The sequence below is a fragment of the Macaca fascicularis genome, chromosome 12, assembly GCF_037993035.2.
Source record: "Macaca fascicularis isolate 582-1 chromosome 12, T2T-MFA8v1.1".
Classification (NCBI taxonomy): Eukaryota; Metazoa; Chordata; class Mammalia; order Primates; family Cercopithecidae; genus Macaca; species Macaca fascicularis.
The window spans coordinates 30,521-318,878 of record NC_088386.1 but is presented as its reverse complement, the minus strand read 5'-3'; the positions used below and the strand labels follow the sequence as shown (position 1 = coordinate 318,878).

The window sequence follows — 288,358 nt, the reverse complement described above, 5'->3', positions numbered from 1 at the left end:
TTAAACACCATGTCTTATTTGTACTTGAAATGGGTAACTGGTTCTCTTGGAAAAAATATAGCCATAAAGCTGGTTCTTTAAAAAAAAAAAAAAAAAAGGGAGTGGGTGTGAGACAGTGGCTTAGAAATTACTCCAGTAATGGTTGGGCGTGGTGGCTTACGCCTGTAATTCCAGCACTTTGAGAGGAGGAGGCAGGTGGATCCCCTGAGGTTAGGAGTTCCAGACCAGCCTGGTCAACATGGTGAAACCCCGTCTGTACTGAAAAGATGAAAATTAGCCAGGCCTGGTGACAGGCACCTGTAATCCCAGCTACTTTGGGAGGCTGAGGCAGGAGAATCACTTGTACCCGGGAGGCAGAGGTTGCAGTGAGCCGAGATTGCGCCACTGCACTCCACCCTGGACGACAGAGCAGAAACTCCATCTCAAAATAGAAAAAACAAAAACAAAAAACACCCCGGTAATGGAAACCTGGTTGTGTCATCTGTGATGGAGATGGCGGATTATTTCATTTTTAGTGACAGGATGAATTAGATATGTTTGCAGTATTGATCTTGACAAGGGAAATGGTGAGAACCAAACGTGCCGCCCAGCTTGGGCCTTGCCGTTGGCAGAAGACCGTGGCGGGCAACAGACTGGAGACTCGGAGACCGAGGGGAGAATTCTCACGCTGTGAGGCTGGTGCAGTGTGTGCTTCTGGACTCCTGCTGGAGGGAGCTGCCCCTTTGCCTTGCAGGCTTTGGTGCAGTGGAGACCTTAGGACCTGCCCCTCCTGGCACACCTGTGGGTGTGGCGAGCAGTGCCAGGGCTGAGGCACAGGTGCTGAGCCCGGAACGTGGGACGGGAGAGGCTGCACACGCCGGCAGGCGTCTGCTCCAGCCGCCGGGGGTTTCCGCAAGGGGGTGGGGGGTTGGTTTTCCTCCTTGAATTTGGGTGGGGAGGGTGTCCTGGGGTGCTGTGTCTGCACTTGTTTTGGTCGGAGGTCAAGTTGTGGCCCCGAGTCCCTGTCCCTCTGCCAAAGTGAGGGTTTGCCCATTTTTAGGTCAGATTTCCCTTGGGTCCGGGTCTCTAGGAGTGGGGCGCATTCCAAGGGGGCGTGAGCACGGTGGACGCGCGTGGGCCTCTTCCTCTCCCCTCAGCTCCTGGGTTGTGTGTGAAGAGCTGCCCAGCAGAATCACCCTCCTGCCTGGTGTTTCATTCACCAGAAATCGTTCTCACTGTGGACTCTTGAGTCAAATGTAATCCAAGAATGGAACGTGCTGTTGCTAGATGCCACACACAGCATCAGGAGCTTAGTAGGGGATTATATGATCTGACCCTACACCTTAAAAGTAAGACTATAGTTGTTAGGCCTCTGAGCCCAAGCCAAGCCATCGCGTCCCCTGTGACTTGCACGTATATACGCCCAGATGGCCTGAAGTAACTGAAGAATCACAAAAGTGCAAATGCCTTGCCTGGACTTAACTGATAACATTCTACCAGAAATTAGTGAAAATGGCCGGTCCTTGCCTTAAGCAATGATTTTTTTTTTTTTTTTTTTTTTTTTTTTTGGTGAAGTTCCTTTTCCTGACTCATCCTGGCTCAAAAAGCTCCCCCACTGAGCACCTTGTGACCCCCACTCCTGCCCGCCAGAGAACAAGCCCCTTTGACTGTAATTTTCCTTTACCTATCCAAATCCTATAAAACGGCCCCACACTTACCTCCCTTCGCTGACTCTTTCCAGACTCAGCCCGCCTGCTCCCAGGTGAAATAAACAGCCATGTTGCGCTCACAAAGCCTGTTTGGTGGTCTCTTCACATGGATGTGCATGACAGTAGTTAAGGGGATACTGAAGTCTTTGGCAACTCCAAGAGCTTTTTCAGTTTGTGTCAGGACCTTTTAGGCAGAAGGAAAAGCTTGCTAAGAGAATCTTACAGAAATGTTCGGTGCAGTGCCATTAACTCGTGGAATAAATGTGTAACTTTCCGTGGCAGCCCTCTGGAAAGAGATGCACTTTGCACCCTGGTCTGCTCACTACAAGAATCAGCCATGTCACCCCGCTTTCTGTGGGTCTGCAGGTGTGCGTGGTCCATTGCCCTGCACTGTGGCCATGGAAGGGGAAGATGATCTGGAATGCTGGCGACAGTTATCGGTGTGTGTTGATGTGTGCTGCTTTCTACAGGGGAGAACATTTCTGTTTAATAAACATCTCATCACGATGATGACTGGAAGATATTTGAGTCTCATTCAATAGTGTTTCTGGGTTCCTTCTGTTTTTAATCTGCTTTCTAGCACTAGGCAAGTGAAGACATGGAAAGTAAAAACCCATCGAACTTGTAGAGACGTGGTGTTGTGTAGGAGCAGACTGTAGCCTCTGGCTCCGTTTAAAGATTGTAGTAAACCTCTTACCTGGCATGGTCAGGGTGTAAATTATCTTGTTTAATCGAAATGTGTATGAGTCAAAGCTGGCCCCTGCATTGTCGATGAAATACCAGATTTTAAGGGAACATGTCAATGTGCTGTAAGATACCAACAAACTTCCTCACTGAGGTTCGGCGCGGGTTTGGAGGAACTGGGCCTTAGGTCACCAGGGTCGTCTCTGGGAGCAGATGCTCAGTGTGGGCATTAGTCACTTAGCCTTTCCAGAGCTGAGGAGCAGCTCTCTGTGGTGGTTTTTGGAACCTGTATTTTGAGTCAGTTTGTCCCACTTGACTCAAAGTTGCCGCGGGATTTCAGACCTTTGCCTCCACCGTGCGCTCGTTTTCTTGTCCCCTGATAACTGCCTCAGTTGCCCCGGCCTGACATTTGAGCCTTGTCGTTCAGGGACACAGGCTCCGTGGTGGGGCAAAGGCTGCGACTCCGGCTTGCACAGTTCCGTGCCTCTCACCATGGCTTATCACATCACTCCCGGGATTCCCGTTTAGAGCAAGAGTGTCCCTTTCCTGCAGGCCCTGTGTGGTGTGGAAACCACCCCTACCTACCTTTCTCCTGTTTGAACTGTACCGTGAAGCTATTTCTGTTCTAGTCAACCGTCAGAATTTAAGGAACAGTGATTTATGTAACTTATCACATGCTTCTCAGCAGTTCTTTATGAATTTCATTCTGTTGTGAAATGATTGCAGTTTTCATGGCTATGCTGGTCTCACGTTGTGGCCCTTGAAATGAATTCCCTTCCCCATTGTGTGTTAAGGTTGTGCCTGGGAGCTGTTGAGGCCTCACCTCTGCTTAGGGCAGTGGCTTTGCTCTCCTGACAACAGGAAGAATCTTATTTAGAGCATTTCTAATGTGGTTTTTGCTTCCAGACAGAATTACCTTTTTCACAGAGACAGCCACTAAAGTCATAAATTATGCTCAGGATGGACACATGGGTCAGCTGATAGAGTGGAGTCCAGAACAGATCCAAAGATGCAAAAGCAGTGGAATTTGAGTCTTTTCAACAAATGGTGCTGGAATTATGGGACAGCCGTATGCAAAAGAGTGAAAACAGGGAGAAATTCCTGTATGAAAATTAAGGTGGACCATAGCCCTGAATGTAAAATATCAAACTACAAAACCTGTAGAAGAAAGGGAAATTGTGGAGACCTAGGGTGAGAGCTCTTAGCCATACCATGATCCATAATCAAGGAAGAAAACAAGTAGGTAAGACTCATCAAAATTAAACTTCTAATATAAAAGACACCCCTAGGGAATTGAAGAGACACATTTTCGATAGATGGGGAGAAGATGTCTATGAACCATGCAGCCGGCAAAGGACTCGTATCCAGAATGCACAGGACTCCCACGGCTCATGACAGAGAACAAACCACCTGACTTAAAAGCGGAAGAGACCTGAACAGATGCTTCACTGAGAAGGACGGGAGGATGGCCCGAAAGCATCTGAAATGACCTTCAGCATGACTGGTTGCACCGAGATGTGCACCGAAGCCGCACTGAATTTCTTCACACCCCTGCTGGAGCGCCTGACTAAGGTCTTCCGACAGCCCCAGGTGCTGGTGAGGACCGGCAGTCGGGACTCCTGTGCGATGCTGGGGTTCAGCAAGGTGCAGACAGCTTTGCGGTTTCTTACAAAACTGAACTCACACAAACGTCGGGCCCGGTGACCCCAATCCTGGGTATTTACCCTAGAGAAACAGAAGCTGCCGTTTAAGAAAAACTGTGCCCAGATGTTAATAGCGCTGTCTATAGTTGTCCAAAACAGGTTACAATGTGCCACAGCCATATGTGGAATAATAAATACCCAGCAGCCCCGAGGCCTGGCTGTTAATCACAGGACACCCCGGGTGCACCTCCAAGCACGATGCCCAGGAAATCGTGATTTTGTGAGTGTTTTGCCGCAACACTCGCAAAAGACAGACCCGGGGGATGGGAGAACACAGAGAGGGTGGTTGCTGGGAATGGGAGGGTATGCTTATGAGGCCCTGTGAGTGGGTTTGGGGCTGTTGGACTGTTCTGCTTGTGTGATGATTATTATGGGAATATTTGTGCCGAAATTCACAGAACTGAACACTGTCCACTTTACAGTAATTTTTAAAAAGTGGTAATATGCTCATTTTCGGTACTGTTTTTAATGGAAGATGGAGTTTGCAGATGATTTGTCAGGGCAAGCCTGTCTCAAGAGTTTGTAGACGATTCATTAGGGGCCTGTCTCAGGGCCCTTGGGTTGGGTTGGGTTGGGTTGGGTTGGGTTGGGTTGGAAAAGCCTTCCCTGTTGCGGGCAGTAGTACGGGGCATGGAAAGGATATTGTCAAGGAAACACATAGAATCCTTTGAGGAAACGTGTATTTCTAACTTGCTATAAGATAGAATTGGAAATTGTAATGGTTTTGTTTTCTAGAGTCTTGGTGTAGAATAGGGAAGACAGTGTAATAAAAGCTAATTTTGAAATGAAGAATTTGAAAGATGTTCAATAGCAATAGCTCTAGGAAGTCACCCTGGAAATGTTTTTAAAGATGTTCAATAGCAATAGCTCTAGGAAGTCACCCTGGAAATGTTTTTAAAGATGTTCAATAGCAATAGCTCCAGGAAGAGTCACCCTGGAGTTGCTTCTTGAGCATTGGTTTCCTGGCTGTATCTTCCGACTTTCATTTTTAAGTTTTGCTGTGAGTTGGGGATGTGTGGGAATAGCCATCCCCAGGTGTTGGGTAGGAGTGGCCCTGCAGGGGGGTGCATGTGCCCCGAGGCCTGAGGCACTGTTTCAACCTAGCTTGGAACATGGGGACTCTTGTCAGTGGCTGGAGTAAGAGTACCAGCCTGGCAGGCTGGGGGAGCCCCGGGGTGGTCTGGGCACTGTCTTCCCTGCCTGCAGGATGGCAGCTGGAGGAGCTGGAAGGCTGCCTGCCTCGTGGCTGTCAGCGTAGCAGCCCCTCCTGGCCCTGGAGCAATCTTTGGGTCCATGAGTCTCTGCGCCGGGACTTGCCTCCTGGGACCTCCGCCACTGTCCTGAGGGCCCTGGTGCCACTTTCCCGGTGGTACCCAAGCCTCAGGCAGCTGCGACCCCAGATTCGGTTGCTTTCCCTGCCGTCTCATTCCAGCACGAGTGCTCATCTCACTCAATGCAGAGCCTCAGGTTCCTTCAAGATCCCCAGAGATAGAATCTCCCAATTTAACAAGATAGTTGGTGACAAGATTTGAGCGGCACTGATTTAACTCAGCTTCCAGAGTTTAAGTTCCCAAGACACAGTCCTGCTCCTTCCCTGGCCTCATCCTGTGTGGCTGGTGTGGATGCGGGGTTTCCGGAGGATGGGGCTGAGGCAGGTCAGCAGCAGGGGGATGGCTCATTATTGATCGCTCAATGCCTTGAGGATAACTAGGATTAATGACCTTTATAGGGCTGTAGTTTTGGAGTATATATATGTGCGTGTGTGTGTGTGTATATATATATATGTGTGTATATACGTGTGTGTGTATATATATTTAAACGAGGTGGACACGGTTATCACTGCATTTTTGTGACATGAAACTTGGAGAGCAGAGGATTTAGGAAACTCCTGAAGCCACACTGTCAGCGGGACCCGGGCGGTCTGGCCTTAGACCCTGCACTGTTTGCCCCTCACCACGCTGTCAGCAGACCTGGGTGGTCTGGCCTTAGAACTCACTCTGGTCGCCCCTCCCTGCCACGTTGTGGGGTTTTTCCTGCTTCTGGGCAGCATTTGATAGCTTGTGAAACAAGACCAAGACTTACTATGAGTGGATATGCCATTATCTGAGATCCAGAACGTTTCCTGGACCTGGGGTGGCCTATGTCATGTAAGGGAAGGTAAAAACATTTTCATTGTGGTCGCTGGGGCTCCTGAAATGGCATTTTTCCCAGTGAAAGTTTACTCATAAAAATCTTCTAACTCAATACTATGTGAACAGGAAGAAATGTGTTGGGCTCTAGTTAAATGTCTCAGAGCCACAGAAGTAAATGAGGGCACATTCCGAGCACAGCCTCCCGGAGGAGGGCAAAGACGTTTGCCTGGAGGGTTTGCCATGAAGCAGGACTTGGGCAGGGCTGGTCAGCCTAGGGAGGCCTCTGCCATGATGTAGGTTAGTTGAAGTAGTTGACGGGTGGTGGCGTGAGGTCCCCGAGGAAGCCCCTAGCAAGGCCGGTTTCCGTGGGATGGAAAACTGCCGTTCAGTGGCTGTAATCCTGGCTTCACGGGTCTGACATACAATCCTGCACTTGGATACTTGGATCCCAGTGAGGTCAGATGGCCCTGAAAGGACATTCGGAATGTGACGGCTGCACCCATTCTCAGCATCTGTAGGGTCTCCTATGTATGTGTGTGTTTCCATTTTCTTTTAGCACAATTTCTCCCAGTGAAATCGTGAGAAATAGAAGGAAAGGTGGAATGAAGATGTGATTGAGGAAAGTGTGGTGTGGTCTTCGACCTTATTTTGCCTTGGTTGGTGCTCAAGAACTCCACCTGACCTCAGAGCTGAGCGTTTCTGCCAGGAAGTCCTGCCTTTTATCCTACCTCGAGGCCTGTTGAGACACTCCAAGAAGCTTCGTTAACAAATTGCTTTTTCCTTTTACAGCAGTTGGATATATTTGCAGCAAAACAAAGGAATAACCCACCAATATGGTTACTAAATGCATTTAAGTATAGATAACATTCAGTCTTGAAGGGCCTGAGATTTTAATCATCTTTGGGTCATGTAACAAGTGGTGTTGGTGATTAAAATCTCCTGACAGCTTTGTTCTGCCACGTTCCTCAGTTTTGAATGATGATCTTCCTGGTGTTGTACCTTGGGAGGGGAGTTTGTGTCAGTAGACAGCAGAGTGGTGGTTCCCAGAGGCTGGGAAAGGACAGAGGTGAGGCCCCTGAAGGACACTGGTCTTCCTGGTTTAGGGGTTTGGGGCTCAGCCACCTTCCTGTGTCCATGTAAATTATACCCAGGATCATTTTCACTCGCTCCACTTTAGTTGAACATTGGAGCTTCAGGATATGTGTGCCCACGTCACCTGGGCCGTGATCCTGGAGTTGGGTGAGACTGATTCCCGGGTTTATAGAATTACTCTGGGATTATTGAAAACAGAAGCACTTAAGGCATTCATAATGCTATTTCCTGAACGTAATTTATGTTCAGTTCTTCAGAAACATTTATCTGAGGAAGCATCTATAATTTTTGTTTTCTGCCACTCAGTGCTAGAAAGAATTGTGCAACACTCAAGTGAGTGGCATTATTCCTCTCCCTCCACCATGCAAGCAAGATTAATGGTACCTCTGGCTCCCCTCAATCTTCTCATCTGCAGGGTGCCTGGCGTGGCAGTGTGCTGCCTTCCGTCTTCTTTTTGGGGACAATTAGTCGTGTTTGTGTGTACTGCTCAGCTCAGCCTGGTGCGGTTGTGTGAGTGAGGAGCTTGGATGCTAGGTGACCCTCCCAGGCCTGCCTCCCACCTCCCTAGGCCTTGTTCTAAACTGACAGATAAACAGTGTGTTTTGGAAGAGGACAGCAGCAGGGCAGGAGAGAGTTTGTTCAGACTTTCTCCTTGCACTGACGTTTGAGCCTTCATCCAGCCTGGGCCCTTCTACAGAGCTGCGTTTGTGTGTCGCAAACCATTCCCTCCCAGTAACCGTGCTTTCAGAGGTTTGGAAATGTGACTTAACTCATCTTCAATTTAAAGCGTACTATCAAATTTTAGTGTTGAAACTGATGTATTTTTTTTTTTTTTTTGAGACGGAGTCTCGCGCTGTCGCCCAGGCTGGAGTGCGGTGGCGCGATCTCGGCTCACTGCAAGCTCCGTCTCTCGGGTTCATGCCATTCTCCTGCCTCAGCCTCCTGAGTAGCTGGGACTACAGGCGCCCGCCACTGCGCCCAGCTAATTTTTTGTATTTTTAGTAGAGACGGGGTTTCACCGTAGTCTTGATCTCCTGACCTTGTGATCCGCCCGCCTTGGCCTCCCAAAGTGCTGGGATTACAGGCGTGAGCCACCGCGCCCGGCGAAACTGATGTATTTTATGGCCTTTATGTGATTTCTCTTGATTTTTTTTTCCCCATATGAGACATGGCATCTTAAGGGAGACAGCCTGGTGTTGGCCGCCTTTCCTAAGGATGGAAGTGAATTCTGAAAGCCCTTTATGTAGGCAGCGAAATAATCAGGGAACCGTTATTATAGCTATGTCTGTCCATGTAAAGCGAGCACGACTCATAAGCAGAAAAAATTGCAGCCCGGGGGCAAAGTGAGCCCTAATGTTGCCTGTGCCTCACCTCCCTGCCATGAGGAACGGAAGTGCAAGCGCAGGTGGTTGAATTAGCCTCCAAGCCCAGCCTGCGCCCCCCTCACATCCCTCTGCATTTGCAGGGGCACAGGCTGTGCTGCCACCCCTCGCTCAGTGCCAGGGCTGATGCGTCAGGAACAGGGGGTACACTCCGCCCCTTGCTCGGTGCCAGGGATGATCTGTCAGGATCCCTCGTGCTCATCTGGTCCTCAGGTCTTCATCACCAGCCTCCTGCTGGTAACGGGCTTGTTATTACCTTGGTATGGGTAATAACATACCCATACCAACGTATGTAATAACATACGCATACCAAGGTGTTGTGGGGCGATGCTCAGTCCTCCGAGGGAAACGGCCCTTAGACGATTCATATTCAACAGAACCGGGAAATGGGTTCTTGTTCCATGTCCTGGATCCCAGGAAGCCCTTGCTCTGGACCCTGTAATGCCCGGAGTCCTCCTGAGAAACGCTGGTGCCACTGGAGCACAGCCCAGCCCCCTCCAGTTTCTCCGCTTTGTAACTGCACTTGTGTTTAGCAGGTCTTCCAGGACTTAGACGCTGCTTGGTGTGAGCCAGGTTTTGTGTGGAAAGGACAGATCCGAGCCGGCAACCAACCAGCCCAGAACCATCTTTTATGCTTCCAGATTCTGTGGCCAAAAACTCACCCGTGGACATTGAGGGTGATGCATTTCTGCTCCAAGACATCTGTGGAGTCAGCTGGAGGCATGGAAAGGATGTGGAGCCTCTTCACTCCTGGCCTGGGCTTGGACCTGCTGTGCAGCCTCTCAGTGGCACCAGGGCCCCCTTGTGTCACAGCAGCCTCGGGTTGCTGGCACTGCCCCAGGATGTCCCGGGCTTCATGATGGTAGGGCCTGCTTGTGCCATGGCGGCCTCGGGATGGTGGCACTGCCCTAGGGTGTCCCAGGCTCAAGGCCAGTGTTCTGTCCAGCGAAGGGAAGTTGTACCGTAAGGTCTAGTCTCGGAAGGTGTCTGGGGTCCTATCCTTCAGAGCGGTCCTGCACTCACCACAAATCAAGCCAGGGGAGGCCCTGCCAGAATTTGCAGCTGTGTTTCAGGTTGTTCCACAAGGCCTCTTTTATTTTGGGCTAGTCAGGTATATAATTCTTATTCTCTTCGATTTTTTTGAGACAGGCAAAGAAAAAAAAACCTTTTTGTTGCCCAGGCAGTGGTGTGAGCACGGTTTACTACAGCCTCAACCTCCCAGGCTCAAGCGATCCTCCTGCCTCAATCTCCTGAGTAGCCAGGACCCACAGGCACATGTTCCACGTGTCCCCATGCCTGACTTAGTTTTGTATTTTTTGTAGAGATGGAGTTTTGCAATGCTGCCCAGGCTGGACTCAAACTCCTGGACTTAAGCAGTCCAGCTGCCTCAGCCTCCCAAGATTCTGAGATCACAGGCATGAGCCACTGTGCCTGGCCAAGTGTGTTTCTAATTTCAAAATTAAGAGGACCCAGAGTCAGTTAATGACGTCTCTACTGGAACATGCTGCTTATAGTACATTAGGAAAAATCATCCAGAACTTGGAAAAGGGGCTGGACAGACACAGCCCTTCGAGGTTGTCCGATGAACCCCTGGGGTCTTTAACCATCTGGAGGGATGTACCATGTCAGACTCACTGTTGTCAATGGGCTGAAGCCCAGGTTTCATGAGTTTGTGTCAGCTTGTAGTACTTTCTCTGGCAGAGATGCGAGTGACTTCTGCTCAGTGAGAGGCTCATCTCAGGGACTTCATGGCCTGAGGGACAGCAGCCTGTTTGAGCTGATCGAGCAATCTCACGCTACCCTTATTTTTTGAAACGCCTATGAGTGACTTCTCACACGGTCTTTGACGCGGCTTCATGCCCGCCCTCCTTGGTAATGATCGAATGCTTTATTTGACCCCTTGTCCCCTTTCTTTGGGGTGTTCCAGTCTCAGTTCTCATGTGTTCTGCTTCTGCAGGAATTTCTGAAGCTGCTGAATGTAGAAATCACTGAGGAGGCTGTGCTCCCACCCCTGTGAGTCTTCCAGGCATCAGCCTCTCCCCTTGGTGAGGCGGCGTCCATGGCACACCGAGTAGGCTGTGCTCCTGTCCCCCGTGAGCTTTCCAGGCGTCCTCGTCTCCCCTCCAGGGGGACAGGAGGAAGCTTTCAAACCTTTCTTAAACTTGTTTTCATGTCTTTGTTTTAACAGATTTCTTTGCATCGTCTCCCTTATCCAAAAGTGAGGGTGAACGCTGAGTTATTCACGGGAGTCAAGAAACCACACGCATCCCAAAGTGACGTTTGTTTCCCTGAAATGATTTGTGTGTGTTCACCTTAAAATGCAACTCAGTAAAACAGGTGTGTTTTGAGGAATGACTTTAAATTACCCAGTAAAGATGTGACAGTTAAATTTCATCATCTGTGCGGGTGTCCACAACCCCCTTCTGTGATTGCGTGTGAGTTTGTGACTTGTGGTTATTGTTGAAGAAAGAAAATCTGTTGCTGAGAACTTCAGAGGGTGTGCTGGGATTGTGTAGGGTGGACATCGGGGGCTTTAGTGTGTGGCTTCCTTGAAGAGGTTCAAATTAGGGCTGAGAGTCCCTACTCCAAAATGCTCTGAAACCTGAAACATTCCGAGCTTCCTCATGACACTCGAAGGAAATGCTCTTCGGAGCATTTTGGATTTCGGGCTGGGGATGCTCAGCTGGAAAGTGAAATATTGCAAGACCCTTCTGGCCCCAGGAGCTTGGATAAGGTCATGGAGGGGGCCTGTGCCGGGTGTCCCTGGAGTATGAGGCAGCCTGGGCTCGCTGAACTGGTTTTTGTAGGAGCCACAGAAGGGAAAGAGGGTCAAAGTGGCCACGCCTGGCTCCTGAGAAGGCTGGAGCAGAAGGAGGTGGGCGCAGAGGGCAGCAGTTGAGGCCCCAGCGTCCGGGGCTCCTGTCCCTGGTGGAGTTGAGAAACTCCTCTAGTTGTGGCGTCTCCCCTGTCAGCAGCCACTGAGGCCTGAAGGGAGAGGGGGCTGAGGAGAGGAGGAAGGATAGGCCTACTTCTGGAGAGGGCCAGCATCGGCCTGTGCTAGCCTCGTGTGTTACTCCTGCATCCAGGGTGCACGGCCGTGCCTCGTGGTGTAGCGGTTCCCGGGATGCACAGCGCTTTTGTCTGCAGTAACGGCTTTGTCTCCGACCCTTGGAGGCAAGTTACTTTTTCCCCAGTGAAAAGAGGTAGAAAATCTTACAGAAATGCATTTGCTCTAATGTCTATTTTCCGATAAGACAAGGTCGCTTAGGCTAAATCTTTGGGAGGTCAAGGCAGGAGGATCACTTGAGACCAAGGGATTCAAGACCAGCCTGGACAACAGAGCAAGACCCCATCTGTATAACAGAAAAATTAGCTGAGTGTGGTGGTGCGTGCCTGTGGTCCCTGCTACTCTGGAGGCTGAGGTGGGAAGACCACTTAAGGCTACAGTGAGCTGCGATTGCTCCACTGTACTCCAATCTTGGCGACAGAGCCAAGACCCAGTCTCAGAAAGGAAAGTTTAAAAAAAAAAAAAAAAAATCCAGAAATGTCATTTTCTTTTTAAATCATCTCAAAAGAAAAATCGGTTTTTTCTAGGAATGTAAAGGGAAACTGATACAATTCTTTCCTTGCATTGTTCCTCCTTTTCAAATATTTACAGTAGTCCATCCACATCGTGTCTCATCTCATTACAAAGCAGCAGGTGTCGGTCAGGCACAGAACTGAGGGAGAGTGGTTGTGCTCTTCCCACTGATTTTTGTCACTAGCTTTATTCATTTCCTTAAAACCCTTTTTGTATGAGTTCTATTATAGTTTGAAAAAAAATTCACTTAGGTAGAACTGGAAGCGTTTCCGCAGTATTAATACTCATGACCCGTCCTGGGTCTTGGTATACGTGTATTGTATAAATGTACACGTGTGTGTGTGGTGTACGCATACTACGTGTATTTCCACTGTGCATGTATTTATAATGTATAGGTATGTACACTACATTTGTGTCCTACACACGTGCATGCTGTAGGCATGCATGTACATGTGTATACGTGTGTATCTATGGTCACCATGGTTATATGCACACTACTTGGACACCTATCTGTCCTGCATGTGTACGTACATGCATGTATTTAATGCCATATACATACCTGTGTACGTACACCTTGTGGGTATGTGCACATTTCTGCAGATGTATATATACATATGTGCACACAAGCATGCATGTACACTATGCACACTGAATAAACTTCTGGATATGTACACTCTAATACATGCTGCATATGTATGTACACTATTGCATATGTGTATATGCTTTATACGTTAGTGTACCGATGTACATTGTATACATGTGCATATGTGTACACTGCGCATGTGTATGCGTGCTGTAGTGCACCTACGTACATTGGATAAGAATATATGCTATACGCATGTGTATACATATAGCATATAGCATACCTATGTACATACGGATGTGCATGTGTATGCCATATGCATGTACATACAGGTTATAGTATAGACGTGTACACTGTATGCATATAGATGGGTGTACATGCTGTGCATGCGCATACATGTTAGCTTATGTACATTTGCTATATGGATGTGTGTATGCTCTATGCTTTTACACACGTAGTGAACTTGTACACTATATTTGGATGTGTGTACACTCTATGCATGTACACCACACGTGTTACAGTGTACCATATACGTACACTATGTGGATGTAAATGTGTGTGTGCTCTATGGCACCAGGAATAAGGCTCCCGCAGGGATCCAGGAACACACCATCTCGCTGGCACCGGAGAGTGTAGGATGAAAACAGTTGTTTGTTGCAACCTCGTTGAAATTTGGCAGGTTACTATATCCTCTGCAACGATTTAGGAATAGTCACTTCATTGATGTGTGTGTTCCTGAAATCATAAACAGCTCTGTGAGGTGTGTCTCATCCGAAGACGAGAAAGGGAACCGAAACAACAATGACTTGGTCACTTAAGTGAGGTAGAACTAACAGAGCAGCTGTCTAGCTTTCTGTATTGTAACTTTGTCAGCAGCTCAATGAGAAATCGGCACTCATCAGGAAATGTGTCCACTTTCTACTGTTCTTTATTCGTGGTGTATTTACTGCCTCGTGTTATTCCTCACGATGTAGCAAAATCCCTCCTAGAGTTGTGAATATCAACAGTTCATGACAAATGTAGTATCTTCTTGGTTAACGTTGAAAACGATATGTAAGTTCATCTTCAGATACTGTTTGGAAGGATGAGAAAGAAGATATTTAGGACAAAAGAATAGAGAGCTTTCAAGTAAACAGGGAAAATAAGGACTTTGTGCAAAATATTTCCAAATTTGGAATTTGAGAATACTAAATCTCACATCTAAGATCATAGGTAGTTTTTTGGGGGGGTTTTAAAATTAGTACTTGGTTTTCCATGCCTTTGGGAATTTCAGTCCTGATGGAGGATTGCAAGAATAATCTGATTTTTCAGAACAGAAGGACAGTCTGTCTCAAAGGTAAATTCCAGGTTGTACCATAGAGAAATAGAAATTGCTGTCAACTTTCTGTAAGGTTCTTCAGTTCTTTCCTCTTCTGTGGTTAAAAAACCATCTCTGGGTTTAGTCTCAGCCAAGTTCCTCTTATTAGGTTGCCTTACATTTCACACAGCTGTTGAGAGTCTTCTTCATTCGTAGTTAACTTGTCAAAAGCAAAACTTTGTACTAGTTAGATCTGAGCACCTTGAAGGCAGGGCTTTGTTTTATATTTTTAATAAGCAGCAGGGTGATGGCAGGACTGGGGCCCTTCATCCCATCATGCGTTCCTCAGAGCTTTCAGAGTTCTCACTGTGTGCCGAGTGTGGTGTTGGCTGTGTAGCGTTTAAATAGGAATATGAGGCTCTGTGACTTGGGACGTTCTTACCACCTTCATAGAGAGCTTGGTGACAGCTTAGCATGACAGCTTGCACACCTGTTGTGTATACTTTATTACGGCCCCACAGAAAGGGTATTGATTTAAACGTGACTAATTTCTCATGTTTCTTTTTGCCTTTATTCCTAGTTACAGTCCCGATACTTTTTCTTGCTTTAAAATCTTGCTAATCGCTGGTGAATTAGTGATAAACTATATTTATGTGTTCTCTAAATCTAGCGATTTAATTGGAGGTCATTATTGTACCATGTGTCAGTGCTGGGTCAGAATGGCTCAGTTTTACATTGTCAAAAGGTTAACTAGAGCAAGGTGCAGTTCTACTGGAACTTGCTCATTTATGAAATATAGGCACTTTATTTTTTGTTATACTGGAGGTGTGCTCAAATGTAAACATTTTGAGCCGTGTTAGAAGGATATACAAGATTGTAATGAAGAAATCAACAACTTGATCAAGTACCAGCTAATGAACTTTATGTTTGAAGTATATGGAACATGGACCTTGGCAATCAGTTTTCATCTTGACCTTTTATTTTTTTACTAGAATCTTGGTCTGTCACCCAGGCTGGAAGGGTGGAGCACAGTAGTACGATGTCCGTTCACTGAAACCTCTACTTCCCAGGTTCAAGTGATTCTTATGCCTCAGCCTCCCTAGTAGCTGGGGTTACAGGGTGTGTGCCACCATGTCTGGATAATTTATTTTTAGTAGAGATGGGGTTTTGTCATGTTGGCCAAGCCGGTCTGCAACTCCTGACCTCAAGTGATCCACCCACCTCAGCTTCCCAAAGTGCTGGGATTACAGGTCTGAACCACCATCCCTGGCCTGATCTTCTGTTCTAATATTGGTTATTCAGTCTCAATGATAGTGCCTGGTTGTATTAACTCTTTGTGGAAAGCACAATTGTAATGAATCTGGTTGTGTATGTACGTGCTGACTTAGCGTTCATGGCAGCACGGTGAGGTGGGCATTGTTCCTGAAGGAAGGATGGATGGGCAAGTCGGGGCTTAGATACGGGACTTGTGGGCAGTCACTGTTGTCCCATGGCTGAGATCAGGCCTGTCTGTCGCCTGTACCCTGAACTCTTAACACACAAACGAGCAACTGTCAAGAGTCGGTGCTCGAGTGTGATGTGGCCTGTGGTGTGTGCCTCTCAGCCTTGCTTTGGCTCGGGATAACAGGGCAACAGCTCCGTCCCTCGTGTGGCTGCCTGGGAGTCCCAGGAGAACCCACTGAAACCGTTTATAAATGCCGGACATTGAACGTTCTCCTTGGTACCAGCACATCTGGTATCGGACAGTGCAGTTAGATTCTCGGCCAACAAACCTGTACAGGAGTGTGTGAACTCTGCATTTGCTTCTCCCGGACAAAGGTGAATTCCTGGTCACTAGTGGATGACCACAGGTGTGGCCTCAGGAGCAGCACGGAGACAGGCACCCGGGTGCAGGAAGAGCAACTGAAAGAGGGGGTGGGGAACGTGACAGATGCACGTGTGAGATTAGCTGTTACCGTGGCGGGTGGGGGCTGGGTAAGACCAGATTTTCTCATTGTTGCCCCTTTCTGAAAAGGACCCTGAATTGATTTCTCTGTGGCTCCTCGCGCCTCCTTGTCAGGTTGGAGGAGACTGCTCCCCTGGCTCAGGCCTCGCTTGCGGCAACACGGAAGCTGCTGTTGCTTGCCCTGCCCTCCCTGTGACGTCCTCTGTGCTGTTGTCTGGGAACAGTTCTGCCGAGCAATTTGGACTCTGCTCCCTTCTGCTCTTGGATTTCATGTCTGGAAGGCTTGTGTTCTTTTCCGATTTTTGATGATGCTGAGCTATATTTTTGCAAGGATCACACGTGCCCATACAGGGAGAAGTTCCTTTGCAACTTTAACATCTCGACGCTCTCAAGCAGAGCTTGCTATCGAAGTTGACAGACTCCTGTGTTTTTGTTTTGGCAGAAACTGAATTTCAGTCCTAGGACAGCTTCAGCACACTTGATCATCCTAGCTCTTCTCTCTCACAGCTCCCCTCGTGTGTGGCAGAAATCATATGCCCTGAAGTTTACCAGTCCCTTCATTTGAAAATTAATTAATGTATGCGGTCCTCATGAGAATTTTACTTTTTATAAAAGCAATCGCAAAGACTGGGTTTTGTGAAACCAGTGTTTTATGTGTATATTACTTGCACTCACAATAAGCTTTGTCTTCTAAATATTTCATGTTTCAGATTAGCCCTGGAATCATGCCCTGGAGTAGTTTTGCTTTTCCGCTTTTATTTTTGGCTAAGATAAAGTTGAGGACCTTGTGGTATTAGGTGTAGTGAGCCCTTTTAGCTTCTTCTATGTCTGTTTTCCTTTAAGCCAGAACCAGCAGACAGATACCAGTTTGTGAGCACCTGGCATCTCCTAGGCCTTTCCTGGGTCTTCCCTCCGCTGTCTCGTGGACAGAGCAGTCACTTGTGGAAGGTGAACCTGAGAATCTGTGCGTGGAATTAAGTAAATGTCATAGCTCTCTTCTGTGACGAACTGAATCACATTAAGCCCAGTAAATTGTAACAGCAGGTTTTGCACATACAAAGCATTGAACACCAGGACAGGTAACCAGGCTGCGACGCTTCTGGTCCTGCACAAGACCTCCGGTATCACAGCACATTTAACAAATTGGCTGCATTGAGTGTTTGAAAACGTTGTGTATGTACCATATCTGTGATTTTCGAGGGCCTGGAAAAACACCTCTGTGGTTATAGCAATCTTGATCAATGGGAGCTGAAGGTTAGTACTGGGGCAGACTGTGTTTTAAAGAATCAAGGTCTCTCGAGTATGTTTCGGTTTTCCCATGAAGAAGAAAGATGTTAGCTGTTCTTTCCTGGACTGTGGCTATCAGAGTGCCCCACCATGGTCACTCACACGTTTACTTCATTTCCATTTAACCGGGCTGGGCTTGGGCCAGAGTACTTCGATTGTCATATGTCATATGAGGCTGAGGAAGTGTCTTCTGCCTCATCGTTGGCATATGGAAATACTGTTTTTCAAAGCATACTCTACTTTCTCATTTGTGTTTATATGAAATAATGGAATGGTTATTTTAACTGTGCAGTTTCCTATGCTTGCTTATTTAATTGCGGAAAGATAATGGTTTTATTTTGCTAAAATCTGTGCTAGGAATTGTGTAAAATCTTTGTGAAATGCCCAGTTTACTAGCTTAAGTTATAGATCTTTGTATAGAAAAGAAAAGCCTATTGCTACAAGGAGCATTGTCTTTATCGATGCAAAAAGCTTTAGGCTTATTGGCCGTGTAGTCTGTAAAATTCATCAGAATGTGGCGAACATTGAGAAAAGCATTGAAGTTTTAAAATCTGCTATGCAGTTTTCTTCAACTCCCTTGCAAGATACTTAATTTGAATAAAAGACAGAATAAAATGTTCCCATTGAGGAAAGGGGCAAGACTACTGTTGAGTATGTGTTCTGAATCTGAGCAGTCCTGCCACACTCGTCTGTGATGTGGTGGTGTCCATGGTATCACTTTTACAGAACTTTAAGAATGCTGCTTCTGTGAATAAAATACATTTATTCTTAGCATTTCAGTTTTGAGTTTTGAGAAGTGTAAAACGTGTTAATGCTTTCTTTCCCTAACAGAATTTGCTTGTTGTTGTTGTTGTTTTTTTTTTTTAAATGCCTGCAAGACTCTGAAGCACATTAATCACTTAAAATGAAAAGAAAAAAAAAGGGCTGGGCGTGATGGCTCACGCCTGTAATCCCAGCGCTTTGGGAGGCCGAGGCGGGTGGATTGCTTGAGCCTGGGAGCTTGAGACCCAGGGAACCAGCCTGGGCAACCTGGTGAAATTCCGCCTCTACTGAAAACACACAAATTAGCTGGGCGTGATGACTGCACACCAGTAGTCCCGGCTACTCCAGAGGCTGAAGAGAATGGCTTGAGCCTGGGAGGCAGACCTTGCAGTGAGTGGAGATCACGCCCTTGCTGTCAAGCCTTGTTGACAGAGTTTGGACCCTGCCTGATAAACAGCAACCATAATAACATATGGGTGAACTGTCTGGCTGCTCTGACTAGAGTAGAATAAATCCAATTACGTTTTTGTCTTTTATTAGCATTGAAATTTTCTTGATCATCCCTTTGTTTTCATTACATTGTAGCAATATATTGCTGCTTAGAGTCTGGAACAAGTAGGCTTCTCTGGATCAGGTTCTTACTGGATTGCTAAAACTTAGAATGAATTTTCCCCTCCTTGGATGTGACTTATAGGACTTTGCCTTTTGAGGTGATGTGTTGCATTTGATAGCGGACACAGGAACGCCCAAAGAATTCACTTACGGGGCTAAAATGTACGTACTTTGTAGTGTTTCCCTCGTAGAGTGAAAACGGTACCTCTCATTTGGGGGTCGATGATGCTATTTGCTGAAAACATTTTAAATTTTATTTATTTTAATTTTTTGAGACAGAGTCTTGCTCTGTTGCCCAGGCTGGAGTGCAGTGGCACGATCTCGGCTCACTGCAAACTCCACCTCCCAGCTTCACGCCATTCTCCTGTCTCAGCCTCCCGAGTAGCTGGGACTACAGGTGCCCGCTACCACACCTGGCTAATTTTTTTATTTTTGGTAGAGACGGAGGTTTCACCATGTTAGCCAGAATGGTCTCGATCGCCTGACCTTGTGATCCACCTGCCTCGTCCTCCCAAAGTGCTGGGATTGCAAGCGTGAGCCGCCGCACCCGGCCGAAAACATGTTTCTTTACTGCCTCAGTCCTCAGTTGGGTAGTCTGTTCTTTGTAGGACATTCAGGGAGCGGGGACATCTTGAGTCTTGAAAGGTGCGCTCTGTGAGATGGGAATCTTCCGGCTGCTTATTTAGGGAATCCTGCCGGTTGTCATTTACTAGAGAGCGCAGTTTCCTGGCTGCCCTGGTCTTTGAGGGGAGGGAGAGAGAGGGGTCATTTTCCCACCTGGACCAAAGTGTTTATTAAACCTGGCTTGTGTATCATTTGGATCTTTTTATGAAGGAAAAGCCACATCTGTGACTTTCAGATGAGTGGAAGTCATGTTAAAAAAAAATACATCTATCTATCTATCTATCTATATCTATATCTATATCTATATCTATCTATCTATATATATATATATATCTGCTACTATGGAGAAGTTTTGTCCTTGTGACCTGTGAATACAGTCACAGGAGGGCAGAATGTTCACGGTGTGGGTGCTTACAGTGTACATGCAGAGTCACATTCTTCACTAATATTACGTTAAAAAGTGACAAATAAGAGAAAAATATTTTGCTCATTTACAACCTCGGTAAGAAGCTGGCAGCACTCTTGTTTTTGGAGGGTTGTGAAGGGAATATTGAGAAAGTGTCGTCAACATTAGACTCGCCCACTCTGCAAATCCTGTGCCAGCTGGAGTGAGGACCCCGTGATGGAAAGATGCACCCCTCTTCCCGGAAGGAGTTGAATCTTTGTAGCGCTCAGGACGCATGGTTCATCTCTATATAAAGGCAGAGTGTGAAACGCCGTGGAGGCTGAGAGAAGCGATGTGGTTAGCAAGTATGAGTGAGACGTTTGGGGCTTGTTAGCACCTGGCGTGTGTGCAGCAAGCTTTGCTATCTGCACATGTGTGATCCTTAGAACACTGGCGTCTGGAGCCGTGGGGGCTGTTGAGGGCCTCAGCTCCCGGCGGGCTGAGGAGTTCCCTGTTACCACCAGGATAACCGTGATTTTGAAGGCTGTCACTCAATCCCAAGTCCTGGAAGGGGCTCCTTTCAGAGAGGAAAACACCCCTAGAGCCTCGGGCAGAATTCAGTGATTTTTCTTATAATGTTGCTTAGATTTCGCAAACATGAAACCAAGAACATATTTCAGAATGCTTATGGTTCTTCTGTAACCATGGAAACAAAGTAATTTGCAGTCGATGGACAGTTTGCGGAAGCTGAACTGCCTACATCGTGAGCACGGCGCTCTCCCTACCGCCCTGGGCCTTGCTCCGGTTTGCTGGGGAGGCTTTGTAGGGCCTCTTGGCTGGGATACCTCTCTCATGTCCCATGTTGCTACCCCTGGTCACAGCCATACTGCTGGGCACCTGCGCTGTGAGGACACTGAGTGGACACGGAGCCGCGGGGCAGCAGTTGGTCAGGAGGTGGCATCCACATGGTCCGAAACAGGTTTCTGTTCATTAAGAACGATCATTGCAATAAAAACAGAGTGAAAGAAAACTCTACTGACCTGAGAATGCGTCCGCTGAGTTGCATAGGGAAGTGCAGTGAGGAAGGTGAGGGCTGAAAGGAAATGAGGGAGAGGAAAGGAGAGAAGGGAAGCGAAAGGGGGAGGGCGGATGGGAGTGAAGAGGGAGATGGAGGAGGAAGAAGAGAGGGTGGTGGGCAGGAGCCTGGGAAATGTGTCCCAGAGCCGGTTCCTGACCGTCGTGGGTGTGTCAGAGCTGATCTTCCAGGAGAGGTGGCCTGGGAGGGCTGACCCTTAGGAAGTGAGGGCCGGGGGGAGCTGATTCTTTGGCCCTCAGCGAGGCTGTTGTTGACCTGAGATACAGTTGATGGTTTTCCTGAAGAGGTCGTCTGCACAGCCACCATTTGCTGCCAGGTTGGAGAGAGAAGTGCTCCTCCCCATGGGTTCTTTCTATTTTGTGGATTTTTCCCAGTTTAGCTGAGCAGCCTGTCAGTGGAAATGTCGGGGATTACTAACATGTCTCCATTCTACAGAGCAGTCGACCAGCTTCCGATCCTGTAGTTGTTGGGGGCACCATTCCCGTCCTGTCAGTGCCGGCCCAGCGTGGAAGCCGCAGCCGGAGGCGCTGGGAAACCTGCGGGGCTGTCGCTGCCGGGGTTCTGATGAGAGTCGTGGGCTGGAAGAAAGATGTCCTTAGGGCAGAGCCTGGCGAGGAGGGGGTGCTGCTGTTCTAGCAGTACATGGAATTTCAAATGACAAATGAAACAAGCTTTTAATTATGACCAGAGCCCTATGCTCTGCGTTTCTTCAAATGGAAATGTGCTGAAATGAATTTGCTGTTAATCGGTTGCCTCATGCAAGATGCAAGACGGAGGGCTGGGAGCAAAGTAGAATGTGGACTTCTCTACAGAGCTTCCTCCTCTCAGACTATAATCAGTTGGATGGTGCTACACAGGAATACGTGAGAATTCATGTGAGAAAGGTGATGGGTACAGACCTGTGTGACCGGCAGGTGTTGGGGGGAGGTTTGAGAGAAGCTTTTGGCTGAAGTGGTGTCAGGTGCAGGTGCTGAAGTGTCTGTCTGGATGGAAGAGCATATGACTCTGGGCTGCGGGAAACAGATAAAGGAGGAGGTGGGCAGACGTGAGTCGTGTCTTAGGGATGGTAGCAATTCAGACAGACCCAGGATCAGGCTCCCACGGGGGGAGGAGTGGATATCAGGACCCAGGGAGCATGGGGCGGGGGTCATGCCCAGGCCTCTGCGGGTCTTGCTCTTGTGTCAGCAGGGCCCTGTGCTTGCCCTCCTTAAAACTTTCCTGATCCATAAAACGGGCACGACAAAATCCACCTTGTGACACTGAAGCTTAAATGAGATGAGGTACATGGTGTCTTCCTTCCCTTCCTGACACATCCTAGACTCACAGCTATGGTAGCACCGACAGACTGGATGGAATGCTGGAGCCGCTTTGCACCTGGTGAAACCACATGGATTTTTGTGCAGTGTTGGCGACTGTTTCTGAAAGCCTTTGGTCATGGCAGTGGCAGCCTGGAGTGGCTCTTGGCATACTTGAGTCTGTGGAGTGCAAGGTTGACTGGAGCTCCGAGGCCATTGATACTATCCAGGGGTGAGCTGATGAGGCCCTAAAACATGGGGGAAGGCCGAGAGGACTTGGCTGCCAGAAGCATTGTAGATTTCTGGCTTTGAGAACTTGCTGACTTATGGACATAGGAAGGTAAACCCAGATGGCTCCAAAATTGTAAGTCCAGAAGAAAGGTGGGAGGGTACAATTGCTGACTAGGTCATGGTTGCCCTGTCCCTTTGTTTCTGGCCATCGTTTCTCCTCCCTCTCCCTGCCTTTGTGGGCTGGAGGGCCTGAGCCTGCACAGCGGTCTATTTCATGATGACAATGGCCGATTATTACCCTGCAGTAAGAAATCTCTCCATTTTATTTGGCAGCAGTAGTTAAATAAATTTAAGGAGTGATAGTGTAGTAGTATTTGTTTTTTTTGTGCTTTTTTTTTTTTTTTAGTGTCATTTAACTGAATATTATTTCCAATTTCACTGATCACTTTGAGAGGCCAAAACATGCTTTGATTTGTTATTTTGTGTTTGAGCTAGTTTATTGCCTCACAGGAATGCCAATTATTCTGTTGTCACACATCATTAAGTATCTCAAATTGTGTTACTATAATACTTAGCTGAATTACCTCCCTTATTTTGGCTTTTAAAAATCTAAAATCTGTGTGAAACACAGGATGGTGCATCTCCATTGAGGGTTGTTGAGAAGTGTGACTTTTGCTGGCATGCTTGAGAATCAGTGACATTATTTTATAGAAACACTTTGTAACTGACAGCAAAGCTAGAAGCTCCTGTAAAGGGCAGGGTAGGCAACGTGTTATGCTTTGAGGGCCACAGAAGTCTCTGCATATATTTCTTTTGTGAAAACTTCAAAGTGTAAATATCACTTCTGGTTCCCTGGCCAAGGCTCGGTCGGGGATCATGGTTTGCAGACCCTTGAGAGCAGCTTAGCTGAAAGCTGGTCTCCCATGCAGTGAGCAGGAGCCCACCTCATTGCTTCAGCCAGAAAGATGCTGCCCTCATGCTGGAATTTACTTCAAACAAACTTGAAAGCTCTGGCACCGCTGCTCATTTCCATACTGGTGCAGGCTATGTAAAATACGGAGGATGCCGTGGCGTTTTGATTTTGTTACTCCTCTTGAAGGGCTCTGAGATGGCTCATCGCGAGTTAGACATTTGCAGAAATGATCAAGCAGAGCTGCAGCCATCTTGCAGATCAAGTGAAGTTTTTTCTGAAAGCTTGTTACAGGCTTAAATTTCTGATCCCGTTCCATCCACTGATCTTGTATGATTGGTTTCTTTTTGCACCTATTTGGGTCTGTGAAGCATCTCCCCACCATGGTAGAACTTTAGCTGTGATTTCATGCATGAGTCGGTATCCTCACTCCTCTTCTGCGAGAAGAAAGCGCTGTAGCTCCTGCCTGGTTTCCGGCCCCTCCCTGCACGCGGATGGATTGGGAGGTATTTGTGGTGTGTGAACTTGCTACCCCCAGAGGCTCCTTGTTCACTGCCCTGGACCATACTCTTCCCTACTCCCATAGACTGCACTCCTCCCTCCTGGGGGCGTGGTAGTTTCTGCTGTGCTTGTGCCAGCACGATAAGGCTGAGTGGCAGCTCCAGGGCTATGGCTGCTGACACAGCTGTGGGGTTAGTGCCGAGAACTGTGGGGATGCACCTGTCCTTGCTGTGATGCTTCGAGTGTCACAGTCGGTATGGGAAACTGGGTGGGATGTGGACGTCCCAGGAAGGGACGGGAGCCTCCCCTCAGCCTCTGTCAAACACTTCTCAGCCAGGCATGGTGGCTCATGCCTGTAATCCCAGCGCTTTGGGAGGCCGGTGTGGGTGGATCACCTGAGGTCAGGAGTTGGAGACCAGCTTGACCAATGTAGTAATTTTTGACGCATTAAGGATTAAGGAAAATGACTCTCACTCGTTCGCCTTGCTTTTCAATTGACTATTGGTGTAGCCCAGTAGTCTGAACTTGTTAAGCAACCATTCTTACTGAAAGACTAATGTTTAAAAGTCTCTTCCTCTGGACACGTCTTTGGCTGCTGTAATCAAATGCAATGTAATCAGCACTGGTTAATGGCTTTCCTTGCTTGGCTAACAAATGCTCCTCAGAAACTTTGGTTTCTTGTTATTTTCATTTATAAGTATGTTTTAAGCCTTCTAATTTTTCTAGCTTTCCTGCGAGTTGGGAATAACTGTGATGGGTGCTTAGTTTGGGATGTTGGTGTACACTCTATGCCCAGCTACTATGCCATTGTGTGAACACTGATTTGTCACTTTCTCATGAAGACTGATTTCACCTAGTTTGGTAAATTCTATTAATTTTAAGGAAGGGGGTGGAATGCAACTGCTGTTAGGAGGCTTTCTTAAGGATTGGGGAAATGTTGCCATGATTATTACCGTTACAGAAGGAACATAAAAATACGTGCTGTTTTCAGTCATGATGAATATGTAAGTCCGCATCTGTGACTGCAGAAAACGGCAGCCCCAAATCTTAAAATCGTGTGGATGCACCAAGCCCATCTGCAGGGCACTGTGGAGCAGCCTGCATTAGCCGAAGTTGGCCCACAAGCCCTGAGGGATGGTGTCAGAGTTATGATAAGGCTCTGACTTGGGATTAAACAGACCTCCAAATACTGTGATATTCTAAACAAAGACACGATACTGCCCAGGGAGCCCAGTGGGCACCTGTAGGCAGTGTAGGTGAGAAAAGGTTCCAAGGAAGATTCCTGCAGCTCAGCTAGGAGGATTCTGTAAGGTAGTAGACACATCAGTGTTCACATGGGACTGTTGAGCTATATTCATTCCTTTTAAGCAGCCAGGCTTGTGTGTGTTTTTAGGGGCACTCACATAGCGCCCCTTCCACCCTCACTGCTGGTTGTGCCTGTTTGATGTTGCGGATTTCTGTGTTAAGTGTGTCCACTCTCCAAATGTATCTCTGTCTCCAGAATATTTTAGAGTAGACCATTTATTGTTTAAACGCTTGCTTTTAGTGAGGAAGAAATCTTTAAAACGGGCCAATACAGACCCTGCTATAAATGTTGAACAATGGAATATGTAATGTTTAACACGTAGTGTTAAAAGTAGAAGACAGTTTAATTTAGAAATCCTGTTGGAATGCCAACTTAAATTACCACCATCCATACGCATATGGAAAAGAATGAGAGTGAATGTGCAGAAATGGAATTTTCTCTATTTTGTAGAAATTCTATAATGTATCAGGTACAAGCCTCACTTCATGATTTAAATGCATGAAGCTGAAATTACAAAACTTGACAAAAACATGCCTTTGAATAGTGAGCCTTTATCCTCCTTGAAATAGTGATTCATTCACTAAAAGGTCCACCTGCAACTTGGTCAAACACATTTGTTGCATTAGTTCTCAAGCGAGCTCAGTTTTCCAGACAGGGAGATTATTATTGCTTAAAGTTTGTCCTGATGATGTTGGTGAACAGGGAAAATCCTATGATGTGGATCCTCTGTGTGTGTTAAACATCAGACGCGGCCTGCCCAACCCTCTGCCTGTAACTGGGAACCTTGACTGTCGGGATCATTGTAGAGAAGCTTGAGGAAAGCAAAACAAAAAGCCTCTGCAGTAGCAAAAGATGTAGCTGATTTCATGCAGTAAAACTTACACATTTTTCTTTAAAATGCATCCTTCGGAAACTCAGTTTGCTGATTATTTTAGAATCCCTGTAGTCTGCTGACAGCAGTCGTGGGAACAGATGCATGGCCCGGCTGGTGCAGGAAGGTCTCAGAGTGGAGCCACACTGCTGACACCGAAGGAGGGGCTGGAGCCATCACGCTCGTAACTCGTGCAGATGGCCTTGGCTGACCTCCAGAAAAGGAAACGTCAGTATCCAAGGAGGAAAAAGTCTACTAATTTCATGAGTGTTTGCCTTCGCAATGGCTAATACCCTGAGTTTGTGGCACCTGCTGTCTCTGGAATGAGGAGTCTTCCCTTCCTGGCAGACAAGCTCTAGATGGGAACAGGAGCTGTGGTTGCTGGATTGAAGAGGTTTCCTTCTTGGGGAGGTGGCCTTCGAGCCTGACATGAAGGAAGCTGTGACTGGCGGGAAAGGGCCTTGGAGACAGTGTATTTACCAGGAGGGTCAGTGACTGAGAACCATCCTGTTCCGAGTGTTGCCATTCTGGTTCTAGAGTAAACTTGGGGAGAAACAACAGCCAAAAGCCTCGAGGAATATTCTGTGATGTTGATCACGTTTGGTAGATTTGTTGCTGAGACTCTGAAATGAGAAGCCCGGGAGGTGCAGGTCTATCAGGCCGTGGGACGTGGGAGAGCTGCTGCTTCAGGGGTTGGAGTCCCCGTGCCAGAGGCTCTGTCCTGCAGAGACTTTTGCACAGTGGGCAACTGCTGCCTCCGGTTGATTGTGAGTCCCCCAGATGAATACCCATGAAAGGCACCATGTCAGTAAAGAGTCAAACACTGGAAAGCATTTGGAGATTTATTCTGAGCCAAATGAGTTACCATGGCCCTTGATACTACCCTCAGGAGATCCTAAGTACATATTCCCGAGGTGGTCAGAGCCCAGCCTGGTTTTATAGCTTTTAGGGAGACATGAGACAATCGATCAAATAAATGTAAGATGTACATGGGTTTGGTCTGGAAAGGTGGGACAACTAGAAGCTGGGGTGTCCAGGTCATAGGTAGATTCGAAAATTTCCTGATTGACAGTTGGTTAAGAGAGTTGTCAGATAAGGGATGGTGGAGACCAAGGCTTTGTCATGTGGAGGAAATCCTCCAGGTAGCTTTGGAGAGAATAGATTGTAAATGTTTCCCATCAGACTAAGCGTCTAAGTTCTGTCTAATTCCAGAAGGGAGGTGGGGTGATGAGGCAAGTCCAACCCCCAGCGATCATGGCCTGGACTAGTTTTTCAGATTAGCTTTGGTATGCCCTTGTCAAAAGCCAGGGCTGTTCAGATGGCAAAAGTGGCTTTGAATTCTCATGTTTCTACAACCAGAAAGTGATTGTGTTTTTTTCTGTGGATGACAGCCAGTGTAGTAATTAATATTTTATTAGCAGATTAATTTGGAAGTCAATGTATTTTCAAGTATGTTAATTATTAAATAATCAACAAACACAGAAGGGCTTACTTTGAAACCAGCCTGAGAGTCAAGAGGCTCAACAAAGAAAACGATGGACTTGGGAGAACTGATTCACGTGTTTACTGTACCAAGTTTCAGGCATTATGAGAAGTCTGTGCTGGTACATTGTGACTTAAGAACTTAAAATTGATGGACTCTTAAGAGTGAGGTTTTTTTTTCTTTTTTTTTTTTTTAAACGGTCAGCGTTTCTGTCTCCTGTGTTTTGTCTTCCAGCTGCGGAGCACTTTAGGTTTGTGTTCACGTGGCGTTGTTCCCTGAACCACCCGCTTTGCGGCTCCTCTGTCCTGCCCGCCTTCATCGCGTCTTCCCCGCCCCGTGGGTTTTATCCTGAGGACTGTTATCTGCTGCGTGGAGTGGAGGATCAGTGCACACTGGCTTTACCGACTCATTTTCTATGTAGCTCCCAGTTTCTCAAAATCATAATTGTCTTGGATTCCCTGTGAAACTGGGAGTCAGGCCTTGGGCACATTGCTGGGTGGCCTTGGGTGCAGTACTGGGGCAGGAGGGAGAGATGAGAATAGGAAGCACGGGTTTGTCAGGGGAAGGAACCCTTTGCCGCATTCCTGTGTCTGTTTTAGGTTAAAGATGAATGGCCGGGTGGTGGATGTCGTACCTGCTGTGGCTGGACCTCGCTGTGCTGAACCCTGAGCAGGGGCCCCAGCAGCTGCCTCCTGCCAGGCCGGGGCCACAGGGCTGGGCTGCTGCCTCTAGGGTGGGTTGCGAGGGCTCGTGCCAAGTTGCAAGGGTCTGCACCGCTCCTGTGTGACCTGAGGGGCATGGGGGAAGCTGGTCTGTACTCCTTACCTGGGAGAAGTTGAGCTCACCTGGGCCAGAGCCTCTGGGGAGGTATTAAGGCAGAGGCCTGGAATTCCTGCTTTCCCCAGACAGCAAGAAAGCTCAGTGTTGCACCTGCTCTGAGATGCCCTCAGCAGCCATATATAGTTGACTTGAACATGAGGGAAGGTGCCAATTAAGCCGGCTCTGTGGAGAGCTTTGAGGAGTCCAGGCCCTGGGCCCCGGGCTTTTTAATATGTTCCTTCCTGAACAAAAAACAACAAAAGATCCCTGTGGCTGATGCCGACTGCGTGGGGTAGGACATGCCGAGCTTGCGTGGGGCTTGCCTCTGAGTTTCCTTGGTGCTCCTCCCAGCTCCCACGGACACCAGCCTTTCCAGGCCGAGGCTTGTCCTGTTTAGACCCTCGTTGGTGGGGTCTGTGGTCCTGGATCGAGGGCCCAAGCACTTCTTTCATGATTATAAATGATTCACCAGAGACGCACAGCTGCCCCCAAACATCTCACGAGCATGAGATACAGCCAGTGTCGCTGCCGTAGGCTCATAATTCCAGTGGAAAGAAGAAATTTTACTTTTAATGTGCTCATGTGACTCAGATGCAAATATTTAATTCCCGTTCAACTTTCAAGACCTTGAGATCCTCTGAGATTCCTTGAAAGCTGTTCCTTTGCCGCACGACTAACTCTCCTGTGGAAGGAGGCTGGGGTGGTCCTCGGGGTCTGGGGTCCTGCTGCGTTCTCCAGGATACCTTAGGTTTCATCATTAGTCCCAGCTCTTCAGCAGGTGGAGCTGATTGACTCTGACATTTCCCTTATATTGTTCTTCTGTTGCGTCAATTAACTTAGAATAATCAGTATTTACCAGAAATAATTGGCGAGATGGGAATTATTGGTGATTCCCTGACAGAGGCAGCCTGTATAGATAAGCGTGTTACACGGTGTCTGATTTCTGAGATGTTGGTCCAAACCTTCTCAGCAACATACTTTCAAGGGTAGATTCCTGTGCAGGAGCAGCTGCTTTTCCCCGAGACGCGGTGGCGGCCCCTGCACTGGCATGGCAGGGTGGGTGTGTGACTGGGCAGGGCTGGACATGCTCCTGTCCGCCCCTGTGCTGGGCGCCTACCTCCGCACCACATGTGTGTCGAGGGTGCCTGCCTTTGTTCCCCCAGCTCGAACTCATAGAATTGTATACCTTCCTTGACACATTCCTGCACAGAGATGATTAGATCTGGGGGCTGAATCTCAATGTGACATGCATGTAGGTAAATTATTCACATGAATGACTTGGGTGTTCCACGTTCAGGGTCAGGAGGCGCGGGGTGGGTTTGGAGACAGCTGCCTGGCCTCAGGAAGTTTCTCTCAGAGCCTGTTTCTTTCTCTAGCAAAGTAAATGATGCCTTCCTCACGGGGCCTGACACACGCTCAGTACTCAGATGCTGTCTGGTCTTTATTATAGTTAGTATTTGGGGAACAGCGTGGCTGGTAAGAAAATGCGTTATCTTTACAATTTATAGAATGTCACACAAGGCAAGCGTGAAACCGGGACTCTACCCTAATCTGAAGGTGCTGGTGCTTAGTCTTCTGAAGCATTTTGTTGTCATTCTGGCGTGTGTCAGCCAAGTCATATGACAGCACCGCATGCGTGATGCCAGCTCAGTTACCTTGGAACGGGGAGCCTGAGGCTGCCAGGGAGCAACCCTCCTACCTCCAGCCTTCGGCGCTTTCTCTCTCTCCTTCCCTCTGTCCCTCCCTATCCCCCACTCCTCCTTTCCACTCCTGCTCCCCTCCCTACACCCCTCACTTACTCTACAACAGACACCCAGACTTTGACAAATCCCAGCTGGGCCTATTTATCACTCAGTTGGGAAACAAGAGGGAAAGGGGCCCAGTTACTACAAAAATAGAGAATTGAAATAGAATGTGAACTACTTTTGCTTATTTTTTATTTTAATGTGAATATAAAAGGCAAGTATCGACACAAAATGGGTGCTAACTGCGCCGCACTGCTCCAAGTCTGCCTTGTTGGGGCTCCGTGGGTTCCCACGCCCTGGCCTCCTCTATGAGCGTCTGGACACGCCGTGGCTGTGAAAAGAGCATTCAGTTATGGTCCTTTGAATGTTGCAGAGTCATGTTTAATAAAAATCTTCACGTTTACCCACAGTCAAGTCTTGATTTAATAACAGGTACTGCAGGTCTCTGGGTGGGCCTGAGCCTCTGTTTTAGAAGCAGCCACACCATCCAAGGGTCAGGTCCATGTGGGCTGGCAGGCGGCCTGGTCCTTGGGGCACAGGGTGGACCTGACCCAGTCCTGGCAGTGGGGGGCCTTGCAGTTCTAGGATGTAGTGATGCAACCTGTGGCATAAATAAAAAGCCTCATGTGCCCCCATGAGAAGCTGGGGCTTCCCCTCAGTACTGTGGTGTGCTGTGTTTGTGATCGTGCAGATGTAAAAGGGTGAGGGAGATGTCTAAAAACTAGGCTCCCAAAGACAGCCCTTCATGTCGGGTGCTTTCACGTGTGTATGTACACCTGTTTGACGAGTGTACACCTTCACGCGTGCACCTGTTTCACGCATGTACACCTGTTTGTGCATGTGCCTGTTTCACACTTGTGCCTGTTTCGCGTGTGTGTGTGCCTGGGCATTCCCCTTGTATTGCGTCATACGTTGTATTTTACAGATTGTTTTCTTTCTGTTTGTATCGTGAGCTTGTAACGACTTTGTGAAGAAAAGAGGGGATCCTGGCAGCCTTTGGCTCTGAGAAACGTGATGTCACGGGAACAGATGAGACAGCCCGGGTGAGGCCGGCAGAGGCCATCGTGGCCTGGGAGTCCGTGCACATCCACTGTCTGTCGCTGTGTGACAAGTGACCCCAAAACCTAGGGGCTTAAGGCAAAGTACACGTACGACTGTACAGCTTCTTCAGGTTGCAAATTCAGGGCAGCCTTGCTGAGCGGCTCTGGCCCAGTCCCCCAGGTCACCGTGAAGATGCTGTCCAGGGCTGCAGCCATCTGTAGGCTCAGCTGGGCTGGAAGTTCTGCTCCAGGATGCTGTGCTGACGTGTCTGCGGGCAGAGGCCTGGTCCTCCACACCTGACTGCTCCCTGGGGCTGCCAAGTGCATTCCTGCCCAGGGCCGCTCCTTTCCCCAGAGACGTAGCAGTGCTGGTCTTTATGCCCAGCGTCAAGGTGGCCGGGTCAGGAGCAAAGACTTGTTTCCCCTACTCGGCGGCTACTCCTGCAGGGCTGGGCGACAGTGGAGGTCGCGCAGGAAGGTGTTCGCTGAAGACCGTGCTCTGTGACTTGACGGGTGTTCCTCCCAGGAGGGTGAAATGGAGACTGGACGCTGGGAGCGGCATCCTGCGTGACCCCACGTGTAGTGGGCTCACAGCAGAGCTAAGTCCTTCCTTTACAGATACTTTTCAGAGTTTGCCCGCCTTTAGATTCTCTGATTAACGTATCTGAGGAGGGTCCCAGGAGTCTGCCACCTGCCAGGCCAAGGAGGTTCCCTACATGTGGCTGGTCCCCTGACACCCTGAGAAACGTGACTCGAGAGGATCACCCGAGTTTCCTAAATGAGTCACCTGCCTTCTCTTCCCTTTGCTTTCATGCCTCCCCCAGGGTGGGTCAGTCCTGTCAGCCGCAGCGATACCTGCATGCTGGGGTTCCAAGGAGATTGGGGGTATGTGTGGTCCCCCAGGGAGATTCGGTGACTGAGGATGCTGTCATAGCAGCCAACATGTCCTTATTGTTTTCACTTTGAATGAAGTTCAGTTACTAGGTTTTCTGAGGCACAATGATGTCCTTGTGAAAAATTGGTGATCAGGGAAGCAAGCAAGTGTGGGAAAATGATCCTGCCCTTAAATCTAAAAAATGATGAAACCGCAAAGAGCCCTGAAGAGCCCATGAACCTCCTCATGGGGCAGTGAGGAGACCCCTCAGTAATGGCTTGAAAAAAAATGAGATCATACTGAAGAAAAGGTAAACTAAATTTTGGGTCTCCTATGGGTAAAGAGATTGTGGTTTACTTTTTGGAGGCATGCATTTATATACTTATTTATTTTTCTTTGTTGGATTTAGAATTAGTTGAAATAATTGTGTTTTTTTAATTTAAAAAATTGGGGTATACGAAGTCTAATCCCTTTGTGACATTTCTGTACTGTGAGACTCCACATACAAAAGTGAAGCCCAGACTGTCTGTCTCTAACGAACCAGAGAGAGGTGGTCATCTCCTGCAGGCCGGTCTGGTCTCCAGGCATCTGGCCATCCTCCCAGTCTTGGGCACACCTGCATCACTGGTGCTTCCTGCCAGACTGTGACTCTGCCCAGGTTTCAGGAGCACCCGGAACAGTTTTCCTAGGGCCTCCTGCTTTGTCCTGGCTCCTGGAAGCACAGGCTTTTGATGAAGGACTCTCCCCACTGCCAGGTAAATTGGTGATTGTCCCACAGTCTGTATTTCTTGCATGGGGCGCAGAGCGTCTGGGCATGGTGTCCTGGCCCTGGAGCCAGCTCTAGGACTGCCCGGCGGCCTTGCCTCCGCCCCTCATCTGGGAACAGGGCGGTGGGGAGGAGAAGGGAAGCAGGGTCTTGCCCCTTCTGCGTCTCGAGAACACGGGAACACATCGTCCCATTGCCTCGCACCATTCACAGCCCAAGCTTGAGTGAAGTATTATTTTATAACCTCCCCTGACAATGATGTATTTTATATAAGCAGCACATAAAGTCATAATTTAATACCCTAATGAGTAAGATTAAACAATAAGGAGCAGATATCGCTGTAGACAAGTTACTTTATCCGGGAAACATTTATCTACTGCAGGTGGATGTGAATCATGGCTTCCTCCTCGGTGGCTCCTGACGAGCCTGTGAGATTCTGTCCTGTTCGCCACTGTTATAAGCTACACCTTTCCGTCTATGATGTTAGTTACAAGCTCTACCTTTCCTTCTATGATGTTAGTTACCAGCTCTACCTTTCCTTCTATGATGTTTATTTCTTGCCTGTTCACCACTGTTACAGTTACAGGCTATTCCTTTCCTTCTGCGATGTGTATTTCTTGCCTATTCACCATTGTTAGTTACAAGCTATACCTTTTCTTCTGTGCTGTATATTTCTTGAAGGCATGGACTAAATCCTAATTCCACAGTATTTGATGCACACACTCAAGAGATACTTGTTTGAATGAATGGATTAATGGAAAATAGAAGTGGTGACTTCACTTTTAATTCATTATGTCAAATTTTTTTTGCACGGAAAATTTTATGGTCCTTTGGATAAACAGGGCCTCTGTGCAGGGTTGTTAGAGATTGTGAGAGTGCCTCAAATGGCTCTATGGCTCTAGGCTCACAAAGGTCTTCAGGGACTTGATGGCGGCACCTGTGTTGAAAACTGAGTTCTGCAAATCCATTCGAGTGACCTGCCAGCACACACAATCCTACTTCCCAGTTGATTTCTGCACAGAGGCTTCTCCTGAATGCCCCAGGTGAACGTGGGTTTAGCCAGCACTGCTGGGCTTCCACAGCAGGGTGCTGCAGGGATGAGAGAGAAGAGGAGTAGGACCAGGATCTTCCTGGGCCCCAGTGCCCGTGTGGGGACGCTGCCTGGCCTGGCTCTTCTGGGGGGAGGTCAGGGAAATGATGGCATGCAGGGACTGTTGGCACGAGCTGCTTGCTCAAACATAGATCCCAGTTCTGTGTGAGAGGCAAAATAGAAATTTATGTGGATATCATCAGTAACATAGCAAATATGGGCTTCTTCCCTAGGGTGGCTGACCCTCTTGCTCATCTGCTGAGCAAAGGCCAGGCCCAGCCTTCTGGGCCCCCATAGTGAGCTTTTCCCAAGCTCTGTCCACTCTGTGGAGATGGCCGGAGCCAGGGCAGACATGGGGTGTGTGCCACTTTTTTTTTTTCTTTTTCGACACGGAGTCTTGCTCTGTTGCCCAGGCTGGAGTACAGTGGTGTGATCTGGGCTCAGTGCAAGCTCCGCCTCCCAGGTCACGCCATTGTCCTGCCTCACCCTCTCGAGTAGCTGGGACCACAGGTGTCTGCCACCACACCAGGCTAGGTTTTTGCGTTTTTAGTAGAGACGAGGCTTCACCGTGTTAGCCAGGATGGTCTCAATCTCCTGACTTCGTGATCCACCCGTCTCGGCCTGCCAAAGTGCTGGGATTACAGGCATGAGCCACCGCACCCAAATATTTGTCAGTTTTTGAAAGCTACATTTAAAGAATGAAATAGACCGAACAGAATTACTTCCTTTTGAATGTTTAATACTTAATCTACCAGAATACTTAAATACAGTTAATGTATTCAAATAATAAGAAAGAACTTTCCCTCCGTTTCCAAAGCAAAAGTATAAACAACCTTTTACTTGGCAGGGATTTCACTGTTTCTTAAAAGCCAGCAAGCGCTTTTCCTGAAATAGACCCGTCTCTTCCTCTGCATAGATCCTATGAACATTTTAGCTACATTTCTGCTATATCTTGATGTGATAGATTATAGAAAATTCCTTGCTACTGGAACTTCACGATGCTTTCCTTTTAAACATCAAATAGAAAGTATGGATAGTAAATCTCAGATTAGTTGCCATTCTCGGTCTTGGTAGAGCTGCCACCAACAGCCTCTGCCAATTACAACAGAGTGTGTCTCCCTAGCAACTAGGTTTAGATTGCAGACCAAGCCATGATCACCCAGGATTCAGTGCAACGTCTTCCAAAGCTGTAGCCACTGCTCTTGGAGGAGACTTGAGAAGCCCTCCCTTTGATGCCTGTGCATGGCTGTTCTCAGATCACAGCAGCTGCAGCAGCATCTCGGAAGATGCTGGGAGGGGTGTCCTGGGTACTGACACCACGGCAGGCGCCTGCAGTGTCTGAATGAAATGGCCGTGACACTGAGCAGCCTAGAGGAGTCCACAGCCACGTTTCAAAGGTGTAGTGGCCCGAGGTGAACCCCAGAGCACTGAGGAGCCTGGAGTTGACCTGTCACAACTCCATTGAGAGAACTGACTGAATTCCGTACCTGTGCGGGCAAAAGATGGCTATTTGCGCTTGGCTACTTCCCAGGACAGGGCAAGGGAGGTTGTCTGTACAGCTAGTGGGAGCTTGACTCTGTTCACACTCGGGGCTGAGTCACGCTCCTTTCTGTGAGCCCAGGGAAGATAGACATGCCGAGCTCTCCTGGAAGAGGGCCCTGACGAGTGGAAGCTGAGCTTCAAGATGGTCGGCCTTGTGGTGTGCGTGGCGTGTTCGGAGTCGGTGTGTGCTGAGTGGGGGCCCGGCTGCTGCTGTCGCTATTGGGCTCAGCAGACGCTGCGGGGGACGTGGCTCCTGTGGTACTTGGTTTTCTCCTCATAGAGGTGGGTTTCCCTGCGGTGAAGGTGTTGGTGCTGTGGCAGGCAGCCTGGCAGGAGGAAAGGTGCTCGTGGGGTTGTGCCCCGAGGCCCCCTTCCTCTGGAGGAGCAGGAAGGGGGTTTAGGACCCTGCTTCCAGCTGCGCTCCCTTGCTAGGTTCTTGGCCTCGGGGGCCGGGAGAAGCTGAGTGCAGGCCTGAAACCTGGACTCCTTCCACAGCCTCCGCGGCACTTGTGGTGGTATGCGGGACATGGCCCTTGGAACTCCAAGCCCTACCCTGGCATGCCCGCCCGTTGGGGCGTCTCAGGCCCCTGCTGTGTGCTAGGCTCCGTGGTGGGGTGGGCGGTAGCAAGGGCTGTGGGGTAGAGTGGACACGGTACGCGGATGATGATGAGAAGCATCAGGGAGGCAGTGAGAGCACAGCTGAGACCTGCAAGGAGGGGACTGGCTGTGGGTGTTGGGGCTCAGGGAGCTGCCTCTACCCAGAGCCACAGTGGCCAGTCAGGGCAGAGCAGGGGACCGAGGCCCAGGGAAGCCGTGTGTATGGTTCGCATCAGGTGTGCAGGTCTGCCGGGCTGTGCTGCCCTTCTCAGTCCTGGCTGGGCCTGGGGTCCCAGAGGGAACGGAGGGTCTTCGCATCTCCCTCCTCTTGCTTCCCTGCTGCTTCCTGGTCAAGGGATGCTTCTTTATTGCAACTCTGGCAGTTATTCTGCATATTAAGAGGAGTTTCACAAAATCGTAGGGGGGGAGGCAGACTAGGGATTCATTTTTTTTTCTCCCCCTCATTTTACACGGAGGCGTCTACTATCCCTTAGTGTGGAGGCAGAGTGCAGATGCTCTACAGTTCTCTGTCCAGGAAGAGAAGAGCTGCTGGGAAGTCACAGATCTGATCATTGCAATAGCACTGACATTTTTAAGTGGGAGAATGCTGATGTCTCTAATAATCAGAGTAAATCTTCAGTAGCTTCAACATAAAGATGTCGAGATGATCTTAGAGTCATTTCGTCCCTAGATCCTTCTACAGTGTGGAGTGTGACATCTGTACCAGCCTCTGGTCAGTGGCCACCTGTGGGTAACTGAATGCTTGAAGTGTAAATGAGAACTTCTAATTTTATTTAATTTTAGTCAAATTTAAATAGTTATATGGGCCGGGCACCGTGGCTCATGCGTGTGTTCCCAGCAGTTTGGGAGGTCGAGGCGGGTGAATCATGTGAAGTCAGGTGTTCAAGACCAGCCTGGCCAACAAGGTGAAATCCCATCTGTACTTAAAAATATAAAAAATGAGTCGGGCATGGGGACAGGCGCCTGTAATCCCAGCTACTCGGGAGGCCGAGGCAGAAAAATCACTTGAACTCGAGAGGCAGAGGTTGCAGCAAGCCGAGATCGAGCCACTGCACTCCAGCCTGGGTGACAGAGGGAGACTGGGTGCAACTTCAGGGCGAGATTTGGGAGTAGGGAGTGAAAAGTGACGACGGAACCCTGGGATTGTCCTGCCGTCCCCAGGACCCGGTCGGGGCGCCTTCTCGTCCGAAGTCCCAGCACGTGGTCAAGGTACCCCTCCCCTCTGAACCCCCCAGGAAGTGATCGGGACACCAATCCCCTCTGAATCCCCCAGCACCTGGTCGGGGAGCCCCTCCCTTCTGAATCCCCCAGCACCTGGTCGGGGAGCCCCTCCCTTCTGAATCCCCCAGTACCTGGTCGGGGCGCCCCTCCCTTCTAAAGCCCCCAGACCCTCCTGGCCTGCGGTGCTGCTTCTCCAAATTCTGCCCTTGGCTGTTTTCTAGGAATCACCTGTACCCGAGTAGACTGCGTGTGTCCCTTCTTGTCGGATCTGGGGTGTCGGTGAAGCTCATTTATCTTGTCTTCCTCCTCACGTGCCGTATCTCACCTGTTGACTGTCTGAGTTTGTGTGAGTGCGTGTTGTGCGTTCTCAGGCTGTACTCGGTGCTTAGGTGACAAGAACGTCTTAGAGCAATGGACTGTCTGCTCCAAAGGACGCTGTGCATGAATCGAGACACAGTTTACTTGTGGGGTTTCAATTTCCTGGGTGTTGGAGGCAATTAGGGGGAAACAAGGTCTACAAAAGCCCCTGGGGATGAGGAAGGCAATAATGAAAAAAATTACTCTATACACACTTAGCAGTTGATTTAATTTGTAGGTGAATTTTGCATTTTGGGAACTACTAAAGCTATTGTTGGTAGGGATTCCTTGATGAGCTTCTTGTTTTCTGTCAAGTAGAAAGTAAAGTGGATCGGTTTTGTCTTTAATTCTGACTGACTAGAATGTACTTCCTTTTTCCCCCCATTCACGTTAGGGTGGGGATTGGACTAGAAGAGCTGTAGGATATCTTTATTTCTGATCTTAAATGAATTTTTTCTTTACTCAGTTTTTTTTTTTTTTTTTTTTTTTTTTTTTTTTTTTTTTTTTGGTGAGCTGTTAATTTTTCCTTCAATGCACCGTTCTGTGGTTTGGGAAACGGGCTCTATTTGTACCACGCTTTAAATGTACACAGTGGTTCTAAATTGCTACTTTTCGTTAAAGTTCGATATAACATCTTAATTAAAATGTCATCCATAATTGAGGCACAGTCTGAGGCCTGGAGACCCCTCTTGTCACTTCCAGCCGTGTCTCCTTCCCTGGCCACGTTGCCCCTGGCCACATCTCCTCCCCCCACCACGCCGTGTCATCCCCCCACCATGTCACCTCTGGTCACATCAACTCCCTCCCGGCCACATCACCTCAGGCCTCACTGCCTGCCTCCCTGCCTCCCTGGTAGCCTCTGTGATTCCTGCTGTCTACCCTCCCGTGGATCTGTTCAAGGCTCCTTCCCCGTTTTCTGCTCCTGAGTGGGTCTCGGGGCCTGGATGTTTCAGAGGATGCAAGTTTCTTCCCTTCCAGCAGCGGGTCTCTGAGTGACAAGTCCAGAGAGGGCACTAAGCTCTCCTTACCCACCTGGGGGCCCCAAGCCCTGACCGCCGACCACCAGGGCTTTTCTGCAGGGTGTGGGGCAGACTCATGCGTGAATTGGACTAAAAAGGTCCTTCCAGGAATCCTTGTTTTAAGTGCACTGGGGCAGAGATGGGGAGAGGGGACCACCGGGTTTGCTCAGAATTTGGCCCTGCTCACAGCCAATGAGGCAACATAAGCACCTCCTAAATGAAGCATTCCATACACTGATTTTACACATGACGGTTGTGATGGCTGGAAAAGGCTTCACACAGTGAGTGAGTTTGAGCTGCATTTGAAGGAAGAACAGGTCCCTGTAGGTGGAAATGAAAGGTAAGCGTGACCCAAGCCATCAGCAGCAGCGGGGGTGGGGTGGTGCAGACTCCCCATGGATGGTGGGCATGGCTGAAATGCAGGAGAGGGCAGGGGTGCGAAGGAACAGCAGGGCGGCAGTAAAATTCCCCTGCAGAGAGGGGACGTGACTGAGATATTATCCCATGTATACAACTGAGAGATGATCTGAGGATGATTTCTGGGAGCCTATGGGAAGAGCACGTGGTCATCACCAGTTCTCGGGATCTTTTTTTATGAAGTGAAAACAGTCATGCCTCTGCCTATCTTGTGAGCTGTTAAGATCAAATCGGATAATCTTCAGCGAGCCTTATAAATGCTAAAGGTTATGACAGACTGTTCCAGCCCGCTTGTCTCCACCCTTCTTTCCTCCTGGGTAATGTGAACCCTGCTGGGTACCTCACTATCTGCCTGGCTTCCTGCTCCATAACGTGAGCCTTGAGTACTTGCTGGGTACCTCGCTGTCCACCTTCCTTCCTCAGTAACGTGAGCCCTGAGTATTTGCTGGATACCTCGCTGCCTGCCATACAGCTGGCTGTAGAATTGTCAAACGCACTTGACTGGCACATAAACAAAAGTGCTCGCCAGGCCTTGGGAGGGCTTTCTGACATGTGGGTGCCCTCTGTTCCCTGTTAGGCTGGAGCTGCAGGAGCCCTCCTAGACCAGACAGAGGACCAAGGCTGTGGCCTCGGGGTGGGGACTGGGGGAGCTCCCTGGGTTTATTGTGTGGGTGAGAGCAAACTTCAGTCCCGCTGTGGCACTGGGATTCAGGGTTCCTTCTGGAATGTTCTGAGTGAGAAACAGGAAGTGTGCACAGGTGCGTCTTCTGCGGATTTTATGGTTATCTTGGGAGAACACTGGTGCCTCTGAGCTATGAACCTGCAGAACCACTTGTTCCACTAACGGCCGCCTTTATAGAAAGAATGACTTACAAAAGATGCCACTTCAGATGGAGGTATTTGCAGGTGTGGCCTGAAAAATGAACAGAATGACTTTCATCTCAAGGAAAGTACCTTACATTATTCCCAATGATAGACATTTGAGCTTTCCAGCGAATATTAAAATATAAAAATCTTGTGTCTACCACTTTCTCATGGGATTAATGATATTGATGCGGTTTTTTTTTTTTCATATAACGAAATGTGTAAAAAGACAACCCACAGAACAGGATACGGACTGTTCCATTATTACGATAAGGACCTGATATCAAGAATATATTTAAAAACTCTTAATAAAAATCCAGTTTAAAAATGGACAAAGGATTTGAATAGACATTCTCCAAAGAAAGACATATAAATGCCTTAAAAAGCACATGAGATGTTTAGCAGAATTCGTCATCTTAGAAATGGAAATCAAAAGCGCCAAGAGATACCACTTAACCACTGGGATGGGTAAAATCCCAGTATTGGACAGTGACATGGTGGTGAATTTGGGAAAACTGAAATCTTGATATATTGCTAGTGGCAAGGGAAGTAAAATGGTACAGTTGATTTGGAAAAGTCTGGCAGTTCCTCAGAAAAGTTAAGCATGAAATCACCGTACGACCCAGCAATTTCACTCCTAGGCATATGCCCAAGAAAATGGAAAACATTTTTTTTTTTTTTTTTTTTTTTTTGAGACGGAGTCTCGCTCTGTCGCCCAGGCTGGAGTGCAGTGGCGCGATCTCGGCTCAGTGCAAGCTCCGCCTCCCGGGTTCACGCCATTCTCCTGCCTCAGCCTCCCGAGTAGCTGGGACTACAGGCGCCCACAACCGCGCCCGGCTAATTTTCTGTATTTTTTAGTAGAGACGGGGTTTCACCGTGGTCTCGATCTCCTGACCTTGTGATCCGCCCGCCTCGGCCTCCCAAAGTGCTGGGATTACAGGCGTGAGCCACCGCGCCCGGCCGGAAAACATTTTTACAAAAAAAAATCTTATGCAAGAATCTTCATAGCAGCATTATTCGTAGTAGTAGAAACAGTCCAGGTGTCTGTCAACAGGTCACTCACTGTGAGATTCCACTCACCTTGGACGTGAAAGATGCCAGCACCGAAGGTCACGCCAAAGGTCACGCACTGTACGACTCTCCTCACAACAGGTGTCCAGAATGGGCAAATCAAGAGAAACGGAAGTCGGCTGGCGATTGCCAGGTGCTGGCGGAAGGAAGGAGCAGGTGCTGACTCTTAATGGGTTCAAGGTTCTTTGGCCCGTGGTGAAAAAGTCCCAGAATTACATACTAGTGGTTGATGTGCAGTTTTAAGAATATACTGAAAAGACTGAATTGTATCCTTTAATATTGGGGCTTTTATGGTTTGTAAATTCCTTTCAATTTCAAAAGGAACTCAAGAACTTCTTTGGTGTTGATATTTAGATGGTGAAAGAGACAGTATCCAAAACAAGTTACTATGTAACTCACGTCGCCAGAGTTAAACTTCATTTTCTGAGGATCTTAAAGGAAGTGTGTGAGCCTAGGAGACACAACGATCCTATACTAGATGTTACACCCCATCTTACTGATTTCTATCTCACATAACCATATTCAGGGAAAACCGACATGTAAACGTGAGCTGAATGCTATGCAGAGGCACACTCCTCTTACCCGGATGATCTTTAGTGGTACAGTAAGAGATGAGGTCATAGCAACGTTAGTTTAGTTAGTTTAATTTCCATGGCAACAGGAATTTGGCACATCGGATGAGTTAGATCTCCCTGCACAGCTCCTAATGGGGTTGCCCATTTCTGTGTGGTGTCTGTGTATATTCTCGCTGTGGAAATAAGTGATAGCACCTGTACAAACACTGGCCCAGAAACGCGCACGAAGCTGGTGAAGGCAGAGGACAGGCAAGAGGGAAGCATGGCTCAGCCCTAGCAAAGAAGACCGTTATTCCGAACGCAGAAGATTCAGGAACACAATCTTTGGGAAGACTGGTGATGTCCGTGGATCTCACCGCTGTTGTGTTGTATCTCTGCAGCCAGTTACCGGAGCTGTCAGAGCCGCACATGTTGGTATTGGTGTCATCACTCAACGCTTCTGACTTTTCCTGGTGCTGAGGATGACTGCATGTGGCGGAAGCAAAGTACTGACCTAGCACAGATCATCAGATCCCAGTTCTTTTTTATGAAGGGGGGGGGGCAGGATTAGAACCACTTCCCCACACACACAGTCCCCAATCCTATAAGAACTGGGATCTGATGATCTGTGCTGTCGAGAGAGGCAGGGTTAGAACACCCCACTCCCCAATCCCATTGTTGAAAATAATAGTTGGCTTGGGAGGGTTTTTACTCCTAAGGTTGAAGCTGTGCATTTCTGGAGCCTGGGCTGTCAGCCATGGTGGCTGAGGAATGCTGGGGAATGCTGGGGCTGTGGTCGTCCGGCCACTGGCAGCCCTGCTGTTGGGTCCTGCCTTTTTGACACCGTTCATTTCTGAAGCTTGCTTTCCCCGGTGTTGGAAGTAGCAGCACTGGAAGAATGGCCGCCTTCCTACAGCGAAGCTCTGCCAGGAGAGGAGAAGACACGGAGCGTCTGTTCAAGGACGTGACATTCTGGGCACCGCACTATGCGTTCTGATTCTCAGCGGTGCCTCCTGGTTGATGTTACCATCACCTGGCATTTCCCAGGTGGTAACACGCAGATGTCACACTGATGGAAAGCCGCAGCAGCGCGGTTCGAGTCCAGGGCCAGCTGGAGCACATCAGCAAGGTCAGGCTGGACACATGTGCTTGCTGACAGGAAAATGACAGGAAATATGTCATTTCAGGGAAATGACAGGAAATGTGCTTGCTGACAGGAAAATGACAGGAAATATGTCATTTCAGGGAAATGACAGGAAATGTGCTTGCTGACAGGAAAATGACAGGAAGATGACAGGAAAGAGTCCCATGAGGAGAGGATCCAGTGGATTTAAGGCAGGGAACCAAAGGAGCGAGCCATCACAGGGTGGGAGGCTCAGGAACCAGCAGGCAAGTGGGATGTGGCCTCAGGGTGCTGCTGGGTTGGTGAGGGGCCTTCTGTGACTTTTCTAAGAGTGCAGTCGGTTGTAGGGGTGGGTGCCGGCTCCCAGCTCCCGCAGCTAAGAGCCAAGCGTCTTGCAGGAGACCAACGTGTGCACTGGGAGTTCCTAGTTGCGTGTCCCAGCATGTGGCCCAGAGGCCCCTGACAAGGCTCAGTGCACCAGGCACACAGTGGACTTTTGGTTCCTGACCCAACGAGGAAGTGAGGGAGTGAGTGAGGGCCGAGACACAGATGCAAGGATGCACGGGATGGGGTGCAGTCAGGTGGAGAGTCATTAAGTGGGGTCCGGGAGAGACGGGTTCGAGAATAAATGGGACGGGGTTGCAGTCAGGTGGAGAGTCATGCTGCTGGGGTCTGGGAAATGTGTTGTGTTTGCTTCTATGTGACCAGCTGGACCTGAGCATGTCTATGCTTTGACATTTAATCTGTACACTATCCTTGGCAGGGTGCGTATCTCTGTGGCAGAGGACACCCCAGCCACAGTGGATGTCAGCGGCGGTGGCTGGACTCACGGTCCGTGAATGTTGCGTGATGGAACGTGTTTCGTACTTTCTCAGCTCCTGCCCAGGTGCCTCCCGAGTATCCGGTGCTGTGGCTCCCCACACCCTTCCCATCTGTGTGTAGCATGACCACCATCTTCCTACCATGTGTTTGTGCTACCACGGCTGCCATGTCTAACGGGCGCTTTGCTTTCCAGCTACTTTCCTATAACCAAACCCTTGAACGACTTTGCCTGCGTTTCAGAGATGATAGGGTATTAGTCTTTCAAGATTGCTCTGAGGATTTCCAAAAGCAAATGCAACTTACAGGGTACAAGATATTGGAAATGACAGTAATTATAGATGAGTTTTCTCAGTGTGTTGATTGCGGTAAAATTACATAGCACTCTATTTTTAAGTGTATGGTTTGGAGGCATTAAGTGTGTTCACACTGTGGTGCCGCGATCACCGCCATCCATCTCCAGAACTTCCTGGTCTCCCCACGCTTGAAACTCGGTCTACCCAACACCAGCTCTCCTTCCGCCCCAGCTCTGGGAAGCACTACAGGTTGCTTACAAAATAGGCTTTTTCAGTAAGAGAAGGGGCAAGGAAAAGAGCTCTAAAGACTGTCTTGAGATTTGAGGAAGTGTTTTAGGTTTTGCTGTCTGGTTCCCGGTGTAAAGGAACTATTGCAGACGTGGGAAGGTGAAGGTCTGTGATCTCAGGAAGTGCTGGGCTGGGCAGCTTTCCCGCTGTGACGGGGGCACTTGCCCTCAAACCCGCCTGAGATAATCGCGTGAGGATGGTGCTGCATTGTGACAGCTCTGAACTTGGTCTCCTTGAACGTTGCCAAGTACATAAGCTTTGGCGGTTACCGTCTAATGTCTGCGGGAGACCTAGAATTTGAACATTGTTGACTTTAGAACACACTCATTTTTATAACACTCTACCTGTTCTCATCAATAGGAAATATGCTGTGTCCTTTTTTTTAAATGCCTTAATATTCTGTGTTGCGGTGGCAGTAGTTGCAGCGGACGCTACTTCCGCTTCATGGTCATCGCCAAACACAAGCTTCTGGAAAGCGTGTGAAAAATGAAGGGGAAAGTGCTTTTCTGCAAAGAGCTTTTTTGAACATCTTGTTTTTTTCTGGAATATCTGTTGTGGTATAAAACATCTTCATATTTAGAGGTTTGTAGCGTGTTTTATACTGGTTAGCTTTGAAACCCCATGTTTTTGCATGTCATGGGGCTGCTTTATCCTATTCTATGATATAGCTGGTTTGCAAAACTATTGGTTATTTCACTTTAAAAACCAAAGCAGCTTACAGATTGAGTGTGATTCCTGTAAGAATTTAATTGTAGAATTGATTTGTGTTCAATAAGCTTACTGGAATGGCTAGATCCGTGGACAAAAAGATAAGAACATGTCTGTGGGCCAGGAAGGACTTCTAAATAATACAAGTGATACACAGTAATTTCTTCACAAACGATTAGATTTAGTATATAACTGTTTAAAACTTTCGTATTTTCTATTATAGCCATTCCACAGTGCCCATGGGGGTAGGCTGCAGGACTGCCTATGGAATCCAAGGTCTGTGGGCACTCAGGTCCCTGCAATAAAATGGCATCGTGTTTGCATATGACTTATGCACATTCTCCTGCAGACAGTCACATCAGGGTTGCTCGTAACAGCTATACCATGCACATGCCATGCGAGTAGTTGTTTAATGAATAATAATGTCTGAATGCCTAGTACAAACACATTAAAAAAAAAAAATCTTGATCTGCGGTTGGTTGAATCCACAGGCCTGGGACCCCGGGAGAGAGTATAAACTCTAGTAGCAAAACGAACAAAGCACTTGAGGTCAGCAGTGACGGGTGTGGGATCACACTGAATCTCATGTGTTTTGCTGTCTGTGTCACTGTGTCCCGTGTAAACGGGAATCATTTGTAGCTTAAGGTAAAATAGGTAACAGGAAACACTACAGAATGGGCACGAAGGCGCGCCCCTCATCACTCCGTGTTACAGCCAAGCATCTGCCTCCTGGGGAAGGATCTGTTCTGTGGGGAGACTAGACGTTGATGATTTCCAGATGTGTGAAGGGAAACGCCCTCCGAGAAGCGTGGCTTTGGCCGGAGCACATCAGACGAGAGCGTGGCATGGAGTTTCCACAGTGCCCCTCAGGCCTGCTGCTTCTCTCCTCTCCCCACTCCTGGCCCTGACTCTTATCAAGGGAGGAAAGTTCAGCTCCAGCTGAGCCCTGCACAGGGCTGTGGGTCTCTAGGGCAGGTGCCACCTTTGCCTGAACAGGCTGTGTCAGAGGAGGGTCTGGCTGTACTTGAGCTGTGAGAGATGCTCTCAGAGATCCAGCACCCTGAAAACCCAGGTGCTGAAGGTTCCTCCTCTTCCACCATCCTGCGGGGAAGGGGGTCTTATCCTGCTTCCCCTCAACCCAAGCTGACTTCTTGTCTGTTCTGTACACCTAGTTTTTCAGAGCAGTTATTGTTAATCATCTAGCAGACAAACACCATAAGGTGACAGCCTGGGAGGGTAGATGGGGCTGGAAGGTAGTTTCCTGAATAACAGCGTTCAGTTTCCTGTTTTGCCACCATTTGACCCAAGGCCCCCAGATAATTGAAATGTTGTCAGCAAAACACCCATTTTGTATCTGAGGTTCCCCCCCCCTTTTTAAGTTATGGGTGCAAACTTCTAACCAGGGACCTGACAAAATAGAAGGATTTCTTTGCAAAGTGAAGGTCGGGGATGGTTGGTATTTGCCATCTGTGACTAGCAGGGACCCAGGCTGCTTCCCTTCTGCTGCCTGACTCCTGACCCTCCAGCTCCTGCCCCTGTTCCCACCAGCAGGAAGAGGAGCGGGAAGGTGCCTTTTCCCCTTTAAGGGGGTGAGGTGAGAGTTGCATCTGCCACTTCACTAGTCCCTGGGGTGATTCTCCAGCATGGGTGGGAGTTGGGTTTGGAGGCCTGAGCCCCGTGAAGCTGGGGTTGCTGTTCCCTGAGCAGCAGGAAACTGGACTCTGGGAAGTGGGGTCAGAGGGTAGCATCCTCAGGAGGGGCCTCTCGTCCCATTTGACATCTTCACTGCAAAAGGGGGTGTGGGCTTCATGGTCCATTGACAAATAGAACGTTATTTTTGTGTTGTTTTTTAAGCACATCGAATCCTAATTCCTTTGGCCTTTACTAAAGTGGCATTTTGTAATTCCACATGATTTCATTGATATACTCGCAGGAGAGAATGCTTCCTGTAAACCAGAAGGATCTCTGAGACGGTTCTCGGCCCATAGAGAGTTCATTTTCCCAAGGTTAAAGACACAGCCTCAGGCGGGGTTGAGGACACACTGCGGCAGCCTCAGGAAGTCCTGGACACGTGCCCAAGGTGTTTGGGGCACAACTTGGTCTTACACATTTTAGGGGAGACGTGAGACATCAATATATGTGAGATGGACGTTGGTTCGGTCCAGGAAGGGAGGGACGGCTCGAAGCGGGGAGGGATTTCCAGGTCACAGGTAGATCAGACAAATGCGTTTCTAGTGCACCTTTCCAGAGGAAGCAGCCAGATCCGCATTTATCTCCGTGTGCAGATGAGGACTTTGAATTCTCTCCTCTGTCCATGAGGAATTTCCTTGTGGATCGGTTGTGAGAGAGGTAAGTGGCTTTTTTCCCCTCCCCCCAGTAGCTGTCTCTGTTCGGAAGAGCATGGGAGGCAGGTTTGCTCTAAGCTCTTCCTTCACCTTGACATCCCTTTAGCGTAGTGATTTTGGGGTCCTGAGGTGTATTTTCAACTTCATGTTTCTGAACACACTGGCACTCTAAACAGTATTGTCGGAGGCATCTAACTTACTTAGAAGAAGAATCTATTTGGAAGGACTTGAGCACATTCGTCCTTGAGAGAACCAAGCCTTTGTTTAGTTTGCTTTGCCCCGAGGCTGTTACGCTGTCCCGGGCTCTGCGGCCTTAGAAAGCTGTGCCCCTCTGAGCTCCTGCCTGTGGAATCTGGTGACTTTGAAGTTAATCCAGCAGCTACATATTTTGGAAAGCAGATTGCCTCTTAAAGTGTTGGTGATTATGATTCTAGCGCTAGGATTTCAGTGTGTATTTTCCACCCTTCTTACTTTGTCTCCTCATACACTGAGATGCTGCTGCATTTGTTCTTAGGCTTCACTGAGGGAGGGTCAGTTCTGACCCTTTCTTAGATATTGACCTTGAACGGACAGAATCGAGATTCAGAAAAACTCTCGAGCTGTGAGAGTGTGCTGATATCTGTGTAAGTGGGGTTCATGTGTCAAACTCAGGTTTAAGAAAAACCAATTCTAGGCTGGGCATAGTGACTCACACCTGTCATCCCAGCACCTTGGGAGGCTGAGGTGGGCAGTTCACTTTTGAGCCCAGGAATTCGAGACCAGCCTGGGCAACATAGCAAGACCCTGACTCTACAAAAAATTAAATAGGAGTGGTGATGTATACCTGTGGGCCCAGCTACTCGGGAAGCTGAGGCTGGAGGATCACCCAAGCCTGGCAGGTTGAGGCTGCAGTGGACCATGATAGCACCACTGTACTTATGGTGCACTGTGCCTGAGTGACAGAAGAACAACCACCCCCCCACACAAAAGGTATCAATTCATGCAGTGGCCAGTTCTGCTGGGACCACCTGTTAAGGCTACTCTGGGCCTCACGGTGTGAGAAGGGTCTGTCCAGCGGTGAGAAGGAGTGGCTTGAAGGCCTAAAAGCCAGTTGCTGTGGTTCAGCATGACTGCGGGTGTGGAGTTGGGGGAACGGCTCTCCATGGCATGAGTGGGTAAACGGATGGGCTTCCAGAACGAGCCCCTGTGACTTTGCCTGGTTTACATCCATCCAATACAAATCCACAGGCTCTTACTCTAGAAGCTTCTGCCGGGGCTGATGGACTGGCCTGGGGACAGAGGGTGCCCTCAGAGCCTCAGGGTGCCATCTGGTTTAGGAAGAGCACTTAGTCACCTAGATCTAGGATTTATGACACGACAAGGGGACTCGTCACACTCGGAGCAGCATCCATCTGCATTCTAGAGTTAGTTCTAGGCGAAGTATTTTGGAGCCTGTTGGTACCCTGTGTTCTGTTTATGTGTAAAACCGGTTAGAGTTATAACTAGTTAAAACCTATTTTTAAAATTTTGCCACAGAATATGGCAATTGTGGTGGAGCCTGGCTGGAGACCCCCACACTCGGACGCTGCCGTGTGCTGGGGCTGCAGGCGTTGACTGCATCGGCTGTCCCTCCCGGCGTGTCTGTGTTCTTGACACGGGCGCCCATCGAGGCTTGGCCTGTGGGACCCATGCAGCCGTTTGTCTCCGTGTGCCTCTGAGGTTCCGCAGACTTCACGGTCCCGTGGCAGAGCGTACGGTATCTGCTTGCATCCTGATTTCCCCAAACCCCAGGACAGGCCAAGAGTTCCTTACACACAACTGCAGAGGGCCCCGTGGTGTGGGTTTGCGGTGACACAGCCTTTCCCCAGCTCAGCCTTCATCTCTAGTGTTGGCTTTAGTGTGATAGAAGCTTCCTTCAGACTGGGGGGCCCTGAAGCTTTGGTAGTAGGAATTCAGTGACCAGCACGGATGACATCCCGTTTCTCTGTATTTTTAGCAATAGCTGTTAACATGATCATGAGATGTACAGAGGAAGGAAAAAGGAGGTTTTATTTTCAGAGTAACACTCTGTGCTTCGGGAATTGTGGTCTTGGGGGAGCTGTAAGCACACGCCCCTCAGGAGGGGAGGAGGCCGCGGCATTACACATTCCGGGGTTTGTTGGCTGTGTGTGTTCATCGGGCTCAAGGAATGTCTGAACGTTTACAGGGAAAGTGGGGTTTGTTCATCCGGTTCGTGCAATGTCTGAACACTTACAGGGAAAGTCTAGCACACATGCAGTGAGTTAACCTGTAACACCCATGTTCGCCTTGGGACGAGCGTAACATTTGAAATGAGGTGGACTGGGCGTGTCATGTACAAAGGTGAGCTATTGGGCGCAGACGTTTATGCACAGCCTCAGTCACAGCCAGGACTGGCTCAGGGTCTGCAGCTTGTGGCGGGAAAGGACACTCATGAGGCCATTCTGTCCAGTCGAGGCTGCCGGCAGGGTCCCAGGGTGGGGCTGTCTGGTCAGCCAGCGTCTGGAGTCCACGCAGGTCCCGTGGGCAGCGTTTCTCTAAACCAGGCTTCTGATTGTGGAGGAGACTTCACGCTGGTTAACACACTGTACAGTAGTGCCGCGGGGCTTTGGGGTCGACCTTCCCTATGATGCCAGTTACATTTCTCTCCAGACCTCATCGTAGCCACAGAGATTGTACCTCACCTGACAGCAGGGGGTGCCATGTTGATATAGTAATTTATTGTATCAAACTTTTTATTACAATTTTAATAACCTTTTTTTTTTTTTCTTTTTAAAGAGATAGGGTATTGCTGTGTTGCTCAAGCCAGTCTTGAACTCCTGGCCTCAAGCAATCCTCCCACCTCGGCCTCCCAAAGTGCGGTGCTTATAGACGTGAGCCAGTGCGCCCAGCCTACAGCCATGTTTTTAAAACTCAGCAGTTTAAAAATCCTACTCCTTTCACCCCCTCAAGCAGGCTGATTGGCCTTGTGCAAACTGGGGTGTCACGATCTTAGCCCCCCTTTTATTTTTCACTTTGGCCTCAAGTTTTGATGAGAACAGCAGTTACAAAACGGGCATTAGGTGATTCTTCTGTTACTAAAGCCAGAATTCTCACCAGTTAGAGATGTTTGTCCCCGGGACACCAGAAAGCTGCTTTGAATCAAGCCCGTAGCAAATAAGTAAGGAACTAAACTCTTGGTCCTCTGCCTAGTACCAGGGGAATGGGTTAGTCGCTGATACCCTTTGATCTGTGCTCACGTGCTGCATCTCGTCACGGGAAGCAGAGTCGCCCTGTGGAATAAAGCCCGGCTTACGGTGGCAGGTCGAGACGCTTGGGGCTGTCGGTCCCTTATACAGCGGCAGACTTGGAGACTCAGCATCGCGTGCAGAGCCTGGGCAACCGGAGTGCATCCACTTTAGAGACCACACGGACGGTCGGTAAGGTGGACGTCCGGGCATATGGTCTTGATAGGCCCACTGCGAGGTGAATTAGGAATTCGTTAGCAAAGAAATCAAACTCGCCTGTGGGTCCCAGGTGCTTGGAAGGCTGAGGTTGGAGGATTGCTTGAGCCAGAAGGTCAAGGCCACGATGAGCCATGATTGTAATACTGCACTCCGGCCTGGGTGACATAGCGAGACTCTGACTCAAAAAAAACAAACAAAAAAATCCCCCTAAACCTTACTCTTCATAGCAGGAGGGAGAATTTGTCAAAGTAACTGCAACAAAATCTTAGATGATATAATTTCAGTGGCTAAGTGAGCTGTCCAGCCCACGTGGCTGGCTCACAACGCAACAGAGCCAGGTGCTGCTGCAACTGTCCCCCCACCCGATCGCTTGTGGACATTTTCTGTTTTCCCATATCTCCCTTTTGGATACGTAGCTCGCTACTTTATAGCTAAGCATCAGTAAAACAGGTTGTCTATTTTGAAAAGTAACTATTATGTCTTTTAAGGACAGAAAATGAAGCAGGTGACAATAGCATGGCGACCTGGTGAATAGATTTAGAGGAATATTTAATACTTGGCACCACGCTGATCCCTTCTTCTCTCATGCTTGTTACAGCTACAGCCTCCTAGGACAGAACACTTTCAGTTCTGTGAGTAGGAATTAAACATGTTCTAAATCAGAAGTTTTAGTTAAGCAGTATTTTATGTGAATGCCTAGATCCTAAGTGTTCACTGTACTGGTGTGTGGTGTTGAAGAAGGAACGAGGGCTTGGGGCCGCATCTATGGTGCAGTGTCCGGGTTCCCATATGTGAGATGAGGGCCATGAGACACGGCCTGGAAGGTTCAGACTGGGATTGAATGGATCTACCCACTCCTGGAAAGCCTTAATTCTAACTGGACTTGGGCTGGTTTTAGGGAGATGGTGGCAGCGCTGTCCTCACAGGTTACCGGGAGGGGCTCTGGCACCGTCCCCGTCAGGTGTCATGATCAGTCCAGCTTGCTCATCTCAGAAGCTACTGGTCGTGTTCTCGTTCCTGTTGTTCGTTGCGTGTTATTCAGGTTCTGTTCATGTGGGGACCTAGGAAGTTCCACAGTGAGAGGAGAGCCGCTGAGCCGCCTTCCTGCCTGGACGCCAGCCCCACAGAGGACCGTAACTGCTGGAGGTTGGCTTCTGCCCCCGGCCTCACCTGTGGAGGCCTTGATGCAGTGGTACTTTCTAAGCTCCTGGGGCACACAGCGCTGTTGTGTGGATCCACAGGCCACTGTGGCGTCCGAGCACGTGCTCCCGGAGGAGAGGACTCTGCGGGCACTGATAGTGGGAGCTGGCTGAGAGTCCAGCGAGTGAGACTCCCTGTGACGTGCACAGCTGCCATCTGCACAGCCCCTTCTGGGGCCAAGATGGTCGTGCGATAAATGCACAAAGCGCGTCTCCAGCAAAAAGCCGCCGAGTGTCCACATCCAGGATATCCTCTACGGTGCCTTTTTGGTGTTAATACGATGAATGTGAGCAGCAGGTGGTCTGCGTTCTGGGTGTGTGTGACTGTGCCACTGCAGTTTTGTTCTCATGTCTTGATGAGCATGAACGGTTCCTGACGAGGGTAGGTAAGGATGCTGTGACCTCAGACTCTGCAGTATTGTAGCTTGAGGAACCAAGGAGTTTTTCTCTCTTGGAAACCCATCAAGGAGGATGTTCCAGGCTGGTGACTGCTCCATGAGGTATTCAGGGATCCAGGTTTCTTCCCAACCCCTGCTCTGCATTCCCAGGGACACGGCTGTCCTTGCCATGGTTGGGAATGGGTGATTACCATGCTGGTGGGGGAGGCTTAAGGTGAGAGTGGCCGTGATTTACCTAATCTCCATAATGGCAGGGAGCCTGGGAGTAAAGTGTAGCCATGGCCTGGAGGATGGATGATGGATGTTGGTGAACGACTGGCTGCACTCACCGCAGCTGGCCCAGGAATGGGGAAGGATGGCTGAGTATGCCGTTCAACAGTACCTGGTTCTTTCAGATTTGACTTCCTTATGGATTTTTGTGCTGTAAAGAGAGAGCCTGTGGTTCTAGGCCAAGCATCTCACTCATCTCATAACATCTTGTATCCCTCAGCCAACATTTATGTCAAGTTTTAGAAGTCCTATCAAACTGGCAAGCATTTCTCAATTTGGTTTAACCGTTGGGGTTTATATCTGTGTCTGCATCTCTATTTTACATCTATGTGGTTATTTGACACTCTGTAGTACATTTGTAATAGTTTCTATTTGGTGGAAGTTACTTTCAACAAACCCTTGCTGCTACTTGAATTTTCAAGGTTGCAAGTAGAAAGGAGAGAATAAAAACCACATCTTCTCTAATTTTAAAATGTGTTGTTTCTCAAATCACACCAGAAGTAAAGATATTACAAATTACAAAAGCAGCCAGAATCAAGGTTAAGAGATTTCTGGGTGATTGTGGCTAATCAGCAGTATTTGCTGAGGTGTGTGCAGCAGAGCAACATGCCAAGGAGCCCGGGACAGGGGAGAGTTGGGAGGCCAGGCTGTGACTTCGGAGGTGTGTTGCCTCAGGGAGAGGAGCTAGATGCAGAGAGGATAAATGGCCACAGGTGTGACCACCGCCGTCCTTGCCGCGGTATGGAGGCCTTTGTACAGAGGCCTTTGTAGAGGGGCCTTTGTGAGCTGAGTTAAAAATCGAAATTGAGAGAGTGCAATGCATTCTTAGTTTTTAAAATAAAATGCTAATAGAGAACGTTTTGTTTGTAAGAATGTAAAATGTTACATCTTTGTTTAGAATTTAAGAATAATAATTTGCTTCTGAGATCTTTGTGACTGAGATTTGAAATCTTAAGTATGGCTTTTTCTTCCATGTTTTATACATATGCACATATACACATATATGTAAGGTATATAAAAGGAAAATGAGCGTGTCTGTGTTCACACATATACACTTCCATAGTGTGTGTACTTCTAGTCACACATAGGTCTAAGAGACTATGACTTTACATGATAACCATGAGAGGGTAATTAAATAACGTACCTGCTCTTAGCCTTGCTTTTATATGTGAGCAGGGACCCTGCGAAACGTGCCTCCCACGTTTCAGGCTTCACACAGCCCGTGCCAGGTTTTGGAAGCAGGAGTTTGTCTGCAACCACTTCGGGAAGCATGTGATTGCCAGGATTGCTTAGAGCTCCAGGCTGTCTCCAGTCCCATCCTTCCTGGGGTAGAAGCTGCCCCACCAGGGGCCTGGACATGGACGTTAGGGCCTGGAGCCAGGGACCGCTCCTGAAGCGGGGGGCTCCCCTCACAGCTGGGCATGAGAACCGAGGATAGGAGGCAGAACCAGCCCTGGGCCAGTGCACGGCCTCCCTGAAGTGCTTGCGGGAAGCCCCAGCTGCACTTTGCTGACCCCATAGACAGCACCACACTCTGTGAGATCCCCCTGGCCCACCCCTCAGGTTCCTAAAATGATGAAGGTTTCCTGAACTGCGAATTTTTCGGTCTAGGCTAAAAAGTCCTGGGACAGACTCACAGGGTTCTTTAAGTAGAAATGATGAGTGTGCTGGTGACTCAGAGCAGGCACTGCACCCTCACTCCAGGGTCCTTTGTGCCAGGTGGAAACGAGCGTGTGGGTCACCCAGAGTCCCTGCATCCTCACTCCAGGCACTGCTCTTTGGTTTCTTAATTAAAAGCCTAAAAGCCTAAAATCCTTGATAATGAAAATGCATTCTCCTCAGAGAGTAGAGTTTCCGGTTACGGAGGCTCACCTTTAAATGTTGTGCCAGGTCAAATACGTTGAGATCTGGGCCAGGTCCTGCTTTCTGCCCACGGCCAAAGCAGTTATTTCATTTGGGAGGTGACCCAGGGGGATATCTGAGAGGTCTGCCGGTCCCCGAGGGATGAATCCGCTGGCCTTGACACTCTGCTCCGGCCTCCATCAGCTCCTTTCTACCTGCAAGCTGCCTGCTTTGACGTTGCCATCATTGGAGATATGTTAGGGACTTAGTATGGGTTGACGCCCATAGGACCAGCAGATCGTGGAAAGGTGGGAACCAGGGCTGGGAGGGTGGTGACCACGGCCAAACTGAGAACCGTGGTGGGCTGGGAGGTCCATCTTCTGTCTAAAGTGTTTTTCAAACTAAAAAACATAGTGTCTCAGGAGCATGAGAGGGCAGGCCACAGACGGGGAGAACTCATCTGTAAAAGACTCATCTGATAAAGGCTGTTATCCAAACCGTGCAACCAACTCTGAAAACTCAACAAGAAAATGAATAACCTGATTAAAAATGGACCAAAGACCTGGACAGATACCCTAACAAAGAAGATACACAGATGGCAAATCTACACGTGGAAACATGGCCCGCGTCTTATGTCATAGGGCGAGCCGTCACTGTGCACCCATCGGCCTGGCCAAAACCCCAACTCCGACACCGCCGCGTGCTGGTGGGGGTGTGGGCATCAGGACCCTCACTCATCGCTGGGGGAAGTGGGGCAGCTGCTGTGGGAGGCAGCATGGTGGTTTTCCGTGGAACTAAGCTCTCTGACCACAGGAGCAATCACAGGTCCTGGACAGTTTACTCGGAGGAGCTAAAAGTTTACTTCCATGCGGAAATGTGCACACAGACATTGACAGCAGCTTTATAATTGCCAAAACTAGAAAGCAACCAAGATGCCCTTCAGTAGGTGAATGGATAAACTGTGGTATGTCAGATACTGGGATGTTATTCAGCACTAAAAAGAACTGGACCCCTAAGCCATGAAGACAAGGAACGATCTTAAACGCATGTTGCTAAGTGAGACTCCAATCTGGAAAGGCTGCCTGCTGTCTGAGTCCAACCACAGCACAGTCTGGAAAAGGCAAAGCTGTGGAGACAGTCAAACAGTCAGCGGCTGCCAGGGGTTGGGGAAGGGAGAGATGAATGGGAGGAACATAGGGGATATGTAAGGTGGGAGACAACTCCAGGTGGGGCTTTCATGGGGGATCCATGCCGTTCCACGTCTGTGAAACCCACAGAGTGAGCAGCAGCAGGCCGAGTCCTCGTGTGAGCTGTGGACTGTGGGGGGTGGTGCCATGTTGATGCGGGTCTGTTGGTCGTACAGACACGCTGGTCTGGTGAGGGCAGGAGAATGATGGAGGCTGTGCATGTGCTGGGAAAGGAGATATGTGAGGACTCTCTGTACTTTCCTCTTGATTTTGCCACGAACCAAAAACTGCTTTTAAAAACGTCTATTGAAAAGACAAACAAAAGAGTGCTGCCCAGACAACATCAGTGTGAGGGTGTGGCCTGTGTTCTACATTGAGAATTTCCGTTAGAATAGACACATCTAAATTTTTCAAAGTTAAACCTTTGCATTAAGTAACTCACTACAAAGTTACAGTACCAGCTTGAGCGCTGCCAGGATGGCCAGGATCCTGTATCCTGACCAGCTTCTCCCCTTACAGGTGCAGTTGATGTCCATGGCCACATCCCAGGAAGCAGCAGGTCTGGAATCGGGAGTCAGGCTTTGCGGGACAGAGAGGAAGTGAGATCTGTAAGCACGTGGCTGAGGGCCGGCAGGGGGGAAGCCCATGGCAGGGGGCCGGCAGGGATGACTTTTTGATCAGTTTTCCTTATCGCTGAGGCCATCTTAGACTTGGGGAGTTGGAGTCCCCACTCTCGGGTGTCTCAGAAACCAAAGGCTGCTCGTAATCCTCAAGTTCCAGATGCCTCGGGGGAGGTACCTGGGTTGTTGGGTGCAGTTCCGTTATTTGCTGCTTGGTGGGATTTGCCCGCAGCGTTTCTGGTTGTTTTTAAGAGCTGATGTTTGAGCTGCTTAAAATCACATATGGATGTTGATTTATCAATAAAAGTTAAGAATAGAATTTTAGTTCAAAGAGTTGTGAAAATGCTCAAGGTCGTGTACTAATGTATACATTACATTTGTGGAAATATCTAAAAGTCCAGGATTTATATTAAACACCTCTCTTGATTTTTGTAATATCTACCTGTCATTTTTTCCATTTGATTAATAGATGTCAGAGGGCTTAAATTTTGAGTGCCTGAATTCACTAAAATTAAAACTTCTTACATCAAATGTAATTGAACTGAATGTAGCCAACAGTGCATGCTTTTATAAGTATTGATTAATATATATATAAAAACACATATCCACGAACATGCAGATGGGGGCAACATATTAAACCATGGAAGTAGAATTAGTATTCTTTGTTTTCTGAGAAGACAAATTTTTAAAAAGCCAAGGGGTCTTATAACTTTCTAGTGTCCAACTTATTTGCCCTAAAGTGGAAGATTGACAGCAGCAGAAGAGGAGCTCCTGGGCCAGTGCAGGCTCTGGGAGCAGCGGGGTGAGTGCTGGAAGGAGCTGGATGGAGGCAGAGCAGGGAGGTGCTCAGGCAGGCCAGGACGGCCTCAGGGCACGCGGCTCAGTGAGTGAGAAAAGGTTCACATTTCTTGGAGAGCCCTTGTCTCTGCCCACGGAAAACCCAAACTCCTTCCAACTGGGATGTGCGTCTCATGTAAAAGTTGTTACTCCCAGAAAGAAAGCCAGTGGATGTAGAAATTTTACGTATGCAGAAATTATTTCAAATTTGTTTCTAACCTTATCCTTTTCTTCCCCCATCTTAATGTGTGGTGACTTTCTGCAGGTGACGCACACATCTTAGGAGAGCGCTGTATTTCAGTTGCTGTTGGCTCTGATGTGACTTTGTGGTGTCCGATGTTCTGGTTCTGAGGTTCTGCCCAGAACATGGCTCCTCCCTGCCGAGCGTCGCTTATTGAAGGCCCGTGTGGAAACTTTCCCTGTAAGCTCGTTGACCGCAGCAGTCTTGGTTCACAAATCTTTGGACCTCCTGAGACTCCACACAACCTTCTAAACTTTCTAGCGTGATCTTTTCATTTTACTGTTCCCCATTAACTCAGAGGTTTTCCAGAATGTAAGTAATCTGCTGAATGCAGGGTGGGGAGTGCCCTCCGTTGGCTCTGAGGAGAAGCATCGCTGTTTCTCCGGGTGGAGCTTCCCGCCCACCATGGTGTGCTCCAAGACGCAGCAGGGTTCTTTGGCAGAAGTAACCGTCGACGGCCCGTGTCTCTGTGGCAGGGTGGCTGTGGGTATGCGGCCTCGTGGCCATACCGGCCCCTCCCCATCAATGGCACCATGGAGAGGAGCAGGGGGAGGCCTGGGATCTGTCTCCAGAGTCACAGCTGTGCTTCTGAGACTGCATTGTCCGTTTGTAACTAGACATGCAGAGAAAGTGTTGGAGATAAGCAGGAGACAGTGTCTGTCCCTAATGAGCTCAGGTGTGCCTTTGAGAGGGTCAGGTGTCTGTGCGGCTGATCTGGACTCAGCCTGGCTGTGGCAGTGCAGGTGACTGCTGGGCTTTGGCAAGGCTGCACCCACTGTCCGTCTGAAATGGCCCCCTTCCCTGGCTCGCGGTGCCAACTGGGCCCCCAGGCCTGATTTCCTGCCAGGACGGAGGCCCTGTGTATGTGTCGGGGAAGGGGGAGGTGGGGGTCCTACTTTGTTGCCGTATCCAATGCCACGCGGGGTCAGCACTCAGGAAACATGTGCTGTGTGGGTCAGCGATTGAGTTCAGAAACCTGGAAAATTCAGCAGTGTAGGGTTTGGACATGACCCGTCCAGCCTTGGGGCTCTTTCTTTCTCTGAATTTCCTTCCATGGCATCTTCCTCATCCCAGGGGCCCCTGTTCCCATATGGCTGTTGGCAGCTTCACAGGTTCCTCTGCCTCCCCTCCCGGGCCCTGGTGTGGCTGGGGCAGTTATTGGCTGTGCAGACCCCACAGCCAGTAGATCGTTGGTGCCAACGCCTTGGGCCTGGTTTATTTGAGTCAAGGACTGCAGTACATGGCTGAGCTCACCCCGAATGCCTGGATCGGAAGGCCTTGGGTTGCAGAGGGGTGGGGGTTGGATATTGAAGGACACCTGCAAAGCAGAAGGGGAAATGGTTGTGCTGGATGGGCAGCTAGAGGAGTCTGTGCAGAGCCTGGGACCCAGTGCAGACACAGAGCTGACACGGGCAATGCAGTGACACGGCCACCGTAGAAGTGGGCAAAGTTACAGGCTTCAGACCGATATGGAGGGGCTGGTCTAAAACGATCCTCATTTTCCTTTAATCCTAGCAATTGCTGGCTTACAGGGTGGGGGAGTGAGATCTGTGGTGGCCGCGAGGAGAGACAGGGATTTTAATTGTGAACCCCTCTTTTTGGGAGAGGGGAGTAGCCGTTTCTGTAGGGCGGTGAGCATCGTCATCTCAGGCAGCTCAGGCTGCTGTAACGAAACACCATTGACTGAGTGGCATATGAACAACGGGAATTTGTTTCTCACAGTTCTAGAGGCTGGAAGGCAGGATCAGGGTGCCGCACGGGTGGGTTCTGGTGTGGGCTCCTTCCTGGTTGGCACACACCTTCTCTCTGGCCCTGACACAATGGGAGGGTGAGGGATTTGCTGGGCCCCTTTCTGAGGCACAAATCCCATTCAAGGGTCTCCAGCCTCGGGAACTCATCACCTCCCAAAGACCTCCTGACAGCATCACATTGAGGGTGAGGATTTCAACCTGTGTTTTGGGGGGCAGGCAGGCAGTTCGTAACCGTCGCCCTCTTTGTGTATTTCTGACTCAACATTGAGTCTGCATTCGGCTCTCCAGGAGACAGAGCCTGTGTGGACACTGAGCAAGGTCAGAGCTGCAAGCATGTACACATCAGGGGCAAGGGAGCTGCCAGGGGTGTGAGAAGGGGGTTTCAGCGTCACTCAGAGCTGCTTTCCTGTATAAGCCGTAAAGCATCCTTTGTAAATTTTCATCAGGAGTCCTCTTGATATATCATATAGGGCAGTTTTGTAAAATCGTAAATGTCAATATCATAAAAATTTTTTACTCCCAGCCTGTTTTGTGCTTAGCGATAGTTTGCATGTTTATTACCGTACTTACTTGATCCAAATCTTAGCTGCATTTTCTTATCTATTTTTCTTGGTTGTTGGTAACAGTGGTGAGATCTTACTCAGTTTCATTGCCCTTCAGAGAATGTTCTTGAAGTTTATCTTCTATGAAATGACTGGCTGCTGACCTGGATCCTAGTTTCTGGAGAAAGTCTCATTAGGATTGTCGCAACGCTAATATTCTATGGGTGAAACTTTCCTTTAGTTTCCAAATGTAAAGATAAAAGAATAATTTGCCAGAACTACTTCTAGCCGTGATGAGAGAACAGGGACCCAAATCACACATCTGCCATAAACAACTGTAAAACTGCACAAAACGAATGAGGTGGCTGTTGTTAGTCTGTGACCACAGCTGTACCAGCCAGAACCTGAGGGCGAGGGCAGGTGAATGAATGAGAATCATCCACAGTACACTTGTCCTCTGGAGAATACCTGCAGATGGTGGTGCCGAGAGTTCACGTGTGGGCAGAGCATGGCCATCCTACCACGTCCAGAAGGTGGAGCTCAGAGAGAGCTCAGGTGTGAGTGGAGCATGGCCACCCTACCATGTCCGGGAGGGGGAGATCAGAGAGAGCTCAGGTGTGGGCGGAGCATGGCCATCTTACCACGTCCAGGAGGGGGACATCGGAGTGGGTGCAGGATGGGAGCTCTCCACAGATTCACAACAACAGCGAATCCAACCAAGCCTGCCCATGTCACGATGACCCAGCAGTGCCTGTGCTAACTGCTAAAACGAGAGCTGGAAAGCTTCAGAGGAAGGTTAGGGATCCTGAGTGTGCTCAACAAGTTACCCACAATGTGTAATATTCAGCAAATCATCACTGCATACACAGAGAAACAGGAGGTAGAATCTGTGGTCAAGAAAAAGGCAGCAAAAAGTGCACGCACACGCAGGATGGTCTCTGTCACTCACCACATGCGGCGGCTGAGCACATGAAGTGCGCCTGGTCTGAACTGGATTTGCTGCGTGAAAGACATGCCAGTTAATATAAAAAATAGAAAATAATGTATTTGGTTTTTTTTTTTTTTTTTTTTTTTGAGATGGAGTCTAGCTCTGTTGCCCAGGCTACAGTGTGCAGTGGCTCGATCTCGGCTCACTGCAATCTCCGCCTCCCGGGTTCATGCCACTCTCCTGCCTCAGCCTCCCAAGTTGCTGCCCGCTGCCACGCCTGGCTAACTTTTTGTATTTTTAGTAGAGACGGGGTTTCACCGTGTTAGCCAGGATGGTCTCGATCTCCTGATCTCGTGATCCACCCGCCTCGGTCTCCCAAAGTGCTGGGATTACAGACTTGAGCCACTGCGTCTGGCCTATTTATATTTCTTATTGCAAGTATAGTATGAGCATTTTGAGTTAAGAATATACTAGTAAAATTAATTGTACCTGTTTATATATTTGTATGAGGTTACAAGGAAGGTTTAAAGTTCTATAACAGGACTCATAATTCTGTTGGAAAGTGCCGGTCTAGATGTCTGATACAGCAGAAAACTGAGTTTTAAAATCTACAATTATAAATATTTAGGGAATCAAATTACAATGTGTCAAAGAATGAAAATATTTTATTTCTTGAGCCAGATGAAGGGAAGACACTTTTCACTATAGTGGAGTTGGGGAATTTCAGGTTCCGTACACGATAATCTTGAGAATTGTCACTCCCTCCTCACAGGTAAAAAGCTGATCAAACTGAAAAATCAGCAGTTCTTCTTAAACCTGCAAGAGACGTGAGGTCACCGGCAAGCCACTGTCCCCAGATTGGCTGGACAGGTAAAGCGGAGAATCACCGTACACTGGAGCACAATGCTCCAAGGAACCCACGCTGGGATTGGAAAACCTGAACTGGAATTGACAAATTGCTGCAGTGAGGTGTGGCCACGTCTGAGAGTTAAAACCTCCAGGAGGTCTGTGCATATGGGGCTCATGCTTTTGTGAGTTGTATCATCAGAGCTCAATCAGGTTCTCGAAGTAAACATCAGAGAAAAATCCCCTCATACTTACTACAGGGGAAAGAGAATAGGAATCATTTTTCAATATGTAGGTGCACTCTTCACTAGATCTACCTTCCAGAGAAGCTAGTTAACTAGAGACTAACCTGGTGGGATTTTATCAGAGCCTTCTGACCTGGGAGAAAGGGAAATAGCCAACTCCAACTTCCAGAACTGAAAAGCAAAAAAGAACAGTGTCCAAGCACTATGGGACTTCCACAGAGGCAGAAAATATGCATAACGGTAATACAAGGGGGAAGAAAGAGGAACAGAAGAAATATTTGTAACAGTAATAGCTGAATTTCCTCAGATTAATGCCAGACACCAAACCATAGATCCAGGAAGCTCAAGAAACACCAAGAAGGATAAATGTAAAAACGATGACGACAAAAACAAAACAAAAACTCTATTTGGGCATAAAATATTCAAACTATGGTGAATCAAACATTAAAGAGCATAGAAACCAGAGTAATCTCCTTCCCTATGGAGGATCAAAGATAAGAATTATTTTCAACTTCCCCTCAAAAACCATGAAAGCAAGAAGTGGAGTGAAGTATTTAAACTTTTGAGAGGAAAAAAATTCCATTAACCTAGAAGTCTATACTCTGTGAAATTATCTTTCAGAAGTGAAGAAAAAGAAAAGACCTTCTCAGACAAAAATTGAAAAATTTGTTGCCGGTAGACCTGCCTTGCAAAAAAATGTTCAAAGTTCTTTAGAGAAAATAGTAGAGGTCAGTAACTCAGCTGAACACAAAAAAAGGAGGGGCACGGTCTGTTTACAGGGCTCACAGCTGTCATCCTAACACTCTGGGAGGCAAAGATGGGAGTACAGCTGGAGACCGCTTAGTTGAGACCAGCCTGGGCAACGTAGTGAGACTCTGTCTCATTAAAAAAAGCCAAACGTGGTGGCCAACACCTATAGTGCCAGCTACTTTGAGAGGCTGAGACGGGTCACTTCTTGAGCCCACGATCCCGTTCAAGGTTGCGGTGGGCTATAATGATGCTGCTCCACTCCAGTCTGGGACAGAGAAAGACCTTGTCTGTTTAAAAAATTAAATAGAAAAACAAAAAGCATTAAAAAAGAAACAGTGAACGTAGAAGAAAATCTTTCATTTTTCTTAATAGATGTAACTTAACAGTTCATTCGTAATAGCGACAGTAAATATACTGTATTATATGCTTATGTATATGTCATATACACACACTTAAATAGAAGTGAAATGAATGAGAGCAGTGATACCCAAGGGATGGGAGAGAGCAATTAGGAATTAGGATTATTTTGTTATTATAGTGTGCTGGCATTATCAAGAAACCAGTGTAGTGTCGTTTGAAAGTGGACTTGGGTTACTTGTAAATTTATATTGCAAATTCCAAGGTAGCCACTTAAAAAAAAAAAAAAAAGAGTAACTGATATGCTAAGAAAGGAAAGAAAATAAATCATAGAATATGCTCAATTAAGACCACAAGGAAAAAAAAAAGAAAGACAAAAACAAAGAACAAGGGCAACAAATAGAAAATAGTAACAAATATGGTAGATGTTAATTCAACTGTATATTATTACTTTCAATGTCAGTCCAAATGCACGGAACTATATATTATCTATAAGAAATCCACTTTAAATATAAAGACATACATATAGATCAACAGTAAAGGGATGGAAAAAGATATAAATGTTAACACTAATTTTTTGGTGTGCAATGGCCTGATCGCATCTCACTGCAACCTCTGCCTTCCAGGTTCAAGTGATTCTCCCTCAGCCTCCCGAGTAGCTGGGATTACAGGCATTTGTCGTCATGCCCGGGTAATTTATTTTTTTTTCTATTTTTGTACAGATGGGATTTCACCGTGTTGGCCAGGCTGGTCTTGAACTCCTGACCTCAGGTGATCATTCTGCCTTGCCCTTCTAAAGTGCTGGGATTACAGGCATGAGCCACCGTACCCGGCCAACACTCATTTTGAAAAATGGAAGTGGTGATATTAATTTCAGACAGAGTCGGCTTTACATCAAGGACAGTTACCAGAGATGACTATTTTAAAGAGGTCAATTCTCCAAGAAGATGTAACAATCCTTAAATGTACTTTTGCTAACAAAGTATCAGAATTCCAAAGCAAAAACTGATAAACTTCAAGGAGAAATAATTAACCCACTATTATAGTTGGAGACGTTAACACCCCTTTATCAGAAATGGACCAATTCAGTAGCCAGAAAATCAGTAAGGACAAAATTGAAATCGGCATCCTCAGTCAACTGTATATAAGGGAAGTGAGAATTACTAGAGGTAGAGTCGACGCATGGGGGAGCCATGATGAGCCTCGCGTCGCTCTGCCTTTGAATGGTTCAGGAGAAAATGTTTTCCATCAAGTATGGGACTTGGGTTGAATAGGATTTGGTGTGTGTCTCTATTAAAGCAGTAACCGGAGACGACTGTGTACCACGTCGCCGATAACGGAGCACGAGCCACAGGCTCAGACCCTCTCGGCACCAGCTACCACAGGAAAGCCTGATCTCTGCAAAACCCTCAGTGGGAAGCAGGTGGACGTCATGTGTGATCAGACAGCCCACAGACACCCCAGAACCCCAGAATGTTCACTTCTAGATCACTGACTCCTTGACACCCAGAGGCGTTTGGGATTGACTTGGGTCCCAGCCCCTTCGGTGCTCACTGACACTGAAAGCGTCAGCTGTTTTCTGTCTGGAACAGGAGTTTGCTGTCAGGAGAGCTGGGTCTGTCTCACTTTTCCCAATAACTGCTGCTGGGAACTTGAAGTCCCTTCTGCTTTAGGCTTTGAGTGAGGGAAAAAAAATTGAAAACAGTAATTTTTCTCTGCCAACTGTTGTGAGTATAAAGGAGAAACAAATACTCTCTAAAAGTTTGCAAAGTAGTACTCAAATGCAAAGCAGTGTTAAACTTCAGTTTGACACGGTTTCAGGAACATGTACACTCATTTATGTGAATTAATAACCCTACCTGAAATCACAGTAGGCTAAACATTGAACAGAAATATGTGACTGCTACATATTTTTCCATAATAAAATTCCATGTGTATATTGGATCGCAGGATAGTGGCCAAGGCTCTGCCAGACGTGAACGGGGAGGCCAGACACCGCCTCTGCCACTTGGTGGAAGCATTTGTATCCTCAGATTTTATTCAATTTTAAGAAAATGCACAGGCCGGGCGCGGTGGCTCAAGCCTGTAATCCCAGCACTTTGGGAGGCCGAGATGGGCGGATCACGAGGTCAGGAGTTCGAGACCATCCTGGCTAACACGGTGAAACCCCGTCTCTACTAAATAATACAAAAAACTAGCCGGGCGAGGTGGCGGGCGCCTGTAGTCCCAGCTACTCCGGAGGCTGAGGCAGGAGAATGGCGTAAAAACCCGGGAGGCGGAGCTTGCAGTGAGCTGAGATCCGGCCACTGCACTCCACCCTAGGCGACACAGCGGGACTACGTCTCAAAAAAAAAAAAAAAAAAAAAAAAAAAAAAAAAACAGAATCTTACCAAGGAAAACACATATTTTTGAATAAATGGATCACTGCACTTGGGCCTCCCTTTGTGGGTTTACCCTTTCAATACTGGAGGAAGTTTTAGTACAAAGAATTAAGTTATCCAAACTATGAGAGGCTCCTAACTCATGTACGTCAGGGCTCAGTGTGACGCAAATGTAACTCTCGGGTGATCGCGTTCCGGTAATTTCTAATTGGGCACGAAGATAATCCTCCTAGACTATCTGGAAATTTTCTATAAGTTTGGGAGTTTTTTGGAAAAGCCGTGACAAAATAATGAAACTTGAAGAGCAGTAATATTTTGTGTGGCAAAACAAGAGAAGTAAAAAGTCACATGTGCATCTGACCTTCTGAGATAATCAGAAGCCTGTGAACGAGAACTTAGCATCTGTGATCGTGTGTGCGTGAGTGTTCTAAGGAGTCCAGTCACAACATAGTCACACTGGCCAACCCCCCTGCCCCGACCCTACATGGTCATAGCCATTACTGTTCCCATTTGATGAAGAAACTGAGGCACGGAGAGCTTAAGGGACATCCCCAAATCCCCAGAAGGTTCCAGAGCTGGGTTTCCAATTCTAGGCCCTGGGCTCCAAAGCGCGAGTAAAGCCCTGGGCTGTGTGGACGGTGGCCGACAGGAAACGGGACCCTTCCATGAACACACACACGCTTCCTGGAGCCCTGCCATTGCCGGTCTAACGTTATTCTAGTTAAAATGCCGCTGACGTGGCTCCTATTAGGAAATTGAGGTTTCACCGAACTCTGCTCCATTTTCGGCAACATGAGTTATGCTGGGGTCCCCCTTTGTGCCGGATGTGTGTGGCAGACGTGGCTGAGATCGGCTATGGCTTCTCACGGCACCCCCAGACCGCGCTCCGGTCTCCCTGAGCTATGGCTTGCTCAACCTGCAGAACAAACGCCACAACCACCAGAAACACTCATGATGTGTTTCTTTACAGATAATCATTCTGCACCTCCTGATGTAACCACGTACACCTCAGAGCACTCCATACAGATGGAGCGACCACAGGGTTCCACGGGGTCCCGGACAGCGCCCAAGTACTGCAACGCCGAGCTCATGGAGACCGGGAGTGGTACGTCCCAAAGCAGAGATGTGTTTTGTTCTGGGAAACGGTTTGTGCTGATGTCCCGTTCTGTGCCCGTGACTGGGTATGTTTCTTCCTGGGGTACAATCTGCTGCCATTTTATCTGCTGAATAACGAACAGTGGTTCAGCAACTGAGAAATTCTTGTACAGGTGTTAAGACCGTGAACAGTCACTTAGAAGAGCAAGATGAAGTTAAATGTACAACAGAATTACTGTCAGATGGGCCGGTATGTTGCTTTAGACTTCGGAGGAAAGAGGGTCTTTTTATCTATGTTGGACAGAGATGTCAGCGACTTGGTAACAGGCTGTGGCCGAGGGCTTCTCCTTCCTTCCTGTGGCCTGGTCTTGGTATGTTCTGATTACAGCGGCGGTTTGTATCACCTAGCCTCTGTTCTATTTAAGTCTTAATCCTTCCCTGGGGTCATAAAAGTCAGTGTAGAACCTAGCAGTGAATGAAATACAATGCCCCCGTGTGAAGCCTCATCGAGCAGCCTTGGAATGGTGTAATCTTGCAGTGCACGGGACTCGCAGGCGGACAAGGAGGCCTATCCGAGCCCCAACAGGTAGACAGGACTATCGGAGCCGCGACAGGCACAGTGGACAGGGAGGTCCGTGTGGACACAGTGGACAGGCACAGTGGCCAGGGAGGACAGCACTGCTGTGTGGATCCACAGGACACTGTGGTGTCTAAGCACATTCTCCCAGAGGAGAGGACTCTGCGGGCACTGATAGTGGGAGCTGGCTGAGAGTCCAGCGAGTGAGACTCCCTGTGACGTGCACAGCTGCCATCTGCGCAGCAGCTCCTGACGCCAAGATGGTCATGCGATAAATGCACAAAGCGCATCTCCAACAAAAAGCCGCTGAGTGTCCACATCCAGGATATCCATCAAGGTGGCTTTTTGGTGATGAATGTGAGCAGCAGGTGGTCTGCGTTCTGGGTGAGTGTGTGACTGTGCCACTGCAGTTTTGTTCTCATGTCTTGATGAGCATGAACGGTTCCTGACGAGGGTAGGTAGGGATGCTGTGACCTGAGACTCTGCAGTATTGTAGCTTGAGGAACCAAGGAGTTTTTCTCTCTTGCAAACCTGTCAGGGAGGATGTTCCAGGCTGGTGACTGCTCCATGAGGTATTCAGGGATCCAGGTTTCTTCCCGACCCCTGCTCTGTGTTCCCACGGACACGGCTGTCCTTGCTGTGGTTGGGACTGAGTGATTGCCACGCTGGCGGGGGTAGGATTAAGGCGAGAGTGGCCAGGATTTACCTAATCTACATAATGACAGGGAGCCTGGGAGTAAAGTGTAGCCATGGCCTGGAGGATGGATAATGGATATTGGTGAACGACTGGCTGCACTCACCGCAGCTGGCCCAGGGATGGGAAGGACGACTGATGATGCCGTTCAGTGGTACCTGGTTCTTTTAGATTTGACTTCCTTATGGATTTTCTGCTGTAAAGAGGAGAGAGCCTGTGGTTCTAGGCCAAACATTTCACTCATCTCATAGCATCTTGTATCCCTTAGCCAACATTTTTGTCAAGTTTCAGAAGTCCTATCAAACTGGCAAGCATTTCTCAATTTGGTTTAACCATTGGATTTTGTATCTGTGTCTGCATGTCTATTTTACATCTATGTGGTTATTTGACACTCTGTAGTACATTTGTAATAGGTTCTATTTTGTGGAAGTTACTTTCAACAAACCTTGCTGCTACTTGAATTTTCAAGGTTGCAAGTAGAAAGGAGAGAATAAAAACCACATCTTCTCTAATTTTAAAATGTGTTGTTCCTCAAATCACACCAGAAGTACAAATATTACAAGTTACAGAAAGCAGTCAGAATCGAGGTTAAGAGATTTCTGGGTGATTCTGGCTAATCAGCAGTATTTGCTGAGGTGTGTGCAGCAGAGCAACATGCCAAGAAGCCCGGGACGGGGGAGAGTTGGGAGGCCAGACTGTGACTTCAGAGGTGCTGTTGCCTCAGGAAGAGGAGCTAGATGCAGAGAGGATAAATGGCCACAGGCGTGACTACCGCCATCCTTGCCGCGGTACGGGGGCCTTTGTATGGGGGCCTTTGTGAGCTGAGTTATGAACCAGATGAAGGCTGTGCAGGCATGTGAGAATCCAGGCCAGACTCGATGGGTGGAGGCTTGGCAGAGGTGAGGGGCCAGACAGCCTCGCTAAATGTACAGTGGCTCACTGCCGACAGTGCCCATCAGTCGCCAGACAGACCGGCTTGATCTTCAGCCCCCATGGCAGCTGCCTTTACCTGTCTGCCTCCACCTTCTGGGGCCTATAGGCGTCGCAAATGTGTGGTTTTTAAACAGATTTGGATGAGTTGTTTTCTGCACAACACACTTTGACAGACGGAGACTGGTTCTCCACAATGGCACCAGGGACTTGGCAGGCACTGGTGGGACAGAGCCTCAGAGCACAGCACCAGCTCCCTGGGAGAAGACGGTGCCTGTGGGACGGAAGAAAGAGGAGGCACACAGTGCTGAGGCGTGAACTCTAGTTTGCTCTTAGACATGACACACATGCCTTCTGGAAGTTTGCATGAAGCACTGCTAAAGCCACCAGTGTGGACAGGTCCTTAGATCAGGAGACCCAGAACATAGTTGTATTTGAAATCCTTCACATGCTGCAATCTCTTCAAAGACGACCCCAAGTCATCTGTAATAATGTTGTAAAATTAGTTTTTTATTAAGTGCCATGGCTTTTTTTTTCTTTTTTTTCGTTGGGTAGGGCCGGTGTGTGACAGTAAAACAACAGATGCAGTGACACAGCTGGTGAGTGTTGGTTCTGGGCCCCAGCTGGGCAGGTGTATGAAAAGAAACCGAAAAGTCTCTACAGTGGTATGAACCGAAACACCTGGATTATGTGTTTTCATGTATTTGACATAAATGTACACATTTGTACACTAAACACACATTGTTCTATATGTAATAAAATTCACACCTTTAAATAGTTAACATGTATTTTATTTTAGGACCGCCCCCACGATGTGAGGACTAACAGCCACCCCCTCTCCCCCCCGGATATTAAGAGCCACATCGCAGGGCAGTGAGGCACCCCCCCGCGAGATGGGGACTAATCACCACCCCCTCTCCCCCTCTGGCTATTAGGAGTCACCTTGCAGGGGGGTGAGGCACACCCCACAAGGTGGGGACTAATAGCCACCCCTTCTCCTCCCGCTGGCTATTAGGGGCCATGGTGGACTCACAGCCTGTTTATGATATTGTGAGTAATATCATCTCCCCCTCTGGAAATTATGAACTCTTTCACAGATGGGTGTATACCCTCAGTGTGTACACCGTCAGAGGGTGTACTGGGGGCGTGTACACTTTCCGTAATATTTAAAGTAATATCATCCCCTTCCCTCCAGGATCATGGGAACAATATCCCTGGGGAGTGTATGCTTTCTGCCATATATGTCATAATATCATCCCTCCCGCCTTGAAACATGAAGGACCATCTCACACGGGGTGTATAACCCTTGGTGCGATATTGAGAATGCAATTATCCTCTTTCCCCCCCGCATATTTGGAAAAATATCAGAGTGAGTGTATCCCTCCTGCCATATGAGGATTACTGTCCTCTTCTTCCTTTCTGGATATTAGAAAGAATATCATACGTGGGTTTGCACTTTCTTCGATATCTGGGGTCATGTCATCCTCTCTTGTTTTGAATGGCAAGAACAATGCCTTGGGGGGGATGTACACACCCTGCCATATTGGGAGTAATATTACACTCTCCCCTCCTTGATAATTAGGAACAACATCCCATGCTCTCTGTCCCTGGATAGTAGGAACAACATCACAGGTAGGTGTACACCCCCTGCGGTATTAGGAGTAATATGATTAATTATTAAACATCTATGATCGATATTAACAATTATCAATGATACTATTAATAGGATACCATTATTATGGATAATTATTTTAAAATATGATTATGCATGCTTAAAATAATTGTTAATGTTAATTATTACCAGCATCACTTAGTATTGATTTAAGTAACATTAATTGCTCATATCATTATTTTATTAATAGTGATATTACTATTGATTAATGCTAATGATTAACATTTTTAACTAGTATTTTACTGTCTTTACTGTGATTATTAATATCGATGATTATTCTTAATTTTTCTTATATTTATTAATATTAATAATTAATACACTTGTTCCTGATATCGGGCGGGGAGAGGATGATATCACTCCCAATATCGAAGAAAGTGTACACCCCACTATGATGTTATTCCTAACAGCCAGGGGGTAGAGGATGACATTATTGAAACCATGGCAGTGGGTGTACATCCCTTCGGTCGTCTTGTTCCTTATATCCTGGGTGGGAGAGGACAATACGACTCCCAATATCACAGGGGGCATAGACCTCTCCTGTGATATTGTCCCTAACATCCAAAGGTGGAGAGAATGACATTTCTTCTGATTTCACAGGGGGTGTACACCACCCCTATGATATGGTTCCTAATATCCAGGGGGCGAGAGGATGATATTAGTCTCCATATTGCAGGAGGTGTACACTCCCTAGTGATATTGTTCCTAATATCCAGGGAGGGAGAGGACAATATCACTCCCAATATCGCAGGGGGTGTACACCTCCTTGTGATATGGTTCCCTATATCCTGGGAGGGAGACGATGATACTAGTGGCAAAATTGCAGAGGGTGTACACACCCACTGTGATATTGTTCCGAATATCCAGAGGGAGAGAAAATAATATGACTCCCAATATCACAGAGGGTGTACATCCTCCTGTGATATTGTTTCTTATATTCAGGGGGAGAGGATGATATTACTCTCAATATCGCAGGGGTTGTACACACCTCCTGCGATATTGTTCCTAATACCCCGAAGGGGAGAGCATAATACTCTCAATATGGCCGTGGGTGTACACCTCCATTGTAATATTGTTCTTAATATCCATGATGGGAGAGGATGATATGACTCCCAATATCGCAAGAAATGTACGGCCGCCTGTGATAGAGTTCCTAACATCTAGGTGGGGAGAGGATGATATTACTGCCCATATCGCACGAGTTGTAAAACTCCTTCGATATTTTGCATACAGTCCTGAGGGGAGAGGATATTATTCCCAATAGTGAAGAAGGTATACACCCCCTGTGACACTATGCTTAATATCCGCATTGGGAGACGATGACATTACGCCCAATATCACAGGGGATGTACCCCTACCCTGGGATATTGTTCCTTATATTGAGAGGGGGAGAAGATGCTATTGCTCCCAGTAACGCAGGGGCTGTGGCTGTACACCCCTCCTGTGATATTGTTCTTAATATGCTAGGGAAGAGAGGATGATACTACACCCAATATCTCATGGGCTGTACGGTGTCCGCTCAGAGATGTGTGGGGCTCTCTTACACAGGTAACTCCTTCTCTAACTTTAGCCACATGCTGGTCATCCAGGGGCCTCCTAAAATCCAGGAGTATAAAAACCAGTGGAATTTCTGAGAACCAAAGATGGCGCATGGCTCTGGTTGGGCTGCCACAGGCAGTTTTGTGAAAAGACAGAGATGTATTTCTCATAGTCCTGGAGTCTGGAGGTCCAAGGTCAAGGTGAGTTCAGGACTGGCTCCTCCTAAGGCATCTCTCCTTGACTGTCAGATGGCATCTTCTCTTGTGTCCTCGTGCGGTTGTCCCTCTATAGATGTCTGTGTCCTGATCTCTTCTTACAAGGGCATCAGTTCTAATGACTTCGTTACCTTAATCACCTCTTTAAAAGGCCTATCTCCACATGTAGACACATTCTGAGGTCCTTGGTTAGGACTACAACCTGGGAATCTTGGGGTATGCAATTAAACCTGAAGCAGATGGGGTCTTATAACCTGTGTCACCCAAGCTCATGCCAGAGCCCCATGAGGGCCCCCCCCTTTGATATGGTTTAGCTGTGTCCCCACCAAAATCCTGTCTTAAATTCTCATGTGTTGTGGGAGGATGGAAGTGATAATTTGACAGCAGAGAAGACAATTGCTGCCAGGGAGGGGAGAGGGGACTCCAGACCTCTGAAGGTTGGAGGGTCCCGAGCCCTGGGCAGAGCAGGCAGCCCCACCCCTGTGACATCCCTGCAGATGGCTCAGGAGTTGGAAAAGGTGGAATCATATGTAGAGGCTGGTTGGGGAGATAGGAAGTTGTTGAATGAGTTTTTAAATATTTCCATCAAAATTCTTATTGCATCCTTGGTGTTGGTGGGGACCAGTGGCTTCTCTATGTGCCTGGCTTCTTCCTGGCTCTGACTCTGGGAGCCTGGCCTGGCCTAGGGCTGCTGGTTGGATTCATTGCTGGCAGCAGGTAGAAGGTGGAGGAGGGAGAGGAACTGTCCTCAGTCCTCTCTTACTCATGCCTGTCCATGTTAGCAGCCCCTCCCCAGGCATCCCTTGCCCATGATCTGGGGAGTGCTATTCTCACTTCCCTTGGGCCCTGCCCACCGATCTCCAAAGAATCCCGTCAGTGACTCCTTTTAATCACCTCTTTGCCTGTGACAAAGTCTTCTGGGACCTCCTGACTGATACAAGGGGAAGCCTGGCTATCTGTGCAACTTGTAAAAGTGAAGTGAGTCATTTGCACTGGCATGTATCTACAAGTCACACAGCTTTGCAACTGGAGTGACTTTAAGCTCATCTAACCAAACCTTCCATGACAGATGAGGACACCCAGAATCATAGGATAGAAGTGAGTTGCTCCCATCTGGGTCGGCCAAGCTGAGACTCAAGTGTAGAGTCTAGCAAAGCACACTTCATCCTCCCTTAGAAGGAAGATCCTACCCGCACGGCTCACCTCCACCTACCCTAGGTCTCCCCCACCCTCCCTTAGAGGGAAGCTCCTGCCAGCATGGCTCACCTCCACCTACCCTAGGTCTCCCCCACCTTCCCGTAGCGGGAAGGTCTTGCTGGCACGGCTCACCTCCACGTACCCTAGGTCTCCCCACCTTCCCTTAGCGGGAAGGTCTTGCTGGCATGGCTCACTTCCACGTACCCTAGGTCTCCCCACCCTCCCTTGGAAGGAAGGTCCTGCCAGCATGGCTCACCTCCACCTATTCTGGGTTTCCCCCACCCTCCCTTAGAAGGAAGGTCTTAGAAGGCAGCATTGTTCACCTTCCCCTAACCTAGGTCTCCCCCACCCTCAGAGGGGAGTCTTTGGGTCAGTCACAAGACTACTCCAGACATCTGTAAGAACAAATGGTTTCCAGCACAGTCCTTACCTGGGGTCTGCATTTTCCCTCTGGGATGCTTGGAAGTTGAAGGGGTCAGGCAATTCAAGTTCTCCCCGGTATCTCAGGGGCCACTGACACACAGGAAAATGTGCTGCTCTGCTGGCTGTTTGACTTTGATGGATGCAAATTTGTTCTAAATGAGCCTGACAATCATTAGCATGTAAACATATGTTACTGGTGGCGGCTCGCAGGGCCACATGTTGATGGATTTTGTGGGCTGCCCCCGCCAGACATTACCAGGCTGCCTGGGTCTGTGCTGCTTCTGGCTAAGGCTCTAGATGTTTTCGTGCACTGTGAAGTAGACATTTTAGCTACAGGGTTATGGTTTTTTCCACAAAAGAAACACAGACAAATCTGTGAAAAGAACTTGAGTTTCTGTGCCGATCTACTGGAAGGAGACTCTTAGAATGTCAGCTGCTCAGTGTCTGCTTTGACTCCCGGGCAGTTCACTCTGTCCTGTGGCTCAGAGACTCTGTGGGGCTGAATTATACATTTGATTCCAGTTCTGCTCAATACTTCCCCACAAGTAGTGCTGTGGATGCGACTGATGCCTTTAGAGATATGTGCAGCCGGAACAGTGCAGAGAATACAACACGCCATGCTAAAATATTTTGAGCTGAAGGCAATTAAGAAGCACTCTGGCCTTCCCTCTATTTTCTGAAAAGCATACAACATAATCATATTATACAAAGACAAAGGTGCCCTTTCTCCCCTCTCTGCCAGAAAGGACGCAGGTCAATCTCTGTACATAACTTCAGACTCTTATCATTCAGGAAACAGCACCAGAGGAGTTTACACAAAAATCTATCATTTATTGGCCTTCCCACAATTTGTTGCCCCCAATGACCCAAAGTCCTTTTACTTTGTCTTGGCACTTCTATAAACATTTATTATCCTTGTTGAAGATGTTATATAAAAGAAAGGTCTGAGCTGTCTCTTTGAGATTCCCTCATTCCCTGTGTATCTCCCATGTATATATGAAATATACATGCTAATAAACCTCCGTTTGCTTTTTTGGGGGTTCATCTGTCTTTTATTATAGGAACCCCAGCCAATGAAGCTAAGATGGGTGGAAGAAAAGATTACATTTTTCTCCCCTGTAGTAGCATTATTCTAGCAATAGCATTCTTTTTTTTTTTTTTTTTTTTTTGTAGATTTCTGTTGAATACACACACACACACACACACACACACAAACACACACACACACAGAGCAATGTAAAAAGAAAGAAGTGTGGGGAGTCCTGATGAAATTTTAGGTCCCAGAGATACCTAAATATGTTGAGAAGCTGTCTTTCAACATTGATTTTTTTTCCCACATTTATTCTCATATTTTTGATATTTTTTTCTTCTGAGATATCATTTCTAGATTGTTTTCTCTACATTTTCTTGCAAGTCCGAGAGAGTATGCTGGTTAGTAGTGTGTCCAATGCACCACCTCTGTCCTTGTCAGTAAAGAAATGTGGAAATTGAGAGGGATATGAGAGTCACACTACACAGAGATGGAAACACAGATAGGAGGTAAATAGAAACACGTGAAAACCCAGCATTTCTGGAACTCTCACCTACTCCTGTGCCGATATTCATCCTTCAGCTCTGCCTCCATTCTTCCCTTCTTCCCTTCTTTTCTCATGCTATGGGGTCTGCTTTGGAGATGTTATCTACTTTCATTCTTCCAAAGTCAAGCTTCTAGCTTTGGTTGGAACTGCAGACCCATTTACTCATTCAGCAAATACTTTCTAAGCACATGGATAGTCACTGAGAATACCGTGGTTCATCAACATGACCGTGGCCCCTGCTCTCACGAACCTGTGGCCTGATGGGGAGAATGGGCACTAATATGACAATCACTCTAATGGGTTTCTGATGAAGAATTGAGAAAAGCGCACCAAAGAAAGGGAAGCGGGATTCTCTAAATTTATGCTGTAAAAGAATCTGGTGTATCTTGGGATGAGAGGTAGAACACCGATGCATTCTGGAAAGTATGATCCCCTTGCAGTCTGGAGAGAAGTAGAGGTTGATTGTTGAGGGGGGTGGAGTGTAGGGACAGCACGGTCTAAACAGAGATGGGGGTGCGTGCAGAATGCCTCTTGCAGCAGGAAACAGGCACGTGCAAGGAAATAAACACCGGAGAAAGTGGCACAAGACAAGAATGAAGGCAGGTAGGCAGGGGCTGGGAGATGATGGTAGATGCTTTATTCTCTTAATAACAGCAATAGGATGCTGTTGAAAGCACTTGAGGGAGGTGGGGAAGTGGGTATGACATGTTTTATGTTTGTAAAATTATCACATTGTCTTACCAAACTATACTCCCTATTTTTTATTTTTAAATTTTACTTTAAGTTCTTGGATACATGTGCAGGTCTGTTACATAGGTATACATGTGCCATGGTGGTTTGCTGTACCTGTCAACCCATCATCTAGGTTTTAAGCCCTGCATGCATGAAGTATTTGTCCTAATGCTCTCCCTCCTCTTGTCCCCACCCCCCAACAGGCCCCCGTGTGTGTCGTTCCCCTCCCCGTGTCCATGTGATCTCATTGTTCAACTGCCACTTATGAGTGAGAGCATGTGGTGTTTGGTTTTCTGTTCCTCTTTTAGTTTGCTGAGAATGATGGCTTCCAGCTTCATCCATGTCCCTGTAAAGGACAGGAACCCATTCTTTTTTATGGTTGCATAGTATTCCGTGGTATATACGTGCCACATTTTGTGTATCCAGTGTATCATTGATGGGCACGAGATATCCTCTTAGTATGTGATATAGCAATTGCACTCTTCGGTATTTATCCAAAGGAGTTGAAAACTTGCGTTCACAGAAAAACCTGCACATGGACATTTATAGAAGCTTTAATCATAATTGCTCATTTTATTCCAGCTTTATTCATAATTGCTCAAACTTGGAGGCAACGAAGAAACCAAAATGTTCTTCACTAGGTGAGTGGATAAATAACCTGTGATATATCCAAACAATGTAATATTCTTTAGCACTGAAAGGAAGTGAGCTGTCAAGCCATGAAAAGACACGTAGGAACTTTAAACATGCACGGCTACACAAAAGAGGCCCATCGGAAAAGACTAAATACTGTAAGCTTCCAACTAAAGGACATTCTGAAATACTGTAAGCTTCCAACTAAAGGACATTCCGAAAAAGGCCAGACTAGGGAGTGAAAATATCCGTGGTTCCCAGGTGTTGGGAAGAGGGAGAGATGATGAGGTGAAACACGGAGATTTTTAGGATTTTAGTGCAACTGCTCTGTACGATGCTATCACGGTGGATACATGCCATGACATATTTGTTCAAACCCATAGAATCAGCACCAAGACGGAGCCCTCATGTAACCTGTGGACTCTGGGTGACAATATGTCAATGTAGGTTCTTCAATTATTACAAATACTCCTTCTGGGCAGGAGTGTTGTTAGTGGGGGAGGCTGTGCACGTGGGGGAAGGGAAGGCATATAGAAGGACTCTGCACCTTTCCCTCAATTTTTCTGTGAACCTGAAACTGCCTAAAAGATAAAGTGTATTTTTAAAAAATAAAGTAAAAAAAGGAAACCAAAAGTCCTCACAAAAATCAAATGAGAAAATGCTCACACTGGGTGCTTCAGGTCAAAATGGAAGAACAAGGGCTGTATTTACCATCCCACCTGATGACTTTTTTCTCACTGCTTTTCGGCATTTTTTTGGAGTCTAGTCAGTGCAATAAGGCAAGTTGCAATATATAAAATGCACCCTTATTAGAAAATAAGATTTAAAACTATCTGTATCTGCAGGTGACGTGATCACCTGTGTGGAAAAATCTCCTGAAATCACAAAAAGCCACTAAAACTAATAATAATAAATTACTTACTAATAAGTGAGTTTGGAAAGTTTGCAAGATACAAGCTAAACACATAAGCAATATTTATTTCTTCATACACTGGCAAAGAAATAATTGGCAATGGAAATTTACAAAGCAATCTTATTTATAGCACATCAAAACATGAAATTCTTCAGACTAAATCTGACAAAAGATGTGTAAGATCTATACACTGAAAAGCAGGCAGTGATGCTGAGATAAATTAAAGAACTAAATAAATGAAGTGATACACTGTGTTCATGGATCAGCAGGCTCAATATTGTTGTCAGTTCTGCCCTTGTGGATCAGAGGTTTAATGCAATTCCAATCAAAATCCCAGCATGATTTTTATTTTATTTTTTCAGTAGAAATGAACTAGCGGATTCCAAAATGTGTCCGGAAATTTAAAGAACCCAAAAGAGCTAAGACAACTTGGAAAAAAACGGTGGAGGACTTACCTGAACTATCAAGATAGTGTGGTATTGCCATAATAAGAGAAAGCCGGGTTAATGAAACCTCCCAGAGGGTCTAGTAATAATCTCACAAACATGTTACACATACATAGTGGATTTTCGAATAAAGGTTCAGAGACATTAAAGTAGAGAAAGGACGATAATGATGATAGAAGGATTAAATACCATAGGCCAAAAAGAGAAAAAAGAGCTCCTGCTAAATATCTTCACATTGTTGGTGTCACTCATGCAATTCAATTCACATTTTGCGTGTCTAAAAGTTGAACAGACTTCTTCATTCTCTTTCCCCAATTCACTCCACAGAGATGCTGATGTCTTTCAGTGGAACTTGGAAGTTTGCTCTTCTTTTTAAAATGACTCTCTTAGATCCTGTTTCTGCAAGAAGTTGTGGGACTGTAACTTACAAATACTGTTCTAAACCTTGGAATCACACGTTCCCCTTTTTCTCTACTTATCGTTTCTAATCAGTTTCCCATTTCATCTTTCTTCTTCATGTTTACACTGCATTCCTTTTAGTTCAGGCTCTTGTTACCCCACTCGATCTCTTGATGTGGTCACCTGAATGTCCTTCATGTTCCAGCCTCCTGGAATCCTTCCTTCATGACCCTGAAGAACTGCCCTGCAGACCCGCAGGTGTGACCCGGAATCAAGGATCTCAAAGCCGAGTGGGATCTGAGAGGCTATCTAGACCAATCCTCCATTACAGACGTAAACCTTTTGATGACTTCACTTCGGAGCCCAAAATATTTGCACTGCAGGCAGAATCACCTAAATCACTTAATGTGATGTTCAGTCTTCCCGTGGTATTTTCCTCTCTGCATCTCCCTACTTTCGGTCAGCCATTTCTCACTCATGACACCAAACCCTTCATTCACATCACATTACTGTTCTTCTCCACACACACTTATTTGTTTTCTGCCTGAGTTTTTTGTTACATTATTCCCTCTTCTGGAAATATCATTTTTTTAACGTATTCCTCAGAATGACTCACGTATCACATATTCGACCAAATGGCTGCAGATTCTGTCACCTCCTCTCTTATCCTACGGCAACCTGGAGAACGTTCTTCTCTTAGCCAATAGGATTTATCATGGTTCTTCTTTATCTCAACAATAGTTTAGCAGGACTGAGAACTGGGAGGTAGATTTTTCTCCCAGGGGTGAGAACTGTCTTAGTTTATCAGCTCTCCCTGGGTCTCCATTCTGGTTGTAGAGAAGCAGCCCATAGGGCACGGTGGGGAGGAGAAGAAGGGGAACTAAGCTGTGTTGCATGAAGATGGACAGTTGTGACCCTTACTCCGGGGTTGGGAGTTGAGGCCCCTAGGAAGGAGAAGCTGTAAGGATGAAGACGAGGCATAAAAAGTGATGCAGGCCGGGTGCGGTGACTCACGCCTGTAATCCTAGCACTTTGGGAAGCCAACGTGGATGGATCACGAGGTCAAGAGTTCAAGACCAGTCTGACCAATATTGTGAAACCCTGTCTCTACCAAAAATACAAAAATTAGCTGGGTGTGGTGGCACATACTTGTAGTTCAGCTACTCGGGAGGCTGAGGCAGGAGAATCACTTGAACCTGGGAGATGGAGGTTGCAGTGAGCCAAGATCATGACACTGCACTCCAGCCTGAGTGACAGAGCGAGACTTCATCTCAAAAAAAAAAAAAAAAAAAAAAAAAAAAAGTGATGCATAGTAACAAGACTGCCTGAAGAGAAGAGACAATCAGCAACCTTCTCCAGGGTGGGATGGCTGAAGACCCTTTAAGAACAAAGGTGTCTACTTTCCTTCTTTAGGATGCTCTATCGTGATTTAATGAACCCTCCCAATCTACTGTATTCAGTATTTGGCATGAGTCAATCTAGGGGAATTCTAGAAAACATAGCTGGTTGTTACCATTAGGTTAATGTAGATTGGGAGGTAGGGAAAAACCCCAGGAGACACGTAGGAAGGACAACACGTGAAAACAGAAGAAACTTGGAGTCAGTTCCCCCTTCAAACAAAATCCAGTTTCCAGAAGACATTGTGAGGGCTGCTGGATCTTCCTCACCTGAAAATGGGGGATTCCAGATAATTATTATACTTGAATCTCACAGGATGGGGGTGATCACCACCAGCTCTCAAATGGAATGGGTTACAATATCTTCTATCGGGAGGTGGTAAATAAGAGGTTAGGTACATGTCTGTAGTCATCACAATTTTGTCAAGATTGCTCTTTTTACTTCCATGTCATAGATGGAGTGCCTGATGCTTGTGGAAGTGATTGGCTCAGGGTCTCACCATCAAAAGTGGCAGAGGAAAGATTCCAACATGTTTTAAAAGCTGCAAACTGAGCTGACTCCCATCCATGCTGTCATACCGACTTTGAGATTTCAATCCTCCTGAAGGCAGGAAACTTACTCCATTTGCTTTTATACCCTCCATAACACTAGTGAGCAAGTTTTGCTCAAAGTAACATGGAATATTTTGCTGACTCAAGGGGAAAAAGAAGAGACTTAAATGACACCATCACAAGTCAACATTCAAGGAACAGAGACATATGTAGCATTAGCTGTCTCAGTCAAAACATAAACATGCACGTTTATCCTTTACATGGGGGTAAGACAGCAAACACAATTGAAAAAATGAGCCAAGTGTAAAAAATTTGTCACAAAGGGACGGATTTAGACAGGAGAGCAGTGAAGTAAGTTATAAAATGGTCAGCATAATCCATTTTAATGAATTATTAGCTGAAACATGCAAAGCATTTAGGATTTCTGGGAGAAGTGTACAAACACACCAAATGTTTGTCCGACATTTTCTTCACTGCTTCTGTCTTTCCACAGGGCTGGAGATGATGTTGACCAACGGCCTTGGGAGGAGAGGTTGCAGCTGAGCCCACACCCTCTCAAACTCCTTCAGACTGTTTGTTTTTGTAGACTTGACCATTAACAACAAATCCTAAGATTTACTCAATCAGTACAGCAGTCGTTGGCCAGAGTTCAAATTTCTGATTCGAAGGAATCTGCACTCTGCCTGCCAGGATCGACTATTAATGGCTTCGTCCGTAGAGGAGCTGTGTCTTTGCTCACTACGGAAGAGTATTGAGGCTTCGAAGGGGGTATTTTGCTGGTCACCTCCTGGTCGTCATCCTGCTCACCAAGAACAGATACTGTTGTCAGCCCCTTACATTTACAAGGTCGTTTAATTCTCACATAGCCCTTTCAGATAGATGCGACTATTACCCCCCTTTTACAGAGGAGGAAACCGAGAGGCAGAGGACATAGGTGAATTGTCCCAGATCACAGAGCTGGCCATGGAGCTGGGACTTGCACCCAGCCAGCCTGGCTCCAGAGTTCACTGCCCTCCTCCTGTACAGCACGTGTGACCTGCAGTAATCACCACCCAAACAGGCAGGCACTGCGGATAGCCAAGTACACCTCTTCCGACTTCACCACGGAGGAAGGTTCGTTTTCATTCTGGTGTTCAGCTCAGGACAGTGTTTATCACCACAAGGACGCACAACCCAGAAAGCTCAGTCACGTGCCGTTGCCTTCTACGGTCATGGTTTTCTACTTTTTGGCCCCATTTTCCCGCACACTTGGCCTGCTGGGACGTGAATGATGCATTACTACTACTACAGAATGCAGGTGAGCAGGTAGCATGGCAAGGTGGGTGATTGGACAAGATTTCCCGACAGCTGGAAGTTTGGGGGAGACCCGCGGTGGCCCCTTGTTATTCTTCCTGGACGAGCCTCCTCTGGGGTCGAGCGTGAGTCCCTCATCGCTGGTGCCAGGCGGTGTCACAGTTTTCAGCACCCAACAGCCAGGGCAGCTTCTCTCTGTCCAGCTCGCCCCGCCCCGCCCCGCCCCGCCCCGCCCCTCTCCTTTAGTGAGAGAAGCTCTCTGACTCTTGGGATTTTGCAGTGAGAAGAGTGATCATTACAATTTTCATTCTGAATATTGTGGCCCTGCTGGACTGCGGTGCAACAGGCTCTTTCATGAAGATTGGCAGAGATGCTGACGGCTAGGGCATCGGGACCGAGGGGAGCGAGCAGGACTCATGGAATACAGCTCATAGAGAGAGGGAGCCATAGAAATGTGAGGCTGCTCTTCACATGGCCGCACTCTCTCCTGTGTCCTCCGTGGAACCTGTGGAGGCGGCGTTAGGCGCTGGCGCTCTCCGGGGTGTGAGCTCAGTCAGCAAGAGAACATCTGCCTTCCCACCCCCATCTCTGCAGCTGGTTCCTCTTGCAGTTTTGATTTTTAGAATGAACGCAGCAACCTGCCCCATTCTGCGGATGCTGCAAAAAGGAGCTGGAAAAGAATGTGCACAGCTTCTCCAGTCTTAGCATTTGTTACCTTGTAGTTTGGGAAACTTTGCTGCCCCAGTACAAGAGTGTGCTGAGGATTCTATTATCCTGCTAGATTCTCCCAGGAGGTCAAGTTGAAAACGAGCTAGGTGCGCTCTCTGTCTCTGTTTCTCTTGTCTGTCTCGTCTGCCTGTTTCTCTGTTCCCCTTTTCCTCTCTTCCCTCTCCCTCCCCTTCCTCCCTGGCTATTGCTGCAAAGAATATTCTTGTTGAATTTGTTACTCCATATCTTCTGCCTTTCCTTAGAATACATTCCTAAGAGTCTAGTCATTGTGAAAAGCAAACGGCCTTTAGATGTTTTCCAAATCTAACAGATGGGGGTCCTTTCAGACAGAGTTTCATTTTACACTTTTATCAAGAAGCCCGTGGCTCCCTGCTCGCCATGCTGCAGTCGCCCTCAGGAGGTTCATGGAGAGCAGAGGCCTTGGGGCTACATCAAGGGCTGTCTTTTTTCCAATGTCCGGAAGGTATACTTTGGGGGGGGGCAGTTGGAGTACGAAAGTGACATCAGCACTTCATGTATGGGATGGGTCGATCAAGTACAGTGTGCACCAGACCCCCAGACTGGCGCTGGGTGGGGACAAAGGACTCCAGTTATTACAGGGTGGGTTGGGCAGGCAGCTGCCCAGCTGTGGGGACAGATGCTTCGGCTCTCAAAGCCCAGGTATCACCTGTCTGAGACTGCACAGCCCTCCTCACCCCTTCAGTTCCTGAAGGGAAAGGCCCCAGGAGACTTTGAGGTGAAGAATGCTCTTCCATTTTCAACTCACCCACCGTTAGGGTTCTGCCCCCTCTACCCTCCAGCCCCCCAACTGTGAAGTTCCCGGGGTCCCTGGCCAGTGACTTGCTGAAGCCTCTCTCTCCAGGACCTCTGTAGAGAGGCACCCTACTTGAATGCATGCTTCTCCAGGAATATTTGCTCTGGTAACAGCTGAGAAGAAAAGCCCATCTCTAACAGTTTGATTGCAGGTGGGTGGCCCCGGGGCAAGTGATTTTGGGAAGGTGGGGCTGGCTGGCGCCCTGTGTCCTGACTTTTCTTCTGAGCCTTTGCAAAACCACTTTTGAGAAAATTAATCGGGGTGGGTACTCTGGGAGGCATTTTCTTCTAAGTGAAAATCTGTAGAATTCCTGCAGCTGCGGGAGCTGTGGTTTTCTGTCAAGACCCTGTGGGGACCGAGGCTGCCCTTCTGTGTCCTGGCAGTGTGGGGCCTGTTTCTTATCCAGACTCTTATCCAGGAGAGTCAGGTGCCTGGCAAGTGAACTGGCCAACTCAAATTTGTATGTCACTCGTATCGACCTAAAATGAAATACAAATAAAACGTCTCATTTCTGGCATGAAAGAGACCTAGGAAGGGCAGGCTTCGGGCCGGCTTCTTCACAATCCAACTGGAAGTAGGGTAGCCGGATCCTGGCATCCATGTCTCCTGCTGGGTGAGGGCCACAGGATCTCAGCACCCAGGTGAGGCAACGATGTTGAAAGAGGCTTCAGAAGAACTGGGCCAGAACAGTGGAATCAAACGGAAAAGACTGTAAATTCAGCCAGCTTGGGGAATGACCAGAAAGCGTCTGTTGCCCCAGCAAGGATTGAAAACAAAGATTCCCAGCAACAGGGCCACAGCAAAGCTGTCTCAGCACACCTGTCCCGGACCATCAGCTGATGAGAGCTTGTGATTGTGCCATCCAAGGAGACGTAGCTATTTGGTCTTCAGCTGGTTCTGGGCACAGAGGGTCTAAGACCCTCGGAATCTTTAGAGTGTTAGAGTGCCTTTGTGTGCTCAGGACAGGCCTGGGAGCTGGGGACCCTTAGGCAGCCTCAGGGTAGGTCTGGGGTTCAGAAAGACCAAGGCGGGACTAGAGGGCTGGAGCTGTCAGTCTCCAACCCAATCTCCCACCTGGAGGGAGAGGGCTGGAGCCGAGTCAATCCCCAATAGCCAAAGATGTCTTCAACCATGTCTATAGTGACCCCTCTAGAAAACCCTAAATGGTGGGGGTTGGAGAGCTTGCAGGTTGGGGAAAACCTTGACGTTCTGGGAGGGCAGTATTCCCACTCCCCAGGGACAGAAGCACTTGCACTTGCAACCCGCCCCCGCCCACCAGGCCTGGAGCAATGCACCTCTTCATCTGGCTGTTCACAGGTCCTTCATAGTGAACTGGTGACAGTAGGTAAAAGTGTTGCCCTGGGTGCCATGAGCCCGTATGGCAAGTTATTGACCTTAAGTAGGAGGACATGGCAAGCCTGATTTTTAGGTGGTCGGTCAGAAGCAAGGGAGACCCGAAACTTACCATTGGTGAAGCGGGGGCCGTCTCATGGGTCTGAGACCTTGACCTGTGCGGTCTGCCCTAATTTCAGACCTCAATTCAGTTGTAGAATACACAGTTGGTGTCCAGAGAGGGTGAGAGAAACCGCACACTTGGTGTTAGAGGTGGAACAGGTCATAGGGCCTTCCGTGTCACAGAGGGCGGCCTCATTTGTTTCGCCTGCTGTAGTTTATTAATGTGTGAGTACTTTATTCTTTGAAAGACTTAGAATTAAGAATAGAGAGAATAAAAGAAATCAGCTTCATGGAATCCACACTTCTTGGTTTTTAGAAACAATTTGTTTCTAGTTTGCATTTTAAGTAATTGTAATATTTAATATCACAAATGTACTATTGTAATAACTATTTTAAATATTACATATTACAATTACAATATTAATATTGAAGAGAATCTAGGTGTTTGAGCTTCCTGGATCTATGGTTTGGTGTCTGGCATTAATCTGAGGAAATTCAGCTATTACTGTTACAAATATTTCTTCTGTTCCTCTTTCTTCCCCCTTGTATTACCGTTATGCATATTTTCTGCCTCTGTGGAAGTCCCATAGTGCTTGGATACTCTGTTCTTTTTTGCTTTTCAGTTCTGGAGGTTGGAGTTGGGAATTTCCCTTTCCTCCAGGTCAGAAGGCTCTGATAAAATCCCACCAGGTGAGTCTCTCGTTAACTAGCTTCTCTGGAAGGTAGACCTAGTGAAGAGTGCACCCACATATTGAAAAATGATTCCTATTCTCTTTCCCCTGTAGTAAGTATGAGGGGATTTTTCTCTGATATTTACACTTCGAGAACCTGGTTGAGCTTCTGATGATACAACTCACAAAAGCATGAGACCCATATGCACAGGCCTCCTGGAGGTTTTAACTCTCAGACGTGGCCACACCTCACTGCAGCAATTTGTCAATTCCAGTTCAGGCTTTCCAATCCCAGTGTGGGTTCCTTGGAGCATTGTGCTCCAGTGTATTGGTGATTCATCTGCTTTACCTGTCCAGCCAATCTGGGGACAGTGGCTTGCCGGTGACCTCACGTCTCTTGCAGGTTTAAGAACTGCTGATTTTTCAGTTTGCTCAGCTTTTTACCTGTGAGGAAGGAGTGACAATTCTCAAGATTATCATGTACGGAACCTGAAATTCCCCAACTCCATTATAGTGAAAAGTGTTTGCCCTTCCTCTGGCTCAAGAATTAAAACGTTTTCATTCTCTGACACGTTGTACTTTGATTCCCTAAATATTTATAGATTTAAAAACTCAGTTTTCTGCTGTATCAGACATCTAGACTGGCACTTTCCAACAGAATTGAGAGTCCTGTTATAGAATTTGAAACCTACCTTGTAGCCTCATATAAATATATAAACTAGTATATTTTAACTCAAAATGCTCATAACTATACTTTCGATAAGAAATACAAATAGGCCGGATGCGGTGGCTCAAGTCTGTAATCCCAGCACTTTGGGAGGCCGAGGCGGGTGGATCACGAGATCAGGAGATGGAGACCATCCTGGCTAACACGGTGAAACCCCGTCTCTACTAAAAATACAAAAAGTTAGCCAGGCGTTGTGGCGGGTGCCTGTAATCCCAGCTACTTGGGAAGCTGAGGCAGGAGAATGACATGAACGCGGGAGGCGGAGCTTGCAGTGAGCCAAGATCACGCCACTGCACTCCAGCCTGGGTGACAGAGCAAGACTCCGTCTCAAAAAAAAAAAAAAAAAAAATATATATATATATATATATAAATATACATATATACACAAATACAGTATTTTCTACTTTTTATAGTAACTGGCATGTCTTTCACACAGCAAATCCACTTCAGACCGGGCGCACTTCATGTGCTCAGCCGCCGCATGTGGTGAGTGACAGAGACCACCTTGCATGTGTGTGCGCTATTTTACTGCCTTTTTCTTGACCACAGATTCTACCTCCTGTTTCTCTGTGTATGCAGTGATGATTTGCTGAATATTACACATTGTGGGTAACTTGTTGAGCACACTCAGGATCCCTAACCTTCCTCTGAAGCTTTGCAGCTCCTGTTTTAGCAGCTAGCACAGGCACTGCTGGGTCATCGTGACATGGGCAGGCTTGGTTGGATTCGCTGTTGGTGTGAATCTGTGGAGAGCTCCAATCCTGCACCCACTCCAATCTCCCCCCCTCCTGGACCTGGTAGGATGGCCATGCTCCGCCCACACCTGAGCTCTCGGTGCCTCGATCTGCAGGTGTACTCCAGAGGACAAGTGTACTGTGGGTGCGTCTCATTCATTCTCCTGCCCTTGCCCTCAGGTTCTGGCTGGCACAGCTGTGGTCACAGACTAAAAACAGCCACCTCATTCGTTTTGTGCAGCTTTACAGTTGTTTATGGCAGATGTGTGATTTCAGTCCCTGTTCCCTCATCATGGCTAGAACAAGTTTTGGCAAATTGTTCTTATATCTTTATATTTGAAAACTAAAGGAAAATTTCAGCCATAGAATATTAGTGTTGCCACAATCCTAATGAGTGTTGCTCCAGAAACTATGATCGAGGTCAGCAGCCAGTCATTTCATAGAAGATAAACTTCAAGAACATTCTCTGAAGGGCAATGAAACTGAGTAAGATCTAACCACTGTTACCAGCAACCAAGAAAACTAGGTAAGAAAATGCAGCTAAGATTTGGACCCAGTAACTATGGTAATAAACATGCAAACTATGGCTAAGCACACAATAGGCTGGGAGTAAAAATATTTTATGATATTGACATTTATGATTTTACAAAACTGCCCCATGTGATATCAAGAGGACTCCTGATGAAAATTTACAAAGGATGCTTTATGGTTTATATAAAAATGTTAGTCAAATAAATCCAAACATTTCACAAAAATAACATTTCAAATATTCTTTTATATTTTGCAGACAATTAAGTTATTCATCATGCATGACCCAGTAACATTTCTCAGCGGTTGGATTCAATACGAGAAATAAGCAAATAACTGCAATGCTTCTTTCATTTCAAAGTCATTTCTCTTATAAAAAGTGGTCAAGAAAAATGCCTGTTGCCTTACATACTGGTTAGTGCCAAAAATTTGGTTTAAAATATTTCAAGTGGGTTATCCTTTTACGTCCATGTTGTTAGTTACACAAAGAACACATACAAATGCAATTTTTTTACCATAAGTTTTTGCAAATTATACACTAAAGAAACAGGATTAAGCATTTTATTTTTTGAGATAGGGTCTAGCTCTGTTGCCCAGGCTGGAGTGCAGTGGCACGATCATGGCTCCCTGCAGCCTCAACCTCCCTCAGCCCAGGTGATTCTCCCATCCCAGCCTCCCGAGCAGCTGGGACCACAGGCACACACCACCATGCCTGGCTGATTTCTGTATGTTTTGTAGGGATGGGCTTTGGCATGTTGCCCAGGCTAGTCTCAAATGCTGGGACACAAGCAATCTGCCTGCCTTGGCTTCCCAAACTGCTGAGGTTAGAGGCATGAGCCACCATGCCTGGCCTAATCATTTCTAAAGAGTCTGTATTTATTATCGTTATTTTTTTCTAATCGAGATGGGGGTCTTGCTCTGTTGCTCCGGCTGGAGTGCAGTGGTGCCATCTCAGCTGACAGCAACCTCTGCCTCCCGAGCTCAAGTGATTCTCCCACCTCAGCCTCCCAAGTAGCTGGGACTACAGGTGCACACCACCAGGCTCAGCTGATTTTTTGTACTTTTGGTGAAGACAAGATGTACAAAAGGCATTTCTGTACATTTTGCCATGTTGTCCAGGCTGGCCTTGAACCCTTGGGCTCAAGCCATACACCTGCCCTGGACTCCCAAATTACTGGAGCTATAGGCATGAGCTATCGTGCCCAGCCCTTAATTATGTGCTGTGGCTTAATATTAAAATAAGGAAATGGAGGAGCCCAAGGGAGCACGTTGGCAGAAAGGGCTCCCTTGTCAACAACTTGCTAGCACGGCACTCACTCCCTTGCCTGCTGGCACTGCGTTCTTTAGAAGAAGAACACGTTATGTGTCAATGAAACACAAAAACAACATAGGAACACCCTGTCTCTACAAACACTTAAAAATTAGCTGGGTGTGGTGGCGAGCACCTGTGGTCCCAGCTGCCTGAGGTTGAAGTGGAAGGACCGCATGAGCCCAGGTGGCCGCAGCTGCAGTGAGCCAAGAGCTGCCATCATGATGCTGAATTCCAACCTTGGTGACAGAGCAAGACCTTGTCTCAAAACAAAAAGCAACGATAAACCCAAAGTGATGCACTCCAGTACGTTCATTTGTAAAGGTATGTAAAGGTGAAACTCAGGAGCTGCTTGCAGTCATGTGGACATACACTTGACCTCAGCTCTGATCTGAAGCACGTCCTTCTGTCTCACTGCTTGCCAAGACTAAGCTAAACTTCAGAAGTAAAAATACTCCCCCAAATGTTGTATATGTAGCTTCAACGTGGGATGTAAGGTGATTCAGGTCCTTTGAAAGACAAGCCTGCAACAACGGCATGAATAATGTTGGAATCAAAATCACAGAAACTAAACACCAAATAGCGTAGGTTCAATCCGTGTCTCTAACAAGTATCTGGATAACTAAACTTTCTGCTTTACTTGGGTGTGAAGATCATGAAATGTAGTTTATAATTATTTGGGCAGAGAAAAGAGAGAATTTGAGTAGTTATGTAAAATTCAAGATTAAAGAAAAGCAGTATTATATAGCAGAAATATAAATTGGCTATTACCTTCAGTAATTTAGATAAGGGGTTGGCAGGTCCGTGCACCAAATCTGGTCCGTTGTTCTTGTAAATAAAGTTTTCTGGGTACACAGCCATACGCATTTGCTATCACCCATGGCTGAGGGCACAGTTGAGTGGTTGTGAGAGACCTTATGGCCTGCAGGAACTAAAATACTAGCTGGCACCTTGCAGGCAAAGTTTATGATCTGATTCGGGTAGCTGCCTAAACTGTCCAATTCACTTGTTCTAAAACAATCCAACGATATAGCACACTTATCTGAAGATATGAGAACACGCATGCACGAGCCTAATCAGAAGAAAAGTCCAATTCCACCCAGAGGGTTACGAACTCTTCCCTTTTCCCTACAAGGAATTAAATGAATACAACTGTGTGAGATTTTACTGGTATGTATCGTATGTATGAATCTTGATGAAAACTTAAAAATGTGTATTTATACAGATACATAAAGTTACTTTTCATACACTGTTTTCGGACTTCTGGTTCACAAAATCTGCATTTCTGCACCATGACTTTGAAGGCAGAAACCCGACTACTGGGCTAGTGGTCAATTCTGAGGCACCCAGCATGTTCAGGAGGCAGCGTCGGGGAGCGTGTCCCTTACCTGGAGGGGTGTAGGCGTCCATGGAGGTCTGCACGACCAGGGACCTGCATTTGGAAGGCATAGGCACCGGCCATCTTCTGCTCTTTGTGTCTGGCCAGAGCCGCCTGGACAGCTTCCGTGTGGACGTCTGAAACGGAGAGAGCTCACTCAGTGCTCAGCTGAGGTCCCAGAGGCCAAGCTGCACCCTCCTCTCTGTCCCCGCAGCACGGTTCATCCACCTTCTGAAACTCACCAACAGATGGGTGGGTGAGGAAAAAAAATCAGTGTTTACAGTTCCAGTAAAGACATTAAAATTTATTCACAGACTTTTTTCATTTTAGTACTTTAGAATCCGTATCTGCAAGCAAACACTGGGTGTAAACTGCACTGAGATTTTTCTTTTTAGGGTGAATGAACCTTGATCTTTGGAGATTCTTTGTAGGTCACACGTTTGAGCCTCCAAATCCTTTCACTGTACCGCTGAGAGGCGTGTGCACGCCTCGCACCCCAACTCACACAGCCACGGTCGCAGCTCAGCTCAACACCGGCCATGGGCCAGGACTGTGTTGGCTATGGATATGGTTTGGCTGTGTCCCCACCCAAATCTCAACTTGAATTCTACATCCCAGAATCCCTATGTGTTGTGGGAGGGACTTAGGGACAGGTAACTGAATCATTGGGGCCCGTCTTTCCTGTGCTCTTCTCGTGATAGTGAATAAGTCTTATGAGATCTGATGGCTTATCGGGGTTTCCGCTTTTGCTTCTACCTCGTTTTCTCTTGCTGCTGACATGTAAGAAGTGCCTTTCGCCTCCCACCATGATTCTGAGGCCTCCCCAGCCATGCGGAACTGCAAGGCCAACTAAAACTTTTTCTTCCCAGTTTCGGGTATGTCTTTATCAGCAGCATGGAAATGGATTAAAACAACCATTAAGACATTTTGTGGCTATTAACCCATTACATTAATTCCACACATTCACTGAATGCCTTCTCTGTTAGTCCCTATGGGCTGGGGTCGCAGCGGTGATAAGGCAGACAGTCTCATGGCATCTCACGCAGGCCACTTGTTAAGGGATGAGACAAGTGATAGATGGGCTAGAGAATTAAAGCAGAGACAGATGCAGCAGCAACTCCAAACTGTGAAGCCAGGGAAGAACCCTCTTAACACAGAATCAGAACAACAGGAATGAAGCATACCGGCTGTCAAGACGAGAATCTTCAAGACACAGGCAAAAATCCGCTCAAAGGCCCTAAACTGTCAGTGAGAACGGTGTTAGCAGAATAAAACCACCACCACCAAAAATGGCCAGCGTGAGTGAAGACGGGTTGGGGCAGTTTTCTCTGAAGCTGCGAGAATGATCCCACTGAAAGGGAATCGGACGTGGCTTTCTGGCTTAAACCCCCCAAGCTGCCACCTGAGACAGGACCCAGACCCTCAGCATCACGCCCACAAGCAGCTCATCACACTGCTTGGTCTTGGTCAGCCTTTGTGCACACTTCTCTCCCTAACTAGATAAAGAGCCTGGTCATCTGGCCACTATTTCTAATTCCCAGGTCAAAAACCACTATGTGACTGACTTGGCTCATGGCCGAAAACTGAAGGGATCAATGAGGTGACAGTCCACTCACTTCCACAAATCGCTTTTTGTTTTGCATATTCTCCGTTTTAAACTTTTTGGATGTAATTTCAAAGACACAGAAAATCTGCAAGACCAGCGTAGTGAATTCCCACATAACTTACCAGGCTCAACTTAGGCCCAACTGCTCCTATCTTACATCACTGCTTTCCCCCCTCCCCCATGAATTTTCTAAGTCAAATGAAAATAAATTTCAGATACTATGTCCTTCCATACCTAAATGTTTCAATGTATTTCCTAAACACAAGGATATGCTCTCACATTCATTTTCCTCAAGATCGGGAAATTTAACTGTCATATACGAAGTTCACTTTCAAATGCTGTCAACTGTCTCCATAATTTTCTTACTTTGTCTTCCTCTTTTACGATCCAATCCAGGATCATGGTTTGTCATGTGATTTTTACCAGTCCAGCATCCAAGTTTCTCAGGTTTTGTGTTTCTTGAAATTGGAAATGTGAAAGAATACAGGTCAGTTATTTTACAGTTTGTCCTTTATTTTGGTATCTTCCGGACTAGACTCAAGAGTATGCATTTTAGCAGGGACACCGCAGAAGTCTGTCCTGTGTGACAATGTTAACATCGGCAACTCAGTGAAGGTGGTGCTTAAGTGCCTCCAAAGCAAAGATGCTACTTCTCGCGTTGAAACTAAGATTTGGGAGGAGACACCCTGACACTATGTGCATATTCTGTTGTCCATGAATTCTTCACTACTAGTTTTAGCAGCCACTGATTTCCTGTCATTCTTTCTAAATCATTATATCTTCCATATTCACTGAAAAATAATTTTATCTTTCAGCATTCATTTACATATGTCCATATGTACTCACGGAGTCTGGCTTGGTGGGTTATGATTCATAGTTACAATGGTTTGTTCTGTTGCTCAACTGGTCCCAGATTTGACACCAGATTCCCCAGCCCTTAGGCCAGGGCTCCTTCTAGTGAAGAACGGTGTTTGGAAGCTAAGAGTGGGCACCGGGTGCTGCTGGACATTGCCGGCAAGTAGAACACACACACGCATGTACACGCATGTGCACCCACACCCATCCACAGGCACTTCTATCCCTGTCTACATCTGTCGGGAGCCACCAGCTTATACTTGTACCTCCTGCTGCAACCGAATCCCACGTGATCCATTCCAGGCTTTGGCCTTTTCTTATTTCTACCTCTCTGGCACCTGTAGCACTCAATATATTCACTGATTTATTAAGCTTATTTGCTTAAGCCTGGAGATAAAGAAATGCTTTCAGAATTGCTATCTAATACGACTGTGAAAAATCTATCGACTTCAGTGCTCATTTGTACTTATTTTTTTCATTTTTTTTTGGAAGGTAGGGAGTACAAAGTATACACAGTGAAATGTTCAGATCTTGAGTACACTTGGCACATTTCGATAAATGGAAATCTATTACCCTAATCAAATCTTTTGCATCAAAGTTCCCACAAGTCCCCTCCCAGTCAATCCCAGCCCTCAAGAGACAGCCACTGTTCATTCTCAAGGAGTGTTCTTGGCGCTCTTCCGTCACCCGAGACTCGCATAGATTCTCCATCGTCACATGGACTCCACGGCGTGGTGTTCACTCTCTGCTCAATTCAAGGCTCCTGGAACTCATCCCCGTTGTCTGTTTTGGTTTCAGCATTTTGTACGTTTTTCCTGCTGGGAACTAGGACAATGTATGAACATATCAGAATTTGCTCATGTTTCTCCAGATGAGAGAGATTTATGTTGTTTCCAGTTCTTGGCTATGACAATTTACTCTGGAGATAATGTGCATTCTTTTACAAGGACACACATTTTCAGCTCTCCTTGGTGAACGTCTACAGCGTACCTGCTGAGCCATATGGTAAGTGTACACATTTTAAAGAAACTGCCACAGTTTGCTGAAGTGGCTGTGCCATTTTAAGTCTCCCTCAATCTGAGATCCAGTCTGTCATATCTTCACCAGCACCTGCTACTGTCCTCCCTTCTCCACTCTTGTGAAGGGGAACCTTGTGGGTTTAAGTTGTACTTACCCAATGACTCCCTGGTGAGCACCTCTCATGGGCCACTGGGCATCTGTATACATCTGTTGCGAAGAGTCCATCTTGCATGCTTGCAAAATTCACACCATTTCTGGTTGTTTGTACATTTCCTAAAATGTTCTAAATAAGGCCCTGTGTCTTCTGTACATCAAGCATCTCCCTGCTTCCAAGTCTTTATGCCTCTTAGTTCTCCTGACTCACGTCACAGACGAGGGCCCCAGTGCACACCATGCGAACCTGAAGCACGGAGAATGGCCATGCTCCCGACACCCCTGACTGTGGGCAGAGCTCCCCGGCTGTCACCACCGAGGAGGGGGGTCAGCTCTTGTTTCTCAGGAGTGGCCTTTATCAAACGGAGAAAGTTCCCTTCTGTTCCTGATGTGATAGGAAATTTGTATAAGGACTATTAAATTTCAACAGATGTTTTCCAGTGTCTACCGAGAGGATAAAATGGGTTTTCTGCTTTATTTTTTGTTAATGTGGTGAATTACATTGATTTTTGAATGATGTGCCAAATGTGCAATGCAAAACTACAGATCATGAGAACAAACTCTAAGTGTTCATGGTATTCTTATCCCTTTTACATATTTCTGGGTTTGATTTAGTAAGAATTTGTTCAAAGCTTTGGCATCTGTATGTCAACAAGAGTGAAAGGCGTGAGATTTTGCCTCGCATGCAAACTAACAAAGGGAGCCAGCACCAGCCCAATGCACTGAAAGAGCCGGGACATTTCCGGGCCAGAAACAAAGGGCTTGTCACACACAGTGGGGCAGCAGGACCCACTCGCCCCCGTCAATACTCAGCAACGTCCTGTATCCCTGTACAAAGACAAGATGTTATTTAGGCAAAACAAAATTAACATGTAAAGAACTGCTCACACTTTTCTCTTCTGAGAAAATTTGTTTTTAGCAACCATGGCTCTCAAGGCACTCACTTGCACATTATACATAATACTGCTTGTGGCCAAAGTCATGGTACCTTCCTATTCTTATTTACCAAGAGTTCTGAAAGGTGAGTATTTTAAAGAGAAAAGAGGTATGTGGCTTACCCCAGGCTAAGGAGTGAGTTAGCTGGACTATTCCTGTGAAATATGTGCTTTTTCTAATTAGAAAATCTGAGAACAAGGTATCAGTGTGAGTCTGCTGTTTCCATGAAGGAATGAAATGGATGCTGGGAAATTGAAGGAGCTTCAGAACGGGAATCTCACAACCTCAAATGGGGAGACCGGCAATTGGGAAAGCAGTCGTTCTGATTCATGGAGTTTTCGGAGATTCACGTCCACTCCGTGCTGCATTTGAGCGACTTTTCTTCTTGTGATGTGGACCCGATAGAAGAGAGGTCCCACATAGACATTCAGCATTTGTGAGGGCCTGGCACGGTGACTCACTTCTACAGATTTAACATGTTTACGTATAAATTACAATGGCTCAACTCTATAAAAACTGATAGCAGTTATGGATCAATTCCCTCATTTCTCACTTGGGCCACACTTCCTGTTTCTGCAAGAACATATCGCTTGGCTAGAAGACACGATGTTGACATTGACAGGAAAAAGGACCTTGTATAAAAATGATGCAGAGAATTCTTCTCAAAGGCAACTGGGACACACACTTTGTTAGTGACCAGTTGTCTACCGGCGCGGCAGCGAGACAGACAGAGCTCCACGCGTGAGCAGTCACAGCTCCCGTGATCCACACCAAGACCCCCAGGGTGATGACAGGCCAACCAGCAGCCTTGGAACGTACACTTCCTTCCTGAAATAGCTTCCTGAAAGACAACAAACAGTGATAATTGCAGGCATTTCTATGACTGGGAAGCAAGAAACCCTCCCAGTCCTGTTCCTTCTGCACCACATCCAGAACAGGCGTACACCCGGTGTAGAAAGCTCCCAAGGCCTGAACAGATCATTCGATTCTAATTCAGACTGACCTAATCTCTGCAGTGCAGTCCTACAAACAGACTTTCCAAAAGTTACCAAACCACTACCTCAAACCTCATGCTTTCTCTGCTTCGAAAGAGGACATGCGGCTCGGTTTATACGGCCACCAGAACACACACAGGGTATTATCTTATTGCCCTTCACTGCCAAGAAGAATCCTGTGGTCTCTCATGGTAAAAACAAAACCACAACCACCACAACCCAGCTTTTCAAGTTGCAGGGAGTTTTACAGCCTCTTTCTATGTCGTCTTCCTTTTTGCCCCAAACTGGATATTCTTTTTACTTTCTCCTTATTTCCTGAATATAATTTGATCAATATAATCAAAGTGCTTGTGTTAGAAGCAACTTTACTTAAGAAGAATTGAAAGAACTACATCAAAATATTAAGAGTAGCCATTTCAGGATGACAAGAGAACAATATATTGTTTTTGTTCATTCTTTTCAACATTTGCAGAGTTTTTTGCCTTGAGTGCAGTCACTTTTGCAATCAGAGGTTACAGTGCTTGATGGAATGAGGCCATGAAGCACACACACCACCGAGTTTCTAACACAGAGCGATCTATGGGGAAGGATGGAGACACAGGAAAGGTTCATTTTAAAGCAATGCAGGTGTTTTTTCCGTAAAGGCAAAAGACATTCTTAAAAGTGTTTGCACCATACCCAAGTCTGCTAAATTTCATCAAAAAACAGAGAAAACAGTAACAGAAGAACACTTTAGCCCACAAGGAGACCAGCACACCCAGCTCGAGGCCACTCCAGATGAGGAGTGGAGAGTGGTTTCCTCACAGCTGACCCACAGGATCGGGTAACATAAGCAGAAGGGAAACATGGGGACCACAGAGACGTCAGACTGTGGACTGCACAGCAAGAGACAGCAACACAAACTAGCGGAGTAATTAAAAACTATGGTAAAAAGAGGTCCACATTCTATTTTAACCTGAAATCAGTGGCACGGGGACCACACCACCCTGCAGTTGCCTCCTCCCTCCCCCACACACAGCAGCCTCCTGGGACAACATCCCACTTCCAACTTGCAGTTACCTCCTGTCCCACCCCCCACCACAGTGCCCCCCTACAACTTCATCCTACTTCCACCCTGCAGCTGCCTCCCATCCCCAACACACAGCATCCTCCTGGGACAACCTCCTACTTGCCGGCCACAGCCTGGAGCCCCCAAAGCATGGAGGGGTTTAGCGAGCCACACAGCATTCCCCCTTCACACCTGGGAAGTCAGCCGCTCACTGAAGTGGGTCCTGCGCCCGCCAGCTGTGCATGATCAGAGGTGTGAGGTTATGAACCTGGTCACCCACTGTGCAGAGAGGCGTGAGGTCATGGACCTGGTCACCCGTTGTGCACGATCAGAGGTGTGCAAGGTTCCAGACCTGGTCACCTGCTATGCACAATCAGAGGTGTGAGGTGATGGACCAGGTCACCCGCTGTGTACGAATAGAGGTGTGTGTGGTTAGTGACCTGGTCACCAGCTCTGCACAATCAGAGCCATGCGAGGTTACAGACCTAGTCACCAGCTGCACCCAATCAAAAGCTTTTGAGATTGGAGACCTGTTCACCTGCTGTGCACAGAAATGTGAGGTTATGGACCTGGTCACCCCGCTGTGCATGATCAGAGGTGTGCGAGGTTAGGGACCAGGTTACCTGCTGTTGTCCAATCAGAGCCAAGAAAGATTACAGACCTAGTCACCAGCTGCGCCTCATCAGAAGCTTTTGAGGTTACGGACCTGGTCAGCCACTGTGTGGGATCAGAGGTGTGCCAGGTTAGGGACCAAGTGCGTGGTGATGGACCTGATCAGCAGCCAAGACACCTGACGTTTCCAGTGTCATCCCGGCTTCTTTCAAAACTGGAAAAGTCTTCAGCTATTTCCCAAAGGCTCGTCCATCTTTGAAAACGATATGCGTGTGCACAGGTAATACCGATGACTGAAGATTGAAGGTTAGAGCATTCCAGCCCCATGCCCATGTCCCATCCCAACTGCGAAAACTTGAGCACAAACATCTCCCTCTCTGAAGCTCCCTGAACCCGGTGGCGGGCCTGGGACTCAGGTCCAGTGTCCTGTCAGTTACACTGAACAAAATGTCATTCAACACTGGCCATGGGCCCTATGCTTTAAATGTCTAAAAACCACATAGAAACCTCCCAAAGAACTACAATCTATGAAAGCTTTCATGACTAGTATTTTAGGAAGACTGACCAATCTTGACCTAAATCAAAGCCGACACTGCCCAAATTAACTCTGACCCCAGCTTCGTGCAAAGGCAGCCATCGCCTGGCCGTCGGTGTGACCAACAGCCTGGGCACAGACAGGACCAGCGCCGGTCCATCCCTGCACCTTAAGCGGGCTTCTGAGCTGCTGTCCATGATCAGTGATGGTGACGCCCAGAGCAGCTTTCCGGGAAAGCAGTAAACCTTTCAGGTCCTCACCTCACGAGGATGGCCATGTATAAATCAACTACCTTTGTTACTGCCCTGCCATTCCCAAAGAGGGGATGGGTTAAACTTCTTCCTCCTCCACATGCCCAACACAAGGCACAAGGAGACGGCAAGACCAGATTGGCTGGAGCTGGGAAGTTGTGCACTACAGATCAGTGCTGTGTGACCCAGGGAAGGCATCACTCGAAACACGTCCTGGAGGGCGACCAATCCGACCCGACCGTCCACCTCCAGGGTCAGCCAAGGGGCTCCTCTTGATGTGTCATCCTGATCACCCCTCACAGAGCAAATGAGCCTTTGACTTCAGCCTGTCCTAGGTACAACACCGACTCCCACCTCCCACATCCTGAACCAGCCTGTTCCGGGGATTGCTGTGGAGGTAGAGGAGCAGGCCCAAGACATCTAGTGGCATTTCCTGGCAAGGACACTCACCATGCTCGACCATAAAACTCGGGTCAACTGGTTTTCGGAGGGACTGTAATTTACTTGTGGCACGCATGGATACTGATTGACCCAGGGAGGGGCACGGAGGAGGCTGAAGGAAAACCCATGGTGACTGCGCCAGGCATTCCCGCACACACCGACATCTTCAGACTAGGGCGGCGTCCTAGTCTTACAATCAAACCGAAAGCCCAGAGAAACTAGGGACCTTGTCCAAGACCAGCAACAGGTATGTGGGCAGCTGGGATTCAACTAAGTCCTTCCCTGGATCCATCCGCGCTGCTCCCTGCCCCCACTCCCACCACCCCGCCATGGCCCCCGATAGACACAGCAGGTCTGAACATCAGGCACCCCGCACGCAGAGTACGGAGCAGAGCCGGCTTCCGCAGTGGGATCTCACACACATCCCACTCCCCTTCTTGCCGAATGCCTCGGGACTCTGTGCGGTCAAGTCTGCAGATGTGGCCTCACTCTGCGCTAGGAGATCTGGGTGGCCGGCAGCGTTTTGCAGAGTGCTCCTCCAGACGGGGCTCGTCGGCTGATCCATGAGACACAGGACACCTGAGAGAAGGGCCGACAAACCCCACAAAGTCGCTCCCAACCTGTAAAGGACAGGGCCAAGGCGGGGCTCCTGGCAGTCCACGCTTCGGACAGGTCTTGCTGCAAACTGTGGTGCTTGTCAGGTGCGAGGAAGTTTCCCAGGGCAGGAGCTCTCCTTGCACAGCAAAAGCGGCACAGGCAATGCAGCAGGGCGTACTTTAGCTCAGGGCTCAGGAACCACGGGGTGCAGCGCGGCCTGCAGCAAACCAGACACATCAGAAGCCAAGCTCCCACCTTTTACATTCAGTGACATTGAAGGGAGGGAGTTGTCTGTAGCAATGGTCCTCCTGGGGGACCCGTACAGCACGCATGACCACCGACACTGACCACGAGTCCTTCCTAGGTCCTGGGGCTACCCCACTTTACACGCACGGTTCCATGCACAAATCTATGCAGGGCAGTTGTTAGCCCCAGCTTAGAGATGAGGAAAACGCTGCTGGAAAAGCTAAGTGAGAAAATCAGACTTCAGCACACCTGCCATCTCCAAGACCACTATTACTCTATGTGCTAGGGTCTCAAGGGTTGGGTGTGTGGCATTTTAAGTGACTAATCATAGGTGGTTTTCTTCTCTCCACCTGTTTAGCCTGAACGTGCACGTACACGCTCTGCTGCAGGTGCACTGCCGTATGGGGACCAGCAACGCTCTTTCCTGCCTCGGGGTCTAGTCACTGCCTTCCGGAAAGCTCTCGCCTGCTTTACAGCCAAGCCAGGTAGGCCTGGTCAGCTGCACAGTGAAATTCCTGCAGTGTCAGAGCTAAGTGCCGGCTGAGACTTTAACAGCGAAGACAGCGGAGTAATGGGGATAAACTGAGCAAAACTGTATTGTAACGCAGATGAACGTCTAGAAGCAAAAGAAGCTGACACCCCTAAGAGAGCAGGCGATTGCCTCTCACTATGATGTTAATAGCAGCTTGCCGTTTCCAGTGCCTCCGTGTGCCAGGGTTTCCAGTCAGCGTTTGTGTTTAACTGCTCCTGGGCTACCTTATCAAACCTCTGCAGAGATCAGGGATATCTAAATTGACCCAGTATCTGCAGGCTGGCTGCTCAGAGGTCGTGGTGTGGAACGGCCAGGACATCGCTTAGTCATACAGGGCACAAGCACGTCACTTGCCACTCCTGTCTTTCTATTTCATCAAACCTTCTTTTCTCCTGAATATTGACCATAGCAAAGTCATTAGCCTTCGAGATGCATTTGAAACATCAACTTGCGTTCTTCAAGAGGTTTAAGACACACTTAAGTCTTTCTTGCCATGCTCAACACACACAGCCGGCCCTTTCTGAAGTCAGTGTTTCTGGAACAAAAGCCTTGGCCTGCCCCAGTGAACATTCACACTGAGCACACTGTCGCGAGGCTGCTTGGCCAACCAGCAGGGGGCAGGGGGCAGGAGAGAGCTGCAGGGGCCACGTGGGGTCCCTGCAAACCCGCCTCACTCCCTCAATCAAGGGCGGTGCCTCCTGCCAATCCAGCGGCTTCCTCCAAGGGGAAGAGGCTTCTTCAGCTGCCATGGCACTGATTTCAGGCGGCTCAGCCAATGGGGCAACAGATTCAACAGAGTCCCATGTTGTTAAAGGAAAACTTCTGTTACCAGGCAACCTTAAGGTCAGATTCAACGGAAAATAACCAACAATATTGCTTCCAAACCAACAGGCTACTAGTGCCTTATCCTTCAATGCTGCTTAAACACGGAAAAGTATGAGGAAAAAAGAGCATGGCACTTACTTCTTAAAAAATAACACCTCTTCCAGGTTCATTTTACCCATATCATAAAGACTTAGAACTGTGGATTGCCTACAGGAACGTGGAGTGGGGGTGGATCCCCACGCTGACCCAGCCTCACCCCAGGTCAGTCATCCCCCCCACCACGGGGTTCACACCTCTCCAGGCCCTGTCACCTCATCAAGGAAAGGTGGCGTCTCTGAGCTCTCTTCGCAGGAAGTACCCGAACGGGAGCTAGAGACACAGACACACCCACAACTGCTTTGAAATCCTGAACATATTTAAGGACTTCATTATTAGCTTTTTAAAACTGTAAGAACAAAGTGAGCCTGATTTTAACCTCTCTGCCACAATAACACCGTGTACATCTGTCTTTTACTGTTTGTTCCTTCTCCAGCAGCTGCTGCCTGGCTGGCCGACTGCAGAAGAACAGCCTCTGGTACTCCCGGGAAGCCCTCGGTAAAAGCGTGAACACCACGATCACATCTCAGGACGCCGCACATGTTAGGGTCGCCCACAGACCGCCATTCCCAGTGCCTAGAAGGCACTGAAGCGGCCTCCTGCTCTTTGTCAATGTCAACTTTCCTAAGCTAAGTTGTGTTGAAAATTTTTAACTGCAGTCCACACGTACTTCTTTGTGTCTTGTTTTTATCCTAGAGGAATATTTTTACGGAAAATTAAGCTTGCAAGGTTGAAGGATTTTCTGAAAGTCGACTCCAAATCCAGGAAGAAAAAAAAAATGGGCCAAATGTGGTGCTCACGCCTGTAATCCCAGCAGTTTCGGAGGTTGAGGCCAGCAGATTGCTTCAGCCCAGGAGCTCCAGACCAGCCTGGAAAACATGGCAAAACCCTGTCTCTACTAAAAATACCAATAATAATAATAATAATAATAATAATAATAATAATAAAGCTGGGCGTGGTGACGTGCGTCTAGTCCCAGCTACTCAGGAAGCTGAGGTGGGAGGATCACCTGAGCCCAGGAGGTGAAGGCTGCAGTCAGCCAAGATTTACATCACTGCACTCCAGCTTGGGCGACAGTGAGACACCGTCTCAAAAAAACAAAGCAAAAACAACTGTATAAATCATTATAGAAGGGAGCTGGCCAGGCGCAGTGGCTCACGCCTGTAATGCCAGCACTTTGGGAGGTCAAGGTGGGCAGGTCACCTGAGGTCATGAGTTTGAGACAAGCCTGGACACTGTGGCAAAACCCCATCTCTAATAAAAATACAAAAATTAGCGGGGCATGGTGGTGGGTGCCTGTAATCTCAACTACCGGGGAGGCTGAGGCAGGAGAATCACTTCAACCCGGGAGGCGGAAGTTGCAGTGGGCCAAGATTGCGTCACTGTACTCCAGCCTGGGCAACAAGAGCGAGAGTCCACTTCAAGAAATACAAATAAAAATGAAGGGAGCTAATGTTTTTCATTTAAGGGAAGGGAGAAGAACATTCAGTATTTATACCTCTCAAGCACACATCTGCAGTGGTACCCTAAAGTATTCAAGATACACATTCCTACAAATATAGTTCAAAACTACTCACCAAGTTACCTGCTAAAAGCACATGCATTGTAAGAATGCTACATTATATTTTTTGAGCATCTGTATCCAATATTTTAGCATACTGGCAGTTTTCCCTTCAGGTGCTGTATGCCTAAATTATTACATGTTTAGTCATTCATTTCAGAATTTATGACTTGCTTTAGGCAATAAACATCAGCTACTAAATTAATGACTTAGGGGAAAAGTTACTAAGTTAACTTGGAAGTTAAACTTTGCAAACTGAATTTGTTGGACCTCATGCAAGCTAGACGATCAGTTTTTTAAATTGTTTCTTGTGTGTTTCCCTCGAGGATGGAAATAGCTTCTCTCTCATCCACTGTGCACACTGCAGCCCGCACCTCTCGTCCACCGCGCCACACTGCAGCCTGCAATTCACCCTGTACCAGGCTTTCCACACCTTACCTGAAAGACACTAAGTATAACCAAGAAGGAAATGAAAAGCAGATAAATGACCTCCACCCCCACATCCAGCATGCAAATGTTAAACATTCATCAAAGTAAAACCAAAAACCCATGTTAGCTCACGATTGTAACTGGTAGAGTTATGTGCATGGCAACTTTAAAAGTCTAGTTAAGTAAAAACCTAATGGAGACTCTCAAGAAAGACATGTGCAAAGATTGACAGTGAGGAGAGGACTTCACTCTGCATCCAGCCTGTCCTGGAAGCCACGCCCAAATGCCAGGTTGTATGGATCTGAAAAGCAGGAAAAAACAAGTGTTGAAAGGTGTACAGTCTCAGCAATGTACAAATTCGATGTAGGATGCTCAGAAACCTTGAATTTCCAATCAGAAAACAGCAACATGAGCAAGTTTCCCAGCAGTGCCCACTTTCTACCTACGGCATGTGTAACAGTTACGCTGGCCACCTCCGGGGGGACAGAGGCTTCCTGGTCACATTCGCTCTGGCAGCCACACAGCTGGCCCCGCCACAAACACCTGTCTAATACTGAGGAACCACTCTCTCCCTGGGCTTTGCTCGCTCTAGCCAGGAGAGCGTATTTACAGAGTACTTTACTGACTGAGTCCTCGTTCAATGCGTCAAGCTTGAAGGCAGGGCAACCCCATTCCTGGCCCAATTAAGTGAACTGAGCAGAGCAAATGCCCCCAGTTGGACAGCACTCAGTCACGACAGCAGTGGCCACTGTTCACAGGGCGCTGGCTTCGTGCTGAGAACAGTTACAAGCGTCTTCTGTCTGAGGAATGTGCACTGCAACCCTGTGGGGCCGTTTGCAACGTCCACCAGAGTTCTGATGCAGCCAAGTCCAGGCTGTCTGTGGATCTCGCCACGTGGCCGTCCACATCCCCTGCAGATCAGATCTCACTGCAGGGACCGCGGGTTCCAGGGCTGCCTTGAGGCACATGCTCCCTTCGCCGCCACCTCCTGGCCCCTGACATCAACCCTCACCACTGCTGCCAACACTTGATTTTCTCATGGCTCCTGAGGGGCCTGTTCTGCCCTTCCCTGCTCCCTGCGTCTGGCTTGGAGGGTGCCCACATCAACGCCAACGCTCACGTAATCACCAACCCTTCCATGGGGCTTGATGCCTAGGAGTCTCAATATCAGAAAGTCAGATTCCTGTGCTTGTTGGAGAATTTCTTCCCATTGTACAAGTGAAGGAGATAAAATTCTAGGTGCCTGCAATAACCTCATTTCCACAACGAAGCAACGTCAGTAGTAGCACAAAACAAACAAACAAAAAAAGCTTTTTTTTTTTTAAACTTCTTTTAAACAAGCTAAATACAATTTAAGTTTTACATCCATGTTCTCATCAGCTCCCACCTGGTGAGCAGGCAAATAGTAATTTTCAAAGAAACAAATTGTTGCATAATTTTAACACTTAGCATTATCACTATTAAGCAAGAATTATCCCAAAAATACATGATGATCTTGTTCTCACGTTCAAAAATTGATTGTCATACAGTGAAATAACACTTAATGCAAAGGAAAGTTTCTTTTCAGGTATCTGTTCTGGAAAAGAAAAAAAAAGATTTCTGGCAAAGAGATAAACATTAATTATGTAACAATCCAAAATGCCTCTGGGAAAAATGATGTCATCCAATTAGTTCTTTGAAGTGTTACAAATGCAGCTGAGTTTTAATAGTAATTTGTCCATGATTATCAAAAGAATCTTTAAAAATCTTAGTACTGAAATAACTATAAATGGATATAATACGCAAAGCAGAAGAGTTAACATTTGGGGTAGATTTTGGCCCATATTTTTAACATATACATAGTTGTTTACCTAGTTGAAGCTTATCCCTCTCCTCCTAGGCTCTTCAAGACTGATTTTCAAACATAGGACTGGATTTTGGTACATGAAGACAGCTTTAAAATGTGTTAGGATCAGGCCGGGCACAGTGGCTCAAGCCTGTAATCCCAGTATTTTAGGAGGGCAAGGTGGGTCGATCATTTGAGGCAAGGAGTTCAAGACCAGCCTGACCAATATGGCAAAACCCGGCCTATATTAAACATTTTTGTAATTAGCCAAGTGTGGTGGCACACACCTATAATCCCAGCTACTTGGGAGGCTGAGGCAGGGAGAACTGCTTGAAGCCAGGAGGCGGAGGTTGCAGTGAGCCAAGATCGCACCACTGCACTCCAGCTTGGGCGACAAAGAGAGACGGTCTCAAACTAGAACTTAGCCTCAGGAAAAGCATTGAGCACCCCCCACCCAAACCAACCCAAGGAATCACATGGCAATGGTTATCATCTGATTTCGACACAATAAAGTTCTATTCTCCTCTCTAAACACAATGGTAAACACCTGCTATCAGCCCACAGAAACTCCCAGGACCCAGTAACACTGGACTAGCAAGATTAATGGGCCACGTATGCAGGGTTCAGCTGCAGAAAGTGATGACACCAAGAATGGTGTGTGCTCAAACCAGATTCCTTGCTTTCGGGGTGGAGGGGCTACCCGGGAAAATCTAGTCCAGTGGGATGGTTTCCACTTCCACCATAAGGAGGAAACGGGGGTTTCCTGAGGGCACTGACAGGACCTGGGTCTCTGCCCCTTTGTCCTCTGTCCTGTTTTGGGATGAGGGTGGGCTGAAGGCAGGTTTTCCCTACATCTTCCGGGCAGGAGAGATGGAGCTGACAAGTGGACGACGGTTTTTCCAAATCGTTGCCATGTTTATAACCTGTTATCAACCTGTTTTCCCTGGAGATCAGTGAAGCAACATCATTGATTCTCTTCCATTAGGGACAACCCGGTGTTACGGGAGGCAGGAGACAGCATGCAAGCTGGGTCAGCCTCTGTGCGAGTCTGAGTCAGTCACTTGTGTCTGGTCCCCAGCATGCTCGTCTATCAAATGGGCGGCTCCAAAGACCAGTGACTTTGAACCAGAGTTCCATGGAGGTTGCCCAAGGATGGGGGGGGAAGGGGGGGAAGGGGGGGAAGAGGAGGAAGAGGAGGGAGGAGGAAGAGGAGGGAGGAGGAAGAGGAGGGAGGAGGAAAGGAGGAAGGAAGAAGGGGAGGAAGGAAGGAAGAAGGGGAGGAAGGAAGGAAGAAGGGGAGGAAGGAAGGAAGAAGGGAAGGGGAAGGAAGAGGAGTGTGGAGGGAGGAGTGTGGAGGGAGGAGTGTGGAGGGAGGAGTGTGGAGGGAGGAGTGTGGAGGGAGGAGTGTGGAGGGAGCACTGTGGAGGGAGCAGTGTGGAAGGAGGAGGAGAAGCGGGGTTCTCTGAGGAGGAGGACCAAGTTTCTGAGGTGTCTTGGAGTCAGAGTTGGCAGTGGTTTGGGCTCTAGGCCCTCTCTTGCATAGTTTTAGGCTTTAACTATTTATACTTGTGGACTCTTTAAAAGATTTAATTTGAAGAAAACCGGAGTTGGGGATACCTTGCTTCTAAAACACAATTTCTCAAGCCTGAGACTAAGTGCTAGGCATTGCTCATTCTGTTACCGTCATTTCCTCCTATTTAAAATCAGCCGCACACCCCCAATCTCCCTTCAGTGCAAACACCTTTTCCGAGGATCTCAAACAGCAGAGCGAGCGGCCCATGACCCCAGCCGTGGGCACGAGGAGCGAAGAGCAGACGTGCGGAGAGGGCTGCGGACGACATGAGAGGCAGAGGCCCGGCACCTCCCTGCAGGGGCTGTGCTCCTCCAGGCCTAAAGGACATCCTCGCCTCTGGGGTGAACAAGCAGCACAAACTATCAACACTTATTCCAAAAGAACAGGAAGAAAATTCAAACGAAGGTAACACAGTTATCCCAACACAACACTGCAGCAGCCCAGAAACAGGAGGGCCAGTGAGCCTGAGGTGAGCGGTTCCAACAGCGGGACAGCGACGTTGGCATTAGGGCTTTTCGGCAAAAAAAAAAAAAAAAAAAAAAAAAAAAAAAAGACACAAAAGGTAACATGGGCCACCCATTATTTCCTGCCAGTGGAAAGACACCCACAGGCCCCCAGATGCCAACGGCCCCTTGGGAACGAGCTCACGCAGCGCTTCAGGTCTTCGCACGAGCAGGCACGTGGTGTCCTCAGTATCCCCGCCCGTGACACATACACCACACTTGACTCCCATACCTGCGGGTCCAGGGGAATGGCGGGAAGTTCTCGGAGGACCGGGCATCCTGTGAGGGCACTGCATGATTATGTACCTCAGAGGATTCCCCGGGCAGGTGCTCTCTCTCCAAAGGATGAACTGGATCCTGACCACACCCAGATCGCGCTGACCTGCAAGCCAAGCGCCAACATCTCACATCCAAAGGGATGCACAGGTGCCTGCTGCACGTGGAGCCCAAGCCCCTCGCAGAGCTCAGGACGAACCCAGTGTCCAGGCCTGGGGCCGTCACCAGCCAGGAGAGGTGTCCGGGGCACTTCCCAGCGATGGCCACAAGAAGAAGCAACTCAGGACAAAGCCAGTGTCCAGGCCCAGGGCCGTCACCAGCCAGGAGAGGCGTCCGGGGCATTTCCCAGTGATGGCCATGGGAAGTAACAACTCAGGCCCATCAGGGGCTTCCTCATTATGCGGGTGTTAGAAGTAGAGACAGAGGTTCAGGTCTAGTGGCACAAACAGCGACGGACCCCATGGAAATGCGGGCGTGGCCCCTCCATCCCAACAGCCTGCATGGCTACTCCATTCTGCTCCCATCACACACATCCCCACACAGCCAAGCCCCTTCTCCTTTCCCCCACTGGATTCATCAAATCAAACCTCGCTGTCCTTGGCAAATGTACCATTAATTTACTTACTGCCCAGTAAAAAAAATCACACTTCCAGTTAACATGACACCCCCGCTACGATAGAACAGCCTTAATTCAGACATGACGCAGAGGAACAGAGGGAGGAGGGGTCGAGGGCCATCCTGGAATCGGCAGCTCTTTTCTGGGGAAAGTCTCCCTCCCACCCGAGCCCGACACTCATGCCACACTATCCCCATGGTGTCTGAAAGCTCCATGAAGACAGGGTCACTCTGACCCCTTCACACCCACAACGCCAAAGAGGAGATGTTCAGGAAAAGTCTCCTGCTAGTGCTGAAGACAAGAATAATTCCTCGTGGTGCCCAGAATGTCAGGAGAAAACAAGGCACCACATGAACACTTCCAGGTGAATTTTGGAATGACTCTACCGAATGCCAGTCATCCTTTTTCAGAACAAAACCAATACCGGGAAACATGTGTCGCCAGCAGAGAGATGGTCCTTTAGACGGCTTACAAACACACCTACGTTACACTGAATTTATCTCAAGCCACCCTTCTCTGTGCTAATGTAAAAAGTCTCCTTTATTAACCAGTAGCCTTTTTCATCTGGTGCTTTTTAACAAGCAAGACGGTCCTGTAACACTCAGGCATTGTTGAAAACGTCAAATGGAAGCCTAGAATCCTCTTCCGTGCAGCTTCACTGCAAAGTATTTTGACATGAGCCAAATCATGCTATTCCTACATCTCCACAGGAAACTCAAGGCTTCATCAAGGAAACGCAGCATGATTTCTGCTAGGCACAGAAATTGGTGGGGTGGGCATGGAGTTGAGGGAACATTACATAGAAAGAACACCGCGATAATCACCTGTATGAGAGCCACACTGGCCGGCAAGCCCCGGTCAGCTCGGTCTCTGCACAGTCACAGACGTGAGGCCTGGAGGGCAGACACCTGACACTGCTGACCACCCCAAGGTCGTGGCCTCTGCCCCTTCTCTGCTGCTCATCAGTTCCAAGCTTCTGGCAACACCTCCTGCTGCCCCCACTGCCTGATCGACTCTTCGTGAAAAGCAAATGTTGCCAGGATAGCTTATGAGTACATTTGCTGGGAAAGCAGCTCCGATTGACGCTGAAACCCCCTTCTCACACCCCTGGCAGCTCCCTTGCCCCCGATGTGCACATGCTTGCAGCTCTGACCTTGCTCAGTGTCCACACAGGCTCTGTCTCCTGGAGAGCCGAACACAGACTCATTGTTGAGTCAGAAATACACAAAGAGGGTGACGGTTACGAACTGCCTGCCCCCCAGAACACGGGTTGAAATCCTCACCCTCAATGTGATGCTGTCAGGAGGTCTTTGGGAGGTGATGAGTTCCCGAGGCTGGAGACCCTTGAATGGAATTTGTGCCTCAGAAAGGGGCCCAGCAACTCCCTCGCCCTCCCATTGTGTCAGGGCCAGAGACAAGGTGTGTGCCAACCAGGAAGGAGCCCACACCAGAATCCACCCGTGCGGCACCCTGATCCTGCCTTCCAGCCGCTAGAACTGTGAGAAACAAATTCCTGTTGTTCATAAGCCACTCAGTCAATGGTGTTTCGTTACAGCAGCCTGAGCTGCCTGAGATGACGATTCTCACCGCCCTACAGAAATGGCTACTCCCCTCTCCCAGAAAGAGGGGTTTAATTAAAATCCCTGTCTCTCCTCGTGGCCACCACAGATCTCACTCCCCCACCCTGTAAGCCAGCAATTGCTAGGATTAAAGGAAAATCAGAATCGTTTTAGGCCAGCTCCTCCATATCGGTCTGAAGACTGTAACTTTGCCCACTTCCACGGTGGCCGTGTCACTGCATTGCCCATGTCAGCTCTGTGTCTGCACTGGGTCCCAGGCTCTGCATAGACTCCTCCTGCTGCCCATCCAGCACAGCCATTTCCCCTTCTGCTTTGCAGGTGTCCTTCAATATCCAACCCCACCCCTCTGCAACCCAAGGCCTTCCGATTCAGGCATTCGGGGTGAGCTCATCCATGTGCTGCAGTTCTTGACTCAAGTAAACCAGGCCCAAGGCATTGGCACCAACTGTCTACTGGCTGTGTGGTCTGCACAGCCACTAGCTGCCCCAGCCACACCAGGGCCCGGGAGGGGAGGCAGAGGAACCTGTGAAGCTGCCAACAGCCATATGGGAACACGGGGCCCTGGGATGAGGAGGATGCCATGGAAGGAAATTCAGAGAAAGAAAGAGCCCCAAAGGCTGGACGGGTCATGCCCAAAGCCTACACTGCTGAATTTTCCAGGTTTCTGAACTCAATCGCTGACCCACACAGCACGTGTTTCCCGAGTGCTGACCCCGCGTGGCATTGGATACGGCAATAAAGTAGGACCCCCACCTCCCCCTTCCCCGACACATACACAGGGCCTCCGTCGTGGCGGGAAATCAGGCCTGGGGGCCCAGTTGGCACCGCAAGCCAGGGAAGGGGGCCATTTCAGACGGACAGTGGGTGCAGCCTTGCCAAAGCCCAGCAGTCACCTGCACTGCCACAGCCAGGCTGAGTCCAGATCAGCCGCACAGAAACCTGACCCTCTCAAGGGCACGCCTGAGCTCATTAGGGACAGACACCGTCTCCTGCTTATCTCCAACACTTTCTCTGCATGTCTAGTTACAAACGGACGACGCAGTCTCGGAAGCACAGCTGTGACTCTGGAGACAGATCCCAGGCCTCCCCCTGCTCCTCTCCGTGGTGCCACTGATGGGGAGGGGCCGGTATGGCCGCGAGGCCGCACACCCACAGCCACCCTGCCACGGAGACACGGGCCTTCGATGGTTACTTCTGCCAAAGAACCCTGCTGCGTCTTGGAGCACACCATGGTGGGCGGGAAGCTCCACCCGGAGAAACAGCGATGCTTCTCCCCAGAGCCAACGGAGGGCACCCCCACCCTGCATTCAGCAGATTACTTACTTTCTGGAAAACATCTGAGTTAATGGGGAACACTAAAATGAAAAGGTCACGCTAGAAAGGTTAGAAGGTTGTGTGGAGTCTCAGGAGGTCCAAAGATTTCTGAACCAAGACTGCTGCGGTCAACGAGCTTACAGGGTAAGTTTCCACATGGGCCTTCAACAAGCAACGCTCAGCAGGGAGGAGCCACGTTCTGGGCAGAACCTCAGAACCAGAACATCGGACACCACAAAGTCACATCAGAGCCAACAGCAACTGAAATACAGCGCTCTCCTAAGATGTGTGCGTCACCTGCAGAAAGTCACCACACATTAAGATGGGGGGAGAAAAGGATAAGGTTAGAAACAAATTTGAAATAATTTCTGCATACGTCAAATTTCTATATCCACTGGCTTTCTTTCTGGGAGTAACAACTTTTACATGAGACGCACATCCCAGTTGGAAGGAGTTTGGGTTTTCCGTGGGCAGAGACAAGGGCTCTCCAAGAAATGTGAACCTTTTCTCACTCACTGAGCCGCGTGCCCTGAGGCCGTCCTGGCCTGCCTGAGCACCTCCCTGCTCTGCCTCCAGCCAGCTCCTTCCAGCACTCACCCCGCTGCTCCCAGAGCCTGCACTGGCCCAGGATCTCCTCTTCTGCTGCTATCAATCTTCCACTTTAGGGTAAATAAGTTGGAAACTAGACAGTTATAAGACCCCTTGGCTTTTTAAAAATTTGTCTTCTCAGAAAACAAAGAATACGAATTCTACTTCCATGGTTTAATATGTTGCCCCCATCTGCCTGTTCGTGGATATGTGTTTTTATATATATTTTAATCAGTACTTATAAAAGCATGCACTGTTGGCTACATTCAGTTCAATTACATTTGATGTAAGAAGTTTTAATTTCAGTGAATTCAGGCACTCAAAATTTAAGCCCTCTGACATCTATTAATCAAATGGAAAAATTACAGGTAGATATTACAAAAATCAAGAGAAGTGTTTAATATAAATCCTGGACTTTTAGATATTTCCACAAATGTAATGTATACATTAGTACACGACCTTGAGCATTTTCACAACTCTTTGAGCCAAAATTCTATTCTTAACTTTTATTGATAAATCAACATCCATATGTGATTTTAAGCAGCTCAAACATCAGCTCTTAAAAACAACCAGAAATGCTGCGGGCAAATCCCACCGAGCAGCAAATAACGGAACTGCAGCCAACAACCCAGGTACCTCCCCTGAGGCATCTGGAACTTGAGGATTACGAGCAGCCTTTGGTGTCTGAGGCACCCGAGAGTGGGGACTCCAACTCCCCAAGTCTAAGATGGCCTCAGTGATAAGGAAAACTGATCAAAAAGTCATCCCTGCCGGCCCCCTGCCATGGGCTCCCCGCTGACGGCCCTCAGCCACGTGCTTACAGATCTCACTTCCTCTCTGTCCCGCAAAGCCTGACTCCTGATTCCAGCCCTGCTGCTTACTGGGATGTGGCCATGGACGTCAACTGCACCTGTAAGGGGAGAAGCTGGTCAGGATACAGGATCCTGGCCATCCTGGCAGCGCTCAAGCTGATACTGTAACTTGGTAGTAAGTTACTTAATGCAAAGGTTTAACTTTGAAAAATTTAGATGTGTGTATTCTAACGGAAATTCTGAATGTAGAACACAGGCCACACCCTCACACAGATGCTGTCTGGCCAGCACTCTTTTGTTTATCTTTTCAATAGACATTTTTAAAAGCAGTTTTTGGTTCATAGCAAAACCAAGAGGAAAGTACAGAGAGTCCTCACATATCTCCTTTCCCAGCACAGGTACAGCCTCCATTATTCTCCTGCCCTCACCTGACCAGCATGTCTGTACAACCGACAGACCCGCATCAACAGGGCACCACCCCCCACAGTCCACAGCTCACACGAGGACTCGGCCTGCTGCTGCTCACTCTGTGCGTTTCACAGACGTGGAACGGCATGCATCCCCCATGAAAGCCCCACCTGGAGTTGTTTCCCACCTTCCATATCCCCTATGCTCCTCCTATTCATCTCTCCTTTCCCCAACCCCTGGCAACCGCTGACTATTTGACTGTCTCCACAGCTTTGCCTTTTCCAGACTGTGCTGTGGTTGGACTTAGACAGCAGGCAGCCTTTCCAGATTGGAGTCTCACTTAGCAACATGCGTTTAAGATTGTTCCTTGTCTTCATGGCTTAGGGGTCCAGTTCTTTTTAGTGCTGAATAATATCCCAGTATCTGACATACCACAGTTTATCCATTCACCTACTGAAGGGCATCTTGGTTGCTTTCTAGTTTTGGCAATTATAAAGCTGCTGTCAACGTCTGTGTGCACATTTCCGCATGGAAGTAAACTTTCAGCTCCTCCGAGTAAACGTCCAGGACTGTGATTGCTCCTGTGGTCGGAGAGCTTAGTTCCATGGAAAACCGCCACGCTGCCTCCCACAGCAGCTGCCCCACTTCCCCCAGCGATGAGTGAGGGTCCTGATGCCCACACACCCACCAGCACGCGGCAGTGTCGGAGTTCGGGTTTTGGCCAGGCTGATGGGTGCACAGCGACGCCTCGCCCTATGACATCAGACGCGGGCCATGTTTCCAAGTGTAGATTTGCCATCTGTGTATCTTCTTTGTTAGGGTATCTGTCCAGGTCTTTGGACCATTTTTAATCAGGTTGTTCATTTTCTTGTTGAGTTTTCAGAGTTCCTTGCACGGTTTGGATAACAGCCTTTATCAGATGAGTCTTTTACAGATGCGTTCTCCCCGTCTGTGGCCTGCCCTCTCATGCTCCTGAGACACTATGTTTTTTAGTTTGAAAAACACTTTAGACAGAAGATGGACCTCCCAGCCCACCACGGTTCTCAGTTTGGCCGTGGTCACCACCCTCCCAGCCCCGGTTCCCACCTTTCCACGATCTGCTGCTCCTATGGGCGTCAACCCATACTAAGCCTAGACCTAAAAATTTGCAGCTCAGGAAACCTTAATCATTTTAGGAACCTGAGGGGTGGGCCAGGGGGATCTCACAGAGTGTGGTGCTGTCTATGGTGTCAGCAAAATGCAGCTGGGGCTTCCCGCAAGCACTTCAGGGAGGCCGTGCACTGGCCCGAGGCTGCTTCCGCCTCCTATCCTCGGTTCTCATGCCCAGCTGTGAGCAGAGCCCCCCGCTTCGGGAGCGGTCCCTGGCTCCAGGCCCTAACGTCCATGTCCAGGCCCCTGGTAGGGCAGCTTCTACCCCAGGGAGGCTGGGACTGGAGACAGCCTGGAGCTCCAGGCAATCCTGGCAACCACGTGCTTCCCGAAGTGGCTGCAGACAAACTCCTGCTTCCAAAACCTGGCACGGGCTGTGTGAGGCCTGGAACGCGGGAGGCACGTTTCGCAGGGTCCCTGCTCACATACAAAAGCAAGGCTAAGAGCAGGTAAATTATTTAATTACCCTCTCATGGTTATCAAGTAAAGTCATAGTCTCTTAGACCTATGTGTGACTAGAAGTATACACATTATGGAAGTGTATATAAATGTGAATACAGACACGCTTATTTTCCTTTTATATACCTTACATATATGTGTATACGTGCATATGTATAAAACATGGAAGAAAAAGCCATACTTAAGATTTCAAATCTCAGTCACAAAGATCTCAGAAGCAAATTAATATTCTTAAATTCCAAAGATGTAACATTTTACATTCTTACAAACATTCTCTATTAGCATTTTATTTTAAAAACTAAGAATGCGTTGCACTCTCTCAATTTCGATTTTTAACTCAGCTCACAAAGGCCCCTCTACAAAGGCCCCTGTACAAAGGCCTCCGTACCGCGGCAAGGATGGCGGTGGTCACACCTGTGGCCATTTATCCTCTCTACATCTAGCTTCTCTCCCTGAGGCAACAGCACCTCTGAAGTCACAGCCTGGCCTCCCAAGTCTCCCCCGTCCCGGGCTTCTTGGCATGTTGCTCTGCTGCACACACCTCAGCAAATACTGCTGATTAGCCAGAATCGCCCAGAAATCTCTTAAACTTGATTCTGGCTGCTTTTGTAATTTGTAATATCTGTACTTCTGGTGTGATTTGAGAAACAACAAATTTTAAAATTAGAGAAGATGTGGTTTTTATTCTCTCCTTTCTACTTTGCAACCTTGAAAATTCAAGTAGCAGCAAGGGTTTGTTGAAAGTAACTTCCACCAAATAGAACCTATTACAAAGGTACTACAGAGTGTCAAATAACCACATAGATGTAAAATAGACATGCAGACACAGATATAAAATCCAATGGTTAAACCAAATTGAGAAATGCTTGCCAGTTTGATAGGACTTCTGAAACTTGACATAAATGTTGGCTAAGGGATACATGATGTTATGAGATGAGTGAGATGCTTGGCCTAGAACCACAGGCTCTCTCCTCTTTACAGCAGAAAATCCGTAAGGAAGTCAAATCTGAAAGAACCAGGTACCGTTGAACGGCATACTCAGCCATCCTTCCCCATTCCTGGGCCAGCTGCAGTGAGTGCAGCCAGTCGTTCACCAATATCCATCATCCGTCCTCCAAGCCATGGCTACACTTTACTCCCAAGCTCCCTGCTATTATGTAGATTAGGTAAATCACGGCCACTCTCACCTTAAGCCTCCCACGCCAGCGTGGTAATCACCCATTCCTAACCACGGCAAGGACAGCCATGTCCCTGGGAACGCAGAGCAGGGGTCGGGAAGAAACCTGGATCCCTGAATACCTCATGGAGCAGTCACCAGCCTGGAATATCCTCCTTGATGGGTTTGCAAAAGAGAAAAACTCCTTGGTTCCTCAAGCTACAATACTGTAGAGTCTCAGGTCACAGCATCCTTACCTACCCTCGTCAGGAACCGTTCATGCTCATCAAGACATGAGAACAAAACTGCAGTGGCACAGTCACACACACCCAGAACGCAGACCACCTGCTGCTCACATTCATCGTATTAACACCAAAAAGGCACCGTGATGGATATCCTGGATGTGGACACTCGGCGGCTTTTTGCTGGAGACGCGCTTTGTGCATTTATCGCACGACCATCTTGGCCTCAGGAGGGGCTGTGCAGATGGCAGCTGTGCACGTCACAGGGAGTCTCACTCGCTGGACTCTCAGCCAGCTCCCACTATCAGTGCCCGCAGAGTGCTCTCCTCCGGGAGCACGTGCTCGGATGCCACAGTGGCCTGTGGATCCACACAACAGCGCTGTGTGTCCCAGGAGCTTAGAAAGTACCACTGCATCAAGGCCTCCACAGGTGAGGCCGGGGGCAGAAGCCAACCTCAAGCAGTTACGGTCCTCCGTGGGGCTGGCGTCCAGGCAGGAAGGCAGCTCAGCGGCTCTCCTCTCACTATGAAACTTCCTAGGTCCCCACATGAACAGAACCTAAATAACACGCAACAAACAACAGGAGCGAGAACACGACCAGCAGCTTCTGAGATGAGCAAGCTGGACTGATCATGAGACACCTGACGGGGACGGTGCCAGAGCCCCTCCCGGTAACCTGTGAGGACAGCGCTGCCACCATCTCCCTAAAACCAGCCCAAGTCAAGTTAGACTTGAGGCTTTCCAGGAGTGGGTAGATCCATTCAATCCCACAGTCTGAACCTTCCAGGCCATGTCTCATGGCCCTCATCTCACATATGGGAACCCGGACACTGCACCATAGATGCGGCCCCAAGCCCTCCTTCCTTCTTCAACACCACACACCAGTACAGTGAACACGTAGGATCTAGGCATTCACATAAAATACTGCTTAACTAAAACTTCTGATTTAGAACATGTTTAATTCCCACTCACAGAGCTCAAAGTGTTCTGTCCTAGGAGGCGGTAGCTGTAACTAAGCATGAGAGAAGAAGGGATCAGCGTGGTGCTAAGTATTAAATATTCCTCTAAATCTATTCACCAGGTCGCCATGCTATTGTCACCGGCTTCATTTTCTGTCCTTAAAAGACATAATAGTTACTTTTCAAAATAGACAACCTGTTTTACTGATGCTTAGCTATAAAGTAGCGAGCTATGTATCCAAAAGGGAGATATGGGAAAACAGAAAATGTCCACAAGCGATCGGGTGGGGAGGGGGGCAGTTGCAGCAGCACCTGGCTCTGTTGCATTGTGAGCCAGCCACGTGGGCTGGACAGCTCACTTAGCGACTGAAATTATATCATCTAAGATTTTGTTGCAGTTACTTTGACAAATTCTCCCTCCTGCTATGAAGAGTAAGGTTTGGGGGGGTTTTTTGTGTTTTTTTTTTTTGTTTTTTTTTTTTTGAGTCAGAGTCTCGCTATGTCACCCAGGCCGGAGTGCAGTATTACAATCATGGCTCATCGTGGCCTTGACCTTCTGGCTCAAGCAATCCTCCCACCTCAGCCTTCCAAGCAGCTGGGACCCACAGGCGAGTTTGATTTCTTTGCTAATGAATTCCTAATTCACCTCGCAGTGGGCCTATCAAGGCCATATGCCCGGACGTCCACCTTACCGACCATCCGTGTGGTCTCTAAAGTGGATACACTCTGGTTGCCCGGGCTCTGCATGCGATGCTGAGTCTCCAAGTCTGCCGCTGTATAAGGGACTGACAGCCCCGAGCATCTCGACCTGCCACCGTGAACTGGGCTTTATTCCACAGGGCGACTCTGCTTCCCGTGACGACATGCAGCACGTGAGCACAGATCAAAGAGTATCAGTGACTAACCCATTCCCCTGGTACTAAGCAGAGGACCAAGAGTTTAGTTCCTTACTTATTTGCTACGGGCTTGATTCAAAGCAGCTTTCTGGGATCCTGGGGACAAACATCTCTAACTAGTGAGAATTCTGGCTTTAGTAACAGAAGAATCACCTAATGCCCATTTTGTAACTGCTGTTCTCATCAGATCTTGAGGCCAAAGCGAAAAATAAAAGGGGGGGCTAAGATCGTGACACCCCAGTTTGCACAAGGCCAACCAGCCTGCTTGAGGGGGTGAAAGGAGTAGGATTATTAAAGTGCTGAGTTTTAAAAACATGGCTGTAGGCTGGGCGCACTGGCTCACGTCTATAAGCCCAGCACTTTGAGAGGCCGAGGTGGGAGGATTGCTTGAGGCCAGGAGTTCAAGATTGGCTTGAGTAACACAGCAATACCCTATCTCTTTAAAAAGAAAAAAAAAGATTATTAATATCGTAATAAAAAGTTTAATACAATAAATTACTATGTCAACTTGGCACCCCCTGCTGTCAGACGAGGTACAATCTCTGTGGCTATGATGAGGTCTGGAGAGAAATGTAACAGGCATCATAGGGAAGGTCGACCCCAAAGCCGCACGGCACTACTCCTATACAGTCTGTTAACCAGCATGAAGTCTCCTCCACAATCAGAAGCCTGGTTTAGAGAAATGCTGCCCACGGGACCTGGGTGGACTCCAGACGCTGGCTGACCAGACAGCCCCACCCTGGGACCCTGCCGGCAGCCCCAACTGGACAGAATGGCCTCGTGAGTGTCCTTTCCCACCACAAGCTGCAGACCCTGAGCCAGTCCTGGCTGTGACTGAGGCTGCGCATAAACGTCTGCACCCAACAGCTCACCCTTGTACATGACACGCCCAGTCTACCTCATTTCAAATGTTACGCTCGCCCCAAGGCAAACATGGATATTACAGGTTAACTCACTGCATGTGTGCTAGACTTTCCCTGTAAGTGTTCAGACATTGCACGAACCGGATGAACAAACCCCACTTTCCCTGTAAAGGTTCAGACATTCCTTGAGCCTGATGAACACACACAACCAACAAACCCCGGAACGTGTAACGCCGCGGCCTCCTTTCCTCCTGAGGGGCGTATGCTTACAGCTCCCCCAAGACCACATTTCCCAAAGCACAGAGTGTTACTCTGAAAATAAAACCTCCTTTTTCCTTCCTCTGTACATCTCGTGGTCATGTTAACAACTATTGCTAAAAATACAGAGAAACGGGATGTCATCCGTGCTGGTCACTGAATTCCTATTACCAAAGCTTCAGGGCCCCCCAGTCTGAAGGAAGCTTCTATCACACTAAAGCCAACTCTGGAGACGAAGGCTGATCTGGGGAAGGGCTGTGTCACCGCAAATCCACACCACGGGGCCCTCTGCAGTTGTGTGTAAGGAACTCTTGGCCTGTCCTGGGGTTTGGGGAGATCAGGATGAAGCAGATACCATACACTCTGCCACGGGACCGTGAAGTCTGCGGAACCTCAGAGGCACACGGAGACAAACGGCTGCATGGGTCCCACAGGCCAAGCCTCGATGGGCTCCCGTGTCAAGAACACAGACACGCCAGGAGGGACAGCCGATGCAGTCAACGCCTGCAGCCCCAGCACGCGGCAGCGTCCAAGTGTGGGAGTCTCTGGCCAGGCTCCACCAAAATTGCCATATTCTGTGGCAAAATTTTAAAAATAGGTTTTAACTAGTTATAACTCTAACTGGTTTTACACATAAACAGAACACAGGGTACCAACAGGCTCCAAAATACTTCACCTAGAACCAAGTCTAGAATGCAGATGGCTGCAGCTCCGAGTGTGACGAGTCCCCTTGTAGTGTCTTGAATCCTAGATCGAGGTGACTCAGTGCTCTTCCTAAACCAGACGGCACCCTGAGGCTCTGAGGGCACCCTCTGTGCCCAGGCCAGTCCATCAGCCCTGGCAGAAGCTTCTAGAGTAAGAGCCTGAGGATTTGTATTGGATGGATGTAAACCAGGCAAAGTCACAGGGGCTCCTTCTGGAAGCCCATCCGTTTACCCACTCATGCCATGGAGAGCCTTGCCCCCAACTCCACACCCGCAGTCATGCTGAACCACAACAACTGGCTTTTAGGCCTTCAAGCCACTCCTTCTCGCCGCTAGACAGACTCTTCTCACACCGTGAGGCCCAGAGTAGCCTTAACAGGTGGTCCCAGCAGAACTGGCCACTGCATGAATTGATACCTTTTGTGTGTGTGTGGGGGGGTGGTTGTTCTTCTGTCACTGAGGAACAGTGCACCATAAGTACAGTGGTGCTATCATGGTTCACTGCAGCCTCAACCTGCCAGGCTTGGGTGATCCTCCAGCCTCAGCTTCCCGAGTAGCTGGGCCCACAGGTATACATCACCACTCCTATTTAATTTTTTTGTAGAGTCAGGGTCTTGCTATGTTGCCCAGGCTGGTCTCGAATTCCTGGGCTCAAAAGTGAACTGCCCACCTCAGCCTCCCAAGGTGCTGAGATGACAGGTGTGAGTCACTATGCCCAGCCTAGAATTGGTTTTTCTTAAACCTGAGTTTGACACATGAACCCCACTTACATAGATATGAGCACTCTCACAGCTCGAGAGTTTTTCTCAATCTCGATTCTGTCCATTCAAGGTCAATATCTAAGAAAGGGTCAGAACTGACCCTCCCTCAGTGAAGCCTAAGAGCAAATGCAGCAGCATCTCAGTGTATGAGGAGACAAAGTAAGAAGGTGGAAAATACACACTGAAATTCTAGTGCTAGAATCATAATCACCAACACTAAGAGGCAATCTGCTTTCCAAAACATGTAGCTGCTGGATTAACTTCAAAGTCACCAGATTCCACAGGCAGGAGCTCAGAGGGGCACAGCTTTCTAAGGCCGCACAGCCCGGGGCAGCATAACAGCCTCAGGGCAAAGCAAACTAAACAAAGGCTTGGTTCTCTCAAGGACGAAGGTGCTCAAGTCTTTCCAAATAGATTCTTCTTCTAAGTAAGTTAGATGCCTCCTACAACACTGTTTAGAGTGCCAGTGTGTTCAGAAACATGAAGTTGAAAATACATCTCAGGACCCCAAAATCACTACGCTAAAGGGACGTCAAGGTGAGGAAGAGCTTGGAGCAAACCTGCCTCCCATGCTCTTCCTAACAGAGACAGCTACTGGGGGGAGGGAAAAAAAAGCCACATATCTCCCTCACAACCGATCCACAAGGAAATTCCCCATGGACAGAGGAGAGAATTCAAAGTCCCCATCTGCACACGGAGATAAATGCGGATCTGGCTGCTTCCTCTGGAAAGGTGCACCAGAAACGCATTTGTCTGATCTACCTGTGACCTGGAAACCCCTCCCCGCTTCGAGCCGTCCCTCCCTTCCTGGATCAAACCAACGTCCATCTCAAATATATTGATGTCTCACGTCTCCCTAAAATGTGCAAGACCAAGTTGTGCCCCAAACACCTTGGGCACATGTCCAGGACCTCCTGAGGCTGCCGCAGTGTGTCCTCAACCCCTCCTGAGGCTGTGTCTTTAACCTTGGGAAAATGAACTCTCTATGGGCCGAGAACCGTCTCAGAGATCCTTCTGGTTTACAGGAAGCATTCTCTCCTGCGAGTATATCAATGAAATCATGTGGAATTACAAAACGCCACTTTAGTAAAGGCCAAAGGAATTAGGATTCGATGTGCTTAAAAAACAACACAAAAATAACGTTCTATTTGTCAATGGACCATGAATCCCACACCCCCTTTTGCACTGAAGATGTCAAATGGGATGAGAGGCCCCTCCTGCGGATGCTACCCTCTGACCCCACTTCCCAGAGTCCAGTTTCCTGCTGCTCAGGGAACAGCAACCCCAGCTTCACGGGGCTCAGGCCTCCAAACCCAACTCCCACCCATGCTGGAGAATCACCCCAGGGACTAGAGAACTGGCAGGTGCAACTCTCACCTCATCCCCTCAAAGGGAAAAAGGCACCTTCCCGCTCCTCTTCCTGCTGGTGGGAACAGGGGCAGGAGCTGGAGGGTCAGGAGTCAGGCGGCAGAATGGAAGCAGCCTGGGTCCCTGCTAGTCACAGATGGCAAATGCCAACCATCCCCGACCTTCACTTTGCAAAGAAATCCTTCTTTTTTGTCAGGTCCCTGGTTAAAAGTTTGCACCCATTCCTTAAAAGGGGGGGGGACCTCAGATACAAATAAAAAATGGGTGTTTTGCTGACAACATTTCAATTATCTGGGGACCTTGGGTAAAATGATGGCAAAACAGGAAACTGAACGCTGTTATTCAGGAAACTACCTTCCAGCCCCCTCTACCCTCCCAGGCTGTCACCTTATGGTGTTTGTCTGCTAGATGATTAACAATAATTGCTCTGAAAACCTAGGTGTACAGAACAGACAAGAAGTCAGCTCGGGTTGAGGGGAAGCAGGATAAGACCCCCTTCCCCGCAGGACGGTGGAGGAGGAACCTTCAGCACCTGGGTTTGCAGGATGCTGGATCTCTGAGAGCATCTCTCACAGCTCAAGTATGGCCAGACCCTCCTCTGACACAGCCTGTTCAGGCGAAGGTGGGCACCTGCCTTAGAGACCCACAGCCCTGTGCGGGGCTCAGCTGGAGCTGAACTTTCCTCCCTTGGTAAGAGTCAGGGCCAGGAATGGGGAGAGGAGAGAAGCAGCAGGCCTGAGGGGCACTGTGGAAACTCCATGCCACGCTAACTCTCGTCTGATGTGCTCCGGCCAAAGCCACGCTTCTCGGAGGGCGTTTCCCTTCACACATCCGGAAATCATCAACGTCTAGTCTCCCCACAGAACAGATCCTTCCCCAGGAGGCAGATGCTTGGCTGTAACACGGGGTAATGAGGGGCGTGCCTTCGTGCCCACTCTGTAGTGTTTCCTGTTACCTATTTTACCTTAAGCTACAAATGATTCCCGTTTACACGGGACACAGTGACACAGACAGCAAAACACATGAGATTCGGCGTGATCCCACACCCGTCACTGCTGACCTCAAGTGCTTTGTTCGTTTTGCTTCTAGAGTTTATACTCTCTCCCGGGGTTCCAGGCCTGTGGATTCAACCAACCATAGATCAAGATTTTTTTTTTTAATGTGTTTGTACTAAGCATTCAGACTTTATTATTCATTAAACAACTACTCGCATGGCATGTACATGGTATAGCTGTTACGAGCAACCCTGACATGACTGTCTGCAGGAGGATGTGCATATGTCATATGCAAACATGATGCCATTTTATTGCAGGGACCTGAGTGCCCACAGACCTTGGATTCCATAGGCAGTCCTGCAGCCTACCCCCATGGGCACTGTGGAATGGCAATAATAGAAAATATGGAGGTTTTAAACAGTTATATACTAAATCTAATCGTTTGTTAAGAAATTACTGTGTATCACTTGTATTATTTGGAAGTCCTTCCTGGCCCAGAGACTTGACATGTTCTTATCTTTTTGTCCACGGATCTAGCCATTCCAGTAAGCTTATTGAACACAAATCAATTTTGCAATTAAATTCTTACAGGAATCACACTCAATCTGTAAGCTGCTTTGGTTTTTAAAGTGAAATAACCAATAGTTTTGCAAACCAGCTATATTATAGAATAGGATAAAGCAGCCCCATGACACGCAAAAACATGGGGTTTCAAAGCTAACCAGTATAAAACACGTTACAAACCCCTAAATATGAAAACGTTTTACACCACAACAGATATTCCAGAAGAAAACAAGATGTTCAAAAAAGCCCTTTGCAGAAAAGCACTTTCCCCTTCATTTTTCACACGGTTTCCAGAAGCTTGTGTTTGGCGATGATCATGAACCGGAAGTAGCGTCCACTGCAACTACTGCCACCACAACACAGAATATTAAGGCATTAAAAAGAAAGGACACAGTATATTTCCTATTGATGAGAACGGGTAGAGTGTTATAAAAATGAGTGTGTTCTAAAGTCAACAATGTTCAAATTCTAGGTCTCCCACAGACACTAGATGGTAACCGCCAAAGCTTATGTACTTGGCAACGTTCAAGGAGACCAAGTTCAGAGCTGTCACAATGCAGCACCATCCTCACGCAATTATCTCAGGCGGGTTTGAGGGCAAGTGCCCCCGTCACAGCGGGAAAGCTGCCCAGCCCAGCACTTCCTGAGATCACAGACCTTCGCCTTCCCACGTCTTCAATAGTTCCTTTACACCGGGAACCAGAAAGCAAAACATAAAACACTTCCTCAAATCTCAAGACAGTCTTTAGAGCTCTTTTCCTTCCCCTTCTCTTACTGAAAAAGCCTATTTTGTAAGCGATCTGTAGTGCTTCCCAGAGCTGGGGCGGGAGGAGAGCTGGTGTTGGGTAGACCGAGTTTCAAGCGTGGGGAGACCAGGAAGTTCTGGAGATGGATGGCGGTGATCGTGGCACCACAGTGTGAACACACTTCATGCCTCCAAACCATACACTTAAAAATAGAGTGCTATGTAATTTTACCGCAATCAACACACTGAGAAAACTCATCTATAATTACTGTCATTTCCAATATCTTGCACCCTGTAAGTTGCATTTGCTTTTGGAAATCCTCAGAGCAATCTTGAAAGACTAATACCCTATCATCTCTGAAACGCAGGCAAAGTCGTTCAAGGGTTTGATTATAGGAGAGTAGCTGGAAAGCAAAGCGCCCGTTAGACATGGCAGCCGTGGTAGCACAAACACATGGTAGGAAGATGGTGGTCATGCTACACACAGATGGGAAGGGTGTGGGGAGCCACAGCACCCGATACTTGGGAGATACCTGGGCAGGAGCCGAGAATGTACCAAACACGTTCGATCACGCAACATTCACGGACCGTGAGTCCAGCCACCGCCGCTGGCATCTACTGTGGCTGGGGTGTCCTCTGCCACAGAGATACACACCCTGCCAAGGATAGTGTACAGATTAAATGTCAAAGCACAGACATGCTCAGGTCCAGCTGTTCACATAGAAGCAAACACAACACATTTCCCAGACCCCATAGCATGACTCTCCACTTGACTGCACCCCATCCCGTGCATCCTTGCATCTGTGTCTCGGCCCTCACTCACTCCCTCACTTCCTCATTGGGTCAGGAACCAAGAGTCCACTGTGTGCCTGGTGCACTGAGCCTTGTCAGGGGCCTCTGGGCCGCATGCTGGGACACGCAACTAGGAACTCCCAGTGCACACGTTGGTCTCCTGCAAGACGCTTGGCTCTTATCTGTGGGAGCCAGGAGCCAGCACCCATCCCTACATCTGACCGCATTCTTAGAAAAGTCACAGAAGGCCCCTCACCAACCCAGCAGCACCCTGAGGCCACATCCCACTTGCCTGCTGGCTCCTGAGCCTCCCACCCGGTGATGGCTCGCTCCTTTGGTTCCCTGCCTTGAATCCACTGGTTCCTCTCCTCATGGGACTCTTTCCTGTCATCTTCCTGTCATTTTCCTGTCAGCAAGCACATTTCCTGTCATTTCCCTGAAATGACATATTTCCTGTCATTTTCCTGTCAGCAAGCACATGTGTCCAGCCTGACCTTGCTGATGTGCTCCAGCTGGCCCTGGACTCGAACCGCGCTGCTGCGGCTTTCCATCAGTGTGACATCTGCGAGTTACCTCCTGGGAAATGCCAGGTGATGGTAACATCAACCAGGAGGCACAGCTGAGAAGCAGAACGCATGGTGCGGTGCCCAGAACGTCACGTCCTTGAACAGACGCTCTGTGTCTTCTCCTCTCCTGGCACAGCTTCGCTGTAGGAAGGCGGCCATTCTTCCAGTGCTGCTACTTCCGACACCGGGGAAAGCAAGCTTCAGAAATGAACGGTGTCAAAGAGGCAGGACCCACCAGCAGGGCTGCCAGCGGCCGGACGACCACAGCCCCAGCATTCCCCAGCCACCATGACTGACAGCCCAGGCTCCAGAAATGCACAGCTTCAACCTTAGGAGTAAAAACCCTCCCAAGCCAACTATTATTTTCAACAATGGGATCAGGGAGTGGGGTGTTCTAACCCTGCCTCTCTCGACAGCACAGATCATCAGATCCCAGTTCTTATAGGATTGGGGAGTGTGTATGTGTGGGGGGGGTGGTTCTAATCCTACCCCCCCTTCATAAAAAAGAACTGGGATCTGATGATCTGTGCTAGGTCAGTACTTTGCTTCCGCCACATGCAGTCATCCTCAGCACCAGGAAAAGTCAGAAGCGTTGAGTGATGACACCAATACCAACACGTGCGGTTCTGACAACTCCGGTAACTGGCTGCACAGATACAACACAACAGCGGTGAGATCCACGGACATCACCAGTCTTCCCAACGATTGTGTTCCTGAATCTTCTGCGTTCGGAATAACGGTCTTCTTTGCTAGGGCTGAGCCATGCTTCCCTCTTGCCTGTCCTCTGCCTTCACCAGCTTCGTGCGCGTTTCCGGGCAAGTGTTTGTGCAGGTGCTATCACTTATTTCCATAGCGAGAATATACACAGACACCACACAGAAATGGGCAACCCCATTAGGAGCTGTGCAGGGAGATCTAACTCATCCGATGTGCCAAATTCCTCCTGTTGCCATGGAAATTAAACTAACGAAACTAACGTTGCTATGACCTCATCTCTTACTGTGCCACTAAAGATCATCCGGGTAAGAGGAGTGTGCCTCTGCATAGCATTCAGCTCACGTTTACATGTCGGTTTTCCCTGAATATGGTTCTGTGAGATAGAAATCAGTAAGATGGGGTGTAACATCTAGTATAGGATCGTTGTGTGTCCTGGGCTCACACACTTCCTTTAAGATCCTCAGAAAATGAAGTTTAACTCTGGCGATGTGAGTTACATAGTAACTTGTTTTGGATACTGTCTCTTTCACCATCTAAATATCAACACCAAAGAAGTTTTTGAGTTCCTTTTGAAATTGAAAGGAATTTAAAACCATAAAAGCCCCAATATTAAAGGATACAATTCAGTCTTTTTAGCATATTCTCAAAGCTGCACATCAACCACTAGTATGTAATTCTGGAACTTTTTCACCACGGGCCAAAGAAACCTTGAACCCATTAAGAGTCAGCACCTGCTCCTTTCTTCCGCCAGCACCTGGCAATCGCCAGGTGCGTGACCTTTGGCGTGACCTTTGGTGCTGGCATCTTTCACGTCCAAGGTGAGTGGAATCTCACAGTGAGTGACCTCTTGACAGACACCTGGACTGTTTCTACTACTACGAATAATGCTGCTATGAAGATTCTTGCATAAGATTTTTTTTTGTAAAAATGTTTTCAATTTTCTTGGGCATATGCCTAGGAGTGAAATTCCTGGGTCGTATGGTGATTTCATGCTTAACTTTTCTGAGGAACGGACAGACTTTTCCAAATCAACTGTACCATTTTACTTCCCTTCCCACTAGCAATATATCAAGATTTCAGTTTTCCCAAATTCACCACCATGTCACTGTCCAATACTGGGATTTTATCCATCCCAGTGGTTGTGAAGTGGTATCTCACGGTGGTTTTGATTTCCATTTCTAAGATGACGAATTCTGCTAAACATCTCATGTGCTTTTTAAGGCATTTATATGTCTTTCTTTGGAGAATGTCTATTCAAATCCTTTGTCCATTTTTAAACTGGATTTTTATTAAGAGGTTTTACATATATTCTTGATATCAGGTCCTTATCGTGATAATGTATCCTGTTCTGTGGGTTGTCTTTTTACTTTAATAGTATCCTCTGAAGTGAACATTTTAAATTTTGATACCATCTTTTATCCTTCAGTTGCTTGTTATAGCTCTAGATGTCTCATCCAAGGAAACATTGCCTAATCCAACCTAACATTTTCTCGAGGAGTCTCCCCTAAAGGTGTCATGGGCTTAACTGTCCCATTCCCCCCCCCCCCAAGATTCCCATGTTAAAGTCACAACCCCAGAAACTTAAAATGTCACTGTATTTAGATACAGGGACTTAGCTTGGCAATTTAGGTCCCTTAAGATCTTAAGAGTAGGCCCTGATCCAGTATGACTGGTGTTAAGAGAATTTAGACAGAGTACTTAGTGCTCCATGCACATAAGAGAAACCTGTGAAGACACAGAGAAGACGCCATCTACACAGCATGGGGTGAGGCCCCAGAGAATCCAACCCTGCCCACACCTTGATCCCAGGCTTCCAGTCTCCAGGAAAAAGGAAACAAGATGCTATTGTCTAAGTCGCACGGTCTGTGGTGTCCGTTATGGTACCCAGCAGACTGACAGAATGGGTCTCAGTCAGCTCCTTACGTTGGATCCATGTTGAGCTTTGCTTGTACGGTGAGGAAGGGTCCAGTCCATCCTTTTCCATGTGGATACCCCAGTTGTCCCGGCACCATTGAGTTGTGAAAGGCAAAAAGCAAAGCAACCCTTACCATCCTTTCTCCATCAGCAGATTAGAAGATACACTGAAGAATCGTGGACAATTTTGTCAGTTTAAGCCAGTGGTTTTCAAACTTTTGGGTCTCAGGAACCCTTTGCACTTTATTAAAGAGCACAAAAACGCTTTCTCATCAGGCCGGGAGTGGTGGCTGCTCATGCCTGTAATCCCAGCACTTTAGGAGGCAGAGGCAGGTGGATCACTTGAGGTCAGGAGTTCGAGACCGGCCTGGCCAACATGGTGAAACCCCGTCTCTACTAAAATACAAAAATTAGCCTGGCATGGTCCCGAACACCTGTAGTACCAGCTACTAGGGAGGCTGAGGCAGGAGAATCGCTTGAACTCAGGAGGCAGAGGTTGAAGTGTGCTGAGGTCACACCACTGCACTCCAGCCTGGGTGGCAGAGCTTGCTTTTTTTTTTTTTTTGGAGACTCCGCCTCCAAAAAAAAAAAAAAGTAACAATTTAGTTTATTTTACGAGGATAAAGTCATTATATCTTAACAGAGTCTTAAAGAAGAAACCATTTTCCAAAATAAGCAGCAGCGTGGCAACAGTTTGTGCTGCTGTGAAAACACCTAACATCTCTGCACCTCAGACAGCAGGATTCTCATGCCTGCATCTGCGTTCAGTGGGCTGCAGAGCCATGGCTGAAGTTTATGAAGCAAGTCCGACCCCATACTGATATACAGTTAGGAAGCAGTATTTTCACTGTGTTTTCAGATCACTTTAGGTATTCTCTGCTGCCAAATATAACAAGTGGCACTTCTGTACAGGCTATCGGCAACACAGTCTGTGCTCTGGTCGTGGGACCTTTCTGCCCCAATTCCTTCTAAGTCGACTGGTCCGTCCTGCAATCGAATGGCTTTTGCCAGCACACGATTTTGTAATCACACATTGGTTAGGTAACACTGATTCAGAGTTATGAGCAGCTTCCACATTTCGTTATTATGTAAAACAAAAAAAAACAAACAAACAAAAAAAAAAACGCATCAATATCATCATTAATCACATGAGAAAGTGGTAGACACAAGATTTTTATATTTTAATATTCGCTGGAAAGCTCAAATGTCTATCATTGGGAATAATGTAAGGTACTTTCCTTGAGATGAAAGTCATTTTGTTCATTTTTCAGGCCACACCTGCAAATACCTCCATCTGAAGTGGCATCTTTTGTAAGTCATTCTTTCTATAAAGGCGGCCGTTAGTGGAAGAAGTGGTTCTGCAGGTTCATAGCTCAGAGGCACCAGTGCTCTCCCAAGATAACCATAAAATCCGCAGAAGACGCACCTGTGCGCACTTCCTGTTTCTCACTCAGAACATTCCAGAAGGAACCCTGAATCCCAATGCCGCAGCGGTACTGAAGTTTGCCCTCACCCACACAATAAACCCAGGGAGCTCCCCCAGTCCCCACCCCGAGGCCACAGCCTTGGTCCTCTGTCTGGTCTAGGAGGGCTCCTGCAGCTCCAGCCTAACAGGGAACAGAAGGCACCCACATGTCACAAAGCCCTCCCAAGGCCTGGCGAGCACTTTTGTTTATGTGCCAGTCAAGTGCGTTTGACAATTCTACAGCCAGCTGTATGGCAGGCAGCGAGGTACCCAGCAAATACTCAGGGCTCACGTTACTGAGGAAGGAAGGTGGACAGCGAGGTACCCAGCAAGTACTCAAGGCTCACGTTATGGAGGAGGAAGCCAGGCAGATAATGAGGAACCCAGCACGGTTCACGTTACCGAGGAGGAAAGGAGGGTGGAGACAAGGGGGCTGGAACAGTCTGTCAATAACCTTTAGCATTTACAAGGCTCGCTGAAGATTATCCGATTTGATCTTAACAGCTCACAAGATAGGCAGAGGCATGACTGTTTTCACTTCATAAAAAAAGATCCCGAGAACTGATGATGACCACGTGCTCTTCCCACAGGCTCCCAGAAATCCTCCTCAAATCATCTCTCAGTTGTATACATGTGATAATATCTCAGTCACGTCCCCTCTCTGCAGGGGAATTTTACTGCCGCCCTGCTGTTCCTTCGCACCCCTGCCCTCTCCTGCATTTCAGCCATGTCCACCATCCATGGGGAGTCTGCACCACCCCACCCCCGCTGCTGCTGATGGCTTGGGTCACGCTTACCTTTCATTTCCACCTACAGGGACCTGTTCTTCCTTCAAATGCAGCTCAAACTCACTCATTGTGTGAAGCCTTTTCCAGCCATCACAACCGTCATTGTGTAAAATCAGTCTGTGGAATGCTTCATTTAGGAGGTGCTTATGTTGCCTCATTGGCTGTGAGCAGGGCCAAATTCTGAGCAAACCCGGTGGTCCCCTCTCCCCATCTCTGCTCCAGTGCACTTAAAACAAGGATTCCTGGAAGCAACTTTTTAGTCCAATTCATGCATGAGTCTGCCCCACACCCTGCAGAAAAGCCCTGGTGGTCGGCGGTCAGGGCTCGGGGCCCCCAGGTGGGTAAGGAGAGCTTAGTGCCCTCTCTGGACTTGTCGCTCAGAGACCCGCAGCAGGAAGGGAAGAAACTTGCATCCTCTGAAACATCCAGGCCCCGAGACCCACTCAGGAGCAGAAAACGGGGAAGGAGCCTTGAACAGACCCACGGGAGGGTAGACAGCAGGAGTCACAGAGGCTACCAGGGAGGGAGGGAGGCAGGCAGTGAGGCCAGAGGTGATGTGGCCGGGAGGGAGTTGATGTGACCAGAGGTGACGTGGTAGGGGGATGACACGGCGTGGTGGGGGGAGGAGATGTGGCCAGGGGCAACGTGGCCAGGGAAGGAGACACGGCTGGAAGTGACAAGAGGGATCTCCAGGCCTCAGACTGTGCCTCAATTATGGATGACATTTTAATTAAGATGTTATATCTAACTTTAACGAAAAGTAGCAATTTAGAACCATTGTGTACATTTAAAGCACGGTACAAATAGAGCCCGTTTCCCAAACCAAAGAACAGTGCATTGAAGGAAAAAGTAACAGCTCACCCAAAAAAAAAAAAAAAAAAAAAAAAAAAAACACTGAGTAAAGAAAAAATTCATTTAAGATCAGAAATAAAGAGATCCTACAGCTCTTCTAGTCCAATCCCCACCCTAACATGAATGGGGGGGAAAAGGAAGTAGATTCTAGTCAGTCAGAATTAAAGGCAAAACCGATCCACTTTACTTTCTACTTGACAGAAAACAAGAAGCTCATCAAGGAATCCCTACAAACAATAGCTTTAGTAGTTCCCAAAATGCAAAATTCACCTACAAATTAAATCAACTGCTAAGTGTGTATAGAGTAATTTTTTTCATTATTGCCTTCCTCATCCCCAGGGGCTTTTGTAGACCTTGTTTCCCCCTAATTGCCTCCAACACCCAGGAAATTGAAACCCCACAAGTAAACCGTGTCTCGATTCATGCACAGCGTCCTTTGGAGCGGACAGTCCATTGCTCTAAGACGTTCTTGTCACCTAAGAACCGATTACAGCCTGAGAACGCACAACACGCACTCACACAAACTCAGACAGACAACAGGTGAGATATGGCACGTGAGGAGGAAGACAAGATAAATGAGCTTCACCGACACCCCAGATCCGACAAGAAGGGACACACGCAGTCTACTCGGGTGCAGGTGATTCCTAGAAAACAGCCAAGGGCAGAATTTGGAGAAGCAGCACCGCAGGCCAGGAGGGTCTGGGGGCTTTAGAAGGGAGGGGCGCCCCAACCAGGTGCTGGGGGATTCAGAAGGGAGGGGCGCCCCAACCAGGTGCTGGGGGATTCAGAAGGGAGGGGCGCCCCGACCAGGTACTGGGGGATTCAGAAGGGAGGGGTGCCCCGACCAGGTGCTGGGGCTTCAGAGGGGATTGGTGCCCCGATCACTTCCTGGAGGGTTCAGAGGGGAGGGGTACCCTGACCACGTGCTGGGACTTCAGACAAGAAGGTGCCCCGACCGGGTCCTGGGGGCGGCAGGACAAGCTCAGGGTTCCGTAGTGACTTTTCACTCCCTACTCCCGAATCTTGCCCTGAAGTTGCAGCCAGTCCAGGTATTCATTTAACCATAAAATTAAGTATCTGTGAGTAACACAAGTCACTAATCCACACAGATCTGAGTCCACAGATACTTCCCAGAGACGCCACCATCCCTTCTGGTAGAAGAGCAGCCCAGCGGCCCACGCTGCTAGGAAGGGAGACTGTCTCCAGACCGACGCTGCAGAGTCCTCAACACAAAGTCTACCTTCGGGAACCATGCCGTCCTCCTACAGAAGCAACTAGGGGCATGTAGGGTTTTTTAAAATCTTTCTTTTTCTTAAGACAGCGTCTCCCTTTGTCACCCAGGCTGGAGTGCAGTGGCTCGATCTCAGCTTGCTGCAACCTCTGCCTCTCGAGTTCACGTGATTTTTCTGCCTCGGCCTCCCGAGTAGCTGGGATTACAGGCGCCTGTCCCCACGCCCGACTCATTTTTTATATTTTTAAGTACAGATGGGATTTCACCTTGTTGGTCAGGCTGGTCTTGAACACCTGACTTCACATGATCCACCCACCTCGACCTCCCAAACTGCTGGGAACACACGCATGAGCCACGGTGCCTGGCCCATATAGCTATTTAAATTTGACTAAAATTAAATAAAATTAGAAGTTCTCATTTACACTTCAAGCATTCAGTTACCCACAGGTGGCCACTGACCAGAGGCTGGTAGAGATGTCACACTCCACACTGTAGAAGGATCTAGGGACGAAATGGCTCTAAGATCATCTCGACATCTTTATGTTGAAGCTACTGAAGTTTTACTCTGATTATTATAGACATCAGCATTCTCCCACTTAAAAATGTCAGAGCTATTGCAATGATCAGCTCTGTGGCTTCCCAGCAGCTCTTCTCTTCCTGGACAGAGAACTGTAGAGCATCTGCACTCTGCCTCCACACTGACATAGTAGAAGCCTCCGTGTAAAATCAGGGGGAGAAAAAAAGATTAATCCCTAGTCCGCCTCTCCCCCTATGATTGTGTGAAACTCCTCTTAATATGCAGAATAACTGCCAGAGTTGCAATAAAGAAGCATCCCTTGACCAGGAAGCAGCAGGGAAGCAAGAGGAGGGAGATGCAAAGACCCTCCATTCCCTCTGGGACCCCAGGCCCAGCCAGGACTGAGAAAGGCAGCACAGCCCGGCAGACCTGCACACCTGATGCGAACCATACACACGGCTTCCCTGGGCCTCGGTCCCCTGCTCTGCCCTCACTGGCCACTGTGGCTCTGGGTAGAGGCAGCTCCCTGAGCCCCAACACCCACAGCCAGTCCCCTCCTTGCAAGTCTCAGCTGTGCTCTCACTGCCTCCCTGATGCTTCTCATCATCATCCACGTACCGTGTCCACTCTACCCCACAGCCCTTGCTACCGCCCACCCTACCACAGAGCCTAGCACACAGCAGGTGCCCGAGACGCCCCAACGGGCGGGCATGCCAGGGCAGGGCTTGGAGTTCCAAGGGCCATGTCCCGCATACCACCACAAGTGCCGCGGAGGCTGTGGAAGGGGTCCAGGTTTCAGGCCTGCACTCAGCTTCTCCCGGCCCCCGAGGCCAAGAACCTAGCAAGGGAGCGCAGCCGGAAGCAGGGTCCCAAACCCACTTCCTGCTCCTCAAGAGGAAGGGGGCCTCGGGGCACAACCCCAGGAGCACCTTTCCTCCTGCCAGGCTGCCTGCCACAGCACCAACACCTTCACCGCAGGGAAACCCACCTCTGTGAGGAGAAAACCAAGTACCACAGGAGCCACGTCCCCCGCAGCGTCTGCTGAGCCCAATAGCGACAGCAGCAGCCGGGCCCCCACTCAGCACACACCGACTCCGAACCCGCCACGCACACCACAAGGCCGACCATCTTGAAGCTCAGCTTCCACTCGTCAGGGCCCTCCTTCCAGGAGAGCTCGGCATGTCTATCTTCCCTGGGCTCACAGAAAGGAGCGTGACTCAGCCCCGAGTGTGCACAGAGTCAAGCTCCCACTAGCTGTACAGACAACCTCCCTTGCCCTGTCCTGGGAAGGGGCCAAGCGCAAATAGCCATCTTTTGCCCGCACAGGTATGGAATTCAGTCAGCTCTTCTCAATGGAGTTGTGACAGGTCAACTCCAGGCTCCTCAGCGCTCTGGGGTTCACCTCGAGCCACTGCACCTTTGAAACGTGGCTGTGGACTCCTCTAGGCTGCTCAGTGTCACGGCCCATTTCATTCAGACACTGCAGGCGCCTGCCATGGTGTCAGTACCCAGGACACCCCTGCCGGCATCCTCCGAGATGCTGCTGCAGCTGCTGTGATCTGAGAACAGCCATGCACAGGCATCAAAGGGAGGGCTTCTCAAGTCTCCTCCAAGAGCAGTGGCTACAGCTTTGGAAGACGTTGCACTGAATCCTGGGTGATCCTGGATCGGTCTGCAATCTAAGCCTAGTTGCTGGGGAGACACACTCTGTTGTAATTGACAGAGGCTGTTGGTGGCAGCCCTACCAAGACCGAGAATGGCAACTAATCTGAGATTTACTATCCATACTTTCTATTTGATGTTTCAAAGGAAAGCATCGTGAAGTTCCAGTAGCAAGGAATTTTCTATAATCTATCACACATCAAGATATAGCAGAAATGTAGCTAAAATGTTCATAGGGTCTATGCAGAGAAAGAGATGGGTCTATTTCAGGAAAAGTGCTTGCTGGCTTTTAAGAAACATAGTGAAATCCCTGCCAAGTAAAAGATTGTTTATACTTTTGCTTTGGAAACGGAGGGAAAGTTCTTTCTTATTATTTGAATACATTAACTGTATTTAAGTGTTCTGGTAGATTAAGTATTAAACATTCAAAAGGAAGTAATTCTGTTCGGTCTATTTCACTCTTTAAATGTAGCTTTCAAAAACTGACGAATACCTGGCCGGGTGCGGTGGCTCATGCCTGTAATCCCAGTACTTTGGCAGGCCGAGGCGGGTGGATCACGAGGTCAGGAGATTGAGACCATCCTGGCTAAAACGGTGAAGCTTCGTCTCTACTAAAAACGCAAAAACCTAGCCTGGTGTGGTGGCAGACACCTGTGGGTCCCAGCTACTTGAGACGGTGAGGCAGGAGAATGGCGTGACCTGGGAGGCGGAGCTTGCACTGAGCCCAGATCACACCACTGTACTCCAGCCTGGGCAACAGAGCAAGACTCCATGTCAAAAAAGAAAAAAAAAAGTGGCAAACACCCCATGTCTGCCCTGGCTCCGGCCATCTCCACGGAGTGGACAGAGCTTGGGAAAAGCTCACTGTGGAGACCCAGAAGGCCAGGCCTGGCCTTTGCTCAGCAGATGAGCAAGAGGGTCAGCCACCCTAGTGAAGAAGCCCATATTTGCTATGTTACTGATGATATCCACATAAATTTCTATTTTGCCTCAAACAGAACTGGGATCTATGTTTGAGCAAGCAGCTCGTGCCAACAGTCCCTCCATGCCATCATTTCCCTGACCTCCCCCAGAAGAGCCAGGCCAGGCAGCGTCCCCACACGGGGACTGGGTCCCAGGAAGATCCTGGTCCTGCCCCTCTTCTCTCTCATCCCTGCAGCACCCTGGCTTGCTGTGGAAGCCCAGCAGTGCTGGCTAAACCCACGTTCACCTGGGACATTCAGGAGAAGCTTCTGTGCAGAAATCAACTGGGAAGTAGGATTGTGTGTGCTGGCAGGTCACTCGAATGGATTTGCAGAACTCAGTTTTCAACACAGGTGCCGCCACCAAGTCCCTGAAGACCTTTGTGAGCCTAGAGCCACACAGCCATTTGAGGCACTCTCACAATCTCTAACAACCCTGCACAGAGGCCCTGTTTATCCAAAGGACCATAAAATTTTCCGTGTAAACAAAGTTTTACATAATGAATTAAAAGTGAAGTCACCACTTCTATTTTCCATTAATCCATTCATTCAAACAAGTATCTCTTGAGTGTGTGCATCAAGTACTGTGGAATTAGGATTTAGTCCATGCCTTCAAGAAATATACAGCACAGAAGAAAAGGTATAGCTTATAACTGTAACAGTGGTGAACAGGCAAGAAATAAACATCATAGAAGGAAAGGTAGAGCTTGTAACTAACATCATAGAAGGAAAGGTAGAGCTTGTAACTAACGTCATAGAAGGAAAGATGTAGCTTATAACTAACAGTGGCGAACAGGACAGAATCTCACAGGCTCGTCAGGAGCCAACGAGGAGGAAGCCATGGTTCACATCCATCTGCAGTAGATAAATGTTTCCCGGATAAAGTAACTTGTCTACAGCGGTATCTGCTCCTTATTGTTTAATCTTACTCGATAGGGTATTAAATTATGACTTTATGTGCTGCTTATATAAAATACATCATTGTCAGGGGAGGTTATAAAATAATACTTCACTCAAGCTTGGGCTCTGAATGGTGCGAGGCAATGGGACGATGTGTTCCCGTGTTCTCGAGACGCAGAAGGGGCAAGACCCTGCTTCCCTTCTCCTCCCCACCGCCCTGTTCCCAGATGAGGGGCGGAGGCAAGGCCGCCGGGCAGTCCTAGAGCTGGCTCCAGGGCCAGGACACCACGCCCAGACGCTCAGCGCCCCATGCAAGAAATACAGACTGTGAGGCAATCACCAATTTACCTGGCAGTGGGGAGAGTCCTTCATCAAAAGCCTGTGCTTCCAGGAGCCAGGACAAAGCAGGAGCCCCTAGGAAAACTGTTCCGGGTGCTCCTGAAACCTGGGCAGAGTCACAGTCTGGCAGGAAGCACCAGCGATGCAGGTGTGCCCAAGACTGGGAGGATGGCCAGATGCCTGGAGACCAGACCGGCCTGCAGGAGATGACCACCTCTCTCTGGTTCATTAGAGACAGACAGTCTGGGCTTCACTTTTGTATGTGGAGTCTCACAGTACAGAAATGTCACAAAGAAATTAGACTTCGTATACCCCAATTTTTTTAATTAAAAAAACACAATTATTTCAACTAATTCTAAATCCAACAAAGAAAAATAAATAAGTATATAAATGCATGCCTCCAAAATGTAAACCACAATCTCTTTACCCGTAGGAGACCCAAAATTTAGTATACCTTTTCTTCAGTATGATCTCATTTTTTTTCAAACCATTACTGAGGGGTCTCCTCACTGCCCCATGACGAGGTTCATGGGCTCTTCAGGGCTCTTTGCTGTTTCATCATTTTTTAGATTTAAGGGCAGGATCATTTTCCCACACTTGCTTGCTTCCCTGATCACAAATTTTTCACAAGGACATCATAGTGCCTCAGAAAACCTAGTAACTGAACTTCATTCAAAGTGAAAACAATAAGGACATGTTGGCTGCTATGACAGCATCCTCAGTCACTGAATCTCCCTGGGGGACCACACATACCCCCAATCTCCTTGGAACCCCAGCATGAAGGTATCGCTGCGGCTGACAGGACTGACCCACCCTGGGGGAGGCATGAAAGCAAAGGGAAGAGAAGGCAGGTGACTCAATTTAGGAAACTCAGGTGATCCTCTCGAGTCACGTTTCTCAGGGTGTCAGGGGACCAGCCACATGTAGGGAACCTCCTTGGCCTGGCAGGTGGCAGACTCCTGGGACCCTCCTCAGACACGTTAATCAGAGAATCTAAAGGCGGGCAAACTCTGAAAAGTATCTGTAAAGGAAGGACTTAGCTCTGCTGTGAGCCCACTACACGTGGGGTCACGCAGGATGCCGCTCCCAGCGTCCAGTCTCCATTTCACCCTCCTGGGAGGAACACCCGTCAAGTCACAGAGCACGGTCTTCAGCGAACACCTTCCTGCGCGACCTCCACTGTCGCCCAGCCCTGCAGGAGTAGCCGCTGAGTAGGGGAAACAAGTCTTTGCTCCTGACCCGGCCACCTTGACGCTGGGCATAAGACCAGCACTGCTACGTCTCTGGGGAAAGGAGCGGCCCTGGGCAGGAATGCACTTGGCAGCCCCAGGGAGCGGCCAGGTGTAGAGGACCAGGTCTCTGCCCACAGACACGTCAGCACAGCATCCTGGAGCAGAACCTCCAGCCCAGCTGAGCCTACAGATGGCTGCAGCCCTGGACAGCATCTTCACGGTGACCCGGGGGACTGGGCCAGAGCCGCTCAGCAGGGCTGCACTAAATTTGCAACCTGAAGAAGCTGTACAGTCGTACGTGTACTTTGTCTTAAGCCCCTAGGTTTTGGGGTCACTTGTCACACAGCGACAGACAGTGGATGTGCACGGACTCCCAGGCCACGATGGCCTCTGCCGGCCTCACCCGGGCTGTCTCATCTGTTCCCGTGACATCACGTTTCTCAGAGCCAAAGGCTGCCAGGATCCCCTCTTTTCTTCACGACGTCGTTACAAGCTCACGATACACACTGAAAAAAACCAATCTGTAAAATACAACGTATGACGCGATACAAGGGGAATGCCCAGGCACATACACACGCGAAACAGGCACAAGTGCGAAACAGGCACAAGCACAAACAGGTGTACATGCGTGAAACAGGTGCACGTGTGAAGGTGTACACTCGTCAAACAGGTGTACATACACACAAGAAAGCACCAGACATGAACGGCTGTCTTTGGGAGCCTAGTTTTTAGACATCTCCCTCACCCTTTTACATCTGCACGATTACAAACACAGCACACCACAGTACTGAGGGGAAGCCCCAGCTTCTCATGGGGGCACATGAGGCTTTTCATTTATGCCACAAGTTGCATCACTACATCCTAGAACTGCAAGGCCCCCCACTGCCAGGACTGGGTCAGGTCCACCCTGTGCTCCAAGGACCAGGCTCCCTGCCAGCCCACACGGACCTGCCCCTCGGGGATGGTGCAGCTGCTTCTAAAACAGAGGCTCAGGCCCACCCAGAGACCTGCAGTACCTGTTATTAAATCAAGACTTGGCTGTGGGTAAACGTGAAGATTTTTATTAAACATGACTCTGCAACATTCAAAGGACCATAACTGAATGCTTTCGCAGCCACCACGTGTCCAGACGCTCATAGAGAAGGCCAGGGTGTGGGAACCCACGGAGCCCCAACAAGGCAGACTTGGAGCAGTGTGGCGCAGTTAGCACCCATTTTGTGTCGATACTTGCCTTTTATGTTCAGATTAAAATAAAAAATACGCAACAGTAGCTCACTTTCTATTTCAATTCTCTATTTTTGTAGTAACTGGGCCCCTTTTCCTCTGCTTTCCCAGCTGAGTGATAAATAGGCCCAGCTTGGATTTGTCAAAGTCTGGGTGTCTGTTGTAGAGTAAGTGAGGGGGGTAGGGAGGGGAGCAGGAGTGGTGAGGAGGAGTGGGGAATAGGGAGGGACAGAGGGAAGGAGAGAGAGAAACCGTGGAAGGCTGGAGGCAGGAGGGTTGCTCCCTGGCAGCCTCAGGCTCCCCGTTCCAAGGTAACTGAGCTGGCATCATGCATGCAGTGCTGTCATATGACTTGGCTGACACATGCCAGAATGACAGCAAAATGCTTCAGGAGAAGAGTAAGCACCAGCATCTTCAGATTAGGGTAGAGTCCCGGTTTCACGCTTGCCTTGTGTGACATTCTATAAATTGTAAAGATAACGCATTTTCTTGCCAGCCACGCTGTTCCCCAAATACCAAGTATAATAAAGACCAGACAGCATCTGAGTACTGAGCGTGTGTCACGCCCCATGAGGAAGGCATCATTTACTTTGCTAGAGAAAGAAACAGGCTCTGAGAGAAACTTCCTGAGGCCAGGCAGCTGTCTCCAAACCCACCCCGCGCCTCCTGACCCTGAACGTGGAACACCCAAGTCATTTACGTGAATAATTTACCTACATGCATGTGAGATTGAGATTCAGCCCCCAGATCTAATCATCTCTATGCAGGAATGTGTCAGGAAGGTATACAATTCTATGAGTTTGAGCTGGGGGAACAAAGGCAGGCACCCTCGACACACATGTGGTGCGGAGGTACGCGCCCAGCGCAGGGGCGGACAGGAGCATGTCCAGCCCTGCCCAGTCACACGCCCACCCTGCCATGCCAGAGCAGGGGCCGCCATCGCGTCTCGGGGTAAAGCAGCTTCTCCTGCACAGGAATCTACCCTTGAAAGTGTGTTGCTGAGAAGGTTTGGACCAACATCTCAGAAATCAGACACCGTGTAACACGCTTATCTATACAGGCTGCCTATGTCAGGGAATCACCAATAATCCCCATCCCACCATCAATTATTTCTGGTAAATACTGATTATTCTAAGTTAACTGACGCAACACAAGAACAATATAATGGAAATGTCAGAGTCAATCAGCCCCACCTGCTGAAGAGCTGGGACTAATGATGAAACCTAAGGAATCCTGGAGAACGCAGCAGGACTCCAGACCCCAAGGACCACTCCAGCCTCCTTCCACAGGAAAGTTAGTCGTGGGGCAAAGGAACAGCTTTCAAGGAATCTCAGAGGTTCTCAAGGTCTTCAAAGTTGACCGGGAATTAAATATTTGCATCTGAGTCACACGAGCACATTAAAAGTACAATTTCCTCTTTCCACTAGAATTATGAGCTTGCAGCAGCGACACTGGCTGTATCTCATGCTCGTGAGATGTTTGGGGGCAGCTGTGCGTCTCTGGTGAATCATTTATAATCATGAAAGAAGTGCTTGGGCCCTCGATCCAGGACCACAGACCCCACCAACGAGGGTCTAAACAGGACAAGCCTCGGCCTGGAAAGGCTGGTGTCCGTGGGGGCTGGGAGGAGCACCAAGGAAACTCAGGGGCAAGCCCCACGCAAGCTCGGCATGTCCTACCCCACGCAGTCGGCATCAGCCACAGGGATCTTTTGTTGTTTTTTGTTCAGGAAGGAACATATTAAAAAGCCCGGGGCCCAGGGCCTGGACTCCTCAAAGCTCTCCACAGAGCCGGCTTAATTGGCACCTTCCCTCATGTTCAAGTCAACTATATATGGCTGCTGAGGGCATCTCAGAGCAGGTGCAACACTGAGCTTTCTTGCTGTCTGGGGAAAGCAGGAATTCCAGGCCTCTGCCTTAATACCTCCCCAGAGGCTTTGGCCCACGTGAGCTCAACTTCTCCCAGGTAAGGAGCACAGACCAGCTTCCCCCATGCCCCTCAGGTCACACAGGAGCAGTGCAGACCCTTGTAACTTGGCACGAGCCCTCGCAACCCACCCCAGAGGCAGCAGCCCAGCCCTGTGGCCCCGGCCTGGTAAGAGGCAGCTGCTGGGGCCCCTGTTCAGGGTTCAGCACAGCGAGGTCCAGCCACAGCACGTGAGACATCCACCACCCGGCCATTCATCTTTAACCTAAAACAGACACAGGAATGCGGCAAAGGGTTCCTTCCCCTGACAAACCCGTCCTTCCTATTCTCATCTCTCCCTCCTGCCCCAGTACTGCACCCAAGGCCACCCAGCACTGTGCCCAAGGCCTGACTCCCAGTTTCACAGGGAATCCAAGACAATTATGATTTTGAGAAACTGGGAGCTACATAGAAAATGAGTCGGTAAAGCCAGTGTCCACTGATCCTCCACTCCACGCAGCAGAGAACAGTCCTCAGGATAAAACCCACGGGGCGGGGAAGACGCGATCAAGGCGGGCAGGACAGAGGAGCCACAAAGCGGGTGGTTCAGGGAACAACGCCACGTGAACACAAACCTAAAGTGCTCCGCAGCTGGAAGACAAAACACAGGAGACAGAAACGCTGACTGTTTAAAAAAAAGAAAGAAAAAAATAGCCTGACTCTTAAGAGTCCATCAAGATTTAAGTTCTCAAGTCACAATGTATCAGCACAGACTTCTCATAATGCTTGAAACTTGGCGCAGTAAACACGTGAATCAGTTCTCCCAAGTCCATCGTTTTCTTTGTTGAGCCTCTTGAGTCTCAGGCTGGTTTCAAAGTAAGCCCTTCTCTGTTTGTTGATGATTTAATAATTAACATACTTGAAAACACATTGACTTCCAAATTAATCTGCTAATAAAATATTAATTACCACACTGGCTGTCATCCACAGAAAAAAAACGCAATCACTTTCTGGTTGTAAAAACATTAGAATTCGAAGGCACTTTGGCCATCTGAACAGCCCCGGCTTTTGACAAGGGCATTCCAAAGGTAATCTGAAAAACTAGTCCAGGCCATGATCGCTGGGGGGTCGGACTTGCCTCATCACCCCACCTCCCTTCTGGAATTAGACAGAACTTAGACGCTTAGTCTGATGGGAAACATTTACAATCTATTCTCTCCAAAGCTACCTGGAGGATTTCCTCCACATGACAAAGCCTTGGTCTCCACAACCCCTTATCTGACAACTCTCTTAACCAACTGTCAATCAGGAAATTTTCGAATCTACCTATGACCTGGACACCCCTGCTTCCAGTTGTCCCACCTTTCCAGACCAAACCCATGTACATCTTACATTTATTTGATCGATTGTCTCACGTCTCCCTAAAAGCTATAAAACCAGGCTGGGCGGCCGGGTGCGGTGGCTCACGTCTGTAATCCCAGCACTTTGGGAGGCCGAGGCGGGTGGATCATGAGGTCAGGAGTTCGAGACCATCCTGGCTAACATGGTGAAACCCCGTCTCTACTAAAATTACAAAAAATTAGCCGGGCGTGGTGGCGTGCGCCTGTAGTCCCAGCTACTTGGGAAGCTGAGGCAGGAGAATGGCGTGAACCCGGGAGGTGGAGCGGAGCTTGCAGTGAGCCGAGATTGTGCCACTGCACTCCAGCCTGGGCGACAGAGCGAGACTCCGTCTCAAAAAAAAAAAAAAAAAAAAAAAAACACCAGGCTGGGCTCTGACCACCTCGGAAATACGTTCTTAGGATCTCCTGAGGGTAGTATCAAGGGCCATGGTAACTCATTTGGCTCAGAATAAATCTCCAAATGCTTCACAGTGTTTGACTCTTTACTGACATGGTACCTTTCATGGGTATTCATCTGGGGGACTCACAATCAACCGGAGGCAGCAGTTGTCCACTGTGCAAAAGTCTCTATGGGACTGAGCCTCTGGCACAGGGACACCAACCCCTGAAGCAGCAGCTCTCCCACGTCCCACGACCTGATAGACCTGCACCTCCCAGGTTTCTCATTTCAGAGTCTCAGCAACAAATCTACCAAACGTGATCAACATCACAGAATATTCCTCGAGGCTTTTGCTGTTGTTTCTCCCCAAGTTTACTCTAGAACCAGAATGGCAACACTCGGAACAGGATGGTTCTCAGTCACCGACCCTCCTGGTAAATACACTGTCTCCAAGGCCCTTTCCCGCCAGTCACAGCTTCCTTCATGTCAGGCTCGAAGGCCACCTCCCCAAGAAGGAAACCTCCTCAATCCAGCAATCACAGCTCCTGTTCCCATCTAGAGCTTGTCTGCCAGGAAGGGAAGACTCCTCATTCCAGAGACAGCGGGTGCCACAAACTCAGGGTTGTAGCCATTGAGAAGGCAAACACTCATGAAATTAATACACTTTTTCCTCCTTGGATACTGACGTTTCCTCTTGTGGAGGTCAGCCAAGGCCATCTGCACGAGTCACGAGCATGATGGCTCCAGCCCCTCCTTCGGTGTCAGCAGTGTGGCTCCACTCTGAGACCCTCCTGCACCAGCCGGGCCATGCATCTGTTCCCACGACTGCTGTCAGCAGACTACAGGGATTCTAAAATAATCAGCAAACTGAGGTCCGAAGGATGCATTTTAAAGAAAAATGTGTAAGTTTTACTGCATGAAATCAGCTACATCTTTTGCTACTCCAGAGGCTTTTTGTTTTGCTTTCCTCAAGCTTCTCTACAATGATCCCGACAGTCAAGCTTCCCAGTTACAGGCAGAGGGTTGGGCAGGCCGCATCTGATATTTAACACACACAGAGGATCCACATCATAGGATTTTCCCTGTTCACCAACATCATCAGGACAAACTTTAAGCAATAATAATCTCCCTGTCTGGAAAACTGAGCTCGCTTGAGAACTAATGCAACAAATGTGTTTGACCAAGTTGCAGGTGGACCTTTTAGTGAATGAATCACTATTTCAAGGAGGATAAAGGCTCACTATTCAAAGGCATGTTTTTGTCAAGTTTTGTAATTTCAGCTTCATGCATTTAAATCATGAAGTGAGGCTTGTACCTGATACATTACAGAATCTCCACAAAATAGAGAAAATTCCATTTCTGCACATTCACTCTCATTCTTTTCCATATGCATACGGATGGTGGTAATTTAAGTTGCCATTCCAACAGGATTTCTAAATTAAACTGTCTTCTACTTTAAACACTACGTGTTAAACATTACACATTCTATTGTTCAACATTTATAGCAGGGTCTGTATGGCCCGTTTTAAAGATTTCTTCCTCACTAAAAGCAAGCGTTTAAACAATAAATGGTCTACTCTAAAATATTCTAGAGACAGAGATACATTTGGAGAGTGGAGACACTTAACACAGAAATCCACAACATCAAACAGGCACAACCAGCAGTGAGGGTGGAAGGGGCGCTATGTGAGTGCCCCTAAAAACACACACAAGCCTGGCTGCTTAAAAGGAATGAATATAGCTCAACACTCCGTTGTGATCATTGATGTGTCTACTATCTTACAGAATCCTCCTAGCTGAGCTGCAGGAATCTTCCTTGGATTCCTTGGAAAATCTTCCTTTTCTCACCTACACTGCCTACAGGTGCCCACTGGGCTCCCTGGGCAGTATCGTGTCTTTGTTTAGAATATCACAGTATTTGGAGGTCTGTTTAATCCCAAGTCAGAGCCTTCTCGTAACTCAGACACCATCCCTCAGGGCTTGTGGGCCAACTTCGGCTAAAGCAGGCTGCTCCACAGTGCCCTGCAGATGGGCTTGGTGCATCCACACGATTTTAAGATTTGGGGCTGCCGTTTTCTGCAGTCACAGACGCGGACTTACATATTCATCATGACTGAAGGCAGCACGTATTTTTATGTTCCTTCTGTAATGGTAATAATCATGGCAACATTTCCCCGATCCTTAAGAAAGCCTCCTAACAGCAGTTGCATTCCACCCCCTTCCTTAAAATTAATAGAATTTACCAAACTAGGTGAAATCAGTCTTCATGAGAAAGTGAGAAATCAGTGTTCACACAATGGCATAGTAGCTGGGCATAGAGTGTACGTCAACATCCCAAACTAAGCACCCATCACAATTAGTCTCAACTCGCAGGAAAGCTAGAAAAATTAGAAGGCTTAAAACATAATTATAGGCCGGGCACGGTGGCTCACGCCTGTAATCCCAGCACTTTGGGGGGCCGAGGCGGGCGGATCACAAGGTCAGGAGATCGAGACCACGGTGAAACCCCGTTTCTACTAAAAATACAAAAAATTAGCCGGGCGCGGTGGCGGGCGCCTGTAGTCCCAGCTACTCAGGGGGCTGAGGCAGGAGAATGGCGTGAACCCGGGAGGCGGAGCTTGCAGTGAGCCGAGATTGCGCCACTGCACTCCAGCCTGGGCGACAGAGCGAGACTCTGTCTCAAAAAAAAAAAAAACCACATAATTATAAATGAAAATAACAAGAAACCAAAGTTTCTGAGGAGCATTTGTTAGCCAAGCAAGGAAAGCCATTAACCAGTGCCGATTACATTGCATTTGATTACATTGCATTTGATTACAGCAGCCAAAGACATGTCCAGAGGAAGAGACTTTTAAACATTAGTCTTTCGGTAAGAATGGTTGCTTAACAAGTTCAGACTACTCGGCTACACCAATAGTCAATTGAAAAGCAAGGCAAACGAGTGAGAGTCATTTTCCTTAATCCCTAATGTGTCAAAAATTACCACATTGGCCAAGCTGGTCTACAACTCCTAACCTCAGGTGATCCACACACCCTGGCCTCCCAAAGCGCTGGAATTACAGGCATGAGCCACCATGCCTGGCTGAGAAGTGTTTGACAGAGGCAGAGGGGCGGCTCCTGTCCCTTCCTGGGACATCCACATCCCACCCAGTTTCCCATACCGACTGTGACACTCGAAGCATCACAACAAGGGCAGCTGCATCCCCGCAGTTCTCTGCACTAATGCCACAGTTGCGTGGGCAGCCATAGCCCTGGAGCTGCCACTCAGCCTTATCGTGCTGGCACAAGCACAGCAGAAACTACCACGCCCCCAGGAGGGAGGAGTGGGGACCCAGGGGAGTGAACCAGGAGGGAGGAATGTGGCCCAGGGAAGCAGGGAGGAGTGGGGGCCCTGGGGAGTGAACTATGAGGGAGGAATGGGGGCTCAGGAGAGTGAACAAGGAGGGAGGCATGGGGGCCCAGGGCAGTGAACCAGCAGGGAGGCGTGGGGGCCCAGGGCAGTGAACCAGGAGACAGGCGTGGGGACACAGGAAAGTGAACCAGGAGGGAGGAGGGTGGAGTTCGGCCCAGTGAGTGAACCAGGAGGCAGGAGTTCAGCCCAGGGAGTGAACCAGGAGGGAGGAGTGTGGTCCAGGGAGTGAACCAGGAGGGAGGAGTGTGGTCCAGGGAGTGAACCAGGAGGGAGGAGTGTGGTCCAGGGAGTGAACCAGGAGGGAGGTGTGTGGTCCAGGGGAGTGAGCCAGGAAGGACGAGGGAGCAATGTGGTCCGGGGAATGAACGATGAGGGAGGAGTGCAGTCCATGGGAGTAGGGAAGAGTATGGTCCAGGGGAGTGAACAAGGAGCCTCTGGGGGTAGCAAGTTCACACACCACAAATACTTCCCAATCCATCCGCGTGCAGGGAGGGGCCGGAAACCAAGCAGGACCTGCAGCGCTTTCTCCTCACAGAAGAGGAGTGAGGATACCGACTCATGCATGAAATCACAGCTAAAGTTCTACCATGGTGGGGAGATGCTTCACAGACCCAAATGGGTGCAAAAAGAAACCAATCATACAAGATCAGTGGATGGAACGGGATCAGAAATTTAAGCCTGTAACAAGCTTTCAGAAAAAACTTCACTGGATCTGCAAGATGGCTGCAGCTCTGCTTGATCATTTCTGCAAATGTCTAACTCACGATGAGCCATCTCAGAGCCCTTCAAGAGGAGTAACAAAATCAAAACGCCAAGGCATCCTCCGTATTTTAGCTAGCCTGCAACAGTATGGAAATGAGCAGCGGTGCCAGAGCTTTCAAGTTTGTTTGAAGTAAATTCCAGCATGAGGGCAGCATCTTTCATCGCTGAAGCAATGAGGTGGGCTCCTGCTCACCGCATGGGAGACCAGCTTTCAGCTAAGCTGCTGTCAAGGGTCTGCAAACCATGATCCCCGACCGAGCCTTGGCCAGGGAACCAGAAGTGATATTTACACTTTGAAGTTTTCACAAAATAAATATATGCAGAGACTTCTGTGGCCCTCAAAGCATAACACGTTGCCTACTCTGCCCTTTACAGGAGCTTCTAGCTTTGCTGTCAGTTACAAAGTCTTTCTATAAAATAATGTCACTGATTTTCAAGCAGGCCAGGAAAAGTCACACTTCTCAACAACCCTCAATGGAGATGCACCATCCTGTGTTTCACACAGATTTTAGATTTTTAAAAGCCAAAATAAGGGAGGTAATTCAGCTAAGTATTATAGTAACACAATTTGAGATACTTAATGATGTATGACAACAGAATACTTGGCATTCCTGTGAGGCAATAAACTAGCTCAAACACAAAATAACAAATCAAAGCATGTTTTGGCCTCTCAAAGTGATCAGTGAAATTGGAAATAACATTCAGTTAAATGACACTAAAAAAAAAAAAAAAAAAAGCACAAACAAAACAAATACCACTACACCATCACTCCTTAAATTTATTTAACTACTGCTGCCAAATAAAATTGAGAGACTTCTTACTGCAGGGTAATAATCGGCCATTGTCATCATGAAATAGACCGCTGTGCAGGCTCAGGCCCTCCAGCCCACAAAGGCAGGGGGAGGGAGGAGAAACGATGGCCAGAATCAAAGGGACAGGGCAACCATGACCTAGTCAGCAATTGTACCCTCCCACCTTTCTTCTGGACTTACAATTTTGGAGCCATCTGGGTTTACCTTCCTATGTCCATAAGTCAGCAAGTTCTCGAAGCCAGAAATCTACAATGCTTCTGGCAGCCAAGTCCTCTCGGCCTTCCCCCATGTTTTAGGGCCTCATCAGCTCACCCCTGGATAGTATCAATGGCCTCGGAGCTCCAGTCAACCTTGCACTCCACAGACTCAAGTATGCCAAGAGCCACTCAAGGCTGCCACTGCCATGACCAAAGGCTTTCAGGGACAGTCGCCAGCACTGCACAAATCCATGTGGCTTCACCAGGTGCAAAGCGGTTCCAGCATTCCGTCCAGTCTGTCGCTGCTACCATAGCTGTGAGTCTAGGATGTGTCAGGAAGGGAAGGAAGACACCATGTACATCATCTCATTTAAGCTTCAGTGTCACAAGGTGGATTTTGTCGTGCCCGTTTTATGGATCAGGAAAGTTTTAAGGAGGGCAAGCACAGGGCCCTGCTGACACAAGAGCAAGACCCGCAGAGGCCTGGGCATGACCCCCGCCCCACGCTCCCTGGGTCCTGATATCCACTCCTCCCCCATGGGAACATGATCCTGGGTCTGCCTGAATTGCTACCATTCCTAAGACACGACTCACGTCTGCCCACCTCCTCCTTTATGTGTTTTCTGAAGCCCAGAGGCATGTGCTCTTCCATCCAGACAGACATCACACTTCAGCACCTGCACCTGACACCACTTCAGCCAAAAGCTTCTCTCAAACCTCCCCCCACACCTGCCGGTCACACAGGTCTGCACCCATCACCTTTCTCATATGAATTCTCACGTATTCCTGTGTAGCACCATCAAACTGATTATAGTCTGAGAGGAGGAAGCTTTGTAGATAAGTCCACATTCTACTTTGCTCCCAGCCCTCCATCTTGCGTCTTGCATGAGGCAACCGATTAACAGCAAATTCATTTCAGCACAACATTTCCATCTGAAGAAACGCAGAGCATAGGGCTCTGGTCATAATTAAAAGCTTGTTTCATTCGTCATTTGAAATTCCATGTACTGCTGCAACAGCAGCACCCCCTCCTCGCCAGGCTCTGCCCTAAGGACATCTTTCTTCCAGCGCACGACTCCCATCAGAACCCCGGCAGCGAGAGCCCCGCAGGTTTCCCAGCGCCTCGGGCTGCAGCTTCCATGCTGGGCCGGCACTGACAGGACGGGAATGGTGCCCCCAACAACTACAGGATCGGAAGCTGGTCGACTGCTCTGTAGAATGGAGACATGTTAGTAATCCCCGACATTTCCACTGACAGGCTGCTCAGGTAAACTGGGAAAAATCCACAAACTAGAAAGAATCCATGGGGAGGAGCACTTCTCTCTCCAACCTGGCAGCAAACGGTGGCTGTGCAGACGATCTCTTCAGGAAAACCATCGACTGTATCTCAGGTCAACAACAGCCCCGCTGAGGGCCAAAGAATCAGCTCCCCTCGGCCCTCACTTCCTAACGGTCAGCCCTCCCAGGCCGCCTCTCCTGGAAGATCAGCTCTGACGCACCCACGACGGTCAGGAACCAGCTCTGGGACTCATTTCCCAGGCTCCTGCCCACCGCCCTCTCTCTTCTTCCTCCTCCATCTCCCTCTTCACTCCCATCCGCCCTCCCCCTTTCGCTTCCCTTCATCTCCTTTTCCTCTCCCTCCCTCATTTCCTTTCAGCCCTCACCTTCCTCACTGCACTTCCCTATGCAACTCAGCTGACGCATTCGCAGGTCAGTAGAGTTTTCTTTCACTCTGTTTTTATTGCAATGATCATTCTTAATGAACAGAAACCTGTTTCGGACCATGTGGATGCCACCTCCTGACCAACTGCTACCCCGCGGCTCCGTGTCCACTCAGTGTCCTCACGGCGTAGGTGCCCAGCCGTATGGCTGTGACCAGGGGTAGCAACATGGGACATGATAGAGGTATCCCAGCCAAGAGGCCCTGCAAAGCCTCCCCAGCAAACCGGAGCAAGGCCCAGGGCGGTAGGGAGAGCGCCGTGCTCAAGATGTAGGCAGTTCAGTTTCCGCAAACTGTCCATCGACTGCAAATTACTTTGTTTCCATGGTTACAAAAGAACCATAAGCATTCTGAAATATGTTCTTGGTTTCATGTTTGCGAAATCTAAGCAACATTATAAGAAAAATCATTGAATTCTGCCCGAGGCTCTAGGGGTGTTTTCCTCTCTGAAAGGAGCCCCTTCCGGGACTTGGGATTGAGTGACAGCCTTCAAAATCACGGTTATTCTGGTGCTAACAGGGAACTCCTCAGCCCGCCGGGAGCTGGGGTCCTCGACAACCCCCACGGCTCCAGACACCAGTGTTCTAAGGATCACACATGTGCAGATAGCAAAGCTTGCTGCACACACGCCAGGTGCTAACAAGCCCCAACCTCTCACTCATACTTGCTAACCGCATCGCTTCTCTCAACCTCCACGGCGTTTCCACACTCTGCCTTTATATAGAGATGAACCATGCGTCCTGAGCGCTACAAAGATTCAACTCCTTCCGGGCAGAGGGGTACATCTTTCCATCACGGGGTCCTCACTCCAGCTGGCACAGGATTTGCAGAGTGGGCGAGTCTAATGTTGACGACACTTTCTCAATATTCCCTTCACACCCCTCCAAAAACAAGAGTGCTGCCAGCTTCTTACCGAGGTTGTAATGAGCAAAATATTTTTCTCTTATTTGTCACTTTTTAACATACTAGTGAAGAATGTGACTCTGCATGTACACTGTAATCACCCACACCGTGAACATTCTGCTCTCCTGTGACTGTATTCACAGGTCACAAGGACAAAACTTCTCCATAGTAGCCAAAAAAAAAAAAATATATATATATATATATAATGTATTTTAACATGACTTCCACTCATCTGAAAGTCACAGATGTGGCTTTTCCTTCATAAAAAGATCCAAATGATACACAAGCCAGGTTTAATAAACACATTGGTCCAGGTGGGAAAATGACCCCTCAGTCTCCCTCCCCTCAAAGACCAGGGCAGCCAGGAAACTGCGCTCTCCAGTAAATGACAACCGGCAGGATTCCCTAAATAAGCAGCCGGAAGATTCCCATCTCACAGAGCGCGCCTTTCAAGACTCAAGATGTCCCCGCTCCCTGAATGTCTTACAAAGAACAGACTACCCAACTGAGGACTGAGGCAGTAAAGAAACATGTTTTCGGCCGGGTTCGGTGGCTCACGCTTGCAATCCCAGCACTTTGGGAGGACGAGGCAGGTGGATCACAAGGTCAGGAGATCGAGACCATTCTGGCTAACACGGTGAAAACCCGTCTCTACCCAAATATAAAAAAAATTAGCCAGGTGTGGTAGCGGGCACCTGTAGTCCCAGCTACTCGGGAGGCTGAGGCAGGAGAATGGCATGAAGCTGGGAGGTGGAGTTTGCAGTGAGCCGAGATCGTGCCACTGCACTCCAGCCTGGGCAACAGAGCAAGACTCTGTCTCAAAAAATTAAAATAAATAAAATTTAAAATGTTTAAATGCAAATAGCATCATCGACCCCCAAATGAGAGGTACCGTTTTCATTCTATGAGGGAAACACTACAAAGTACCTACATTTTAGCCCCGTAAGTGAATTCTTTGGGCGTTCCTGTGTCCGCTATCAAATGCAACACATCACCTCAAAAGGCAAAGTTCTGTAAGTCACATCCAAGGAGGGGAAAAATCATTCTGTTTTAGCAATCCAGTAAGAACCTGATCCAGAGAAGCCTACTTGTTCCAGACTCTAAGCAGCAATATATTGCTACAATGTAATGAAAACAAAGGGATGATCAAGAAAATTTCAATGCTAATAAAAGACAAAAACGTAATTGGATTTATTCTACTCTAGACAGAGCAGCCGGGCAGTTCACCCATACGTTATTATCGTTGCTGTTTATCAGGCAGGGTCCAAACTCTGTCAACAAGGCTTGACAGCAAGGGCGTGATCTCCACTCACTGCAAGGTCCGCCTCCCAGGCTCAAGCGATTCTCTTCAGCCTCTGGAGTAGCTGGGACTACAGGTGTGCAGTCATCACGCCCAGCTAATTTGTGTGTTTTCAGTAGAGGCGGGATTTTACCAGGTTGCCCAGGCTGGTTCCCTGGGTCTCAAGCTCCCAGGCTCAAGCAATCCACCCGCCTCGGCCTCCCAAAGTGCTGGGATTACAGGCGTGAGCCATCACTCCCGGCCCTTTTTTTTTTTCTTTTCTTTTTAAGTGATTAATGTGCTTCAGAGTCTTGTAGGCATTTTATAAAAAAAGAAAAAGAAAGAAAGAACAAGCAAATTCTGTAAGGGAAAGAAAGCATTAACACATTTTACACTTCTCAAAAACTCAAAACTGAAATGCTAAGAATAAATGTATTTTATTCACAGAAGCAGCATTCTTAAAGTTCTGTAAAAGTGATACCATGGACACCACCACATCACAAATGAGTGTGGCAGGACTGCTCAGATTCAGAACACGTTCTCAACAGTCCTCCTGCCCCTTTCCTCAATGGGAACACTTTATTCTGTCTTTTATTCAAATTAAGTATCTTGCAAGGGAGTTGAAGAAAACTGCATAGCAGATTTTAAAACTTCAATGCTTTTCTCAATGTTCGCCACATTCTGATGCATTTTACTGACTACACGGCCAATAAGCCTAAAGCTTTTTGCAATGGTAAAGACAATGCTCCTTGTAGCAATAGGCTTTTTCTTTTCTATACAAAGATCTATAACTTAAGCTAGTAAACTGGGCATTTCACAAAGATTTTGCACAATTCCTAGAACAGATTTTAGCAAAATAAAACCATTATCTTTCCACAATTAAATAAGCAAGCATAGGAAACTGCACAGTTAAAATAACCATTCCATTATTTCATATAAACACAAATGAGAAAGTAGAGTATGCTTTGAAAAACAGTATTTCCATATGCCAACGATGAAGCAGAAGACAGTTCCTCAGCCTCATATGACATATGACAACCGAAGTACTCTGGCCCAAGCCCAGCCCGGTTAAACGGAAATGAAGTAAACGGGTGAGTGACCGTGGTGGGGCACTCTGATAGCCACAGTCCAGGAAAGAACAGCTAACATCTTTCTTCTTCATGGGAAAACTGAAACATACTCGAGAGACCTTGATTCTTTAAAACACAGTCTGCCCCAGTACTAACCTTAAGCTCCCATCGATCAAGACTGCTATAACCACAGAGGTGTTTTTCCAGGCCCTCGAAAATCACGGACATGGCACATACACAACGTTTTCAAACACTCAATGCAGCCAATTTGTTAAATGTGCTGTGATACCGGAGGTCTTGTGCAGGACCAGAAGCGTCGCAGCCTGGTTACCTGTCCTGGTGTTCAATGCTTTGTATGTGCAAAACCCGCTGTTACAATTTACCGGGCTTAATGTGATTCAGTTCATCACAGAAGAGAGCTATGACATTTACTTAATTCCACGCACAGATTCTCAGGTTCACCTTCCACGAGTGACTGCTCTGTCCACAAGACAGCAGAGGGAAGACCCAGGAAAGGCCTGGGAGATGCCAGGTGCTCACAAACTGGTATCCGTCTGCTGGTTCTGGCTTAAAGGAAAACAGACATAGAAGCAGCTAAAAGGGCTCACTACACCTAATATCACAATGTTCTCACCTTTACCTTAGCCAAAAATAAAAGCGGAAAAGCAAAACTACTCCAGGGCATGATTCCAGTGCTAATCTGAAACATGAAATATTTAGAAGACAAAGCTTATTGTGAGTGCAAGTAATATACACATAAAACACTGGTTTCACAAAACCCAGTCTTTGCGATTGCTTTTATAAAAAGTAAAATTCTCATGAAGATCGCATACATTAACTAATTTTCAAATGAAGGGACTGGTAAACTTCAGGGCATATGATTTCTGTCACACACGAGGGGAGCAGTGAGAGAGAAGAGCTAGGATCAAGTGTGCTGAAGCTGTCCTAGGACTGAAATTCAGTTTCTGCCAAAACAAAAACACAGGAGGCTGTCAACTTCGATAGCAAGCTCTGCTTGAGAGCGTCAAGATGTTAAAGTTGCAAAGGAGCTTCTCCCTGTATGGGCACGTGTGATCCTTGCAAAAACATAGCTCAGCATCATCAAAAATCAGGAAAGAACACAAGCCTTCCAGACATGAAATCCAAGAGCAGAAGGGAGCAGAGTCCAAGCTTGCTCGGCAGAACTGTTCCCGGACAACAGCACAGAGGACGTCACAGGGAGGGCAGGGCAAGCAACAGCAGCTTCCGTGTTGCCGCAAGCAGGGCCTGAGCCAGGGGAGCAGTCTCCTCCAACCTGACAAGGAGGCGCGAGGAACCACAGAGAAATCAATTCAGGGTCCTTTTCAGAAAGGGGCAACAATGAGAAAAATCTGGTCTTACCCACCCACCACCCGCCACGGTAACAGCTAATCTCGCACGTGCGTCTGTCACGTTCCCCAACCCCTCTTTCAGATGCTCTTCCTTCACCCGGGTGCCTGTCTCCGTGCTGCTCCTGAGGCCACACCTTTGTCATCCAGTAGTGACCAGGAATTCACCTCTGTCCGGGAGATGCAAATGCAGAGTTCACACACTCCTGTACAGGTTTGTTGGCCGAGAATCTAACTGCATTGTCTGATTCCAGATGTGCTGGTACCAAGGAGAACATTCAATGTCCGGCATTTATAAACGGTATCAGTGGGTCCTCCTGGGACTCCCAGGCAGCTGCACGAGGGACAGAGCTGTTGCCCTGTTACCCCGAGCCAAAGCAAGTCTGAGAGGCACACACCACAGGCCACATCACACTCGAGCACCGACTCTTGACAGTTGCTCGTTTGTGTGTTAAGAGTTCAGGGTACAGGCGACAGACAGGCCTCATCTCAGCCATGGGACAGCAGTGACTGCCCTCAAGTCCCGTATCTAAGCCCTGACTTGCCCATCCATCCTTCCTTCAGGAACAATGCCCACCTCACCGTGCTGCCATGAACGCTAAGTCAGCACGTACATACACAACCAGATTCATTCCAATTAGGCTTTCTACAAGTTAATACAACCAGGCGCTATCATTGAGACTGAATAACCAATATTAGAACAGAAGATCATGCCAGGGATGGTGGTTCAGACCTGTAATCCCAGTACTTTGGGAAGCTGAGGTGGGTGGATCACTTGAGGTCAGGAGTTGGAGACCAGCTTGGCCAACATGACAAAACCCCATCTCTACTAAAAATAAATTATCCAGACATGGTGGCACACACCCTGTAACCCCAGCTACTAGGGAGGCTGAGGCATAAGAATCACTTGAACCTGGGAAGTAGAGGTTGCAGTGAACAGACATCGTACTACTGTGCTCCACCCTTCCAGCCTGGGTGACAGACCAAGATTCTAGTAAAAAAATAAAAGGTCAAGATGAAAACTGATTGCCAAGGTCCATGTTCCATATACTTCAAACATAAAGTTCATTAGCTGGTACTTGATCAAGTTGTTGATTTCTTCATTACAATCTTGTATATCCTTCTAACACGTCTCAAAATGTTTACATTTGAGCACACCTCGAGTATAACAAAAAATAAAGTGCCTATATTTCATAAATGAGCAAGTTCCAGTAGGACTGCATCCTGCTCTAGTTAATCCTTTGACAATGTAAAACTGAGCCATTCTGACACAGCACTGACACATGGTACAATAATGACCTCCAATTAAATCGCTAGATTTAGAGAACACATAAATATAGTTTATCACTAATTCACCAGCGATTAGCAAGATTTTAAAGGAAGAAAAAGTATCAGGACTGTAACTAGGAATAAAGGCAAAAAGAAACACGAGAAATTGGTCACGTTTAAATCAATACCCTTTCTGTGGGGCCGTAATAAAGTATACACGACAGGTGTGCAAGCTGTCGTGCTAAGCTGTCACCAAGCTCTCTATGAAGGTGGTAAGAGCATCCCAAGTCGCAGAGCCTCATATTCCCATTTAAACGCTACACAGCCAACACCACACTTGGCACACAGTGAGAACTCTGAAAGCTCTGAGGAACGCATGATGGGATGAAGGGCCCCAGTCCCGCCATCACCCTGCTGCTTAATAAAAATATAAAACAAAGCCCTGCCTTCAAGGTGCTCAGATCTAACTAGTACAAAGTTTTGCTTTTGACAAGTTAACTACGAATGAAGACTCTCAACAGCTGTGCAAAATGTAAAGCAACCTAGTAAGAGGAACTCGGCTGAGACTAAACCCAGAGATGGTTTTTTAACCACAGAAGAGGAAAGAACTGAAGAACCTTACAAAGAGTTGACAGCAATTTCTATTTCTCTATGGTAGAACTTGGAATTTACCTTTGAGACAGACTGTCCTTCTGTTCTGAAAAATCAGATTATTCTTGCAATCCTCCATCAGGACTGAAATTCCCAAAGGCATGGAAAACCAAGTACTAATTTTAAAACCCCCCAAAAAAACTACCTATGATCTTAGATGTGAGATTTAGTATTCTCAAATTCCAAATTTGGAAATATTTTGCACGAAGTCCTTATTTTCCCTGTTTACTTGAAAGCTCTCTATTCTTTTGTCCTAAATATCTTCTTTCTCATCCTTCCAAACAGTATCTGAAGATGAACTTACATATCATTTTCAATGTTAACCAAGAAGATACTACATTTGTCATGAACTGTTTATATTCACAACTCTAGGAGGGATTTTGCTACATCGTGAGGAATAACACGAGGCAGTAAATATGCCACAAATAAAGAACAGTAGAAAGTGGACACATTTCCTGATGAGTGCCGATTTCTCATTGAGCTGCTGACAAAGTTACAATACAGAAAGCTAGACAGCTGCTATGTTAGTTCTACCTCACTTAAGTGACCGAGTCATTGTTGTTTCGGTTCCCTTTCTCGTCTTCGGATGAGACACACCTCACAGAGCTGTTTATGATTTCAGGAACACACACATCAATGAAGTGACTATTCCTAAATCGTTGCAGAGGATATAGCAACCTGCCAAATTTCAACTAGGTTGCAACAAACAACTGTTTTCATCCTACACTCTCCGGTGCCAGCGAGATGGTGTGTTCCTGGATCCCTGCGGGAGCCCTATTCCTGGTGCCATAGAGCGCACACACATTTACATCCACATAGTGTATGTATATGGTACACTGTAACACGTGTGGTGTACATGCATAGAGTGTACACACATCCAAATATAGTGTACAAGCAAGTTCACTACGTGTGTAAAAGCATAGAGCATACACACATCCATATAGCAAATGTACATAAGCTAACATGTATGCGCATGCATAGCATGTACACCCATCTATATGCATACTGTGTACACAGGTATACTATAACCTGTATGTACATGCATATGGCATACACATGCACATCCGTATGTACATAGGTATGCTATATGCTATATGTATACACATGCGTATAGCATATATTCTTATCCAATGTACGTAGGTGCACTACAGCACGCATACACATGCGCAGTGTACACATATGCACATGTATACAATGTACATCAGTACACTAACGTATAAAGCATATACACATATGCAACAGAGTACATACATATGCAGCATGTATTAGAGTGTACATATCCAGAAGTTTATTCAGTGTGCATAGTGTACATGCATGCTTGTGTGCACATATGTATATATACATCTGCAGAAATGTGCACATACCCACAAGGTGTACGTACACAGGTATGTATATGGCATTAAATACATGCATGTACGTACACATGCAGAACAGATAGGTGTCCAAGTAGTGTGCATATAACCATGGTGACCATAGATACACACATATACACATGTACATGCATGCCTACAGCATGCACGTGTGTAGGACACAAATGTAGTGTACATACCTATACATTGTAAATACATGCACAGTGGAAATACACGTAGTATGCGTACACCACACACACACGTGTACATTTATAAATACACATATACCAAGACCCAGAACGGGTCATGAGTATTAATACTGCGGAAATGCTTCCAGTTCTACCTAAGTGAATTTTTTTTCAAACTATAATAGAACTCATACAAAAAGGGTTTTAAGGAAATGAATAAAGCTAGTGACAAAAATCAGTGGGAAGAACACAACCACTCTCCCTCAGTTCTGGGCCTGACCAACACCTGCTTCTTTGTAATGAGATGAGACACGATGTGGATGGACTACTGTAAATATTTGAAAAGGAGGAACAATGCAAGGAAAGAATTGTATCTGTTTCCCTTTACATTCCTAGAAAAAACCGATTTTTCTTTTGAGATGATTTAAAAAGAAAATGACATTTCTGGATTTTTTTTTTTTTTTTAACTTTCCTTTCTGAGACTGGGTCTTGGCTCTGTCGCCAAGATTGGAGTACAGTGGAGCAATCGCAGCTCACTGTAGCCTTAAGTGGTCTTCCGACCTCAGCCTCCAGAGTAGCAGGGACCACAGGCACGCACCACCACACTCAGCTAATTTTTCTGTTATACAGATGGGGTCTTGCTCTGTTGTCCAGGCTGGTCTTGAATCCCTTGGCCTCAAGTGATCCTCCTGCCTTGACCTCCCAAAGATTTAGCCTAAGCGACCTTGTCTTATCGGAAAATAGACATTAGAGCAAATGCATTTCTGTAAGATTTTCTACCTCTTTTCACTGGGGAAAAAGTAACTTGCCTCCAAGGGTCGGAGACAAAGCCGTTACTGCAGACAAAAGCGCTGTGCATCCCGGGAACCGCTACACCACAAGGCACGGCCGTGCACCCTGGATGCAGGAGTAACACACGAGGCTAGCACAGGCCGATGATGGCCCTCTCCAGAAGTAGGCCTATCCTTCCTCCTCTCCTCAGCCCCCTCTCCCTTCAGGCCTCAGTGGCTGCTGACAGGGGAGACGCCACAACTAGAGGAGGCTCTCAACTCCACCAGGGACAGAAGCCCCGGACGCTGGGGCCTCAACTGCTGCCCTCTGCGCCCACCTCCTTCTGCTCCAGCCTTCTCAGGAGCCAGGCGTGGCCACTTTGACCCTCTTTCCCTTCTGTGGCTCCTACAAAAACCAGTTCAGTGAGCCCAGGCTGCCTCACACTCCAGGGACACCCGGCACAGGCCCCCCCTCCATGACCTTATCCAAGCTCCTGGGGCCAGAAGGGTCTTGCAATATTTCACTTTCCAGCTGAGCATCCCCAGCCTGAAATCCAAAGTACTCCGAAGAGCATTTCCTTCGAGTGTCATGAGGAAGCTCGGAATGTTTCAGGTTTCAGAGCATTTTGGAGTAGGGACTCTCAGCCCTAATTTGAACCTCTTCAAGGAAGCCACACACTGAAGCCCCCGATGTCCACCCTACACAATCCCAGCACACCCTCTGAAGTTCTCAGCAACAGATTTTCTTTCTTCAACAATAACCACAAGTCACAGACTCACACGCAATCACAGAAGGGGGTTGTGGACACCCGCACAGATGATGAAATTTAACTGTCACATCTTTACTGGGTAATTTAAAGTCATTCCTCAAAACACACCTGTTTTACTGAGTTGCATTTTAAGGTGAACACACACAAATCATTTCAGGGAAACAAACGTCACTTTGGGCTGCGTGTGGTTTCTTGACTCCCGTGAATAACTCAGCGTTCACCCTCACTTTTGGATAAGGGAGACGATGCAAAGAAATCTGTTAAAACAAAGACATGAAAACAAGTTTAAGAAGGGTTTGAAAGCTTCCTCCTGTCCCCCTGGAGGGGAGACGAGAACACCTGGAAAGCTCACGGGGGACAGGAGCACAGCCTACTCGGTGTGCCATGGACGCCGCCTCGCCAAGGGGAGAGGGTGATGCCTGGAAGACTCACAGGGGTGGGAGCACAGCCTCCTCAGTGATTTCTACACTCAGCAGCTTCAGAAATTCCTGCAGAAGCAGAACACATGAGAACTGAGACTGGAACACCCCAAAGAAAGGGGACGAGGGGTCAAATAAAGCATTCGATCATTACCAAGGAGTGCGGGCATGAAGCCGCGTCAAAGACCGTGTGAGAAGTCACTCATAGGCGTTTCAAAAAATAAGGGTAGCGTGAGATTGCTCGATCAGCTCAAACAGGCTGCCGTCCCTCAGGCCATGAAGTCCCTGAGATGAGCCTCTCACTGAGCAGAAGTCACTCGCATCTCTGCCAGAGAAAGTACTACAAGCTGACACATAAACTCATGAAACCTGGGCTTCAGCCCATCGACAACAGTGAGTCTGACATGGTACATCCCTCCAGATGGTTAAAGACCCCAGGGGTTCATCGGACAACCTCGAAGGGCTGTGTCTGTCCAGCCCCTTTTCCAAGTTCTGGATGATTTTTCCTAATGTACTATAAGCAGCATGTTCCAGTAGAGACGTCATTAACTGACTCTGGGTCCTCTTAATTTTGAAATTAGAAACACTTGGCCAGGCACAGTGGCTCATGCCTGTGATCTCAGAATTTTGGGAGGCTGAGGCAGCTGGACTGCTTAAGTCCAGGAGTTTGAGTCCAGCCTGGGCAGCATTGCAAAACTCCATCTCTACAAAAAATACAAAAATAAGTCAGGCATGGGGACACGTGGAACATGTGCCTGTGGGTCCTGGCTACTCAGGAGATTGAGGCAGGAGGATCGCTTGAGCCTGGGAGGTTGAGGCTGTAGTAAACCATGCTCACACCACTGCCTGGGCAACAAAAAGGTTTTTTTTCTTTGCCTGTCTCAAAAAAATCGAAGAGAATAAGAATTATATACCTGACTAGCCCAAAATAAAAGAGGCCTTGTGGAACAACCTGAAACACAGCTGCAAATTCTGGCAGGGCCTCCCCTGGCTTGATTTGTGGTGAGTGCAGGACCGCTCTGAAGGATAGGACCCCAGGCACCTTCCGAGACTAGACCTTACGGTACAACTTCCCTTCGCTGAACAGAACACTGGCCTTGAGCCTGGGACACCCTAGGGCAGTGCCACCATCCCGAGGCCGCCATGGCACAAGCAGGCCCTACCATCATGAAGCCCGGGACATCCTGGGGCAGTGCCAGCAACCTGAGGCCGCTGTGACACAAGGGGGCCCTGGTGCCACTGAGAGGCTGCACAGCAGGTCCAAGCCCAGGCCAGGAGTGAAGAGGCTCCACATCCTTTCCATGCCTCCAGCTGACTCCACAGATGTCTTGGAGCAGAAATGCATCACCCTCAATGTCCACGGGTGAGTTTTTGGCCACAGAATCTGGAAGCATAAAAGATGGTTCTGGGCTGGTTGGTTGCCGGCTCGGATCTGTCCTCTTTCCACACAAAACCTGGCTCACACCAAGCAGCGTCTAAGTCCTGGAAGACCTGCTAAACACAAGTGCAGTTACAAAGCGGAGAAACTGGAGGGGGCTGGGCTGTGCTCCAGTGGCACCAGCGTTTCTCAGGAGGACTCCGGGCATTACAGGGTCCAGAGCAAGGGCTTCCTGGGATCCAGGACATGGAACAAGAACCCATTTCCCGGTCCTGTTGAATATGAATCGTCTAAGGGCCGTTTCCCTCGGAGGACTGAGCATCGCCCCACAACACCTTGGTATGGGTATGTTATTACATACGTTGGTATGGGTATGTTATTACCCATACCAAGGTAATAACAAGCCCGTTACCAGCAGGAGGCTGGTGATGAAGACATGAGGACCAGATGAGCACGAGGGATCCTGACAGATCATCCCTGGCACCGAGCAAGGGGCAGAGTGTACCCCCTGTTCCTGACGCATCAGCCCTGGCACTGAGCGAGGGGTGGCAGCACAGCCTGTGCCCCTGCAAATGCAGAGGGATGTGAGGGGGGCGCAGGCTGGGCTTGGAGGCTAATTCAACCACCTGCGCTTGCACTTCCGTTCCTCATGGCAGGGAGGTGAGGCACAGGCAACATTAGGGCTCACTTTGCCCCCGGGCTGCAATTTTTTCTGCTTATGAGTCATGCTCGCTTTACATGGACAGGCATAGCTATAATAACGGTTCCCTGATTATTTCGCTGCCTACATAAAGGGCTTTCAAAATTCACTTCCATCCTTAGGAAAGGCGGCCAACACCAGGCTGTCTCCCTTAAGATACCATGTCTCATATGGGGAAAAAAAAATCAAGAGAAATCACATAAAGGCCATAAAATACATCAGTTTCGCCGGGCGCGGTGGCTCACGCCTGTAATCCCAGCACTTTGGGAGGCCGAGGCGGGCGGATCACAAGGTCAGGAGATCAAGACTACGGTGAAACCCCGTCTCTACTAAAAATACAAAAAATTAGCTGGGCGCGGTGGCGGGCGCCTGTAGTCCCAGCTACTCAGGAGGCTGAGGCAGGAGAATGGCATGAACCCGAGAGACGGAGCTTGCAGTGAGCCGAGATCGCGCCACTGCACTCCAGCCTGGGCGACAGCGCGAGACTCCGTCTCAAAAAAAAAAAAAAAAAAAACATCAGTTTCAACACTAAAATTTGATAGTACGCTTTAAATTGAAGATGAGTTAAGTCACATTTCCAAACCTCTGAAAGCACTGTTACTGGGAGGGAATGGTTTGCAACACACAAACGCAGCTCTGTAGAAGGGCCCAGGCTGGATGAAGGCTCAAACATCAGTGCAAGGAGAGTCTGAACAAACTCTCTCCTGCCCTGCTGCTGTCCTCTTCCAAAACACACTGTTTATCTGTCAGTTTAGAACAAGGCCTAGGGAGGTGGGAGGTAGGCCTGGGAGGGTCACCTAGCATCCAAGCTCCTCACCCACACAACTGCACCAGGCTGAGCTGAGCAGTACACACAAACACGACTAATTCTCCCCAAAAAGAAGACGGAAGGCAGCACACTGCCACGCCAGGCACCCTGCAGATGAGAAGATTGAGGGGAGCCAGAGGTACCTTTAATCTTTCTTGCATGGTGGAGGGAGAGGAATAATGCCACTCACTTGAGTGTTGCACAATTCTTTCTAGCACTGAGTGGCAGAAAACAAAAATTATAGATTCTTCCTCAGATAAATGTTTCTGAAGAACTGAACATAAATTACGTTCAGGAAATAGCATTATGAATGCCTCAAGTGCTTCTGTTTTCAGTAATCCCAGAGTAATTCTATAAACCCGGGAATCAGTCTCACCCAACTCCAGGATCACGGCCCAGGTGACGTGGGCACACATATCCTGAAGCTCCAATGTTCAACTAAAGTGGAGCGAGTGAAAATGATCCTGGGTACAATTTACACGGACACAGGAAGGTGGCTGAGCCCCAAACCCCTAAACCAGGAAGACCAGTGTCCTTCAGGGGCCTCACCTCTGTCCTTTCCCAGCCTCTGGGAACCACCACTCTGCTGTCTACTGACACAAACGCCCCTCCCAAGGTATAACACCAGGAAGATCATCATTCAAAACTGAGGAACGTGGCAGAACAAAGCTGTCAGGAGATTTTAATCACCAACACCACTTGTTACATGACCCAAAGATGATTAAAATCCCAGGCCCTTCAAGACTGAATGTTATCTATACTTAAATGCATTTCATCACCATATTGGGGGGTTATTCCTTTGTTTTGCTGCAAATATATCCAACTGCTGTAAAAGGAAAAAGCAATTTGTTAACGAAGCTTCTTGGAGTGTCTCAACAGGCCTCGAGGTAGGATAAAAGGCAGGACTTCCTGGCAGAAACGCTCAGCTCTGAGGTCAGGTGGAGTTCTTGAGCACCAATCTAGGCAAAATAAGGTCGAAGACCACACCACACTTTCCTCAATCACATCTTCATTCCACCTTTCCTTCTATTTCTCACGATTTCACTGGGAGAAATTGTGCTAAAAGAAAATGGAAACACACACATACATAGGAGACCCTACAGATGCTGAGAATGGGTGCAGCCGTCACAGTCCGAATGTCCTTTCAGGGCCATCTGACCTCGCTGGGATCCAAGTATCCAAGTGCAGGATTGTATGTCAGACCCGTGAAGCCAGGATTACAGCCACTGAACGGCAGTTTTCCATCCCACGGAAACCGGCCTTGCTAGGGGCTTCCTCGGGGACCTCACGCCACCACCCGTCAACTACTTCAACTAACCTACATCATGGCAGAGTCCTCCCTAGGCAGACCAGCCCTGCCCAAGTCCTGCTTCAATGGCAAACCCTCCAGGCAAACGTCTTTGCCCTCCTCCGGGAGGCTGTGCTCGGAAGGTGCCCTCATTTACTTCTGTGGCTCTGAGACATTTAACTAGAGCCCAACACATTTCTTCCTGTTCACATAGTATTGAGTTAGAAGATTTTTATGAGTAAACTTTCACTGGGAAAAATGCCATTTCAGGAGCCCCAGTGACCACAATGAAAATGTTTTTACCTTCCCTTACATGACATAGGCCACCCCAGGTCCAGGAAACGTTCTGGATCTCAGATAATGGCATATCCACTCATAGTAAGTCTTGGTCTTGTTTCACAAGCTATCAAATGCTGCCCAGAAGCAGGAAAAACCCCACAACGTGGCAGGGAGGGGCGACCAGAGTGAGTTCTAAGGCCAGACGACCCGGGTCTGCTGACAGCGTGGTGAGGGGCAAACAGTGCAGGGTCTAAGGCCAGACCGCCCGGGTCCCACTGACAGTGTGGCTTCAGGAGTTTCCTAAATCCTCTCCTCTCCAAGTTTCATGTCACAAAAATGCAGTGATAACCGTGTCCACCTCGTTTAAATATATATATATATATATACACACACACACGTATATACACACACATATATATACACACACACACACACGCACACACGCACATATATATACTCCAAAACTACAGCCCTATAAAGGTCATTAATCCTAGTTATCCTCAATGCGTTGAGCGATCAATAATGAGCTATCCCCCTGCTGCTGACCTGCCTCAGCCCCATCCTCCGGAAACCCCGCATCCACACCAGCCACACAGGATGAGGCCAGGGAAGGAGCAGGACTGTGTCTTGGGAACTTAAACTCTGGAAGCTGAGTTAAATCAGTGCCGCTCAAATCTTGTCACCAACTATCTTGTTAAATTGGGAGATTCTATCTCTGGGGATCTTGAAGGAACCTGAGGCTCTGCATTGAGTGAGATGAGCACTCGTGCTGGAATGAGACGGCAGGGAAAGCAACCGAATCTGGGGTCGCAGCTGCCTGAGGCTTGGGTACCACCGGGAAAGTGGCACCAGGGCCCTCAGGACAGTGGCGGAGGTCCCAGGAGGCAAGTCCCGGCGCAGAGACTCATGGACCCAAAGATTGCTCCAGGGCCAGGAGGGGCTGCTACGCTGACAGCCACGAGACAGGCAGCCTTCCAGCTCCTCCAGCTGCCATCCTGCAGGCAGGGAGGACAGTGCCCAGACCACCCCCGGGCTCCCCCAGCCTGCCAGGCTGGTACTCTTAATCCAGCCACTGACAAGAGTCCCCATGTTCCAAGCTAGGTTGAAACAGTGCCTCAGGCCTCGGGGCACATGCACCCCCCTGCAGGGCCACTCCTACCCAACACCTGGGGATGGCTATTCCCACACATCCCCAACTCACAGCAAAACTTAAAAATGAAAGTCGGAAGATACAGCCAGGAAACCAATGCTCAAGAAGCAACTCCAGGGTGACTCTTCCTGGAGCTATTGCTATTGAACATCTTTAAAAACATTTCCAGGGTGACTTCCTAGAGCTATTGCTATTGAACATCTTTAAAAACATTTCCAGGGTGACTTCCTAGAGCTATTGCTATTGAACATCTTTAAAAACATTTCCAGGGTGACTTCCTAGAGCTATTGCTATTGAACATCTTTCAAATTCTTCATTTCAAAATTAGCTTTTATTACACTGTCTTCCCTATTCTACCAAGACTCTAGAAAACAAAACCATTACAATTTCCAATTCTATCTTATAGCAAGTTAGAAATACACGTTTCCTCAAAGGATTCTATGTGTTTCCTTGACAATATCCTTTCCATGCCCCGTACTAGTGCCCGCAACAGGGAAGGCTTTTCCAACCCAGCCCAACCCAACCCAACCCAACCCAACCCAACCCAACCCAACCCAAGGGCCCTGAGACAGGCCCCTAACGAATCGTCTACAAACTCTTGAGACAGGCTTGCCCTGACAAATCATCTGCAAACTCCATCTTCCATTAAAGAAAGTACAGAAAATGAGCATATTACCACTTTTTAAAAATTACTGTAAAGTGGACAGTGTTCAGTTCTGTGAATTTTGGCACACATATTCCCATAATCATCATCACACAAGCAGAACAGTCCAACAGCCCCAAACCCACTCACAGGGCCTCATAAGCATACCCTCCCATTCCCAGCAACCACCCTCTCTGTGTTCTCCCATCCCCCGGGTCTGTCTTTTGCGAGTGTTGCGGCAAAACACTCACAAAATCACGATTTCCTGGGCATCGTGCTTGGAGGTGCACCCAGGGTGTCCTGTGATCAACAGCCAGGCCTCGGGGCTGCTGGGTATTTATTATTCCACATATGGCTGTGGCACATTGTAACCTGTTTTGGGCAACTATAGACAGCGCTATTAACATCTGGGCACAGTTTTTCTTAAACGGCAGCTTCTGTTTCTCTAGGGTAAATACCCAGGATTGGGGTCACCGGGCCCGACGTTTGTGTGAGTTCAGTTTTGTAAGAAACCGCAAAGCTGTCTGCACCTTGCTGAACCCCAGCATCACACAGGAGTCCCGACTGCCGGTCCTCACCAGCACCTGGGGCTGTCGGAAGACCTTAGTCAGGCGCTCCAGCAGGGGTGTGAACAAATTCACTGCGGCTTCGGTGCACATCTCGGTGCAACCAGTCATGCTGAAGGTCATTTCAGATGCTTTCGGGCCATCCTCCCGTCCTTCTCAGTGAAGCATCTGTTCAGGTCTCTTCCGCTTTTAAGTCAGGTGGTTTGTTTTCTGTCGTGAGCCGTGGGAGTCCTGTGCATTCTGGATACGAGTCCTTTGCCGGCTGCATGGTTCATAGACATCTTCTCCCCATCTATCGAAAATGTGTCTCTTCAATTCCCTAGGGGTGTCTTTTATATTAGAAGTTTAATTTTGATGAGTCTTAACCTACTTGTTTTCTTCCTTGATTATGGATCATGGTATGGCTAAGAGCTCTCACCCTAGGTCTCCACAATTTCCCTTTCTTCTACAGGTTTTGTAGTTTGATATTTTACATTCAGGGCTATGGTCCACCTTAATTTTCATACAGGAATTTCTCCCTGTTTTCACTCTTTTGCATACGGCTGTCCCATAATTCCAGCACCATTTGTTGAAAAGACTCAAATTCCACTGAACTGCTTTTGCGTCTTTGGATCTGTTCTGGACTCCACTCTGTCAGCTGACCCATGTGTCCATCCTGAGCATAATTTATGACTTTAGTGGCTGTCTCTGTGAAAAAGGTAATTCTGTCTGGAAGCAAAAACCACATTAGAAATGCTCTAAATAAGATTCTTCCTGTTGTCAGGAGAGCAAAGCCACTGCCCTAAGCAGAGGTGAGGCCTCAACAGCTCTCAGGCACAACCTTAACACACAATGGGGAAGGGAATTCATTTCAAGGGCCACAACGTGAGACCAGCATAGCCATGAAAACTGCAATAATTTCACAACAGAATGCAATTCATAAAGAACTGCTGAGAAGCATGTGATAAGTTACATAAATCACTGTTCCTTAAATTCTGACGGTTGACTAGAACAGAAATAGCTTCACGGTACTGTTCAAACAGGAGAAAGGTAGGTAGGGGTGGTTTCCACACCACACAGGGCCTGCAGGAAAGGGACACTCTTGCTCTAAACGGGAGATCCCAGGAGTGATGTGATAAGCCATGGTGAGAGGCACGGAACTGTGCAAGCCGGAGTCGCGGCCTTTGCCCCACCACGGAGCCTGTGTCCATGAATGACGAGGCTCAAATGTCAGGCCGGGGCAACCGAGGCAGTTATCAGGGGACAAGCAAATGAGCGCACGGTGGAGGCAAAGGTCTGAAATTGCGCGGCAACTTCGAGTCAAGTGGGACAAACTGACTCAAAATACAGGTTCCAAAAACCATCACAGAGAGCTGTTCCTCGGCTCTGGAAAGGCTAAGTGACTAATGCCCACACTGAGCATCTGCTCCCAGAGACGACTCTGGTGACCTAAGGCCCAGCTCCTCCAAACCCGCACTGAACCCCAGTGAGGAACTTTGTTGGTATCTTACAGCACATTGACATACTCCCTTAAAATCTGGTATTTCATCAACAATGCAGGCGCCAGCTTTGACTCATACACATTTCGATTAAACAAGATAATTTACACCCTGACCATGCCAGGTAAGAGGTTTACTACAATCTTTAAACAGAGCCAGAGGCTACAGTCTGCTCCTACACAACACCATGTCTCTACAAGTTCGATGGGTTTTTACTTTCCATGTCTTCACTTGCCTAGTGCTAGAAAGCAGATTAAAAACAGAAGGAACCCAGAAACACTATTGAATGAGACTCAAATATCTTCCAGTCATCATCGTGATGAGATGTTTATTAAACAGAAATGTTCTCCCCTGTAGAAAGCAGCACACATCAACACACACCGATAACTGTCGCCAGCATTCCAGATCATCTTCCCTTCCATGGCCACAGTGCAGGGCAATGGACCACGCACACCTGCAGACCCACAGAAAGCGGGGTGACATGGCTGATTCTTGTAGTGAGCAGACCAGGGTGCAAAGTGCATCTCTTTCCAGAGGGCTGCCACGGAAAGTTACACATTTATTCCATGAGTTAATGGCACTGCACCGAACATTTCTGTAAGATTCTCTTAGCAAGCTTTTCCTTCTGCCTAAAAGGTCCTGACACAAACTGAAAAAGCTCTTGGAGCTGCCAAAGACTTCAGTATCCCCTTAACTATTGTCATGCACATCCATGTGAAGAGACCACCAAACAGGCTTTGTGAGCGCAACATGGCTGTTTATTTCACCTGGGAGCAGGCGGGCTGAGTCTGGAAAGAGTCAGCGAAGGGAGGTAAGTGTGGGGCCGTTTTATAGGATTTGGATAGGTAAAGGAAAATTACAGTCAAAGGGGCTTGTTCTCTGGCGGGCAGGAGGGGGGGTCACAAGGTGCTCAGTGGGGGAGCTTTTTGAGCCAGGATGAGTCAGGAAAAGGAACTTCACCAAAAAAAAAAAAAAAAAAAAAAAAAAAATCATTGCTTAAGGCAAGGACCGGCCATTTTCACTAATTTCTGGTAGAATGTTATCAGTTAAGTCCAGGCAGGGCATTTGCACTTTTGTGATTCTTCAGTTACTTCAGGCCATCTGGGCGTATATACGTGCAAGTCACAGGGGACGCGATGGCTTGGCTTGGGCTCAGAGGCCTAACAACTATAGTCTTACTTTTAAGGTGTAGGGTCAGATCATATAATCCCCTACTAAGCTCCTGATGCTGTGTGTGGCATCTAGCAACAGCACGTTCCATTCTTGGATTACATTTGACTCAAGAGTCCACAGTGAGAACGATTTCTGGTGAATGAAACACCAGGCAGGAGGGTGATTCCGCTGGGCAGCTCTTCACACACAACCCAGGAGCTGAGGGGAGAGGAAGAGGCCCACGCGCGTCCACCGTGCTCACGCCCCCTTGGAATGCGCCCCACTCCTAGAGACCCGGACCCAAGGGAAATCTGACCTAAAAATGGGCAAACCCTCACTTTGGCAGAGGGACAGGGACTCGGGGCCACAACTTGACCTCCGAGCAAAACAAGTGCAGACACAGCACCCCAGGACACCCTCCCCACCCAAATTCAAGGAGGAAAACCAACCCCCCGCCCCCTTGCGGAAACCCCCGGCGGCTGGAGCAGACGCCTGCCGGCGTGTGCAGCCTCTCCTGTCCCACGTTCCGGGCTCAGCACCTGTGCCTCAGCCCTGGCACTGCTCGCCACACCCAGAGGTGTGCCAGGAGGTGCAGGTCCTAAGGTCTCCACTGCACCAAAGCCTGCAAGGCAAAGGGGCAGCTCCCTCCAGCAGGAGTCCAGAAGCACACACTGCACCAGCCTCACAGCGTGAGAATTCTCCCCTCGGTCTCCGAGTCTCCAGTCTGTTGCCCGCCACGGTCTTCTGCCAACGGCAAGGCCCAAGCTGGGCGGCACGTTTGGTTCTCACCATTTCCCTTGTCAAGATCAATACTGCAAACATATCCAATTCATCCTGTCACTAAAAATGAAATAATCCGCCATCTCCATCACAGATGACGCAACCAGGTTTCCATTACCGGGGTGTTTTTTGTTTTTGTTTTTTCTATTTTGAGATGGAGTTTCTGCTCTGTCGTCCAGGGTGGAGTGCAGTGGCGCAATCTCGGCTCACTGCAACCTCTGCCTCCCGGGTACAAGTGATTCTCCTGCCTCAGCCTCCCAAAGTAGCTGGGATTACAGGTGCCTGTCACCAGGCCTGGCTAATTTTCATCTTTTCAGTACAGACGGGGTTTCACCATGTTGACCAGGCTGGTCTGGAACTCCTAACCTCAGGGGATCCACCTGCCTCCTCCTCTCAAAGTGCTGGAATTACAGGCGTAAGCCACCACTCCCGACCATTACTGGTGTAATTTCTAAGCCACTCTCTCACACCCACTCCCTTTTTTTTTTTTTTTTTTTTTTTTAAAGAACCAGCTTTATGGCTATATTTTTTCCAAGAGAACCAGTTACCCATTTCAAGTACAAATAAGACATGGTGTTTAAAAACCAAAAATGCCAATTTGTACAGAAGTCTCCAAATACCCAGTCGATTTGAGCCTTGAGAATAACGTCAAGCTGTTGGCTGAATACAACTTCCCTTTCCATCTGTCTGCCTGTGAGTTAGACACAAGGACGAAGCCACGAGCTAGGGACATAAAGGCAGGAACCACCAAGGCAGCCGGGACTCCAAATAAAAGCTCGAAGGACCAACACAAATGCACCACACCCTGCACACCCTCGTCTCCTTCCTTTTCAGAATTTCCAGAGGATGAAACAGGGACCTCCTCAGACGTCCCACGGTGCAGGTGGCCAGAGGGGAAGGCGGCAGCAGCCTGAATGAGGTGACCAGGAAATCACATTCCACAGAAATTCTCCATGTGCTTTACATCCTCTGTCTCTGAAGAACTATGCCAGTCTAACAGTCGCTAGAAAACCACCTTCAAGTATCATTTCCCATTTCAAGCAAAGAAAACAGTGGTGGGGCATGAGGGAAAAACATAGCCATGGGTTCTGGGGTATTAAATAAGGTTTTATCTGTTATAAACATATAATTTTACATTCTCAGCTTTCTGTATAATTGATACGCTTCCTAATTAGCAGACATAGTAACAAAAAGTGAATTCCAAGTGTAAGATTGGAGGACCCGTTCACATGGCTTCAGGTTCTGCTACTGTGTTTCAACTTAAGAAAATGGTTCTGTGCATTGGTAACAAGGCCTGAGAGTCTGTGTGTGAGTCTGTGTGGCTGTAATCAGGGTTCGTGTTGGCTCCGTACCAGAGGATGTTACACTGTTACATTATCTTCTACAAAAAATCCTGAAAAAATGAAGGCTGAATAGACATACACAGCCTCCCAAAATAATCCAAATGTCCACCGATATGAAAAACAGATGAATTACGCTTTCCATCATGGAATATTCCTCAGCAGTGAAAACAAACTATAGCCACAGGTGCCAACTAGGATAAAGAAAACCTTTTAAACACGTTTAAAGTGAACTGACTAGGCAGAATGCCTCGATTACAGGCATCTGCTCCAAAAGGGTACTGTTCTGAATCCTGTGATGTAGAATGATAGTTAGCAACCCTGTTTCGGGGCACATCTAGAAAAAAAACAAAATAATGACTACACAATTTTAAATTCTTTGTAAATTATAACTATTACTATGAAAATTCTAAAAATGTGAAAATCTTCCCAACTGTTGTTGGACAAGCTTCAAAATAAATACCCTGGCATTGCTTGCCACACCCACAGGTGTACCAAAATAAACGAAAATATAGCCCAAGTTCGTAGAATCGAAACCTGAAGATGTACGAGCCCGTCCCTGCCTCGCTATCTATACATCGTGTAGAAATTTAAGAGCAGGTAGTGACACTGCAATGCAAGGCTCAAACCAACTGGGTATTTGGAAACTTCTGTGCAAATTGGCATTTTTGGTTTTTAAACACGGTGTTATTTGTACTTCAAACAGGTAATTTTTTGATTCCCTTGGAAAAAATATAGCCATAAACCTGGTCTAAAAAAAAAAAAAATACGGGAGTGGGTATGAGAGAGAGTAGCTTAGAAATTTTAAAAGTATCAGCAGGGAGCAGTGGCTCATGCCTGTCATCCCAGCACTTTCAGAGACAGGCCCAAGGGGCCTTTGAGGACACCGGTCTCCTCTGCTGCCTTCCTGCTGGACTGACCCCAGGACATTCACTGCGTTTCCACCCCTGTCTCATTTAACATCCCAAGGGTGGTCTTCATCCTCGTCTGGGGCTCAGCTCTGCCCCAATTTCCTAAATCTCTGCCTTCAGAGCCTGAAAACACCCACGCCCAGGGTCACCCTAAGTCCACGTTTACCCCAGAGAGTCCCCATTTTATGTTTTCCAGGCATCGCCTTAGTGATAATTTATCCTGTAAATTCCAACTGCCTTCACACCTCACCCCTGCTGTCTCCCAGCAGACCCCACTCAGATGCACATGCCCCAGACCCCACACCCAGGTCTGTGCATGCTGCCCTGCTCTGCCCATGTGGAGACCACCTCCCTTTCTTGAGGAATCAGCTGGCGATCATCTCCTTGTGGAGGGCTGCCCTGACTTCCAACTCTCTCCAGCAAAGGCAGAAGCCATCCTTGGTACTTACCCAAAACTCAGGCCAAGTATGAAGATGGCGCAGATGCTAGCTGTGCCTGGGATGCCATGGGCAGGGTCCCCAGATGCTCTGCACATGGCCCAGGGCACCGCCTGAACACAGCAAGTGCTGAAGAAACAAAACTGACGTGCACTGACCTCTGATAGGGCCTCCTTCACAATCCACATCTGTCTCCCCTCTGGACAGTAAAATCCACAAGACACGGAGGGCTTGTCTCATCTTCAAACTCCCAGGGTCACCCTGGTAGGTAAAGGGGACTCAAATGTCTTCTGAAGGAAGCAGCTGGTTAGCTGCCAAGTTAAAGGGCCTCTGAAATTCAGAGCTCTGCATAGAAGTCCAGCACACTTTATTATGAATGACTCCAAGCACGGCAGAAGTGGCCGTGGAACCAGTGCTAACCAATTCAGGGTTTGTTCACTGTTTCTCAGTTCATTATCACAACTCATGCTCACAAAGCAGCCGCGCACAGATCCTCAGACGTCTACACAGAGTGGGACGATGGCGCCAAGTCATGTGAACGTCCTGTTGCAGACTGGGAGACACCGGTCAGACATGGACCCAGGCAGAGCACAGACCTCTCGTTAAATCTGCTCCATGTAAACAGCACTCCCTGCCAGGTCCTTTCCTATCTGCACAGCTTCTACAAATTCAACTCTTGCACCTGACACCTAAGAATACTGCACACCCCATGTGAACCCCCCATTTACCTCCCAAAATGAGCCGGCATGGCCGAGTACAAAATATTTCAACATAAGGGAACTGGAGGGCATGTGGGGCTTTCTCGAGTCCCTGCTGCCTCCTGATGGGAGGGCCCAATGCTTCACACCCCTAGTGAAGGGCGGGTCTCTTCGGGCCCCCGGCTTTAACCTGGAGCTTAAATCAGCATTAACTAATTTCACTTTCCAGGACCAACTTCAAAGGCCTGCAAAGCCAGAGAAGGGAGAGGAGATGGAACACGCCCTCACCTCAGACCTGCCGCAAGCACGTACTTCTCAGATGCGTCCCAAGGTGCACAGTGTGTCCGATGCCTGTTTCACATCCACTGACCTGCAGGTCTTCTATGTGACATCAGCCTCCTGGGCACTGGAAAGAAGAGGTATAATGGCAAGTCCCTTCTGCAGCAAAGGTGAGGCAAAGGCACCCAACGCAATGGAACTGACCTTTTTCTGACAGTCTCAAAACAGAAGGAAAATACTGTACAGCCAACTTCCCCTCACGCAGGTTTATTTACCTGTGACTCAGAGGCCGTGACAGACAACTTCAGGTTCTTACCGATTCCTATTTTCCCCATCCAGGAAGCCTTTGTTTTTAATATCGTAAGAACTTGCCATTTTGTAGGCCAAAAACAGCAAATATTGGCAGTTTCCTACAGTTCAACTGAATAAAATATGATCATGGCCTTTTGTGAAACCATGAAGAAAAGGTGGATATCTCCATATGTGTTTCCAGACTGGCTTTGTTCCTGAAGCGGTAACTCTGTTCCCGCAGGATTTTAGACACTGAAGAATAAACATCAATATCCCACCAAGAAAACCAAAAAAATGAAATAATTTTGCATCCACCTTGGAGCCTTTTTAGGACAAGGCAGGACACAAACTTTTAAGAAGCGGCAGTTGTCCCTCTGTATACACAGGGACATGGATTCCAGAACACCCCCCCGAGTTTACCCAAATGTACGTATCCACAGGACTCCACGGCCACCCTATGGAACCGCATGTAGGAAACGTCGGCCCTCCACAAAGCCAGGTTTTTTCAGTAAGGGTTTGGTTGGAAAATAATTAACATAAGTGATCCTTCGAAGCTCAAAACCTATGTTGTTCAGGGTCAGCTGCATTTATTACTTGTGTCATATCTGAGGCCTGAAAGCCATCATTCTTGATACCTTAACGTGATGGTTAACAAACTAACTGTTCTGATTAGAAAGAGGAAAAAGCTTATTTTTAAGCTGACAATGAGAGTGGATGTGGCTACGGTGAACGGAGAACAGACCTAAGCAAGCACCAAGGCTGGGGTGACTGCCTGTGCTCAGACCCACCAGGGCCTGTTCCTCCATCTCCCTCTGCTGAAAGGGATAACCTCCTTCTCCCCCACGACTAAAGGGCCTTTTTAAAATACTCACACGAGAAGTGCTATGAAAAGCTGAAAGGTCACAGGTAACATTTTAAAAAATAAACATTAACGTAAGCATTTAACAAGCCCATTATGATTTTTTTTTAAAAAAATGGTATTAAGTTCTTGGGTGTGGTGGCTCATGGCCGTAATCCCAGCACTTTGGGTGGCCCAGGTGGGTGCATCACCTGAGGTCAAGAGTTTAAGACCAGCCTGGCCAACATGGTGAAATCCCTTCTCTAACGAAAATATGAAAATTAGCCAGGCATGGTGGCAGACGCCTGTAGCCCCAGTTACTTGGGAGGCTGAGGGACGAGAATCACTTGAACCCGGGAGGGAGAGTTTGCAATGAGCCAAGATCGTGCCATTGCACTTCAGCCTGGGCATTGAGTGTGAAACTCCATTCCAAAAAGAAAAAAAAAGTACAAAGTTTTCCTTCCAATGAACCTATCATTCAGCCACCGAGGTATCCTATAGCTACTTATTCAGCCATGAGATACACAACAGGAGATATAGGTGAACAGGACACAGTTCTTCCCTGAAAGAAGGCTGCACCCTCAACAGAAGGGAGGCACATACTCCGAATGGAATCGGCATAGGGAACAGATGCTGCTGCAGGTGGAACTGGCCGCACAGAGCACCCGCTCAAGTGTCTGAGAAACAAGGAGCCGTTGGTGCCATCACCTTCCATACCTGAGCTGGGGCAGTGGGGAGCCTGTCATCACCACCACCACCACACGGGACAAAGAGCCCCAGAACCACACAACGAGCTTACAAATTCACCGAGGCGATGACCGAGCAATGTGCGTGGAGTGATGCGAACACGCAGATGTCAGGGCCACGCGCGGCGTTGGTTTTTTTTTTTTTTTTTTTTTTTTTGAGACGGAGTCTTGCTCTGTCACCCAGGCTGGAGTGCAGGTTTTGTGCATCAACCTGAGCACGTCCGGGGTGCCCAGATGGCTGGTTCTGCATTATTTCTGTGTGAGATGCATGTTTGCCTCTGGACTGAGTGGAGACCCATCCTCACCAGTGTCGGGGGCACCACCCTATCCACCCAGGGCCCGAGTGAAACAGCAAGGTGGGGAAAACTGGGTTCACTCCACCTGTCTGGCTGATGGGCCAGTGACATCTGTCTTCTGCAGCCCGTGCTCCCGTGTCTCAGCTCCTTAGACCCGGGTAGGATCTGCACCCTCCGCTTCTCAAGTCTTCAAGCCACACCCTCTCAGGACTCTAGCTTGCAGGCTGTGGGTCCTGGGGCTTCTTGTACTCCGTAGCCCCTGCAGCAAGCCTCGCCCTGGAGACACACGCACACCCGGCTGGCTGTCTCTCTGGAAGCCCTGACTAAAAGCCGCCCCTAAAAGTGGTCTTCAGAGTTTCTTTCTAGCCCTAAGATCCCAGCGCCCCTCCTACAATTCTAGGCGGAAAGGTGAACGGAGACCAATGGACAGAGGTGTGTGCGAGGACACGCCAGGCAGCAGCACTGGGCAGGAGGGCACCAACGCTCACTAAGCAAAGAATCAATGCTGCTTGCCACAAAAATGAGAGCAGTAAAGATTTCTTCAAACAGAAATGAGTTTGTTTCATGATTTGCTCTTAATACATAAGAAAGCATAAAATTAGGCCTATTAACAATTACGTAAGTCTTTAGAGGCCCTTGAACTACTTCTGTCCCTTTGTGTTTTTATAGAAAATAAGCCTGAGGTTAAAGAGAATAACGTCACTGGCCACAGCTGGGGCCACGCGAGGACACATCTTATACCCCTGAGGTCCCTGGGTGCCCCAAGTCCTTCTCTTGCTATTTATGGAAATATGGGAGAAACCAGGAGGTCTGAGCGTGGACCTGGCCGTGCTCCCAGGGGCCGAGGAAAGCACCCATCTGTCCAGTCTTCCCTCCACCCCGCGGTTCCCTCTTACCCAGACTCTTGGGCTGACGCGGCTCATGCACTCAACAGCGCCATCATTAAACGTTTAGCTTCGCATCACGAGGGCCTCCTCTGGTCTCCTCTGACCACTCCTGAACCTGCAGTCAGCACTAGTCTGCAGGACACGCGTGGACAAAGTTGATAGATCACGGCCTCCAACGAGGAAGGTGCCAGGCAAGGAGTCGGAGAGCCGGGGATGGAGCAGCACTCACCCAGGGAGGCGAAGGCCAACAGTGGCCACCACCGAGGACCTCCCTTCCCACCCTGAGGGCAGCTCACTCAGGGAGGCAAAGGCCGACACCGGCCACCACTGAGGGCCTCGAGGGCTCTCCCCACCCTGAAGGCGGCTGCGATCCCATTTCCCATCACACCAAGAGACCCCTGTATTGAGCACAAACCTTACCAACCTTCGAATCAATAAGGAATCACAACACAGACATTCCCTCAATCCAAATGGCCAGCCCACAAAACAGACACGCAATCATACACATTTCCTGTGGGAAAATCCGTCAGTCCCTGGGGCCTCGCGCCAGGGATGGGGGAGCATCATGGGGAGATGCCCCAGCCCCAGCCTGGCTCTTCTCTCTACAGCTCCTTTTCCCTCCTCTTCCCCCCGCCCCTTCCCACCCCCTCCTAGCCTCAGAGGCTCCTTCCTCAAATTCTTTCCCCTTGATGAAGTCATTCATGCCCAAAATACAAGGCAAAGTCAGGGGGGCTCAAGAGAAAATCCATACCGTGGCTCGCGTTTTAGATTCTCATAAGTGTGAGAATAACCAAGCAAGAATCTTTGGCATGTGAATGTGGTCTGAAGGCATCTGAGCACAATGCCCGGCACTGGCCCGGAGTGGATCATGGGTGTCTCGGACATCTTCGCAACTCTACACCAATTATTTTGAAACACACCAGCAGAATAGAATCATGTGAATAGCTGCTTCTCAGTTAAAAGTAGGAAAAGACTCCAAAAGCTGCCCTCAAGGAACATCCTTCCCATGAGGAGTTTTCTTCATCGGGCCCTTCAGGCACAGGCAAGACCCCCGGGCCCAACTCCCTCATCCCTGCGTCATAAAGCAGCAAAGACGGTGGGGAATAAAGCAAGTGAAGGAGTCAGTCCTGCACAAAACGGGCTCCAGAAGCCACGGCCACTCTCCCAGTGTGGGAGCCAAGTTCAGAGACCTGGAAACACCCGCGTTCCCAGGGAAGAGGGCAGAACAATGCCATTTCCCCCTAGTTTAGGGAGACACCACCCCACGTCCTCTGGCCTTAATAGAAGAGAGACTTCACATAAATGATTTCAATGACTCCACCACACACAGAAAGTGGGCTGAGGGCTAACACACCCATATAAATGCCTGGCAAAAACACATTAAATGAACACACAGATAAGCAAGGTTCTCCTGTTATCCACGAAATATTCAGAAACAAATCCAGTAAGCAATCTCTTTGTAATCAAAAGATCAATTCAGAGGTGCAGATTAAAAAGAAACATACAACTGAACCCTTAATACACCAAGAACCAAATTCCACAGAAGTGTTATCACATCACCACCTCCCAGCTGAAGGAAGCAGCACTGGCCACTGACCAGCTGTTCACTCGTGGGTCAGTGAACGAAAGACAGTGCTGTCCAGGACAACGATGAGATGTTAACCTGAAAAGGGCAAAATTGCAGAGGCTGGAGGGACCTTCCAGGTAACCCGGCCCCCTCAGTGGACAGAGGACCCCCGCGGGGCCACAGAGCTCCAGTGTGTTCGGGGCAAGGACTCAACAGCAACCCTGAGGATGTCCGAACACCTTCTGCCCTTCTGTGTCTCTGCCCCACTAACAGGGAATCCGTGAATGCTAAGGAAATGTAACGCATTTTACAATACATATAGATTTTTAGCAAATTAAAGATAAACAGTGACAAACTTTGAGAATTAACCAAAATATAGTTCAGTGAATGCCCAAACTCAAAGCTAGTCTCCAAGAGGTGATAAGCTGTGTGTGGTGGTTAACGCCTGTAAATCCCAGCAGTTGGGGAGGCTGAGGCAGGAGAATCACTTGAGCCTAGAAGGTTGGGGTTGCAGTGAGCTGTCATTGCACTACTGCACCCAGCCTGAGAAACAGAGTGAGACTGTCAAAAACAAACAAACAAAAACAAATTAAAGGAGTTCAAATGAACTCGCCCATACCCTTTAAATTTTCATTTGGGTACAAGGGGTGATCTAGTTCCTTTTTCCCTTGCAATAAATGAATAATCTAATAATTAAATATAATCTAACAATTACATGGGAAAATTTAATTATTTTCCCATTTCATTATTCCCTATCTCAGGGAAAAAGTTAAAAGTATTCCCTATTTCAGGGAAAAAGCTAAAAATCATTTTAAACCTTCCTTCCACAAAACAGTATACTCAGTCATCTCCATCTGCTTTATCATGTGGAATTCAGCTTCACATGTCTACAATACAGCTTTTGTTAAACAGTGTTTATGTAGACAGGCAAGAGAAAGAAACACTTGGTCTATGTAGAAGCAGCAGAAGACACGTTTTAACAGAAAAGGGAGAAGATACCACCGTGTGAATCTGGAAATTCTGTCCTCATCTTGTCCATACACAGAAAACACCCAAGCACGTGCCTAGTGTCCAACAGGAGCACAGAAAGGACAGGGATCCCTCCAGTTGTTTAATGACCAGCCCCACTTGTCACCGCCACATAACAAAATCCGCACGGCAACTTCAGCACGTTTCATTCACGATTCCACGGAAATCAGGCTGAAGAACATACAGATGTTTTGCCCACATTTAAAAATCCAAGTGTGGGACTCATAGAAATAAAACACATTATGGGTTCACTTAACTTTTCCAAATTTTTACTTGGAGAAACCTATAAAGTTCTTGTCAGTTACATCCTTAAGTTTTTCAATAATTTTTAAATGCAAAGGTCGGGCAAGACTTGTAAAGAGGTACACACATACGGCTCGGCGCGGTGGCTCACATCTATAATCCCAGCACTTTGGGAGGCCGAGGTGGGCAGATCACAAGGTCAGGAAACCGAGACCATCCTGGCTAACACGGTGAAACCCCGTTTCTACTAAAAATACAAACAATTAGCCAAGTGTGGCGGGTGCCTGTAGTCCCAGCTACTTGGGAGGCTGAGACTGGAGGATTGCATGAACCCGGGAGGCAAAGGAGCTTGCAGTGAGCTGAGATCGCACCACCGCACTCCACCCTGGGTGACAGAGGGAAACTGTCTCAAAAAAAAACAAAGGAGGTACACACATACATGCCACGTTCTTCTCTCAAAGAGATGGGCCCTTTTTTAAGATTCCAGAAGTAAATGTGGTTGTCACCCTGCTTTTGAGAGGATGGGCTGTGTTTTAAGCATAAACAGACTTTCCTCCATGCACCAAGGATGCACCATGGGGGCAGTGCTGCCGCCGCCTCCCCAGTCTCTGCTCAGGGTGGGGCAAGGGGAGCTCAGTGGTCTCCCGTATACACTGTCAACAGGCCAGGTGCTCAGAAGGAGGCTTCCAGGACTCGCTGTAGGCATTCGTCAGCAGGGCAGGCAGTGCCTCGTACTGGTGGGCATCCAGCAGTAAGGGGGTCTTGCACTTCACTCCCTGGGCCCAGCCCCAGACAGAGGGGAAAGAGACACCTGTATCGTAACTCATGTGTATTTATAGACACACAGAGACTCTGCAGTGCAAGGTACAGAACTAGAAGGAATCATGGAAATAAGAGGGAAGACATTGGGTTACGACTGGCAGAGCCACCTCAAGCCTCGGCACTTCCTGCCGGAGCCCTCACTGACCAGACTCCTCCAGGGTCACTGCCACTGCCTTGCCCAGCTCATGACAGGGCAGACAGTGACAGAGCCTCAGAACAACCGCCCACTCCTTCCTCACCAGCCCAGGGGATGAGCTGTTCATGAGTGTCCCAAAGCCTAAATGCGGGAACACAGGGGTGACTGAGCAGAAAGGGGGACAGCCACAATGGCCGCGAGTGTGCAGATATTGCGGAGCACCCCAGCAGCCCTTTCCGTCTTAAAGAGGAAGGCCAAGAGTGTGCGGATGCTCCCGCGTGACCCAGCCGTCCTTTCCACCGTAAAGGAGAATGGCCACGGGTGTGCGGATATTCCCGGGTGCCCCATAGACCTTTTCACCTTAAGGAGATTTTCAGTCTCGTATCAGTCTCCAAACTATTCAGTGAGGTTGGAGGCGTATCACTGTGGACCAACACTGATTGGAACCAAGTAAGGGCAATTTTATAACCATGTCTCAACTATGAAACAATCAGGTCTTTGGCCATCTGGTCTAAGCTTTTTCTGTAACAAAGTTGGATAATTAGGTTGAACTTTGGTTTTCCAAAACTTGTTACAGAAACCACATCTTCCTAGATGTGGCTCTGTGGTGTCACGTGCACACATCAGTAGCCAGGCTTGCCAAGACTCACGGCACGTTCCACGTTCACCTGAGAAGGCTGCTCAATCACTGAGGACTCTGGCGTGCTCTGAAATGAATTTGCCACTTCAGCCTACACTCTACTCGCTTGTTTGGTTAAAGAAACCCAAAAAGCAGAATTTGTTTTGGCCAATCGCCTGCTGACCCAACTGCAGACGTTTTAATTAGGGTACTTTCATTGCATCCTAGAAAGCAAAGTCATATAGATCAACTCATTATTACCACTCCAAAGGTTTAGTAAATCTCCAGATAAGCAGGCAAACATTTTAAGAAGCTACATTAAGGTTTACAATACTCAAAATTTAAAACTACATCCATGCTTCAAAAAACCACCATTCCCATTTTAGATGGCCAAATGCATATGAGAAAGAAACATGCTGAGCGCATTTTTTTGGGTAATCTTATGGAGAAACTGCCACTTTAAAAATGGCTCTAGTTCCTGGCTCCAGATGGGTGTGGTGGGTTGCCTCACTCAATTTCAACTCCACCTGAAGCTGGGACACTAGAAATTCATTCCCAGACTCCAGGACACCAGAATTCCCACTTCTGGAAACAGCCTGGAATGCAGACCTGTAGCAGAGAATTCTTTCCTGCCCAACCTAACTGTCCTCTGTGGAAGGCGACAGTCAAAGACAAGTCCACCCTCCTAGGCGCAACTGCACCACGAAGAACCATTTCAAGGTGGGAGGTGATTGATTAGTGGGAACAGGCAGTTTAGCTAATCACTTATAAGGCAGAGAAGGGGGGTTTGAAGGCCTGTATCTGGCCTTGTCCTCGGTAAATGGTCATCCGCCAGTCAGCCTAAGCCACATGGGAAGGGGCTTCTTGCAGTAAAAGTGGAGGCACAGTGGTGGGGAGGGGGAATGTCTTAACCATCACTGTTTTACAGGATCACAGGGCTCAGGCAATGTTCAGTATTGTCACACACCAAGGTTTTTACAGTCTGAAGAAGACTACAGTCCTAAGGTGTCAGTTCTCAAAGCCCTTAAGTTCCTCCTGCTAAGATTCCCAGAGGGTCTCCACTTCTTGCACCGAACCGCAAATTGCACAGGCACCTGCGTCTTCCTCTTGTAGCAAATGCAGATAAGAAGCTGTGGCTCTGCTGCAGTAATGACGCCATGCAGCCCTAACACCACAGCAGAGCAATGGCTCTGGCCTGAATGTCCCCAAAACCTCATGCTGAAACCATCTCCGACGGGATACATTAACAGGTGGGGCCTTTGGGAGGTCCTGCTCTCAGGACTGGGCTTGGTGTCCTTGTTGGGAGGCCTGGAGGAGCCCTCCTGCTCCTCCACCACGTGAGTTCTGATGAGACGACCGCTGCCACGCAAGACCCGGCGAGATGCTGCCGTCTGTGAGCCACAGGCCCTGGGGCACCAGATCTGCAGATGCCTTGACCTTGGACTGCCTTGACCTTGGACTTTCCAGCTTCCAGAGCTGTGAGCAATAAATGTCTCTTTACAAATCACCCAATCGACAGCAGCCGGACAGAGGCAGGAATGTCACAACATGAGTCACTTTCTCAGTGGGCCAGAGGACTCCCCATGAGCCACCACTGTAAAGCAAGAACTCCCTGGAGGATGGAAAGGGGTTCACAAGGAATTCTACCCAGCACCAGGGTGTCTGTCCTTTCTTGCAGGAAGATAGCTGAGCCATGGCAGGAAACTACAGGGTGGGTGGGGCTGGACAGTAATGTGTCACCTGCTCATCTAAGCCTCAGTCTCCTGCCTCTCATCACGACAGTGGGGGTAACACCCCCCTCACCTGAGCTGTTGGGGGAGGTAAGAGTGCTGGGTGATTAACAATGTTAGCTCCACAGACATTATGCAAAGAATCTGCCCCATGTCTTATAAAACCAAACCAGCCCAGGAATTCCACATCACTACTAATTTGCAAGGGAAAATGCCAGATTCTCCTAAGTTCTGGCATGTCATTTGTATTAATAAAGTTTGCAGAGTTTTCACATACTAAGTATATAAAACAGGAAAATAAATCATACAATTTGGAGGCTGAAGCAGGAGAATCACTTGAGCACAGGCAGTGGAGGTTGCAGTGAGCCAACGCCTCGCCACTGTACTCCAGTCTGGGTGACAGAACGAGACTCCATCTCAAAAAATAAAAAATAAAAAGGCATATCAAGGATTATGCCTTCATTATAGTTGGGTTATAAAGAAATATGACAAGCCCATAGCATATTTCCGTAAAAAAAACCACACAATAACTTAGAATGTTTCAATAATTAAATAAAATACTTGTGAAATAGCAAAAAAAAAATAATAAAAATTAAAAAAATAAAATAAAATAAAATATTTTGCTGCTTCATACTAGTAAAGTGGGCACATTCTACATGCCAACTCTTATTCAAAGGTGGCCTAACACTGACTCAGGAACTCTGGCTCTGATGTGCTTGGAGTTTTAATTCTAACAGTGTTAAAGACCACTCCCCCAGGAGCTCTGAACAAGTACTTCAGGTATACGCTGAACAAGACCACACACTCTGACCGAAATCTAACTTCCCAGACCCAAACTACAGAACCACAGAAGACACTGCTTCTGTCCAACTTTTTGTTCTGCCATCGTTTGTGTCCATTATTTCCTACAAACCATCTCATTAGAATTTAGGGCACACAAAAGGCCAATACAACAGGGTTACTTTTCAAAGGTTTGGAGGTGAAGAACAGATACAATGCATTCGCTTCCTATTGCTGCTGAAACAAATTACCACAAATGCAAACCTCTCCTGAGCCCTGGAAGTCAGGAGTCCCAGGGCTGAAGTCAAGGGGTCAGTAGCTTGTATTCCTGCCTGGAGTCTCCCAATTCATAGAGGCCACCACGCAGCTTGACTCACAGCCCCACACCCCTCCTACCACTGCCCCGGCCTCAGCCCTGCACCCCTCCGGCCCCTGCCCCTGCCCCACCCTCGCCCTCAGCCCCACAGCCCTCTGGCCTCTATTTCGTCCTCAGGTCTCCTCCTCTGAGGCAGACCCTCGTACTCCCTCTCATCAAGGCACATGTGAAAACACTGGACCCACCTGGACAACCCAGGGTCCTCTCCCATCTCACTGTCCGTTACACTCACATCTGCAAAGCCTCTTTTGCCATGGAAACTTCATTATACTAACAATCATTTAACAAGTCCATTCTAATGATGTGAAAATTGGCATTGTTTTCCTCCTAATGAACAGATCAGTCACCCATGTACCCATGTAACCTATAAATATTTGACTATTAAATATACAATACTGTAGGAGACAGAGATGAGGAAGACGGTTCCTCCCTGAAAGACAACTGGACCCTAGACGGAGGGATGAACATTCTGAACAGAATCAACGTAACTCAACATTTGAGTCGGAGAGGCCAGGCGATAAGACTTTCAAAAAAGCAACCAGAAATTATGTACTGTGCCTGTAGTTCACATCTGCCTCTGGCGTCATGAGCACGAGCGTGCAGACACGCACACAGGGCCCAAGTTTAAGATCAAATATAAGGAAGCTTTCCACTGTAGTATTTAACTAGATCTTATTACAAAATAGCCTCCTGATTGCAGTTTTTATCCAAAAAGTTCTCTGTAATTAAGGAAATTAATTTTCCTCTAAAAGACATTTCTCTATCATCCCATATAAACTAAATGGGCATATTAAAGAAAAAAGACAAATGTTTGACTTCGGGGGTTTGCCTACGACTTGGATAAGCATGATTTTCTTCTGGCCAAGCAGGGAGCAGCTGGACCAGACTGGAGGGAAGGAAGAACAAATTTCCACTCTGACCTCAGTTGGGCACCAGCGTCTTCCCTGTCAGAATGTGGGTGTGGTGCTTCCCACACACCAGCCTCTGACGAAACTCAGCCCAAGGGTGTGGGAAAATGCTGTCTACTTCTGAAAATTCTATAAAGTGCAGACACATCAAAAGCTTCAGAAGACTGTAAAGGGCCAAGGAGACCACTACACCCTTGGAGTTTACAGAAAATGGTCAGCATCACACGTGCCTGAGGTCCAGGGTCAGCTCCCAGCTGTCGCGACGCCGTGAGCGCAGCCCTGGCTTCCCCTCGGATGCAGAGAGCTGGTCACTCTGCCGGCAGCACTCAGAGCTCAGAACATTCTAGATGAAAGCAATGTGTTCCTTTTAAAATGGGGAACCGGGGCAGCACAACTGAAGCTCTACGACTGTCTCAACTACTGGGTTTCGGGGTAGCATTAGGAAATCGTGAGAATCCAAATCTCAATTTCATACAGATTCCAGATTCACTGCAGGTTCCAGAATTTCCTGAAACAGTCTTCCAATTTATCACTCAGGATTCCCTTGCCAAAGCTAATAAAGTCTACATTCCTTACGGACAACCCACTATAAGCACCACCACAAATAAGATTAACTGACGCCCGCCCTTTGCAGCAAACCTATCAACTGTTACTCACACAAGACTGTGCTGGAGGCAGCTCTCAGCTGAAGCCGAATCCGTGAGACTTCATTATCCCCATTTTGGATTGAGTGTGAAGACTGTCAGCAAACCAGGGCCCCAGTGTGAAGCAGAGAACAGATCCTCTGATGCCTGCCTGAACATTTCCTTCCCACCTCTGACTTGCATATTGAACAACCTTAGAGCTACTGACTCACCCACATTTGCAGGTCATTTATCCAGCCACCAGGATAACACAATTATGCGATAACAATGCCTCCTCAGGGCTTTGTCATACTCAACAAGGAAGCTCAGAAGGCTAGGTAAGCGCAAGAAAGGGGGAAGCGTCCTCCAAACAGACAAAAACCAAGGAAAACCGTGCAGAGAATCTCGAAAGAGCAGAAACAGAGCCCGCTGTAGCCTTTCAGACCCTGCTGGCCGCAGCCCTGCGTTAGGTGGCACCATTTCCACGGAGGCATCCTGCCGGGCCCATTTGAAAGGTCCCACTTGCGAGAAACTCACCCCCACTTCCAGCTCCTGCAAGACCCGCTGCAGCCCCACTCCATCCTGGGGGCCGACTGTGCAAGTCTTCCCGGCGAGACCCCTCAGAGCCTGCACAGCGTCTGAGACTGGGAAGCACCAAGGATCCAGAAACGCACAAACCCGTTCTCCTCGTGCTGCTTTCTGAGTTCCAAGTTGTCTTAAGAACGAGTCCTGCATAAACTCCGGGCTGGGGAGCCAGCCACAGCCCAGCAGCACCCAGCTCATGTGCTCCACTCACCCCACAGAGGACCACGGAGGCCCCAGCACGCTCTGTCCGTGGGGCAAGACACCAGAAACAGCCACAGTTCAGGGTTCTGCCACCCGCCCCGCTGCCCTAATTACCTACTGTGATCTGATTTCTCATTGGTTGGAAAGGTGATCCCACAGCTCCGCTGCCCTAATTACCTGCTGTGATCTGAAATTGCATTGGTTGGAAAGGGGATCTCACTGCTCAAGCACTCCCTGATGCCTCCTTGCAAACAACATAAAAAATCCAAAACCCCTCTTAAAGAACGTTGACTATAACCTCAAAACAAGACCCATCCCGAGACCAGGGAAGATACACACGCACATCTGACACCTGGTGGGCGTCAGTGACCGATGCCACGGCTTCCGTGTGGCGTGTGAAGCAGGAGGCCTGTCGGGGTGACTCAGGCTGGGGTCTGAATAGGGGTCTTCCAAGCAACTAGGCAACCAGGATGCACACCCCAAAACCCAAGTCCCCGCACTCGTGTACCTGGCAGAAATGCTGCGTGGCCATCGACACCAGTTGTGAACCAAGACCGATCTGTGTCCTGTGGCCCTCACAACGTCCGTACATGCCTGGGCCCACCACAGGCATGCACGGCACGCTGCTCGCCTCTAGTGGGGCTCTCTCCTGCCAAGGGGGATGGCCCTGAAGTCCGTTGAGATTTCCAGAGCTCTACAAAGTCGCCCTTCCTCCTGCTTGTTCAGAAGACCTAAAGCCCTGAAGACACCAGTGAGAATTGACCTAGCCTCTTAAGGCAGCTCAAACACCTAAACACAGGAACGCTGGACCTCTCTGCCCTCGAGAGCAGCCGATAACACACTGGGCTAAGCAGAAGGCACAAATGTCACATCCAGAAGCCAGTGGCGCTCACGTTTGCATTCCAGGAGCCGCCCATGTGAGTCCCTCCAAGGCTTCCAAGTCCCACTTGATTGTTTTCATCGTGTCTCTGTAATACCAGAGGCATTATATCTCATGGTATCTGAGATCGTCTCTACTTTTATGAGCACATATGCTCCCTGACTTACCATGGCATGAAACTGTTCCAATAAACCCAGCGTAAGCTGAAAATATCCTAAATAAAAAGTGCATTTGACGTAATAGTTTCAACTTACAACAGGTTCATCCAGAGGCAGCCCATCTTGGGCCAAACAATGCACTGAGTGTGACTAGTTCACACCATCACAAGGTTGAAAAAAAAATCACAAATGTAACCGTTGGGAGCCAGGGACCATCTGTATTGGGGCTCCTGTCTTCAGAGACAACAGAAACCTCTTCTTAGACAAGAATCACAATTTATAATCCTCAAAATGTTAAACTTAGTTTAACAATCTAGAGGTTCAAACAAAGCCAATGTAGGCCCACAAGGCCGTTTGTGCCCTTCACTAAGACACACGACTCTGTAATAACCCTCACCACGGCCTCTCAGGGTGGGTCCCAGAGGCGGCTGAGGCTTGTGGCTACGGACACTAATGAAACCAAAATCAGAGTACGCAGGTGCAGTCAAGTCATCTGACTTCTCCACTAGCATATGCACAAATGTTCATCAGCAAATCTCATCTTTGCTTTACCTCCCTCCCGTGACCTAAAAAGGAGTCCACCACACACACACACACCACTTCAAAAACATAATTAGTACTTGCATTCAATTCTGGGCATTCGAAGTAGACCTAATGGGTGATTAAATCTCTCCTCCAACCCATTGCTTAGTCTTCTTAGAGGATGAATGATTTTGCATAACACAAGTCAACATATAAAAGACCTTGTATAGAAACAGACTTTCAAGTGGTCCTCATTAGAGTGATTCAACTAATATACAAAGGACCCAACACACAGTACAGTGTATATTAGAAGAATGATTAATTTGTTCCCCTAAAAATCCTAATATCTACACAGAAAAAATATCCTATACAGATTTTTATCATTCTTTACCAGTATAGTCATACAAAGGAGTATCACAAAAGCAAAATAACACATTTGGTTTGACTCACAGTTCTAAATTTAATATAAAATTGCTAAAACCACCAAGACAAACATGACTATGAAATATTTAACGATCTTCACCTAAATTCAAGTCATCATTCAACCACCAATACCTCTGCTCTCCTTACGGGAACTTTCCAAAAGTAAATTCTGGAATTAACAGGACAAATTTTTCTGGTGATAGAAATTAGGAAGAAATTGGTTGAAGGCGGTTCCTTGGCTGTCAAACTTTTTCTCAATAATATTTTGTAAAATAAAAGCATCAAACAGATGTTTACATTAACTTACAATCTATCAAGCAATATGAGAGCAAGCTTTAAATATTAGCCACATTCTGTCAGGGCTGACATTAAATCAGTATCAGTCTCATGTCTTGCAGCATCCACAGCTCATCTTAAAACGACTTAAGATTTCATAATTAATTCAATTAAACAACGTAAGTCACCTCCTTGATCTTTGACACGAAGGGGTAATTTTCCCCCAAAATAGTACCTCTTTCCTTGACATGATTTAATCTGTGGTTAGAGTATTTAACAGGATTTCTTTCCTTCTTAGAAAATAAAATACACACCTTTCCAATATGAAAAACTCTAACTGATAATGCTATAGCTTAACTAGGTCAAAAGCATTTCTTTTTAAGTTAAAAAAAAAGAACCTAACTGCATCTTTGGACCTTATGTGAGGTAGTGTCCAGGGTCACTGGGACCCCTGCTTGGCCAGTTCAGCTTGGTATCAATTAAAGACAGAAACCCAAGCATTCACTCAAAGCCCCTTCCCAGCTGTTCATCCTAGTGGAAGAAGCCATGGGTACAAACGAATGCGGCATTCTACCGAGGGCTTCGGGGATAGGCTGCTTGAGAACATCAAAGTGGCTCACATCCCCCGAGTATAAAGCCAGTGACTGCTCTCAGCTTCCATCCACAGCAGCCAAGGTCTGGAATCACCTGAGTGCCCGTCAACAGGGGATGAAGGGAACGTGGCCCGAACATATACACGACCAATACTCCACCACACAGCGGAGAGCCCTGTCATCCGCGGCAGCATGGATGGAGTTGGAGGACATTACGTTAAGCAAACGAGCCAAGCAAGGAAACAGCGCATGTTCTCACTCATAAGCAGGAGCTGAGAGCAGATCTCATAGAGGCCAAGAGTAGGTGGTCAACAGGGCCCAGCAGAGCCCACTCATAAGCAGGATGGGCAGAGGCTGGTAACGGGCACAAACACACAGCCTAATGGGAACACGAGACCTACTATTGATAAATCAGCAGGGGCATGGCAATGGGTCATCTACTGTGGATTTCAAAACAGCTAGGAGAGAATAACTTCACATAACCAGCACAAAGAAAAGAAACTATTTAAAGTGAAAGACATCCCAAGTACACAGATTTCATCAATATAGGGGTGAATCAAGGTATCACATGCACTCTGAAAATATGTACATATATTATGTATCAACAGAAACAAAAACCAATGACAGAACCATTTGCAAAGCACGTGCAGGAGAAGAATGGGAAGCCTGACATGGTGTGGTTGTGTGTCCCCACCCAAATCTCATGCTGAACTCTAACCCTGTGTTGGAGGAGAGCCCTGGTGGGAGGTGATTGACTCATGGGGGTGGTTTCTAATGGTTTAGCACGATCCCCCAAGTGCTGTCCTCATGCTAGTTCTCCTGAGATCTGGTTGTCTGGAGGTGTATGGCACCTTCCCCTTCAATCTCTCTCCCCTTCCAGCCACGTGAAGACATGCCGGCCTCCCCTTCACCTTCCAGTCTGATTGTAAGTTTCCCCAGATGTAGAAGCCTGTACAACCCACAGAACTCTATGCCGATTAAACCTTTTTTTCCTTATTACCCAGCCTCAGATAGTTCTTTATAGCAGTGGAAGAACAGTACAGTCCTCAGGACCAGCAATGTTTTCCTTCTACCCAGTGGCCAACAAGGTCCCACACCCTAGCTGGTTTTCCAAAGCTTTGCCAGAATGCTGAGGCTGTTTTGGGGATACTAACTTTCCCATCTCTGGCAAACCAGATGGGGCATCCTATTTGCCTCTTACCACCTTTCTCAGAGAAACCCCACCTCTGAAACAGCCTCCACCAGGGGCCTCCTTCAGCAGCAGAAAAGCTGAGTGTTCCTTGCACTTCCCTTCTTCTGAACAAGTAAACATCTTGAGCTTGTTTTTCCATCTTCCCAGCTCATTGAAAAAAATATCTTATGCTTTCTATTTTCCTAACACACACACATGGAAGAGAAGTGCCGTGAGGGCAGGGGCTCTTGTTTTCCCGGATCTGAGCCTGGCCCTCAAACACTAGCCGAATACTAACACGATATCCAGAGGCAGAAATGCAAATATCCACATGACTTTTTAGAAAAGAGTACTTGCTTCTGTGGAGTGTCAATATTTGTCTCATTTCTTGAGACTCTGCTCAAAGTGATGAACCTGAGTAAATTAGGGCCTTTTTTTTTGTAAATTGGGCCACAGAGCTCTCTAGGCACAGTCAGGGGAGTAAACGGCTGTGAAAGATGCAGCCCGATGTGAGCCATGGCCAGGCACTTTGGAACCTGGGATCCCATCTCCAGCCTTTCAAGGACACAGATGAATATAAAATGCAGATGGGAGAGTTCATAATTTGGGCATCTCTGTTCTTTTGAAATCAAAGTGCAAAGAAAAAGTTTTGTCTTGAGGTCTTAACCCATACTTGTTTTTCTCCTGAGGTTTTAACATTTTCTTAACTGCTTTTTTCTCCCCTGATCCTTGGGGAACTTCTATCTTCATATCTTCTTAAAAGATATGGTTAAATTCAACACTGAAATTTTAAAACATGCTTTCATATTTTTCTTTAAACTGATGTATCTGACGTTGGTGAAGAACTAACTGGGAGTATTGGTTTATTTTTATTTTTTTGAGACAGTCTTGCTGTGTTGCCCAGGCTGGAATGCAGTAGCGCAATCTTGGCTCACTGCAGCCTCACCTCTTGGTTCATGCCCTTCTCCTGCCTAGCCTCCTGAGTAGCTGGGATTATAAGTGCCTGCCACCATGGCAGGTTCATTTTTGTATTAGTAGAGACGGGGTTTCAACATGTTGGCCAGAACTCCTGACCTCAGGTGATTCGCTCACCTTGGCCTCCCAAATTGCTGGGATTACAGGCACGAGCCACCACACTCGGCCTGGGATATTCTTGATTATAACTGTAACATCCCTTTAATGAAAACAAAACAGAACAAAAAAAAAAAACAGCTGTCTGAAAAGTCTCGAAATTAAAGAGCTCACTTGGACAGGGATTTGGACACCTGTTGAATGGCCCAGCACACCATAGTTACATGGGCCACTCGGCCTGTTAGATCCTTAGGGTATTTGAAGTCATGTGGATATTTGCATTTCTGCCTCTGGATATCGTGTTAGTATTCGGCTAGTGTTTGAGGGCCAGGCTCAGATCCGGGAAAACAAGAGCCCCTGCCCTCATGGCACTTCTCTTCCATGTGTGTGTGTTAGGAAAATAGAAAGCATAAGATATTTTTTTCAATGAGCTGGGAAGATGGAAAAACAAGCTTAAGATGTTTACTTGTCTTCTGAAAAGTCAAGGGTCAGGTTCCCATGAGCCAGGCAGCTTGCTTACAGAAAGCACTGGCTGACTTGCTGGTTTAATGTTAAATGCATTTAAAATGTTAAGTGATCAAACCCCCCTCCCAGTGGGTGTGCGCGTTGAGCTGGCTGCAGTAGTGATGCAGACCACGTTCTTTCCTTTGCTTTTGCTTCAAGCAGAGCACCCCACACCCAGGAAGAGGCCAAAGGACGGCATCGAGGTCTAGGACAGATCTAAGGAGAGCTGCAGGCTGACTGCCTCATCGGCAAATAGTCTCTCATTTCAGAGAAAATCACTGAACAGAGTTAATAACACGTCAATTTTTAAAATTCATATTTCTAATTTCATCCCATTAGACCTTTTGAACCTCCGCCTCCCACCTAGAGAACGTCAGCTCAAGCTGATCACAGCGTGGTGCGATTTTCTATAAATAATGTGCACGCCTGCATCTGAGCTGAGATGTGAATGTCTGGAATGTGCCTGCCAGGCCCAGGAGGAACTGCAGCAAGTGTGGGGACACAAGCCGCTAAGGAATCTGATTTGGAGGGAACTGGAGGCAACTAAAACTAGGTCCACTGGTTTTTCTTGGTAAGGCTTGACCAGGCAAACTGTTGTCACTGTTGCTAATTCATGGTAAATGGGATGGGGACTTAACAGTAAGTAATTAGAGCAATTACAGAATTTGCTACTCAATTACAATGGCACAGATTCCTGAGAAGGGAAGAACTGTTGCCCAGGAATAGAGTTCAAGAGGTCCTCCCCATGCTCCGGGAAACACGGCATTTCCACGCACCCCTGCTTTGGTCCCTGGCCACCACCATCCTGACTCGGCCATCTGATGGCATCACTCCCCACAGCTGGAAACACCTGACACCTCTTGTCACCCTCCCATCTGCCCTGCCTTCCTCCAGTCCGGGATATTCAGGGATGCCCACATACAGGACCAGGAAACCAGGGTTATCCCAAACCAGTGCCTGCATTCAAAGTCCTCCACGGCAGCACAATCACCAATGGCCAATACTCCCAGAACCTTCCACCTCAAAACGGGAGCACATCTGGATTCGAGCTGACAATGCTGCATTCTCTTTGCCATGTACCCATGGAGGCATGTCAGGTTCCACCTAAAGGTATCAGGTTCCACGCTGGCCAGGAGCCCAAACCTAGTCACTCTGCATGATCTCAATTCACCATCCACAGAGAAGCCTGCAGTTTTCCTCTGGTGCACGGTGTGGATGGTGGATGGTGGATGCATTTCCCCTGAAGACTCGGAGACAGGAGCCTGGCCAAGGAGGCCAGTCACCCCAGCCCCTGCAAGGCCCGGACGTGCCCCTCTGCTGTCTGCACACAGTACCCAAGTCTAGCAGTGCTGGCTCTGTGGTGGGATCCATCTGGGCCTGCAGAGGACCCGGGGCACAGGAACCGTGCAGCCTGGCTGCAGCCAGAGGCCTAAGGGATCCCCACGAGGCTCTCCAGCCTAGGTGCCCTCACCACAGGCAGAGCCATGCAAGACAGTTGCCTGCTGAACTGGAAACGCCCCAATCTGCTCAGCTAACACAGAAAGACAACAGCCACCTACAGCTGCTGAGCCCCAAAACGTGGCCACTGGGCCTGAAGGGTTGAATCTGGAATTTAATCTGTGAAGTTCTTTTCAAATGTGTTTAGCTATGTAATCAAATCTTTATTCTAATTCAATTTAAAGGAGCCTCTGGCTATGGGCTCCCTTGTCGGGCATCACAGCTCCAGGGAGTAAGAATGGGAGAGAGGGGCCCAGAGCCTTTCTGCATTCTCCACGCTAATTCAACACGTCATCATAAGGAAAGGCACTCCAGCAGGAGACGTGTGCACGGGAAGAACTGGGTTGGCCCTGACAAGCATGACCCCCATGGCATCACAGCTGCCTCAGCCAACAGGCAAAAAGACAATGATGCCCACCTGGACAGGCCACCGGATGTGATGATGCACCCCCAAGCCCTAGTCCCACAGCAGCCAGAGACCACCCGCTGCTCATCCCGGGTGAAACAGGCAGAGCTACCCGAGCCATCAAAAGCAGGAAGAATTAAGGAGGCGATTCCCACGACACACGTGACACTCCTTGGAGACAGACACAGGCTTCGCTGTGAAAGTGCAGAGGACGGTGCAGTCCCTCGGCGGGCTGCTTCTTCCCACGATCGGGAAGAAACCAGATCCATTTCCTTGTAGGAGAATCATTTGTACCGTGATTAGACAGAAGACAGAAGGTGGCTGATGTTATCAAATCATCAAGCACCTCACGGCTGCTTCTCCAAGGAAGGCCTGGAAATTTGCAGCCACCCGCGTAGGGGCCGCAGTGTTTACAATGGAGATATGGGTGACTGAGGTCTGGCTTCCTCAGGGAAGCTAAATTTGAACTTTCACCACTGAGGAATCGGTCATTTACAGTCACTCACCCTCAATGCAGAAGAGGGCTCAAGACACTGCACCAGACTTCAACACTCAGGGTTAGGGTTAGGGTCAAATTCACAAGTTTTACAAAATGTATTTCCTTGGGATGCCAGAAGAGATGCAGCTTCACACCCCCGACCTCCATGGTTTGCTTAGCCCCTTCACCAGTGGATCTCACCAACAGATGACACATCCATGCCTCATCCATGGCAGCACAGAAAACCACTTGGAAGACAGCCACGCCCACCAAGCTTCCTGACTTTGGTGTTTAAAATCTGCATCATTTAAAATCTGCATCTCATACGTGAGATTATACTCCTCCGAACAACGACATTGCCACTGTCATTTCACCCAAAAGGGCTTTAGGAAATGACACGCGGTCCAGACGCCAGAGGTCGCCGGCCGCCTTACTCTAGCCTAATTCCTTTGTGTCTGTATGGAGGCTTCACAGATACAGCCCATTAATGACCCTATGAGAAGCTCAGGGCATAGACGAACTCAGTGCTGAATTTTTTCCATTTATCACCCTTTTGTTTTGTCCAGAAGACAGCTGAGAAAGGTGGGGGCAGATCATCTCCTCGAGTGTAATGACTCTAGCCACTTCTCTTCACCCCAGGTCACCCCTCAGTCAACACGCTCTTGAGAAACCAAAGCAATTCTGTTCCCTTCACTCTGGGTTCCAAGCACTAAATTCCTCCATTTTATCAATGAGATTATCAAGCAGCCGTTTGTAATCTGGACTGCAATCTGATACAAAATTTAAAGCTAATTTAAGTTGCGGTAATAGCTCCTATTTACATTATAGATAAGGCATGAATGAAAACTTTAATCTGTTCATAGGACCTACTTTGTAAACAAACCAATTATTCGAGCAATGATTGTTTTCAGTTAGATGCAAATTACTTTGCTCATAAAAGATTTTCCAGTAGGCATTTTTAAATCCATGGTCTGTCTTTTCTGAGCCTGTCTCTACACCTTCCCCTGAGTGCACAGCAGGACTTATCAGGACATCCCATCAGCAGGCCCACTGAAGAGAATAAGCCCGCAGCCCCCAGCCCAGGAATCAAGTCCGAGCCCCAGCAGCCCCTCGTCCAGCCGGGGCTTCCTCACCAGCACAGCACCCAGAGGTCTTCCAGGTTTAACGCCACGTGTGCGTGGAAAGTAGAGTGCTGGAAGGAACACAATAGACATTCAACAATGCAAATTCCCCCCTGGAACAGCTCAGCAGCCCTCTGTACCTTCCCCAAAGTACCCATGCCAGGCAGGCATAGTGTCCAATGGGGGTGCCTAGGAATCAGCATTTAACACTATTCTGATGAATAAAAGAGTTTGAGAGGTTGGTCAGCGAGAGGCTGCCGTGGCCTCCACTCATTTGCAGGCTCTGAAGAGACACAGATTCAGGTAACAGGCCAGACAGGACAGGACAAGGATGGGGAGGTGGAGGACAAACTCCATGGACCACCAACCACCCCGCCATCCCCACTGAGACTCCGTGATTTAAGGAGAGGCAAAGCCAGGGAGAAAAGATGCCCGCACCACACGAGCGACTGAGATTTCACCTAAAGCAGGCAGCACGTGGCTGAGGGCCAAGGTTGGGCAAGCCAGGAGCACAGAACGGGATTCACAGGCCCAGAGGTTCCCCCCACACCCAGACCCCCTGCAGACCTCCCAAGCACTGCCTGTGTCTCCTGCCTGGTTTATTTCCTCCTCCCCTTCTACTGTGTTGGTTTCTCAGCCACCACCCACCACCACACAACCCTCTCTACAAGCTTGGTGGACTGAAAAGAGCGGGGGCAGGTAAGATCTGGGCTCTGGGGCCAACGTCCTGCCTGAGACATTAGTTCCAACCCACCCAGCTGTGATGTAAGCCACCGAGATTTCTCAAATGTGAGATGGGAAGGTAACTGAACCCACTCACCAGGACAGCTGTGCAGACTCAGATTACATATAGCCACACCTCGGCGTCCAGCACACGTGGGACCCCAGTCGTGGTGCCCCTGATGGGAATCCCTCTATCTATGCCCCTTCTGTTACCAGAGCCAACTGCCAGCAGTAGCTGTGGAGGGTGCATCCTCTATTCCAACTCCACTCACCTCCCATCGCTCCATTCAGTGACCTGCCACGCAGCGGCCACCAGCAAATCCGGCCCCACTGGATAACCGACCACCAGCCACCCCTCACTTTGGGGCGTCTTCCACTTGCAGTTCCGAAACAGGCCGAGAAACCGCCCTCAAAGGCAGTCACCTGTTCCTTAGTGCATGTAATGACCTGCCACGCAGGACCACCAGCAAACCCAGCTCCACCATCCAGGCTCCTGTGGATAACCGAACCCCCACCCCCCACATTGGAGCGTCTTCCACTTGCAGTTCTGAAGGGGGCCGAGAAACCGCTCTCAAGGGCACTCACCTGTTTCTTATTGCACGTAATGACCTGCCAAGCAGGGCCACCAGCAAACCCAGCTCCACCGTCCAGGTTCTGCTGGGTAACTGCCCCCGTCCCCCGCTTCCTCCTGGGGTGTCTGGGAGGCTCAGAAACTGCCCTCCAAGGGCACTCATCTGTTCCTTATTCCACTAATACCTCATTTACAGAAATCCACTTTGACTTTCCAGCACTGCAGTTGTGACAATTTAGCAATCCTGCTTGCAAGCTACAAGAGCTTGAGGTCAGGTCCACCTCACCAGTATCCCAGAGACCCAGCACTATCCCACTGTGTTTAAAATTCCAAAATACTCCTTCGAAATGCTACTGGCATTTGCTTTGCACATAAAATGCTAAAAACCTTCAAGTGAAACAAATATCTTCAACAGTTTGATACAATGACACATCTGCCAAGTTGTAAAGCCTCATGCATTTATAACATTTTATTTATGGTCAAATGGTTCATTAATATAAACTATGAGAATCTCTAAGAAACAGGTTTCTTCTGGCATTAGATGACCAAAGGAAAACTGGGTTCTGGCTGGCTTGCGGGCCTGTAGAGGCAGACATATCTGCTGACACAACCAAGCTCCTTCCCACTGACGTGGCCTCATCTCAGGCCCCTCACCCGGATGCCTGCAGGCCCCTGGAGGAGCAAGCTGACCTGTCCACATTTCTCAAATGCACAGCTGTTGCTCACACTGCAGATAGCGTTCAAGGCACGAGCAGGCTGCCACGCTAAAAATACCACGCAGCGTCCACGCCAGGTGACGGTGGTTTTCACTCCATCCCAAAGCCCCAGGTATGAGTTTACAGCCATGATTACCACATGGATTTTTAGACCCTCAGGACATACTTTGTTTACTTTTATGCAACAAAGTTAAAAGACTATCACTCAGATATAGGCTCTGAAACTGTGGAACAATTATTTGGGAACAGAGCCTCTGCCGGATCAGGATTAGCACTTGGGACAACATTCCATGACCTCGGTCCACACAAACCCATCCAGACCAGAAGCCTCCCGCACTGTCATTTCTGTGGATTTCTGTAAACGAGGTATTACTGCAATAAGGAATAGATGACGGCCCTTGGAAGGCAGTTTCTGAGCCTCCCAACCACACGGCCACGTTCAGGCTGAAGCCGCACCACCTCCAGAAACACTGTCCCTCGCCGAGGTGTGCCTGGCCTCTCCCTTTTTCCAAAACTTAACAAAACCTGAAAAGGACAGGTCTGTGGAGAAAAACACAAACTACTTGCGATTCCTCTTCCCAGTTGAGGCTGTAGGAAGCTCGTCTCGGCCCTCACCGTGTTCTGACTGTGGCTTGGTTCCCATAAGAAATAAAGTCAGAATTCTAGTCCCCGTCTCCTGGGCAGTGTGGCAGGCATACATACCTTCAGTTACATGAGGAAAGGCGTGGCGAGCCCCCTTCCTTCAGTAAAACTGCACAGTTCCCAGAACCCCGATGCCATCCCCCTCACACCACTGTGAACACCTGGACAGAGCACATTTCAATGCGTGCACCTTTGTCGGCTAGTTTTCTATTTCTCCACTAAATCACCCCAAATTTAGCACCCTAAACACTGACTTATTTTCTCCCATTTCTGGAAGCTGGAGTCTAAAACAGGTACCACCAGCTAACGTCGAAATGTCGGCAGGGCTGGCTCTGGGGAAGCGACCGTCTCCTTGCCTCCCGCAGCCTCTAGAGGCTTCCGCATCCCTGGTCCATATGGCACCCACTGTCTTCAGGACCCACAGCGGCTCTGACGGCCCCTCAACTGGAAGACGCAGAAATGTCAGGAGCCCGGGATCTAGTGCTAGGGCCAAACCGCCCCACCCTCCCAGCTCCTCACACACTCTAATATAGATTCCACTTTAACTAGTGTCACCTGTGTAAGGGGTAAGTGCCCAGCTGTGAACTGCTTAACCTCGCCCACACAAACCCCGAGAAATAACTCACAGGCCATGGACCACGCCACAAGCAATAAGTGACCACCTGCTCAGGGACCTCCACGCCCCAGCAGAGCCCTCCGGTGACTCCTGTGAGCTCAGACTGGCGGCAGGGGTCTGCAGCGCCAGAGGGCCCTGGATAAAAAAGACAGCTTCCATGTCGGGAGGCAGCCGCCCGCGGTTGGGTTCCCAGTACTTTAATAGCCCAGGTGGACAAGCCGCGCCGCATGCAACCCCATCACCAGAATAACGGCTACACGTGGCGAGTGCACGGGTGGCCACCACTCAGCCCAGCTGGCCGCGCTAAGCACATCACCACCGTGACACCCAATCAGACTCAACTGCTGGAACAGTCCCGGCATCGGCCCCCAACAACATTCTGGATCACAATTCAGAGTAGCGATTGCGATCAGGACCACACGTGGCTGAATGTTTTCACAGGAGGACGCCACAGCTGGACTGACGCCACAGCTGGATCTGGGTGGACTGAGAGCATTTCCCACTGTACATTCTTACAACACCATTTTATTTGCGCTTTATTAAACTCCTATGGCTTTTTTCTGCTTATCTACTTTATGGGAGTGTTTCTTGTTCTTATGACTGCGGTGATACTTCACGCTACAACTATCAATGTGTAAAATTAGTTTGGAAGTCGCCCTATCATTAAACATTTCACAAGCAAGCAGTCAGAGGCACCTAACCCGGAGGCCTCTTTTCTTCTCTGAGCCAAACCTACCTTGGACTCAAAGAAAACGGCACACGGAGAGGGGCTGGATCTCCAGTGTCCATTCCCAGGGGGCCTCCTGGGGAGCAGATATGGAGGGAGAAGCCCTGGGCTATGGCACTGTCGTACTAAAGAAAACTCTATTTGGGTAATGTAAGCACCAGACTTAAGAGATTAAGCAAACCATGAAAAGAAACCACTAACCACAGCTTCTCCAAAACAGAACTAAACACCCTTTAGTTTGAATTGGAAAAGCAGAAGTGATGATCAGGATACAAAAAAAAAAAAAAAAATGACACAGTATCTGAACACAGGAGAATAATCAAGGGCCACTGTCTCTTCCTGTGTCAGTGGGAGCCTCGCATCTAAGCTGGATTTACAAGGTTGCTACTTTGGACTGAAAGGTATCCCCAACCCTAGTTTGTAAGCAAGTGGAGCAGAATGCTTCAATTATTTCAAGGTTTAGTGGTAAAGCTCTGCAACTCTCACAACCATTTTAATTGGTGTAATTTTAAAGTGAGTCAATCTGTTGGCTGGAGTATCTAACGGCTTAACCACGGGGTCACGTTGGAAAATTTTTCCAATTGCTTTTGTTTTTCCTACTGAAGATGCATTTGAACGTTCTTGTAGCTTGCAGTTGGCTGGTTCTGATGTTTGGTCCTGAGGAGGCCCGAGTATCCGTAGAGGAAGAATCTGAAACCTCAAGCCACTCGAGTGCTGTCTGGGCAGATGGAGACCCCAACCCGAGGGCCACTGACGGACTCAGCATGGGCGCAGGGCCGCCCGACGCAACGGGCCACGTATTTGCCGGTTACCAAACAACATAAGCACACACCCCCAGGTGTGCACACACGCTCTGTACACATCTGTCCCTGTCAACACCAGCACACACCCCCAGGTGTGCACACACGCTCTGTACACGCTCACGTCTGTCCGTGCCAACACCAACCCACAACCCCGAGGTGTGCACACACACTCTGTACACATCTGTCCCTGCCAATGCCAGCACACATTCTGTACGCACTCACATCTGTCCCTGCCATTGCCAGCACATATCCCCAAGGTGTGCACACACGCTCTGTACACACTCACATCCCTCCCTGCCAATATGAGCACACATTCCCAGGGGTGCACACAGGCTCTGCACATACTCATGTCTGTCCCTGCAGCCTGAGTCAAACAGTCCCAGAGAGGCAGAGGAGGAGGAAGAAGGATGGGATGGACACTAAGGTCCTGGGCCGGGTTCCCCTCCCTACCTCGGGAGAGACCCCTCATGTGATCCTGCCATCACTCACCCTTCCGCCTCCATCCTCCATTCTCCCACAGGGATCAGGAGGATGCCCACTGCACAGAGCTGTGATGAGCATGAACAGAAGATGGCAGGAGCTCACGCCAAGGTGCTGAGCACGGGGCCTACGGAGTGCTTCTTTCTGCTGTGGCTGACATCATCAAACAAGAGACTGACACAGCTTCTGCAGAGAATGTCACTTGCTGAGAAACTGAAACGTGTGACCTAGGAGCCTGTGAAGGTCTAAGAACAAACCAACAAACCAAACGGTTTTGTTTGTTTTTCAAACACCATAGCCTGTTTTTTCTTTTTTTTCACGCTCTACCTTCGGTATCATTTAGTTCAATTTCAAAGTAAGTCCAATAATTACACGAAATCACAGGACTGAGCATGGAGCATTGTTCCACTTCGTGTCCTCCAGCCTTTAGGACACATTAAGGAAAGACATGATTCCAGGATTCCCATTAGAAAGGCTGCCCTGAGGCACCTGCTGGGGCAGCCAAATTGCAGCTGTTGATGCTGCCCCCAAGCTGCTTGGATGAAGGAGAAGATTCCGGAGGTCTCCTCTCTTCTGCCCCTTGTCCAGGAGAGAAGGTGGGGGGAGAAAGGTGAGAGAAGATAGGAAGAAGGAGGGGGGAAGGAGGGAGAGAGGAGGAGAGAGGGAGAGAGAGAGGAGGGGGGAGGGAGGGATGGGGGAGGGAGGGAGGAGGGGCATGTTCCATCCACCAAGGCAGCTACACTGCAGAGAGAATGGAGGGTGTGTTGCCTCTCAGGACAGCAAGTTCAAGCTGTTTATAATTGTTAGCGTAAACAGTGACCAGCTAAGGACAGGGCTGTCATTGGAGTTGACGTTTTATTTTCATAGTTGATATTGGGGACCTGGACCTAAAGCACCGTGCCTTGCCCTTTTGCCAGGTGGGCCTATGCTTCTCTATACTTGAGTCTATTTGACTAAATACCCGATATTGACTAGGAATTATGACGTGTAGGATACCCCTTACCACAGTAACGTCAAACTCATGTTCTAAATGCAATTTGTTCAGGGACTGGCTTCTAACTCTGGGTGGGAATGTTAAGCTCAGTCCAGTTCAATTCAGTAAGCATTTATCAAGAAACTCCTAGACCAAGAGCTCTGTTAGACACTGGGTATGGGGTGATGGGGATACGAAGATGTGGAATTAGAACTCGAGAAGCTCAAATGCTTCCATTTAATTCCCTAATGCAATTACTAAGCTTCAACCTGATGGCTGTAATGTCTAAATTCACTTTTTCTTTATTCCAGTTCTACATAACAAAGCATAAATAATCACAGAGGAATGATTCTGTGTTGGACTATTCAGTGGACAGAGAAGAGCATTCTGACCAGTGTGAGACACTGTCTCCGTTCCCAGGGAGCCCGTGAGGTGGCTGCACAGAGCACACGCGTGAAGATTCAGGAACATGAGCGTCAGGTGATGGGAGGGGCACGGAGGCAGCACCAGAAAGATGCCTGCCGAGAGGCCGCTGCAGCCAGGCTGGCCGGGAAGGTCACGGGAGTGGGCGCAGGCATCTCCCTCCAGCCGCACTTGGTTTTCATGAGGACGCGTGCACGGAAGGGGATGACCCCGAAATGCTGTGGCGCTGAGGGGAGGAGGGGAGGGACACAGGGCCGACGGCTGGCTCCCACCCCTTCCGTCCCTGCCCCTATGAACGCTGCCAAAATCAGCCCCAATGAGGATAAATGAGGTGGGTGAAAGAGGTGGACAGACTTGGCTTCCATGGAATTCACAGATTCCAGTCATTAAAAATCCCTTCTGAGTTTTCATCTGGAAAACTTTGCCAGTGTACTTAGGGACAAGAGGCAGAAGACGAAGCCAACACAACTGGGCTCAAACTGCCACCCTTCTCCTTCTCTCTTCATCCACCACCCTCCCTGGGCCCCTGAGAGTGAGAACCAGGAGCTGCACAGCCCAAGGGTGCAGCCCCTGACCAGAGGAGGGAGCCGCACGGCGGGGCCCCCAGCACGTGGATGGCAGGATCTGTGCTATGTCAGTCCCAGGGCCCCAAGCAGAGAAGGCCTGGGGCTCCCAGCTGAAGTTTTGCTGTCTCCTCTCTCACCAAAGTCGAGAAGGACTGAGTGGGACCAACGCCGCACCTGGCGGCTCCTCGGTGGCTGCCGATGTGGTCCTCAGGCTGCGGGTGAGACCCTCTAGGGAAGCCCAGACAGTGGAGAGAATCACAGCCACGAGTGCTCCAGTTGCCCCACAACTCAAGCATAGCCTGAGGAAGGCAGCGCCCGCTCAGATCCCCGTGCAGGCTTGTGTGGCACACTGGTGAGGCACACGGCACCAGAACATGGCACTTTAAGTGGCTTTGTGGGGTGTAGGAACACAAAGTGTGGTCTGGAGTGGCTCAGAAGTCACTCCCACCAGCCTGCGGGACCCGGACGGCCCCTTTGGACGTGGCTGGAGTCTCTCCAGGGCGGGCTCCCAAGGATGAGGTGAGCGTCGGTCTTGCTCTGAGGAAGGCCCCTGACAAGTATCCTGAACATGCAGGTACACAGCTGGCTGACTCATCTGAAGGGACCTGCTGAGCTACGAGCCAGGGACGGCTAGAGAGAACTCGACTAACACACGAACCCTGCCCAGGTGCCCACCTGGGGTGCCCACGAGAAAACTACAGAAGCTGTGAAGACGGAGGTGTGCACGGGGCTGGGAGAATCCTGGGAGGAGCCGCACTGGGGACCAGGAGGGACGGAGGGCTGGGCCCCACAAGCAATCGAGGGAGGCACTCGGTGCCCTGTACACCCCTCTGCACCCACAGCTGCAGGCCTGGCTGGCAACACGACCTTGTCTGCAGGGGCCCAGGAGCACGTGTGTTTGGCAGGAGCTGCCCTCCTGGAGCCGCACTACCGGTACCGTCATTTTAGAGGCAGGTACCTGATATCAACGATGACAATCAACCATGCCACCCTGAATTGCAGCCATGTCCTCAGCCGGTCACTCTTTATGCTGAGAATCACAAAGAGCTTGAACTCGCCGTCCCAAGAGGCAACAAGCCCTTCATTATCACGGCAGCAAGCCTCTGTGCAGCCCTCCAGCCACGCCGTTTCCTGTCGGGGCAACATGAAGTCCCATGACGGTGACTCAGAGCCAGCCCAGTAGTTTCAGTGCAGGAAAAATCACAAACACTCAAACACATCCTAAACATGGGCAGTTGGTAGGAGCCGATTCCTAAATTCAGCCTGTTCAGAGGCTTTCGGGGCTAGCACAGCTCTGATAACAGGCTTGCGCTTTCTGCTCCCGGTAAAGGGCGGCGAGGAGGCCAGGCTCTGCCATTCTGCAGGCTCCCCTACGTGGAGCCTGCCCTGTGGCCTCGGTGGCCTGTGCCAGACAGCGTGACCGTTGCCCGCAGTGAACACTCGGCACAGCGCAGCAGGCTTGGGGAACAGAAAGTGACCTCTCAGCCCGCGGAAGATGCTAAGCCACGCACGGCCTCACGTGTACTGCGTGTCAATCGCCGCTGAAGCAGGAACGAGCTCTTAATAGTTCCAGTAAATGCAAAGGCCGCCCTGGAAAACTGCGTGAACCTTTGTGACTACTCACAGGTAGGTAGCTACTGCCTGAGACACAAAGGTAAAGAATTAACCTGAAACTGCATATTATAAAACTAATTTTTAAATGATGGCGCTTAATTGAAAAGACTCCCAAAGAATACTGCATTAGAAAGTGACAGAGTGAAACCGTGAGGCTGACCGCAGGAGTCCCTGGAAATTTCACCAAATGTTGTGTCAAAACCGGGAAACAGAAGAACTGCACCTGATGAAACATTCAATTAATCACTCGAGTCCCTCCCCACATACGAAGCTATGTAAAAAGTGTTCCCAGAAGGTAAAGTGAGCAGGAGGGCTGTGAACACACAAAGAGAGAGCCACTTCGTCCACGGACCACAACAAAAGAAACGCTAATGAGTGCCGACGACACACTGGAGTCCAGGGCTCTGGGCGCAGCTGGGATGGGGACACTCAGGGTCCCACTGTCCAGATGGGAAACCAGGGTGGAAACACCAGGGAGCCTGTCCCAGGGTGCAGAGCTAGTGAACAGTGGTTCATACTGCGACAATCCCAGCTGCCAGGCTCTGGGGCTCCTCGGGACAGAATCCTGTTGACTTCACTCTGGGGTGCGAGAAGTGGCAGCATCCCCCAAAGGCACCTGGAGAAGTGGTGTTACCCTCCATCCACTGTCCCCGGCGTTACCCTCCATGCCCCTGTACCCGGCGTTACCCTCCGTCCCCCTGTCCCTGGTGTTACCCTACGTCCTCTGTCCCCAGTGTTGCTCACCATCCTCCTCACCTTCAGTCCCCTCTCCCTGTCCTCCCTCATTTTCCTGTTCAGCCAGAGCACATCACATGTCTCTTCCCTTTTCAAGAGGCTCAGCTGCACCCAGAGGCATTCCAGCCTATTCGGGATGGGACACACACCCTGGGGAAATGCCAGCACAGGGCCGGAAGAGCCTGAGACCGTCTCACTGTCGCCCAGGAAGGATGGAACAGCCCACGGTCACGCTGATTGTCAGGCAGGATGAAAACTTCTGTGTCCGAAATGTTCTTTTCACTGGAACTCTTCGGACCATTCGTGAACGAATCAGTTAAATACCAGCAAGGGCCATTCCCACTTATTCTCTGGCTACAGTTTTCCACCCACCAGCAACCACACTCCTAGGAATTATCCCTAACGCAGAATCAGCGTCTTGTGCCTTTAGGAAAACCTCTTTCTCTCCAGCTTTGTCCTCCTTCCCCAAAAGGTGCCTCTGACTGCCTCACTCGCCGTACCAGGATTTCACTCGGCTATGGAGGAAAATCTGTGTGAGGCTCAGAGGTGGCTGGTCCCTGCATGGGCAGCAGGTCTGTGACATCCTCCGAGGAGCCTGGCCCAGGCCTGCCTCACACGCCAGGACTCTGCCTTCTGGCCCTCAGGCCCCCGAAGCTGCTTTCCCTCCAGGTGTCATGCCCCAGGCAAGAAGGCCGGACCAGGGCCCAGGGCTGCTGTGGGTCAGAAAAGCCTCCTGATACCTCCCACTCCAGGACCCCCCATCAGCATCCCAGCATCTGGACCTGTGTCACCAGCCGCTCCGCCGTACAAGAGAATTGGATTTTCAGCTGGGTGTGCTGCTTCCCTAAACAAAGTAGGGTGTTGTTACTCAGGAAAAAGGAAAAATTGACATCTTCTTGGCAACCCCGCGACATCCAGCCACCGGTTCTCACCACCCCAGAGATGTCTATCCAGGGCAGATAGTGTCTTCAACCGAGCGCCACTGACCCAGAAGTGCAGTAATTAGTACACTTTCACCAGAATCACCCACTCCTTCACCTTTACACCCAAGAAAAACATGTTTGCCAGGCAAACTAGATGTCCAGGAGGTGTAAGGAAACCCCAAGCCTGCTTTAAGCCTCAGACTTTTGAGACCGCTGAGGGCTGTGCGCACAAGAACAAGGCTGCACCCGAAAGCTCTGCTACTGCCGGACGTCGTGGACAGACCGCACGGCTCAGGCACATGGACCCTTCGAGGACTCCACGAGAGGGACCTCCGTGGTACATGCAATGATGTGCACTTCGTTCAGCCTCGAACAGACCACGCCCTCTTTACAGGGTCGGTGGTCCACCTCCTGCCATCAGCCCCCCACCTCACCGAGGGTCTGTGTCTTCATCTGAAATAACTTTGCTGTTTTACCTGGGTACCAAAATGCAACATCGCGATGTTTAAAGGGCTTTAAATATCAACACTCCGGGTGCAGTCCTTGTCACTTTAATGCGGTCACTCGATGCAGGCCTCACTCACAACTCTGAGGTAGCTCATACCTTCCCTACCTAACCAAGGAAGAAACGAAGGCACGGAAGGTGCAGCTCCTAAGGAGCAGATTAGGATTCAAACCAGTGATCTTCGTCACATGCTGACCTACCTCTCAGGCTGAGATAACGTTGAAAATTAACCAGGTAGAACAGCGTTCCATAAATCAGCTGGAAATGGTCCTCGTGGATGGGCCTGTGGTTACTCCCTGAAGAACAAGGCCATTAGCCCAAAAATCCACCTGTGTCACACTCAAATGTTTACATATACAATTATTTTTAAAATAACCCAATCAAGCATGTTCACAGCCATTTAGAGCCATATAGATCGTCTGCTTCGCTGACAATCAACCCAAGACCTCTCACGGTGCCAGATCCAGAGAAGGCGGGACAGAGACACAAGCAGGAACCTCTCCATCCCTGGGAGCCTCGCTCTGATGTGTCCGTGAGGACACGGTACAGACCGCGGGGCACAGGCAGACGGCAGGCCAGGAGAAGGGGCTGCATTGCCGGGAGGCAGTGCTTTGAGCTCGAATGGATGGAACACTGCTAACCAGTGAAGGTGGAGAGAGGGCACCCGTCTGAGAGCATGTAGAGGCAGCAAAGCACAGCCAGCCTCGGGGAACCAGAAGCCACAAGGACATCAGGTTGGGTGCTGCTGTCTGCCGGCCACCGGCTGGGGGACTGTACTGGGCCTGGAGGGACATCCCTGACACTCCCCACCAGATGCCAGGGGCACCCCCAGCCCCAGGTGAGAACCACGGATCCCATGGCGAATGAGGCCAGCCTGTGGGAAGTGGGGCTGGGACAGCTCTGTACAGCTTAATAGGAAGTTGGGTTCTATTTTGTGGGGTTTTGGTCACGCCGATGGCTAGTCACGGCTGTCCGTCAGGAAGTGAGTTGAGGACAGACTAGAGAAGGGGCTGCCAAGACCAGCGGAGCATTCGCTGCCTGAGTCCAAGGAAAAGGAAATAAAGGCTGGCGATGTGACAGTGGGGGAAGGGAAGCACAGAGCGAAGGAACTGGTGGAGACACAGGGCTGGCCCCGCACAGGGCTTTGAGCAGCTACCCGGGGGTCGTCCTATGAATTTTCCTCATGGCCCCAAGAGGCGGCTGTGAGGATCCATCTCCTGAGGACAGAACTGCTCCAGAGCCACACAGCGAGGATCCACAGAACCAAGATCCGGGCCAGCTCCAAAGCGGGTGAACTTGACCCCTCAGTCATGGTCCTAAGACAGGGATCGGAGCCCCCTGGACACACAGACTCAGGAACTGCAGGAAGGGGAAACGGATGCCCCGGACCAGTGGCGGGACCCAGGGTTTCAGCCCTCCAGGGCCACTGGGAGGAGCCACTGCACAGGTGGACACACGGTGCTTTAACCCACGCTGGGGGGAGGAGCCCTCACTCTCAGGGTGGAGACCGCAGCTCGATCGGGCCAGCCTCCCTGCTGGGCACAGCCTGCGCCACACAGGATGCTGAGGTGCCCCAACGTTGGGGTGCTCAGAGCCACTCAGCTGAGATCGTGGTGCTTTCTGTAACCACTCTCGTTTCTTTATGCTATAGATCTGGACTCCACCCTTTGCAATGTGTGGGGTTCTAGGAAGAGGCTGGCCAGCCGGGGAAGTGTCCTGGGCTCTGTCCCAGTGATGACGAACTTGGCTCCCCACAAGGGCGGCCTGTTCACCACAGTGACCCCCAGGGACCACGCCTGCACCCACCTTGTTGAAGATAATTCACTTCTCATCCGTGAAAGAATAAAGCTAGACTAACTCAATTTCACACTCACTTCCAACTTTAACAACTTGTGTTAGGAAATCAAAGGCAAGGACTCTGACCACGTCACAAACCCAGGAAGCAAAATCCAAGACTAACGGAACGATGCCACCTTCGCAGTTCCGAGCTTTACTAGTTGTTTTTCTTTTCTGGTCTGTTTTTCTCTTTTGGTTTAAATAATTAAAGACCCTCGTTGAGAAGAAAAAAAAATTCTCTATGAACCTAAAAAAAGTGGTTCTAATTAAACATTTACATATTCTTCCATATGCTTCATAAACAGTTGAAATTACAGCTCTAGGCCGGGTGCGGTGGCTCAAGCCTGTAATCCCAGCACTTTGGGAGGCCCAGACGGGCGGATCACGAGGTCAGGAGATCGAGACCATCCTCGTTGACACGGTGAAACCCTGTCTCTACTAAAAAATACAAAAAAAAACTAGCCGGGCGAGGTGGCGGGCGCCTGTAGTCCCAGCTACTCGGGAGGCTGAGGCAGGAGAATGGCGTGAACCCGGGAGGCGGAGCTTGCAGTGAGCCAAGATCACGCCACTGCACTCCAGCCTGGGCGGCAGAGCGAGACACTGTCTCAAAAAAAAAAAAAAAAAAAAAAGAAATTACAGCTCTACTTACTGTTAAGTACTTTAACCAAATGAAAGGTTAATTATACAGACTGGCAATTATAAAAAATAAGGCTACATATTCGTGGCATCACGAATAATTAATAAGAACCGTTTGATTTCATTCAGACCAGGGATTCTGTGCTAATAGGCTCTCAACTGTCTTGAAATAATGGTGAAATTTTAAAATTACTTTTGTACTTAAATATGTCCCCAAAGTGAAGCACAGCGGCTAACATCCATCATGGTCCCCGGAAGAGCGACCCGCCCTACTATGGCCGACACCCTGATTCCCGAGGGCTGCATCCCGGGGCTGTACTGGTGCAGAGAACGTTCAGGAAACAGACCAGGTGGCAGGAGGGGGTCTTGTCCTCAAGAAACCTCATGAGTCTTGCTAGGGGGACAAACAGCGAGAGAATGAAACCGGCAGCCACGGAATCCGGACAGCGATGCCCAGGCTTCGCCATGTGTACCCCCTGGCTGGCACCTCCCTGAGACCCATCTGGCACAGGCAGCGGCAGGGTCCGGCCCTTGGAGCGCAGGGATGGCAGAGCAGAGCCATCAAAGCGGGTGGCATGCTGACAGCGGCTTCTCCTCAAGAGCTCCTGGCTCTCAGGGAGCTGAGGGCTCCTCAATGGGAAATTCTGGCTGAGCTCCAGGGGAAAGTGGGTGGGAGGCCCGTCTCCTCTGCCCCCATCTCCTCTGCCCCAACCCTGGAAGAGGGTCAGATATCAATGCTAACTCTTGTGCTGACTCAATTAATTCCAACAATTCAGAAAACAAACTTGCTTTAAGTATTAATTTCCTAAAAAGAACGAACACGAATTCAAATAATTCACATAATTAAAATGATTTTAATTGTTAATTTAATTAAAACATCTCCGTTTTCACAGCATCATGTACCTTGGTACTTTCTCCTTATTGCATTTCCCATCTTCCAGGGCAGGTTTCCTTCCACCCAGGGCAGCAGCGACTCTGGTGTCTCGGGTATTCCCAGGCTTCCGTCAGCCCCTGGGGGGCTCACAGTTCTGCAGCGGTCTCCATCCTCATTAATCTGCATAAGAACATCCGTCCGCAGGGATGTCCTGTGGCCCCGTGGCCACATCTGACGTGCAGCTAAACGCTGGGCGTGTCGCCTGGTGACAGCAGATGACACAGCTGTGGGCAAGGTAGCACCTCTGGGCGCCGACACTCTCGATGAGTTTTTTACAAGACCATTCTTTAATGGATGAACCCCGACAGGAAACACTAAAGATTGTTTTTAACTATTTTTATATCAAGACATATCTTTATCAAACGTTCACTCAATGCTAAATGTCACTTCTCCAGCCAACCCCTTTAAGAATACCTAAAACTTAAGACTGGAATGACGCTTTCAAACACATACTCTACTCATGCATTCCTGGGAGCACAGAGCAGCTTAATGTTTTCACGATACACAGGCATGAAGTTTGGCGAAGGCATTTTAATATTTTTACCTGAATATTTTAATAAAATCAAAAGATCATTTTCACTCTAATATTCTACTTAGAATGTAATTTTCCATTAAATAAACAGTCAGTGTTCAGTAACCCACATGCTGATAAACTTTTGAAAACTTTAGAAAGTATTAAGTATAATCAAAGATTACTTTTAATTTTCGAGCTGGTAAGAGCCTGTGTCAGGGAACAGTGTTGAGATTGAAGAGATAAAAGCGCGATTATTTTCTTAAAGAAAAGCGAAATTCGTAAAAGAGACCACGTGATTATATAAAGAAACACAGAATCCGTTTTCAGAAATGGCAAACATTGACCACAGAACACCAGCCTTGCCCGTGATGAGAGAAACAGTTAAAAGGAAGAATTCACGGCGGCCCAGCATAGATCAGGTGTGGGAGGACAGAGAGGTGATGAAATGATCCTCCTTCTAACTTCCCAGAAAGGCACAAATGGCCAGCATTGTAACTGAAGACCAGGCAGGCACCAGTGTGAACTCAGACTCCATGGCCAGCACCGTAACTGGAGACCACATGGGCAATGGTGTGAACTCAGACCCCACGGCCCACATCGTAACTGGAGACCACACGGGCACCAGTGTGAACTCGGACCCGACGGCACCTGCCTAGGCTGCTCCAGCCACCACCAGAACCTGTTCTGCAGCTGAACTGGAAGCTGATTCTGGAAGGAACTGAGGAGCATGAGGACGAGATCCTTCTACCTCAACAGGGATCAATTTTTTAATGATTTCTTTCTTTTAGAAAACTGTTAATAAACTACTTTGTCCCAAAATGTCCAGGATTTCAGCAGCCTCTATATTCCTTCATGTCAATCAAAGCTTAGGCACGTGGGTTACTTCACTGTTCGCGACACCCTTTTCAAATAAAACCTGGGGCCGCCTGTGTACCCAAGAGCCTGGGCACTGAACATTCAGAGAAAACGTCCAGGGCGAGAGTGTTCACGTCCCAGCGGTGCGGTAGAGTGGATGGGGGGAGTTCGAGCCACAGGTGGCCACGCCTCCCCTGCCTCCGGCCAGTGCCCACTGCTCACGCACTCCTTCCTCGGCCCATCCTGAGCCACGGGGCCCTCGCGTAACCAAGGCCACTGCGGTACCTCCAGGAACAAACTGGTTACAGGTGGACTGCTCTCTACGCAAGATACAAAGATTGTTTTTAAAACTGCTCGTCTCTGGAACTTATCCCAGTCACAGGCTAGATTAAGAAAACTGACTAAAAACAGCAGGAAGAAAAACTCACTCTACCCATTGAGGCACAGCCTCTGAAATAACTGCAGAGGAGTTTTCCTGGGTTAGGTACGCGGTGGGGTGACCCTACCCCATAGCGGGGCGATGGCACATGGTGGGAACCAAGGAACATCTCTGAGTAAATGTAGGAAAATGCACTCAACTCCCAAACAGAGAGAGAAACTGTTTTTTTCCTTAAAAGCTTCTCTCTTTTATTCTCAGAAAGACTCTCTTTGGTGTCTTGACTGCTGAAGGGACAAGCCTGTCATCCCCAGAAAGCAGCCCTGGACAGTCTCCAGATCCTATGGCCCTCAGGCCCACCTTGCCTACTGATGATCCCACATTACGAAACCTAATCATCAGAAAAAGCCTCCCAGTCCGCAGCTCACAAGTGACATTTTATTCAGGGAAATACTAATAAAAACCTGGGGCTCTGTGTAAACGCTGTCCCCTAGGTACTGAGGCTCCACACAGATGGCACACAGGGAGACAGGCCTCACCCCTTCCTGGTGCCCCATGTCTCTCTTCACATTTTATTAGCTGAGTTTTGTGGCGGTTTGTTACTTTTAACCTGCCTGGCCAAGGCAACTGCACTAAACTAATTGTCCGGGGCAGATCCACTCATAATGACCCTCAGCTCAGAGTTGGAAGTAGCACTGGAGAATGAGGTGGTTTCAGGGCACTATGCTTCCCTGCCCTCTTTTCCAGGGATGCCAAGTAAGTTTCTGCCATGGCCGATGATGTCAGTACTACAATAACATTCGTTCAACGGCAGGCCACCAATTAATGCTTAATGAACAATGCCCTTAAGAGCAAAACCCCATCTCTACCAAAAATACAAAAAATTAGCTGGACATGGTGGTGAGCGCCTATGATCTCAGCTACTGGGGGACTGAGGCAGGAGAATTGTTTGAACCCAGAAGGCAGAGTTCGCAGTGAGCCGAGATTGCACCATTGCACTCCAGCCTGGGCAACAAGAGTGAGACTCCATCTCAAAAAAGAAAGAAAGAAAGAAAAGGAAGAAAGGAAGAAAGGAAGAAAGGAAGAAAGGAAGAAAGGAAGGAAGAAAGAAAGAAAGAAAGAAAGAAAGAAAGAAAGAAAGAAAGAAAGAATTCTCACGACACTGTCAACATCTTCAGTTCTTCCCAAGGATAGCGTAAAATTATCACACACAACGTAAACCCAGTTAGATCAACGTTCTCTCCTCACCAATCCAAACCTAAATCCTTATTTCAAACTGGCCCCCAATTTTTCACAATTTAAGAAGACTGAGAGGAATAACCATGAACAAGCAAGGTTTACACAGACGTCAGTCTTCCCAACTCTCGCTCAGGAGCTCACCCCAAACTCCTTCTGCGGAATCAGCCCGGATAACAGTTCCTGGTGGCCGCACAAGAACAGAGGGTCCCACGAACCCATGACAGACCCCACCATTCAGCCCCAGGCAGAGGAGGGAGGTGGACGGTCACGAAAGACAGAAAAGCAGGGAACTGTGATTCTTCTGAGTTAATGCAGGTGATTGGGCCAAAAAACAAAGCACATCCACCTGTGAATGGGGTGAGCTCCCAGCTGGCTGTGCAGAGGCTGTAGATATGAAGGAACTCACTTCCCTGCACACTGAAGTGCATGAGCATCTCCACATCGACCGCACCTGGGCTCTGCTCGCCCCTCACAAACTAAGATGACAGTGGCTGCTTCTGGACAGAATGTCAAGGACAGATGGACAGACATCCTGGACAGACACTGTACAGAGACCAGGGGCTGGGAAGGGGGAAGCGGCACAGCCTTGGGGCCAGCAGGGGCGAGGCCAGGAAGCCTCGGTGAAGGCCTGCATCTCCTCATCCAACAGAAGCAGGAGGGGCCACCCAGTGAGGGCTGCAGCTGCGGTGAAGTGGCCAGTGGGACATAGCAGGAGGCCGTGGCCAGCCTTACCCCCAGCCCAGGAGGAGGGGCCCAGCTGCGGGCACTGCCCCGGGAGCCAGAATCCTGAGCCCCCAGGGAAGGTGGGAAATTGCCCCTGGGCACTGGGTGCTCAGGCTGGAGGTGGTGAGACCTCGAGGCCCTGCAGTCGGGGAGGTGAGGGCAGAGATGGCCAAACTGCAGCTCAGTGAAGGGCTTTGTCAGGAAAGGCCCTCAGAGGCTGCCTCACCAGCCAGGGGGAGGTTACTTCCAGCCCAGAGGCTCAACAGGGCCCTCGGTGGTGATGCTTAACCTTGTCCTCTGACAGAGGACCATCGAGACAGAGTCACTCAAACCTCTGCCAAGTTCTGCACCCAAATGAAGCTGTTACCACAGACGCTGAGGCAGGTAGTGCTCATCTCAACTCTGTACAAGTGGTTTATTTAGCCAGTTCTCCAAATTCTTAATGACAAACCACACTAAACGTGTGTTTTCAGTATCACCTATGCTCATAGCTATGTATAAAATAACTACCACAAGGAAAACTAGGTGGTGAACCCAGGAGGAGGAAATCCCCACGACGAGTCGGGAGAACACCAACGGACCGTTGGCTCTTCCCGGCTGAACCCAAGAGCACTTGGCTGGGCTCACTTCCGTTCTAATTTCCAGATTTATTTTTACTTTCCCACATTTTCATTATGAAAATGTTCAAACATATTTAAAAAGTGGAAGAACAGTACAACGAGTGGTCAAGTTTTCTCCACGTGGAGCTCCAACAACTGCTAACATTTCGTTAGATTTGCTTTCTCACTCTCTCTGTAGATCAGACAGAGAGACAGATTTGTTTCTTCTCTGGAGCCACTTGAAGGTGAGAGGCTCCTGCTGCCTCACCGAGTCCTCAGGCACACGTTCCCTAGGAATAAAGGCCCCTCTGCAGCCGCAGTACCATCATCAGCAGACAAGAATGATTTCAGAGCATCGTTGTCCAGGTTATGTTCAGGTAGCACAATCGTTCCGAAAACGTCTTTTCTATCCGGGCCACACACTGTGCTGAGTGACTCTCCTTCCCCGTCTTAGTCAGGGACAGCCTCGCACCCCTTTTATCTGTGATCTTCACTTTTCGAGAAGATCATTGCATTGTCCTGCAGAATATCCCCTACCCCAGAGGCATCTGTTTCTAGGGCCATCATGAAATTCCCTACTATGCACCTCCATTCCCTGTAAACAGGAAGTTTCAGTCTCGAGGCGCGATCACCTTCTGTCAAATGCTTCTCGGCAGCTTCCGGGTGAGGCTGCTGCTTCACGAGGGGCGCGAGCTCCTACTCCTGGTCACTGACGGCACGGCCGCGACCAGCACCACACCCCGAATCAGAAACGTCTGGAGGGGCCGCGGGCAGCCGAGACACCTGGAGGTGCGAACGGCACAGGCGTGGGGCAAGAACAAGGTCAAATCATAACGGAACGTCTGATTCCAGACACTTCCACCTGGGTAAGATGGTGACATCTCCCTAGCAAGTATCTGAAGCCAGAAAGCATGACAGAAAATTCACGACCTGCCTTCGTTCACCCAGGCTGCTCTAACAACACACCACAGGCTGGGCAGGGGCTGGCAAATGACACAAGTTCATTTCTCACAGCTCTCAGTCTCAGTCTCAGGCTGGGAAGTCCATAGTCAAGGCCTGACAGGTTTGCCTGGTGAGGGCTTCCTGGTTCATAGACGGCGCTTCTCACTGGGTCCGCACACCATGGAAGGAGCGAGGGCGCTCTCTGTAGTCCCTTTTCTGAGGGCACAAATCCCATTTATGAGACCCTCACGACCTCCTCACCGCCCAAAGCTCCCCCTCCTAGCACTATCTCCTCGCGGGTGAGGATTCCAACTTGTGAATCTTGGGGAGACACAAACATTACAAAAGCCCATCATTTAATTTTTTTTAAAGGCATTTTTGCTTCTGCAAAGTCTCAAGATAAAATCAAAAGAAAGAGGTCTGAGTCAATCCACACAGTTCTCCCAAAAAGGGAAGTGATCAATTGCCACCACTTTTTATCCGAGACCTGCTGGGTGCCCCGGTCTGCATGACTGATTCTAAAACGCCATCCTCTCCTCTGCCACTCAGAGGTCAGAGTCAGTCCAGAGCTTAACACCAAGGCAGAGCTGACTGAATGACACCAGCTAATCCAGTAAGACAAGCCAAGACTCCTGCCCAAGGCCTAATCCTTCCCCCAGGGAAACATGGAAGGGCCAGACACCTGGCAGCCCTTCCTTCCTGCTCTAAAGCCCCAGAGACACAGCGCCGGCCAGGTGTGTGCCTGGGGCAATGCACAGTAACGTCAGCTGGGCACCGAGTCTGAGAACATGTTATCAAGTAAAAATGAAAACAAGACTGCTGAGAAAAGTTCATGCTTAATCACCTCTGGGCTAAATTCTAAATACAATGTTATTTCAGAGCTAGGTGGAAGTAATTCCTTAAAAATATATATGAACAGTGACTAGCAACCAGGGTGATAAGTACTCAATATGTGTTTGATGAATAGATGAATTTTTAAAATTTATGAAAAGAGCACGCTCTATTTAGGAGAATTCTATTTAATTGGATGTCCTAACTAGACAGTGGTTCCTTCGTGCTGACAGCAGAGTTTGTTTCAGTTAACTCAAAAAATGGTAAGTCACTCTAACAGAAAACCAAAAGGCTTTACAGAGAGTCAAATTATGGTGCCAATTCAACCGTGCATGGCAATTTCACCTTAATATTTAAATTCTCGAAGCACCATACTCAGAAAACAAGACATAACATACATAAATGCATCGACTAAAGCACCATCATCTAGAATTTGACAAAGTTTGACTGTGAGTTTCAAGAAAAGGGCTGATGAGGCCAAGAAGTTCCTTCCCCTCTCCCCTTACCTCCCATTTTGGTGACCAACTTAACGCAGAGAAATTCCTGTTTCAGGTTTGCACACATTGGAACAATCCTGGTATCTATTCCCCCAAGACACCAACAGGCTGAAGTCTGCAGGGTGCACATATTGAAAAATCACAGGAGCACTAGAGTGGCGGAAAGAGGTGCCCGTGAAGACGTCATCCTTTCTAAGACAGGGTCTGATTCCGCCTCCGGGCCCTTTTGCAAAAAGCCATTGGTACAAATTCATAGCCACCAGGAGGAAACACGCAAAAGACCCCACTGCCCTCCTGGCTTCCCAGAAGGCCTCAGAAGGATGAGACATGGAGCCTGCGTGCAATCCTGGACCCTCCTCCCTGCTTTCAGTTTGACATGTGTCACTTGTTTGACTGACGGAGGTCCCACAATGGGCACAAGGAGACCCGTCAGGTCAAGAGGGTGCTGCCCGGCTCATGGTCCACACATGCGGACCTGTCAGGTCAGGATGCCCGGCTCATGGCCCACACGTGGGGATGCGTCAGGTCGGGAGGGTGCTGCCCGGCTCACGGTCCACACATGGGCATGCGTCAGGTCAGGAGGGTGCTGCGCAGCTCTCAGTATCAGCCACATATGCACATTCTCCACTGAAGCCACTGCATGAAACCACTGCATGAAGCCACGCTGGAAGCACTTTCTGGCAGGTTTAGGAGGCTCGTGTCCAAGGTCATTAAACACATGGCAAGCTCGCCTTGGAGGCATTTTACTTTGCTTATGACAATGAAGCATTCTCATTGCACTGAATAGAGCACGCTTTCTTGTTCAGTGCCTCGTTGAAATAGGCATTTTGTACCTGTCTTACAGATTACATCAAGGCCCTAATACATTTAGACCCTTGTCTCAGGTACACACAAAGCAGCGGCATCTCTAGAACATGTTTTGGACCACGGGAGGAAACCAAATCGCAGCATTATCCATTGATGTTGCTTAAAGTGTATTTCCAAATGTGTCTCCCGAGCCCGGCCTGTGTTCACGGCTTCCGCTGACCACACGCCATCTGCTGGGCACTCTGTGCACTTTCTCTCACACCCGCCACGTCTGTGGTCCTGTGCCTATCCCGCCACACGTCCCCACGTGGCTAAATCTCCCACACTCACCACGCCTGTGGGCCTGTGCCTATCCCTCCAGGCGTCCGCACCTACCACGTGGCTAACGCACACTTCCTACAGGCGGCAAGTGCCTGAACATCCCCACGGCTGGAGGGGCTTTGGGTAGGTTCTACAGAACCCACACACAGGCATGGCCACCCCGCCCACGGCCACCAGAGGCTTTGCTTTGTCTCTAGAGGTGCCCTTCGATGAGGCGACATGGCAGATGACCCAGTGTTAGGTAATTAAGACTCAGGAAATCACGGCCGTCTTACCTTTAGAACTCACCTCTCTCCCCAGCACTATATCGCGAAGGGTGGGTCGCCAGAGTTGGGGAAGAGATGCCCAAGGCTCCCTCCTGCCCTGACAAGCTGGGACACTGCTCCCCTCTGTTGGTTTCTCACCGCACCTCAATAAACTGAGCTCACAGCAAGAGGCAGGCATGGGCTGAGTAGAAACACACAGCAGACCCCGGGTGGGCAGGACAGAGGACGAGGGTGCTCGCGGAGACGAGGGTGTGCCCCAGGAAGAACGTGCACGCGGGGTAGAGGGTGCGCGCGGGGAAGAGGGTGCACAGGCCCCGAGAACCTGGTGGCAGCAAGGCCGGTCAAGGCTGAACTCCAACAGAGGCAGCAGCAACGGTGTTGGGCAAGTCACAGAGAAAGCACCACCCAGAGGGGCTGCATGAACCAGCAGCGACCCCAACCCAACGTGCTCATCGGACTGGGCACACGCACACGCTGTGGACACGTGTGAATATGTTCCACTTAACGTGATGTTACATAATAATCAACAATGTTAAACCCACGACTTCATTACATGGCATCTGGCACATTGAGACTTTTTAGTCTGTCTCTCTTCCTATACAAAGAAGTGGAAAATAGGTCCAAGATCATTCACAACAAATTATTGCTAATTGAAACAAAAAAAAAAATTCCTACCCTCACCTTGGAGGATCTCAAGGCAACACCTCTTTCTTTGAGGTCATGGTTGGGACCCTATCCGGACCCCTAGATGGGTCTGAAACTGCAAGGAATCCCCAAATGGGCAGTTTTGGGGCCAGCACAGATGCCAGCCACACATCCAGGCAGGTCTTGGCAGGTTGCTCCGTGACTTCGGCTGGGTCACTAACCTTTTCTTGCACTCAGAACCTGCCAGGAACGAGGGCACTGGCCCGCACGTCTCTGCTCCCAAGGATACATCCCCTATGTTCCGCTGCACTCTGGGTTCCATGCCTTAGATCCCAGGCACCTTAAAGTTGACGTTTCCCCACCAGCCCTCATGAAGTTGATACTCAGATAACGTCCTTCCTCTCCCACCTGGTCAGTACCCGGGGAGAAAGGAACCCGGGTCTCAGATTGATTTTCTGCCAGTCCATCGAAAAAACAACTGGCCAGCAGCACTGGTGCACAGCACTGCCAGGTTACCCGTGACGAAAACAAAGCAAAACGAGATATACTCAAGTCAGCTGCGGCAAGTGCTTCTACATCCCTGCTCCAACAAGGAAAGACAGGAGGCCAGGAGTGTGGCTCACGCCTCTTGTCATTCCTTGTTGGGTCAGGGGTACAGAAGCATTTTGGGAGACTGAGGCAGGACAAATGCTTGAATTTGAGACCACCCTGGGCAACATAGCAAGACTCGTCTCTACAAAAAAAAAAAAAAAAAAAAAAAATAGCCAGGTATGGTATCGTGCCTGTAGTCCCAGATACTCAGGGGGCTGAGGTGAGACGATCACCTGAGTCCAGGAGGCAGAGGTTGCAGGGAGCCAAGATTGCACCACTGCACTCCAGCCTGGGCATCAGGGTGAGACCCTGTATCAAAATAAAGAAAAAACAAAAAAAAAGATAAGAAATACAGGAGACCACTAATAATTCCAAATAGTGCCTGCTAATTTGAAATCTTTTCCAGATATGGTGAAGGAAATCATTTTTCTTCCTACGCCCATTCTAAGGAAACGTTTCTATTTTTCTGCTATACAATGTGGTAACCTGCCATTTCAGATCCTGGCCTCTTTAAGCAGGACTTGCTGGAGTGCCAACAAAGCAGCGCTCTGAAACCTCAGCATCCTCAGCATCACCCTGGAGGGCAGGTGAAGGATGCTGGGCCTCCATCTCCAAAAGTCACACTGGGGTGGGGCAGATCTGGGGTGAGGCAGGGTTTGCATTTCTAGTCTAGGGCCACACCACCCTAAACACGCCCATCTCATCTAACACATACCAGAGGGAGAAGCCACGTAGGGCAAGTCACAGAGCAAGCGTCCAGGCACCAGGTCACCAGTTGTCTATTTAAATGCAAACCCGTCAAACAGCTTAAGTCAAACAGGTTCACCCTCCTAACACATTGGCCAACACAGCTAGTGATAAATATCACTGCTGTTAGACCTTCTGCTCACTGATGACCAGAGCAATGGCCTGAAACATCAAAGCTGAAGGGTGTGTGCCACGGTCAGGGCTCTGAACACCCCCATCCCAGGCCATCTCACACGGGTGCCTTCACTGGCACCGGGGTCTCACAGACCAGCTCCACGCTCACACTTACTGGGACGCAACCACCCTTTCAGCCTTTCATGCATCTGTACCCTACAGCAGTGTTCAAGGGAGGCTAATTTAAGTAAGAAATGTAATACGGACATCTGTGAACTCTTCCTCCATATCCACTGAGTGGCCGTCCAGAAACAGAAATATTAAAAAGAAAAAGAAGATTTAAGAGTCAAACACAGGGCCGGGTGCAGTGGCCCATGCCTGTAATCTCAGCACTTTGGGAGGCCAAGGCGGGTGGATCACATGGGGCCAACAGTTTAAGACCAGCCGACCAACATGGCAAAATCCTGTCTCTACTAAAAATACAAAAATCAGCCAGGCATGGTGGCACATGCCTGTAATCCCAGCTACTAGGGGGGCTGAGGCAAGAGAATTGCTCGAACTGAAAGGCAGAGGTTGCAGTGAGTGGAGGTTGCAGTGAGCCTAGATCATGACACTGCACTTCAATCTGGATGACAGAGCAAGACTCCGTCTCAAAAAAACAAAAACAGGCCAGGCACGGTGGCTCACGCCTGCAATCCCAGCACTTCAGGAGGCCAAGGCGGGTGGATCACAATGTCAGGAGATCGAGACCATCCTGGTTAACACTGTGAAACCTCGTCTCTACTAAAAATACAAAAAATTTAGCAGGGCGTGGTGTGGGCACCTGTAGTCCCAGCTACTCGGGAGGCTGAGGCAGGAGAATGGTGTGAACACGGGAGGTGGAGCTTTCAGTGAGCCTGGATCGCGCCACTGCACTCCAGCCTGAGTGACAGAGAGAGACTCCATCTCAAAAAAAATAACAACAACAACAACAACAAAAACAAAAACACAGAAACTCGTGGAACAAGCCCTTGCCCCACTCCATGTCAGCTGTGCTGTGCCACCCAGGAGCATGCCAAGCTCAAAGAGTCATCCACCTGCCTTGCGTAAACGATGTCAAAACTCAAATCACAGAGACTGAGATTCCCTAGCCCTCGCCATGTGCATGTCACTCACAAGCAGGCATGAGGACCCCCGCAATTCACAGGGAATCCCTCTGGCCATCTGATGACCATCCATTCATAAATAAAAAGCATTAATTCCAGCGGGGTTGCAGAGGTGTATACATCAATACTTGTTAGTGTTCACAAATGTTCCACTTGCGGATAGAGTGACGTTACAGAATTGGGAAGAACTTCACAGACATACGAGGGGTGCATTTAAGGAAAAAGTGTAAGGAAAAGGTGAGAAAATGGAATATGCTAACCTCTGTCTTTTCATCACCCTCTAAATCTTATGATTCCAGTTCTGTTCATTCTGCAGTGAAAAATAACAAGTGATTCACACTCAGACACAAGGTGGCTTAGGAAACTATGGCTGTTTTACAAAGATGAAACAATTTCGAAGATCAGGATTCCATGAACGTACTTACTTAAAGAGAGAAGAGACTGGGAGTTACACATCAACTTACCAAGGCTGTCCCGAAGTCCAGGAGCCCCTTAGGAGAACAGAGAATGTGCAGTCTCCACAGACCAATGCAGGTGGCTGGGCCCAAGAGTGGGGACGGGTAGGCTGCAGGAGGCTTGAAGAGGGAGCTGTACCACCAGCCTCTCGCAGAAATTCCTAATTAAACCCTGACAGCAACTCTGTTTAGTGAATTGTCTCCTGGTAACTAAGAAGAGTGAAGCTGTTGAAAGCCTACAGCCAACCCTCTGGATAACAGTTGAGATGTATTTTAGAGAAGGAAATGATCCTGTCACAATCCCAGTCCTGCCCACAGCTGCAAGCACGTCCTGGGAGTGCGGCTTCTTGCTCTGTCAGCACCAGAGCCCACTGTAGTGCCACACGGGTTCTGCCCGACCTTCCCACTTCAGGGAGTCTGGGCAGGTGCAGCTGAAACACCCAGGGGGCAACCCCCACCCTCACTTCTCAAAAGTACATGCAGAGGCAGACAGAATGAAACACGGCCCCCAAACCTCAGACGTACGGTTCAGCGGCACGGCCCACCATAGAGCCACATGGGATTTGCCCGACGCCCCCAATTCACAGAATCTGGGCAGGTCCAGCTGAAACAGCACCTGGGGGGCAACCTCCAACCCCACTTCTCAAAAGTACATGCAGAGGCAGACAGAATAAAACACGGCCCTCGAGCCCCAGACATAAAGTTTGGCACGGGCATCTGTGAAACAAGAACAAAAGTCGCATGGGAAAGTGAGCACAAAAATGAAAAAAAATAACAGAATTACAGTGAAGATGGATGAGATGGGGAGGATTGCGAGGAAGTTGAGAAAGGGACTGAGGACCTGAAGGGGGACATAAGGGCTGGACATTCCCGACAAGGTAACAAACACACCTCTGGATGAGGTTGGACATCATCTTCATTATGGAAATAAAGGGGAAAAGCCTGAAAACATCAGTTTCCTACCAAGAAGCAAAAATCAAACTGGCTTCAGATTTCTCCTCTACAACACTGGGTTCCAAAAGATGAGGATGTGGCATCCGTGGGGTCTTGAGGGAGAGCTGGCACAAACGTCCCAGACCTGCCGTCTCCAGAAGCAGCTGAAACAGCCTCAGATCCAGCAAACTCTTGTCTTGAAAAATCTATCAGAGTACACCCCCTTATCAAAGGGACGCGTGGCTGCAGGGGTTGTGGTGTAAGGCAATTTAGAAATCTTACTCCGTGCAGACCCTAAACTTGGGAGGCTGCTGGTCACACCCTGGGAGGACCTCAGCCAGCGGGAAGCCCTGTGCCTCCTCTCTGCTCCATCTCTAATGCCAAGAAACATTTTATGCATAATATTACGTTATTTCCAATTTGTTAAATTGTATCTATTAAGTCCATAAAGAGACCAAGAAAATGTATAAAAACATTGATGACTTCACGGTGGTATTATAATTAATTTTTAAACAAAACATGTTGTCTAAATTTTCCAGACTGAAAAAATACTCTTTTTAGCAAGAAAGGTGCTTTTAAAGTCACCATAAACAATTATATATCCATCCTACGAACGTGGTCTTAAAACAAAAAGTGAAGAGCAAAAACAGCAGAAGGAAGTGCATGAATATGTTGATAACGTTTATCTCTGAATGGGGGCGCTGTTTTGCCTTCCATTTCCCTATGCTTGAAGTGTCACCTCTGTAATGTAATAATAGAGCAAACACCATAGTTGAGGAAACACTGCTGCCCACTAGGACATAAACCAAGTCTCCTCCACAATGCTGCGACCCCAACCTCTGATTTTATCTTTTAAATCAGCTAGGTTTTCTCCCCTAAAAAGAAGCATATTGTATCATTACTTTTTAAAGTTAGGTGACTTAACAGGCATACAGACTTAAACACCTTCTGGAAAGGTGATGTGTCAAGTTTAACTAAGATTTCTTTTGTTCTGAAAAGAGCAGGGGCACGTTCCCAGGTGAGGGGACTCCAGGAAACACTGGCTGTGTCCGATGGGCCCTCACCTGGAGAAACAAGCGCTCGACGCCTCCACTCTCCACCCGGACTCAGCAGGAAAGGGATGCAGAGCTGAAGACAGACTCATCTATAAAAACCCCAACGGCTGTTTCCAGGAGCTACTCACTGTCCCGTGCCGCTGCACCCTGCTCCCCTGTGCAGGTACCGGAGCTGCTGTCCAGGCTTCCCCAGGCTCTCCACGCCTCCTTCCACCCCACGTCAACCTGCACCACCCAACTACCCACCGTCTCTTACTGACCACCGGCCTCAATTCCCGCATAGCCTGGAAACTGCAAAGCTGCCTGGCAGCAAGAGGGGACGGGCAGCGAACGCACCAGCCGGGTGGCACCTGCTCCCACCAGACTGCAAGGTCACAGCCCCTGCCTCATGGAGCCGTTGTTATGCACAACTACACTGGGAAATCAATGCAGCTTTAGCTTTCCTTTGGTGCTAAATTAACTTTATAACACTTGGTTATAACATACATTAATTTTTACAGCAATTACTAAAATAACAACTCATAATGCATTCATTTACCATATTCAGAAAAGCAACTGAAAAACCAAACACACAGCAGAATTTTATAGGACTGTAGTAGTTTTTGTTAGGTTGTCAAATTATTTTAAGCTCAAAATTAAAGTAATTAAATCTGTGACTCTCAACTGGGGGAGGTGGGCACACACAGAGAGGGGAAGTTAAAATCCTTTTTTTCTTCCAAACCTCACACAGACCCACTCGGCTGGTCATTCCCATTGCTGGAATTATGTCCTGTTCCTTAGGTTAAAAACAACTGCCTTCATGCCTATTAAAAATAATGTTTCTTCCTTTCCTGAGTGATTGTGAAATGAGCCATGGTGGCAAGGTAGGCACGAACCGAGGGAAACTGAGTCCATGCCCACATTTGATGGTGGGCAAGAACAGAAGGAAATTGGGTCCATACCCACATTTGATGGTGGGTGAGAACAGAAGGTAACTAGGTCCACATCTATATTTGATGGTGGGCAAGAACAGAGGGAAACTGAATCCGTGTCCACATTTGATGGTGGGCAAGAACAGAGGGAAAGTGTGTCCAAGTCCACATTTGATGGTTAGCAAGAACAGGGGGAAGCTGGGTCCACGTCCACATTTGATGGTGGGAAAGAACGGGGGAAACTGGGTCCACGTCCACGTTTGATGATGGGCGAGAACACGGGGAAACTGGGTCAAAGTCCACATTTGATGATGGGCGAGACCAGGGGGAAACTGAGTCCACATCCACATTTGATGGTGGGAGAGAACAGGGGAAAACTCGGTCCACGTCCACATTTGATGGTGGCTTTTAATGCACTGCAGCCTGTGTCCCCTTGACCTTCACGAATTTTCAGGTAGTAAGAAAGCAATTTTTCTTACTGGAAAGGAGAAAACTAAGTGGCTGCAAAGTAATATAATTTCCTTAAAGCAAAACAACAGAGAACCAACTTTGACTTTTTCCACATTACCCAGTAATTCTAAGACTAAGGGTTTTGTCATGTTACAGCAAATGCCGTTCATTAGGGGGAAATTGGAAGTCAGAACAGTGTGTGCTATTCAAATTCTCAATGAATAATTAACTCAAATGGGTTCAGAGTGCTACAAAATGAAATTAATTTGTTTTTAGTTTAACCCCAAATCCCCAATCCCTTGCCAAATGATCCGCTATGTATCCTACATAAAGGACAGGGTCTTTCTGGCAGAAAACCATTAAAAGCTTTTATTTGCAGTAAGAGAAGCATGCCTTCTTATCAAACAGGTGCATGGCCCCCTTGCGGGGGGGTCACCCATCACCTGCATCCCCGTGTGTCACGGTGTTGCCGCACACCATTAACGCATCAAAATGGAAAAGGAAATGTAAGCAGTGTTTGCTGTCCAAAGTTCACGTCAACAACTCCTTATTATGAAGGCACTTCTGAGCCTTTCCTCCTGCATCTGGGAGCTGCCAGCAACCCAGTTCCAGGAGAGAAAATAGCTCGACACCTCCTGCAGCCCATGGAGTCCTCTTGTTGGGACAAGGTCCCCCCAGGAGAGAGGAGCCCCCAGCAGGGTCAACACTGGAGGTCCTGGGGGTGGGTGGTGCTGGGGAGGCCATGCGGGGAGGGCTGTTCCCTGTTCCCTTCCCCTCAGGAGACAGCTGGCCCAAGGTGACACAGGACCGGATGGGATTTCAGGGTCAGGGACCACGGAGCCCGGGGCTGTGGACCACACCAGCCCAAAGCCACTGCATGCCCCAGACCGGGGCTGTGGACCACACCAGCCCACGGCCACTGTATGCCCCAGACCAACACGAGAAGAGTGCAGACCAACAACATCTTCGTCTACGGTAGGTGTCACGGTTATCGTTCCTAAGAGAGTCCACGGCCACTTCTACCAGGTGCCCTCCACTCTTCCCCTGCCCCAGCTGGTCCCCCTGTGACAGCCGTGTCTTTGAGAACGGGGTGTGGAGCCAGGGGGAAAACACAAAATAAACCACCTGCTACTAGAAACAGCCTCGCTGTCCTCAGGGAGCCGGTCCCGGGGCCAGCCTCGCTGTCCTCAAGGAGTCGATCCCGGGGCCAGCCTCGCTGGACTCAGGGAGTCGGTTCCAGGACCCCATGGACACCAAATCCAGGCACATTCAAGCCCCACAGGTGGACCTGCCGAACCTGCGTGTACAAAGAGTCGGCCCTCCGACACGCGTTTCACATGGCAGGAACACTGTATTTTCTGCGTGTACAAAGAATCAGCCCTCCGACATGCGTTTCACGTGGCAGAACACTGTATTTTCTCCCTGAGTTTGGTTGAAAAAATCCACCTATAAGTTGACCCGCAAAGCTCAAGCTTGTGTTGGACAATAGTCAACTGTACGCAATTGACACTGATTCCTACCAACAATATCCAAATCTTACCATGACCAGCACGATAAAGAGAATGAGCAAAATTTAAAAACTAAAGCAGAGTTTTTTCCTGCTAGTTGGGGCACTGCGTATCCCCTGTGGGAAAGACAACACTGGCTGCTGACCAAACTCCATCGGCCTCTTCCTCCGTCCTGAGGGCATCTTCCTCCATCCTGACAGCAGCCTGGGCTTACCTCAGTCCCAGGGCGGGGGAGGAGGACGCACTGTGCACCCTCCCAGCTCTCCTCCGCCCCTTCCCTCAGGCTGGCCCAAGAGCAGCCTGAACAGTCAGGTGCTGGGAACACCGAGCTGCCCCTCCTCGGCCCACAACCTCAGGCCACCTGTCTCATTTGTGACGGAGAAACAGAGCTGCAGCTGCAGGCGGGAGGCGGGACACGCTGGGATCTACCCATGGCCAGGCCGAGCTACTCTGATCACTCAAGCTTCACTTTCATCACTTGCTCTACCAAATAAACTAGAATAAAATATGCCACTTCCTCCTTTGCACACACTCCCAAGCCTCCCATCCCACTTCCCGGCGCTGACCCCATAAGAACACTTTCTGTGCCTTTCCAGGTATTTTCTATCCTCCTCAAGCACAGAACCACATTCAGAGTGAATTTTTTTTTTTTTTTTTTTTTTTTTTTTTTTTTTTTTTTTTTTACAGAAATGGCACCAGGGCAGATGATTTTTTTTGTACCATTTCTTTGGTTTCTTGGGCATTTTCCGCACCAGGACAGATGGGCTCTGCTCTCCTTCCTCCCCACCGAAGGCTGCCTCACAGCAGCCACACACAGAGCCGTAAGCCCTCGCAAGACTGTGGGTGTCTCGGGGTGCCCCACGTCCCCAAAGACCAAGGGGTCACAGATCCACACTGTCCAACAACACTTCAGACATGGCCTCGAGCCTGGGAACCCTGCTGGCCAGCCCAGGCCAGCAACAGAATAGAGGTGTGAGAGGTAACATTTGCACTTCTTAAAAAAAAAAAAAAAAGGCAGATATTCAGTGCCACATTTAAAATGATCATGGCGGCCAGGCACAGTGGCTCATGTGTGTAATGTAAGCACTTTGGGAGGCCAAGGTTGGCAGATCCCTTGAGGTCAGGAGTTCAAGACCAGCCTGGCCAACACGGTGAGACCCCTGTCTCTACTAAAAATACAAAAATTAGCTGGGCATGGTGGCAGGCACATGTAATCCCAGCTACTTGGGAGGCTGAGACACAAGATTCTCTTGAACCCTGGAAGCAGAGGTTACAGTGAGCTGAGATTATGCCACTGCAATCCAGCCTGGGTGACAGAGCAAGACTCTGTCTCAAAAATAAAAATAATAAATAATAACAAAAGAAAAAATATATATGCATTCCTAGTCCCTTGGAGCTGCAGCAACAAAGCTGGTGATATATTTTGGGTGTTTCTAATCAATGTTTTCCATGAGCTACACTGCAAGTCTCAACCTTGACCCTGCTACAGTAATCATCTATTACAAATTAAAACAAGAGCCATAACTCTGTCTCCTACTAAAATATTCTAACTGAGACATGTTAACAGAATACATTTCTTTGGGTGAGAAAGTATCCACCAGGGTGGGGAACAGACGGCCCACCGATTGTGCTGTGGCCCTAACCACCAAGGACTCATGAATCATCCACAGCAAGGCTGGTGACTCAAAAAGAACACTAAATTGCTCTTTGACATCAATTCTTAAACCTTGAGAAACCAAAGTTCTCTTTGTAACAGACTTTAAAAAGGATGAAGTCAGAAGTAGCTCAGCAGAGATGCACCAACTCTTACCTGGGAGAGACACTCCTTGCTAATCACGTCTGGATTAACGGATGTGCTAAAAGCATCTCTTCCAACAGAGACACAAACTGAAAACAGGAATGCCATGAACACCTTCCCCAGATAACCCAGTCCTCACCCATCCACCCCTCAGGAGGTCCCCAGACAAGTCCAATAAGGAAATGACCCCACAGCAGATTCAGGTGCAGGCAGTGAGGGTAGTGGCGTCAGGGAATTCTGCCGTAAACCTTGGCAGCACGCAGGGAGGTGTACCCAGCTGGACAGGTGAAGTCAGAAGTGCAGGATGATCTGGCCATTCCAAATAAGCAGGGCATAACAATTTTGTTAAAATGAAACCCAGCCTTTGAAAAGGCCCGGACTTCCCACAATGTGTGGTATTTATAGTGTGGAGGGCACTGTAGAGAAGTTATCAGAGGGTTCACGACGGCAAGATCCACGGAGGCTCTGCCATGTGCCAGGCATGAGACAACAATTCACACAAAACACCTCATTTCACCCTACACAGAGTCCACAGACTGCTCCACAGTCTCCCAGGTAAGAGTTGGTGCATCTCTGCTGAGCTACTTCTGACTTCATCCTTTCTCAACTGCTTCATGTTTCACCCTACACAGAGTCCACAGACTGCTCCACATTTCACCCTACACAGAGTCCACAGACTGCTCCACATTTCACCCTACACAGAGTACAGAGACTGCTTCACAGAATACTACCAAAGGGGACCATCAAATGATCCCCAAGAAGTAATGAGCGCCTTAAAAGTAAGAAAGCCAACCTCCTCCCCCTCTATTAACTTCCTCTCCTCATTTCCGCAGAACCAAAGAAATATGAAGGGCCAGTGACGCCCCACTGAAGAACGCTCTCCTGGTGGTTACACTCTGTACATAGGGAGAACAACACTGCTCCGTGCTGCATGAGGCTACTATTCTATACTACACTAGTACGATCTGTTTGTTCTATTCTATACTATTCCATTCTCTATGATAGAATACTACAGCTTCACTCCATACTATAAAACGCTGTACTATCTGTTCTATTCTATTCTATTTTCTTCTATACAGAAAGGAGTTAGCCAGCTTGCTTTAGGCAGACAGTAAGGGAAGGGTCCCAGAGAGCCTCCAGCCCATGTTTTGTGCAGATAGGGGGACTTGCACGGGGGGGCCCTCCTAAACATGCTCACAGCAGACTAAAGGTCCCCATGCACACGAGGGAATGGGGTGGAACCACCAGATATTTGCTCCTTAGACAGCGAGACCAGCCCCATCAGCTTCTATATAAAAGCCCTTGTAGTCAACTGGGAAGGGGGCGACCAGCAATCTGCTCTCAGGACCCCTCTTTTCGCTGAGAGCTTAACTTTTAGCTTAACGAGTTCCACTGCACTCACTCTTCGATGTCCCCGTGCCTGTTTCTTCCTGGTCATTAGACAAGAACCTGGACCCAGCTGAGCTAAAGAGCAAAACTCCTGCATCAGTGCTACAGAACACTATCCTCTCTGTTCTGTGCCATGCGACTCTACTATTCCACACCACACTACGTAATATTAATACTATGTTGTGTGTTCTAATCTAGATTGTATTATGCTATGCAATACTACGTCATTAGTTCAACTGTATACTCTACAATACTATCCCACTTGTTCTATTCTAGACCATGTAATACGATTTTTCCTATTGTATACTATACTACATAATGTTACACTGTTTCTTCTGTTCTATGCTACCCTATATAACATTATGCTATTTGTTCTATTCTGCGCTACTCTATATAATTATATTCTGTTTGTTCCATTCTATACAACACCTTGCATCATTTTACCATGTTCTACGATACAAGAGTAGAGTCAGTTATACTTTCATAATCTTTTCCAAGCTCTTACCCAGTAAGAAATGTGATGTTTTACTATGCCTCACATAAATGCACATTTCATGATAATCAATGCCACTTCCTATGGTTGTAGAATTCTGTCTCTATGATTCTACTGATACGGCTTCTTTGGGCTTTTCTTTAAGTCCTTTGCAGTGTCTGGTTTCCTAGTGAAAAGATGACTAAGGTCCCGATAAGATCCTACAAAACCAGCATTCACACAGGCTCACCTGTGTGCACTCTGCTGGACTCCGTGTTGAAGGAGTGACAGGAAGACAGACGGCTGTCGGTGGATGGAAGGCAACAAGCACAGAGTAGATTCCAGAACTGAGACATGTACCAAGGCTCTGGCACAGCTGAGGGTCGATCCCAATTCTAGCCTCTCACAGAAAGGCAGAGGGGACTTAGCACAAAGAGCACGGAACTTTGCTTTAATAAAGCAAATGCTTACCATCCACTGTGAGGAGCTCAAGGAGAAATGGCAGTAGGCTCTACTAATGATACTGCTTTAAAAAATGGAAGGGAGAGGGTACATTTTCACATGGGCCATGTGGAAAGTTGGCTGGACCTGCCGCTGGACCTGACACTGGACCTGCTGCTGGACCTGCCCCTGGACCTGTCGCTGGACCTGCCGCTGAACCTGTTCCTGGACCTGATGCTGGACCTGCCGCTGGACCTGATGCTGGACCTGACGCTGGACCTGCCCCTGGACCTGCCACTCGGTCTGCTACTGGACTGCTAACAAATGCTGCAGATTTTTATGTAGAAAAAAGTACAATGCGTCTGAGAGCAGCTGTCCCAGCTCTGGATGAAGCCGGCAGAAAAAGGAAGCAGCAGAGACGCTGGTATCATTCAGTGGGCAGAGTCAATGACCCTCCTCTAAGTCCAGCAAAGCTCAACCTGCATGTCTGCAACTAGAAATACCAATCATAAGCCAGACCTCCTGGCAAATACCATTGACCTGCTGTAATTCTGTGTGGTGTATTATGTCCCATGTACAGGAAATCTTTCACAAAGCCTTTAACCAGGAAGTACTAACATGACTTTTAATGCAATATAACAGCTTTGCACCCATTTAACATATATTTAACCCCAGTGGTATATTTAAATATATATTTTATAGAACATCAGGCATGTTTACCTAATGGCTCGAACTTTCACAATGTCTCTCTCCCTGAGAGGACAGCGGAGGATCCCATGCACTGTCTCCAGGAACATGCCCCTCCCAGAGAGGATTCACAAATCAAATGTGCACATGCATGCATGCACAGACACATATCACACACACACACACACACATGGACACGCACACCTATATGCAATACATACATTCACACATGCACACACGTTCACATAATCACATAATACCACCACATAACAGACGCGTACACATACACACAACACTCAAACACACGCACACAAACATACAACACTCAAACACACACGCACAAGCATACACACAACACTCAAACACACATGCATATACATACACATTCTGACACACATACATACGTAAGTGTGTAGACATAACATGCACAAATATACATGTATAACTATATACACATGAGCATCCATGCATGCCTACTTGCACATATGTGCAGTCGTGCCTAAACACGTAACACATGCACACACATACATGCAACACAAATACACATGCACACATATACACATGCATGCACATGTACATTACACACAAAGGCACACATACATGCACAACACATATACATGCAATACACACTTTCATACACATAAATGCAAACACACATACATATATACATCCCTCAAAGACCCCATTATTCAATTCTAAACAAAGTGGTTTATCCCCCAAATGTACCTTCCCGTAATTAATAAGCTCTACTGCACATTTCTTGTTTCAAATAATGAGGTCTCACACACAGCACACACACATTTATACTCCAATACGTGTGAACATATAAATAGAAATAGGCACACGGGCACGAAGACCCTCTTCTGTAAAGGTATTCTCAAACTTGAACTGAACGAATTCTGCTAATTATAGTCAGAGTCAGCAAAGATATATATTTGACCTCGGAATGAATATACTCGTTCTTTTCGTTACCCCTGGCAACAGCAAGAATGTAAAACAGTTGTGCGATATCATGTCACTTATTCAATCCCACTTCCTGGGATCTGACCCACTTGGAATAGCGTTTCTGTCTGAGTGATTTCCTTCTGACTAAAATCATGAGACGATTCCTTCTCTTCCTGCTTTCTCTTTCCCAGGCCTTTTCACTGCCCTTTCATCATCTCAGAAATAAATCATACTTGTCAAAATGGAACGCAAAGAAACAGCCTTAGGAGAGAATCCCACAATGGAATGGACCCAAGAGAGGAAAAAATATTCTTTTTGAAAATGTACAAAAGGAAAAGTCAAGAGGCCTGGGTTTCCTCTCATGACAGAAACAGACGTCAGCATAGCAGGTCGCTCAGCACAGTTCAGCTCTGTGTATGAAACAGAGATTCTAGTCCTTGTCCCTGTTTCAAGCTCTGTGTATGAAATAGATTCTAGCCCTTGTCCCTGTTTCATGATGTTGCAGTGAAGGTAACAAAACAGACAAAGGGCACAGGCTGCAGAAAAGGATTTTAAAAGGATGACTTTTAAAATGTGAGCCTGCTTTTCAAGGGCACAATGAGGACATTTTCAAGTATATTAAAGCTGATTTATAAGAGATAGGTATAAAGACTCTACAAGGTCGTTAGACTTTAGACTTACAAAGAAAACAAATCACATTCTCCTAGCATCACCAGTCAGGTGTTCCACAAATACTAAGAATAGCCACTGCAACGGGGTCCACTATGAGGGGTCAAAACATAACCCATGAAGCATGGCCGAGAGCTCCTATAACCTGATTTCTAGGAATCTAATTTTAAACATCCTCACAGCTAGCACATCACAAAAATACAGAGCTCCAAATGCTGTAACACAAGTGCTAACAACACCTAGCCAAAAATATACGAGGCATTTCAGGCAAAAATCCCAGAATCAGAAGAACACAAGTTTTCTAAGTTCTTCAAAAGCCGGTGCTGGTTGAGGCTCCTCTGCAGACTTCAACAAAAGACACGCTAGAATTAGCCATTGACGGTAACCCTGAGTCAACACGCACAGTGTTCGGAAAAGCACAAGGCCTGCTCCGGCTTGAGACCCCTGGGAACTTTCTCTGGACCGCACCGAGTGGACGACTTTGAGAACTCAAAATAACCAACAACCAGTCCATGAACAGAGAAAGAAGACTGCAGCCTCCCTGGGGACCTGGCTCCATGCCTGCCCCCTTTCTTCCGGATACCTTTGCCCTTCCTGGCTCCCTCCTCCACCTGGAGATGCTCTGGGTTCAGGCCCCTCTCCAGTTGTGTCTCGGTCCACAGCTGGCTACCTGTGTGAAGCACCAGGCCTTGAAGGACCATCTCCACCTGCTTCCTGCACTTCCCACCCACTTCCACCATGACACCCAGGCTCTGGCTGCTCTCAGGGATCAGGGCCGCTAGGCTCCCCCACAGGCTCCAACTGGAGTCCTGCCCCCTGGTTTTTAGCAACACTTGGGACTTTCTCCTGGAAACTCTCGGCTCTGGGCTTTAGTGAACTGCGCCATCCAGCTCTTCTCTGGATTCTAAGCAGGGCCTTCTCTGGGTCTTCCAACCCTTCCTCCATTTCCAAATGTGGGCTTTCCTTTGGCCTCCTCTCTCCAGACATGCACGCCTCACACTCTGGCTACTTGACCTGCACTTCTACCTAAGAGGCTCCCAAATGCTCCCTGCTCCAGATTTTCCCCAAGCCTCCTCCTGTATTTCCAAACTTGCAGCTTGCAGTGGTGTCTCTAAGTATCTCTGAGTCAGGTCCACACTTGCTTCTCCTGATTTCCGGCAAAGCGCAACGGCGACCTCGGGGTGCAGACTCGCAGCTTCATCCGCCTTCCTGTACTCCCTCTTCCCCTCCTGACCGAGGCACCGAATTGCTCAGCTCACTGGCTGCCTTCTCTCCTCCTCCGGCCATGGCGAGTGCCCTGCATGAGCCTGCCCTGTCACCCCCCGGCTCCACGGCATGCCGCACATCAGAGACACGATTCTCTCCGAAACCCTCAGTGGTTCCCTAGTATCCCACAGGTAAGGACTTCCACATTCTGGCCCCAATCTAACTTTCTGGCCTCAGATATGCACATGCATATTTTATCTGTGCAAAGAGAGTACAGGCCTCACACCCGCTCTCATTCCTGGGCTCCTAGTTCCTCTTAAAGGTGCTGTATGAGGTACCTATGCACTTTCCAAACACTAACTGAATATGCGCTTGGAGAACACTTACTTGATAATTTTGTGGCATTGCCGGATAACGTGGACAAAGTGAGAACTACGCAGGTGTGTGGACGCTGCCTTGCCCAGACCTCACTTACCCAGACACTCCCAGATGCTCAAGGTGACCAGCCCTATTGGCGCACAGGCAGGCGCAGGCTGCACCCCCACAGCTGGGCCCCGCGAGCTGAACTATAATTACGAAGCAGTTGTTTGCTCCTAAATCTGTTTATGCTGGTGCATTTGTTACACATTACTGAAACCAACAAAGTATGACTCCAAAGAGAGAATAATTGTATGAAAACTAAGTTGGATGCCTTTCAAAGACTTAATATAGGGGAATTTTTTTTTCATTTTAATCTTTTTAAAATTGCTATCAAATTAGGTATGGGCAAAAAATATATACAATGTTTGAGGAAATAATTTTTAACGGTTTCATATCTAACATACCTTGCTTCTCTTGTGTTGCCTATTCTCTTCTAGAAGAATAAAAACTGTGGCAGGCCTGCGATGGCTGTGGTTGAGGAAAGAGGCCACAGCCACAGCCAGCAGAACCATGCTCAGCAGCAGCCTAGCCCCGCGTGGAAGAGGCGTGAACACTCTCGGGAGAGGTGGATGTGAACTAACGGTTCCCAGCTCTGACCTCTTTATCTGAATGCGGTGATTGGTTTTATCTGAATGTCAGACAAAAGGGTGTCTACGTCCAGGAAAGACTCTAAACACTCTGGACGCTGCTGCGGCAGATGGTGACCGTGACCCAGTGATACCACTCTCCAGTGGGCAGCCAACCCAGTCTCCTAACCGTAAAGGACATTCATAGCAACACTACGAAAAAGAAACACTACTGTTCTGACCCAGAAAAGTGAAATGTAAAACATAAAATACACAGGTTCTAACTAAGAGGCAGACAGACCGGGCACGGTGGCTCACGCCTGTAATCCCAACCCCTTGGAAGGCCAAGGCGGGTGGATCACTTGAGGTCACGAGTTTGAGACCAGCCTGGTCAACATGGTGAAACCCCATCTCTACTAAAAATGCAAAAATTACCCGGATGTGGTGGCGGGCACCTGTAATCCCAGCTACTTAGGAGGCTGAAGCAGGAGAATTGCTTAAACCTGGGAGGTGGAGGTTGCAGTGAGCCGAGATCACGCCACCGCACTCTAGCCTGGGCAACTCCTTCTCAAATAAAATAAAATAAAATAAAATAAAATAAAATAAAATAAAATAAAATAAAAGGCAGAGAAACAAAGGAGATTTCCTCTGATCTTAAAAACAGAAGTATTTGTTTCACAGCGTGGATAATTGAAGATCTGCATAGAAATCACCTAGGGTCCCGCCCTCCCTCACAACAGACTGGGATAGAGGGAAGGAGGGCAGGAGGTGGGCCCCTTGTCCACGAGAGCCTCCTCCCACCCCATCCCCTTCCTCAGGAGGGCGGCCTGCCCAGTGCAGGCTCCCTTCTCCCCAGGTAAGACCCTGGCGTCTCTACAGGAACACCCACCTCCCTTCCCTGCAATCCACTCCAGCTGCTCACGGCCAGTCAAGGGGGGCGCTCTTCAGAGAGGAGCAAACGGTTTGGAGGACAGCCTGAACTCCAACGTCCCAGGTGTGGCTTGCCAGGAAGCACAGAGGAAGGATGCAGGTCCCCAGAAGGAGGAGGCGCAGGAGGACGATGAGAGAGAAGAGAGAGAGACAAGAGAGGCAGACTGCCCAGCCGGGGGCTGAGCACAGGATCTGGCTGAGGCCCCCTGGGGAGGGGCAGAGGCAAACAGGCTGCTGCTTCTAGGCTGCTCGGGAAGATACAAGCTTGAAGGGGCTGCAAGGCAGGACTCACTGAGGAGCAGTCATGTGGATGCCACGCCTCTCACATGGCACACACTGACAACATGCAACTCACATGCAACACAACACAACACGCATGTACAATGGGCTTATACAACACTGACAACACACACTGCACACAAACACACACAACCTATACAACACATACCCAATACATGTGACTCACAACACAATGTGCATTTATAACACACTCATACGACACATAACCAATACATGCAACTCACAACACAACATGTGCGTACAACACACTCATACACACATACAGCACACGTAACTTACATACAACACAACACGCACGTACAATGCACTCATACAGCACACACAACACACAACTCACATACAACACGCACATGCAACACACTCATACAACACACAACACTCATACAACACACAACACACGTAACTCACAACACAACATGCACACACAACACTCATACAACATACATACAATACATGCAACTCACAACATACACACACAACACACTCATACAGCTCACGTACAACACATGCAACTCACGTTCAACACAACATGCACGTACAACACACACAACACACGCAACTCAACACAACATTCACGTACAACACACTCATACAACACAACACTCATACAACGTACACACAATACATGCAACTCATAACACAACATACACATACAATACACTCATACAACACATACAACACATGCAACTCACGCATAACACAGCATGCACGTACAACACACTCATACAACATATAACACATACAACATGCACACAACACACGCAACTCAACACAAATACATGTACAATTCACTCACAACACACAACACTCATACAACACACAACACATGCAACCCATAAACACATGTACAACACACTCATACAACACACAACACTCATACATCACACACAATACATGCAACTCATATACGACATACACATACACACATACAACACACAACACTCATACAACATACAAAGCATGCAACTCACAAATACACGCACAACACACTCATACAACACACAACACTCAAACGTACAATAAGTGCAACTCAACACAATATGCACATACAACACACATACAACCCATGCAACTCACATACAACACAACACACTCATACAACACATTCATACAACACACACTATACAGATTCTAAGTATGAAATAGAAAACAGCACACTCACAGTTTCTAAATTTGATGAAAACTTTTTTCAAGAAAGTCGTCCAACATCCAAACTGGTACCATGTCCTCATTTTCAGTTGCTGTTCAGATTCAAGCATTTTTATCATCTACTCTATGAATTATAATAATACAGCATAAACCCATTTTTCATTTTACACCCACTTTGCTGTGGGGTGCTCCAAAACAGGGGCCAGGAGCCTCAGAGTCGTCCCTCGGAACAAAACACAACCGACACTCAGAGGCCAGGAAGGGAACTCGGGGGGTGACACACACTCTCTCATCTGCAGAGCTCTGCTTCAAATACTTTACACGTAACCAGGCTGGAACGGGTTGGTGAGGGTACAGACATGGCAAACTGAGAAGAAACTGGCAGGTGGAGAAAGATCAGTCAAAATCCAAGGAAAAATGCTGAACATTTTCCACAAATAGTTCACACAACAGATGATACTCAGGCTACTGAAAGTTTATTGAGAGGGGTCTTGCTCCAAAGAAAAAGTTCTCTCCCAAAGTTATCAAAGATTCACAGCAGGCACCTGCCCCCAACACACCATCTTCCGAGGGCCTAGGAGTCAAAAAGAAGGTAAGACAGTAGTAAGGGTACAGGGAGAGGAGAGCGGGAGGGGACCGAGAACTCGGAACCAAGAGATGGGCGGACACTGAATGCCTGACTCCAAGGTTATCACCCCAGAAAACAAGTCTGTTTAAGTCCGTAGTAACAGTGTTAGTACTTTCACTGAACCTGCACTCAACACTGGAGAACCTCCCTGTGTTATAAAGACGATCTGAAAAATAACATTAATTCACAATGTAGAGTGATGATTCAGCCACAGAAAATAAAACTGACATAATCCACTACAAGTCACACTATGTCTGTCTTTAAGACTGGTTTATGATGCAGAAAAGAGCCAGTTTGAGATCTAAAATACTTAAACTGGCAAACACCTTGTTTCCCTGAATTCTCACAACCGTGGCACCAGCTAGAGTAAGACAGAGTGGTTTTCAGAGCTTCCAGAACAGCAGAACAGATCAATCATAAATATGCAAAAGTGATCTGAAAACAGAATTAATTAATATTCCACGTTTTGGCTTAAACTAGTCATGTGATTTCCAATAAGTGGGAAACATTCACACCGATTTTTATAAGAAAGTTCAATGTGAACACATAGTACAGAACATTGCCTTTGTTTTGGAATTTATTTATTTAATATGATAATTTCATTTGTATTTAGTTATTCTTGATGTTGAATGCTCATCTTTATTAATGATGAGCTACCCATTTTCTGACTGAGGAAACAGAAAGTTGTCACTGCCTAACAGCAATACTCAAAACAGCCTGTATGAAAGGAAAAGGTATATCTGTGTGCACACAGATGCATACACATGCATACACGTACCTATACATGTACACACGCGTGTACATATGTGCATACACATACACACATACACATGTGTGCATGAGCACACATGCATGCACACATATACACATACATGCATACACACGCATATGCACATACACGTACACTCATATACACACGTACACATGCACACACATACATGCATATACACGTGCACATGGACACGTGGACACGCACATACACACGCATACACACATGCACACACATGCATGCGTACATGCATACGTAAGTATCATCTCAGGTACGTGGATTCAAAATTCTGATGCAAACAAGAATAATTACAAAACAAGGTAGGGTGTCAACAAGTGAGAATTGAGATGAAAGTTCTGATATGTTCCAGAGACGATACGGGAGGTCGTCACATCACATAAATATCTTACCCATTTTAAACGTGACAATTCCTGCCAACATCGGCCTGGATTAAGATGATTTCATTGACATAAGGAACAGAAAATATAGTATTTATTCTAATGAGATTCTGTAATCATTACATTATTTTCACAATTATAAGTAATCACTAAATAACTTCCTCCCAAGGGTCTAAAAATAAAAATAAGATAACAAAAGAAAGTCACAGTCCTGAGAGCTTTATCATGCAAATCACAACTGTGAAAATCAAGCATGTTTTTGAGACTATGCCCTCCTCAAATATCCTTCCTGGAATTTTGTACCAGTAATGGCTGGTAATTAATTGTTATACCAGCTGGAAAGTATATCATTGGGGGTACGTGAAGTAAACATGTAAAGAGAAATGAACACACACACTTGAACCCAGGCCTCATTTCACAACTGTTTCCTACTTTCGATTTGCTTAGTTTACCTCATGAGGTACCTCGAGGAGAGAAAGCAGAGCTGGGATCTGCCCCGAGGCTGCTTCGGGAAGAGCTGGGTGGGCACCAAGACCCTCAGACCGAGGGCTGAGCTGCGTGGCTATGACCCCATCACTGCAGCTCCCCAAGCGTGTGTCCCTGTGTGTCACGCAAACCCCTGCCACACAGGTGACACACGCCACACGCCTGACACAGGCTCAGCACACAGGGAGCGATCAGTAAGTGGTGACTAGAGAGAAGTGACGGCCTTCAGCGTGGATGGAGAAAACAGGCCACAGACTCACAGAGGAAACGCCACAGATCCACAGACGGAGAAAACACCACAGACGCACGGACGGAGGAAACACCACAGACGCATGGAGGGAAGAAAAGTGCCACAGACGCACGGAGGGAGGAAAAGTGCCACAGACGCAGGGACGAAAGAAACGCCACTGACGCACGGATGGAAGAAACGCCACAGACGCATGGACGGAGAAAACGTGCCACAGAGGCACACACGGAGAAAACAGTCCACAGATGCACGAACAGAGGAAACGCCACAGACGCACGGACGGAGGAAACAGGGCAGAGACGCCTATACACCAGTGTGGAACGTCGGACAGGAACGTCCCGGCCATGCACTGTCCACTCCCCCTAGAGACTTCCCACCCCAGAGCACTCAGGATGGCTGTGGAGCGCCTGCCACGCACCCCAGAGGCGAAGCTGGGGAGCCAGAGATGAGCAGGTTCACGTCCATCAAATGCAGCTGCAATCCCTGTAATAACTGGAGGTCACTATTAAACAGAAGGGCACTTCACTTGGAATAAAAGCACTCTGCATAAAAGAACTAAAGATTGGCTGGAGACAGCTTAGAAACCGTCACCATTATTCTTGTTAGTGACAGCGAAGCTTCAAGAGTGGTCACTTTTCCTGTAGAAATCCCACAGAGGTGATTCCTGGAACTCATTTAGAATATTTCTTTCCCAGAAACCACACAACCAAGAACTTAATAGTGCCGTCTCTTGACCAGAAAGATTCAGATTTCTGATGAAACTAAACCCTGTCCAGCCTCCTGATTCTAGAAGATGCTGTACAGAAAAGCTAACTCAAAGGGGTCTCATTTCTTTTGTCATCCACGACACATAAAAAATTTTTTTAAATATACAAAAAATGTAGGAATTGTACAGTGAATACCCATGTGTCTACCCCCTGGATCACAGACTAGATTTAAATGTAAAGTTCTAAAGGTTCCCAGCTAAGGAAATGTGCAGTGTAAGCCTCTACCTGGTTAGAACCAAGGGGAATGGAATGAGCTTTCCCCAGCCTTGCTGCTCAGCTGGGAGGGGCTGCCACAGCTCAGCCACCCCACCCCAGAGCACCCAGGATGGCTGTGGAGTTCCTGCCACCCACCCCAGAGGTGAGGCTGGATCCCCATTCGCGGTGTTAAGAATGAGCCAGCCTTTAGAGGCCATGTGGTCTATACTTGAATAGAAAATGTTCCAGGAAACTAAAGATTCCAATGCGTGCACTGAATTCCTAACCATTTGAAACCCAGGCTCCTCATCTATACACGAAGAACAACGCTCTCTCCTGGGAAAGCATTTCAGAAGGACGAAAAAGGATCCACATGAGAGCAGCTGAAAACTACAAGGCATCATGCAATTATAAGCCTTTTTCTATATCTTTGTTTCAAGGAATGTCAGCATTCTAAATATTGCAGTTCATCCCACATCACCTTTCAGGAGCAAATCATAACGATCAAAAGTATCAGCAGAATCACTACCAGCTCAGTCGCCATGTGCTTCTTCTTCCTGCATGACAATTCCTGCAGAACGATGGGACCATCCAAGAATGGCTCCCTGCCATCATGTGCCCATTCTCCTTCCCCAGGGGGCTATTCCTGTACTCACGGGGCATGGGAAACCTGTATAACGCCACCAGAAAGTCCTTGTTTGACTTACACACTTCCCAGAAGGGCTGATTTTATCCAGAATCCTAACTGTGTCAAACACTAAACCTAAGAAATCATCAAGAAACCAAGGAAATGTAAGGCCATGTCCTGCCCCGGGTGCATGGCTACTAGGGGAGAAATAGAAAATGAGACATGAAAGGAAACTTTTAAGATATTCAGACCATCACTGGATGATTCCAGGAACCCATTACAGATCATTGCTGTTCCTAATAACAGGAAAGAAATTCTAAAATCCCAACAGGCATGGTGAGTCCCTCACTTGCATGAAGTCAAAATAATAATCCATCACTCTCTTCAAAAGGACAAAAGAAAAACTCTACTTCCTCTTCATATTAATTTGTGTACAAGCGACTTAAGTGAGAAAATCTTAATGTCTGGACTGTGATATCAATAGCAAAATAATCCCAAGATTCCCAATTAAAAGATAGAGACGGCCTGAATGAATTTAAAACAAGAAAAACCGACTATATGCTGCCTACAAAAAACACAGTTCAGCTGCAAAGACACACATAGACTAAATGTGAAGGGATGGAAAAACACATTCCACATTAATGGAAATCAAAAGTAAGCAAGAGTAGCCATATTTATTTCAGATCAATCACAATTTAAGTAAAAAACTGTAAAAAGGAGAAAAAAAGGTAATTATATAATAAAGAGATCAAAATAGCAAAAGGATATAACAATTACGAGTATATGTGCACCCAACAACAAAGCACTCAGATATATAAAGCAAATATTAGTAGATCTAAATGGAGAGAGAGGTCGGGCGCGGTGCCTCACGCCCATAATCCCAGCATTTTGGGAGGGATGTGGAGGCAGGTGGATCACCTGAGGTCAGGAGTTTAAGACCAGCCTGGCCAATATGGTGAAACCCTGTCTCTACTAATACAAAAAATTAGCCCAGCATGGTGGCACATGCCTGTAATCCCAGCTACTTGGGAGGCTGAGGCAGGAGAATCACTTGAACTCAGGAGGTGGAGGTTGCAATGAGTTGAGATTGCACCTCTGCCCTCCAGCCTAGACAACAAGAGCAAAACTCTGTCTCAAATAAATTTATATATACATATATATGTATAGAGAGAGACAGGGAGACACCAACACAACAATAGTAGGAGCTTCAAAATCCCACTGTCAGTACTGGAGGTCATCTAGACAAAAAATAACAACAAAACATCAAATTTAAAGTCCAGTGTAGACCAAATGGACCTAACAGACATTTACAGAACATTTCATCCAACAGATACAAAATGCACATTCTTCTCAGCACATGGAATATTCTCTAGAATCCACCACATGTTAGGCTACAAAAGAATTCTCAATACATTTTTTCTAAAATTGAAATAACATCTAGGATATTCTCAGACTCTAACAGAATAAAGCTATAAATCAACAACAAGGAACAGACACTTCTCAAAAGAAGACATTTATGCAGCCAATAGAGACATGAAAAAATGCTCATAATATAGAATGAGACCACCACTTCTCCTGTTGTCTTTCCCAGCTTTTCCCCGTCTCCCCTTTTCCCTAGTTTATAAGACAGGAGAAGGGGGAGAAAACAAAAAGTTAGAAAGAAACAGAAGGAAGATAAATAGCTAGAGGACCTTGGCACCACCACCTGGCCCTGGTGGTTAAAATAATAATAATAATATTAACCCCTGACCAAAACTACTAGTGTTATCTGTAAATTCCAGACATTGTTTGAGAAAGCAGTGTAAAACGTTTTGTTCTGTTAGCTGATACATGTAGCCTCCCATCATGTTTTGTCTGAGGCTAGTCCTGCTACAATAATCACTCGCCATCAGAGAAATGCAAATCAAAACCACAATGAGATACCATCTCACACCAGTTAGAATGGTGATCATTAAAAAGTCAGGAAACAACAGGTGCTGGAGAGGATGTGGAGAAATAGGAACACTTTTACACTGTTGGTGGGACGGTAAACTAGTTCAACCATTGTGGAAGACAGTGTGGTCATTCCTCAAGGATCTAGTACTAGAAATACCATTTGACCCAGCCATCCCAATACTGGGTATATACCCAAAGGATTATAAATCATGCTGCTATAAAGACACATGCACACGTATGTTTATTGCGGCACTATTCACAACAGCAAAGACTTGGAACTAACCCAAATGTCCATCAATGACAGACTGGATTAAGAAAATGTGGCACATATACACCATGGTATACTATGCAGCCATAAAAAAGGATGAGTTCATGTCCTTTGTAGGGACATGGATGCAGCTGGAAACCATCATTCTCAGCAAACTATCGCAAGGACAGAAAACTAAACACCGCATGTTCTCACTCATAGGTGGGAAATGAACAGTGAGATCACTTGGACACAGGAAAGGAAACATCACACACTGGGGCCTGTTGTGGGGAGGGGGGAGGAGGGAGGGGGGAGGGATAACATTAGGAGATATACCTAATGTAAATGATGAGTTAATGCGTGCAGCATACCAACTTGGCACACGAATACATATGTAATAAACCCGCACATTGTGAACATGTACCCTAGAACACAAAGTTTAATTTTAAAAAAAATCAACAACGAGGAGAACTTTCAAAACTGTATGAATACATAGAAATTAAACAATATGCCCTTGAATAGCCAATGGGTCAATGAAGAAATGAAGAAGGAAATTTAAAAATTTCTTGAAATAAATGAAAACAGAAACACAACATATCAAAGTTTATGGTATACAGCAAAAGCAGTATTAAGAGGAAAGTTTATAACAATAAACTCCTACATTTAAAAAACAGATTTAAAATAAACAACCTAACAACGAACTGCAATGAGCTAGAAGAGCAAGAACAAATCAAATCCAAAAGTGGTAGAAGAAAAGACATAACAAAGATCAAAGAGGAACTAAATAAACTTGAAACTAACAAATATAAAAATGAAGAAAAAAATGTTGGTTTTTTGAAAAGATAAATAAAATAGACAAACCATTAGCTACACTAAGCAAACAAAAAGAAATCCGAAAGAAATAAAATTAGAAACAGAAAAGGAGAATGACAGTTGATACCACAGAAATACAAGGGATCATTACAGACTATTTTGAACAACTATATGTCAACAGATTGGAAAACCTAGAAGAAATGGATAAATTCCCGGACACGTACAACCTACCAAGATGGAACCAAGAAGAAACGGAAATCCTAAAACAGACCAATAATGAGTAACATGTATGACTAAGTAATAATACAAAGTCTCCCAACAAAGAAAAGCCCAGAACTAGGTGACTTCGCAGCTGAATTCTACACATTTTTGTTTCAATTCTTCTCAAACTATTCCAAAAGTATTGAAGAGGAGGGAATCCTGCCAAGTTCATTCTTCAAGACCAGCATTACCCGATACCAAAATAAGACAAGGACACAATAAAAAGAGAAAACTATAGGTCAATATCCCTGATGAACACAGATGCAAAAATCCTCAACAAAATACTAACAAACTGAATCCAACAGCAAATCAAAAAGATTATACACCATGATCAAGTGGGATTTATCCCAGGATGCAAGGATTGCTGAACAAACACAAATCAATAATCATGCTACATCACATCAACAGAATTAAGGACAAAAACCATAATATCATTTCGATAGATACAGAAAAAGCATTTGATAAAATTCAACGCTGCTTCATGATAGAAAGTCTCAACAAAAGAGGCACTGAAGGAAAAATACCTCAACACAATAAAGGCCATATGTGACAAACCCGCAGCTAACATAATGGGGAATGGGGAAACACTAAGAGCTTTTTCTCTGAGATCTGTAACAAGACAAGGACGCCCACTTGTGCCACGCCTATTCAACACAGCACTGAACGTCCTAGTCAAGAGCAGTCAGGCAAGAGAAAGAAATCAAGGGCACCCAAAGTAGAAAGGAGGCACTCTAATTGTCTGTTTTCAGACAATGTGCTCTTATATATTAAAAAAAAAAAAAAAGACTCCAGCAAAAATCTCTTTGAACTGATAAACAAATTCAGTAAAGTTACAGAATACAAAATCAACATATAAAAATCAGTAGCATTTCTATAGACCAACAATGAGCCAGTGAAAAAAGAAATCAAGAAAGCAATCCCATTTAACTACAAAAATATAAAATAAAAACAAAAATACCTCAGAAGAAATCTAACCAAGAAGGTTAAAGATCTCTATGAGGAAAACGATATTCTACCCTCGGAAGGTAGAACAGTGGCTTCTAGAGACAGGAAAGGGCGGCGGGAAGGCAGAAAGGGAGAGGTTGTCTAATGGATACAAAATTACATCTAGATAGTAAAAATAAGGGTTAGTGTGCTATAGCCTTGTAGGGTGACTATAGTTTACAATTTATTGTATATTTTCAAGCAGCTAGAAGAGAGGATTTTAAATATTCCCAGCATTAAGAAATGACAAATGTTTGAGATGATGGACATGCTAATTACCCTGAGTTGCTAATTACACACGAAAAACATGTATTGAAATATCATACTGTATCCCATGGATATGTACTATAATGTGTCCATTAAAAATAATAATTGTTAAAAACCCAAGGGTCATTTCTCATGTGTCCTATGTCAGTGTTGTGGTCCATTGGTGGAGACCCAGCCATTTGCAAGTAAGACTATAGTCACTTGAGCTGAAAGCAAATGAATCGTCACAAAAATTACCACTGGCACCGAGTCTTCTTTCCAGAATTTCCTGCCCACAGCACTGCCACAGTCACTGTGGGCAGGAAAGACACACTAGCACCCAAGTTTCAACCCCAGTACAGTTGATGCTTTTATTTCTCTGGTTTGGAATAGGTGTGTGTGCATAATTTACGTTTACTCCAACTGTCCCCTTGCTTAAATAGCTTCTTAAGGATAACTTCCTCTTACTAAATCCCAACAGCTTCTGAGCATCCGTTATATTCTCCAAAGTAAATAAAAAGAGAAAACGTGTTGAAAGCCTGATAATGTTCACTTAAGAATCCAGCATGATGTACAGCTTGAAATGGCTACTCCACCTTGTTCCTTTACATGACTTTTAAAGTAGCCCCAGTTATTATACATAATTGAGGTCATAATTTCTGCAATACCATTAGGTCCACGAACGGTAGGGCCAGAGGACTTCAAAGTCTGTCTCCGATTTTTTTTTTTAAAAAAGGGAAAGCTCATGAGAGTAGGTAATGAAAATAAATATTCACACAACTCGGAACAGGGGATGGTGAAACATAAAACTCCAGCCTGGCACAGGTGTCCAGCCAGTGAGGGTGGGGACACAGACTCATAGGGTCCCCACAATCCCTCAAAAATGCCACAGACAGGTGGGTGGCCTGAGACAGAGCCAGGCTCCGAATTCCGGGAGCTGTCTGGCTCATGTGCACCTCATGTGGTCCACACTGCACGAGGATGCCCAACGTCACCAGTCCCGGTGCAGAACACAAGAATGCCCCATGGCATGAGCCCCCGCTGCACAGCATAGCCCGAAGGTGCCAGCTCAGACTCCTACACACGCTGGTCACCAAGGCACTGCCCTCCAGGAAGGAGGACCCCAGAGGTCGTGGCAGGGTGAGGTTCTGCTCTTCATCATCCGCGAGCAGAGGGGAAAGTCCCAGCAGACATTTGGGGAGCCTCTACACGTGGTTCTGGGACTCTGAGTGGAGGTTCAAAGATGTCCCCAGGTACGCCAGACTCAAACCTAAAAAAGACCCATTCTTCCAGATATGCCCAGACTGGAACCTATATAGGCCATCCTTCCTAGCTTTTCTCTGGAAAAGCAGGCTTAAAAGAGTATCGACTAAAAGGGGCCACCAGGAAGACAGAAGTCCTATCTTTAAAAAAAGATTTTTTTTTTTTTTTTTTTTTTTTTTTTTTTAAAAAGAGGCACTGAGGCTCTGACCCATCTGAGCACAGAGTACATGCTCGGCAGCCTCTGTCAGAGCAGAGCAAGTACACACATGCTCTCCATGCCCTGTGCTCCCAGCACCCGTGCTCCCCGCACCCATGCTTCACACGCCCGTGCTCCCCGCACCCGTCCTCTCCACGCCCATGCTCCCTACACCTATCTGTGCTCCCCATGCCTATGCTCCCTGCAGCCGTGCTCCCCGCACTGTGCTCCCTTCGCCCATGTCTGCTCCTCGAGCTCTCTTCCACTGGTTTCCTCTGTACATCCCTCTTGATAGTCACTGTCACTGTCACCTCGAATCACCTGGCTAAATGGAGGTAAAGAAAAAGTCTAGAGTAGCACATTGGAGGACAGAGTGGAAGTGGCTATTTACCAAGCAGGGCTATGAGATGAGCGCATCTGATCCCCATTAATCCTGACGGTCAGTTGATTAGCCCTGTTCAACAGCTGGGGACACTGAGGTGTGGAAGGACGGGCTTGCTTACCCCAGACGATGCTGACAGTGTGGGCCCAGCCCAGTCCCACAGCCACCAGGAGGAGGCTCCTCACTGGGCAGGCGCGGATGTGCAGCCCAGAGAACGCTTGGGACCCTGGCACAGACTCCTCAGGAAGGAAACAGAGAAAGGCCCACAGAGACTCAAGCAGCACAGAAGAAGGTCACCCACAAGTTAAAAATAGATGTTTGTGCTTTACCGTCCCAGAGTGCTAAAAATCCAACCCACTCACACGCACAGCCTGACGTGAGCCTGGCCTCCTGCAGCACTGGGCTAAGCGAGAGACGTACCTGCCTCTCTCCCGACAATAGCAAACTTGGCAGCTATTCTTCAATGTACTTGACACGCTTCTGTGAGGATTAAGCGACACTCTGTCGACACTGGCTAAGGTTAATCCTGACACAGCCAACCATCTAGATCTGCAGTGAACAAACAACTTACTTTGGATGATTCTGCCACTAACAAAGACCCTGAATCTCCCACCAAAGCTTAGTGACACGACTTACCTTTCTGTTTTCATTTCAGGTACACTGGCCCACATGATCTAATTTACCTGCTGATAATGCCTTGGAAAGACCACCAGGGGGCCCCACACCATTTTCAGCTTTAGAGGGATGTGAATTTCCCTTTGATGAGAAAGGTGATGGGGAAATAAAACAAGGATCCAAAACAGATGCCTGTGTGTTTCCTGGGAGTGATAAAGTCAGGAACTGCCTCTGTGTGTCAGGCGAGGGAATAACAGAGACAATGGCACCAACTCCTGAGACAGAAGACCTGATGCATGGTGCAGCCACCGCCTGTGGCCAAGGAAATTCCAGGGAATGTAGACCCCAGTTGTATGGTACAGCCACCATGTGCGACCACAGAAATTCCAGGAATGCAGACCCTCAGTCACATGGTACAGCCACTATCTGCAGCCACAGAAATTCCAGAGAACGCAGACCCTCAGACACATGGTACAGCCACTATCTATGGCCATGGAAATTCCAAGGAATGCAGACCCTCAGTCACATGGTACAGCCACCATATATGGCCACGGAAATTCCGAGGAATGCATACCCCAGTCGCATGGTGCAGCCACAGCCTGCAGCCACAGAAATTCTGGAGAACGCAGACCCCAGTCGCATGGTACAGCCACTACCTATGGCCATGGAAATTCCAGAGAACAGAGACCCTCATTCCCATGGTACAGCCACCACCTATGGCCACGGAAATTCAGGGGAACGCAGACCCTCAGTTACATGGTACAGCTACCACCTGTGGTCACAGAAATCCTGGGGAACACAGACTCCAGTCGCATGGTGCAGCTACCACCTGTGGTCACAGAAATCCTGGGGAACACAGACTCCAGTCGCATGGTGCAGCCACCACCTGCAGTCACGGAAATTCCAGGGAATGCAGACCCCAGTCACATGGTACAGCCACCATCTATGGCCACGGAAATTCCAGGGAACATAGACACCAGTCGCACGGTGCGGCCACCACCTGTGGCCATGGAAATTCTGGGGAATGCAGGCCCCAGTCTCTAAAGTATGAACTTCACTGCAGTGAATGTGGAAGAGTTTCTCTCTGTGCAGAGCTCAGTATCCAGAAGGGGAGATGGCCCCAGGAATGCCTTCCTCCTCTTCAGAGCTCAGGGCCTAGGGCTGACACCCTTGGGAGGGGTCCTTGTTCAGCAATTGTGCCTGTGGAGGGTCCCCCAACACTCACCGTGCACCTCCTAGGAGCGGAGGCTACAAAAGGGAGCCAGAGACCAAGCTCTGCTCAGACAACAGTGAGCTGATGGCCTTCCACTCTAAGTTCAACAGGGACCCAGGGACCAAGCTCTGCTCAGACAACAGTGAGTTGATGGCCTTCCACTCTAAGTTCAACAGGGACCCAGGGACCAAGCTCTGCTCAGACAATAGTGAGCAGATGGCCTTCCACTCTAAGTTCAACAGGGACCCAGGGACAAAGTTCTGCTGAGACAACAGTGAACTGATGGCCTTCCACTCTAAGTTCCAACTGCATGGAATGTGTATTCCATGAATGCTTGTTAAATGAATGATTCATATAAGGTCATCTGTGCTGACCTTTGCTGGTCTGCTGAATGTGAGCTTCAGAGCATAGGCCTCATTCCTGGAGCAGCCAGCTCTTCCCAGAGCGACGGCCGCTGCAGGGCAAAGCCCAGAGCTTGTCCTGCAGCAACACACTCAGGACCCTGCGCTGGGCACGCTGGGGGCCTCTCCAGCAGAAGATCCCCAGCCCGGACCGTGCAATACCAGTGAACCCCAGGGGAGTCCCAAGTGCTCAAAATCATGTAAATGTCCATTGTGATTTAACATATCAATTTTAGAAGAAAGGGCATATTGCCACCTCTCTCCTCAAACTAGGGACTATAAATCGATCCATCACCCTAACTGAGACTCTGCCTTAAATTCTGCTAAAACTACCATCCAAACACTCAAATTTACATTAGCGTTAAGGGAAAAAAAAAACTAAACCAAACACCTGTAAGAAACGGTCAAGTAACCTGTGATACATCAACCCAAAGATTAAACATGAAAACAATGAAGTAGCAAGATATTAAAAGAATATAAACTCTATGTACATCATGGCCCAAGGTTCTAAAATTACACAGAAACAAAGACTGGAATGGAAGGGGGATACGTTTACAGATACATTTTTTATTTTTTAATTTTTAATATTACTTCTCTAATGTATGATTTGACTAACCAGATAATTCAGCAAAAAATAAAAAAATAAATTGTGCCTATAGATAAATATGTAAAGAATCCTTTTCTTTGATGCCAATGGAATTAGTTTGGGTCTGACCCACAGTCTTCAATCTTTTAATTAAGACACAAAAATCATCTTTCAAGCTGTTAGGAAAAAAAGAAGAAAAAGATTGAAAACCAGGAGCCCAGAAAAAAAGGACTCGCTATGTATCACAGCGTCTCTCCACACCTCTCCACCCCGGACAGTGCTCCCTCTTTCCCCATTTTCATACCTACTGCACAAAACACTTAGTAAAGAACTATCTCAATTCATGAGTCACACAGCACAAAGGGCCAGTGTCGCTGCCAAACATACCCTGCAGCCCCAAAACGAAGAGGCAACTGGTTCCTTCCTTCCTCAGTGAAGGAAGAATGAGAGGCTGCTGGTTGTCATTTTAAATCTCACACCTCAATGTCTTAGCACTTTCCTGCTTTGTTGGTTTCCAGGGCTTATTAAAATTAACCACCCCCCCCCCCGCGGATATTGAAGAAAGAAAGCAGGAAGGTTGTGCAGGCTTCCAAGAGGCAGAGCCCTGCTTCCGCGGCCACCTCTGACTTTTTACCCACAGCAGCCGGGTTTACCAATTAGTCTCCCTTAAAGAGCAGTTTATGCTCATCGCGAACAAATGGATGCAATTGCTTCTTTTGAGATGCAGCAAGTTTTGGGCCCTCGACAAAAGAAAAGAAAAGAAAAGAAAAGAAAAGAAAGAAAAGAAAGAAAGAAAGAAAGAAAGAAAGAAAGAAAGAAAGAAAGAAAGAAAGAAAGAAAGAAAGAAAGAAAGAAAGAAAGAAAGAAAGAAAGAAAGAGAAAAAACAGGGCACTGGCACAACAGTCATAACCTCTGCGTGGCACACACACAGAAGGAAAGTTAAAGCCCTGGAGGCGGAGGCGTTCGGAAAGGGAAGGTGGAAGCAGGAAGGACGCCCACGGGATAGAGTGGTCAGAAACAGACCACCTCACCAAAGGGCGCCTTAGACGTTCCAGAGGACAAAATGCCCCTCTTTCCAGGGTAAACACCCATTTGCCAAACTCAGCCAGTGACGGCAAGCAGGAGTTTGCTTTTTTTTTAAGGCGTCTGAGTAACGATGACAAGAGCAAGAAATGAGCTTAATAATGGGACTGACAGGGCCCCGGGCTGGTGACTCAGCTGATGTGCACAGCATCAAAACCCAGGTTCCTCAATGCGCTCCCTCTGCAGTTCAGGACAGCACTACAACTCACCCCATCAATCACTGCTTAAAAAATCAGTTCTAAAAAAAGACGACCCATTTGAAAGCAGCCGGAGGAGGAAGACAGAGAGTGTCTCACAGAATCCAACCGCTTGTAGCCTCGGAACCATAACAAGAATATGAAACTAGCGGGTCCAGTGTGAGGCAGAACAGAGACGCCGTCACGGCTCTCAGGAGGCTGAGCAGGAAGCGCATGGCTCAGGCCCTGCAACGCCCTAAGGGCGCCTGGAGCAGCCCACAGGCCTGTGTCCTTCGTGTGGGTTCACCTTCCTAGTTTCCTGGGTAAATTCAATGTACAGCATTTATTCGCCAAGAAAAGAACATTCAAATCAAACTACTGTCATAACTCTGAAGGGCTCTTAACACTCCAGTCCACACGTTCAAAAGCCCACAAATATCAGTGCTGCCACTGTGCAGGTAACAATGTTTTGGATGCATCATGCACGTAACCAGTAACGACGTTTTCATGTTTTCCGTAGCCATCTCATTCAGGATACTAAAATGATCTGTGACGACTTGATACTTAGTTATCTGTGATTTTCAGATAGATTTAACAAGGCTACCTGGCCAAGAAGGCCTCACCCTCCTGAACCCGGGCACCGGTGCCCCTACGTGCACCCGGGGCCTGGGGAGTGCAGTCTCCACCACCTCTCGCTCTTCAATGTTAAATGTCCTCCCGGAGCGCCTGCGTCGTGGGCCCAGGCTCGGCCCCTCCTGGAGAGCCCTTTCCACATTACAGGACAGGGGAAGCCCAGAGCCCGCGCTGCGGCGCCGCTGACGTCCCGGAGTCCCCGCTTCCTGGCCCTTCCCGTCCGCGGAGGCTGGCGGGGAGGGCCTGGGACCCATTTTAGTTTTCGGTTTTGTCACGAGCCGGAAGGCGACAGCACATGCGAGCGCAGGAAACCCTTTTTTAAAATCTTCCAGCGGAAACGCGAGGGGCTGCCGGACTGCCTCGGAGACGCCAAGCGGGAACCCAGACCACCCCTGCCATTTCCCGCATTGCAGCAGCCGGGACCCCGCCCACGCCGCGGGGGGCCCGAGGCGACAGGAGGTCCGCCGGGATCAGGCCGTTTCTTCCTCGACATGCTGGGGGGTGGCGTGGGGCGGAGTTGGGGGGCGGGGGCAACTTAAGAAGTGATCGCGCTGTACCCAGGATTCGGAGGGGAAGCCCGGCCCCATCCTACAGCTCAGAGGCAGAACGACCCCGGAAGGTGTTCCAGGCGACCCCCTCTACCAGGCTCAATTTAAAACATAAACCGGAGAGGGTGGAAAGCTCACTATTTTCCGAATGGAGGTTCCTACCGCCATGTTCCTTCCTCCTCCGCCCCACCCGGCAAGGACCCCGGGGCTGCCTTGCCGGCTCCCGCCGCCCCGCAGGTACCCCTGTCGCTCCCGGGCACGGGCTTCTCCCCAGTTCTTCCCATCGCTTCCCCGCTCTTCTCCCCAGTTCTTCCCATCGCTTCCCCACCTTTCCCCGGGTCCTCCCATCGCTTCCCCCTCTTCTGCCCGGTTCCCCCATCCCCTTCCCCTGTTCTCCCCTTCTCCCTCTTCTCCCCTTCTCCGTCCGTCCCTCCCTCGCCGCCCGGAGGGGGGCGCGCACCTTGAGCATGTCCCCCGCTGGTCAGCACGCCGATGGCCTTGCCGGCCCCGGAGAGCTGCTCCAGGAACTTCCGCAAGGAGCCCTTGGGGGCCCGGGAGTCGTCCGCGTCCAAGGCGAGGAGGCCGAGGGCAGCCGCTAGTCCGGGTGCGCAGCAGGCAATGGAGACCCTGCCGGCGCGCGCCCGACTCGGAAACGCTGCCCCGCCCGCGCCCCCGCCCGGCCCTAGCGTCAAAGGGCCTTGACGGGCGGGGCCCAAGCGCACAGGAGGGGCTGCGGGGGTGGGGGCGCGGCTAGGGGCAGGGGCAGGGGCAGGGAAAGGGGCAGAGAAAGGGGCAGGGGCTGGCCGGGGGCGGGTGTGGGCAGGAGGACCTACGCGGGGGTCGTCGTAGGTGGCTGCCGCGCTAGAGGTGGGTGAGGTCGCGGAGGCGGGGGTAGCACCACAAGTGGGCGGAGTCCCTGGGGGTGGGGCCGCGTTGCCGGTGCGCTAGCCTCGCGGGTGGGTTGGAGGACTCTGGTTGGGGCCTTTAGAGATGCCCGGAGCGCCACAGGTGGGGGCAGGGGCAGCGACCGGGGGAGGGGAGACCGCAAGGGGGCGGGGTCACATCGTTCGCTGGGCGGGCCAAGGCAGGGCGGAATAGAACGCCGGGAGCATCTCCCGGGGGCGGGGGGGCAAGGGAGACCGTGAGTGGGCGCGAACGCCGGGGCCGGTGGAAACCCCGCACTTGCGGGGAGCGCCGATGGCGGGGCGGGGTGGAATTGGGGCGCGGAGACCCCACCTGGACGCGGAGGCTCGCGGCAGGCCCGGTAGATCCGGCTGTTGTCAGCGCCGAGCCCGGCCGCGCGCACAGCTTCTTGGTGGCGGCAGGATTCCTCCTGGGGCTGCGCTAGGAGCCTCTGCGCGCGGCTTCCTCGATCCCCGCCCCCACGTTTTCTCTGCAGCCTGAGGTCGGGAAGGACGCGCGGAGAGTGGATCCTCCAGGTGGTGGGAAAAGCTGAGCGCGGCGAGCTTAGCTATGACGAAGCAGCGATTTCCCGGGTCCACGGGGTCTGTGGCGCTCCCGGGCCCCCAGCTCGTCCCGTGGGGAGAAGAATCCTTGGGGTGGGGAAGAGTATCGGGGCGCTACACTCAGAGACGCATGGGCGCGCGAAAGTCAGAGTGGGATAGGAGGAGGCGCAACGGGACTGACCTGGCGGGGAGGCGGGACGACACTTCCTCCCTACGGACAGGCGCGCTGCTGTACGCTGTGCCGACCTCGGCTGACTTCACCGGCCAACTCCACGTGCTGAAATACGCACATTCAAAGCGCTGTGCCAGTTGCCCATCCACAGCTTAACAGCCTGGTGCCAGTTACCTGCGATGGGACAGGGAGCAGCCCCTACAAAAGCACGGGCTTATGGGATCCCGGTTCCTTCAGTGCTCACCCCACGAAGAAGGGCTCCCAAACGGCCCCACTCGAGGGCTTTCCGGAGGATGGTCCTGCGCAGTGGGTGTTTGTTGAACAGATAGGAAACAACAAAAGAGACTAAGAAGAGGTTTGTTCTATGAACCCGGGAAAGTGAAGCAATCGCAAAGGAGAGTCTCACCAAAGGGCAATCCTGGGGAAAAGATGGAGAGGCATGGATTTTTCTTGGATGTGTGCCTCATCCTGGGGCTCATCCCGCTGAGCATCAAATATTCATTGCAAAAGAGGAAAAAAAATATATGCTGCAGACAATGCTGGATGGTCTAATCTCTCCCTTGGCCAGAATTAACGGCGAAATTCCTAACCCCTCGTGGTCCTCAGAATCACCTGTCCTATGCACACCCCCATTAAACCACTGAAGTCCAGTTTCTGGGAGCTCAGCCAGGAAATGTGTAGTTTTAAACAAACCACCTAGGTTATCCTGATGAATGCAAAGTCAGAGAGCGCTGCTCTCATGCAGTGAACCTGAGCATTATTCTATTAATTAAAAGGGAGAGGCGAATCCTGGCTGTCTTAAGGTGGCAGTTGAGTGGCCTTTGCCTTCTGGCGGGCAGAAGAGCAGACCGAGGCTCTAAGCACCTGCACCCACAGTTGGGCTCAGGATCTGTGCTGGAGAATAGAAGGGCTAATTTAATTATTCATGCCTTTTTAGAGCACGTTACATGTGGAGAAGGTGGGCCACACTGAATTTTATTTTAGCCAAATACCCGTTATCTCCTTATACAATTGATATTTTTATATTGAACATTAGGGGATTGGTCATTTGTCATCAAATTGTCTGTAATACAGAAAATGATAGATACAACCTAACAGTTCAAACATGATGAGTTAAATAAATGATGGTAAAAATATGCGCTGCAATAATATTTAGTTGCTGTTACCGCTACAAAGATATGTGTCTACTGACATGGAAATATGTTCAGGACATACAAATAAGTGAAAAGGCAGGCCTAGACGCAGTGCGAGCCTGTGTGTGAGTGCGTGCGTGCGTGTGTGTGTGTGTGTGTGTGTGTGTGAGTCTGCATACATCTGTAAATGTTTCTGAGCATTTTATTTCCTTTCTTTTGCTTAGTATAGGCAATGCCATTTTTCTCTGCGATGAACAGGTATTGTTTAGGGAATAGAAATAGCTAATGAAAAACAATAAAATTTAGAGTGTCAAGACCCCCAAGGTTACGGATTATGTTCAAAAGTTTGTCTGTGTATAAGGGCTGGGGTCAGGGTGGTCACTGACGGTCCTCACACATCTGTTCTTATGAGTTTGGCCCCTTGCTCAGTCAGTCAGGGAATTAACATATATTAATATATACCTGTAGCAAAGATGGAAAAGAATAGCTATGGCTTTTTTTTTTTTTTTTTGAAAGTCATGTATTTCAATGTTGCTACAACTAGAGGTTTTTTTTTTTTTTTTTTTAACTTTGGCCTTAGCAATGAATCTTCTAATTCAAGAGGAAGATATTACATGCCGTGCTGACCGTACAGCTTCCACCCAGTAGGACCTGAGGTGTGTGCTTGTTCTTTATTGTCCCTTGACAGATTACTCCAAAGGCCCACACCAGCACACACTTATACCCCAGGAATGATTACTCCTTGGGCCAGGAGTTCAGGCAGGCTTCACTGGGCCCTCTGCCCCAGGGGCTCTCCAGGGCTGCAGCAGGTGTCTGCCTAGGGCTGCTGTGTCTTCTGAAGGCTCAGGCTCATCAGGGGAGGAGCTGCTTCCATGCTCACTTCTGTGTTGCTGGCAGGATTCTGTTGCTTGCAGGCTGTTGGACTGAAGGCCCCAGTCTCTCTGTGGCATCAGCTTCAGGTTGCCCTCTGCCCTGGGCGGGTGACTGGCTTTGCCAGAACTAGCACCTACCAAGAGCCAGGGGGAGAGTTCCAGTGGACAGAACCTCAGCTCCTCCCAATCCAATCTCAGGAGAGACCACCATCTCTTTTGCCTGGTTCTATTCATCAGAAGTGAGCCACTGAGTCCAGCCCTCTTCTAGGGTCTGGCTGTGAACACTAGAGACAGCGGCCAAGGGGAGCCACTTGGGAGGGTGGTGCTGCCTGGGACCTGCCTAGGACAAGGTGAAGGAGAACATGCATAGGGACAGCTGCCCTTCCCACTTCCCCTCAGTGGTGAGCGCAGGAGTTGCCGATGTGCCCTAAAGGAGTTCTGGCATCCCAGGAGGGAAGCAGCTCCCAGCCATGAGGACACCATGACCCAGTGCCCCAGCATGTGGGGCTGCACATCCCAGGGCTACCTGAGCTGCAGCCTCTTCCCCTTCTCTGCTGTCTCGGCCTGTGCATGGAGTGGGCATCTCAAATCTGCAGGGGCCAAACTGAGCTCAGGCCTCTGCACCCCCCACACAACCCCCCATCGCTCAGTCTTCCTTACCTCAGCTCCTGGTGACTCCATCCTCCCAGGGGCTCAGGCTGAAGCCTTGCAGTGCTCTTCCACCCTGGCATCTAAGTCCCTCAGGAAAGTCCCCATTGGCTCTTCATTGCATCTGGAGCCACTAGGGCCAGGCCACCACCTTTGACCTGGACCGGAACAGGCTCCCTCCTCATCCCCTGCTCTGCGCCAACCTCCACCCCACCTCCATGTCTCGGGTGTCCTCAGCTTCAAAGTCAGGGTGCACCTATCAGGATGTAATTCAGGCATCTTCTCTGCTGACTCGGAGTCACAGACCCCACACAAGCCACACTGGCCTGTCCTCTGGTCCCTTCAGATCCTGGTGCTGCCCAGAGGCCCATGCAGGCACCCGACAACCTCAGGCCTAGCCTGCTCTTTCCTCAACCCAGGCCCTCCTCTCCCTACCGACTCTGCCCACTTTCCACAGGTCTGTCCTGCAAGGTCTCCTGCACGGTGAGGCCTCCCCAGATCACCCTCTTAGAAATTTTGGGCTCCATGCACACTCCTGTTCCCTCCCTGCTGCTCTTAAAACATCCTCGTCAGTGTCACACATGGGGCATTTCACCTATCTGCTGGGCTTCTCGAAAGGTCCCCTGGCTGAACTCTGAATGCCGTGGATTCAGAGATCTTTGACTCTTCCCTGCTGCAGTCCCAGGGCAACAGCAGAGCCCAGGACAGAGTGAACCTGTCATGGGTGCTGCTGAATGAATGAATGAAGGAGGGAGGGAGTGAGTGAGTGAGTGAGTGAAGGAGTAAATGAGTGAGTAAATGAGTGAATGGGTGAGTGAGTGTCAGTCAGTGAATGAGTGAGTGAGTGGATGAGGGAAGGAGAAATGAGTGAGTGAGTGGGTAAATGACTGAATGAGTGACCGTGAGTGAGTGAATGAATTGCCAAGGGAGTCAATGAGTGAATGAGTGAGTGAGTGAATGGGTGAGTGAATAAGTGAGTAAGTGAATGAATGAGCGTCTTAGTGAATGAGTGAGTGAATAAGCAAGTGAATAAGTGAGTGAATGAGTGAGTGACCGAGGGAATAAATGAGTGATGAGTGAGTGAGTGAGTGAATGAATGAGTGACTTAGTGAATGGGTGAGTGGGTGAATGAGTGAGTGAACAGATGAGTGGGTGAGTGAGTGAATGGGTGAGGGAAAGAGTGAGTGAATGAGTCAGTGAGCGAACAAGTGAATGAGGGAGTGAAGAATTGAGTGAGTGAATGAACGAGTGAGTGAATGAGTCAATAAATGAGTGAGTGTGTGAGTAAAGGATGAGTGAATGAGTGAGTGAAGAGGTGAATGAGTGAGTGAATGAGTGAATGATTTGAGTGAGTGAATGATTGAGTGAATGAATGAGGAAATGAGTGAGTGAGTGAATAAGTGAGTGAATGAGTGAGTGAATGAGTGAATGGGTGAGTGAGTGAAAGGGTGAGTTAGGGAATGACTGAGTGAGTGAATGGGTGAGTGAATGAGTGAGTGCGTGAGTGAATGGGTCAGTGAATGAGTGAGTGAATGAGTAAATGAATGAGCAAGTGAGTAAAAGGGTGAGTGAATGAGTGAGTGAGCGAGTGAAGGAGTGAATGAGTGAATGAGTGAGTGAGTGAATGAGTTAACGAGTGAATGAATGAGTGAGTGAATGAGTGAGTGGGTCGCTCAGAGGAGATGAGGACAGGAGTTGCCCTCTGACTGCTACAGTAGACAGGAGCTGAAGGAGTCTGAAGGGTGGGATGTGCTCACTCGGTACATACACCCTGCTCCACACATCCCCAGAGAAACCTAGTCTCACCAGAGTGGTCGCTTGAGAATTATTAGTAACAACCTTTTTCCCAATATTTCATATATGCAGGATGATTTCTTACTTTCCTTGAAAATGCCAATCGTTTTTTGGACTTGGAATTCTCCACTGCTGGTCCACGCCACTGTATTCTCCCATAGGGGTATCCCCCGAGTTGGAGAAAGAGTCATTCCCAGGAATGGATAAAAGCCAGAAGGGCATCATCAGGTGGGGCACCTTCTCCTATCATCCTCCCCTTCCTGTCTGGGTTACCCTGAGTGACTTGGTTTGGAGGTCTACAAAATGCGGACATATCAATTTTAGATAAAAGCCTAAGCAGTTTAAGAGGTTGCAGTGCTAGCAGGAAGGTCTTTGGCTCCCGGCACCCTCCTCCTGTCCAGTCTCTGCTGGACCCAGGACTCTGACTCCACCTTCGGCCTTGGGGGTTTCCTCCCTTCCTTCCCAGCCACTGAGCCGGCTTGGGCTAATCTGCAACCGCAGAGGTGCAGCCCTCCTCCTTTCCTCCTGCCTCTTCCTCTCTTCTCACTTTCCTTCTGCTTCTTTCAGGACTTTGGAAAGTCCAAGAATAAGCAAAACTGTAGACCAGAAAACGCTGCCTTGAGCCCATTCCCCTCCCAGCAGCTTCCCTTCAGACTCCTTGATCTTGAAAACTTATTTTGCTTCGTATCTAGATGCTAAACTTTATATAGAAAACAGGTGGGGTTGGTTTCTTGGCCGGGTACAGTGACTCACACCTATAACCCCAGTGCTTTAGAGGCCAAGGGGGAACGATTGCTTGAGGTCACATGTTTGAGACTAGCCTGGGCAACACAGGGAGACCTCGTCTCTACAAAAATTCAAAAAAAAAAAAAAATTACCTGGAGCGATGGCACATCTGTAGTCCCAGGTACTTGGGAGGTCGAGGCAGGAGGATCACTTGAACTCAGGAGTTTGAGATAACAGTGAGCTATGATTATATCACTGCACTCCAGCTTGAGTAAGAGAGTGAGACACTATCTCCTAAAAAAATAAAAATAAAAAGTGCTGGAGTCCAAGCCCACAGCCAATTGCGACATGTAGATCTTTCATTTTTACAATCCGCCTCTCTTGTCTAAGTGCCAAATGACACTTTCATTGTGTGCAACTACTTCCACTTTTGACTGGCTTCTCTTTCCTTATGTATTAAGAATCAGGTTGCATAGAGTTCTGAGAAAATAAACTAATAAATCAGCTGCGTGCCATGGCTCATGTCTATAATCTCAGCACTTTAGGAGGCTGACACAAGGATTGCTTGAGACCAGGAGTTTGAGACCCGCTTTGGCCACATAACGAGATCCTGTCTCTACAAAAAATAAAAAAATAAAAATAAAACGTTAGCAGGACATGGTGGCACACCTGCAGTCCCAGCTACTCAGGTGGTGGAGGCCTGAGGATTGGCTCGAGCCTGGGAGGTTGAGACTGCAGTGAGCCGTGATCATACCACTACACTTTGGCCTGAGTGACACAGTGAGACTCTATTTCTAAATAATATAATATAATATAATATAATATAATATAATATAATATAAAAACAGATGGAAGCTTCCCAAGACTTTGATGCAGAAACAGGTCGCCCTGAACCAATTAAAATTCATGTCCAAAAACCGGAGAGAGATGAAAGAAAGAAGTTGGATTATTTCTGTAAAGTATGAGGCCACTACAAGTTTTACTTTCTCTAGGACGTTTTCTCAGTGGTGTCAACTGAAGTCCACTTCACAGAATGACTTCATCTCCTGAGCACGTTGGAGAACGATGATTAAAGAGACTTCCTGGCACTCCCGATATTTTTAGTGTCACATGGAAGCAGCAAGAGTCATATGTGTGAAATAGGTGGTATTAAAGCGGAAGACACTGGTTTGTTCTTTCATGAACATCATCGGAACATTTCTCTAACGACTAGCGTTATGTCAGAAAATGGGGAGAGAGAGATGGTTGTTTATTGGCAAATAAGTTACATAAATTTCCCAGTTAGAAAAACAATCATGATTTTAGCCTTGTCAGATGAAGTCAGATATGCCCTATGCTTCAGTTATGGAATGCTACCTCTGTATATTGATTGACCAGTATCTTCCACAGACCTGTGATCTGTCGCTGTGTATAAGCTTGAATTCATAACTACCAGTCCTTGAAGCTCCCTTGCTTCCTGCGCTGAACTGAAGTGGCTCCCAACTGAGGCATTCAAGGGAAAACTCACTGAAATATTTGAAACCACCGCCATGAACAAGAATGCTCTTCCTGTATGCTAGGATGTACACCCAGAGCGTTATCTCATTAGTTGTATATGCCAGCATCCCGCAGGATCTTTTACCTTTTTTGGGTGTCAACTTCGAGATTCTGATGTAAGCTGCAGACCTCTTCCTCTTCCAGGCGGGCTGGAGGAGAAGGCTGGGCTGGAGAGGAAGGCTGGGCTGGAGGAAAAGAGTGGGCAGGAGGGAAGGGTGGGCTGGAGGGGAAGGGTGGGCTGGAGGAAAATGGTGGGCAGGAGGGGAGAGAGGGAACCTGTGGTCTTCCTCAGGTTGCAAGAGAAAGAGAGCAGATGGGGAAGGATCAGTTACGTCTTCATCTCACATGCGGTAAATCAGTCCTCTACATAAGCCTTTATATAAGATAAGGTGAACATAGACCAGCTTCCTGTGGAGATGTAGCTATCTGTAACTATCTGCTTAGGAACAAAAGGAAAGGCAGTTTCTTGCATGATTCAGCTTCCAACTTAATGATTTTTTTCCGTTTTGGCTGTGAGTTGGGGTCTCAAGGCTTTATTTTTCCCTGTACACTATATTGTATGTGAAAATTGTTGTTTGGGACCTAAAGTTGTTTACTTACTCCACCTGCATCCGTTAGCTCCATTTCCATTTGGAGTGGCTTCTGGAAGGCTGGAATTGAAATCCACCAGTGCCCATTTCAAGGTATTCCCAACATTGCCTGGGAAAAAGGAGCCCGGATACGCTTCCCTGTGGATGCAGGTCAGTCATCATAACGCACAGAAACAGCGTTGACCTCAGCCTGGAGCCATCGTCCTGAAAGGGGATTCTTCTCAGCTCGGGCCCGAGACTGATCCCTGAGAAGCGGCCGCTCCATCCCTGAACCCTTCCTGCTTATGTCTCCTTACTTCCTAGTGATCACGACATTCAGGCTCAGAATGCCGCAGGCCTATCCCACTGGAAGCTGCCGAGGTGCCTCCTGCCACTCAGGACGCCCGGCACAGCAGCAGGATCAAGGGACCAGCAGGGAAGAGGCTGCAGTGATTTGGGGGAACAGCCCGAAAATCACCTGGAGCCTGGTGGCAGGTGGTCCCACCTCCTCCCCAATATTAGGTCCCAGAGAAAATGACAATATGAGCAGCTCACGTCACCATTATTAGCAGAGTCTTTTTATTCTTTCCTTAATTTTTTGCCATTAAATGGAGCTCTATAGGCCCATTTTCTTTTTTCTTTTTTTTTTTTTTAGACAGAGTCTTGTTCTGTTGCCCAGGCTGGAGTGCAGTGAAGCGATATCGGCTCACTACAAGCTCGGCCTCCCGGGTTCACGCCATTCTCCTGCCTCAGCCTCCCGAGTAGCTGGGACTACAGGGCCCCATCACCATGTATGGCTAATTTTTTGTATTTTTAGTAGAGACGGTGTTTCACTGTGTTAGCCAGGATGGTCTCGATCTCCTGACCTCGTGATCCACCTGCCTCAGACTCCCAAAGTGCTGGGATTACAGGCATGAGCCACCCCGCCAGGCCTATAGGCCCATTTTATGCTTTTAACGCCACCAATACATGAAATTCCAGAGCTGCTTCTGTGAAACATACTTTCATTTTCATTATTTTATTATTCATTACATTAATTCTAGTATTTTATTCTCTTTGTTTTTTTAAGAAGAACTTCAGCGAGAGAGGGGCTATCCCTGCTGCCTTGTGGCTGCAGAAGGAGAGAGAAGGAGCCTCTCCTAAAAAGGGTTTCATGAAAGCCCTGAGGCGAGATACTCACTTCAGAGGGTTCAGGACAAGGACACTCACTTTGTTCTGTGCGGTGTGGAGACACGGGTGAGCGTTCCTCAGTGACACCAACTGGTTCCCTCTTGTCCTCAGCTGCCAGTGCCCTGGGACGTGTCATTTGGACAAAACCATTTTCCATGTCCTGCCATCCATTCCACGGAGGCAGGAGAAAAGGGTCTGGAGGCAGGAACATAAGGCCGATTCACCTTGACTTCCGAGAACGAAATCAAATGGAAACTCTTGCGGTATGACAAGAAATATCCTCTCCATTTACACAGGGCTTACACCGAGTACATGACTTTGTAATTTTACTTCATCCTCTTCATTTACGTAGGGTACACACCAAGTAACCAATGGAAACCTCGAGAGGGGATTTAAGCCCTAGAAACTTCAGTAACGGGCCCCCTGTGCTCAGGCGCTCTCACCCTGTGGAGCGTGCTTTCATTTTCCGTAAATGTCTGCTTTGCTGCTTCATTCTTTCCTTGCTCCATTTTTGCATTGCGTCCAATTCTTGGTTCAAGGCACCAACAACCTGGACACTTTCAACCAGTAACATTATCTTAATATCTTGTTTTAAAACTGAATTCTGTTTTTCATCTGTTCACCTAGTTTTTAGAAAATAACAATGAAATACCAATTGGAGCTTACCACAGCTTAATAGGAGGGTCACTATGAGCTATACAACAGGTTTGATGTTTAAAAGTTTGCAACAATTTTTATTGCTCTTTCATTTACAAACTACAGTAAACATTTAGTTTTTTATGTTTAATTATGAAATATATGACACCTAAGAGTCTATAAAATTTGGCTGGGCATGGTGGCTCATGTCTGTAAGCCCAGCACTTTCGGAGGCTGAGGCGGGTGGATCATTTGAGGTCAGGTGTTTAAGACCAGCCTGGCCAATGTGGTGAAACCCGTCTCTACTAAAAAAATACAAAAAGTTAGCTGAGCATCATGGCAGGCACCTGTGATCCCAGCTACTCGGGAGGCTGAGGTGGGAGAGTTGTTTGAACCCAGGAGATAGAAGTTGCAGCGAGCCGAGATCGTGCCATTACACTCTAGCCTGGGCTACATGAGCAAAACTCCGCCTCAAAAGCAAACAAACAAACAAACAAAACTGAATGCATAATCTGATAGATTAATAATTGCGCTGTTGTCATCATGCATTAGCATCGAGTGTCTTGAAAGGCTACAATGCGCCCTTCTTTCATCACCTGGGTCTCCCTTCTTCACCCAGACATAGGACTAATGTGTTAATGTTTGTCTTGCTTTTCATAAGTTATATCATTTCTCTGTATATTATTCAGCCATGTCATATGTTATAGTTTGTGAACTGTATGTGGAATAGCAGTGTATTTTTCAGTAATTTCCTTTGTTCACTGTAATTTTTCATTGCTGATGCTTCTAACGGCAGTTCATTTTCACAGCTGTATCATATTCCACAATGTGACTATGCCAGCTTTTTTCCTTGATAGAGATGTATTTGGGTGGCTTTCAAGTGTTTTCTATGTCTACAATCACTGCCTAAATATTCTTGCCCCGTATGTGTCTCTTGGAGAAGGCAGTGCAAAGGCATTTCTGGGGCAGACATGCCTGAGAAGGCAAGTGTGAGGCCACAGAGGGGCGTGTCTAGCTTTTTATGAAATACAGTCTCTTAACGGGAGCAACAGCAGTGGATACTTTGCCAGCAGTTGATCTTTTCCACATTTTGGATTTTTGTGACTCTGCTCAATTTGTTTCTTGAATTATTGGATGTATCCACAGTACTTTGTTTACTTATGTTTTGTAACTTTTTGCACGGGGACTTATCTTTCTTGGAATTTTAAGTGGGGAGATATTTTGAGGACAGGGTTGCATTGTTTCAGCAAAGATGTTCACTCACATGGGGTAGAGGTGAAGTTAGCAGCCGCCTGGTGCCACGTCGATTTGACCCATGCTCTCGAGGTCTTCCAGCATGAACTCCTGGAGGACTGTTTCTCATCGGTTCTCAGGGTCAGTGGTTTTCCCTCCACCCAGCACCAATGCAGGGACAGCTGCTCTCCTTGCTGCTCCTGCTCTGAGGTGGGCTTTTATTTTAAGTCTAAGATGTCAGATTTCTGACCTCATTTTGGAGAGACATCCGGTTTTGTTTCTGATGCCCCATCCTCTGTGCAACTGTCTAAACAGAAAAATAAATTCCACTTTGGTTCCCGCCAATTCCTTATCGACTGCTGTGGATTCCATCCTTCAATGCCAGCCCAGTAATGCACTTACAAAGATGCATTTTTGTAGGTTTTACCCAACATCTCAGTTGTTTTCGTTGGGAAAGCTATTTAGTGTCCCTTATGTTGAAAGTTGGAAGCGCCTGGCAGCACTATAGGTGAGAGAGCTGCTCTTCCCCCTTTTCATCATCTTCACGCTGGGTCCAGGCCTTCTTCACTCTGTGATTAAGATGCCACAATGGGCCGGGCATGGTGGCTCATGCCTGTAATCTTAGCACTTTAGGAGGCCAAGGTGGGTGAATCACCCGAGGCCAGGGGTTCAAGACCAACCTTGCCAACATGGTGAAACTCCGTCTCTACTAAGAGTACCAAAAATTAGCCCGGCATGGTGGTGGGTGCCTGTAATCCCAGCTACTCTGGAAGCTGAGGCAGGAGAATCACTTGAACCCAGGAAGTGGTGGTTGCAGTGAGCTGAGATCACGCCATTGCACTCCAGCCTGGGCAACAGAGTGAGACTCCATCTCAAAATAAATAAATAAATAAACAAAAAAATAAATAGCTGCTATGGCCTCTGAGCTGCTTGCTCTGCCTCTGGCATCCATTCTCATGCCCCACATTAGCAGAGATGCACTCACACCCAGTGGGAAGGCAGGGCGACTGAAGGACTGTTATTATTAACAAGAAAGATAAAATAATTCTGAGGATAATGTATAATTCTGTTTCCTAGAAATATAAAAATGCTCTGATAAATTATTAGAATTAACAAAATTCAGTTTAGCACTCATGTTCCAAATGATCACCAACTTTAATATGTCAACAGTAGCAAGACTAAATAATAAGAGGGAGTGAGGGGGTTCACTCACAAGGGCCAGGCCTCTGCAGAGAGGGCAAGAAGGTCGACTCACTCTGCAGCTTCCTGGCCCATCATCATTTTCCGTGGGGAGAGGCTTATGGGGCCTGGCCCTCCCTCTCCTGCCTGGGGCCTCCAGCCTAGTCTCAGGGCTGAGCAAGGAATAAGCCCCATTTAGGTGATTTCCTCACTTGACCTTCTTCTGGACTGAAACGCATTTGCTTTCCGAGTGCTCATCAGGGAGCCGCACATAGAAGCCCTTGTTTTCTCCCCACTGCTGACTGATTCTGGGTTCGAAGATGCCCCCATTCCCCTGACTCCTTGGACACTGCATCTTTGGCTTTCACTCCAAGATTTTGACCTCAGTTAAGGGTTCAGAAACTCTCTTTTTAAACTTTATTCTCAGATTGGTTTTCTAAAAGTCAGGCCAAAAAAAAAAAAAAAAAAAAAAAAAGACACATAAAGTGGGCAAGTCAAGTGTGAGTGTAAAGTTCCGCGGATGAAGCTGAGCATACACGAACCTCTGTGAGGGCGGCGTCTGTGCTCAGGAGTCATGTTCATCCCAGAGCTTCCCAGGACACAGACCTAAACAAAAGAAAAAAAAGGAGGATAACAGAAGTAAATGCTAAGATTCAACATAAAATCCCATTTTTTTGGTGAATGCCTTTTCCCCTTAATTTCTAGGCATTTGGCATCATGGAAATAGAACAGCAGCATCTTCTACCTGCATGGCCGAGCTTTTTCAGGTGGGCAGAATAAACCAGGACAGTATACAGATCAGAGGGCAGGTTGGCAGGTGTGGATGGCCACAGAGGATGTGGGATGATCCTAAGGGGCCTTTCTACCATGATGTGTATGGGATGCAGGGAGGAGACAGAGAAGCACGCAGGGAGACAGGGGGCGGGGGAGAGTGGGAGAGAGAGAGAGAGAGAAAGGGGGAGATAGAGAGGGAGAAAGGGAGGGAGGGAGAGACAGAGAGAGGGAGAGAGAGAGAAAGGGATGGATAGAGGGATGGAGGGAAGGACATAGAGAGGGAGAAAGAGAGAGAGGGAGAGAGAGAGGGAGAGAGGACCAATTCACCACTTTTGTCCAAAAAACCAGGCCAAATGTCTGGAGCCCAAGCATACCTTCTCTAAAGGGTTTTGGAGCATATTGTTTTTAATTCCCTTATTCCTGCAGCTCTTCTAGAATATGACCATCTTCTGACTGTTCTATTCTTTTCTTTCTTTTTTTCTTTTATTAAATACACTCCTATAATTTGAGCTTGTTTTCCTATCTTGTAAGCTATATCCTGGCAACATTCCAAGAATGAGTCTAATTTTATTGTTTTATTTATTTATTTAAACATTTTTCTTCTTCTTTAAGAATGATTCTAGAAGTGGAATTTCTTGCCCATGGATGCAATTGTGAGGACATTTGTAAAGCTCTTGTCCAATGCCAGTCCGGAAGACTGGTCCCAAGAAGGCTCCTTGAGCAAGAGGGGGTCTGCTGCACAGCTCCCGGTAGGCACCTGTGCCACTGATCTGGGTTGGCAGGATGCCAAGCACCACAGGTAGCCTCACAGCCTGGGACGTGGGTGTCCTAGAACAGCCCTGAGGTCCTATTTTGCCCCTCCTGCCATTGTTCCTTCTTCCCTGATGTCATTCTGCTTCTAGGAGGACTTCCTTTAGGTTCCTGTGACCTGGCCTTCTGTTTGATTCATACTGAGCTGTCTTAGTTCATTCAGGCTGCTATGACAAAGTGCCATAGACTGGGACGTTTATTTTAATTATTTATTATTTATTTATTTATTTATTTATTTATTTTGAAATGGAGCCTTGCTCTGTTGCTCAGGCTGGAGAGCATGGTGCGATCTCGGTTCACTGCAAGCTCCACCTCCCGAGTTCAAGTGATTTTCCTGCCTCAGCCTCCTGAGTAGCTGGGACTACAGGTGTCCACCACCATACCTGGCATTTTCTTTTTTTTTTTTTGTATTTTTAGTAGAGATTTGGTTTCATCATGTTGGCCAGGATGGTCTCGATTTTTTGACCTCTTGATCCACTTGGCTTAGCCTTCCAAAGTGCTGTGATTACAGGCGTGAGCCACTGTGCCTGACCTAGACTGAGTGATTTATGAACAACGGATGCTAATTTCTCACAGTCTGGAGGCTGAGAGTCCAAGGTCAATGGAGTGGCAGACTTAGTGTCTGGCGAGGGCTGCTTTCTGCTTCATTAAAGGAACCATCTCACACCACCCTCCCACGGTTCAGGAGCAAGTCAGCTTTCCATGGTCCCTTTTACTAATCTCATTCTGGCTCCCAGAAGCCAGGGGGGCGGGCCAGGGGTGGCTGCCAAGGGCTCGAACGCAGGGGGTGCCTCACCCGCCGGTGATGGGGCTCCCAGAAGTAAGGGGGACGGGCCGGAAGTGGCGCGGAGAGCCCGATCGGGGGGCGTGCCTGCAACCCCAGCAATGGGGCTCCCAGAAGCCACGGGGGTGAGCCGGGGGTGGCGGCTGGGAGCTCGATCGCGGGGGGTGCCTGCACCCCTGGCGATGGGACTCCCAGAAGCCAGGGGGGGCCGGACGGGTTGGGAGCGGGGAACATCATCTGGATATTTGGAAGAGTATCACAAGGGGTTGTACAGTGTCTGTGATACGGAGAGTAATATCAGTCTCTCGGTGTTGGAATATTGAGAAGGATGAAACAGGGTGGATGTCCACCATGTGCCACATTGCGAGTAATATCAGTCTGTCCCCTCCATGGACATTAGGAACAACATCCCAGACTGGGTGTATGCCTCCAGCTGTACAGAGTGCAATATCATCCTTTCCCTTCCAGGATAGTAATAACAATATCACCGGGCGGGAGCACACAACCTGCGTATCATTATCATCCTCTCCCCTTCCGTATACTAGGAACAATATCTCAGAAGAGCTGTACCCTCTGTGCTATATTGGGATTAATAGCAGGCATCTCCCACGATCGGGCATGCAGTCGCCACCCCTGGCCCGCCCCCCGGGCTCCTGGGAGCACCATCGCCGGGGGTGCAGGCACCCCCCGCGATTGGGCTCCCAGCTGCAACCCCCGGCCCGCCCCACTGGCTTCTGGGAGCCCCATCGCCGGGGGTGCAGGCACCCCCCGCGATCGGGCTCCCCACCGCCACCCCCGGCCCGCCCCCCTGGCTTCTGGGAGCCCCATCGCCGGGGGTGCAGGCACCCCGCGCGATCGGGCTCCCAGCCGCCACCCCCGGCCCGCCCCCCTGGCTTCTGGGAGCCTTGTGGACCCCTAGCCTCTTTCTCATATTCTGAGTAATATCATCTCCCCATCGGAAAATTTTCAACTCCTTCTCAGACGATTGTACACCCCCAGTGTGCACACCCTCAGAGGGAGTAACCCCCTCTGTATTAGGAGTCACATCAGCCTCTTCCTCCCTGAATATTCAGAACAGTATCCCACCGTTGTTTCTACTTCCAGTGAAACTGATTTTCATATCCTCCTCTCCCAAGCAGAACTTGGAAACTCTGTCACGGGGGGTGTACACCGTTGTGATATAGAAATTAACATCGTCCTCTCCCGGGTTTACATCAGGAGCAAGTCTATTAATCATTAATATTAATAATTATATTAATATTAATAATAATTATTGATATTAATGATCACAATAAAGAGAGTAAAAATGAATACTGGTTTAAAAGGCTAACCATTTGTAATCATAATTATTAGTAATATCACTATTAATAATAATATTATGATATTAGCAATTAATGTGACTTAAATCAATACCCAGTGATGCTGGGAATACAATAATGATTAGTATTAGGAACTAATAATATTATTTGATGACATTAATATTAATAATTAATTGAAAGCAGGCATAATCATGTATTGAAAATCATTATCCATAATTAATAATGGTATCTTATGAATTTTTAGTATCATAGATAATTATTAAAATCGATCATTGATGATTAATAATCATATTATTATTCCTCATTCCACAGGAAGTGTAAACCTACTTGTGATGCTGTTCTTAATAACCAGGGTCGGAAAGCAGGACTTTAGTTTTAATATCACAGCAGGTGTACACTCACCACGTGACACTGATCCTAATATGAACGGGGGTAGAGTATCACATGACTCCAATTATAGCAATGGATGGATAGCTACGCGGTAATATTGCTCCTAATATTCCCGGAAGAAGCCTTTGCTATTAGTCCGAATATGGCACTGAGGGGACAGTTTTTCTGAGACATAGTTCCTAGTATACGGAGTTGGAGAGGATGATAATAATTCACAGGCTGTGTGCTCCCGCCCAGTGATATTGTAATTACTATCCTGGGAGGGAGAGGATGATATTGCACTCTGTACAGCAGGAGGCGTACACCCAGTCTGGGATATTGTTCCTAATATCCATGGAGGGGACAGGCTGATATTACTCGCAATGTGGCACAGGGTGTACATTCACCCTGTTTCATCCTTCTCAATATTCCAAGGCCGAGAGACACATATTAATCTCAGTATCACAGACACTGGACAACCCCTTGTGATACTCTTCCAAATATCCAGATCAGGTTGCCAGGAGCCACCCCCGGACGGCCCCCCTGGCTTCTGGGAGCCCCATCGCGGGGGGGTCAGGCACCCCCCGCGATCGGGCTCCCAGCCGCCACCCCCGGCCCGCCCCCCTGGCTTCTGGGAGCCCCATCGCCGGGGGTCAGGCACGCCCCCCGATCGGGCTCGCAGGCACCCCCCGCGATCGGGCTCCCAGCCGCCACCCCCGGCCCGCCCCCCTGGCTTCTGGGAGCCCCATCGCCGGGGGTGCAGGCACCCCCCGCGATCGGGCTCCCAGCCGCCACCCCCCGGCCCGCCCCCCTGGCTTCTGGGAGCCCCATCGCCGGGGGTGCAGGCACCCCCCGCGATCGGGCTCCCAGCCGCCACCCCCCGGCCCGCCCCCCTGGCTTCTGGGAGCCTTGTGGACCCCCTGCCTCTTTCTCATATTCTGAGGAATATCATCTCCCCATCGGAAAATATTCCACTCCTTCTCAGACGATTGTACACCCCCAGTGTGCACACCCTCAGAGGGAGTAACCCCCTCTGTATTAGGAGTCACATCAGCCTCTTCCTCCCTGAATATTCAGAACAGTATCCCACCGTTGTTTCTACTTCCAGTGAAACTGATTGTCATATCCTCCTCTCCCAAGCAGAACTTGGAAACTCTGTCACGGCGGGTGTACACCGTTGTGATATAGAAATTAACATCGCCCTCTCCCGGGTTTACATCAGGAGCAAGTCTATTAATCATTAATATTAGTAATTATATTAATATTAATAATAATTATTGATATTAATGATCACAATAAAGAGAGTAAAAATGAATACTGGTTTAAAAGGTTAACCATTTGTAATCATAATTATTAGTAATATCACTATTAATAATAATATTATGATATTAGCAATTAATGTGACTTAAATCAATACCCAGTGATGCTGGGAATACAATAATGATTAGTATTAGGAACTAATAATATTATTTGATGACATTAATATTAATAATTAATTGAAAGCAGGCATAATCATGTATTGAAAATCATTATCCATAATTAATAATGGTATCTTAAGAATTTTTAGTATCATTGATAATTATTAAAATCGATCATTGATGATTAATAATCATATTATTATTCCTCATTCCACAGGAAGTGTAAACCTACTTGTGATGCTGTTGTTAATAACCAGGGTCGGAAAGCAGGACTTTAGTTTTAATATTGCAGCAGGTGTACACTCACCACGTGACACTGATCCTAATATGAACGGGGGTAGAGTATCACATGACTCCAATTATAGCAATGGATGGATAGCTACGCGGTAATATTGCTCCTAATATTCCGGGAAGAAGCCTTTGCTATTAGTCCGAATATGGCACTGAGGGGACAGTTTTTCTGAGATATAGTTCCTAGTATACAGAGTTGGAGAGGATGATAATAATTCACAGGCTGTGTGCTCCCGCCCAGTGATATTGTAATTACTATCCTGGGAGGGAGAGGATGATATTGCACTCTGTACAGCAGGAGGCGTACACCCAGTCTGGGATATTGTTCCTAATATCCATGGAGGGGACAGGCTGATATTACTCGCAATGTGGCACAGGGTGGACATTCACCCTGTTTCATCCTTCTCAATATTCCAAGGCCGAGAGACAGATATTAATCTCAGTATCACAGACACTGGACAACCCCTTGTGATACTCTTCCAAATATCCAGATCAGGTTGCCAGGAGCCACCCCCGGACGGCCCCCCTGGCTTCTGGGAGCCCCATCGCGGGGGGGACAGGCACCCCCCGCGATCGGGCAACCAGCCGCCACCCCCGGCCCGCCCCCCTGGCTTCTGGCAGCCCCATCGCCGGGGGGTCAGGCACGCCCCCCGATCGGGCTCCCAGCCGCCACCCCCCGGCCCGCCCCCCTGGCTTCTGGGAGCCCCATCGCCGGGGGTGCAGGCACCCCCCGCGATCGGGCTCCCAGCCGCCACCCCCGGCCCGCCCCCCTGGCTTCTGGGAGCCCCATCGCCGGGGGTGCAGGCACCCCCCGCGATCGGGCTCCCAGCCGCCACCCCCGGCCCGCCCCCCTGGCTTCTGGGAGCCCCATCGCCGGGGGTGCAGGCACCCCCCGCGATCGGGCTCCCAGCCGCCACCCCCGGCCCGCCCCCCTGGCTTCTGGGAGCCCCATCGCCGGGGGTGCAGGCACCCCCCGCGATCGGGCTCCAGGCCGCCACCCCCGGCCCGCCCCCCTGGCTTCTGGGAGCCCCATCGCCGGGGGTGCAGGCACCCCCGGCGATCGGGCTCCCGGCCGCCACCCCCGGCCCGCCCCCCTGGCTTCTGGGAGCCCCATCGCCGGGGGTGCAGGCACCCCCCGCGATCGGGCTCCCGGCCGCCACCCCCGGCCCGCCCCCCTGGCTTCTGGGAGCCCCATCGCCGGGGGTGCAGGCACCCCCCGCGATCGGGCTCCCGGCCGCCACCCCCGGCCCGCCCCCCTGGCTTCTGGGAGCCCCATCGCCGGGGGTGCAGGCACCCCCCGCGATCGGGCTCCCGGCCGCCACCCCCCGGCCGGCCCCCCTGGCTTCTGGGAGCCCCATCGCCGGGGGTGCAGGCACCCCCCGCGATCGGGCTCCCAGCCGCCACCCCCGGCCCGCCCCCCTGGCTTCTGGGAGCCCCATCGCCGGGGGTGCAGGCACCCCCCGCGATCGGGCTCCCAGCCGCCACCCCCGGCCCGCCCCCCTGGCTTCTGGGAGCCCCATCGCCGGGGGTGCAGGCACCCCCCGCGATCGGGCTCCCAGCCGCCACCCCCCGGCCCGCCCCCCTGGCTTCTGGGAGCCCCATCGCCGGGGGTGCAGGCACCCCCCGCGATCGGGCTCCCAGCCGCCACCCCCGGCCCGCCCCCCTGGCTTCTGGGAGCCCCATCGCCGGGGGTGCAGGCACCCCCCGCGATCGGGCTCCCAGCCGCCACCCCCGGCCCGCCCCCCTGGCTTCTGGGAGCCCCATCGCCGGGGGTGCAGGCACGCCCCCCGATCGGGCTCCCAGCCGCCACCCCCGGCCCGCCCCCCTGGCTTCTGGGAGCCCCATCGCCGGGGGGTCAGGCACCCCCCGCGATCGGGCTCCCAGCCGCCACCCCCGGCCCGCCCCCCTGGCTTCTGGGAGCCCCATCGCCGGGGGGTCAGGCACGCCCCCCGATCGGGCTCCCAGCCGCCACCCCCGGCCCGCCCCCCTGGCTTCTGGGAGCCCCATCGCCGGGGGTGCAGGCACCCCCCGCGATCGGGCTCCCAGCCGCCACCCCCGGCCCGCCCCCCTGGCTTCTGGGAGCCCCATCGCCTGGGGTGCAGGCACGCCCCCCGATCGGGCTCCCAGCCGCCACCCCCCGGCCGGCCCCCCTGGCTTCTGGGAGCCCCATCGCCGGGGGGTCAGGCACCCCCCGCGATCGGGCTCCCAGCCGCCACCCCCGGCCCGCCCCCCTGGCTTCTGGGAGCCCCATCGCCGGGGGGTCAGGCACGCCCCGCGATCGGGCTCCCAGCCGCCACCCCCGGCCCGCCCCCCTGGCTTCTGGGAGCCCCATCGCCGGGGGTGCAGGCACCCCCCGCGATCGGGCTCCCAGCCGCCACCCCCCGGCCCGCCCCCCTGGCTTCTGGGAGCCCCATCGCCGGGGGTGCAGGCACGCCCCCCGATCGGGCTCCCAGCCGCCACCCCCCGGCCCGCCCCCCTGGCTTCTGGGAGCCCCATCGCAGGGGGTGCAGGCACCACCCGCGATCGGGCTCCCAGCCGCCACCCCCGGCCCGCCCCCCTGGCTTCTGGGAGCCCCATCGCCGGGGGTGCAGGCACCCCCCGCGATCGGGCTCCCAGCCGCCACCCCCGGCCCGCCCCCCTGGCTTCTGGGAGCCCCATCGCCGGGGGTGCAGGCACCCCCCGCGATCGGGCTCCCAGCCGCCACCCCCGGCCCGCCCCCCTGGCTTCTGGGAGCCCCATCGCCGGGGGTGCAGGCACCCCCCGCGATCGGGCTCCCAGCCGCCACCCCCGGCCCGCCCCCCTGGCTTCTGGGAGCCCCATCGCCGGGGGTGCAGGCACCCCCCGCGATCGGGCTCCCAGCCGCCACCCCCGGCCCGCCCCCCTGGCTTCTGGGAGCCCCATCGCCGGGGGTGCAGGCACCCCCCGCGATCGGGCTCCCAGCCGCCACCCCCGGCCCGCCCCCCCTGGCTTCTGGGAGCCCCATCGCCGGGGGTGCAGGCACCCCCCGCGATCGGGCTCCCAGCCGCCACCCCCGGCCCGCCCCCCTGGCTTCTGGGAGCCCCATCGCCGGGGGTGCAGGCACCCCCCGCGATCGGGCTCCCAGCCGCCACCCCGGCCCGCCCCCCTGGCTTCTGGGAGCCCCATCGCCGGGGGTGCAGGCACCCCCCGCGATCGGGCTCCCAGCCGCCACCCCCGGCCCGCCCCCCTGGCTTCTGGGAGCCCCATCGCCGGGGGTGCAGGCACCCCCCGCGATCGGGCTCCCAGCCGCCACCCCCGGCCCGCCCCCCTGGCTTCTGGGAGCCCCATCGCCGGGGGTGCAGGCACCCCCCGCGATCGGGCTCCCAGCCGCCACCCCCGGCCCGCCCCCCTGGCTTCTGGGAGCCCCATCGCCGGGGGTGCAGGCACCCCCCGCGATCGGGCTCCCAGCCGCCACCCCCGGCCCGCCCCCCTGGCTTCTGGGAGCCCCATCGCCGGGGGTGCAGGCACCCCCCGCGATCGGGCTCCCAGCCGCCACCCCCGGCCCGCCCCCCTGGCTTCTGGGAGCCTTGTGGACCCCCTGCCTCTTTCTCATATTCTGAGGAATATCATCTCCCCATCGGAAAATTTTCAACTCCTTCTCAGACGATTGTACACCCCCAGTGTGCACACCCTCAGAGGGAGTAACCCCCTCTGTATTAGGAGTCACATCAGCCTCTTCCTCCCTGAATATTCAGAACAGTATCCCACCGTTGTTTCTACTTCCAGTGAAACTGATTGTCATATCCTCCTCTCCCAAGCAGAACTTGGAAACTCTGTCACGGCGGGTGTACACCGTTGTGATATAGAAATTAACATCGCCCTCTCCCGGGTTTACATCAGGAGCAAGTCTATTAATCATTAATATTAATAATTATATTAATATTAATAATAATTATTGATATTAATGATCACAATAAAGAGAGTAAAAATGAATACTGGTTTAAAAGGTTAACCATTTGTAATCATAATTATTAGTAATATCACTATTAATAATAATATTATGATATTAGCAATTAATGTGACTTAAATCAATACCCAGTGATGCTGGGAATACAATAATGATTAGTATTAGGAACTAATAATATTATTTGATGACATTAATATTAATAATTAATTGAAAGCAGGCATAATCATGTATTGAAAATCATTATCCATAATTAATAATGGTATCTTATGAATTTTTAGTATCATTGATAATTATTAAAATCGATCATTGATGATTAATAATCATATTATTATTCCTCATTCCACAGGAAGTGTAAACCTACTTGTGATGCTGTTCTTAATAACCAGGGTCGGAAAGCAGGACTTTAGTTTTAATATTGCAGCAGGTGTACACTCACCACGTGACACTGATCCTAATATGAACGGGGGTAGAGTATCACATGACTCCAATTATAGCAATGGATGGATAGCTACGCGGTAATATTGCTCCTAATATTCCCGGAAGAAGCCTTTGCTATTAGTCCGAATATGGCACTGAGGGGACAGTTTTTCTGAGATATAGTTCCTAGTATACAGAGTTGGAGAGGATGATAATAATTCACAGGCTGTGTGCTCCCGCCCAGTGATATTGTAATTACTATCCTGGGAGGGAGAGGATGATATTGCACTCTGTACAGCAGGAGGCGTACACCCAGTCTGGGATATTGTTCCTAATATCCATGGAGGGGACAGGCTGATATTACTCGCAATGTGGCACAGGGTGGACATTCACCCTGTTTCATCCTTCTCAATATTCCAAGGCCGAGAGACAGATATTAATCTCAGTATCACAGACACTGGACAACCCCTTGTGATACTCTTCCAAATATCCAGATCAGGTTGCCAGGAGCCACCCCCGGACGGCCCCCCTGGCTTCTGGGAGCCCCATCGCGGGGGGGACAGGCACCCCCCGCGATTGGGCAACCAGCCGCCACCCCCGGCCCGCCCCCCTGGCTTCTGGCAGCCCCATCGCCGGGGGGTCAGGCACGCCCCCCGATCGGGCTCCCAGCCGCCACCCCCGGCCCGCCCCCCTGGCTTCTGGGAGCCCCATCGCCGGGGGGTCAGGCACCCCCCGCGATCGGGCTCCCAGCCGCCACACCCGGCCCGCCCCCCTGGCTTCTGGGAGCCCCATCGCCGGGGGGTCAGGCACGCCCCCCGATCGGGCTCCCAGCCGCCACCCCCGGCCCGCCCCCCTGGCTTCTGGGAGCCCCATCGCCGGGGGTGCAGGCACGCCCCGCGATCGGGCTCCCAGCCGCCACCCCCGGCCCGCCCCCCTGGCTTCTGGGAGCCCCATCGCCGGGGGTGCAGGCACCCCCCGCGATCGGGCTCCCAGCCGCCACCCCCGGCCCGCCCCCCTGGCTTCTGGGAGCCCCATCGCCGGGGGTGCAGGCACCCCCCGCGATCGGGCTCCCAGCCGCCACCCCCGGCCCGCCCCCCTGGCTTCTGGGAGCCCCATCGCCGGGGGTGCAGGCACCCCCCGCGATCGGGCTCCCAGCCGCCACCCCCGGCCCGCCCCCCTGGCTTCTGGGAGCCCCATCGCCGGGGGTGCAGGCACCCCCCGCGATCGGGCTCCCAGCCGCCACCCCCGGCCCGCCCCCCTGGCTTCTGGGAGCCCCATCGCCGGGGGTGCAGGCACCCCCCGCGATCGGGCTCCCAGCCGCCACCCCCGGCCCGCCCCCCTGGCTTCTGGGAGCCCCATCGCCGGGGGTGCAGGCACCCCCCGCGATCGGGCTCCCAGCCGCCACCCCCGGCCCGCCCCCCTGGCTTCTGGGAGCCCCATCGCCGGGGGTGCAGGCACCCCCCGCGATCGGGCTCCCAGCCGCCACCCCCGGCCCGCCCCCCTGGCTTCTGGGAGCCCCATCGCCGGGGGTGCAGGCACCCCCCGCGATCGGGCTCCCAGCCGCCACCCCCGGCCCGCCCCCCTGGCTTCTGGGAGCCCCATCGCCGGGGGTGCAGGCACCCCCCGCGATCGGGCTCCCAGCCGCCACCCCCGGCCCGCCCCCCTGGCTTCTGGGAGCCCCATCGCCGGGGGTGCAGGCACCCCCCGCGATCGGGCTCCCAGCCGCCACCCCCGGCCCGCCCCCCTGGCTTCTGGGAGCCCCATCGCCGGGGGTGCAGGCACCCCCCGCGATCGGGCTCCCAGCCGCCACCCCCGGCCCGCCCCCCTGGCTTCTGGGAGCCCCATCGCCGGGGGTGCAGGCACCCCCCGCGATCGGGCTCCCAGCCGCCACCCCCGGCCCGCCCCCCTGGCTTCTGGGAGCCCCATCGCCGGGGGTGCAGGCACCCCCCGCGATCGGGCTCCCAGCCGCCACCCCCGGCCCGCCCCCCTGGCTTCTGGGAGCCCCATCGCCGGGGGTGCAGGCACCCCCCGCGATCGGGCTCCCAGCCGCCACCCCCGGCCCGCCCCCCTGGCTTCTGGGAGCCCCATCGCCGGGGGTGCAGGCACCCCCCGCGATCGGGCTCCCAGCCGCCACCCCCGGCCCGCCCCCCTGGCTTCTGGGAGCCCCATCGCCGGGGGTGCAGGCACCCCCCGCGATCGGGCTCCCAGCCGCCACCCCCGGCCCGCCCCCCTGGCTTCTGGGAGCCCCATCGCCGGGGGTGCAGGCACCCCCGCGATCGGGCTCCCAGCCGCCACCCCCGGCCCGCCCCCCTGGCTTCTGGGAGCCCCATCGCCGGGGGTGCAGGCACCCCCCGCGATCGGGCTCCCAGCCGCCACCCCCGGCCCGCCCCCCTGGCTTCTGGGAGCCCCATCGCCGGGGGTGCAGGCACCCCCCGCGATCGGGCTCCCAGCCGCCACCCCCGGCCCGCCCCCCTGGCTTCTGGGAGCCCCATCGCCGGGGGTGCAGGCACCCCCCGCGATCGGGCTCCCAGCCGCCACCCCCGGCCCGCCCCCCTGGCTTCTGGGAGCCCCATCGCCGGGGGTGCAGGCACCCCCCGCGATCGGGCTCCCAGCCGCCACCCCCGGCCCGCCCCCCTGGCTTCTGGGAGCCCCATCGCCGGGGGTGCAGGCACCCCCCGCGATCGGGCTCCCAGCCGCCACCCCCGGCCCGCCCCCCTGGCTTCTGGGAGCCCCATCGCCGGGGGTGCAGGCACCCCCCGCGATCGGGCTCCCAGCCGCCACCCCCGGCCCGCCCCCTGGCTTCTGGGAGCCCCATCGCCGGGGGTGCAGGCACCCCCCGCGATCGGGCTCCCAGCCGCCACCCCCGGCCCGCCCCCCTGGCTTCTGGGAGCCCCATCGCCGGGGGTGCAGGCACCCCCCGCGATCGGGCTCCCAGCCGCCACCCCCGGCCCGCCCCCCTGGCTTCTGGGAGCCCCATCGCCGGGGGTGCAGGCACCCCCCGCGATCGGGCTCCCAGCCGCCACCCCCGGCCCGCCCCCCTGGCTTCTGGGAGCCCCATCGCCGGGGGTGCAGGCACCCCCCGCGATCGGGCTCCCAGCCGCCACCCCCGGCCCGCCCCCCTGGCTTCTGGGAGCCCCATCGCCGGGGGTGCAGGCACCCCCCGCGATCGGGCTCCCAGCCGCCACCCCCGGCCCGCCCCCCTGGCTTCTGGGAGCCCCATCGCCGGGGGTGCAGGCACCCCCCGCGATCGGGCTCCCAGCCGCCACCCCCGGCCCGCCCCCCTGGCTTCTGGGAGCCCCATCGCCGGGGGTGCAGGCACCCCCCGCGATCGGGCTCCCAGCCGCCACCCCCGGCCCGCCCCCCTGGCTTCTGGGAGCCCATCGCCGGGGGTGCAGGCACCCCCCGCGATCGGGCTCCCCCCCGGCCCGCCCCCCTGGCTTCTGGGAGCCCCCATCGCCGGGGGTGCAGGCACCCCCCGCGATCGGGCTCCCAGCCGCCACCCCCGGCCCGCCCCCCTGGCTTCTGGGAGCCCCATCGCCGGGGGTGCAGGCACCCCCCGCGATCGGGCTCCCAGCCGCCACCCCCGGCCCGCCCCCCTGGCTTCTGGGAGCCCCATCGCCGGGGGTGCAGGCACCCCCCGCGATCGGGCTCCCAGCCGCCACCCCCGGCCCGCCCCCCTGGCTTCTGGGAGCCCCATCGCCGGGGGTGCAGGCACCCCCCGCGATCGGGCTCCCAGCCGCCACCCCCGGCCCGCCCCCCTGGCTTCTGGGAGCCCCATCGCCGGGGGTGCAGGCACCCCCCGCGATCGGGCTCCCAGCCGCCACCCCCGGCCCGCCCCCCTGGCTTCTGGGAGCCCCATCGCCGGGGGTGCAGGCACCCCCCGCGATCGGGCTCCCAGCCGCCACCCCCGGCCCGCCCCCCTGGCTTCTGGGAGCCCCATCGCCGGGGGTGCAGGCACCCCCCGCGATCGGGCTCCCAGCCGCCACCCCCGGCCCGCCCCCCTGGCTTCTGGGAGCCCCATCGCCGGGGGTGCAGGCACCCCCCGCGATCGGGCTCCCAGCCGCCACCCCCGGCCCGCCCCCCTGGCTTCTGGGAGCCCCATCGCCGGGGGTGCAGGCACCCCCCGCGATCGGGCTCCCAGCCGCCACCCCCGGCCCGCCCCCCCTGGCTTCTGGGAGCCCCATCGCCGGGGGTGCAGGCACCCCCCGCGATCGGGCTCCCAGCCGCCACCCCCGGCCCGCCCCCCTGGCTTCTGGGAGCCCCATCGCCGGGGGTGCAGGCACCCCCCGCGATCGGGCTCCCAGCCGCCACCCCCGGCCCGCCCCCCTGGCTTCTGGGAGCCCCATCGCCGGGGGTGCAGGCACCCCCCGCGATCGGGCTCCCAGCCGCCACCCCCGGCCCGCCCCCCTGGCTTCTGGGAGCCCCATCGCCGGGGGTGCAGGCACCCCCCGCGATCGGGCTCCCAGCCGCCACCCCCGGCCCGCCCCCCTGGCTTCTGGGAGCCCCATCGCCGGGGGTGCAGGCACCCCCCGCGATCGGGCTCCCAGCCGCCACCCCCCGGCCCGCCCCCCTGGCTTCTGGGAGCCCCATCGCCGGGGGTGCAGGCACCCCCCGCGATCGGGCTCCCAGCCGCCACCCCCGGCCCGCCCCCCTGGCTTCTGGGAGCCCCATCGCCGGGGGTGCAGGCACCCCCCGCGATCGGGCTCCCAGCCGCCACCCCCGGCCCGCCCCCCTGGCTTCTGGGAGCCCCATCGCCGGGGGTGCAGGCACCCCCCCGCGATCGGGCTCCCAGCCGCCACCCCCGGCCCGCCCCCCCTGGCTTCTGGGAGCCCCATCGCCGGGGGTGCAGGCACCCCCCGCGATCGGGCTCCCAGCCGCCACCCCCGGCCCGCCCCCCTGGCTTCTGGGAGCCCCATCGCCGGGGGTGCAGGCACCCCCCGCGATCGGGCTCCCAGCCGCCACCCCCCGGCCCGCCCCCCTGGCTTCTGGGAGCCCCATCGCCGGGGGTGCAGGCACCCCCCGCGATCGGGCTCCCAGCCGCCACCCCCGGCCCGCCCCCCTGGCTTCTGGGAGCCCCATCGCCGGGGGTGCAGGCACCCCCCGCGATCGGGCTCCCAGCCGCCACCCCCGGCCCGCCCCCCTGGCTTCTGGGAGCCCCATCGCCGGGGGTGCAGGCACCCCCCGCGATCGGGCTCCCAGCCGCCACCCCCGGCCCGCCCCCCTGGCTTCTGGGAGCCCCATCGCCGGGGGTGCAGGCACCCCCCGCGATCGGGCTCCCAGCCGCCACCCCGGCCCGCCCCCCTGGCTTCTGGGAGCCCCATCGCCGGGGGTGCAGGCACCCCCGCGATCGGGCTCCCAGCCGCCACCCCCGGCCCGCCCCCCTGGCTTCTGGGAGCCCCATCGCCGGGGGTGCAGGCACCCCCCGCGATCGGGCTCCCAGCCGCCACCCCCGGCCCGCCCCCCTGGCTTCTGGGAGCCCCATCGCCGGGGTGCAGGCACCCCCCGCGATCGGGCTCCCAGCCGCCACCCCCGGCCCCGCCCCCCCCCTGGCTTCTGGGAGCCCCATCGCCGGGGGTGCAGGCACCCCCCGCGATCGGGCTCCCAGCCGCCACCCCCGGCCCGCCCCCTGGCTTCTGGGAGCCCCATCGCCGGGGGTGCAGGCACCCCCCGCGATCGGGCTCCCAGCCGCCACCCCCGGCCCGCCCCCCTGGCTTCTGGGAGCCCCATCGCCGGGGGTGCAGGCACCCCCCGCGATCGGGCTCCCAGCCGCCACCCCCGGCCCGCCCCCCTGGCTTCTGGGAGCCCCATCGCCGGGGGTGCAGGCACCCCCCGCGATCGGGCTCCCAGCCGCCACCCCCGGCCCGCCCCCCTGGCTTCTGGGAGCCCCATCGCCGGGGGTGCAGGCACCCCCCGCGATCGGGCTCCCAGCCGCCACCCCCGGCCCGCCCCCCTGGCTTCTGGGAGCCCCATCGCCGGGGGTGCAGGCACCCCCCGCGATCGGGCTCCCAGCCGCCACCCCCGGCCCGCCCCCCTGGCTTCTGGGAGCCCCATCGCCGGGGGTGCAGGCACCCCCCGCGATCGGGCTCCCAGCCGCCACCCCCGGCCCGCCCCCCTGGCTTCTGGGAGCCCCATCGCCGGGGGTGCAGGCACCCCCCGCGATCGGGCTCCCAGCCGCCACCCCCGGCCCGCCCCCCTGGCTTCTGGGAGCCCCATCGCCGGGGGTGCAGGCACCCCCCGCGATCGGGCTCCCAGCCGCCACCCCCGGCCCGCCCCCCTGGCTTCTGGGAGCCCCATCGCCGGGGGTGCAGGCACCCCCCGCGATCGGGCTCCCAGCCGCCACCCCCGGCCCGCCCCCCTGGCTTCTGGGAGCCCCATCGCCGGGGGTGCAGGCACCCCCCGCGATCGGGCTCCCAGCCGCCACCCCCGGCCCGCCCCCCTGGCTTCTGGGAGCCCCATCGCCGGGGGTGCAGGCACCCCCCGCGATCGGGCTCCCAGCCGCCACCCCCCGGCCCGCCCCCCTGGCTTCTGGGAGCCCCATCGCCGGGGGTGCAGGCACCCCCCGCGATCGGGCTCCCAGCCGCCACCCCCGGCCCGCCCCCCTGGCTTCTGGGAGCCCCATCGCCGGGGGTGCAGGCACCCCCCGCGATCGGGCTCCCAGCCGCCACCCCCGGCCCGCCCCCCTGGCTTCTGGGAGCCCCATCGCCGGGGGTGCAGGCACCCCCCGCGATCGGGCTCCCAGCCGCCACCCCCGGCCCGCCCCCCTGGCTTCTGGGAGCCCCATCGCCGGGGGTGCAGGCACCCCCCGCGATCGGGCTCCCAGCCGCCACCCCCGGCCCGCCCCCCTGGCTTCTGGGAGCCCCATCGCCGGGGGTGCAGGCACCCCCCGCGATCGGGCTCCCAGCCGCCACCCCCCGGCCCGCCCCCCTGGCTTCTGGGAGCCCCATCGCCGGGGGTGCAGGCACCCCCCGCGATCGGGCTCCCAGCCGCCACCCCCCGGCCCGCCCCCCTGGCTTCTGGGAGCCCCATCGCCGGGGGTGCAGGCACCCCCCGCGATCGGGCTCCCAGCCGCCACCCCCGGCCCGCCCCCCTGGCTTCTGGGAGCCCCATCGCCGGGGGTGCAGGCACCCCCCGCGATCGGGCTCCCAGCCGCCACCCCCGGCCCGCCCCCCTGGCTTCTGGGAGCCCCATCGCCGGGGGTGCAGGCACCCCCCGCGATCGGGCTCCCAGCCGCCACCCCCGGCCCGCCCCCCTGGCTTCTGGGAGCCCCATCGCCGGGGGTGCAGGCACCCCCCGCGATCGGGCTCCCAGCCGCCACCCCCGGCCCGCCCCCCTGGCTTCTGGGAGCCCCATCGCCGGGGGTGCAGGCACCCCCCGCGATCGGGCTCCCAGCCGCCACCCCCGGCCCGCCCCCCTGGCTTCTGGGAGCCCCATCGCCGGGGGTGCAGGCACCCCCCGCGATCGGGCTCCCAGCCGCCACCCCCGGCCCGCCCCCCTGGCTTCTGGGAGCCCCATCGCCGGGGGTGCAGGCACCCCCCGCGATCGGGCTCCCAGCCGCCACCCCCGGCCCGCCCCCCTGGCTTCTGGGAGCCCCATCGCCGGGGGTGCAGGCACCCCCCGCGATCGGGCTCCCAGCCGCCACCCCCGGCCCGCCCCCCTGGCTTCTGGGAGCCCCATCGCCGGGGGTGCAGGCACCCCCCGCGATCGGGCTCCCAGCCGCCACCCCCGGCCCGCCCCCCTGGCTTCTGGGAGCCCCATCGCCGGGGGTGCAGGCACCCCCCGCGATCGGGCTCCCAGCCGCCACCCCCGGCCCGCCCCCCTGGCTTCTGGGAGCCCCATCGCCGGGGGTGCAGGCACCCCCCGCGATCGGGCTCCCAGCCGCCACCCCCGGCCCGCCCCCCTGGCTTCTGGGAGCCCCATCGCCGGGGGTGCAGGCACCCCCCGCGATCGGGCTCCCAGCCGCCACCCCCGGCCCGCCCCCCTGGCTTCTGGGAGCCCCATCGCCGGGGGTGCAGGCACCCCCCGCGATCGGGCTCCCAGCCGCCACCCCCGGCCCGCCCCCCTGGCTTCTGGGAGCCCCATCGCCGGGGGTGCAGGCACCCCCCGCGATCGGGCTCCCAGCCGCCACCCCCGGCCCGCCCCCCTGGCTTCTGGGAGCCCCATCGCCGGGGGTGCAGGCACCCCCCGCGATCGGGCTCCCAGCCGCCACCCCCGGCCCGCCCCCCTGGCTTCTGGGAGCCCCATCGCCGGGGGTGCAGGCACCCCCCGCGATCGGGCTCCCAGCCGCCACCCCCGGCCCGCCCCCCTGGCTTCTGGGAGCCCCATCGCCGGGGGTGCAGGCACCCCCCGCGATCGGGCTCCCAGCCGCCACCCCCCGGCCCGCCCCCCTGGCTTCTGGGAGCCCCATCGCCGGGGGTGCAGGCACCCCCCGCGATCGGGCTCCCAGCCGCCACCCCCGGCCCGCCCCCCTGGCTTCTGGGAGCCCCATCGCCGGGGGTGCAGGCACCCCCCGCGATCGGGCTCCCAGCCGCCACCCCCGGCCCGCCCCCCTGGCTTCTGGGAGCCCCATCGCCGGGGGTGCAGGCACCCCCCGCATCGGGCTCCCAGCCGCCACCCCCGGCCCGCCCCCCATGGCTTCTGGGAGCCCCATCGCCGGGGGTGCAGGCACCCCCCGCGATCGGGCTCCCAGCCGCCACCCCCGGCCCGCCCCCCTGGCTTCTGGGAGCCCCATCGCCGGGGGTGCAGGCACCCCCCGCGATCGGGCTCCCAGCCGCCACCCCCGGCCCGCCCCCCTGGCTTCTGGGAGCCCCATCGCCGGGGGTGCAGGCACCCCCCGCGATCGGGCTCCCAGCCGCCACCCCCGGCCCGCCCCCCTGGCTTCTGGGAGCCCCATCGCCGGGGGTGCAGGCACCCCCCGCGATCGGGCTCCCAGCCGCCACCCCCGGCCCGCCCCCCTGGCTTCTGGGAGCCCCATCGCCGGGGGTGCAGGCACCCCCCGCGATCGGGCTCCCAGCCGCCACCCCCGGCCCGCCCCCCTGGCTTCTGGGAGCCCCATCGCCGGGGGTGCAGGCACCCCCGGCGATCGGGCTCCCAGCCGCCACCCCCGGCCCGCCCCCCTGGCTTCTGGGAGCCCCATCGCCGGGGGTGCAGGCACCCCCGGCGATCGGGCTCCCAGCCGCCACCCCCGGCCCGCCCCCCTGGCTTCTGGGAGCCCCATCGCCGGGGGTGCAGGCACCCCCCGCGATCGGGCTCCCAGCCGCCACCCCCGGCCCGCCCCCCTGGCTTCTGGGAGCCCCATCGCCGGGGGTGCAGGCACCCCCCGCGATCGGGCTCCCAGCCGCCACCCCCGGCCCGCCCCCCTGGCTTCTGGGAGCCCCATCGCCGGGGGTGCAGGCACCCCCCGCGATCGGGCTCCCAGCCGCCACCCCCGGCCCGCCCCCCTGGCTTCTGGGAGCCCCATCGCCGGGGGTGCAGGCACCCCCCGCGATCGGGCTCCCAGCCGCCACCCCCGGCCCGCCCCCCTGGCTTCTGGGAGCCTTGTGGACCCCCTGCCTCTTTCTCATATTCTGAGGAATATCATCTCCCCATCGGAAAATTTTCAACTCCTTCTCAGACGATTGTACACCCCCAGTGTGCACACCCTCAGAGGGAGTAACCCCCTCTGTATTAGGAGTCACATCAGCCTCTTCCTCCCTGAATATTCAGAACAGTATCCCACCGTTGTTTCTACTTCCAGTGAAACTGATTGTCATATCCTCCTCTCCCAAGCAGAACTTGGAAACTCTGTCACGGCGGGTGTACACCGTTGTGATATAGAAATTAACATCGCCCTCTCCCGGGTTTACATCAGGAGCAAGTCTATTAATCATTAATATTAATAATTATATTAATATTAATAATAATTATTGATATTAATGATCACAATAAAGAGAGTAAAAATGAATACTGGTTTAAAAGGTTAACCATTTGTAATCATAATTATTAGTAATATCACTATTAATAATAATATTATGATATTAGCAATTAATGTGACTTAAATCAATACCCAGTGATGCTGGGAATACAATAATGATTAGTATTAGGAACTAATAATATTATTTGATGACATTAATATTAATAATTAATTGAAAGCAGGCATAATCATTTATTGAAAATCATTATCCATAATTAATAATGGTATCTTATGAATTTTTAGTATCATTGATAATTATTAAAATCGATCATTGATGATTAATAATCATATTATTATTCCTCATTCCACAGGAAGTGTAAACCTACTTGTGATGCTGTTGTTAATAACCAGGGTCGGAAAGCAGGACTTTAGTTTTAATATTGCAGCAGGTGTACACTCACCACGTGACACTGATCCTAATATGAACGGGGGTAGAGTATCACATGACTCCAATTATAGCAATGGATGGATACCTACGCGGTAATATTGCTCCTAATATTCCCGGAAGAAGCCTTTGCTATTAGTCCGAATATGGCACTGAGGGGACAGTTTTTCTGAGATATAGTTCCTAGTATACAGAGTTGGAGAGGACGATAATAATTCACAGGCTGTGTGCTCCCGCCCAGTGATATTGTAATTACTATCCTGGGAGGGAGAGGATGATATTGCACTCTGTACAGCAGGAGGCGTACACCCAGTCGGGGATATTGTTCCTAATATCCATGGAGGGGACAGGCTGATATTACTCGCAATGTGGCACAGGGTGGACATTCACCCTGTTTCATCCTTCTCAATATTCCAAGGCCGAGAGACAGATATTAATCTCAGTATCACAGACACTGGACAACCCCTTGTGACACTCTTCCAAATATCCAGATCAGGTTGCCAGGAGCCACCCCCGGACGGCCCCCCTGGCTTCTGGGAGCCCCATCGCGGGGGGGACAGGCACCCCCCGCGATTGGGCAACCAGCCGCCACCCCCGGCCCGCCCCCCTGGCTTCTGGGAGCCCCATCGCCGGGGGGTCAGGCACGCCCCCCGATCGGGCTCCCAGCCGCCACCCCCGGCCCGCCCCCCTGGCTTCTGGGAGCCCCATCGCCGGGGGGTCAGGCACCCCCCGCGATCGGGCTCCCAGCCGCCACACCCGGCCCGCCCCCCCTGGCTTCTGGGAGCCCCATCGCCGGGGGGTCAGGCACGCCCCCCGATCGGGCTCCCAGCCGCCACACCCGGCCCGCCCCCCTGGCTTCTGGGAGCCCCATCGCCGGGGGTGCAGGCACCCCCCGCGATCGGGCTCCCAGCCGCCACACCCGGCCCGCCCCCCTGGCTTCTGGGAGCCCCATCGCCGGGGGTGCAGGCACGCCCCCCGATCGGGCTCCCAGCCGCCACCCCCGGCCCGCCCCCCTGGCTTCTGGGAGCCCCATCGCCGGGGGTGCAGGCACCCCCCGCGATCGGGCTCCCAGCCGCCACCCCCGGCCCGCCCCCCTGGCTTCTGGGAGCCCCATCGCCGGGGGTGCAGGCACCCCCCGCGATCGGGCTCCCAGCCGCCACCCCCGGCCCGCCCCCCTGGCTTCTGGGAGCCCCATCGCCGGGGGTGCAGGCACGCCCCCCGATCGGGCTCCCAGCCGCCACCCCCGGCCCGCCCCCCTGGCTTCTGGGAGCCCCATCGCCGGGGGTGCAGGCACGCCCCCCGATCGGGCTCCCAGCCGCCACCCCCGGCCCGCCCCCCTGGCTTCTGGGAGCCCCATCGCCGGGGGTGCAGGCACCCCGCGCGATCGGGCTCCCAGCCGCCACCCCCGGCCCGCCCCCCTGGCTTCTGGGAGCCCCATCGCCGGGGGTGCAGGCACCCCCCGCGATCGGGCTCCCAGCCGCCACCCCCGGCCCGCCCCCCTGGCTTCTGGGAGCCCCATCGCCGGGGGTGCAGGCACCCCGCGCGATCGGGCTCCCAGCCGCCACCCCCGGCCCGCCCCCCTGGCTTCTGGGAGCCCCATCGCCGGGGGTGCAGGCACCCCCCGCGATCGGGCTCCCAGCCGCCACCCCCGGCCCGCCCCCCTGGCTTCTGGGAGCCCCATCGCCGGGGGTGCAGGCACCCCCCGCGATCGGGCTCCCAGCCGCCACCCCCGGCCCGCCCCCCTGGCTTCTGGGAGCCCCATCGCCGGGGGTGCAGGCACCCCCCGCGATCGGGCTCCCAGCCGCCACCCCCGGCCCGCCCCCCTGGCTTCTGGGAGCCCCATCGCCGGGGGTGCAGGCACCCCCCGCGATCGGGCTCCCAGCCGCCACCCCCGGCCCGCCCCCCTGGCTTCTGGGAGCCCCATCGCCGGGGGTGCAGGCACCCCCCGCGATCGGGCTCCCAGCCGCCACCCCCGGCCCGCCCCCCTGGCTTCTGGGAGCCCCATCGCCGGGGGTGCAGGCACCCCCCGCGATCGGGCTCCCAGCCGCCACCCCCGGCCCGCCCCCCTGGCTTCTGGGAGCCCCATCGCCGGGGGTGCAGGCACCCCCCGCGATCGGGCTCCCAGCCGCCACCCCCGGCCCGCCCCCCTGGCTTCTGGGAGCCCCATCGCCGGGGGTGCAGGCACCCCCCGCGATCGGGCTCCCAGCCGCCAACCCCGGCCCGCCCCCCTGGCTTCTGGGAGCCCCATCGCCGGGGGTGCAGGCACCCCCCGCGATCGGGCTCCCAGCCGCCACCCCCGGCCCGCCCCCCTGGCTTCTGGGAGCCCCATCGCCGGGGGTGCAGGCACCCCCCGCGATCGGGCTCCCAGCCGCCACCCCCGGCCCGCCCCCCTGGCTTCTGGGAGCCCCATCGCCGGGGGTGCAGGCACCCCCCGCGATCGGGCTCCCAGCCGCCACCCCCGGCCCGCCCCCCTGGCTTCTGGGAGCCCCATCGCCGGGGGTGCAGGCACCCCCCGCGATCGGGCTCCCAGCCGCCACCCCCGGCCCGCCCCCCTGGCTTCTGGGAGCCCCATCGCCGGGGGTGCAGGCACCCCCCGCGATCGGGCTCCCAGCCGCCACCCCCGGCCCGCCCCCCTGGCTTCTGGGAGCCCCATCGCCGGGGGTGCAGGCACCCCCCGCGATCGGGCTCCCAGCCGCCACCCCCGGCCCGCCCCCCTGGCTTCTGGGAGCCCCATCGCCGGGGGTGCAGGCACCCCCCGCGATCGGGCTCCCAGCCGCCACCCCCGGCCCGCCCCCCTGGCTTCTGGGAGCCCCATCGCCGGGGGTGCAGGCACCCCCCGCGATCGGGCTCCCAGCCGCCACCCCCGGCCCGCCCCC

At 49.8% G+C, this 288,358-nt stretch overlaps 1 protein-coding gene and 3 long non-coding RNA genes across 4 annotated transcripts; 2 read left to right on the top strand and 2 right to left on the bottom strand.

Annotated features, from left to right (window-relative positions):
• The first annotated feature begins 60,412 nt into the window (after nt 1–60,412).
• On the top strand, nt 60,413–85,379 carry LOC135966483 (uncharacterized). The gene is made up of 3 exons (XR_010579791.2): nt 60,413–65,967; nt 76,093–76,151; nt 80,344–85,379. It is a non-coding gene; the product is annotated as an uncharacterized lncRNA (long non-coding RNA).
• A 2,869-nt stretch (nt 85,380–88,248) lies between these two features.
• Nucleotides 88,249–253,665, bottom strand: LOC141408151 (uncharacterized). Its single transcript, XM_074008666.1, has 5 exons — nt 253,589–253,665; nt 253,139–253,307; nt 252,368–252,851; nt 89,499–89,625; nt 88,249–89,238 (listed from the first exon to the last, which is right to left on the bottom strand). The coding sequence occupies exons 1-5, from the start codon at nt 253,663–253,665 to the stop codon at nt 89,187–89,189; spliced, it is 909 nt and encodes a 302-aa protein (XP_073864767.1). The 3' UTR covers nt 88,249–89,186.
• LOC135966481 (uncharacterized) lies at nt 101,841–106,993 on the bottom strand. Its single transcript, XR_010579789.2, has 2 exons — nt 103,359–106,993; nt 101,841–102,527 (listed from the first exon to the last, which is right to left on the bottom strand). It is a non-coding gene; the product is annotated as an uncharacterized lncRNA (long non-coding RNA).
• Nucleotides 224,307–225,740, top strand: LOC135966482 (uncharacterized). Its single transcript, XR_010579790.2, has 3 exons — nt 224,307–224,438; nt 224,550–224,701; nt 225,332–225,740. It is a non-coding gene; the product is annotated as an uncharacterized lncRNA (long non-coding RNA).
• Nucleotides 253,666–288,358: the final 34,693 nt, after the last annotated feature.

Excerpts from the sequence above, each read along its gene's own strand:
- LOC141408151 (XM_074008666.1), bottom strand. The coding sequence starts at position 253,665 with ATGTGCGTATTTCAGCACGTGGAGTTGGCCGGTGAAGTCAGCCGAGGT. Across the intron at positions 253,308-253,588 it reads GTACAGCAGCGCGCCTGTCC|GCTGCAGAGAAAACGTGGGG; the intron begins GTAGGGAGGAAG and ends TCCCGACCTCAG. Across the intron at positions 89,626-252,367 it reads CAGCGGGGGACATGCTCAAG|ACGTCCACACGGAAGCTGTC; the intron begins GTGCGCGCCCCC and ends TCTCCGTTTCAG.